General features: G+C 44.8%; 6 protein-coding genes across 10 annotated transcripts; 2 read left to right on the forward strand and 4 right to left on the reverse strand.

The window, feature by feature from the left end:
* The first annotated feature begins 8,170 nt into the window (after window positions 1-8,170).
* CNTRL (centriolin) lies at window positions 8,171-68,877 on the forward strand. Of its 3 annotated transcripts, XM_063144927.1 has the most exons (45): window positions 8,171-8,215; window positions 12,365-12,620; window positions 13,103-13,236; window positions 14,436-14,566; window positions 15,371-15,512; window positions 16,252-16,438; window positions 16,891-17,084; window positions 18,108-18,155; window positions 20,196-20,315; window positions 21,986-22,208; window positions 22,823-22,932; window positions 24,767-24,961; window positions 32,353-32,506; window positions 34,377-34,597; window positions 35,304-35,480; window positions 37,904-38,038; window positions 38,437-38,579; window positions 39,594-39,801; window positions 41,053-41,232; window positions 41,755-41,934; window positions 42,973-43,089; window positions 43,275-43,413; window positions 44,575-44,717; window positions 45,358-45,550; window positions 46,276-46,574; window positions 46,970-47,178; window positions 48,342-48,534; window positions 49,091-49,221; window positions 50,026-50,166; window positions 51,330-51,456; window positions 52,577-52,741; window positions 53,095-53,254; window positions 54,849-54,964; window positions 56,159-56,376; window positions 57,820-57,977; window positions 58,802-58,875; window positions 59,391-59,579; window positions 61,155-61,380; window positions 62,233-62,438; window positions 62,963-63,103; window positions 64,369-64,644; window positions 65,164-65,226; window positions 65,788-65,997; window positions 67,657-67,737; window positions 68,514-68,877. In XM_063144927.1, exons 2-44 carry the CDS (start codon window positions 12,398-12,400, stop codon window positions 67,729-67,731), a joined length of 7,074 nt encoding a protein of 2,357 aa, XP_063000997.1. In that variant the 5' UTR covers window positions 8,171-8,215; window positions 12,365-12,397; the 3' UTR covers window positions 67,732-67,737; window positions 68,514-68,877. The 3 variants fall into 3 exon arrangements, with proteins under 3 accessions (XP_063000997.1, XP_063000998.1, XP_063000999.1); XM_063144928.1 differs by lacking the exons at window positions 8,171-8,215; window positions 12,365-12,620; window positions 13,103-13,236; ... (7 more) ...; window positions 22,823-22,932; window positions 24,767-24,961 and adding an exon at window positions 29,165-29,332; XM_063144929.1 differs by lacking the exons at window positions 8,171-8,215; window positions 12,365-12,620; window positions 13,103-13,236; ... (7 more) ...; window positions 22,823-22,932; window positions 24,767-24,961 and adding an exon at window positions 30,493-30,563.
* Window positions 68,878-70,341: 1,464 nt separating this feature from the next.
* On the reverse strand, window positions 70,342-96,872 carry RAB14 (RAB14, member RAS oncogene family). The gene is made up of 8 exons (XM_063144529.1): window positions 96,655-96,872; window positions 81,495-81,553; window positions 79,587-79,640; window positions 78,456-78,633; window positions 75,950-76,016; window positions 74,529-74,616; window positions 73,147-73,177; window positions 70,342-72,080 (listed from the first exon to the last, which is right to left on the reverse strand). The coding sequence occupies exons 2-8, from the start codon at window positions 81,544-81,546 to the stop codon at window positions 71,903-71,905; spliced, it is 648 nt and encodes a 215-aa protein (XP_063000599.1). The 5' UTR covers window positions 81,547-81,553; window positions 96,655-96,872; the 3' UTR covers window positions 70,342-71,902.
* A 10,979-nt stretch (window positions 96,873-107,851) lies between these two features.
* Window positions 107,852-163,965, forward strand: GSN (gelsolin). 3 transcript variants are annotated; one of them, XM_063144920.1, is made up of 17 exons: window positions 107,852-107,872; window positions 141,287-141,488; window positions 142,336-142,490; window positions 144,020-144,181; window positions 146,402-146,551; window positions 149,519-149,608; window positions 150,712-150,844; window positions 151,718-151,806; window positions 152,681-152,896; window positions 154,574-154,707; window positions 155,272-155,362; window positions 156,947-157,117; window positions 158,201-158,375; window positions 159,772-159,896; window positions 160,889-160,966; window positions 161,985-162,045; window positions 163,545-163,965. In XM_063144920.1, exons 2-17 carry the CDS (start codon window positions 141,296-141,298, stop codon window positions 163,712-163,714), a joined length of 2,193 nt encoding a protein of 730 aa, XP_063000990.1. In that variant the 5' UTR covers window positions 107,852-107,872; window positions 141,287-141,295; the 3' UTR covers window positions 163,715-163,965. The 3 variants fall into 3 exon arrangements, with proteins under 3 accessions (XP_063000990.1, XP_063000989.1, XP_063000988.1); XM_063144919.1 differs by lacking the exon at window positions 107,852-107,872 and adding an exon at window positions 119,002-119,059; XM_063144918.1 differs by lacking the exon at window positions 107,852-107,872 and adding an exon at window positions 140,424-140,575.
* A 991-nt stretch (window positions 163,966-164,956) lies between these two features.
* LOC134411257 (stomatin-like) lies at window positions 164,957-175,321 on the reverse strand. Its single transcript, XM_063144978.1, has 7 exons — window positions 175,261-175,321; window positions 173,879-173,982; window positions 172,598-172,670; window positions 172,258-172,340; window positions 169,838-170,041; window positions 167,757-167,837; window positions 164,957-165,121 (listed from the first exon to the last, which is right to left on the reverse strand). The coding sequence occupies exons 1-7, from the start codon at window positions 175,319-175,321 to the stop codon at window positions 164,957-164,959; spliced, it is 771 nt and encodes a 256-aa protein (XP_063001048.1).
* LOC134411258 (stomatin-like) lies at window positions 175,318-184,634 on the reverse strand. The gene is made up of 7 exons (XM_063144979.1): window positions 184,558-184,634; window positions 184,028-184,100; window positions 183,070-183,152; window positions 181,579-181,782; window positions 180,931-181,065; window positions 179,338-179,626; window positions 175,318-175,493 (listed from the first exon to the last, which is right to left on the reverse strand). The coding sequence occupies exons 1-7, from the start codon at window positions 184,567-184,569 to the stop codon at window positions 175,318-175,320; spliced, it is 972 nt and encodes a 323-aa protein (XP_063001049.1). The 5' UTR covers window positions 184,570-184,634.
* A 9,557-nt stretch (window positions 184,635-194,191) lies between these two features.
* Window positions 194,192-220,592, reverse strand: LOC134411282 (stomatin-like). The gene is made up of 7 exons (XM_063145004.1): window positions 220,454-220,592; window positions 208,826-208,929; window positions 206,523-206,595; window positions 205,661-205,743; window positions 200,166-200,369; window positions 199,212-199,346; window positions 194,192-196,206 (listed from the first exon to the last, which is right to left on the reverse strand). Exons 1-7 carry the CDS (start codon window positions 220,509-220,511, stop codon window positions 196,012-196,014), a joined length of 852 nt encoding a protein of 283 aa, XP_063001074.1. The 5' UTR covers window positions 220,512-220,592; the 3' UTR covers window positions 194,192-196,011.
* Between the last annotated feature and the right edge of the window lie 18,465 nt (window positions 220,593-239,057).

Genomic DNA, 239,057 nt, shown 5'->3' on the forward strand with positions numbered 1-239,057 from the left:
AACAGAATAAAACTAGCCGAGATTCAAACCATAGAAATAATTATACTAAACTTAAAACCAGCGGGATAGAAAAGTACTAAAATTACTGTCTAATAATATTTAAAATAACTAAAAAGAACTAAAAACATCCCTTTAAACAGGAGGTGCTCTCAGCTCCTGAGGGAGCCTGCGTCTCTACGGACGATGATGGATCTGTCATCATCCCCAACCTGCAGACCTCACCCTTTAGGAAGTCTGTAACCCCCTTCCAGAACAGGGTGACTGACACTTAACCGGATAGATGAGCCACCCACAAACAGTACTTCTGTCTTGTCTCGATTGAATCTCAGTTTATTGGGCCCTCATCCAGCCCACTCCTCTGCCCCTGCACTGGTTCAGAGCTCCCACTGCCCCACCTCTGTTTAGCTGAGAAGGAGAGGTGGAGCTAGGTGCCATGGGTCATGCCTCAGCCCGCGCTCCTGGTTAACATCTCTCGGCGGTTTCATGCAGATGTTGAGAAGCTTGGGGGTCAACTACAGCCCTGAGGCACCCTGTAGCAAGACCGCCATAGGACAGACCCATTATCCCCTGCCACCACCTTCTCTAAGGGGCATTCTAGGCCGGAGCGGAACGGTTGCAATACGCAACTTCACATCCCAACCCAAGGCAGCCTTCCCAGAAGGATAGCCTAAGAGGTCCAAGAGAGTCCACGGGGTTGCAGGTCCTTCTCCTGGCAAAGGACACAAGCAACAAGCAGACTTGCACGTCCCTCACCTGGCACAGGTCAACCTAATTGTTTCATAGCCTAGTCATGTTTTATTGGGTTGTGTGGGGGGTGGCACAGTTTGGGGGATTGCTTCAGGCAGCAAAACAGCTTGGGCCAGACCTGGACTTAGAACTGTGTTAGACACAGCCTGCATCCCCTTTATGGGATGCCTCAGGTTAGCCATGGTGCCCTTCCAAGCATGGGTGGCCTCTCCTTTATGGAGAACATTATGGTCTAAGTGCTGTAACTTAGCGGACTTCTTTGCCTCCTCTTCACGAGGACTACTGACTTGGGACTGTGTTACACACAGGCAGCGTTTCCTTCATGGGAATGGTCTCGGCTTAGTGAAGATGCCCTAGCAGGCATGGCAGCTCCTACTTCATGGAGAATGCTACACTTGAAGTTCAGGGATTTAGCTGTCTGGCCTACCTCTTCATGGGGATGGCTGACTTAACTGACAGGCATGTTCACGAACATGTCAGTTGGAATTAACAGGACACAGGCTTCTAATATGGAAGGCTGAGTTCAGAATGTATTTAAATAGTTCTCACAGAAAAGAGACATTTGCACTGAGATTGTTTACTTGGCGGTATAAAAAGGCTGCGGTAACTGTTCTCTGGGCTTTCCCTCTCCTGTTGGGGTCTAGCCCACTGCTGTGCTAACTCTCTTTTGCTGTGGGAAATAATTCTGTTGCTAGTGTCTCACTGGTCTCTTTGTCCATGTCTTTCAAATCCACAATACCTGGGGGAGCCTTGTCTGGGATTTTACAGCGCTTGTCAGAACCACATCGGCAGAAGCTCTCTGGGGACCACCATTCCAGCACGTACCCAAGGTAAGAGACCTTTTGAAATCCCTATTGGCTTAGCCTCCTGTTTCAGGTGACAGCGTGGGTCTGGATCACACTGGACTCCCAGCCCAAGACTTCTGTGAGACCCAGCAAAACAGACTTAGAAAAGTGGGCTTGGTCCATTGGAGGGGCAGATGAGGTTTGACATGGCTGGGCCCAGCGCAAAAGACAGGTCAGTAAAACAGGTACCTGAGGAAGCAAGTGAGCAGAGCTGCTGCTGACACCCATAGTGTATATGTACAAAACTTATGGGCCAGGACCTGCAAATTCCAGAATGTTTAAAATGTTCAGATTCTGTTTAAGATAACTAGGAAGAAGTTGAATGATTTGTGGCTTAGAGACAGGTAGAAGAAGAGTTTAAATCTGGCACATAGCAAAAGGTGTTGTGGAGCCTAGAGACAAGAACTGCGAAAGAAAGGGGAGGGAGTTTTCTCCTGCCAAAGAAAGAAAGAATTTTTAGGCTGTTTTATATTTATGCTTCCAACATGATTATTTTTAATGCATCACTAGTATTGAATTGTAGAAGGAGTAGAAATGTCAGTCTCTGAAGAGTTAAATTGCATTTAGAGTTCAAGCAATTAAGAAAGAATTTCATTTTTTAAAAAGCCCACAAAGCAATAACAATGCAGAATCCATGGTAGATTCAAGGGCAGAGGCAATGGATGAGAACATGGTGTGAGCAAAAAGCAAAATCACCCTAGAATATGCCACTATTGTGGTCAAATTGGTCACTGGAAAATGAGTGTCCTAATAAGCCTGGCCAGCTTATGCAGACACCTCATAAAGCTAGCTGATCTGTTGTAGGCATGTTTCTTAACTAACTGCCTCACTATCCAGACCAACATGCTTTGGTTAAGTCCTTCCTCTTTAAGCAGAAAGCTATTTTGTAATAAAGATTTACTCACCACATGAAGCATTTCTTGATGCCCTAAATACGTTGTGACCTTGCTGCAAAGCATGGTGTGTGTGTTCTCCTGATTCCTCTTCATGAAATCCAAACTTCCAGCCTGATCACCTGGGGGTCTTGGAATTTGATGAAATCCATTTTTTGCAATTAAGAAAAGGGAGTATCAAGGATATCAGGGCACACCATGTTTCCAAGGAAGGGCAAGCTCATACCTTGTGTATGGTCTGAGCTATATGCAGTTGATAATGCATAATTACTCTAGTTGGCAATCTTTATGATATGTGGCTGGCCTCTGGCACATATGAACAAGAGTTTAGTCCTTATGGAACCCTCACGGGTAAACCAGTGACTCTCCCCTTAATAAAATTCAGGCCACCAAACTCCAACTAACAGATGATCAAGTGTTAAGACTATGGCCGTGCATTAATGATGTAGTTTAAGATTCCCATTCACAGATTAAAGACACCCGGACGAGCCCTGCCACGACCACCGGCCAAAGTCTGTATCTGCATCAAGGTTTTTCAGTGGACAAGAGGACCCTGGCGCCCAGGTGGAAAGGGCCCTACCAGATCTTCCCAGATCCACACATCACGCTGCAAGAGGGCCGTTGACCCAGACTTCGCCAGTCAAGTGTAGACAGCAACCGAGGCGGCGCTCTCAAGGACAACGCAAGCGATTTCTCCCCAAAGCCGCCAACAGCAGGTGTTGACTGCTTCTCCCAAGACCCAGCAGATCATGCCCCTCTACAAATATTTAAGGGCCATAATAATGCCCAGCCACTCACCAGAAACCAAAAAGGTTTCATCCTACTGGTAGAGTTGGCAAAAGTCCTGCAAGAGCCAAATGCCAGCTGCACGAAGACAGACTTAGCCAGGCAGCCAATGATGACTGAGATGGCCGCCCTGTTCCAGTACGGTGGTCTTGTTCTTTTTGAACTGTGCTTTATGGGAAATAAAGGAGGGTATAATACAACTAAGTTTAACTGTAGCAGAAATAGATAAACTTACCAAACTGTTAGATATGTGCTTTAATTGTTTTAAACGTTAGCTGTTTTTATGCTGCACCCCCAGAACTCACCCCTTGCATCCCTGTTACACCTCTGCAACCCTAACACACACCCATTCCGGTCCCAGAACCTGTTTTCAACCCCAGCAAACGTGTGGTGTAGAAGTAACGATGAGAGTGCCTCTGAGCGTCTGCAGAGTGCTTTCAACACCCGCCCTGTATACGCTTGGGAAGCAGCATTCTTCGGCGGACTTCACTTCTCAGTGCCTTTGCAGGGGACTGAGCGGCTCCCTTCCTCAACTATAGGCAGCCTTAGCTCAGCTGCAGAGCATAACCTTTGTCCGCACAAGGTCCCAAGTTCGATTCCTGTCCGGTCCAATTCAAAGGGTCTGGTAGCAAGCCAGAGGAAAGATGAGAACTTGCCAGTCAAAACAGATGGCACTGTGCTAAAGTGGATGGACTAAAAAGGTGGTTTCATATGCCTGCATATTCATTTATTTAGGGTGACCATCTGAAAAGGAGGACAGGGCTCCTGTAGCTTTAACAGCTGTATTGAAAAGGAAATTTCAGCAGGTGTCATTTGTATATATGGGGAACCTGGAGAAATTCCCTCTTCATCACAACAGTTAAAGCTGCAGGTGCCCTGCCTGCTTTTAAATCTAGTATAGCTCCTGCACCTTTAACTGTGGTGATGAAGAGGAAATCTCACCAGGTCCTCCTTTTCATATGGTCACCCTAAAATAGTATATAATCATAGAATCATAGACTAGTAGAGTTGGAAGGGGCCTACAAGGCCATCGAGTCCAACCCCCCCTGCTCAATGCAGGAATCCACCCTAAAGCATCCCTGACAAGATAGTTGTCCAGCTGGTCATTTTAGGGTGACCATATGCTACGGAGTTTGGCAGTGCTAAATGATATTACCCCCATATCCCTGGGTTAAACCAGGAAATGGGTCACTTTAGGAATCCTAAACAAGGCATTATTAAAAGAAAACCTTTTATATTATTATGGACAACAGAACAGTGGAAAAAATTGGGTTCACTTTGAATACAACAGCAATGGTTGAGTTAGTTGGTTGTAGGGTTATACTGCTGGTTGATAACTTATATTTTTACATTATTGTAATTATTAGTTTACCTTTATTGTTACATTGTCAGTGTTTTTATTTATTGAGATATCAAGATGTATTCTATTCAAATAATGTGACCAGGCCCCAGTGGAAACTGTTCTAATCTCACCACTAAGGCCATATTGTGGGTGCTCTCCAAATAGTGTACACATAAAAATCTGCAAACGGCTATGCCCGGAGTAAGACCTTCAATAGAAATTGACTTGTGAAAATCTAGTTTTATTTATTTATTTATTGCATTTCTATACCGCCCAATAGCCGAAGCTCTCTGGGCGGTTTACAAATTTAAGGCAATTCAAAACAAAACAATAGTATAAAACCATAATATAAAATACAATATAAAAGCACAACCAAGATAAAAACAGCAGCAATGCAAAAATACAAATTTAAAAGAGCAAAGTTAAAATTAATTTATAGACTGTTAAAATACCGGTAGAATAAAGAGGTCTTCACCTGGCACCTAAAAGAATATAATGTAGGTGCCAAGCGAACCTCCTTAGGGAGTTAATTCCACAGCCGGGGTGCCACAGCAGAGAAGGCCCTGCTCCTGGTAGCCACCTTATATTACATCTCAAGTGTTACAATGTTTTAAAGAGAGCTGCATTTTCTTGCTTAATATTAAATCACACTGAATAGGCCTGAGAAAAGATTGCTTCAGTAACCCAATCATTCCTCTCTTCTTTCTCCACCCTTACCTGGGAGTAACTCCTATTATTAAAAGATGCCTTTTTTAATAGTCCCTCCTCCTCCCTCCCAATCCCCTTTCCTTTTGTGTCGTGTCCTTTAGATTGTAAGCCTGTGGGCAGGGACTGTCAAGAAATACTTCTGTATTTCTGCATGAGAGCCTTTTTTGGCTGAATGGCGGCATAAAAATGCTTAAATAAATAAATAATGGTGTGCTGCTTTTAATGATGTACTAGTTTTAAACGTTTGAATTAGTTGTATGTATTTTAATGGTGTTTTTATTTGTGTGGTGCCCTGCCTCGATCCAGAAGGAGAGGTGGGTAAATAATAATAATAATAATCTGAGTGAGGCTTGCTTCTGGTTAGGGCACGATCCTATGCTGGCAATTGTAGGACTTTTTTCTGGCTAGAGAATTGCACCTTTTGCCTCCCTGTCTAATCTTTCTTTACTGCATATTTCCCATTTTCTGTTTAGTCTAGCACTAAACATTTGGATAGGAGCATTTCCCCTCCTATCCACAGTGTTCTTTAGCTATTTGTTTTTAACTGTGTATATTCATTGTTTTATACTGTATGTTTTTATCTGTACGCCGCCCTGACATCTTAGTGATATAGAGCGGGATATAAATATTGTAAATAAATAAATAATAAAATACTTCTTTTTCTAATCCAGGACCTTTTCCTTTGAAAACAATGGAAAAATAATAATTGTCTTTTCTACTGATCTTGTATGGGGACAGCAAAAAGAACTACCATAAACAAATTTGTACAGCAACTAAAAATACATGTTGATTTCAGATACATTGAATGTCTCTTGTTCTTTATTTCAGCGATTTTAACATTAATGTATTTTGTAGAACAGGTTGGTGTTACTTGTGAGCTGTAGAACCAGACATGTGACCAAGGCCATGCCCCCTTGGGGGGCAGATGGGGCCACCCCTTTGGGTGGGCATGTCTCCTTGAGAGCAGCCGTATCGTCCTCCTTTTTGGTTTCCAAAATATGGTCAGCCTACCATACATACAAATGACACCTGCTGAAATTTCCTTTTCAATACAACTATTAAAGATACAGGAGCCCGGTCCTCCTTTTCATAGGGTCACCCTATTTTAATATGCTTAGTATAACCATGCAAGTTAGCTTGACATGCGGAAGTCTGGTTCTGTATCTTCTATTTGCACATTAGGTGTAATACCCTAGCGAGCAACAAAACAGAAGTTAATGCCAGGTTTTTGCAAACTTAAACAAATGCTATAGCCAACTTTTACGGGAAAAGAACATTTGCAAAGCAAATAGTTGGCTAATAAAATCTCACACATCCCTTCTCGCCCGGACCTAGGTCACTCTTCTCTTTTCCCTGCATATTTCCAAGTAAGCATGCATACAATTCCAAAATCCCCAAGTGTAATACCTTTATTAGGGCAACTCCAGGCCAGGCCAGATTCAAAGTGCTGGTATTAACATTTAAAGCCCTAAACGGCTTGGGGCCAGGCTATCTGAAGGAACGCCTCCTCCCAGATGTACCTGCCCGGACCCTAAGGTCATCCCCAGGGGTCCGTCTCCATAAGCCCCTGCCAAAGGAAGTGAGGCAGGTGGCTACCAGGAGCAGGGCCTTCTCTGCTGTGGCACCCCGGCTGTGGAACGAGCCCCCTAAGGAGGTTCGCTTGGCACCTACACTATTATTATTTTAGGATATTTTAGTATGTTTTTAGAATGCTTTTAGGATTTTTTTAAACAGTATACCATGTTTTTAATCAGTATTTTATGTACTTTATGCATATTGTTGTTCCTTGCCTTGATCCAATCGGAGAGGCAGGTAAGAAATATATTATTATTTTTGACGACAAGTGAAGACCTTTTTCATTTTCCCAGTACGTTAACGTTTTACCATCTTAGTCTTTTAATTTTGCTGTTTTAAGTCGTTATTTTAAAATTTATATTCGTTTCTGCATTACTGCTCGCTTTTACCCCGGCCGTGTTTTTATATTGTATGTTATATAATGCTTTTATACTGCTTGTTTGATATTTTGAATGTTTTTTATTATTTTAATTATGGTTTTTATGGTTTAAAAAACGGTTTTAATTTTTTGTAAACCGCCTACAGAGAACTTCGGCTATTGGGCGGTATTTATTTTTTGCATTTCTATACCGCCCAATAGCCGAAGCTATTGCAATAAATCAACTCAAAGGTGCCTAAAAAAAAAGTGCAATTTTTCCTAGTGTATTATATGTTCTTCTTTCACCTTAATGTAATGTGATGTTCAAGCAAATGTACACTTGATGTGCTTGCTTTTTTTTTAGGTATATTCGAAGCCATATCTGTGAACTTTGAAAATGAGTCTAAGTTGAGATGTTGATTGTATCTCAATATAGCAAAACGAAGGCGGTTCGAAAAGGCGGGAAAACGAGTCCTTGGCCGGGATGGGGGCGCGCGCACGCGCGCGTGCCCCTAGGCGCGCCCCCGATTAGAACTCTGCGGGAAGAGCGGCGCCGTTACTGAGACGCTGGGGGCGTGGCCCCATAGACCGGCCCCTCCCCTTCTCCTCCCGGGGCTCCGCCCCCCGGCGAGCCCCCTTCTCTTTCCTCGCAATCGAAACAAGATGGCGTCGCCGGGCCATTAAAGCCACCGCCGCTTCCTCCTCCTCCTGTCAGTTGAAGCGTGAGGCAAAATAGCACGAGAGCGGAGCCGCCGCTGCCGGGTCACCATCTTTCCCCGTTTCTTTACATCCTAGGGGAGGATGATGATAAAGATTAAAATATAAACGGAAAGAGAAACGGACGCGCGCGCCCGCTCCGGCGAGGGCGAGGCCCAGGCCCGCGCCCTGAGGGGTTGCCATGACAACGGGGGTAATCAAAGCGCAGCCCCGAGGCGACGGCGGAAAGCAGCCCGTGGTTCAGGTGAGAGCGAGGCGAGCTTTCCCTCCTCCGTCCCGCATCTCCACCGGGGGCGGGAGGGGGGGAGAGAGAGTCAGGGGTCGGGGACCCTTCTCTTCCAGCCTCCTGCAACTTGCCGCCCGTCCAGATGTGTTGGTCTGTCACGGGGCCCCCCACCGGGGGTGGTGGGAGTTGTAAACCGACACATCTGGAGGGCACCAGGTTGGGGGAGACTGCTCCATTTATTCTGTAATCAGGCAGGGTTCTCCTTTTTGCCTCAAATCACTGTGGGGTTTACCAACCCCCCAAGTCCATAATAGTCGATAAACTTCTAAATGAATAAGGAACTGGAGTTGAGCCTTCTCTGCAACTTACTGCCATCCAGATGTGTTGGTCTATAACTGCCCAGGGGTAGTGGGAGTTGCAAAGCGACACATCTGGAGGGCACCAGGTTGGGGGAGACTGCTCCATTTATTCTGTAATCAGGCAGGGTTCTTCCCCCCACCCATATCTGTGGGAGTCCCCCTTTTTGCCTCAAATCACTGGGGTTTACCAACCCCCCAAGTCCATAATAGTCAATAAACATCTAAATGAATAAGGAACTGGACTTGAGCCTTCTGCAACTTGCTGCCATCCAGATGTGCTTTTAAAACTTGATGTTGTGCAGACTTTATACTGTTAGTTTTACCCTACCCTGTGCCTGCTTACCCTACCCTGTACCTGTTTGCATTCTCTTCCCCTCCTTATTGTTTTACTATGATTTTATTAGATTGTAAGCCTATGCGGCAGAGTCTTGCTATTTACTGTTTTACTCTGTACAGCACCATGTACATTGATGGTGCTATATAAATAAATAATAATAATAATAATAATAAATGTGTTGGTCTATAACTGCCCAGGGGTGGTGGGAGTTGCAAAGCGACACATCTGGAGGGCACCAGGTTGGGGAAGACTGTTCCATTTATTCTGTAATCGGGCAGGTTCCCCCCCCCTATATCTGTGGGAGTCCCCCTTTTTGCTTCAAATCACTGTGGGGTATACCGACCTCCCAAAGTCCATAATAGCCGATATACATCTAAATAATAATAATAATAATAATAATAATAATAATAATAATAATAATAATTATTTTATTTCTTACCCACCTCTCCGTTTGGATCGAGGCGGGGAACAACATGAGTACAACAATACAATATGGATCAAATACATAAAATGGGTTGGAATCCCTGCTTCATCTATATATGCCTTACGGAGGGGGCATCTACCCTTTTAACACTTTGTATGACAAGTTGGTTAGGCAATGAGTGTAGCTAATCTTTGCTGAGTCAACTTGAGTCCACAACCATGTAAATTGAGGAGAGAAGGGGGGAGGCGACAATAGGAGCTACATTGTCATATAAAAGGTAGAGGAAATCAGAGTGTTCAGGATGGCAAAGAATGCCTCTGGTTTGAAACATACTTATATAAACTGTTTCCTTATTCCCCTATTTTTCACCATCTGGTCTGGTTCTTTTAATTTTGTCTGCAGCGGTGAACTGTTTTGGTTTTGGACTTAACTAAATGCTTCAAAAGTGGGACTTCTCTGCAAGTACAAACTAATAGGTTGATATGTTATCTCTGTCGGATGACATCTGTTATCTTCTGAATCATGTTGTGTATTGGAGTAAAGGGAAGTGGAACTAACTCTGGAGTCTTGCATGACAGCAGACCAGCTTCCAGGAAAGTGTGTATCACAGAAATTTTTGATTGTGGTGTGCAGGCAGCTGTGGTTGTTAAACATCATGTGGATATGAAAACAAAGTTCTGTTTGAACTTACATGCTTTATAGAGCACCATAAAAATCACAGTTATAGGTTGCAGTAGTATAAATGTCTGCATCATGCATAGAGGATTAAAAAAAAACTATTCCAAGTTGCATCTCATTATATCATGTTTTGATGATGCTCATAATAAACACATGTTCAAACAAATTTTAGAATAATAAGCAACTAATACCAGATAGTTAGGAAAGAATATTACAGGAAGATGAATGGACTAATTAAACAAATCAGGATATGCATAGGATATGCATGACCATGCATCACATTTGTATGTCCTTTTTTCTCCTAACTTCCTATTTCTTAAGTACTTTTACAGAGTTAAGATGGTTCCTGCCTCCAGGCTTACAATCTAATAGATATGATACAAAAGGAGAAAGATATAGAGAGGGAAGAGGAAAGCAAGGGAATTCAGGTACCAGATGGGGTCACCTGTCTTTGACTTGTATGATCGCCACAGTCCACCGTAGCTTATTAGCTGCAGTGAACTGCAAACCCATGGGTCCCAATTGCTGATCGAACCCTCCATCCATGGCTTCTCATTACATGTGAACCTGTTGAGGGTGGGTTGACCCAGAACCCACGGGCTGTTTTAGGGTTGCATGTGGTGTGCCCCCAGCACCCCCTGAATATTCAAAATGACATTCACCACTGTGATGAGAAGGTCCATAGGAAAATTCCTCCATGGTGGTGTCTTGTTCCATGTGAACCGGGCTTTTGAGTACACATACACACACAACCCGATAGCTCTTAGTCCCCTGGCCAGTGGCAGAAGTTTGAGTATGATTCCTTTCAGCTCTGTACACCCAGGGTAATTGGCAGTTGGAGTGGAGTGTTTTTTTCTGGCAGGGAGGGGAAGCAAAATTCCCCTTGCCTTGATGTTCTTCCTGAAAGGCAGGGGAAACAGCCTCCCGGAGTCTGTTGTTCCCCTGGCCAACGGTCGAGGATAGACTATGCTTTCTTTCAACTCTGCAATCTCAGGGCAACAGTGAATGTTAGTTGAGAAGGACATTAGAGTAGAATGCTTGTTCCTTTTGGATTTAAGTTAGCTTTGGGCAACATGACTGGTTGCTTTGTGTACAACAAGAGAAAACCCTACAGCAAAGAGCATATGAGCCATCAAAAAGCACATGCTTTATATATCGAGTGAACCAAAATAAAATGATGTGCTCTGCTTTTCATAACTGTCCTTATGGGACGGCAGATTGTGAATTGTGTATTAGCAACAGAAGCAGTTTGAACTTCTTTTAGCTATTGTTCAGTAGGCAGTGCATTGTGTTATGCAGGATATCTTATGTACATGCTACCCCCTCCCCACTTGCCTTTTTATTTACTCACAGATAATTCAGTTAGCCTATTCCAGGGTACAAACCCCAATTCCTGTGGACTCGGCCTTGTAGGCCTCTTCCAGCTCTACTATTCTATGATTCTGTGATTCAATTATTCTATGATTCTGTGATTCAGTTGATGTTGTTTGATCTTCTTATACTTAGAGTTTGCCATCTGTGTTGCTCCCATTTTGCTGAAACAGGGCCTGTTCAGACAACATGGTTAGGCCACTGACCCTTTTGCAGCTAGAGGTTAGTGAGCATGTTTAAACCATGGTTATGTAGCCAATATGGTTAGGAATGGTTCACATGACACACTAAGCTATTGGCCTGGTTCAGACGACACGCTAAAACCATGCTGCTTAACCACAAAATGGTTAACCTTAAATTTGCAACCTTAATGCATTCCAATAATCATTTTGTGGTTAAGCAGCATGGTTTAGCGTGTTGTCTGAACCAGACCATCATGTTTAGCTGAAAACGCTTAACCATCATGTCTGAACAGGGCCAAATAGAAAGCAATGTTGATATTTGCCACTCATGTTGATTATAACTGCTGGGCTGACTGACACAATAAGCAAGTAATTGGGCTTACTCTTGATGGATACAGTCATGGAATCAAACCATCAGGAAAAGCCTCTATGGTAGTTTGTCTCTTATGCTGCAACCCTGGAAAAAACTGCTAATATCTGCTAAGGTTTTTCTGCACTGGGGGAAACCGCAGCTTCCTGGAGACACACCAAAGAGACATGCAGTAAGTAAGCAAAGATGGAAGGTGTGAAACTAGAGTTAGTCCTTGCTGGCTGAGCAAATTGCACTGGGTGATGTATACACTACTGTGTTTCCTTCCCCTAATTATGAAAGGTGGGATGGGATGATCTAAAAGCTTTGAAGGAAAACTTGTTTTTTTTTTTTAAAGGGTTTAATTAAACTGCGAATCGAGTTCCTTAGTTTGACATTGAGCAGCTATAAAATTTATGCACTTGGAAAGTTTTTTAAAAGAAGAGTATGTGTCTCTGTGCTTTCAGCTTTTCTTCTGATAACATGCCGCATTCTGTGCAATGAGGAAAGGCCGGCCACAAAGAGCCCTGCCTAGAAAGAAGCAAATGTCTCCATCTCGCACTCAGAGTCCAATGTCTACTGTAAGTTCAAGCAGCAGGTCACCTTCTCCGCTTAGCAGAAAAGGAACTCCAGCGACTTATTTAACAACAGGACAGAGGTATCAAGGGGATGCAGCTGAAGAAAGTGATGCAGAAATTCCCTTTGAATCTCCAGTTGGACAAGGTATTGTGATCATAAATAACCTGTCACAAAGTATTTTTTTTAAATATTGCAATGTTAATTACACGTTACTCAAATTTAGTACATCTAGTAATCTAGCTGTTATTTTTGTGGAGTATACAGTATGGCTTTTAAATTAATATTTTTGTTTATTTCCTATTTGAAACAACTCTTCAGCACAATAATGTTTCCAGGGCAGCTAAAAAACACACACCCATAAAAATAAAAAAAACAATTTATTTCCTAATAAGCCTGGGTGTTCACAGTGGAAGCAACAGGACCTGAAACTATTGGTTAGGTAAGAGAGAGACAAATAGTCATTAGGTTTGGTTAGTCATAAGGATAACATATTTTTATGAATATGATAAAAACAATACCTGAAGCAACTAGAGATTTCGTCGTTTATGACATTTCCTTGTTGCATTTTCCCTACCACACTATTCCATTGTCGCTCACTCCATTAAACATCTTCTTGTTGATTTCAGGTGGCAATTGTATCAGTCCAGGTATCAGGTACATAACAGAAACTCTTATCAAGAAGCTGTCCAGACAGGAAAATGTGGCACGCGTAACTGCTTTGAATCTTTCCCTTGCTAAAGATGGAGGAAAGAAGTTTAAGGTATATACTTGCCATAAATACATTTTCACCTAGTACATTGTTGCATGTGCACCTAATTCCTTACATTTCACTTTACTTAGAAGAATCCAGAATAAAGTCGGCTATCTCGTATTTTAGACAAAAATTAGAATCCAAAAAGTAGCCATAGAAAGACAGACCTGCTTATTTATATACTCTTGCCATGTTTGGACAATCACAGCTCCTTTGTTGCTGCTTCGCTCCCACCTTTTGAGTGAGCCACAGTTACCCATAGCTTCCTATTGAAAGCAAGCCAGGTTCGGAAGGCAACTTTAATGAAGCCAGGATTTCATTGTCCAAACTGGGCCTGTGAGTTGGTGGTCCTCGCTATTCCCATAAACTGCTCCAGGAGTAATTTGGCAGGGTCGAATATCCATACCCAGAAGACGTTCTCTCTAGCCTAGAGGTCCCCAAGTCAGTGACTTTATCTGACCAAATGCATTACTCTGTTGACCAAGCAAGGGCAGAACATCAGGCTCCCAGTGGCTGATGCAGAGCATCCATACGGATTGCAAATCGCAGGGGCTGACGTTGCCCATCTTTCTTTCTTTCTGTGTCTGAAGACAGTTGAGGGTTAAGTGAAGAGATTCCCGGGTAGTTCACTTGCCTGGGTTCCTGTCTCAGGCAGGAGGCTTTCCGCTCAAGTTCTGCCAACTGCGTTGATAACTAGATAGATACTGCTGAAGGACAAACTAAATGTTGTCCTGTTGAAGAAAATTGGAGACATGTCTAAATCAGTTTAGTTTATTTGCTTAAAATGATGGGGTATCAGAAAACATATTAATGAGATCTTTCATTGCAGCTTAATTTTGAAATACGTTCTCAAACCTGGATATCATTTTTAAACTGGTTTATATCTCTGAATTTGGTCTCTTGAAATGCTGTCTCTTAATTGAGTATTTTAGATGTTCCAAATAGCCCAGGGAGCTTCAGCTATTGGGTGGTATAAAAATGCAATAAATAAATCTATTTTGAGAAATAGCTTTTTTAAATAATTGTTTTTGTTTGTTTTGTTTCAAAATAAACTGGCACAATTACAATCCACTATTGATGCCACATGATAGCATAATACACCAGTCAGTATGATTTTTAAAAACAGAAGGCTACAGTTTTTTTTCTTATTATAATGGCTAAACTTATAAAGGCTAATATAGTGGTTTACTGTCTTGAATCTATTTCAGTACATAGAAAATCTGGAGAAGTGTGATAAACTAGAGGTTCTTAATCTCAGTCACAATCTGATTGAGAAGATTGAAAAATTGGACAAACTTTTGAAGTTATGTGACCTCAATTTGTCCTACAACAAAATAAGGTAAGTAAGAAAAATGAATTAGGAACAAAATTACTCTCAGGATAGTATGTATAGGATTGCAGTACTTCTGTTTAACTATTTTTTTGGATCAGGCTGCTCATAGTATTTCTACACAGTGATGTAACATCCTCACTTGATGAATCAGCTGTTCTGTGATGAAATGTAGATTTGAGCAACCCAAGAGTTTAAATAGCTGACTGCCTTCCCTCAACCCCACTGTATTTTTAATTCTATTTTGTTTCATATAGAACAACAAATTGAAACCAGTAGCACAAAACCAAGAAGTTGCATACAATTTTGGAGATACTCAGTTTGTAGGAGGTACATGAAAGAACAACATGCAAAGATATTCAGTATATCTGAGTGTTATTCCTTCACAAACTTCCTGTAAATTTAATTCCTCCAGAATTGTTTGCAGTTTCTTGGTTTTGTGACTGTTTTGGTTTTATTTTGTTTTGTTTGTAGACTGAAAGAAAGCGTATTGAACCTTAGTTGCATTGAGTTGGACTCAGACTCTAGTTAGATGTTTAGAAATATGAATTTGAGTAAGATTTTTCTATTAAGTATTAGGGAGAAATAGTAGGTGTCTTGACAGCTTTCTAGTGCTTGTGGCTAAGCCTTATAAAGCTACATCTTGAGTAAGTGAGCATGTGGCTTGTTCCTGATCCTCTGGACTATAGCTTGAAGTATTGGAAACTGTTATATCAGCCATTCCTCTGTGGCACAGCTGAAACCTAAGACTACAATATGCATGCACTGCTCATCTTATAATGCCTGCTTTGAATATTTTTCTCTTTTCCCCAGTAAAATAGAAGGGATTGAACACTTACACAATTTGCAGAAACTAAATCTTGCTGGGAATGAGATTGAACATATCCCTGTGTGGTTGGGGAAAAAACTCAGGTCTCTGCGTAGCTTGAATTTGAGAAAAAACAAAATATCATCAGTAAGTGATTTCAGCCTATGGCTGTGTTTGCCAAGTACATGTGTTTTGTTGATTTTGTTTTCTGTTTACTTTTTAGTTTAAGGCCACTCCATAGGATAATACTTTCTGGCATTTGAAAACCACTGTGTCTCTTTGAAAGTTGGGTAACAGTGTTGACCAGTGAGCTAGCTTAAATTATGTTTTATTGCTATTATTTCTAAAAGAAGCAGCTTTCAGGGTCATGTGATGACTAGCCACAGAAATATATGACTTCACAAGAAGAGAATCTGAAAAAGGGAACATTCCTTATATGGGGAAATATAGTTACATAGGAAGTTACCACATACTGAATTGGACCATTGGTCCATCAAGCCCAATATTGTTGACACTGGCTCTTTTGAATCTGGTCACTCTTTTGTATTTAGTCACTTTAGCTATACTAGAGTAACCCCTGCAGCTTTAACTGTTGAGATGAAGAGGGGCTTTCACCAGGTGCTGCATGCCTACAAATGACACCTGCTGAAATTCCCTTTTCTAGACAACTGTTAAAGAGACAGGAACCCTGTCCTCCTTTCCATATGGTCACCCTACTTAATGGTTACACCCACCTGGGTTCAATTTTAGTGCACAATTTTAATGCGAAGGATCCATGTAATATCTTGTTTAATAGAATGTTAGATTATGTGCCATTTAGCAGAGAAATGGGTGTTCTTTGTGCGTCAAGGAGTGTCTGATTCCTGTACTTTTCCCCCCCTTTCAGTTCCATGAAGTAGCGAAACTGAAACCTCTTAAAGATTTGACTTCTCTGTTCCTGGCAGACAATCCTGTTGCAAACCTGCCTCATTATCGTCTCTATACCATATTCCATTTGAGATCATTGGAAGATCTTGAGGGGCAGCCGGTGACAAACTGTGACAGGGAAGAGGCCCTCGAAAGGTTTAATTTAGGTAAATTTGATAACCACAGGTTCAAACAATTAGTATGCAATCTTTTGTAAAAAAAAATAATTCCTATTGAGTTCAGTGGAATATACTCCCAGGTAGGTGTGTATAGGACTGGCCGCCTTGAGGCCCAGTATTGGGCAAAAGGCAGGATACAAATAAATATAATAATAATAATAATAATAATAATAATAATAATAATAATAATAATGACTGAAGCCTTAGTGTGAAAGATTTCCAGATGTGTGCATGCTTTGGGCTTGCCAGAGAAAAGGATTGTGCAAAGGAGTTGCTGTTGGTTTCATGTCCAGTGTACCTTTGCCTCCACTAACTATGGATATTATACACAGAGGACAGAATTTTTCAGACTACGAAGCCCATTAGCATTGTTTGTTTGTTGACAATTAGTGAACACACCAACAGAAGTGTGTAATGTGCTGGGTTGCCTTGTTTTGCAGAAGAGATAGAAAATCTAGAGAAGGACTTAGAGAAAATGATGAAAGAGGTGGATGACCTTAAAAACAAACAATCTGATCTGCTTGAAAAGCTACAGCAACAAGATGACATAAACAAATCATTAAAACAAAAACATCTGCAGCAGAAACAAAGCTATAAAGACCTGGAGAGTGAGCTGGAAACCAAAAATGAATTGGTAAAGCAATCTTGGTTTTTAAAATTCAACAATACTGTTGAATATCACTGTGTGCATGTGTGCATATTCTCTCTCTCTCATATTAAATCTATGGAAACTGTTAACATTAAATGACAGAGCTCTGTATTTGATTTGCTTTGGGGATGACTCTGTCTATAAATTTTTTTTTTTGCCTTCAAATAGATGGATTTAAATGTTTATAGTTTAGGGCAGTGTTCTCCAACCTGGTGTCCTCCAGATGTGCTGGAACCAACTCCCATAATTCCCAGCCAGCACAGTCAATGTCCATGTTCCCTGTTCTGGGAATTATGGGGTTTGCACCCCAACATACCTGAAGGGCACCAGGTTGGAAAAGGCCATTTGAAGGATGAAGAAGCTGGTGTTCTATGGTTTACTTCTAATGTTCTGAGTATTGTTAACTATAACCCTAACTTTTCATTTCTGGATATAAAATCTACAGTTATTCAAACTAGCCATTTGCTTTATTAAATCCTTATTGGTCATGGCTACAAAAATGCTTAGGACTCAGCTTTAACCTTTTAATTAAGATTCCTCAGGGCTGGGCTTAATTAAAACTAGTTTCAAAGAGGTGTATGTGATTATGACCACTCTGGAGAATTAGAAAAAACTGGGCACATATTTTTCAGCACCACATCCTATATTTTTTAGCACTGCCTACCCTTGTCCTTCTGGATGATAGATTTTGCTTGCCTCTCTTTTCCTTTAGCCAATATCTTGGTTTGACCTGTTTCCTTACTGCTGAGCCTTTATACCTGACTAAAGGTAGTCTTTATGTGTATAGCTTGACTAATTTTTTTTTTACTGCTACCCTTAGGATTTCCTTGCATGGTCCTGTTTCAGATTATCTCAATAACGTTAAAACTGTTTTACAATTGTTTCTGTATGTACATTTCTAAAAGAGAAACAGTGCATGGTGTTAGATGCCTTGATTTAGAAATCTAATTCTTTTCTTTATTCCAAACTTTCCTGTTTCTACCCTTCTCTCTCTTTTCCTCCTTTTAGTTTTCTCTTCTGCTACCTATTGGAACCTTGCTGCATGTTCCTCTTCAGGTATCCAACAAGAAAAGCTATCAAAAAAGAGAGAGCACACACAATTATTTGCTAACAACATAAAAAAAATAGGGTAGTTGCGAACTCGAACTCCTTATATTTTAATCAGCGTATCCAAATATATTTTGACTATAGTCAGGGCCGGCCTTCCATGAAACCGCTTGATGTGGGTGCATCAGGTGACAAAAGTTGGGAAGAGGGATGAGGCAGGGCACCAATGGTGCTCGCAGGCACACTCACCATTTCTTGGCCGCCTACAAGCAACCAGTGGGACCAAGAAGCGGCCGCTCCTGCAGGCCTCCCAGACAGCTCCCACCTACCCAGACAGCTCATTTGGGTAGCTGGCAGGCCGTGCCCACCGCCCCTTGGTCCCCCTGGCTGCCTGCACATGGATGGTGGGAGTAAGAAGTGCTGAACGTGGCCAGCAGGCACAACCAACCGGCTGCCATCAAGCAGCCTGGGCAGCCAGGAGGCGCCCAAGCGAGTGGTTTGCCTCTCCTGCCCACCCAGACTGCCCACCTGGTCAGCCAGTGCATGTACTTTCTGTGAGAGGTGGGGAAGCCAGCTGCTCACTTGTTTCCATGCCTCTCCCAGAAATCTCGAGTCTTGCAGGGCTTCCAGAATGAGGTGTCTGGGATTCTTACAAAGAGGATTAAAAAGACATTCCCTCCCCCTCATGGCTTCATTATTTTCAGACATTTTACCTTTCTAGTCTTTCTGTGCAAGTCATCTTATTACATAGTTTTTAGAAATCATTTTGGAGAGTAAAGGTTGGGTAGTAATATAGAAACACCTTGTCATAAATTCTAAAAGAAAATATTTCATCGTCTAAAGCTGTTCAAGTGGGGCGGCAAGCAGGGATGATCCTTGAAAAAAATGGGGAAATGGGGCGGCTTTTTCCCAGTTTTTGTTTCCCCGCCCCCCGGGCATTCACATCTCTCTGCTCAAGTACACTCTGCTAATTGTTCGTTGTATCATGTCCCGTGGTGGGTGTTGTTTAAACCAACAGAGGAATCCTAACCTGGCCCAATAGGAATCTATGGCCCTGCCAGTACACAAGTGGCCAGAGAGGTAAATGGGAGAGGTAGTTTTTCACCACCATTTTTTCCCAGCAGATTTTTGTTCTTCCTCCACACACACACCAATAATTTTCAGTGGGAAGGAAAATACCTATGCCATCCTGATGTAGGTATAGGTTAGGGGCCAAACCCTGGGGCATCATTCTGAATGGAGGGGCTTTGGATCCAATGGATCCAAACCTGCCCTGCAACCAGCATGGCCCATTTCAGGACCTTCCATTGACAGCTGCCAGCAGGAACACAGACGATATTATGCCTGCAGAGCTTTCTGTGAATGTAATTGGGGATCTCAGGGTTAGATGCTTCCTCCGCCAATGAAGAGGGACATCTATAGCATCCTAACCCACAGATCTGTGGGTTAAGATTGGTCTATAAGTATAAAAAAGCATAACACGTAAAGCAAATACATTTGTCACTTAAGTCTGACATGGGGGGAAAACGTATTTTTACTATAGGAAGCTTTTGACCACATATGCATGATTAAACAACCCACTGTTTGTTAATCATGGGGTTTTGGGGAGCATGTGGGACCATTGGAACCCAACCACTTGCCCCCTTCCGCTTTGCTAAACAACCCAGGGAACGCCCTGTTCCTGGATTGTTCTTTGGGACAGCTGAATGTGGAACTCTGGGTTGTTGAAAGAGAAACAACGTAGGATTTTAAGCTATGGATTGTTTCTGCTTCAACATCCTAGATTTCTGGGTTTGGATGTCACAGAGAACAACCCTGGAACGTAGTGGGTGGGAGCCACTATCCTTGCTCACTCCCAAAGAATCCACAGTGAACAAACCATGGGTTGTTTAATAGTGCAAACTGGGTCTTTGTGTCATTCATGCGCATGTTATACAGTGACCTGTCATATTGACATATTCTTTAAATCTGTATTTTGTTTATGAAACGTAGATGTTTTTGTTTGTATATGAAACTGACTCATTTTTCTAAAAATGAATTTTGTACTAGCTGAAGCAGAAGACGGTGGAATTAACCAGAGCCTGCCAGAAACAATATGAGTTGGAACAAGAACTGGCTTTCTATAAGATCGATGCCAAGTTTGAGCCATTGGGTTATTATCCAGCAGAGGTAATTCGTTGTAAATGGTATTCTGAATTTCTGAATTTTATTTGAACGTGTAGAATCTGTGCCTCTCGTTTCCTCTGTGTGTGTGGAGGGAAGAGTTTGGATATTTATTTGAACGTGTAGAATCTGTGCCTCTCATTTCCTCTGTGTGTGTGTGTGTGGAGGGAAGAGTTTGGATATTCTGAATTTCAGGGGTCTAGCCAAAGTAGTCAGATTTGTGGGTGCCTTGATCCTGTTCATTCCCTATTCTCTGGCCTTGCGCTGAATCTCTGAAACTCAGTACATGGTTAGCGTTGCCCTCTTCAGCTCCAAGTGTATAGACAGGTGGAGTGTTGGGCATCATTCATGCAATTGATACCCTGCTTCTGAAGTACTCCAAACATCTCTGAAGCCCAGTACCAAAATAATCCCCAGAGTTCCTCTCAAGTTTGAAGAGGGGTCATGGAGCATCTTGTATTTGCATTGGACGTCTGAGGCCTAGTACAGATGCAGTGACTATATCCACACTCTCCAGTGGCATAATTGGGAGAAAGATGAGGCTCTTGTTACAGTTTGGGACTCTGTTTGAGCTGTCTGTCAACAGTTCAGTACTTCAGGAATGTTTAGCTGTTTCCTCCCTATAACAGATTAAATTCATCCAAACAAAGTGTACAACTAAGATTGTTTTGTGGGTTACAATCTAGGTTTTGTACTAATAAGAATTAGTACAAGAAAATACCAAGTTTCCTATTCCGTACTGAATAGGCTATTCAGCAGGCAGAAACACAGAAGAAGAAACTCCCACATTGTAAAATCAGCACATATTTGTACTGTTGTGTAGAAATTACCTCATAACTATTATTGTAGGCCCCTTCCAACTCCTTGTAGGCCCCTTCCAACTCTGCTATTCTATGATTCTATAGGGATGCTTTAGGGTGGAATCCTGCATTGAGCAGGGGGGATTGGACTCGATGGCCTTGTAGGCCCCTTCCAACTCTGCTATTCTGTGATTCTATTATCAACAGCCTCATAAATTAGAGCTCACAGTATTAATTATCTCACCATTATTAAACAAGTACACCTTTCAATTTTGAATTATACCTTTGAGAAGGTAACTCCTTACTCAGAAATTTCCAGTTAAACCTGTCTATATATTTTTCTGGATATCTATTTTGTTGTCTATTCTTTACCAGATATTTTTTGCTCATTAATTGAGAAGTGAAAACTTTTAAGTACTCTTTGACCTTGAATAATACAGTCTCACACCTGTCCATTATTAAGATATCTTCTTGGGCCAAGTGACAGGGTTTGAAATCAGGATTTTCTCTTTGGATACCATCCAGAACATCTTCACCTTTATTTTTATGCAAGTTACCTAAAATTCATTGTGAACCTGCTTGTAGTCTTCTCTTTAATACAATGTAATACAATATTTCTTACTTATTTGCATTTTTAAATACCTAATTATTTTGTTATTAAGATTTAATATTTGCATTTCATAATAATATTAAGAAATAATAATAATAATAATAATAATAATAATAATAATAATAATAATAATAATCAACCTCAAAAGAGAAATTTGGGGAAAAAATACATGCAAAATTAATCAACCACACCATCTTGATTCATAAGACTGGCTTTGTAAATGACTTTCAGATATGACTAGATTTCTACTATGTGTCCAATTGCAGGATGTTGACCTTGATGATGTGCCAGGTGAAAGCGCTTATATTGGGAAGGCCAGGTACAAAAGGAACATGTTTGCCATGGAAGGTTACATCGCTGCAAAGGCTCAGAAGTTGCAAGTCGGAAGCCTGGAACAGGAGGCGCAACACAAAATTCAGCAGCTTAAGCTGAATCTTCTTCAGTCGCTCGATGTACAGCTAGAGGAAAAAGGGAGAAAGATTAAAGGAGGTACCGCCAACCTTTCCTTCTCCCACTCTCAAAGTGAAAAGTAGGAAACCTAGACGTGTGTGTGGTGGGGGTGACTTCTGTCTGACGATCTTGATTTATGCTGAACATCCAAACTGGCAGCTAAAATTGTACACTGACAAAGCAGCATCTGAATTCAGGGGGGTTGGACTCGATGGCCTTTTCGGCCCCTTCCAGCTCTACTATTCTATGATTCAATGTTATTTTGGCTGAATAGGTGACTTCCCATCTCACATGTTCAACCATTACGGCAGATTTCTATAGAGCATAGACTAAACTGCTTTGAAGCTCATTCAGTTTGATGCAACCCCATCCTCGTTTGCTCATGTTTTTGCTCGAATCAATCTTTTTTACCTAACACTTCCCTAATCTTTGACTTGCTGGTCTTCATGCAGTGAGTCTTTCTCAGCATGTACATGAAAGAAAAAGACATTAAAAGCTTTGGGGCATCCACGTACCTTCTTGCCTATGTCTCTGGATTGTGACCACTGCTTTGTAACCCTCAAAACACGCCCTTCGTAACTGCAATATCTGCCCACCTGTGTCTGAATAGTTTCAAGGCATACATCTTCATCTGTTTTTTCTCATTTTCCCAGCTGAAGAAAAATTGGCTGAATTGCATAGTGAAGTGGCAAATGCGGAGCAACATGTTTTAAAAGCAACAGAAGAGCTTAAACAACTCCAAGAGGCTGCAGCTCAGAAAAAGGTACATATAAGCCAAAACAACATGATGATAAAGTAAAAATTTGAAAGGACATAAACATCACATTGTATATTTTTCTGTACATAATTGCCAGTTTTCAACCTTCAAAAAGAGCTTTGGTTAGAGCATGCAATTTCGGTCCTGCATGTCCTTATATATGGATATTTTTCACCTGCACTGTTTTCACATTAAAACAGCTCTACAGGCCCTCTGTCTCCTAGTTCTTCATATGTCTCAGATTGGATATAAAATATCATTTTCAGTTATGTCCCTCAGAAAACCTGTTATATATTCACTGGAAAATCTAATTCTTCATTTAGACCCGCGGTGGTCAGAGTCTTTATAGACAGAATCTAATATAGTTCTCTTTTTTAAAAAGCCTGTTATTGTTACACACATTTTCTGTACTCCCAAACCACAATGTTGCGGCTTTGTTTCTTCTCAAGATAGTGTCTTACTAGAGGGATCTGTTCTTTTATGGCCTAAATTCAACAGATAGTCTGCTACTCGTATTTTGAGCGGTCTGGTCATCTTGCCTATGTTAAAACTTGTGGCAGGGGCATTGAATGGTGTAGATTACCTTTGAACTGTTGCAAATCATGAAAGAAGAAACAAGCACGTTTTGTTTATTGACCGCATGAATGAAATGCATAGACTTCCTCATAAATTTGCAATAGATTAGTGCCTGAATGGATGATGTCCTTTTGGTTTTGAAGCTTGAAAAAGCAATTGTTGAGATGTGGGGGTTCTGTTGGTTGTGAAATTTGTATCTAAGAGGCAATATTTGAGGCTCTGCATTCTTTTATTTATTTATTTTATTTATTACATTTTTTACACCGCCCAATAGCTGAAGCTCTCTGGGCGGTTCACAAAAATTAAACCACAATAAAACAACCAACAGGTTAAAAGCACAATTACAAAATACAGTATAAAAAGCACAACCAGGATAAAACCACGCAGCAAAATTGATAAGAGATTCAAATACAGAGTTAAAACAGTAAAATTTAAATTTAAGTTAAAATTAAGTGTTAAAATACTGAGAGAATAAAAAGGTCTTCAGATGGCGACGAAAGGAGTACAGTGTAGGCGCCAGGCGGACCTCTCTGGGGAGCTCATTCCACAACCGGGGTGCCACAGCGGAGAAAGCCCTCCTCCTAGTAGCCACCTGCCTCACTTCCTTTGGCAGGGGCTCACGGAGAAGGGTCCCTGTAGATGATCTTAAGGTCCGGGCAGGTACATATGGGAGGAGGCGTTCCTTCAAATAACCTGGCCCCAAGCCGTTTAGGGCTTTAAATGTCAATACCAGCACTTTGAATTGGGCCCGGACCTGGACTGGCAGCCAATGAAGCTGGAAAAGGACTGGCGTAATGTGATCTCGCCGGCCTGTCCCTGTTAGTAAACGGGCTGCCCTATTTTGTACCAGCTGAAGCTTCCGGACCGTTTTCAAAGGCAGCCCCACGTATAACGCAGTGCAGTAATCCAAGCGAGAGGTTATGAATGATACTAAGATGAAAGTCCCAGAAGATTCTGTACTGGATGCCAACAGCTGTTGAACAGGGACTTGACATCCAAAGTTACTAGGGAGTCTCCTGGTGTCATTTCTATATAATGTATTTGATTTTGGAAATGCATTGAATCCCCAAATGAAAGGTTTGAAGAAATAATCAACAAACAGACGTTTGGGTTCTAGGATGGAGCTGTTCCCTGGTATGTTCTTGTAACGTTGATTTACAAAATAAGTAAACTATATTTTAAAGCCAAACCCATATCTTTTGAAGGTTCTGAATCCTCTATCTCTTAACTTAGTTAGGTGTGTTTTTTGCATATTCAAATGTAGATGACAGAAGGGGAGAAGGATTGTCTCAGGCAACAGCTTAGCGACAAGATACTTCTCCTAAGTCGGCTGCAAGAGGAAGCTCTAGGACTAGAGAACCAGATGGAAAGACAAAGACAAGAAATGGCCAAAAAAGAGAAGGAGTTAGAAGACCTGCAGGGTTTTATAGATTCGTTGGACCCTAAAGACCCAAGACATGTAAGTGTTGTTGTTTTTTACTTTAATACGGATTCTGGTTTTTTGAATTGGGATCAAGCATGTTGAAGAAATGCTAATTTAGCATTTAAACAATTAGTCCCCGTTCAGAAGACACCTTAAACCATGGCTTTAACCGCTGTGGTTAAGCCAGAAAGCCAGGCCGTGTTCAGAGGACACCTTAAACCACGACTTTAACCATGGTGAATAAAGCAAAAAGCCTTATTTACTGTGGTTTAAGCCGTGGTTTAAGGTGTCTTCTGAACACGGCCTGGCTTTCTGGCTTAACCACAGCGGTTAAAGCCATGGTTTAAGGTGTCTTCTGAACACGGCCTGGCTTTCTGGCTTAACCACAGCGGTTAAAGCCGTGGTTTAAGGTGTCTTCTGAACACGGCCTGGCTTTCTGGCTTAACCACCATGGTTAAAGCCATGGTTTAAGGTGTCTTCTGAACACGGCCTGGCTTTCTGGCTTAACCACCATGGTTAAAGCCGTGGTTTAAGGTGTCTTCTGAACACGGCCTGGCTTTCTGGCTTAACCACCATGGTTAAAGCCATGGTTTAAGGTGTCTTCTGAACACGGCCTGGCTTTCTGGCTTAACCACCATGGTTAAAGCCGTGGTTTAAGGTGTCTTCTGAACACGGCCTGGCTTTCTGGCTTAACCACCATGGTTAAAGCCATGGTTTAAGGTGTCTTCTGAACACAGCCTGGCTTTCTGGCTTGACCACCATGGTTAAAGCCGTGGTTTAAGGTGTCTTCTGAACACGGCCTGGCTTTCTGGCTTAACCACCATGGTTAAAGCCATGGTTTAAGGTGTCTTCTGAATGGGCCCTTAGAATCTAGTTATACTTGGCCACCCTTCCTGCTCTCCCATGCTACTATTCCAGAGTAATCTGTGCACACCAGAATCAGGAAGGAGTGGGCCCTTCGGTGCTCTGAGATGGTTGAAGTAAAATCACACCATGCCTAGCACAGCAGCAGTGTGCGATGGCATGGGAGGGTTATATTAGATATGAGTGGAGTTCCTCTGCAGCTTCCTTTCTTTGCACATAGGGAGCAGGATTGTTCTCTGGGCCTTTCCTATTGTCATGAGCAACGTAAACAATCTTTTCTCTGTCTCCTCTTGCTTTTAAGCGATATTCTTCTGAAGATCTAAATTTACTTTTATAGATGCATTGTTGTATATGAATAGAAAAAGGTTGCAACTGCTTAAGAGGTTCAGTCTCAGAAGGTGACAAGTTGGCGTTCCTTGGTTTTTTTCCCTTCACGCTGAAAGTCTGTTTTCTCACAAATGTATTAAGGCACATTTTTTGCCTGGGATCAAGTCCAATTGAACACAAGGAGGATTACATCTGAGTAGATCCACTCCTCATCTCCCAACCATAGGATTGCACTGCAAGAATACATTTTAGCCTCTTTCTCAGAACTGTGTGTGCTCGTGAATTACTTGAACATATTCTGACATGGGGCAGATGTAGCACTTGCCAATCTCTTAAACTGTTTTCCCTCTTAGTCAGGGTTTGAAGTAGATTTTTAAACCCTGATTAAGGGGGGAATGTGAACAAGATTAATGCTGCAGGCATAACATTAAACTTGGGTTGTAAGGAAACAAAGCAAGCTTGCTGGGGAAATCATGTTACAGGAGAGGTAGCCATGGTTAAGGTTAACAGAGCAATAGCATTAGATCTGCACCAAAACATGTGCACTGGAGGCTTATTTTAAATTTGAGGGCTTTGCTATAAGGAGGATTGAATTCCCCATTTATGTTTGATATCTTCTCTCTCTCTCTCTCTCTCTCACACACACACACACAATTACCTATGAATAAGAACATCAGAAGTGCCCTGCTGGATCAGACCAAGGGTCCATCTAGTCCAGCACTCTGTTCACGCAGTGGCCAACCAGCCATCAGCCAGGGATGAACAAGCAGGACATGGTGCAACAGCACTCTCCCACCCATGTTCCCCAGTCACTGGTGCACCCAGGCTTACTGCCTCGAATACTGGAAATAGCACACAACCATCAGGGCTAGTAGCCATGGATAGCCTTTGCCTCCAGGAATTTATCCCAACCCCCTTTTAAAGCCATCCAAATTGGTGGCCATCACTCCATCTTGTGGTAGTGAGTTCCATAATTTAACTATGCGCTGTGTGAAGAAATCCTTCCTTTTATTTGTCCTGGATCTCCCATCAGCTTCATGGGATGACCCGGGGTTCTAGTATTTTGAGAGAGGGAGAAAAAGTCTCCATATCCACCTTCTCCACACCATGCATAATTTTGTACACCTCTATCATGTCTCCCGTCAGCCTCCTCTTCTCCAAGCTAAACAATCCCAGCTGATGTAACCTTCCCCCATAGGGGAGATGCTCCAGCTCCTTAATCATTTTAGTTGCCCTTTTCTGTACTTTTTCCAGCTCTATAATGTCCTTTTTTAGGTGTGGTGACCAGAACTGTACCCAGTTTTCTAATCATTGCACTCTTTCAGCAGTGCACTACCTCTGTGCCATCATTATCACATAGTTGCATACGTTTGCAGTGGGGGATTCTGCCCTTTCCAACAACTACTGTGAATGGATTTGGGAATATTTGCAAGGGAACAAGGCTCATTTATGTGGAGACAAAACCTCTACAGTGGTGAAAATCCCTAGGCCTGCATCTTGTGAAGATAATGTTCATTTATTACTAATGATGATTATTGTTTTTGTTAATAATATTTATGTGCTGCATGGTTTGCTAAAAGCTATCAAGGCAGTGATCTGGGAAATTTAGTAGGCTTGTCATGGTCTTTTAAGATCCCTAAATGGCCTGGGACCAGGGGATCTGAAGGAGCACCCCTTTCTACATGAACCTGCTTGAATGTTGAGATCTTCAGTGGGTGCCCTTCTACGGTCTGAAGTGAGGCGGATGGTGATGCATGAAAGGGTCTTTCCTGTTGTGGAGACCCATCTTTGGAATGCTCTCCCCAGGGATTATTGTCTGACACTGGGGCTGTTCACACAACACACTAACCCACACTCTTGTTTAAGTAAGAGGACAGGTCTGTAAGGGAGAAGGCGGCCCTAAACGTACCATGGCTACTTACCATTTAGGGTTTTAAAGATCAAAATCAGCACTTTGAATAGGACTTGGAAACAAGTGGGATCCAACAACGTTGATATAAATTGGCATTATATGCTGAGTGCAGAGTACCGAATAAGTACTCCAGCCCACTACTTGTACACCAGGCAGGGGTGCTTAGAAGCAAGTAATTCTGCTTCTCCTTACAAGTATCAACTGCATACTTTGGAAGATCAACAGAAGAATATTTTGAGAACAACTCTGTTGTGCAGACACACCCAAGGGGGCTGAAATGTTGTAATTCCTTTGTAAAACAATGCGGTTGGACCAGTTTCTCAATCTCATGCAGACTTTTATGTTTAAAGCCTTTGTCCGTTTTTGGTATGGACAAAATTGGATTAAATTGGTCCCAGAGAATACAGAGTGGAGCTACGTCTGTTGGTCCAACTATGTAGCTTCTTCGTTTCTGTAATCGGACCGAAAATCCGATTGTACTGGGTGAGGCTGTAATCCTTAGTAGTAAGTCCCATCGAACTCCGTTGGGCTTCCTTCCAGGTAAGATTGGACTAAAAGAAGCTTGTTACACCAGCACATCTTAGTTTCTTTAAAAAAAAACTTATTAAAACAATATATATTGGTATCTATAATATATTCCAAGCGATTTTGGTACAGGGTCTAGCGAACTATAATATCAATGTTAAAATCTGTGTTTTGCAAGAACAACAATAACAAAAGGTTCATGCTTTCCACTTATGTGGGCATGCATGAAGTTTTCTCATTCTAAACCTTCCTTTGTTTTTGAGGCCCAGGGGCTCATTATAAAAAGAACTGCCAAGTCAGCAGCCCAAGATCTCAGCCCTCCAATAGTAGCATTCTGCATGTTGCAGGGAGGTTTCCTAAACGAGAGGAAACCGCTTTCTCCAGAGGCCCAAGCCCAGCCTCTCGGAGCGCAGAGCTGCCTGTGAGAAGCCCCGGAGCCGATTGGCTGCCTGTGCTGCTTCCTGTGTTGTGATTTAAAGCAAATGGGACAGAGTCCAGCTCGCTGAGACAAGTAGGGATTGGCGCACATGTTCCCACTGTGCAGGCGTCACAAAGAAACTCGCACACCCCTGGAACTTCGCTTGTTTCAAACCACATCCTCAGCAAAGCCCAACTGTCAAATAGAGATGAGACACATAGAACTAGATGGGAGATTAGGGGGAACCATGTTCTGGTTAAGCAACTTTTCTGAGTACTGCTTGCCTTTCACAATGAATTCTGTATTATGAGCGGAGCTTTCAGCACGTGATTTGAAAAGAAGAGAAGACAAAGAAAATTCTGTAAGTGCCTTCTCCCCCCCCCCTCCATCAAAAGACCCTTGAAGAACCCCATCGGCTATAGATAACCTTTGGAAGACAGGGGTGTTAAGCTGCATCAACAGGATACATCTGGCTAAACATTGCAGATGTTTAGACATTGTCTTTCAGTTTCCTGCTTAGAAAATTATAGATTTCGATAGTGGATAACCTTGCTGCTGCGATACTTTCGTTTCAGCCATTTGACATTACCTAAGTTAATATGCGAAAGAGTGTGCAGTAAAAAAAAAGTTCTAGCAATAAGGATTTTTATTTTTAAATAGCAATCGGTGGTGTGTTGCTTTTGTTTTATATTTTTAGAAGCACCATCTAACTGTTGGAGAAGTTAATTGTATTTATTACTGCCATCTTTTTTATATGTGGTTGTATTTTGTACTCATTCTGCTGCTGAGTGCTTAAAGAGTCAAATGCAGACAAACGTTGGATGCCTGAACCCCTGGCTGGAGGTGGGAGGGGTTCTACCCTACAAGATCTGACCCTGTGTTTCTAATCCAGGCAGACACTTTCCGTTCAAGTTGAGCTCTGATAACAAAACATGCCATTCATTCATTCAGCTATGTTGTCATGCATGGCATTTATTAGGAGATGCTGCACACAGCTATGCTTAGATGACACTGGATATTGCAGCTTAATTAATATGCTCGTGCTGTAACTATCCTAGTTGTAGATTTAGGGAGAGAGAACAAAAATAATATTTTGTTGTGAAACGGGAATTATTATAGTTAGCTTATATTTTTTAATGTAGATGACCCAGAACTCATGTCTCTTTCCTAGTCTCTGGAGACAGACATTTCCTGTGAATTTCATCTGATCGGGCTGTGAAGCGGGGTGTTAACAAAATGTCTTGCGTAGCTGAAATAGGGAACTACAGGTTACGAAAAGCACTTGGTGGTGGCTGAAAGCAGCACTCCTGTGTTGCCTCCCTCTATAATCCAGGATAAAATTTACCTGGTCTCCTGATGTCATCACATTGTACGTTTCCCTATCAGCAGTGCCCAGTGATGTGGAGCAGAGGCAGAGAAACACCCAACATGATGACATTGGAAGATGGGGTAAACATTAACTCTGTGTTGGAAAGGGGGAGGAGAGAAATCACGTAGGCATCCCCCTTTCTGCATCCCTGTGTTTCTTGTAGCATGTAGTTTCTCTCTCGGACAAGTCCTTTAGGAAATCGGGAATATTAGCAGACTGCAGGGTAAGTTCATTCAAGGCAGTAAGCCTGTGTGCCCCAGTTGCTGGGGAACATGGGTGAGAGGCTGCTGTTGCACCATGTCCTGCTTGTTCATCCCTGGCCAATGGCTGGCTGGCCACTGTGTGAACAGAGTGCTGGATTAGATGGACCCTTGGTCTGATCCAGCAGGGCTCTTCTGATGTTCTTATGTTAGATTTTAGGGGACAGAGAGTACAGAACTCTTCTGTTGGTGTGGTGTCCTGTAGCTTTGCAACAGAGGCACTTGCTTGAAATGAATACTAGCCCCTGTCTTGCGTGCAGGTGCTAATATTCGATATAAAGAAGCTAGAAGCAAAAGCAAATGTTGTCATTTTGGTTTTTTAAAAATGTTTCATCATTGGAATGATTGCCGTTTATGCCTACTGTTACTCATCTTGAGGATTTCAGTCAAAAATGTATTTTGTTTATTTATTTTCATTTCTATACTGCCCAATAGCCAAAGCTAAAACTTTTAGAAGTTTAACACTACAGTCAAATCTAGCAGCAGTCAAAGACCTAAAAATACAGTCACAGATATAAAGCAATAAAAACTGTAGGATTAAAAGGCCCGGGAGAATAGAAAGGTCTTGGCCTGGTGCCCAAAAGACCCCAACAGGTGAGAGTCTCTGGGAAGGGGATTCCACAACTGGGATACCACAAGTGCCACCTGCCTCATTTCATTTGATGGGGCGCCCGGAGAAGAGTTTCAGAAGACTACCTTAGGGTCCAGGCAGCTATATATGGGCTACAGTGTATAGTAGAAGTAAATATTTTTGTAAGGGAAAAGAGCAGTGGGAAAAGGTAGGATCTAGACATATCACAAAATATATATCATAGAATCATAGAATAGTAGAGTTGGAAGGGGCCTTTAAGGCCATCGAGTCCAGCCCCCTGCTCAATGCAGGAATCCACCCTAAAGCATACCTGACAGATGGTTGTCCAGCTGCCTCTTGAATGCCTCTAGTGTGGGAGAGCCCACAATCTCCCTAAGTAACTGGTTCCATTGTCGTACTGCTCTCTCTTTGTGGACTTCTCATGGAATGTCTTTGATTCGATCCTCCATAAACGATATTGCTGCTTTCATAGAATGGTAAGAGGGGGAAGAGAAACTTGAAGGCCATCTAGCTCAGTGCTCCTTGACTGAAGGGGCCACGCTTAATCACCGAGTGGAAAGGCTGTAGGAGCACATGCTTTGCATGCAGGAGGTCTCCAGGTTGGACGGGAAAAGGCCCTTTGTCAGAAACGCTGGAGAACAGACAGTGCTGAGCTTGATGGCCCCATTGTCTGACTTGGTATGAGGCGGCTTCCCGTGTTTGGGAGATTGACACTGTGGTGCCTGTGGGTTCCTTTCTTGTCACCTACCAAGGTGTCCTACACCTTCCATGTATTTTTTTAAAAAGAGCACATTTTCTTCACAGCAGCTTGGATAGCTGTGAAATAGGGTTCTCTTGGTGCTAAAAGCATGGCTTCAGTGGAGTTGTTTAGTGTGTTTGGGTTCAGACCCCCCCCCCCCATGCCTTTGGGGCAATTTACTTGTCCTCTGCCGCTCCCACAGCAACCATTTTGTGGATGTGCCCAAAATAGCTTCTCAAATTGCCAAATGAACTCTTGGCCCCGAAAGGTTCCCTTCTCCTGCCGTAGAACATCTGTCATAGGGGTTCCTGGGGGGGGGTGGGAACGGGGATATTTTTTAAAAAGGGGAGGTGGGGCATTATTATTTTTTGTTGTTGCTTTATAACTAAACTACAAGTTGTCATTTCACTGCTATTTACAGGCTCATATGAAGGCTCAGAAATCAAGCAAGGAGCAGCAACTTGACATGATGAACAAGCATTACAAACAGCTGGAAACCCGCCTGGACGACATGCTGTCTCGGATTGCAAAGGAAACGGAGGAAATCAGAGACCTGGAGCAGCAGCTCACAGATGGTAAAATTGGCTTTCTTTGTGCTAGGTCTGCACTCAGAAACTTGGGGCACCTCCAAACTTTACATAGCAGCGGATGTGTGTATATACAGTTGTTATATCCCATGGGCCACAGCTCCCAAATGTATCTGCACAGATATTTAAAAATTCTGGTATGTTTAAAACGTTTGCTCGATGAAATCCCCATTTTATGGAAATCTACATACAAGACTGTTCTCCCAGGCATTTAACAGCATACGTTGAGTTTTTAATTGACCCCGAATAGATAGATATTGCATGTAATCTGTTTCTATGCTTGTTACGGTTTTAAATTTTGTATATTTGTTTTTAATGTTCCATGTTTTAATCTTTGGAAACCGCACAGAGAGCTTCAGCTATGGGGTGGTATATAAATGCAATAAATCATCATCATCATCCATGTTTTGTCGTATCAAGTATGGAGCCACCCTTAATATCTGACACATTGCTGTACTTCTTGTTGTGAATAGGAAGGGATTAACTGTGGCATATTGTATAGCAGTGGTTCACAACTAGAATAAACCTGGGCACAAGGCCAAGCCCTTTCACCCACCCCTATTAGTGCAAACACTCTAATACCAACCAGGCCTGAAAGCAGCATTTATTTATTTATTTATGTATTTTTATGCTGCCATTCAGCCAAAAAAGGCTCTCCCGGCAGCTTACAAAAGTATTTCTTGACAGTCCCTGCCCACAGGCTTACAGTCTAAAAGACATGACACAAAAGGAAAGGGGATTGGGAGGGAGGAGGGGGAAAAGGAAAGCAAATTCAGGCACTACAATCTTAGTTGCAAAGTTCAGCAGTTAAAGTTGACAGCAGGAGGGAGGGGAAACCCATATGTGACACCGGCAGGATCTACACTACTGCTTTAAAGCGCTTTATAACAGTTTTGACAACTGTTGGGGCCCAGAACACACTGCACATACAGTTTTCAAAACGTTTTCAAAGTGCTTTAAAGCAGTAGTGTAGATCCCCCCACCATCTATGGGTATCTAGATGTGCCTCTTTAGTCAGCTCTGAAGAGGTTGATAGGATCACAGCTGCTTCACCAAAAATTCCAGTCTACTTAGGACGGAAACCTTCCTTTATCTAATAGAAAGGTGAAGGTGAGTTCTGAGCAAACTTGTATTTGTCCATAGCTGGATTTGGCATATGGGCAAACCCTTCCACTACTCTGTAGCCATGTGGAGGTTCGTGTCCCCATCCGTGGTAGTGGCTTGTGTCCACAGAGCAGTAATAATTAGATAAAGAAGTTCAATCTCTTAGGGAAGTAATGAAAAACTGGTGCTATCAAGAGGGATGAAGAGAACCTGGCCAAGAGAGTAAGAAATTGAACTGTGGTGCCATTAGTGATGAATACATTTCTGCCTTGGTAACTTAATCTGTGAACGTTGGCCAAACTTAAAGAAAAATATATTACTTCTGGAGAAAATATTCCAGTTCTTAATGATCCATTACTGGGTTTCTTGATATCATCCCCCCCCCCCAACCTTACTGTTGTTATGCTGATACCAGAGAGTTAGATGCACAAGGACAAATGTGAGTGGTTTTCTCTTTGATTGGACCACATTCCTTTCCAGAAATTTCAAACCGCTTTCAAGTTGCATTTCATGCAGAAAGGTTGTTGATTCTTCACAATAGCAATGTCAGGTAAATGCAAATACACTTAATCACTTCAAATAGTGAAATCAAAGGTTTTTCTCCCCTCTAAATCTATTTTCAGATTCAGTCAGTGTTGTTATCTTCGATTGAGATAATCAGGGATAGCTCTCTTTTTCTGGTGTTTCTTTGCCAACTTAATAGTTGAAATGCTCCTCTTTTTCTTTTTCTGAATTTTCCTGCCCTTCTTCACAGGTCAAATAGCAGCAAATGATGCACTGAAGAAAGACCTGGAAGCAATTATCATTGGGCTACAGGAATATCTGGAAAGCGTTAAGGGTCAGGCCAAACAAACCAGTGACGAATGCAAGGAGTTGCGGAAAGACAAGGAGGCTTTGCTGCAAAGGCTGGGAGAATTGGAGGAAGAAAAAAATCAGCTGGAAATAGTTGCCATGGATGCAGAAAACATGAGAAAAGTAAGATGTAGGAATATGACATTCCCAAAATGCCATGCTGCTTTCCCCATCTTCACTGGCAAACGCATCTCAGTCAGAGCTGGCTCTCGCCTTAGGCAAAATGAGGCGCAGGCCTCAGGCAGCTGATGAGCAAGCATGTCCCACGTTCATTCCTCTCCTCTCGGCAGGCAGCTGACACTCCTCGGTTGCCAATTGTGGTGCCCCTGCTCCTGCCTGTTACTGCCCCTTGAAAGAGTGCACAGCAGGCTGCATACCCTCTGTGGGACCTGGCCAGCTCAGCCATCCTGCTAGACACCGTGGCAGCACTAGAGCTTATTTTCCCACCCTTCTCCCCAAATCCCACCAGGTGTAAAAAACAGCTGGCAGGGGAAGGTTAGGAAGCCTTTCCATCCCCGCCCACTCCTCCTCCTCCCCTGTGGATGTCCTCTGCTGCTATTGTCCCACGTATTAAGAGCAGATGAGATTGGGAAGCCTTCGTTGGCCACCGTATGTGTAAATCTAGTCTTCCGGACTTCAAAAGTGTTGTGTTGGTGATGGATGTCCCCAGTCTTGTGGTAGAAGTGGCTTAGCTACCTTTCTTCCCCTAAGCGGTAGTCCTGAAGTGCCGGATCTGTGGAATGCATCGTCCTTGCCTGGCAGTGATGCGTGCTGCAACCTGTGTTGAATGAATTGAAACCAAAATGGCAAAGCGCATCTCTGATTTCAGGAAATTACAGACCTTGAACATGCGCTGCAAGAACAACGGGAACTCAATGAGGAACTGCAGGAGGCCCAAGGAGAACTTGGTGCTTACGAAGCTGAGCTGGAGGCTGAGCTGAAGGCCCGAGACATGGAAACCAATCAGCATAAAGAAGAACTAGAAAGGCTGAAAGAACTTAGTCAGGTATCTGGGCCGTTACTGACAAAGAAGTCTTCCTTTCTTGTACCTTTCAATTCCCCCTCTGCTACCACCCATGTCGCTTCCAAGGGTGGAATCAAATGAAATCTTTTTGCTGGCAGAACTGCTTCAATTGGCAGAGTTGGGAAGGTTTTCTTTATTTATTTATTGTGTTTCTATACCGCCCAATAGCCAGAGCTCTCTGGATGGTTCACAGAAATTAAAACCGCGAAGACAATTCAAAGTATAAAACAAACAGCCGTATAAAAACACAATACAAAAGTACAATATAAAATCACAACCAGGATAAAACCGAGCAGCAATGCAGAGATTTAAAATACGGATTTAAAACAGCAAAGTAGAAAGACTAAGATGATAAACTGCTGAAGTACTGGGAAAATAAAAAGGTCTTTACCCGGCATCAAAAGAAGTGTAACGTAAATGCCAAGCGAACCTCCTTAGGGAGCTCATTCCACAGCCGGGGTGCCACAGCAGAGAAGGCCCTGCTCCTGGTAGCCACCTGCCTCACTTCCTTTGGCAGGGGCTCACGGAGAAGGTCCCCTGAGGATGACCTTAAGGTCCGGGCAGGTACATATGGGAGGAGGCGTTCCTTGAGATAACCTGGCCCCAAGCCGTTTAGGGCTTTGAATGTTAATACCAGCATTCCCCCTCTTCCCCCTTGCACACCCTCAAAATCTGCTCTGGAGGGTTGTGGGCTGTGGAGGGGAGAAGAAAGGTCCATTATACAAGCGGACCTCTGTTTGTATGACAGGGTTCTGCTCCAAAATGTCCACTTACACAACTTGTGACCCAGTGAGCAAAATATAGCCCACCAGCCAGATAAGACAGCCTGCCAGATGCTTGACCATCTCTTGTTTTTGGATTCCCAGACAGGCAGCAAAAATATGAGCTTTATTGAGCTACCATACATGCCTGGAGCACGGAGGTTTGCTGGGTAGGCTGAAGTTGTGCAGGTCTAGCAGAAGCAGAGAGAAGCACCCCCTATTGACTGAAAGCTTGCAATTAGTTTCCATGGCATTCTCTTTAAGTACACACCACTGAGATTGCGTCCTCATTTTATTGGAGAATTTATCCTAGAAACCTGTACTGATGGAAACAAGGAAGCTTATAAATGTTTGTGGATTTGAAAACTAGAAATGACATAGAGGTTTCTAAACTGAAACGTCGTCAGCTAGAGATGTAGCTAGAAAGATGCCCAGTAGATGGAAGGGAAATCTCAATCTATCTCCCAATGAATTTCCTTAATTCTGTGGGAAAGAGCTTTGGGCCTCCTAAATGAGGGATGAGGAGCAATATTGCACTTATATACCGCTCCCATAGCCAGGTCTCTCTGGGCGGTTTACAGAAATTCTAAAATTAAGATTAAAATGAGTATACAAAATTTAAAATTCTAAAACTCAGAACATACACACATAAAGCATTAAAAACCGTTAAAAAACTAAACATGTGGGTGATTAAGATGTGCCGCCATATGCCTGGGCAAAGAGGAAAGTCTTAACCTGGCGCCGGAAAGATAGCAGTGTTGGTGCCAGGCGAGCCTCGTCAGGGAGATCATTCCATAGTCTGGGGGCCACCACCAAAAAGGCCCTGTCCCTCGTTGCCACACACCGAGCCTCTCTCGGAGTAGGCACCCGGAGGAGGACCTTAGATGTTGAACGTAGTGACCAGGTATATTCACGTCAGGAGAGGCGTTCCGTCAGGTATTGTGGTCCCAAGCCGTGTAAGGCTTTATAGGTCAAAACCAGCACCTTGAATTGGGCTCGGAAACATACAGGCAGCCAGTGCAAGCGGACCAGAGCAGATGTTATATGGTTGAACCTTCTGGTTCCCGAAATCAATCTGGCCGCTGCGTTTTGCAAGAGCTGCAGCTTCCGAACTGTCTTCAAAGGCAGCCCTACGTAGAGTGCATTGCAGTAATCTAACTTGGAGGTTACCAGAGCATGGACAACTGTAGCCAGGTTATCCCTATCTAGATAGGGGCAATGGCTTGTCTAGATGATATGAAAGGCCCAAGGAGACCTGCTAGGGAAATGAGACTAGGCCCAATGACAAACTAACTTATAACGGAACACACAACATATCCTGTACAATACGGTAAACTGTTGACTGAAGTTTACGACAGATTTGCAGTTGTGTTCCAATCAACTCATTCACAAAAATAGAAGTGAGTGCCTTCCTTAACAGAAAGAACTGTTTTTGCAAAATCTATCTTCTGTTTAATAGGGTTTTTTTTAAAATTCAGCTTTCCTTTGGGCGGGGGGGGAATAATTTATTAAATTTCTGTACCGCCCAATAGATGAATCTCTCTGGGTGATTTGTAAAGATTAAAAACTAGAGCTGTTCTTGCCATTATTATTTAAAAAAAAACCAACACCCGGTAATGTCCTTTTTGTGTGTGTTGGGACTAGCTGGAACACTCTGCTCTCCAAGCTGAACTTGACAAAGAAAGACAGGCCTTGGAAAATGCTTTGACCAAAGCACAATTATTGGAAGAAAAGGAACAGGACAATAATAAACTGCTTTCCCAACTCAAACAACTGCAGGTGAAGTATTTTTCCAAATATTTTGTCTCTGAATGCTCTGATATAATCTCCTTCGAAAGGCTCCAGTTGTATCTTTCAGTGGAAGTCAATCATGTGGTATATGATTTTTAAGAGCATGCAGGTCTGTTAAAAATTAACTGGAGCTGTATCTAAGAGGGTTCAGCTAGAGCTATCAGGGGAAATTATCACTCTCTGTAGTCATTGTTCCTTGTAACAACTGGGCTTTTAGCGCCATAAAACAGCTGAGCTAGTTAAGGTGTGGTACAATAAGTGTTACATGGTAAAATAAGTATTGTGCTAAGTGTCTTCTGTATTCTTTTATACAACCAATGCAAGAAGACAAGATAAATTTCACTGGAAACATTGGGAACATGACCCCTCAAACTTGTTTGTTACAGAGAGACAATAACATTTTGAAACAACAGCTTAAAGATACTAAAAATCAACTGGATCACGCAGTTGATAGCTTAATTCATCCCGAGGAAGTCTCGGCTCGTGTGAATGAACTCAAAAAAAAGCTACAGACTGGGGCAGAAATCAGGTGAGTTAAAATCAGAAGCTCCATATGTCCATGGGAAGAGGAGCTACGTCTGCAAACACTGGGCTAACTTGTGTGTGTACATTTGCCAGCAGGCCCCGGCCAAGGCAGGTCGCTGCCTGAAGGGAAAAACCCGCCACCGCTGCCCCTCCCACCGGATCTGCCTGCCCGCCAGCTGACTATTCTTGGGGCGCATATGTGCACCCGCCTCGCCAGTGTGCTGCCTGTAAAGTGTTTCCACCTTCAGGAGCTGAATGGCGACTGGGGGGGGGGGGGCAGGAAGTTCCAGGACCTCTTGCCGCAGGCACTGCGCTGCTCCTGAAGGTGGAAATGCTTTATAGGCAATGCGCTGGTGGAGTGTGCGTGCACGCGCCAAGAAAAGTAAGCCAGCTGGCTTGTTAGTCCTGCCGGCTGGCCATGCAGGCAGCTGGCAGGACTAAGTGGCAAACCTTTTGGAGGGGGAGAGCGCCGCTCTGCCCATATTCTGCTGCCTGCTGCACCCACATCCTCCCGCTTCATGGTAGGGCCGGTCCCGATTGCCAGTATTTGAAGATGGCCATCTCCCTTTCAGATGTTACCACTCTGCAGAATTGCTCGGTCTGGACCTGGGTTTCTACCAAACGTCTAAAAAGCATGGGCAGCACACGTGGGAGGGGAGAAGTAGCAAGTGGGTCAGAGATATTTATTCCTATCGTGGCCAGCAGCTCTCCATGAACCCCCACATTCCCCTGCCCTACCTGTTTAATCCTAGCTACAGCTAACACATAACTGGGAGCCCCAGATGGGGGAGAGAGGCTTGGGGAGATGAGTGCAGGGAAGAAGCGGTGGGTGAGAGAAGGTGATATGGTTTTTCTAAGATATCTGATGGAGACTCAGATTCCCAGACCAAAGTCTCTGCCCATTTCATACTAAAGATGCTTTGAGACCGAAGGCCATTTGATACAAGACAGGAAAGAGCTGTTCTCAGTTACTTTTTTGTTCCTTCCCCTTTCTCCATTTTTGGTACGATTATTTCAGGTGCCAGAACTCAAAGGATATTTTAGGGGAAAGCCTTGCAGACCTGCAGAAAAGGTTTGGCAAGATCCTTGCTCGTTCGCAGCAAGAGAACGAGGCAGCCCAGGCCAGAGAGAGAGAACTCCAGAAGGAGATGGCAACTCAGCAAGCTAAGCTGGAAGAGGCACAAGAAAAATACAGAGCAGCCTGCAACAAAACTGCAGAAGCCAAAGTAAGAAATGGCAAAGGGTGCAAAAGAGCGTGAAAGGTCACTCTTCGTTACCAACTTCTAGGGGGGTGGGATAGCCATGGCAGTCTGTTTTAACAGAGAGTCTTGTGGTACCTTAAAGCAGGAGTGAGCCACGTTGGCCATTTTCGCTCTCAGAGGCCACACTCCTGCACTGCCAGATTTGGTGGCAAACGAATAAGCAATTTATTGCTGATTTTGGGCAGCAAACTTCTACAGAACACTCAAATGGCCCCATTTAGTTTGAAAAGAACTGTTCCGTTGCAGCGATTGTTTTGCTGTCACAAATTTCAGGAGCACCAGCCACACTCCCTGACATCATCTAGATCAGCGGTTCTCAACCTGTGGGTCGGGACCCCTTTGGGGGTCGAACGACCCTTTCACAGGGGTCGCCTAAGACCATCGGAAAACACATATTTCCGAAGGTCTTAGGAAACTGTATTAACTGAACTATGTCATGTATCATCTTTTGTATTATTAAAGCTATTGTTATGTATTATTTTCATTAGCAAACCATCCCATGACAATGGATCGTGTAGAGAAGAACGAAAATAATTTTATGGTTGGGGGTCACCACAACATGAGGAACTGTATTAAAGGGTCGTGGCATTAGGAAGGTTGAGAACCACTGATCTAGATCACGAAGAGATTTTTTTTGTGTGGGGGCATCATCCCAGAAATGTTCCCCAGCCCTGACTTAAAGCCTTCGGTGGGCAAGCAGGGAAGGATTGAAGCAGCTTTTGCGGTTGTTTTGTTTAAAATCTAGATATCCGAATCCAGGCAAAGTATATTTTTTAGACTGTGTAGTAAGTTGGAAAAAAACGCAGCAATTGTTTTGGCAGAAATCTTGTATAATGATCAATCTGTTTCATGATGTATCAAATCCCTCTTCAAAACCCACCTTTTCTAAGAAGGCTTTGGCTTAATCATTTAATCCAGGGGTGGGGAATCTATGGGGACGACCCACATCTAGCCTGCAGAGCCCCTTTAGAGCAGGCTTGGAATCCCAGCCTCCTGGAGAAATCCCCACAATTGGGACACTGAGCAATGCACAAAGCTGGAGACAGAGTTCCCTGTCTCTTTGTATTAAAGAGGTAAAAGATCGGAGGCATTTGCAAATAATTCCATGTGCTGCTAACTGAATGATCTGGGGAAATGGCAGATTTCCAAATAAATAAATAAAAACTCACACCAACTTTCCTTTTTTTCTCTTTTTTTTTTGCATTTCAACTTCAGATTAAATCTGAGAAGAGGCAAAATGAAGCCAGAGTCCGGCAGTTAGAGAATGAAATCCAGCATCTTAGTGAAAAGCTGAAGAGTATGGAAGAAATCCAGGGGCTCACAGATCAACAGCTCCAAGAAGCTGATGAGGAGAAAGAGAGAATAATTGCTCAGCTGGAAGATCTGGAGAATAGGGTAGGGCTACTCCTGTGGAGAAGGATGTGAATGGATTAGGAGAAAGATGTCCCCTTTGGCATAACACTTAATAAACTACCTAGCTGTTGCTTATGTTTTAGTGTGAATGAAAGAGAAGTATCAGAGGACTGCTGGTACTTTAATTATTATATCATTCATAGAATCATAGAATAGAAGTCCAACCCCCCAACCCCCCCCTCACTGCAGAAATCCACCCTAAAGCATACCTGACAGATGGTTGTCCAGCTGCCTCTTGAAGGCCTCTAGTGTGGGAGAGACCACAACCTCCCTAGGTAACTGGTTCCATTGTCGTACTGCTCTAACAGTCAGGAAGTTTTTCCTGATGTCCAGCCGGAATCTGGCTTCCTGTCACTTGAGCCCCTTATTCCGTGTCCTGCACTCTGGGAGGATCGAGAAGAGATCCTGGCCCTCCTCTGTGTGACAACCTTTGAAGTATTTGAAGAGTGCTATGTGTGTTGTATGTTGTTGAGTCTGTTGAACGACACTTCATCTCTCTTTCAGAAAAACGTGGAAGATGCCAGAGCACAAATGCAATTCCTCGGCATCGATAAAGAGCTGAAGGAATTAAAGAGAGCAATATCAGCTTCCGATAAACAGGCAACAGCAGAGCTCTGTGCAGCCAAAGATCAGCTCAAGTCACTTCATGGGACTGTATACAAAATTAATCAAGAACGCAATGAGGTACACCATTGTAGAATTATAAATCCTGGATATAATATGGAAATTACTTCTCTCTATGGGAGAGAAGTGTGTCAGTCCATTGGTTATATTATGTAATTTGGGTGTACATTTCAATTTTGGTTTAAAGCGTGGGAGCGACTTCCTCAATTTTATTTAATAATACAGTATCATATAGTTGTTGCTAGGATAGGCTCTGTACCTGACTATACTGGGAGCTTAGAAAAACTTGGGGAAGTGAAAGAGGATCAGAAAATCGATGGAATCATCACTTTGGCCAAAGGTTCAGCTTTTGCAACTGGCTGTTCATATTTGGAGTTTACTACAGCTCCAAGCTATGGCAGCCACCTCCTGGTCACTCTTTAGCTGCTTACTTAAGGGAGCCAGGATTTGGCTACAGGATTTAGCACAATGTTGGATCCTTTTGGACAAGCAATACCAATACATAGGTACTGTATTCTACTGGAGGAGAAGGCTATCAATGGCTACTAGCCCTGATGGTTATGTGCTACATCTAGTATCCGAGGCAATAAGCCTTTGTACACCAGTTGCTGGGGAACAGGGGTGGGAGGGTGCTGTTGCACCATGTCCTAGTCGACAGCTGGTTGGCCACTGTGTGAACTGAGTGCTGGACTAGATGGACTCTCAGTCTGATCCAGCAGAGGACTTACTATGTTTTTACCTCTGCCCTGACCATTCTGGTGAATCTACCTGGAGGTGTACAAATGAAAAAGAACAGTACATATTACTTTCACTGGAGAAAACAAACAAGCCCTAGTATAATCCTGTGATTTGTGTAATCAATACAAAACACCAGCAGCGGTGTAAAAATAAGTTACTATTTCTTCGATTCTAAGACACACTTTTTCCCCATATAAACATCTCTAAAAATGGGGTGCGTCTTAGAATCGCGGGTGTGTCTTAGGTTTTTTTTTCCTGTTGGTGGTACTGAAATTAGTGTGCGTCTTACAATCGATGCCGTCTTACAGTCGAAGAAATACGGTAATTCAATGCTTTCTTCCATTTTTATTTTAATTCTAGGAACTTGCAGAAGCAGAGAAGTTTTGTATGCAGGCCTCTCAGGCTTCCAATGATCTTGCCAGAGCAGAAGCAGAAATAGAATTGTTGCAGAAACTTCTGAAAGAAAAGCAGGAGCGGGTATGTTATCCACCTTACTCTATGCAATGTTAAGGAACACCGAACCTAGGGGCAAGAGTGAAACCTTGCCTACGTACGTATGAACGTGAATTGCAAGGTTCAGAGAAGTGATAAGCTTTTTGCTTTAACCGTAATGTACTTGAGGCCAGAAGGGTTTTGACTAAGATGTTTTTGGATCATTTCAGCACGAAATGGAAAAAGTTGATGCTGATACTGCCGCTTCACGTTTTCAGAAAGAGGAGATTGAGAAATTAAACCAGCTCCTGAAATGCCAGAAAGCAGAAATCGACCGGCTACGCAGTGCGTTAGATGAGGTTGGGGCAGGTAATGTTTTCCATCCAGGTTTCTTTTTTCTTGTAATGTGATTCTGGTTTTGAACCAATTCAGATGTATTCCCACCACTCCATAATCGCTTCTCCTTGACACCCTCTACAAGCCATGAAACGTTTCCTTTCAAAACAAATGTAATAATTAGGTTTCTTAAGATGGGCAACGTAAGTTTCATGAAACATTTATGAGCTGTCCCCCATTGCACCATGTATAAACAAAGCTAATTTTTACGTTTATTATTTAATACCTATGTTATTACAATTAACAGTATTTTACACTTATTTTAAAATGTTTAAGGGAACACAAACATACCTAAACAACACATTTAAAATACTTAAAACAATATTATAAAACCTCAATCAGTGAAAGCAACGAACAACATCGGTTTAAAAGCCAGAATCAACTAAAACCAATTTCCAGAGGTTAGGAGAATGGGTGTCATGTTTAACCCTACTGACCTTGTTTTGGGAGAAGATGTTTCAAGTAATCAATCAGAATCAGATTCAGAACTAGAAGACGTAGCGCCAGACACCAGCCAGCCTGTACCAGTGTGGGAGGAAGCTCTCATGGGCGATTCCCCAGAGCTTATCTCCTCAAGGCCAAATCCTACACACTCGGTGGGAAGTGAGCTTTCTTCCGGAGGTGAGCGTCCCGACAAGCTAGTTGATGCTAGGATCCGCTGGAAGCTCAAACGCACGGGGCGGAAGGAAGGCGTGAGAAAGTCGATTTGATTACGCCAGAACCTGCCTCCGCACCAGGCGCTCTGAAGTTATGGGCATTTGAGAAAAGCCTTCCTATTCTTCTTGAGCGGACAATTGTCTTGTTTAGTTTGCATAGTTTTGCCTAGGAGGACGTTTCCAAGAGGTTAGACTCTCTTCAGGTAGAAGAGACGTTGTTTGTTGCTTAATAAAAGCTTTGTGGATTACTTAGCAAGCCTCATCATTTGCCTCCCATCGAAAGCAGGAGTGTTCTGAGAAACCCAACAATGGGTTTCAGTGCCCCCATACAGCATTTGCAAAATCCCCCCCAAATCATGCAAATATACTTAATTAGCTCCACATTCTTCAGGCAACCATTTAGTTGTGTTTGAGAACTTTTAAAATTTATTTATAACTCCATCCATATTATGGGCTAAAAATCTAAATTCTCTTACAGGCAGCAGGGAGGAAATTGGCAGCATATTGGATGAAATAGCCGCACTCAAGCACGCCATATCTCATCAGAATGATGCCATCACCAGAATAATAAACCCACTCAAAGGGAAAGGACATTTGTCTTATATGCCATCCTCATCGCAGGTATGAAAACTAGAGGGGCATTTGATGGGAAGGAATCCGATACTGGCGCTTAAACGCGCATAAATAAATTTCGAAAAGCAGATTTGGGGCTAACTACTAATTTAATTTTCCATGAAGTTGTGGGGAAAGCTATTTATTTATATGTATTTATTTAAAGTCACTTTTATAAAGAAATTACTAGGCAAAGGCAAGTCTTCATACAGAGGACAAGATTACATTCCTGGGAAATGCCTGTTGGAAAAGGTATGTTTTCAGTAGATGCTAAACCCAGCCTAATTTGTAGTGGTAGGGAGTTCCAGAGAGCAGATGTTACAGCACTAAAGGCCCTATTCCGAGCCGTGATGGACGTGACAAATTTTTTTGAAAGCCTCTTGCTGGAAGTAGTCAGGTTTCAAAGCTAGCTCCTCTATAAATGAAGGGTATTTTCTTCTTTCTGCTCGTGAAACTACTGGTGCATTTAGATTCTTCCTGCATCTGGAAGAATAGCCTCCGCTCCCCCGTCTTTGTCTTGAACTCAGATTCCTCCAGTTCCTTATCAAAGAACAAGATACTCTCCCAGATGGTAGTTAAAACACACAGAACTGTTGTAGTTAGGATCCTATTAACAGATGATGATGGGTGATGATGATTGCTTTCAAAGGCATCTACTCCTGCATCTCAGAGTACCAAAGATTCTGGCGTTGGCTTGCAGTGTCCTACATCAACCCCAATCCATAAAGGCCCTGCGGATAGCAAGCAGAACAAGAAGAAACATTCAGTCTCCCCTGCTGCAAGAGGATGCTGGTCACATACACCGGTCAGAAATGGCCTGCAAGAATCTCCCTCTGGTGGAGGTAAGTCATTTCAGTTGTCATCCAGTGCCTGGCCTTGATGGTTTTTTCTATCCGTTTGGCAAACACCTCCATGCCAAGCAGCTCTGCAGTTTCTCCTATTATTCTAAGGGGAGATGTATTACTTTCAGAACGTCCGTAGCTGTTAAACACACACAGAACCAATTGTAGTCAGGATCCTATTAACCATGCCAGTGCACAGGCATCAACTTGTAGCCTCTTTCTTTGCCTGCTGACTTGGAAGTATGTTCCACTGATGTCACTCTTTTTGACATCACAGGATTGTAGTCTCCTTCTGCCTTCCTACTTTGAAGGCTGGCGTGAGCCAATGGCTACTACATTCACCCCATTTTTGCAGCCATTCTTAACCTATATCTTGTCCCGGGTGGGAGCAGCTCCACATCTTATATGTTGCTCTTCTGTATTCTAGAGGGAGTATGTTTATTTCGTTTTATTTATATCCTGCTGACCAGCCCAGAAGAGGCTTTCCAAGTAGTACACAAAAGCACTGTATAAAATTGCAATAAAAACATATTTAAAAGCAATAATAACATCAGATATGCATTGCTGAACCTTCTACAACAATCAGCTTAGAATTGAGTTTCTGCACCCTATGTCTTTTTTCTCCTGAAGACGTATCTCTGTTTGTGTTTGTATTCCCATCTTATACGAAAGACTATGTCTTAACCTCTCGACTAAGATTATTTTTGCTCTGTCGTCAAATGCAGAAAACCAAGAAGATGGTGAAGTGAACACTCACGGTGAATTTTCCTTTGTACCACCTCCTGGCTCAGTCATTTATACTCTGCTGCCAGATGGCGTTCCAGCACCTCAGGGAGCAGTAGTGTATGGTCCACCTCCTCCTTCTGTACCAGCCAATGGAGGACAGCTTGCTCCAACTACAGTTCTATACGGCTCACCTCCGGCTGGAGCTCAGCTTGTTTATAGCCCTCTTCCTGCTAACTGTTCTGTGCCTCTTGTTCCTGTTGGAGTACTTCATTGCAACATACCTGAGCATCATAACTTGGTAAGATTCCTGGCTCATAAGACACCCCGTTTTGAAACTAAAATAAATGTCTTTTGAGAGAGTTGTGGCTAAGAGCATTTCTACAAGAGGGTTTTATTGCATGTTCATGATTGGGTCACTCATGGAAGTTTGCAGGTCTTTTACATGATGTCGTCAACTTCCAGTGTGTATCCCACGCTTTTTTGAGCATTATCCCGCTTTTAAAAAGATCAGAGATAAGCTGATAAATGTGTTAATGTATCATGTGCCATAATACAGCCACTAGGTGGTGCTGTTTAATGAAAAACACAGAACATGTCGAGAATGGCTGCAAAGCAGGCCCTGAACATGCTGGAAGTTTTGGGACCTTACATGATGATCGATAGATAGTCTTTAATTCTATTAACCAATTGCAGGAGAATAAAATCTTGAGGCTGGAGGACCGTATAGATAAGTTAGCGTCCCGGCGACACAAAAGCGAGCATCCTAGAAGTGCTCATCGTGAACATAATAAAGAGATGGACGAATTGCACCTGGGCATTCAAGACCTGTTGCGTGAAAGAGAAGAGCTGGAGCTCCAAGTAGCTGAACTCCGTAGCATAGCCCAGAAACGACATAAACGCAAGTGAGGACGCTCTATCAAATCTTTAACAGGTTTTTTCCCCTGCATCATCTCTTTTCGCAGTGTCACAGCACTCCTTCCTGCATGTGCACCTTCGCTAGGAATGGTGTAGAAAAGGCTGCACAGGAAGGTGCCTTGTACCATGACAAAACGCTTATCTATCTTGCCCAGTGTTGCCTACTTTGACAGGCAGCAGCTCTCCAGGGTCTCAGGCTTACTCATCACCTGCTTGGTGGCCTCACAGTTCCCTCAACCCCACCCCACCCTGCTTTTCTCATGTACCCTATTTCTTCGATTCTAAGACACACCTTTTTCCCCATATAAACATCTCTAAAAATGGGTTGCGTCCTAGAATCACAGGTGTGTCTTAGGTTTTTTTTTTCTGTTGGTGGTACTGAAATTAATGTGAGTCTTACAATCGATGAAATACGGTAGTTTTCTGTGTGCTGGGATGAATGTTTCATGGCAACTCATTTGCCACAGCACACCCCTATTCTGGTGCAAACAGCAAGACATTGCATGTTTTTTTCGGCTGAGCTGAGCAGGTTTGCCTGTGTTCTATTTCAGCCTGACATCCTGGTAGCTTTTTCTGCTAGAGCTAAGGGTAAAGCATAGAATCATAGAACAATAGAATCGTAGAGCTGGAAGGCGCCTCTAAGGCCATCAAGTCCAACCCCCGCTCAATGCAGGAATCCACCTTAAAGCATCCCTGACTGATGGCTGTCCAGCTGCCTCTTGAAGGCCTCGAGTGTGGGAGAGCCCACCACCTCCCTAGGTCATTGGTTCCATTGTCGTACTGCTCTAACAGTCAGGATGTTTTTCCTGATGTCCAGCCAGAATCTGGCTTCCTGTAACTTGAGCCCATTATTCCATGGCCTGCAGTAGCAGAAGGGTGCATTGGTGGGAACAACAGTGCTTGAATTACAGTGGGCCAAAGTGGGCCATCCCCTTTAGCTTTTGTGCCACCTCCCTTAGGAGATGTTGCCAGAGCCCATGATTTGGCTAAAAACATTGGTGGGGGGATGCTGCTTGTGAATGTCAATGAGGTCTTCCCCTTGCCTTGCTTTTTCTGCCATAATTTGAGTACTGGGGGGAAAGCTGGATTAGCAAAACATCCTGCCACCTAGTGACTTTCTACGCCAACTTCTTACCCCCGTGTCTTTCAGAGACTTAGTTGATGGGTGCGTCAGTGACGTCATTTCAGAGCTGGAGCTAGAGAAACCTCTTCAGCACCATGGAAACATCATGGACGAAATCGAGTGCATGGAGAAAACTCTTCTGAAGCGACGGGCAGAACTCAGGGAGGCAGACAGACTCCTTGCTGAAGCTGAACATGAACTTGAAAGTACTCGAGGAAAAGTAATCCTTTGTTTTATTTGTCTCAAAAGGTTTTGTGCCAACCCAGAATTACCTACGGCACATTAGAACCTCCAACCTGTCAATCTTTGGCTATAGATAGAATTGCCAGGTTCACTGTGGAGCAAGAGTTCCTGTGGATTTAGCAGTTCCATATTGGCCTCCAACTCCCATCAGTCCTAACCAGCATGGCCAATGACAAAGGGTGATGGGATTTGTAGGCCAAAACACCTGGAAGGCCAGATGTTGGCTGCCCCAATGTTAAAGGTACAGGAGCCTGTTTCCCTATTGGATCTGACAAGCATAAGAGTGGAGATTGTATTACTAATTTTCAGTAAACTAACCCTCAGGTTATTTATACATAAGGCTTTATGAGCTCGGACGGTGTCGGCCCCACAAGTGCTCATGCGGTGTGCCCCAATAAGCCCTTTCTGTATGCTAATGAGAGAGAAAGTGGAAAGTAACAGCCTTCTAATTTAAACACGAACGTATAGGATAGTTTTTGCATTTTTTTTCTCTAGACCAAAGACACTATTCAAAATGCATTTTTTTTCTCTAGACCAAAGACACTATTCAGAAATACAACAGCGCTAAGCAGCATTTGTCTCGGACTGAGAAAGAAGCCGAGGAGTTAGAACGACGGGCTCAGGAGATGGCTGTGAGGCTTGTAAAAGCAGATCAGCAGCTAAGGTAAGCTGAAGTTACGTTAAATCTCATTATTTGGGCCTACATAGCAGGGTTGGCCATGGTGTGGCTCAGGAGATACATGTAGGTTCTGGGCAGGGAACTCAAGGGAGGATGAAGCTACACACCTGTTTGTGGATTAACTGGATCCCCTCATTCATCATAGTGGCCATATAACAGTGCTCTGGAAGAGAGGCCACTCATCACATCAGTCACTGGCATCACATCAAAAAACTATACAGAAAACCTTCAGAAACTGGGCCTGCCAAAATACATCCACTCCAATATTCGGAAAGCAGTCATACTTCAAACATGCTCAATTGTCAGGAAATTTCTGAATCAGTAAAAGACAGCAAGACTTGGCAAAATCTGTCATGACCATCTAGAAAAACCACCACGAGCGAGAAAAGATAATAATTTAATAATAATAATGGGCTGATAGTCACCTTTGAATACCCCCTTGCCCAGTGATACAGTGGGATATAAATCAAAATAAATAAAGACCACTTAAGAAAGTGAATGGAAGCTAGTGAAAAAGTTTCAGTTTTGCATGCATACAAGTCCTGTTCACCTTCTGTGTCCCAACTCTCCCGATAACAAGCTAGAACTAAAGCTGCTAGTAGATTGTCCTTAAGGATTGAGAGCGGCGTTGAAAGAAAGAAAGTGGATATTACTGGCAGCATGATGTTTCTGGGTTTTGGCTCTTTTGGTTTAGAACTTTGGATCCCAGTTTTAAAAATCCCATAACGACTTGAGAACCTGTCATCATGAGCAAACAACAGTAAAAGTCTTTTTATGAATGCTTTTCAGGTCGCTTCAAGCAGGTGCAAAGGACCTAGAACATCACAAGATGGAACAACAAGGGATTCTGAAAGAAATCAATAAAGTTGTGTCGGCAAAAGATTCTGAATTTCAATCTTTGAGCCAGAAGATTGAAATATTAACTGAAAGGTACCTTGAATTGGTTTGATTTTCAAAATCATATACTTGAGAGATCCATTTTCCTGGCGAATTAGGGCAGTTTCCGGAGCCTGTTTTCAGCCACGGTGTATTTTTTTTTCACTTGCAAATTCGTACTCATAGTAAATGCTATGATGTTCATAATGCTCTGAGCAGAAGAGAGCCATGCACAAATAAATAGTTGCGTCTGTCACCTCTGAAAGTTGGCTGCACTCGGAACAGCCTTCTCCTCTCCCCTCTCATGTCCTGCTTGTGGGCTTCCTGTTGGCCAATGTGTGAGCAGGATGCTGGACTGGATAATACCTTGGTCTGATCCAGCCTCAGGGCTCTTCATATGCTCTAATCCCTCAGTGTACATACATGGTGCTGTGAAGGACACTAGAACATTGTTCCTCAGCTGGGCATTACAGCAGGCTCACCAAAGCTGTATACTCTCTCTACTCTATAACCTTTTCTGCTACTCTCAGTAGCCACCGCTGTGTCCCTTAATTCCCTTAGCAGCATATTATTTATTTATTTTACTTATTACATTTATATACCACCCCATAGCCAAAGCTTTCTGGGCGGTTTACAAAAATTCAAAAGATTAGATTAAAAAGACTAAAAATTAAAAATCAGTGTACAGAAATTAAAATGCGTAACATTTAAAACAATTTTTTTAAAACACTCAGCCAGGCCAAAGCTAGTTTTGGAGTCAGTTAAAACTCAACATATACAGTTGAATGCACTGAGAGAAAAGGAAAGTCTTAACCTGGCGCCGAAAAAATAACATTGGCGCCAAGCGGGCCCCATCGGGGAGATTGTTCCACAATTGGGGGGCCACCACAGAAAAGGCCCTCTCCCTTGTTGCCGACCTCTGAGCTTCTCTCGGAGTAGGCGCCCGGAGGAGGACCTTAGATGTTGAGTGTAGTGTACGGGTAGGTTCGTGGCGGAAGAGGCGTTCCGTCAGGTATTGTGGTCCATATATGTGCATCCAAAATCAAGTAACATTTGTGCAGGGGCTCACCAGCTACTGAGATGAGCTGAACCGGGGACAGTTCCTGGCTAGCAGTTCAGAGTACGTGGCTTGCTCACTCCAGCATTTAACTGAGCAACCCTTGGCCACAGTGTGTCTGCACATCCTCAAAAATGTACTTCATTCCAAACTTTTCTAGCCTTCAGAAGCTGCAGGTAGATATACAAGTTGCAGAAGGTAATGAAGATCACCATCTCCAGATCCTTAAAGAAGCAGAAAACATTCTTCAGAGCAAAAAGAGTGATCTAGAGAGGCTGAAGGATCGGGTGAGTACAATTTGTGCTGTGGAAAATCCACACTTTCCTGAGATGATAGACAAGTAAATTGCCATGAAAGGAGGGTTTCGTTAATGACCATTGTCTGAAATGGTCATAACTCATTTATTATATCGTTTTTAAAGCAACTAAAAGAGCTAGGTGCTATGCAAAAATTAAAAATAACACAAGCCTCGTTTAGAGGTTTACAGTCTAAAAGTAAATATAAGTCACATCAGGGAGAAGAGGAAGGGAGGCCAGTTCAATAAGCCAGAGTGAAGTGATGTGTCTTAAAGAGGGTGCTTGAATGTAAAAACAGGAAGAGAGTTGGACATAACAGGTGGAAACATTCCTGTGATAAGGGGCTGTAAGGGAAAAAGTTATTTGAACATGCTAGTCAAGACTCTTTTTACTTGGATTTGCTGAACATACCCTATTTCTTCGATTCTAAGACGCACTTTTTTCCCCATATAAACATCTCTAAAAATGGGGTGCGTCTTAGAATCGCGGGTGTGTCTTAGGTTTTTTTATCTGTTGGTGGTACTGAAATTAGTGTGCGTCTTAGAATCAATGGCGTCTTAGAATCGAAGAAATACGGTAGATGCATCAACTAAATCCAGTATCAACGCTGTAATGTCTTAACGTTTCGGTGAAGTGGCCTCGTCACTTGTTACTTGGCCTCTGGTATTTTACCCTTAATGATAAGGAGCAGATGTTGCACTCTGGGACTCAAGACGCTGCTTCCCCTCACCAGATGATAGATAAATAAGGAGTATTTTAGAGCGTCCTAAACATTTCAAACGTATTATCTCAGTAATCCTTACAACAGCCCCGTAAGACTACTTTTGTTACTCCTGTACTGTAGGCGGACTGGGCAGAGGGTGGGATGTGGGGGCTAAAATGGGGATAAGAATGGACCGCCTAAGGGCACCTAGTGAGTTCAGGGCTGGTGTGAGCTGAGAACCGAGATCTGGCCCGAACCTCAGCCACTGCGCTAGTCCAGCTCTTCAAAGTAACAAGCGCCCTGAGACATCCTGCATTCAAATAATCTCAGGGACCAAGAGGTGAATGAATAATCCCAAAGCGTGACAGCTATAGGTCTACATTCCCCCCCCCCTTCTCATTTTCCTAGACTGCAGCTCAACAGGAGGAGCTGCTACTTTTGGACCGGCTGCTTGATCAAAAGAAGGAAGCACTGCACCGCCTCCAAAACAGCATTGACCAGAAAAGCGCTGACCTCACAGAAGCTCTCAGGGATGGTGAGGCTGAGGTGGCTGAAAAATGGCGACAAATACAGGTTTTTTCCCAATTACATATTTATTTTTTGGAGCTCGTTTATGATGATTGGTGTTTTTTTTTAATTGGAAACCGTTTCCTTTGACGTTTGTAGTTCAAAGTATTCCATTGCCTTAATGCATATATTTTGTGGACCTCTAATTGATAATATCCCATGTGGGAAGCTGGGGGTGGAGAAGTGAAGTGCAAAAATAAAATGAAATTACTGGTGTTGCAATTCTATACACATTTATCTGGGAGTAAACCCTGTTGAACTTAATAAGATTTACAGATGACTAGACATGCATAAGTTTGCACTGTCGGCATGAAACGGTTCTGCTTTTAAGCATTGGTAGTGTTGGTTCTTTTGCCTAGGAGGTGAAGTCTTTTCTAGAGGACCTGAGTGTTCAGAAAGGAGAACTCAGCGCCCACTTAAATGAAAAGAGAGCCCAGCTTTCTCTTCTAACGCAAGATATCCAAAAAGAGGAAGAGAAACTGCAGGATGTCCTGGGACTGATCGTGAAGCATAAGACAGGTTTGGCTTAAAAACTGTTGTCATGTCTGTTACGTACTTAAACAACCTACCCACATTGGCAGAAATGAATTTTTATTTATTTTATTATTGCATTTATATGCCGCCTTTTTCCCGGCAAGGAACCCAATTTATTTATTTATTTATTTATTTATTACATTTCTTTACCGCCCAATAGCCGAAGCTCTCTGGGCGGTTCACAACAATTAAAATCATAGACAACCAACAGGTTAAAAGCACAAATACACAATACAATATAAAAAGCACAACCAGAATAAAAAACCACGCAGCAAAATTGATATAAAATTAAAATACAGAGTTAAAACAGTAAAATTTAAATTTAAGTTAAAATTAATTGATAAAATACTGGGAGAATAAAAAGGCGGCGTACATAATCCCCCTCCTCTCCATTTTTATCCTCACAACAACAACCCTGTGAGGTGGGTTGGGCTGAGAGTCTGTGACTGGCCCAAAGTCACCCAGTGGGTTTCCATGGCTGAGTGGGGGACTAGAACCCGGTTCTCCCGACTCCCAGTCCGACACTCTAGCCACTACACCACACTGCCTCTCACAATGTGATGAGATTGTGGGAAACTCATATAATTACTAAGTTAAATTGCCAAGAAAGAAGTAAGAGAAGGGAGAACAAACATAGACCTAAAAAGAGGTTGACCTCTGCTTTTTAGATACTTATTTATTTATTTATTTATTTTATTTAGAGTATTTTTATCCCGCACCTCAGCCAAAAGGCTCTCGGAGTGGCTTACAATGTATCAATAAAGAAGACTGTCCCTACTTGAGTGGAAATAGATTAAAACTTGGGAGTAATGATAAATATTGTTCTCCTGTATCTCCTGGAGGGCACTGCAGAACTTTGGATTTTCTCTTCCTCTGGTCAACAGGCAGAGTCCGATAGTGAAGATCCTCTCCAGGGGATCTTCTGTTTATCTCCCTTTCACCCATCTGACACCTCTCCCTTCCCTCATTAAGAGGAAAAAGGAGAGGCAACAGCGCCATTCTAGGTTCTTGCATTGTTAGCTGACGAGAGGTGGATTGAGCTGCCCAAAATTCCTCTCCAGAACCCCAGGCCAGTTGCACATAGCTTGCTTTTAGCAAGGAATCCAGCACAAATCCTTCCCTTTCGCCCCACTTACGGTTGGAAGACTAGAATTATTGCAGAACCTCCATCAACCAGCAGCTTCAACGGACCAGCTCCTACCCCACCCCACCCATTACAAAAATACTGCCACTGAGAATTAAAACCTGAGCAGAAAGAGATTTCAGAGGCTATGTAAATTCACAGTGTAAAAAGGAAACGAGGAGCCGTTTCAGACCAAGTCAGGGCAATGGTCCATCCGCTCCTGTATTGTCTACTCCGGCCTTTTCCAAGCTGGGATTTGTAGTCCAACCGATCTGGAGGGCACCAGCTGTTTCTACCTCAGCTCTCCAGGGGTCTTTCCCATTGTTGTTACATGAGATCTTTAGTTGTTGCTGTTGTTTAAACAGGAGATGGTACAGAATGATTCTGAAGGTCTTTTTTCTGTTTGACTGACTTGCTTGGAATTTACGTGGTTTTGTGTTTGCCGTCCATTATTAGAACTCAAGCACGTGCTGGAAATGTTGCAACTTGAAAGCAGTGAACTAGAAGGCTTAAAACTTCAGCATAACCAAAAACTTCAAGAACTGGAAAAAATGCACAGTGAGCTCCTGGAGGTATGTGAGGGTTGCTTTTTATGCCACTTAGGACACCCTGCACACAGCAGCTTCCACACATATTTAATCTGGGCAAGGTTTACAGACACACCATTAAGTTGGCAGTTCTGTCTGATAGGTGCCCATCACTTTTCTTTCAAGCACAACCCATGCTCCAGCCTCTGTGCGTATTACACCAAGTACCTGACTGGTACCCTCATCAGGGAACCGTGATCGCTTGCAGCTGTGTATCGTGCGTATACTCCATAGCAAACCCGGGTCTCCTCCGGCAGGCCATTCCACAGTCTGGGAGCATAGTATGGAGAATGTGGACAGGGAGACATTTTTCTCCCTCTCTCAGAATACTAGAACCCGGGATCATCCCATGAAACTGATTGGTAGGAGATCCAAGACAAATAAAAGGAAGTCCTTCTTCACAGCGCATAGTTAAATTATGGAACTCACTGCCACAAGTTATTGTGATGGCTACCAATCTGGATGGCTTCAAAAGGGGGTTGGACAAATTCCTGAAGGCAAAGGCTATCCATGGCTACTAGCCCTGATGGTTGTGTGCTATCTCCAGTATTCGAGGCAATAAGCCTGTGTGCCCCAGTTGCTGGGGAACATGGGCGGGAGGGTGCTGTTGCACCATGTCCTGCTTGTTCATCCCTGGCCGATGGCTGATGTGAACAGAGTGCTGGACTAGATGGACCCTTGGTCTGATCCAGCAGGGCACGTCTCATGTTCTTATATTTGCTTCTGCAAAATATTTGAAATGGCTCTTGCAATGGAATAGATACGTCACCTGAATTTTCCCGGGTACAAAAGATGGTTCTTTGCTCAGAAAGTGAGATATCTCTGAAAGAATAACATGACTTTGAGGGGACATGTGTGAAGTGCACTGCTTATATAAAAGTTAAAAAACAATGCACTTCCAGTGTACAAAAAACTAAACTGTATGGGAGGGCAGCACCATGTACATTGATGGTGCTATATAAATAAATAATAATAATAATAATAAGGCTCCAGGAAGCCCTGGTTTCCCAAAACGTCCCCAAGTTCCCAGTGGGGCAGACAAGGTGCAGGAACAGGACCACTTTCAAAGGTATTTATCCAAAAGCAAAGGGGAGGTGACATTGTACAGCTATGGCAAATGGGCGTAGTGTGGAATAAACTGAAATCTGTCCCATCGTTTCCATTGTGTTTAATTCCTAGGGGAAACTGGAGTTGGAGGACCTCCAGAGAGCATCCCAGCAGGAGCAGGGCAAAGTGGAACGTCAGAAGCAGGTTCTTGAGAGGACCCAGCAAGAGGCTGAGCAGCTGAACTCTCAGCTCCGCACTTTGCAAAAGAGCGTCAAGGCACTGAGCGCCGAGAAGCAGCAGCTGGAAGAAAACTGCAACAGCTTGGAGAGGAAATTGTCACAAACCAAAAGGTGAAGGGGCTAAACGGAGGAGAGGTGTTTCCCTCAATGGAAATATCCTGCAGGGTTGTTGTTTTTTTAGTTGTCTTCTCAAAAGAAAGCCATTTTAGTCTTCGTGGAGCATTTATCCAGTAGTACATGTGGCAGCTCCCCATAAGGGGAACCTGTATATTAAATTTTGTTCCATTTCTGTAAACTTTCAAGGAGTTAGACACACACACCCTTTCGTCGTTGTTGTTGTCACAAACTGGTAGAGAAAGGAAACCCAGCAAAGGCTTGAAAATCGGCAAAGGAAGCTGGAATACCTGCCCAGCCAGGTGGGAGGAGGGACGGGGCAGTGGAGGAATAAACTATGCTGTGTAGCTTAATTTGATTGTCTCTCAGGGCACAGTAGGCTATTTGCAAAATAAGCTGCTGTGCATAGTTATAATAATAATAATAATAATAATAATAATAATAATAATAATTCTTAACCGCCTCTCCATTTTGATCAAGGCGGGGAACGGCAGTAAGTATAAAATACATAAAATACTGATTAAAAAACATAGTATACATTGTTAAAACATCCTTTAAAAAAATCCTAAAAGCATCCTAAAATTCCACTGGATAGGCCGGCCAGAAGAGTTCAGTCTTGATAGCTTTCTTGAATGCTAGTAGACTGCTAAGTTGACGAGACTCCTCCGGCAGGCCATTCCACAGTCTGGGAGCAGCAGAAGAGAAGGTCCTCTGGGTAATACCTGTCAGCCTAGTTTTGGCTGGCTGGAGTAAATTCTTCCCAGAGGACCTGAGTGTGCGGGGCAGATTGTACGGGAGAAGGCGATCCCGCAGATAGCCTGGACCCAAACCATGTAGGGCTTTAAAGGTGATAACCAACACTTTATACTTCGCCCAGAAACTAATTGGCAGCCAGTGAAGAGATTTTAGAACTGGTGTAATGTGGTGTAATAGGGCCTGGCTGCCCTATTTTGAACTAGCTGAAGTTTCCGGACTAGGCACCATGAGTTAACATTAACAGACCCTTAAAAACCCTGAGGGGAGGTGGTGGAAAGGAATGCACTGTCTGAAGAACAGAGGCACAAACAGGCACAGCCATGCAGAAGTCAGCCATCCAGTACTAACCATGCCTTTTGGCTTTCAGGGAAGAGTTAGCACCAGGCAGACTGATTTCCAATGCTCATCCCTGCTAGTTCAAACTGGGTACCAGGATAACCATGTGCGGCACACGCTAAAATAGCCATCACGACACAACCTCCTGGCTACTTGATATCACTTCCTTATAGTGCCTCTCACCTCCACCTTATCACTTCGGCTCCAGTGAGCATTCGCTCTCCATTCAGTGATAAAGTCTCACACAACAATGGCAATGACCCGTTCTTTCCATTTTTAAGTGAATTGACCTTCTCAAAAACGTCAACCAGAATTCAGAATAAATGTACGTCTTACCCCATTTTACAGAACCTTGGCTTCTACAGAAGACAGCAATAAAGCATCCCTTACCCGCATAGAAAAGATGGACTGGGATGTCCGAAAATTGCAGCTTGATGTTGACCAGCTACAAAAACACAAGACGTCTTTGAACGCTGACATTGCAGACCTACAGAAGCATCTTCATGGTAGAGGAAAGCTTTCCAGATTCCTACACAGTAGTCATTTTTTACTTAGAGCTACAACATCTATTTTTTTTTTTTACAAGATTTATATTCTGCTTCACATCCAGTGAACTATATCCGAGTGGTGAACAATAAAAAGGGGAGGAATAAAATAAAAGAATAACCAAAGTACCAAATAAACCTTTAAAAACAGGATGTGCCAAGAAAACCATGGCTGGTTAATGAGGGAAGGCTTGATGAAATAGAAATGTATTTAGCAGGTGCCAAAAACAAAACAATGTTGGTGCCCACCTGACATCAATACACAGGGAGCTCTGTACAGAGGGAGCCACTCTGAGTGAACTTCAGAGGGAGTGTAGTGCTATGGGGAACCAGTCATAGAATCAGAATCCTAGAATAGTAGAGTTGGAAGGGGACTCTAAGGCCATCAAGTCCACCCTGTTGCTCAATGCAGGAATCTACCTTAAAGCACCCCTGACTGATGGCTGTCCAGCTGCCTCTTGAATGCCTCTAGTATGGGAGAGCCCACAACCTCCCTAGGTCATTGGTTCCATTGCTGTACTGCTCTAACAGTCAGGAGGTTTTTCCTGCTGTCCAGCCGGAATCTGGCTTCCTGTCACTTGAGCCCATTATTCCGTGTCCTGCACTCTGGGATGATCGAGAAGACATCCCAACCCTCCTCTGTGTAACAGAGTGCCTGATCGAATGTAACTTAATCTGTGATGGGTTTTTTTTATTTCTTTTTACTAAATCCACCCTCAAATATTTACACCTTCCTTTATTTATTGCTCTTTCTTTCAACAAGCTGTAAAATGTATTTTCTTTAGAAAAAAAGGAGGAACTGAATATATTGAAAGCTGAACTGAATGATTCCAGGCATCATCTTCAGTTATTGGAACAGGTGAGTCTTGTTTAGTTTCAGTATTTGGGGTAGAATGGACAGGAAACCCACAACTGCATTGGAATACGAAGCCTCTCATTGAAATTAACGGCCCAATTCTGTATACACTGATGTAGGTATTAAAATCAGAGGAATTTAATCTCTGAATAAACAGGCATAGAATTAGGCTCAGTGTGTTGTGATAAATGGTAAATACAAATTAACCGTTTTAAGGCGCTGTGACTGTTTTGTTCTGCCACCTGCGGCAGCCTTTCCCAATCTGGCCCCCTCCGGACATGTTGGATTACAACTCCCATGCTGGATGAGGGATGCTAGGGCACGAGGTTGGGGAAGACTCTCCTATGATGTGAGCCCAGCTCATGTCTGGCATCATTGCTTTGTAGTGATGGTACATTATTTATTTATTTATTAAATTTATATACCACCTCATAGCTGAAGCTCTCTGAAGCCTTGAAAAATGTTGAAATGTCGTGTCTACAGTGTTTCTGCTGCTTTTTCCTGTTCTGAAATGTCAGGATATGAAAAATGTCTCAAAGCAAAAAGAGGAGCTACTTCAAGAACAGACAGACCTGAAAGAGCGCCTGAGTGAATATTCGAGGAAGCACGAGGAATGCCAGGAAGCACAGAGGCAGAAGGAAAAGCAGCTGCAGAAACTTTGCAGGGAAATTGAAGAGCAGGAGCAGGAACGGGCCAAACGAGAGAGGGTACAGGAATCCTATCCACTCTCTTACAGCTGATCTCTTCAGCTACACTTTTCTGTGTTTTGACTAGAGTATAAGGAGAACTTTACTTGACCTGTCACTCTGTAAATGGTTTTGCTTCTTAAAACCCACATCTTAAAGAAATGTTTCTTTTAGTTCGCCCTTTTGGAATGTCCAAATTCCCCAGAATCACTAGCCCTGCTGTCCTGGTGGAACACATTAAGCTGCCTTGGGCTGAATCCAAACAGTAGCCCATCTGATTCCGTATTGCATATTCTGATTGGCCCTGGCTCTCCAGAATCTCAGGCAGAGATCTTCCCCAGCTCTTTTGATTGGCGATTCCAAGGGTGAAACCTGGAGGATCCTCCTGCGTGCAAAGCTCGCAAAGTTTGCTCTGCCACGGAGTTCTGACCTCTCCCCGATTCCTTCCCGCACCCAAGTCCAGTAAATTGGTGACACCTTGAATGTGAATCAAAGTCTACTCACAGGGCCTCTCCCCAGGAGACCCCCTGGCCCGAATCCTCCACCTTTAGTTTTGATACTCTGTGGTAAAGGAGACAAACACCAACGTCGCTGTTGAGTGCCAGGGTGAGTGATTGGATTGGATTGGATTTATTACATTTGTATACCACTTATTTATTTATTTATTGCACTTATATACCGCTCCCATAGCCCAGGCTCTCTGGGCGGTTTACAGAAATTCTAAAATTAAGATAAAAACGAGTATACAAAATTTAAAATTCTAAAACACAGAACATACACACACAAAGCATTAAAAACCGTTAAAAAAACCCTAAACATGTGGGTGATTAAGATGTGCCGCCATATGCCTGGGCAAAGAGGAAAGTCTTAACCTGGCGCCGGAAAGATAGCAGCATTGGCGCCAGGCGAGCCTCGTCAGGGAGATCATTCCATAGTCTGGGGGCCACCACCGAAAAGGCCCTGTCCCTTGTTGCCGCACTCCGAGCCTCTCTCAGAGTAGGCACCCAGAGGAGGACCTTAGATGTTGAACGTAGTGACCGGGTATATTCACGTCGGGAGAGGCGTTCCATCAGGTATTGTGGTCCCAAGCCGTGTAAGGCTTTATAGGTCAAAACCAGCACCTTGAATTGGGCTCGGAAACATACAGGCAGCCAGTGCGAGCGGACCAGAGCAGGTGTTATATGGTCGAACTTTCTGGTTCCCGAAATCAATCTGTATACCACCCCATAGCCGAAGCTCTCTGGGCGGTTTACAAAAGTTAAAAACAGTGAGCATTAAAAAGTTTACAAAATTTTAAACCATCAAAAACATAAGCAGTATAAAAACAACGGTATCCATTTAAAAACAACAGTTCTGGGGTCCGTTAAAAAAACAAACGGATGGCAGGGAAATCCCTCCTTGACCCCCAGCTCAGCATAACTGGCATATCAGATTAGATTAAAAGGCCCTACATAAAATTTTATCAAGATCTCTCTTGAAATAAGGAGGGATTTGGGGCTCAAGAGACAGATGAGAGAGCTAAAACCAAGAGCACGTACCAATTCAAGTGGCCTCCCTCAGCCAAAGGTTAATTCTTGACCTGTTCTTTTTGGCTAGATTCTTCAGCACCTTCGGGACGACGCACAACACGAAGGACAGAAGTTGGAAGAGTGTACAGCTAAACTGAAAGATCAGAAACAGCTGTTAGAACAAGAGCTGTCAGAGCAGCAGGGCATTTTGGAGCAAGCAATTGGCAAAGTTCAAAGGGCAGAAGAGCAGATCCGGAAGCTTCAAGAGGAGGAATCCTGTCGCTTAGCCCTTGAAGAAACCATTAGCAAAACCAGTATGTTGGGTTTAAGGCTGCAGCCACTACTTTTATATATATGTGCTATAATTTGTATCCCACCTGACAGGTTCAGGACAAAGATGCTTTTAGAACAAGCCCTCATTTCAACTGTGATATGTGGGCCTCACTGTGTATATGTGGGAATCCCAGCTTCTGGGCTCCACAATTCAAGAAGGACGCAGACAAGCTGGAGCGTGTTCAGAGGAGGGCAAGCAGGATGATCAGGGGTCTGGAAACAAAGCCCTATGGAGAGAGACTGAAAGAACTGGGCGTGTTTAGCCTAGAGAAGAGAAGATTGAGGGGAGACATGAGAGCACTCTTCAAATACTTAAAAAGTTGTCACACAGAGGAGGGCCAGGATCTCTTCTTGATCCTCCCAGAGTGCAGGACACAGAATAACGGGCTCAAGTTAAAGGAAGCCAGCTTCCAGCTGGACATCAGGAAAAACTTCCTGACTGTTAGAGCAGTGCGACAATGGAATCAGTTACCTAGGGAGGTTGTGGGCTCTCCCACACTAGAGTCATTCAAGAGGCATCTGGACAACCATCTGTCAGGGATGCTTTAGGGTGGATTCCTGCATTGAGCAGGGGGTTGGACTCGATGGCGTTGTAGGCCCCTTCCAACTCTGCTATTCTATGATTCTGTGATTCACATCTACACTGAACTCTGCAGCTCGCTGAATACCTCCGCCACAAAAGAACCCTGTGCGATAGGTTGAGGTGGGGCTCTCAGCTCCTTGGAGGATGCAAATGCAATAAATACAATTGGGGCGGGGGGGTTACTTCTTCAGGAGCTGGACAGCAGAAATGTGGCTTTTTGGTGACCAAAGACTGCATCCTCTGATTCCAGGACATCAGGTCTCTGAAAAACAACTGGAGTTGCAAGAAAAGGTGTCCGAGGTGTTCTCCCTCCAAAGGAAGCTGGAGCTCTCGAAAGCCGAGGAGCGCATGCTTCAAGAGCAGATCCAAGCAGAAAGGAAACAGGCAGGAAAGCAAATCGCAGGCCTGAAGGAAGCCATCAAGACCCAGAGGATCCAGCTCGAGAGAGCGCTGCACGTATGTCGCTCTTTTCCCCCCCCTGTAATGTTTTCATCGTTTTAATAACGCTGTTCTTTGAGAAGAATAAGAATCGATTGGGATCGTGGGCATCATGACTGCCTTGGCCCCATTAAACCAAGCGGCCTCCATGCTTAGCACTGGTTATAGAACTTGGGAGTGTTCAAAGCATTTCACGTACGTGATCTCAGCAGTTCTTACAGAAACTCTATAAGGCAGGTCAGAGTTATTTCAGGTCAAAGACGCTGAGGACGCGGCTCACTTAAGCCCGCCTGGCGAGTTCATGGCAACGGCGGGATCTGAGCCTGACGCTTCGTGGTTCACGGTCCAGACTCTTACTTGCTGCGCCCACTATTCCTTGATGCCGTTTGCCTTGAGCAGAGTCCTAATCAAAGTGTCTTTATCCCGGGGAGTAATTCCATTATGTTGAGTTTTGTTTCGGAGGAGATTATTTGTTCATTCTGAAGGGAAACCAAAAGAGGAGCTGTGTGTATCCCCAGCCTGCCACCTATTTTTAATTTTAGGAACAGAAAGAGGAAAACCACGGTTTGCAGAAAGAAATGGCTTCTTTAGAGCAAGTGGCGCAAGACAACCACCAGCGAGCAAAGCGATTGATGAGGGACCTCGGCCGGATCCAAGAGGAATACATGCAGCTCAAGTCACAGGTAGACGATCCACCTTCCTGTACATTTTTGTCGTCTGGTGCACTGAATATTCCCATCCGTCGGTATATGTGGTGTGGACAAAGCAGGCCGTGGCGCTGTTTTCCTCCACCTGCCCCATAACAGTAAAACTCGGGGTCACCCAATGAGATTGATTGGCAGCAAATTCTAGACGGACCAAAGGAATAATTTCTTTACACAGCACAGAATTAATTTATGGAAGCTGCTGCCACACGGTGTGGTGATGCCACGAGCCCAATATCTAAAGCATTAGACAAATTCATGACGGAGGACAGATCTCCCAAAAGCGCTTGGGTTTGAGAGCCAAATAGAGCCTCCCTGTTCAGAGGCAGTAAGCCACTGAACACCAGTTCCTGGAGACGAATGACAGAGGAGGTCTGCTGCCATCGTGATCTACTGGGGGACGTCTGGTTGGCCACTGGGAGGTGGAATACTGGACTAGATGGGATCGATCCAGCTGGGACCGTCTTACATTCTTACAGCTTCCAGGCCAGCTTGAGTCTTAGCATCACCCTTTTCATAACTCAAAGCTGTGACTTTAAAAACGCGCTCAGATCTTTTCTTCTGAAGTTAGTGCAGCTTAGAATCGTTCCGCTCTGGCACAATCGGCTGCCATCTCTTATCTCACATGCAAAGAGACAAAAACTCTCAGGAAATAAAAGGTCATCGCCAGTAGTAGAAATTAGGAGTGTCTAGAGCAATAGGACAATTCTTTATTTTTAATAAAAGTGTTTGCACGCAGCTGAAGTTGTCTTTCTCAGCTGATAAATTCGTTTACATTCAGCTCGTATCTGCATGGTTTTTTAAAGAAAGAGCTCCAGAATGGCTGAACTTTGACAGTTTCACCCAGCTGTAGTCACGTGATCAATGTAGGCCTGGGACATACGCTTAGCAGCCTCCATGCCATCTCCTGTGGGGCAATTGGCCAGGATTGCACGCAGGTGCCAGTTGTGTGAGCCGGTGACTCCACAAGTTTTGGCAATATGGCAGCTGCTGCAATTTGTGGGATTGCGGTGGCTCAGAAAAGGCAAATCCCAAAAGTGTGTTTCCACTGCACTGCATTCACAGAGGTCCCAATTCACACAATCCCAGTGAGGTTGTGAGCTCTTCAGTGGCTTCCCCCTGTGTCTGCAGGCAGTTGCATAGGGCTTGCTGAGTGTCTCCCCCGGACCTTGTTTGCAAATTGCTTGTTAGTGCTCAGTACTTTCTCTGAAATGCCACTCTTGTCCTTACGTCCTGTTGCTTAGATGAAGAGTCAGGAGGATTTGGAGAAACGGCAAAAAGAAATGAAGGGCGCTGTGAAAATGCTCAAACTGGAAGTGAAAGACAAAATGAGGAGTGGTTTGAAGGATCTCAGTCAGTCCCCTCCGGAGCTGTTGGAACATCTGGAGGCTAATTTTGAAGCAAAGGGAAGCCCTCGAAGGGACTTGGAAAGCCTGAAGGAAAACTATCCGTTCACAGATAGTGAACCACGGATGCTGTGCTTCGATGAAAAGCTGGACCTGGCCAAAGTCCACATCACGGTAAACTCAGTTCTACTAAAATCAGGTTTAGAAACCAGAACTGTTTCGTGTGTGAAAAGATTAGAAGCAAAAGCCTTTCTTCCTGTATTGGTGGATGCCAAGAATGTCTATCTGAAGCAAGAACTCAGGCACTTCCCCTACTGCCATGCATGACAACCCACTTGCATTGGAAATACACAAACACAATAGGCTTTTTTACACCCTTAACTGCTAGAAACTGCTCACCACTCACCCTCTCTTTCATCTCTGCCACTCACTAGTTTCTAGATATTAATGTAAAATTGCATTAATATCTAGAAATATTCCATACGTGAGCAGGGTAGCAGAAGCTGCCTTATATCTTTATCTATACATCCATCCAACTGCTTTCAACCTGTGTCCCACCGTAATCTGTATTGTCAGACAATCTTCTGTGCGCTCTAAATGATTGGTGAAGGCACGTCTCAGGTGGTGCCTGCTCCTTGCCCCTTGGACGGTCTGCCACTAAGGTCTATTGTGGTTCATTCTTTCTCCCCAAAGGATGAGCAGTGGCGAGGAAAAGCCCGCCGAGAGCAACTCCAGCACCAGGAAGACCGGCTCAAGGTAGTGACAGTTCGTACAGTCCGCTCGGGTGAGATCACTTCCAATAGCGCCATTTATCTTCACACCTTTTTTGCTGGACTCCCAAAAGTTGGGAGCAACATACATGATAGATACATATAAACAGATGTATGACATTTGTTCCATCTTTCCTTGGACCAGTACTTTCTCGGGGGAGTGGGTATAGTTGCTCTGAATAGCATATACACCTTCGTCTATATAGCAAGAATCGCAGAGCGGTAAAGCAGCAGTTTCTGCAGCTGAAACTCTCCCCGTGGCCTGAGTTCGATCCCAGCGGAAGCTGGTTTCAGGCAGCCGGCTCGGGTCGACTCAGCCTTCCATCCTCCTGAGGTTGATAAAATGAGTACCCAGTTAGCTGAGGGAAAGGTAATAACGGCCGGGGAAGGCAACGGCAAACCACCCCGCTATAAGGCCTGCCAAGAAAACGTCAGTGAAAGCTGGCGTCCCTCCAAGAGTCAGAAATGACTCAGTGCTTGCACGAGAGGTTCCTTTCCTTTCCCATCTAATAAATTTAGAATCTGCTAACTCCGTGTGTTTATTAAGGCTCGGCTTCGGCAGTGCATGTCCAAGCAAGTGGAGGTGTTAATTAAAGGAAAGCAGCAGACGGAGGGCACCCTCCATAGCCTGAAGAGGCAAGTTGACGTGTTGGACGAACTGGTTAGCAGTACCTCTACGGACTCGCTGTTTCTGTCCTCAAACTCCTCAGGGCTAACAGCCTCTGTGCACGAAGAGTCAACCCTTGCAAAGTACAAGGTAAGTTTTCCCACTGATTTGGGCTTCTGAACTTGTGTTTTGTATAAGAACCTTTCTTTTTTTATTATTTCTTTCAAAGATTTAAACCCTGCTTTTCTGCCCTTTGATCAGATTGTCTTTGAAAGTGGCTTACAATAGGGAGGAAACTAACTCCGTTACTCTTGTTTCTATGGTTGGTGACAGAAGCCAGGGCGCCTGAACCCTCTTCTGTTGTGCTAGAGCAGCCTTCCTCAACCTGGGGCGCTCCAGATGTGTTGGACTGCATCTCCCAGAGTGCCCCAGCCAGCTGGCTGGGGCATTCTGGGAGTTGTAGTCCAACACATCTGGAGCGCCCCAGGTTGAGGAAGGCTGTGCTAGACCAACTGTTGGAGCACAGTACGTTCTCTGACCGATTGCTAGGGCCTGGTTAGTCTTCACGTTGTTGTGGTGTTCTTCCTGAGAGATGCAACAACCTAGTATCCCAAAAGAGTAAGAAGCTGCTTCTTGGCCGTGATTCTATTACAACAACTTCAAAGAATCTCCAAAAAGTGTATCTGCCAAAGAAGAGTAAAACCATGTCAATCTCAAACTTGAAGGCAGAAACCTTAGCTGGCTTGCCTAAATCTTAATGAGAACATATTCTGCTGATAGGCACATTCCAGAAATTTCGTAGAAGGAACAGTGACCCTGCCATCTCAACGGCTGGGTTTATCCAGAGCTTTAGAACCAGAATGCCAGGGACCAGGACCAGCCACCAGGGGAACCTTGAACTCCTCAAAGTCATGAGGCAATTCTTATTTATTTGGTTATTTTTTAAAAAATGCAGCCCTCTAAAGGAGTTAACAGGCTCTTCCGCAGTTCCCTTTGGGAACTTCCCCTCCGGCGAAAGGCCGGCCGGCAGCTCCCAAAACAGACCAAATGGCTCCTCCTGTCAGAGGCACTGCAGAAAAAAGGCAGGGAAGTCCTCAGCCATGAGGGAACTCCTTTCTTAGCTCTGACATCTCAAGTCTTTTCTGTTTCCGAGGGAGAGGGTGTATGAAACTGTCCATGGAGGGAAAAGGGGTTCTGGAATTCTTCCCCCCCCCCCCCCCCCGGACAGCTCACACCCTGAGGAAGTGTTTTATTAGTTTCCTCAGAAATGAGGTATTGGAGCTCCTTGGGTTCCTCAACCGAGAGTTTGCTGCCCTCTCTGAGGGGGGGAGAAGTTTGGCATAATATTTTACTGTAGTGAGGTGCTGCCCCCTCAAATTTTACTGATATGTACAACTTGGACTCACTGTCCAGTTTTGGGAGGATTTCCTGGTGACTCCCCAACTTCGTGGGAACACTGTCGTAGGAGTCTCCCCAGCTCAAGTCCTGGGAATCCCCCCAAATAAGAAAGTTATAGGGAGAGAGCCTTTCATTAAACCACCATGTTGGCAATTTGGGTTTTTTATAGAGAGCTCTGGCTATTGGGCGGTATAGAAATGTAATTAACAAATAAATAATAAATAAATAAATTATATCAAGCTTTTGGGACTTTAGCCCAAAAGTTCATCATAAAATGTTGTGACCTACTCATCTTCCGTTGAAGGAAGATTTAGAATATTACTTTTTATACTTTTTACAAAATCGCTCTTTATATTTTTACAAAATATCTCAACCTTGGAGGTATTATATGAAAATTATTTTTTCCCCTAGTTTGCCCAATCCCCTTCCAGAACAGCAGCTGCTATTTTGCCACAATCTCAAATCAACCATCAGGACAAAGCATAATCCCAGGTAAGAGGTAAGGAAGCTGCATTATGAATAATGTGTTAAACTTTGATAAACGTATTACAAAGACATAGGCTGAAATCGAAGCGTTGTCTAGGAAGTAGGCCCTGTTGAACAAAGTAGGACTTATTTCTGAGGATTCCGGTGTTCTTGAAGACCTGCCACTTACAGAGTGCAGCCCAACTCCGATGCAGCAATAGGAAGAAAAGTTGCAACTTGCACCCATGTCTTGTGTCAAACACTAAGGCCACACAAACCAACTCACGAATTTTAATGGCCAATGGGGATTGATGCAGTTCCAGTAAGTAGGTGAACCCAGAAAAAGATAGCTTGCTCTAAACCAGAGGCAGCACTTCCCTGGAACAGAATGAACTGCGACACCCTGACGAAGTAAGGGTATCAACCAGAAAATAGCTATAATCTAAATATAGGGGAGAGAACTGTACCGACTGTGTCTTAGAGGATGGAAACCTGACCGTGGAGAGAGGGCGTTCCAGTGGTACCAGGAAAGGAGACTGGAGAAGCCAGGAGAGGATTTATCCTGAGCCTTCCTTCTGAAGTGCTCTCACTAGACAGGCTACAAAGCAAACAATGGATGAAATCAGAACTGTAGTCCCTAGGACACTCACCCAGGGACCGTGGTGGCTCACTTCACCATTCATGACAAACCAAAATTTGTAAGTAAAAAGATGGGGACAATTGTCTTGATTGTAATTTGATATTACTGTGTGCAGCCAACGTAATTTGTGCCATAATAAACTCAACTTTTTTTTTTTAATTAGAGACACGGTAACATACACAACTGCATTGGTAGGGCGAATGCCCATAGCCTGAATTCAAAAGTATCTGAAGATTACTACCTCATTTGCTTACAAGTCCCTATCTACCTTCTTTGAAACAATTCAACTGATCTCAGGTTTATTCCCTACATGTATTTCACTGAATGCGCTTTTCTGTTGAGAAAGTTGGCAATACTGGAAGTTACAGCCATGTGTACTTTTGCTACAATGCAAGGATGCCTGGAATTATTTAAATAGCGATGAATGCTTAGGGGTTTTTTACATTCCTTTTTACCAATGTTTAGTGAAAATTTGTATTGGATTGGGTAAAATATTTTCTTAATAAAATTTTTAGAAAAGTTTTAAACTTTTGCTATTTACGTATTTAAAGACTACATCCTCTCAGTTTCATCTACATACATGTTTATGTAAGACATGGAAGGAATCTGAACATCAAGAGGCAGGGGAGAGTCAACTGCTCACATAGCTGTAGTCTGGTTTGTGGTCCACTTTCTGCAGGCAAAAGGCCAGTGACAACTTAATATCTATGTTTTAGACTTGCCCTTCGCTCCAGCTCCTACTTACTGGCAGCATTGGTTAATGGCTTCCCCAAACCTTGTTACAGAAACAGCAGACTTATGAACGCTCAGTATCTTCAGCGGATGGAAGGCTGGTCTCCATGGGTAATGGGGAGAGTAATGGGTTACTCTGGTGTAGCAACGTAACTGGATGGTGTTTATTGTGTGATTTTCCCCGAGACAAAAAACTGCTCGCCCTGTGTGAAGACTTGATCTTTAACTTGTCTGAGGTCTAAGCATACACATCTGAAATTGAAGCAATGCTGCGCTTTCGAAAACAAGCTTAGTGACTTTAGGGTCATTTCCAGGCATAGCTTCTAAGGCAAATTCATCCTAGCAATTCTGATACGGCTTCCACCCCAGCGAAGCAACAAAGTTCTGCGTTAACTCTAGTGAACAAGATCAAGTAAATTAGTGGTTTGGATTCCATGATCAAACGTCGTTCCAAGTCTGACTAGATAATCTGCCTACTGGAAGATTTTGAACATCGTTCCACCAAGTTAAATGTCTGAGGATTTCCCCGCCTGCTGCAACAAATGCAAGTTTATTTTTATAACCTCCTTTACAGCCAATACTGGCTCTCAAAGCAATTTTACAATCCACAAGAACTACAAATAGTGTTTGCTTTCATACTTGGCTACTTGCTCTATTATTTAAGTAATTGTAACTAGACAAGCTTTGAAACATGTGGCATTCGAGGTAAACTACTGAAGAAACACTGCTTCAAGTGACCCCCAAAATTCACGCCCCTTTTTAGTGTACATCTTCAAAGAATGACTACTGATTTATCTAGATACAGGTACTTTATTTACAAATATTTAGATAATAGCATCGTTACATTAAATGAGTACAGCAGCCCAAATAAGTCCTGTTACAGAAACAAAGACCTACCGTAACTTTAATTTGGGGGAATATAAGAAGGGGGGGGGGGGGTATTGCACCGCCAACAAGCTGCAGGAAGTGATTGCCTTTGCCCAAACGTAAATTGTGTCAACAGGTCATGGTCCCTGGGCAAACTCACCCCCACCACCCCGCCCTGCATGGTGGAATTCAAGCTGCAAATTCTGTAATACCCATCTATTTTAAGATTCATAGGTTGGAGGAGGGGGGGACCTAACTGGAGCCAAACAAAAAGGACACACACCAAGGGGACAGTGCACCAAGTTACCCAAACACTAATCATTTGCACATTCCAGTTTTGGCTTTTTATTTAACATTGACTGTACAATATGCTGGTTTATCACCCTTTGCTCTTACATATTGGAACATGGTCTTGCTTAGTGTCTTTACAGGAATTTCTGTACTTTGCTTTATTTGAAACATTGCAGTCAATATTTTCAAACATGCTCATCTTGCCCTAATCATCCTTAACCATTTGTTGCTCTCTTTCTTATTTTCTTTCTTTTTTTGGGGGGGGGGGAAGGCCTGGTTGCCATGGAGAGTACAGTACAGAGTTGAGATTGTTTACATATGTGACTCCAACCCAAGTAGAAAGACGGTCTGCATATACACAATCACTTTGAATTAGTTCTCTTTCGTAAAGATCCTTGCAACCACAGAAGGGAGGAAGAACTGAGGAGGAGGAGGAGGAGTTAAGCCTGTTCAACTGTAGTGTCAAATGCCACCGTATAGTTCAAAATCCCTAGAGTAAAATGCTTGTGACAGTCCAGTTGAGGATAATTTCCATAAAAACATAAGATGTGCAATAGAGCCCAGCATTCCTATACAATAAGGCAGGAAACAAAGCTGGCTTAAATGCAGAAATCTTACCAAAAAGAGGGACGGCAGGGGTGAAGCAGGCTAGCACACCATCAATTGCACAAGACCAGGAGCATTAAGAAAAACGGCAATAGTTGTGACCACAGTGCAGAGATGGAGCAGATACTACAGGGTACTCTTTTGCACTGCGTCCAAAGTGCAAACCTCCTCCCAACGCCGCCACCAGAGTTAAGCCAATGGTCAGTGAACTGCACTTACTAAGCAGCGGTGCGGTGGCCATTATTAGATCGAACTGTACAGACCGCGATATATTATCTATGTAGTTCTAATGCCAGTAATCAGTTTCGTTTTTCTTCATTAAAATCATATACACAGAATGTACTTTTTTTTAAGTGTTAGCTCGGTTCCTTCAGAATTTATACATATGTACGTTAACGGGGGGGCCAAAAGGTAAAAATGGTGGGAGGAGAAAGAAGATACACGCTCTTTCCACGTGCTAGGCCAAGATGGGCGAAGACGTACGCCCTTGCGACGCGCCTCCTCACCCGTCAAACTGCGTAACAGGGAACCCCTTCCACCAAAAGGGCCTTTATGCAGGGTCCCAACTCTACCCTTAGAAATCGTTCCACAGCAAATCAAACTTCTTTGTTACTAAAAAAAGGACAGATTCGGATCAAATACAGATTGGGAGGAAAGGCTGAAGCTAACAAAGTTAAACCTTACAAGAGACAAAGCCCTGCAGAGAGAAAAGAGAGTAAAGAGTAGAAATCATTAGGTCCAGCATCAGTGCTGTTTTTGTAAATCATGGATTGGTGACACCTATTCACAAGGACAATCATGGCAGGGGGGGAAGGGGGGGTAAAGACTCCTAGATTTACCATGCAGGGAGAGAGGGTATGACTCTACTTGCCTTTGATAACCTGATTACATCTAAGTTTCTCTTATTTATTTTTTAGCAGTTTAGTACTGTGTTAAACTGTTGCCTCAGGAGTTTTAATTAAACCCGGTAAGATGTACAGAGGAAACTGAAGCAGCTGAAAGCACTGCTCCTAACAGAGGTGAAAGGTCAGAAACAGAGCCAAGGAACTGAGGTCACTAGCAGCCACAGCCTTCTCTCTGGGGCTGGGGTTCGCTGGTTAGCCGGCCGCCCTGTGGAGCTGAAGGCTTGTGCTGTACACCTGACTCCGCAGCGTTCAGATCCAGGCTCCCATCTTGGATGTTCTGGTAGATTTTCTTGGCGGCCTCTAGGAATGCATCTTCCACATTCTCTCCTCTGGCAAAACGAGAAGCGGAACAGATGAGGCAGATAGTCACACGAGGGATTACAGACACCACCACCCCCCACTATTCTCTACCTGGGATCAATAACCCAAATCGCTACTCTCCCCACCCCCATTCATATCGTGGCCTGTGGATCCTTTGTTTTACCTACTCCATCCAAGGAGCTTTCAATCAAACAGCTGGTAAAATACCAGTTGAGAGGTTTCATATCTGCAACCTCAGCATTACCACGGCAATCCTGTCAGTGACTGAACCGGAAGTCAAAGTACTGAGTTAGGCTGAGAATTGAGGGTCATAGTGGTGGTTCATCTGAAGGTGGATAGTTTTATTTTTAGTGTTTAAAGGATGACTGATATCTGTCTTTAGGGTTGTACTATTAGAAGGAGTCTTATGAATAAAATTGAGGGAGGGCTCCAAGGTTTATATAGAACTTCTGAATGGCATTCAGAAGCACAAAAGAGGTGCATATATGAGACTGAACAGGTATCGCCAACCTTTTTGGATTGTGGGCACAACTAGAATTTTAATAGTGTTGTGGGTACTCTCACAAAATGGCAGCTGTGGGGGGCTTTCTTATTCACAAAATAGTTGCCATAGTAGGCCTGGCCAGTAACAAACCACAAGGCTAAAAGAAAAGTAACTTGGCCAAGAACCTAAATACAAGGCAAAGGGGGTGTCTGAGCTCCAAAACAAAAACCCACTCTTTTGAACTCTGCACTTTTCTACAATACCAACTTCTGAGAAAGCAAAATGATGAAGCTGAGAGACAAGTAATTTGGCCAAGAATGCCACTCAGGGCCCGGAAGTATTGTGGGAAATAAAGATGGCTCTGGAGGTTGGAGCTTCACTTTGAACTTTCAGCTTCCCAGTTAGTTAAAAAAACAACCGAAAGAATAAATAAACATTAAAGGGGACAGGGAGCCTGGTGAGCACCATGTTGAAGACTCTAGAGTTAGCGCACCACATTTTTCCTGAGACAAGCTCTCATCTGCTTTATAAATGAAATTGCAGATTCACAGAAATAATGTCAGTTTCAAGAAAATGCACTTGACACTTACGTTTTTGCACTTGCTTCAAGAAACAGCAACCCTGTTTAGAAACAAAATGCAACTTTAGCACAGGTAGGAATTCAAAGTACCCAACCTCTCCTTTAAGACCTCACGAATGAAGAATCCCACAAGGTGTCAAAACTCCTAGCTAGGGAGGGGCGCAAGGGTAGTTTGTATAGGACACATCTGTAGATAAGGCAACACGGGGCAAAAGGAATTGAGGACCTAGGAGTAAGTCAGGTTGCCTATCTAACTGTGGTTCTTCGAGCGGTCACCTGTGCATTCAGACGTATGGGCTCTGCACCTGCGTGGAGCTTGATTTCAGGAAGCTCCACTAGGTCACTCCTGCCCACCTGGAGCCTCGCGGTTGTCCTCCACGCTCGCTCTAAGGCTCCCTTGGAACCCATGGCAACCTCCAGATTCTAACTTTTAAGTTAGCATTCCTAGTAGTGATTACCTCTGCTCAGACAGACAGCCGCCTTGCAGGTTGACCAGCCCTCCCTCAACTTCCACAGGGACAAGGTCGCTCTTTGCCCAGATATCGCCTTCTTGCCCAAAGCGGTTCCCAATTTTCACTTGACCCAGGACATCGGGCTTCCAGGCATTTTTGCATCCCCCTCAACACCGCTTGAGTCCCCCAAGCATGCCCTGGACGTCCGAAGAGCGTGAGCTTTTTCTACAGCACGGAAGGAATCTTTTCGAAAATCCCCTCGCCTGTTTAATTGCTGCGGGAGCAAAAATAAGGGTATGCCCGTCTCTTCCCAGAGGCTTGCCTCCTGGGTGGTTCAAGCCATCAGGCAGGCCTACAACCGCCGAACCAGGTGGGGGGCACGCTCTACAAGAGCAGTATCCACTTCACCATTTAGAAAGGGGGGGGGTCGCTCCTGGAACTCTGCAAAGCAGCAACGTGGGCTACTTTTTCCACGTTCATCAGACACTATCTCCTCGACGCTCAAGCACAAGCAGTTCGCTCCTTCGGCAGGGCAGTGTCAGAAGTTCTACGTTAAGACACCTTCCCGCCTCCATGGTAAGTCAGCTTGCTAATCACCCATATGAGTGATGCACAGAGACCACGAAGAAGGAAGTCGGGTTGCTCACAAGTAACAGCGGTCCTTCGAGTGGTCCTCCGTGCATTCGTACCACCCACCCACTGTGCCCACTTGGTTTCCATCATTACTTAGGTCGGTAACGGGAGGCCACGATGCGGTCTCCTTGGAACTGAAGGACCCGCTGCAGCCTACACAGCGCGGCAGTGGGGGAAGGGTTCCTGCCAAAATCCTCTCAGCTATTGAACCGTCCCGAAACGGAGCTCTGCGCAGAGCCCATACGTGTGATGCACAGAGACCACGAAGAAGAACGTTGTTGTGCTTTTCTGGAGTGGCAACACGCACCATTCTCTTCAGCAAACTGTTTGGCTTCCTCATACGTCACATCCCTCTGCGCTTCCAGATCCGCTTTATTTCCTATAAGGATTATCACCTGCATTCACGGCAAGACACAAAGTTAGTGGTTAACAGGCCCAACTGAAGGCAAGGAGTCAACATGTTAATCCTATCTCCTCAGATACAGGAAGTGGAGCCATTCAGCCGCCGTCTCACTGTTCATAACCATGTCTGGCCAAGCATTTTGCCACATCTGCTCCTCAAGCCCTCCTGCGACGCAAAGGTATAATACAATCTTTATCTGCGAGGATGTATACAAACCAGGCAGGCATTTCCAAAACTTCAGCTGAGAACGTTAAGTGACACAGCATCCATTAACCGACATTTCAGTTTCTCATTCTTGCAGGGCCCACTCAGAAAGTGCTCATTATGCAATGGAACAGTCGCATGCAAAGAGGAAGCGAGCCTGGCTAGCTAGAATTACTGCTGCAGAGACCAGAGCAAAGCAAACCAGGAACAGATGCCTTCAAACCATTCTTCGCGCTCCACAGAAGGGAAGGAAATGCCCTTAGGCAGCAGAGATCAGAATGGCATTTGACTTCAGAATACACTAGCCAAATATAAGTTTCTGTGAAGAGCAATACGCAAGAACTAAAGGGAGAGTCCCTTCAGCCATTCTGCCTGCTTGCTTACCAGAAGGAGAGGCAACAGCCTGGTTGACATCAAGAGACAATGGCCTGGCTAGATCCACGAGCCTCTTGGAACTGTGTCCTGCACTGCCCCATGTCAGCGTCTCACAGCGATTCCCAAGATTTGCCCCCTAAGTAGTTTTGAAGCCACTTCAAAACTAGGAGTATCATGACCCAAAATCCCAATCCGTCCTCCATCCTCAGAGGTAACGAAGACTGAGGTCACCCCACACAAGTGTGACCGTTGTCCACCGTTCCCCCTAATGTCTCCTGCCATTGTTTTCATGTCCGTGGCAGGCATTGTCCCGTTTTTAATTTGTGTACAGGGCCTAGCAATTTTGGGTGCTTTATTTAAAAACAAAACAAAAACCCATCGCCAAGATGCAGCTTGACCAGATTTTTTTTTCAATTATCAAGACATCTTAGCCTTGTCTTGGGATTCCCTGCATTTGAATCAAAACTGCCATCTTTGGTTTTTACCTTTGGCTGATTTAATCAGGGAAGGCAAATTTAAAATCAATAGGGTTAAGGGGACCCTTGTTTGAATTGAGGGCAACGTCATAATTTGGAATGAAGAAAATAATGAAAGGTGTCTTTTCCTTTCAACAAGTAGCAGCTTTGTGTTATCAAATTGCAAGTTCTCACCATTCCAGTCTCCCAAACCAAACACTCTACATGAAAGTCATATTCAATTTGACAGCCCTACTTTTAATGTAAGTGTTTTTAAACATCCAAACTCACAGTATTTGGATTAGTTAGGTTCCTTGCATCTGTCAGCCAGCTGCTTAGATGGTTATATGTGCTTCTTCTGCAAAAGAGAAAAGGCCAAAACTAAGGCTTTAATACTTACAGGATCTCAACATCATTGCTTTGCCAGCTTATTTCCTATTACACCTTGGGGGTTGCAGAGTATGCAATGGGAGCGTGTTCTTTTCCTCCCAATTCAGGCAGTTGAAACTGAGCGGTTAATAGATACGTGCTCTGCATTTCCTTGATTTTCTCGGAAAAGCCGCTGTGTACAAACCCATTAAAGGACTGCCCACTGGAAACTCTAAATGGATGCAACACTTTTAAGAACATTGCTGCGTAACACAGAAGGGTGTCTCCTCTTTTTAAGGATTACTGTCGAGGAGATAGTGTATTTGAGAAAAGAGAGGCACCCAAGATACAGGAGTGTGCAGTATTGGCTGATCTGGAAAATGATTTCCTGCCGTTTACTCGTGTAGGACTGGCCATTAAGCCCCATTCCTCTGCTCTGTGATCTTTCCCAACCATTTTAATAATAGTTAAAAGAAATTCAGGTTACAATCCCCTGGCTTCAGTGCATGTGTCCTTAAAGCAGGGGTGGTCAACTTGGGGCTCTTCAGCTCTTTTGGCTTAAAACTCAGCATAGTGAGCAGAAGGTAGGTTTCCAGACTTTAACTCCCAAAGCCCCTACCAACATGGCCAATGGTCAAGAATGCTGGAGTTGAAATCCCAAACATCTGGAGATCTACTTTCTGCTCACCTCTGGCATAGTCAAAGGTGAGAGTTCATGGGAGTAGTAGGCCAAAACATCACACCAGTCCAATACATACCCTCCATGCAAGGGACCTGACACAAGCAGCAAGCCTCCTCTCATCTGGGCATCTAGTGTCTATCTCCCATTATGCATACGAAGCTGGCCAAGGCTCAGCTTGAGAAGAAGTCCCAGCCTGATACCTCTAGCAACTTGCAACAATATATAATAGAAGCAGCAAGTCCTATCAAGAATGTACATTTAATCTTAGGATCCTTTCCGGTGGCTATTCCTCATGCTATGAAGTTCAGTTCGGTGGTTCCAGACTCAAAATTAGATGCACAGGCATTGCTAAAGTATTCATAAGAGTCTGATACAGAATAGATGCTCTTGAAATGTCAATATGATCTTAGTCCCACTTATTAATGAAAGACCTACTGCAAGCTGGTTTTCTTGTATTATGCGTGAGAAGAAAAGAAAGACAGGTTCCTGAATAGCCAGCCTTGGTTATGAAGAATACTGTATTTTTTTCCTCCACACAGAGTGCTATTTCTTGGCCAGGCTAAAAAAAGGAGAAGTATTTTCAGGTCCTCCTTCCGTCTCACTGACTAAATTCCCTTTTATGGAAAATATGGTACAACTGTAAGGAGGATTTGTTAAAGAAACAACCTTGGCTATAGCTCATTTTAAAACCCAAGACAATGACTCATCATTTATATCATCCAGGATTTCGAAGCATGGACACTTTTAAAAAAATGCTTCAAATATGTGCCCCGTACATAAACTTCCACGGAGAAAACGTGGTGGATGCTGTGGATGAAGTGGAGAGAGAAAGCAATTTTAGCCTTCTCCTAGAACTCAATGTCACCTAGTCGAACCAATGGTAGCAAATTCAGGACTGAGGAGAGAGAAAGAGGTTTTCTTACAGCAAATTTCCGTTTTCTGAGTCACATGGAGGGCATTCTCCAACCTCTGGATCACGCCTCCCCCCTGGAGCATGTAGGCTGGATCTACATATAGCTTTTGTTTCTCCAGGGGGAGGAGCCCTCCTGCCTCCCAGACTGGAAAGCAAACACTCCTCATTCTTTACTTAACCTAGTGCAACAACATCAAAAAAAAGATGGCTGCAAGAAAGACAAATGCTATTTTGGGCTGCATTAATAGAAGTAGAGCTTCCAAATTGTGTGAGGTACTGGTTCCTCTCTATTTGGCCCTGGTTAGGCCTCATCTAGAGTATTGCGTCCAGTTCTGGGCTCCACAATTCAAGAAGGACGCAGACAAGCTGGAGCGTGTTCAGAGGAGGGCAACCAGGATGATCAGGGGTCTGGAAACAAAGCCCTATGAAGAGAGACTGAAAGAACTGGGCATGTTTAGCCTGGAGAAGAGAAGATTGAGGGGAGACATGATAGCACTCTTCAAATACTTGAAAGGTTGTCACACAGAGGAGGGCCAGGATCTCTTCTCGATCCTCCCAGAGTGCAGGACACGGAATAATGGGTACCAGTGCTTAGAACATTTTAGGTGCTTAGTAAGTTGGCTGGCTACTGTCAGAAGCAGGATGCTGGGTTAGATCAACCCCTAGTCTGATCCAGCAGGGAGATTCTTATGTTTATTAAAGGCAAGAAGAGTCAGGACTTTAATTTCACTAGTTAATCTTAACAAGCTGCATAACTGCTGCAAGTTGTGTGGCTGTGCTTGGTTTCAGACAAGTGCATCAAGAACCATTTACAGCACAGGAAAACGTCTTACCTAGTAATATCGTAGACCATAAGAGCTCCTGCCGCTCCTCTGTAGTAGCTCCGTGTGACAGCCCTGAATCGCTCTTGTCCTGCTGTATCCCAGATCTGAAGCTTAATTTTTTGGCCGCTAACTTCAATAATTCTTGTACCGAACTCAACACCAATTGTATGGGGACAATCCGCCATAACTATTGCCAAGGAGAGAAAGAGATTCAGGTGACTAAGTATTTCCCAACCACACTGAATACATCAACACTGAAGACTTGCTGAACACCCGCTTGTCACAGTTTTCAGCCCACCTGTCCCAGCAAAAAGGAGGGAAGAAATCCATCAGAACCAAGGCACTATGCCTTTAGTTAACAGGGTTACAGGCTTTTTCCTATATAGCATTATCCCATTTCCAGCCTGTTCAGGTTCATGTTTCTCATCAAGAATGAGAACGAGGTAAATGGTAGGTCAAAACTTCACTAGCTCTAGAGCTCAGTACCAGTTTTGTTCCTGAGAACCAAATATACTTTAGTTTTTCCTTTAAAAAAATCCTAGACAAAGAGAGAAAGTAGCTGGGGCTTAAAGCCTTTGGTCAGTTACAGTCAAGTTAAACCCTACTAAAATCTGCAAAAATGAACCAGACCAATGGCCAGACATTCAATTTTAAATAACCAGCACAAGGCGCACCACTATTTCAAGTTGTATCACAGCTGTGCAGAGATGTGTCTGTCTACAAATCATGCTTTTCCAAACCCAGTTAAGACTGTAGGCTGGTTTGTATGACACATGGATGGTTAATAAGCCACAGTGGCTCGTTAACCACACTGCACAAGCTGGTCAGATCTACAGAATTACCCCTTGCACCAACGACGGGTAATTATGTAAATCTGGCCAGCACACAACCAAGACACACAGGGTGGTTAATAAGCCACCACAGGTTATTACTGTAGTCATTCTCACGTTGTGCAAACCAGGTCAGAGGATGAAATATTATTAAAAGCAAAAGGTGTCAAAACTCTCATTTTAATAACCACACTGATTCAATCCTGCCAAGTGGTTTTGAGTCAGCTGTACTGAAATCATTCCCACAGATCGTAAGCCAGCCGGATCTTGCATATGAAGGAAAGAACTAACTGATTGTGCACACACTTACATTTCTTTTCCGTAAATTGATGGAGCAAGCAGGACTTTCCTACACCCATGTCCCCTATTCAAGGGAAGAAAAGAAAGAAAGAAAAAGGTTAGGATTTCAAAAACGGCTCCCTAGCATGTATTTTACGGACCCAAAATCGTAGAGTGACCCAGTTCACCCATCGTCAACAACCCATGGTTAACAAACTGTGGGCTGCTAGGAATGTAGCAGGAGCTAACATGCATACTTGCTTCCTGTGCAACCTCCTACTTCCACTGCAATGAACAGCCTAGGGACATCTCCATCCCTGGGTTGTCATGTGATGCCCAAACCCAGAACCCTGGGTTGTTGGGGGACAAGCAACCCTGAAGGTGAGGCCATATGTCATGCTAAGCCTGAGAATAAGCCATAGTAGGTGGGTGGCTTGTCTGTTACTCCCTACAGACGACTGACTTCTTGGCGGGTAGCCATAGCTGGTTATGGGTTCTTTGTCATGGATGAATTTTGAGTTGCTGTGCAACTTTGGGTCCGTAACTAAAGCAATCTTTTGCCTTTTGGGTTGCTGGCAATGAGTGAACTGAGTTTACAACCTTTCCCTCAAAATATTTTACAACGGCGATAGAAAATGTATAACAAGAATAACATTAGAAATACAATGCCACCAATAATGTATCCACTCAAACGAATCCATGTGTTGTTTTTTAAATTCCAAAATTATCTATGTTCATTCAACAATCCAGGAAATTTCTATAAAAGGACAATCCAATAAACATTGCGACAGATATTTCAACGCCAAAACACAAATACAGCTAATAAGTACCACCGTTTACCAATGATGTGGGGCAGCAAATTTTTCCATTTCATATGTTCATCAGTACGTCAATTGCAAATGCAATATTAGGCAAACCTGGCAGTTTCAAAGTTCTAATTAATGTTTTTCAGGTGATTATCCCTAGCGAGTATGTGAGGCTACATCTACTGTATGTCAGTGAAATACATGTATGTCTCAGAGTGAAACAGAACTAAGTAGTGACATCAAAACCTTAGTGTAAGAGACCTGAACTCTGTTGAAAAAGATGAGTGATGGCTAGCCTGTCATGCACAGTTCTTTAGGTTGCTAAAAATTAATGTGTCAACAGTTTTCAGTACCTTTTTTTAAAAAACATGTAAATAGTGTAAGGGAAGTACATGTAAAGTACTCTTTAAATTTTTACAAATATTCCAATAGAAAACTACATAGTATAACATTTAAATCACATTAAGCGTGCTTTAAATTTCTCCCCTCAAATATTTCAGGTCAAAGACTTGCCGTGTATTGGGACAAACAATTAACACAAGATACTTTCTTTAGCTTTGATTACTAAATACCAGTAAAATGAGCAACTAAATTAGATCTCTCTAGGGCATCCAAAAATTTTCCGATGCAAACTGAGAATTTTCCTATGCAAGTGACCCGATGTGAATTACCCCAATTCGCCTTGGAAGAGTTCCCAAGAAGTTTTCCAATTCAAAATTTTCCGGAAAACCCACATCGCTGCAATTTATAGAACAATTAAAACATGAAGAGCTGCTTCAACTTCCAAGTAAGCTCATAAAATAGAGATAAGAAGATGACTGAAATTGAACATTTGTTCTTTTCACACTGTCTTTTGCTAGGTGTGTTTTCCATGCTTGCTCACAGTAGTTTAACCCTCTAGCAAAAACTGACCCAACCAATGAAGACACTTGAAGTACCCTATTTCTTTGATAGATGCACTTTTCCCCCCATATAAACATCTCTAAAAATGGGGTGCGTCTTAGAATCGCGGGTGTGTTTTAGGGTGTGTTTTTTCCTGTTGGTGGTACTGAAATTAGTGTGCGTTTTACAATCGATGGCGTCTTACAACTGAAGAAATACGGTATCTGTAGATGGAGTATATTTAGACTTACCGATAATGATGTACTTAAAGATGTAGGAATAATTGTAAGGTGCAGTAGCCATTGTGGCACTAAAAAAGGAAAAAAAGATAAGAGGAGGTTATTATACTGCAAGCCATTGTTGCCAACTTCCAAATTATCTGTTTTGTTCATAACTAATGGCTAATAGTTCAGTAGTTTTAAGTTAAAGGGAGTCTCAATCTATTCTCACCATCGCCTCCCCCCAAGCAAAGAAATCTCAGCTGTTCTATCAGCTCATTAAATTATTCTAAATATTCATACCAAGAACTAGCTGTTTCTTGAGTTTTATCTACAGTGATTCTTCAGAGCAGGATAACTAATTTTGAAGTACACCAATCAAAAGCCTTTCTGAAGAGAGAGACAGAGACTGTGTGTTTGTTTAACACAAGATTGGCACAGTGGTTTTACATTTCTGAAATCCTGAAGAATTTTTCTCCCCCGGCCACACCCCTGGCCTCACAAAAAAAGTTATGATCATCAAATCCAACATGCTACACAAGCAGATACAATGGGCTGAGAACAAGAGCGTTTTTTTTAGTTTTAGCCAAATTAACTGATTTAATTTTTTTTATTTTTACATTTTTACTGTGAATATCAACAAACAAAACAGAAAATACATCGTGAAAAGGGGAGGGAACACCATAGATTGTGTATGTAGAATTATTAATTAATTTATTTAAAACATTTCTTGACCGCCTTGGCAGGAATTGCAAAACAAGCCCTTTGCAATTTCACCAGTGCCACCTCCAACCACCCTTGCAAGTGACTTTCCCTCTACCAATACTCACCCCTATTGTCAATTTCATTGTATGTTACCTACTCTACTTTTAAAAGGGATAGTGACTGGAGCAGGGAAGGGTCTCCTAGGAGGAGACAGGATGGGTTTTGCAGAAAAGGGGGCTTGGATATGTGCTGGAGCCGGCTGGAGGACTGATGGGGAGAACTAGCCATGGTAAGATCAATCATCCGTCAGGCATTTCATGGGCTGTTCTGTGAACAACCAACCCTGACTTATTTCATAGAATGGTAGAATAATAGAGTTGGAAGGGGCCTATAAGGCCATCGAGTCCAACCCCCTGCTCAATGCAGGAATCCACCTTAAAGCATCCCTGACAGGTGGTTGTATAGCTGCCTCTTGAATGCCTCTAGTGTGGGAGAGCCCACAACCTCCCTAGGTAACTGGTTCCATTGTTGTACTGCTCTAACAGTCAGGAAGTTGTTCCTGATGTCCAGCTGGAATCTGGCTTCCTGTAACTTGAGCTCGTTATTCCGTGTCCTGCACTCTGGGCTCACCCTGATTCGCAGGGTGGCTTAGCGTGTGTTATTTATTTATTTTATTACATTTATATACCGCCCCACAGCCGAAGCTCTCTAGGCGGTTCACAAAAGCTAAAAACCGTGTGTAGTGTGAAACCCAGCCAATGACAGTGGCCAGCCCACACAACTTAATGTCATTGTACAAAACACACACCAGCCTTTAAAATCAGGAAGAACAGAAACCCTGGTGTTTTAATGTGCAGTAAACTTTGCATATGACATCTTCAGTTGGTTGGAAAATCTGAAATACTGCACAAGCAAGAGACCAAAAGTGAATCAAACTTAACATCTTCCAGTGAGATTCTTTCTTTACAAGGAGTTTTATTGTCTATTTTATACTGTTCTTATTTTCAATTGCAGCAATGGCTGCAGTTCTGCCAAGTGTGAAGAGTGATGCAATTGAATACAACACAGCACACGCAGGGTATCTGCCAGAAGATGGTACAAAAAGGACCCCTTATACTGGCAAATTTGACATTTGTTGTGTAATGAAACTGGGACATACTCTTTATTCTTGTGTAGTGAGAGAGATACTCTGGCTTCTGTAGCTACTTCAAGGCATGTTGACACTACAAAAAAAAACCACCTTGTTTCACGGGCAATGGCCATTCTGGATTATTTGCTTCTCCTTGCCTCGTTCCACTAATACCAGTATCTAAACCAACAAGTAGTAGTTTGCTTAGTATGTTGTCTGAACCTGGGATCTGGACTTGTTGCTTCCAAACAAGCCAGGATACTGAGTTCAGACAACACACTGAGCAAACCACTTCTCATTTGTTTAACCCCTTGTGCTACCAAATGAAGTCAAGTGGAAGCAAACAGGCTGAGTGCACTGGCACACAGCTCATTCACAGTAAGCCAGTATTCTGTGCAAATGCAGCCCTCTCTACAGGGAGTCCTCAGAATCTGTAGCCCAAGAAGGGTCTTCTTTTAGCAAGTTTAACATCCCAGTTGTCCAATGAGATGGCCAATCCCTACAAACGCAACCTCACTGAGAGGGATCCCTGAGCATCATCCAGACGTCACTATAGCCTTGTTTTGATGGGGCCAACAGAATGCCAACCTGCACCCAACCTTTGTGTGACTCACTAATGACAGCACCTCATTAGCTAACAAGGATATGTGCATACTTGCTTGAGCCAATTCAGCACATGGGTGTGAACAATTATTTATTATTATTATTATTATTATTATTATTATTATTATTAACATATTTATACTGCCCAACAGCCTAGGCTCTCTGGGCAGTTTACAGCTAAAACCATGATGTGATTACAAACCCCATAACTACCATGCAAAGTTAAGTTGCCAGATTCATTGCTCAAAGCACCCTACCAAAATTATTGCCTGCCTATACCTATCTTTGAGAAGGTAGACGCAGGCAGGCAAAGTCTGCGATAAATATTTTGCATTCATGTGGAAGAATGGATAACCCTGTTTTTCTAGGCTGTTTTTCTCTACGGTCGTTCAAAGCTCAGGAACTCAACATGCTCCACAGGACTGCATCCTCCTGGTTCATAACTGCAGCAAAAGTCACAGCTTTCCTCTGTTGCCTTAATTATCTCTGGTGATAATTTGTTTCCCCCGGTTCAAAGAGACTAACAACAACTAGGATTGCCAGTCTCCAAGCTAAATATTTATTCGGCATTGTTTTCTGTTATCTTGGGCTAAAAAAAACCCAGAATAGATGCACTTGATGGCATAGAGGAGTATGAATTTAATACAGATGTTGAGGTCTCGGACTAAGGGTATAACCGTAAGCATATCTGAAACTACATTCCATTGAAATCAGAGGGACTTACTTCCAAGTACATGTGATTAAAACTGAGTTGTACAATAGTCACCTTATACCTGCAATCTCAGTAATGAAGCCTCAACTGATGCAGCACATATAACAGGGCTGGTAAGATTTCCAGTCTCTAGGCGCCTGAATCATATTTTCAAACACCCAGGATTGTTTTCCTAAGCCTGTGCAACAAGAATTCAGAGCACCACAGACATTTAGTAAGCGCAAGCTTTAAATAGCCACTTACCTAGCCATTTGGAAATATCTATTGCCTTCAGGTGACCATGTGGGGATGCTTTATCAAAGTTAGTATTGTTTTCCCCTTTAGTTCACTAATATTTACAGCCTTGCTTTCTCCCATTAGGGAACTCAAGGGGGCATTCAGAGGGTCCTCGGGCAGTCCACCATACAGTTATTGGCCAGACACAGCCTGACACTGTTGTATCGTGTGCTTCCAAGTTCATACCAGACCCCTTGTACCAAATTACTTTGTTAAGATAGGCAGGCTACCTACATATTTTGAGGACTGGTCATTTTTATGAACATCTCTGCAAAAATAAGCAGGCACTGTATTTTATGTATTTATTTTATTGTTATATTTATATCCTGCTTTTTTTACTCCAAGGAACCCAAGTACATAATCCTCTCCATTTATCTTCACAACAACAACTCTGTGAGGTAGGCTGGGCTGAGAGTCTGTAACTGACCCAAAGTCACGCTTACATGGCTGAGTGGGGATTAGAACCCGGATCTCCCGACTCCCAGTCCAACACTCTAGCCACTACACCACACTAGCTGTTGAAGAAGACATTACACCACGGGTACAGAAACTCTTTCAGTTGGAGGGTCAAATTACATTTTAAGGAAGCTCTTGGGGGCTGCATCCTATCACTGGGTGGGTCTGAATGTAAAAGACGCAGGGCCCAAAAGGTCCGATATATCTCCCCTTAAAGCTCTTGTTGCCAATAACTTAACCTCCTGAGAAGCATTCCATCCCTTTAGAATGGGGGGACGACTACCCCGTGACTGAGGCAAAGAGGATGGACTGGGGAGGGGGGCGGGAGAGCATGGCCTTCTGGGGGAATCTAGAGGGGTGGATTTGGCCTCGGGCCTGAGTTTCTGCACCCCTACATCGCACAAACTTTTAGGAAAGTGCAGAGCTAAGGTTCTCCGCAGTTTTACCGTAAATTATTATATGAGCCGTAAACATGAAATTTTCCCACAATGCATGATTAAATTTATCATGCATTTTATCCCAGTATCTTAAATAATGAAGTTGCATACATAAGGTTTAATAATGAGAGGAGAGTTCCTAAGTCCCTGGAGAACTCAAGAGCCAATACTTTAAAGTTCATGGCATTTTTTCAATTTCAGTTCTCTCACTGAAGTTACTACCACATTCAGCAGCCAACCAGTATCAGAAAATCCTAACTGATGGAAGCATGGCTTATTTCCATCAGTTTATAGAGTCAATTCTGCCATTTCCCTGTAAGAAATACTATGTCTGCTTCCTTTAATATAGGATAATAAAACTTGGGTATGTAATGTGAGCTGCTATCTACTTGATTCCAAGACTTTTAATTGGTTGCATTCACTCAGCCTTGTTAAAGTTGAACATACAAACAACAACAACAACAACAACAAACCAGAAGAAAAACACCAAAACAGGAGAGAATGTAAAAAGATAACATGCTCTCAAAGGTGCAGGTGTAATTTTTTTTTATGAATGAGCCCAGTGCATTTTGGAATGAAGAGCTCTTTCATCAGGGGCAATCTTACAAACCCAAATTCTAGTAACAAAACGAGCCACCTCCCAAAGAGAATGGCCATCTTTAGCTTAACAAGCTGCCTGATAGCCATAGGCAACAAGGTGTGCAGGTGAGTGAGTTGACAGTGGAAGAAGGATGGGTTCCTGACCCTTCTCCATCAGTCCAATTAGTTCCCATGCTGCAGATAAAGTAAAGCCCATTCCTCCTTTGCCAGCCTACTTAGAATCATAGAATAGTAGAGTTGGAAGGGGCCTAAAAGGCCATCGAGTCCAACCCCCTGCTCAATGCAGGAATCCACACTTTGCCAGCCCACTTAGAATCATAGAATAGTAGAGTTGGAAGGGGCCTAAAAGGCCATCGAGTCCAACCCCCTGCTCAATGCAGGAATCCACGCTACAGCATACTTGACAGATGGTAGAAGGCTCTCCTCCTTTGTTTAGCTAGCCCGCTAAGAGGTTTGTATCCTATGTTTCCATGCCTGCCATGGAGGGGGAGACTTCCCCATCTCCTCTGCTAGCATGGAAATACCAGTTAATGGCCACAGGCTAGTAACATGTGGGCTTAGTTACAAGGAAACACTAATTGCTATGCCAGCTCAAACAAGACAAAACATAAATGCAAAATGTTTAGCAATATAGCTAGAATAGTACAGCCACTTCAAGTTTCTAGAAGGGCAGATTTTCAAAACCTCAGAAGATTGCAAAACCTCCTAACAAAAACCTAGCAGTGCAGTCTACCTTACACATCAAGGGTCTGTTCAAGAGGCAGCTGGGCAGCCATCTGTAAGGTATGCTTTAAGGTAGATCCCTGCAATGAGCAGGGGGTTGGACTCAATGGCCTTGTAGGCCCCTTCCAACTCATCTATTCTATGGTTCTATGTTCCAGTCTCCTACTGCCTCTCTCTATCTGAAAAGCCTCCCATGCTTACAATGTGGGTGCTATAACCAGAGCGCTAGTTGTGTTGTTCTTCAATACAAATAAAAAGGTAAAGTCCACCAAGTATTGAAGAAATAGTGGGAACTAATGTGGAAATATTTCACTCCCATCCAGCACCTCTCAAAGATATATTTAATGGTAGCACACAAGCCACCGCAGACCAAGTTTAGAATATAAGCAAACCATACCTGATTATAAAACACCATCTAAATTTGCCTGAGATTAAGCCTACAAGAGAGTATGCTGGCATCAGAGACTTGATGCTGCCCTGCTGGATACAGGACACCCAAGGGAGCCCAAGTATTGTGCCAGAAAAACTAACTCGGATGCCAGGTTACACCAGTTTTTGCAATTGCATGGAGACACCAGTTTTTGCAATTGCATGGGGTAAATCCACAACTCCCCAAGTACATCTTCCGTTTTGCAGGAAGTGACTACGTAGCATCCTCTACAGGATTAGCTACGTTTTCTCAGGAATCCTGACAACTATTACCATTTTAATGTGGTTATTAGAGAAGCAACTCTGCCTAAGGCTACTTAGTAAGTTTGCTGCTGAATTGGCAACTTTTATGTCACACTCATAGCTATGGTCCTATGTAAGCTCTCTCTGTGCACGGTAATATTAAAACAAGTTAATTTCAAGAGAGAATCCACTTCACACTATGCTCCCACACAAATTTCTCGTCTTTCCCCAACCCTTCACATAATATTTGTTTTCAAACTAAGAGTGAGGAGAGAGACAAGAAGGGAAGGAAAAGGCTTACCAGAACATACTCATTTCGCTGCTCTACCCCCCACTTCTGGTTTCTAGATCCCCATGTTTTATTCAGAGTCTCTCTGCTGGAGAGCAGCCTCCAAGGAAAACTCAGTTTGATACCTGCATTATAAACAATAGCAGTTTTCAAACCCGAAATAGGATTTTGAATTACACCCAACTAAATTCCCCAAAGTGGACTGCTTATAATCCTACTGAGAAGCACAATTGTGCTAAGATTTGCTAAGCATTTACAAATCCTTGGAAGAAAACATCCTTTAGAAAACCACACGCTTGGGCTCTTATTGCTGAATCCTTGAAGTTCTACAGATATTGTGCTAGTTTACAAAACCTGACCCAAATAGCTATCATGCTCTTCATAGTCTATAATGTGAGGTGTGCAAACTACTCTGAAATGCCAGTGGTTGTATGCAAATCGCTGCTGCAAGTTCTGGCATCCTGACTTTGATCACAACTTCTACTATGGTTGGCGGTGCTAATCACACTAAGGGCTGTGTTCGGAAAACACAATAGTCAATCGCGGGTTAATAGTTAACTCCAGGGTAGATTATCAAGGGGGTACTCTCCACACAACCTGACTATAATCCACCATGATGTGGATTATCGACTATTTGACTGACACTCCCCACCCCACTCAGTCCTCCCGCTGGTATCCCATCAACCACTGCAAGTTCTACCAGCTGGACTAAAGTGGCAGCGGCCACTTTGGTTGCTCTTGCCAGGGGACTCTGCAGTTGCCGAAAATAACCAACTATGTGTGACAAAATAGTCAACCATGCCTGACACACAACACAATAATCAACAGTTGTTAAAATAATCAACTCTGCACAGCATTGATTATTTGTGTTGGTTATTTCAGCCAAATAACCAACCATGACGTGAAAAAATCCCAACAGACACTAACCAACTGTTGACTATTTAACCCACTGTTGGTTATCATGTCGTCCGAACACAGTCTTAGTTCACCCCTCAACACCAAGCATAGCAGAAGTTGTGATCAAAATCACAAGGCCTGAACATCCTTCTGTTAGAGCAGTAACACAATGGAACCAATTCCCTAGGGAGGTGGTGCGCTTTCCGACAAAAGAGGCATTCAAGAGCTGGACAACCATCTGTCAGGTATGCTTTAGGGTGGATTCCTGCATTGAGCGGGGGGGGGGTTGGACTCGATGGCCTTATAGGCCCCTTCCAACTGGAAACAAAGCCCTATGAGGAGAGACTGGAAGAACTGGGTCTTGAGAAAAGAAGATTGAGGGGAGACATGATAGCACTCTTCAAATACTTGAAAGGTGGTCACACAGAGGAGGGCCAGGATCACTTCTCGATCATCCCAGAGAGCAGGACACGAAATAATGGGCTCAAGTTACAGGCAGCCAGATTCTGGCTGGACATCAGGAAAAACTTCCTGATTTTTAGAGCAGTATGACAATGGAACCAATGACCTAGGGAGGTTGTGGGCTCTCCCACACTAGAGGCCTTCAAGATGCAACTGGACAACCATCTGTCAGGTATACTTTAAGGTGGATTCCTGCAATGAACAGGGGGCTGGACTCGATGGCCTTATAGGCCCCTTCCAACTCTACTATTCCATGATTCTATGATCCACATCTGAGTAATATAGGGCACATTTTAGCAGTATTTTACACAAGCTACACTAAAAAAAAACAGCTTTTAAACACTACACAGAAAGCTGACTTAGGTGTGCACAAGCACTTACACACAGTGAAGACAGTGTTTGACTTTTCTTGGAACACCAGGACACCCTCACCCATAACATCATAGAACAACTTGACAGCACCAATCACCTAATAAAAAGAAGGAGCAGGGCAGTGGGCACTCGGTTCATTCCAGGCACCTCTGCCCATATCTCCCTGCTTAACAGAACTGATCTACTGGGCAGGAAAGAAGTCATCCACCAGAGCAGAAACAGGTCTGGAAGGGCAAAAGCCACTCACAGCGAAGCAAAATTAACAGATGGGGGTTAGGCAGACACAATGGAGCAATGCTTAATTTAGCCCTGAAATCTTTCAACAGATGCTCTGACAAAAGTAGGAAGTAAGGAAAGTTAGCTATGGGTATGTGGAGCTATGCTGTAGCTTCCTCTCAAAAACATACACCTATTTTTAAAAAGTCTGTTGTTAGCCTGGCCTCCCTCTATTTCTTTCTCTGTAAAGGGAATGTTGCACTGTGGTAGCCAGTTTCAAATTCAAGATATAGCAGAAACCACAGGGGAAGGGGATACAATAGATGGTCCCTTCTATTCAAGGAGGAAGCACTCATGCGATTGCAAAACCCACAACGATTAAAGCATATTAAGCTTAATTTCCCACATTTTCACAGAGCAGTCAGTGATAAATCTACTTTATGTTAGCCAGTCTGTGCAGCTAACATCAAATATAAGCATGTCACATTTACACTAGAATAGTGAGAGGTGGACAGGACTGGGTAGGACTGCATAAATTTTAGGGGAGGGGTTAAAATTCAAACTGATCTTTCAACAAGAGAGCTAGACAGGAAGGACAATGACAAAAGGAAATACATTAAGGAAGAACGCCATGTTAGCCAATTAAAGCAGCCAGATGCAAATGCTGGTTGAGATGGGAGCGATAGCTTGCCATTTATTTTTTAAAATGAGAGATCAGGCTTTGAAATTACGAGAAAGAAGCATTGTCATTCCCGCCACAAAACACAAACACAAAATACAACTAGAATCTATTGCTGAAATAAGCTGAAATTGCCTAAATTGCTTATGAAATCTACTTTCTAGCAGGCTTTCAAGGAAAAGTACAAAGTAGACATCTGAAGGGATAATTTAGAAATGGGATATCCTGTGTCAGACAGAAGGATAGAGTGCACAACTACTGAGTCTTTTCTAGCTATAATAAACTAGCACGTGTTGCTTGGTTTTTATGTCATTCTCCATTTCTCCTCGGACATTATTACTCAAGAGCAAACATTGACTATTAATCAGAAGACTCTTCACCTGATTTGAATTAATCCATTCTGTACTGAAAAGTATGGACACTATAATACAACAAAGGCTGTGATTTAATGTTATACGTGACAGCCTGCTGTATTTATGAATAACACCATTTCAAGCCAAGTCCATATTAGTTTTGTGCTACTCTGTTTTGTTAACTCTTTGCAATAGTCACTCACAATATAGTGAGTATTGTGAGTGACTAGATTAAAGGGGTATTAGAATAACTTTGTAGAGGAACATCAAATTCATCTACTATCTCTGGAATCACCAACATGGTGCCCACCAGATTCCCTGCCACCCTTGATTTTCATTTTATTTTTTAAAAAATAAATTGGGAGTCTGACATGCTACAAAATGGAACTCCAACTTCCAATACCATCTTTATTTCCCAGAATGCCTCTGGGCCCTACTTGGCATTCTCAACCAAATCACTTGTCTCCGAGTCTCATCAGTTTGCTTTCACAGAAATTGGTAGCACAAAACTATGGGCTCAAAAGAACGGGTTTGGAGCACAGATCTCACCGTTTCTTGTACTTAGGTTCTTGGGCAAGTTACTTTTCTTTTAGCCTTCTGGTCAGGCCTAATGCGGCAACTTTTTTGTGAATGGACAAGCCTCACCACATGGCTGCCATTTTGTCAGAATACATACAAACACTATTAAAATTCCAGATGTGTTCACTGATCCAAAAAGGTTAGGACTCTTGTTCTATTTCCAAAATTCACCAATTTTGTGCTCTTGAATTCCATTCAAAAGCACTATGTAAATCTTGGAACCCTCACTCAATTTTACATGTAAGATTTCCTTTTGATAGTAGGACATTGTCTAAGAACAGATATTGGCCATTCTTCAGCCATCAAAAATAAAACTATCCTCCTTCAAATGAACCACCACTACCACACTCAATTACCAGGTTAAATCAATACTTTTATTTCCAGTTCAGTCACTAACAGGAACTGCAGGACAAAGCAAATACTGATCAAGCATGTTAACAAAAGCATCATACATGTCAATTTTGGGGCCAGAGTTATAATACTGCTGGGAATACTTACCTGACCAAGTGCTAACTAGTTCCTAGGACTACAATCTATTGAAATCAAGAGAATCTGTGTGGCCTGTGTCATCTAAACATTTATAACTACAGAGGGGTTTCAGAAAGTATTTCCATGACACAAAGTGATTGAGTACTTATTACGAGTTATAAGTGCACAGCACCTGATAATTTACTGCGTCATCTTTTTGACTGTGGCTGTGTTTGCACATCATTATTAACCATGGTTTATCACAACAGGAGCAAGCCCTCCAGGAGAAATGTGAGGAGCTGTTTGGAAGCTTTTGCTTCCATTTTTTATTAGCCATTGCTTTTCTTCCCATCTGAATCCAATAAGATGTGGTTAATTTTAACTGTAGTTTATGAAGCTGACTATTTTCAACAAACCATAGTTAAAGTTAACCACTGACTTAGGTTGGACTACCATTCATACAACATGGTGGCAAATTATAGTTGAATTAACCCAGAGTTAACCCTGGGTTGTTTAACCCATAAACAACCCAGAGTGTCCAGGTTCAGAGGTCATGCTAACAACCTACAAACTGGATGCTCTCAAGTTGTTTATGCAAACTGGAAGTGGCTTGCACACATCCTGGCAAATCATGGGTTAATTAACCCACAATTTGCCACCATGACATGCAAACTGCCCCCTTGGCTACAACTCCAGGTTGGGAAAGGCTGTCTTCAAGGAATCTGAATTAACACTCCCGGAGTATGTAGATGACCACCATCCTAAAAAGTATGTGTTACATTCTTTGTTTGCTAGGAAGTCTTGGAAACATGGATGTAAGTCACAAGCCTGGTTCTCAGTGAAAGAGTAAAACTGTGACTGGGCTACACCATTTCAGACTGTAAGGCCGAGGGTGTCACATGTTGGATGGAATGTTACTCCATGGAGGAGGGGGAAAGGTTCATACACATTGAAGACTAGTACAACAGGGAAAAAGCTAGGCCAGAACCCTTCACCTCAACATGTTAGCCTTCACCTCAATGCTAGTTATTTATGTGGAGAAAACGTACATACATATGTTTGCGTGTGTATACGTGTGAACAAGCATTCCAACATGTGTTGGAATGAAGTTTTACAGCCCAGACTCAAGTTTACTGCTTCAATGAGAACTAGGCCAGAGATGCAAGGTGTATGCTTCTCTATCCTAAGCTACATTAAACTGCAGCTTAAGGCAAGGCCAAAAGATGACCTCAAAGCAAAGTCCCAAGCAGTACGCAGAACTTTAAAAAGTGCTCCGTTGCGTACACTCAGCCAACCCTCAAGCAACCTGAAGCTCCACACTTACTTGGAAGCCTTACCTATCTTGATGGAACTCCCAAGTGTGCTTAAGAATGGGGTCCTAGTGAGAATTTATATATTAAAGATCCTGGATGCTGCACAATTATTTCTATGGCAACAGTGCCAGTCCTTTTAGAAAGTTTGTGGTCCAATATAGATGTTATAGGCACAAAGCTCAGTATAGAAAATCTAACACTCATCAATTACTTAAGTCAGAAACATATGCAAAGCCACTCCCCTATCTACCTACAGTCACCGAGAAGGGAGTACAAGCAGGAAATCTGACAAAGCTTCCCAGAGATGCTCAAGCTATGGCAAGTCTTCAAAGAAAGGGCGTTTCGCAACAGTGGGGAAGCCGGTCATACACATGTCCTTGCCCTGGTTGCACAAATTACAATTCCTCTTGGCTTCAGGGACTGGTGACAGAATATCAAGCAAAAGAAATAGACAGACTCTAGTGTATTTTACAGTAAAAATCCTATGCATGTTTACTCAGAATTAGAGTTCAATAGGATCCACATTGCAGCATCAGTTTCCTACCTAGAAACCAGCTATATTAGTAGGTGAAAAGCATGTAAGCAGGGTGGACAAAAAGAACCTGACAACCAGATGTCGGACTTTTTAGCTTGCTATGAAGTTTTCCAATAATGTTGACCAGAGGATGTGGGTGGGGTCTTTAATCACCTTTTCTTTATTAGAAAGAGCCTCCTGCCATGTTGATTTGTACTTGAAGTATACATATGAAAAGCTTGCTTACACTCACACCAAATGCTCACAGGAGAAGTTAGTGTATAAACAAGCAGCCTGTCCCTCATTAAGAACTTTCTGTTTACATACAGGATGAGAAAAAGAATGTACACAGTTCATCTTCCACCTTAAGAACAGAAACACTTGATCCACAGCATCTCTTATTAAAGAAGTTGTACTATTAACAGGGGTAAGCAACCTCAGCCCCTCCAGATATTCTGGACTACAACTCTCATAATCATAGAATCATAGAATAGCAGAGTTGGAATGGGCCTACAAGGCCATCAAGTCCAACCCCCTGCTCAATGCAGGAATCCACCCTAAAGCATCCCTGACAGATGGCTGTCCAGCTGCCTCTTGAAAGCCTCTAGTGTGGGAGAGCCCACAACCTCCCTAGGTAACTGATTCCATTTTCGTACTGCTCTAATAGTCAGGAAGTTTTTCCTGATGTCCAGCTGGAATCTGGCTTCCTTTAACTTGAGCCTGTTATTCCGTGTCCTGCACTCTGGGAGGATCGAGAAGAGATCCTGGCCCTCCTCTGTGTGACAACCTTTTAAGTATTTGAAGAGTGCTATCATGTCTCCCCTCAACATCCCTGACCATTAACTGTGTTGGCTGAAGTTTATGGGAGTTTTAGTCCACATCTGGAGGGCATCAGATCCCCTAACTTGTAGTACAATTAAGGTAGTTTAAAAAGTTGAAGCGTAAACAGTGGAAGTCAGCCAACTTATTCATCCAGTACATACTGGTGCTCTGTACCATTTTGAGTTCAGACTCAAGTATAAATGTGTCATTTCAAGTATTTCCTGTATCTGTAACCCATTTAGAATGACTTGTTCAAGAACAGCAAGCCACATCTAAAATGCACATTCTCCATTGTGTTTTACGCAGGCATAATACAATCAAGCACACAATGAGCACATTTTATACAACTAAGTGTTGCACACACAGCATGCCTACATTACAAACAAGGCCACTTCACATAACGGATTCCCAGCACATATAACACACGCAACAGAGGCGAGTGCTTATTTTGTAACATTGTGCATTAGTGCCATATATGTTTTTCTCCCCGCCACAGAAATTATTCCCACTTAGGAAAATTGTAACCTTCTTCAACACCCGTCCTCTGCATCTGCCCACTGTGCCTTAATAGGCAGATGGGTCATGAAGAGCAATGAGCCTCAGACACACCCTAGCGCACACAGGTCCATGTTGCTCTGAACTGGTACAGAGATAGACACATACCAAAAATCTGTGTGCAAAGAACACAGGTATGCACTGGGTTTATTTACCAACCACCTTCAGGGCTCAGTAAGGATAGCAAGACCTAAATAAAAAGTTCAAATAAAAGCGGAAAGTTTGGCTACATAAATCACGTGCTAACACATTTTACTTTCTAGCAGTGGATTCACACTTAACAGTGCACTTACAACCCTTGTGAATAAAGGCTGCAATCCTGAACACCTTGGCCTAATCTACATCTAGCAGGATATTGCATTATGAAAGCGGTATTTAAAAGGCAGGAGCTACACTACTGCTTTATAGCGGCATTGAAGTGCACTGACAACTGTTGGGGCCCATTGACACATATTTTCATAGTGCTACATCCTGCTTGGTTTAGATGAGACCCTTGAATGTATGTCAATGAGATATACTTGTGCGACAGCTTAAAGACTAACATATTATGGCACAGTCCACGAAAGCTTATGCCACAATAAACCTTTACGGTGCCACAAGGCTTTCTTTTTTCTTCTTGCTGCCAGATTGAATAGGGCCACCTCTCTGGTGACTGTCCCAAGCATTAGAACTGATGGCATTCTACCTTCATTAACGTGCAAGGCGCTTTCCAAAGTTTGACACAGAAAGCAACGGGTGCCTCCCTTTAAGAGCTTGCAATTTATCTTGGGGAAAAGGTGGAGGGGATGAAGAGAACCAGGAGAAGGGGCGATTCGTGGCCTAGGGAACGAGGCCCATTGAACCTAGTGCGGCTTTGCTTCTCCAACCTTTAAGCACCACTACTGAGCTAAGCTCCGTGGGAGTGACTCCGGAGTAAACAAGAAAGGAGAAAGGAGGGAGAAGGGAAGAGGGTCTTTTTGCAAGAGCCCCAAGGAAGTACAGAAGTGCCCCCCCACCTCACACCACTCCCAGAGTGATTGAAAGACACACCTTGCAAGAGGAGGAGAGGGGAGAGCGTGGTTTGCACGGGCGAGGCGAGGCTCCCTGCGCCCAGGGTTGGAGCAGGGTGGGGTGGGAACCCCCAACCAGGCGCCCGCTAAGGGAAGCAGGAGGGAAGGCCCCGAGCGGGTTGGCAGCCAGCAGGCCTCTCGCTTCCAGTACAATGGAGGAGGAGGAGGAATGGAGGCAGCGGCCTAGCCGCCTCCAGACTCACCTCAGGCCCGTCCCTCCACAGACCCCCCACCCCAGAGTGGGAGGGGCCTAGCCGCCCCCTCCCGTTGCTAGGCAACCCCGAGGCCGGGGCGGCTGAGGCCCAGATTTACCTGGGCTCGAGGGGCTGGTGACTGGGCAGCTTGGCTCCGGCTTGAGGCGCTGGCGCGGTGTGTCTCCTCCCCTTCTCGTTCCGGGCTCGAGCCTCGGTCTTGCGGCGGCTCCACCACTGCTCTCTCTCTCTCTCTCCTTCTGCGCGCGCGCGCGGCGGCGGCAGCGGCCTCCTCCTTTTCCTTTTCCTTGGCCTTCCCTCAGCGCTGCTGCTGCTGCTGCTGCTTCTCGCCGCTCCTCCTCTTCCCTCAACACACACACACACTTTATCCAAGATGGCGGCGAACCCCCACCCCCCGCCCCCCTCTGCTTCCTTACCCGCCCACCGCTGCCGACGGGGGAGTAAAGGGAGCCAGGTCTGGTCGGAGGCAAGGCCGCGCCAAAGGTGGGCGGGAATCACCTCACCCAAGAGACGACGAAAAAACAAGCGGGCGGCCAACCGCAACCTAAAAATAAAAAGGCGGGGTTTAAAAAAAAACGGGGGGGGGAAGCAGAGGCTGCGTCGAGTGTGTGGAGGGGGGGTATATCGAGGGGGAAGGGGCCAATCGGAACCGAGAAAGGAAGATTGACTTTTGTGAGGAGCGAGCGACCGCGCGCGCACCTTTCCCAACGTCTCTTGTTTGGTCGGGTGGGTTTTTTTGTGTTTTTTGGTCGCAGCATTGAGCATGCGCGCTGGTGGATGGATGGATGTGCAGCGGGGGGCGAGGAATCACAACAACGCGCGATTACGAAACGGGCGGGCGCCACAGAATTGAGAATAAATTGTTTTATTATTATTATTTTTATTAAAAAACGAAACTGAAGTCTGTCAGCGAAGCCTTCCCACCCCGCCCGCACCTTTCCCTCACACAGCCCTTCCTCAGAGTTTAGGAGCCGCCTCGTAAAAACTCGTGTGAATCGGCGAACCCGCATAACAACACGAGGGTTGGCAATTCCGACAACGCGCGCCTTTGACGGAAGCCCAACACAGGCAAAAATTAAACAGGAGGATCTTTCTCCTCCTCCCCCGCCATGCTGGGGGAAGGTTTTTCCTGTTGAATTCCTGCCTGTAAGGTCGACAGCTTCATGGCATTGTACTTGCCCTTTGGGTATTTTTGCCCCTGTTGTTTTGGACCAGTGTTGTTATTTCACCCTTTATTGATTCTATAGTTTTATAAAGAATCACAGAATAGCAGAGTTGGAAGGGGTCTACAAGGCCATCTAGTCCAACCCCCTGCTCAATGCAGGAATCCACCCTAAAGCATCCCTGACAGATGGTTGTCCAGCTGCCTCTTGAAGGCCTCTAGTGTGGGAGAGCCCACAACCTCCCTAGGTAACTGATTCCATTGTCGTACTGCTCTAACAGTCAGGACGTTTTTCCTGATGTCCAGCTGGAATCTGGCTTCCTGTAACTTGAGCCCGTTATTCCGTGTCCTGCACTATGGGAGGATCGAGAAGAGATCCTGGCCCTCCTCTGTGTGACAACCTTTCAAGTATTTGAAGACTGCTATCATGTCTCCCCTCAATCTTCTCTTCTCCAGGCTAAACATGCCCAGTTCTTCCAGTCTCTCTTCATAGGACTTTTGTTTCCAGACCCCTGATCATCCTGGTTGCCCTCTGAACACGCTCCAGCTTGTCTGCATCCTTCTTGAATTGTGGAGCCCAGAACAACGATGTTCAGTAGAAGACAACAAATTGATACAAAATATAAGATAAAAGTTTGCCCATAACTATCTTTTTTTAATTGGGGGGATGGGACAATTGCAGAATAATTGTTTATGGAACAAATTAATTCAGTAACAAAAAATAATTAAAGGTGTTTTTGTTCATATGTTGTTGGGAAATATATGTAAAACAAAATACATAACACACTGTATTAGTAACATTACCATTAAAAAATAGGGGAATATTTCTTTAAACAAAAAACCGAAATTATAAAAGCATTTATAGAGGGGGAAATTGAAAAAAAAATGCACAAGACACCATGGCTCTTCCTAAGTATATTCTTATGTACACTCAGCATAACAGATGGACTCCAGACAATGAAAACTTATGCCATAATATTGTTAAGGTTTTAAAGGTGCAGTCCTATGGTTCCTGGTGGCACCGTACAATTTTTCGGATTTCCCCTCCTCCTGAAGGTATCCATACTGCTAAGATGTCAAGAGAGGGACTCCAAAATTCAGCCTTGCAGACATCATGGCCGCAACACCTGGCCAAATAAAGATACTGTGGCCGTAGCTAGACCTAAGGTTTATCCCAGGATCATCCCGGGTTCGTCCCTGCCTGAGCGCTGGATGCCCTATGTGGCACTTAGATGAACAGGTTTGACCCCAGGACAATCCTGGCATAAACCTTAGGTCTAGCTATGGCCTGAGAAAAGAAGGGAGAAACAGGTTCTCAGGATGCAAAGGATGTATTGATGGAAAGCCCAAAGCATTTCAGCCTGTGTCTTTTCAAAAGGTTTTCACGGGGTTGTAAGAAGAAGTCTGCAGAACACAGGGCTGCATCATCTGATACTTGTTGACAACTGGCTGAAATGCTTTGGGCTTTGTATCGATAAATCCTTTGCATCCTGAGAACCTGTTTCTCCCTTCTTTTCACCTGACTGGGGCCACAGCTAGACCTCAGGTTTATCCTGGGATCATCCAGGGTTCACCTCTGCCTGAGCACTGGATCCCCTGTGTGTCACCTAGATGAACAGGTTTGACCCCTGGACGATCCAGGGATAAACCTTAGGTCTAGCTATGGCCTTGGATGCTTTTCTACTTTGGTTTTGGGGTTTTCAAATAAAGGTATTGCCCAATCCTGTCTAAAAGAGAGAACATTTAAACCAGCTCACAATACGATACAACTTATTGACCAATGCCATATAGCACTGTCAGGAATCACAAGGAGAAGGAAAGACCCAATGGGGTGTTTAAAATCTGAACCACACGCGCGCCTTGGGCATCATCAGAGGAAAAAAAGAGGCAATTGCGCTGTCTCCGTTGGTTGTATGATGATTGATTGAACCCAGTGAGCGATCTCTTCATCGCTGCTAGAGGGCAGTCATGTGGCATGATGGGAATGACTGGAGAGGAAACATAATGATAGCGGCTTTGACAGAAGACAAAATAAAAACTCAAATTATGACAAGCCAAGGGATTCAGTGAACCATTTTTAGGATTTTAAAAGCAGCGAAACAAACTTATACTGATGCTCAGCCGTCCAGTAGCACCCTTAGGTTACTGCCACTTTGACACAACTTGCTGGCACAAGGATTAAAATGCCAGCCTGCAAGATTAAATTTCAATCACAGTGGGCTACTATGTAAACAAGCAGAGTCAAAGCCAGGTCTGTCACCAGAAATATTTGGAGAGGATCAGGGGTGGGGATCCTTGCAGAATAGCTAGAATATAAATTGTATCTGACAAAGTGTGTTTAGACGCTTATGACCCTGCTCGGACAACGCACTTAGCCATGGTGGTTAAGCACTTTGAGCTAAACGTTATGGTTAAGAATGGCATGTGAACCATTCCTAACCATGGGGGTGACATAATCATGGTTTAAACACTCGCTAACCATTTGCTGCAAAAGGGTGAGCAGCCTAATCATGGCTTAGCATGTTGTCTGAACAGGACCTAAGCATAAATTTGTTAGGCCACAGCTAGACCTAAGGTTTATCCTGGGATCATCCAGGGTTCGCCCCTGCCTGAGCACTGGATCCCCTGTGTGTCACCTAGATGAACAGGTTTGTCCCCTGGACGATCCAGGGATAAACCTTAGGTCTAGCTATGGCCTTAGTCTTAAAGATGCAACAAGACTCTTCATTGTTTTGATGCAACAGCCTAAAATGGTTCTCCCTCTGTGGGGGGGGGGGGGGCGACGACAAAAATACAGATAACCTAATATGTTTAAAAGTTATTTCAAAGTTATATGCATAGAATAAAATGCAAACAAAAGTAGTTGTGTAAAATTCCAAAACCCCATGTTCGTGTAATAGCTTTATTAGGCCATCCAAAAGATCATCAGAAATTATACTGGGCAGTATATTGGGCAATATGATTCTAGCTCTAACATAAATTACATTGGAGTCACATAAATAACTTCTAATGCCAATAACTAGTGTAACACATGCTTGGCACAACAGATTTTGCTGGAAAAACCATTGCACCAGCAAGCACTATTTGCAACTCTGAACATGCAAACAGTAGCCACCATCTAGTCAGATTTTCTCCTCTGCTAATCACCCCCACTACACACACACACACCTGCTTTTTATGACATCTTGCCTGATAAAGAGATCTGGAGATCTTGAAATCTTGTACATTTTTTTTTTTGTGGCCATCTTTGGGTTAGCGTAATAAATATAATGTAATTTTATACCATTTAAAATTGGGGGTCCAATGCTTATCTCAGATCCTTCACACATGTTGGCTAAAAGACAGGAAGGCGAGAGTAGGTTTACTTCTTAAGCAAATCATTTTTATACCAGGCTGTAGGACAGCATTGTCAAAAAAGTGAATTCTCTCCACCTCACTCAGAAAAAGTTTCTATTGGTCTTTGAACTTTGCAGAGTTCAATCCATGGCAGCTTTCAAAGATGTCACCATCTTGATAAGATGAACACACTTTGTCTCCAACAAAGCATTGGACAAATAAGGCTATTGTGTTCTCAAGGGAGCAGTTTTGTGTGCTATTTTTTTATTTGTATGAAATGCACAAACCATGCTGGGATGGGCAGGTTAGAAAAGAAAAGGCCTAGTGGGATATGTCAAGTGGAATTTGACTCATGCTGCCAGATCAGTGCATGTTTACTTGGAAATAAAGCCCACACAGTGTGTTCAATATATGTAGGAGTCAAATCTTTGGTCCATCTGGCCTAGTATTGTCGACACTGACTGGCAGTGGCTCACCAGGGTTCAAGGCAGGATTGAACCCGAGACCTTCTGCATGTGCTCTACTACTGAGCTACAGCCTCTCCCTAAAATACAACTTGCTCTAGGACAGTGGTCTTCAACTGGTCCAGACTCAAGACCCGCCTCGGACTCCCAACCTGCAATATAGGATCCACTTTCACAATTTTGCAATTGGACGACATGGTGACAAACAGCTTTGCTGCAACTCATCTGGACTGATCTCACAACCCACTTTTGGGTTGAGACCCACCAGTTGAAGACCACTGTATAATAGTGCTCTCTAGGTGTTTGGTCTACAAAACCCATCAGCCACAGCCAATAGAAGGAATTATGTGCGTTGTAGTCCAAACCATCTGGAAGGTTTCCGGTTTCCTTCCCCACCTACATGCACGGTGCTTTAAACCTGGGAGGCATTCAAATTTATTTATTTATTTATTACATTTTTAAACCTCCCAATAAGCAAAGTCCTGTGGCCGGTGCACAAATTAAAAGTCATAAAATACAAAGTAGCAATAAAACAATGACAATAAAACAGGTCAGATAAAAGCAAGATAAAACCAACAACAACACGTTATAAACAAAAAAGTAAAAAAGGAATAAATGCATCACTAGCAGCTCTTAAAATTCCTGGGGAAATAAAAAGATCTTCACCTGGTGTCGAAAAGACTCAGGTGAACATCTCTGGAGAGGGCATTCCAGATGGGGGGCCACCACTGAAAAGGCCCTCTCTTGTAGCCACCATCCTCGCCTCATTTTACAGATGAAGGATCTCAAATTATGACCTTAGGGTCTGGGTAGGTATATATGGGAGGAGACGCGCCTCCAGGTAATCTCCAAGCCATCCCCAACCTGGTGCACTCCAGATATTTTGGACTGCAGCTCTAGCCAGGATGGCAGATGGACAAGAATTCTGAGCATTGTAGTCCAAAACTTCTGGAAAGCACCAGGCTAGGTAGGGCTGCTTTAGGGCTTTATGGGCTAAATCTAGAACGTTGAATTCAGCCAGGAATCAGACTGGCAGCCAGTGCAGATGGCGAAACATCAGTCCATCCCCATTAACGATCTATCCACCCTGTTTCAGGCTAGCTGAAGTTTCTGGGCTATTTTCAAAGGCAGCCTCTCATATAAAACCCATTGCAATAATCCAAACAGGAGGCTACTCATAGGTGTGCCGGGTGTACCCAGGCACACCCTAATGCCTCAAGCAATAATAACTGAATTGAGGGGGGCATTGAGTAGGGATCCAAAGGGGGATCCAAATGCAGTGAGGGCTGCCCACCGGCTGCTCTGCTGCCACGCCAAAGAACCGCTGCCTCCAAAAGAACACCATTGCTCCTGACAGCAGGGACGAAAAGGAATCGCTCTGCTGGGAGCCGCACTGCTGGGAATAGGTTTAATAAATACATGAATAAAAATAATGCCCTTTATGATTGAGTATTCAATCAATTTTTACCTTTTAAAATTATCCCTGGGTGCACAGCCTAATGCAATGTGCTGCACACGCCTAGAAGCTACTAGAACAGCATCACAAGGCTAGTTCTGTCCACTTGCAACCAGAAGCGGTATTCCCCAGAATTTTCCCTTCTCGGTCAACTACCTCATTTTGTGCGTCAAGCAGGACCTGCAAGAAAATGTTGCGGCATGAATGTTGCTCTTCAGGATTCCAGTCACTCCATTCTATTTCCCCTCCCTGTGGTTTTCCAGTCCCTCAAACCCTTAGGTTCCCCCCCTAAAAGTTTTATTTTGGAGGGGGAGTACTTCTGCAAACCTTGGGGTTCCCCCAAACTGGCTAATATTTCCCTCTTGTGGGGGGGGCCTACCATTTTTACTACATAAGGAATGGTACTCAGCCTTAAAATGATGATGGGTAAATAGGCTCTTAATTATTAGTGTACAGCACTCCGAGATAGAAGCCGTTCTCCAGTTGGTATGAATGTTCATGGAAATGGCAGCCTAATTGCCAGCCTTTCAGGAGATCTCCAAGGAAGACATCAATAACAATAGAAATTAAACCCCACAAAACTAAAACAAGCATTTTAATTCGGGGTAAAAATCTTCCTTGGTGTAGTGTATACTACAAATTGCGGGAACCCACACTTTTTGGCCAGCCATGAGGAAGTCCTATGAGCGATGAAAGAGCTGCTAACATTGGCAAATTCTTTTAAACCCACACAAAGTGTCCGCCTTCATACATTTATTTCCTTCTTGTTTTCTGCTGATGTGTTTTCCAGGGGATTCGTTTCACCATGTTAGTCTTCTTGTGGTTCCTCTTTAGAAATATTCCTCTGTGGCCAGATTATCTTTATTTGTTTATTTGCTTGCTTGTTTGAGATGTGACTCAGTTTTTCCATCCCTCTCCGATTCCTTATTTTTCTAACCCTGAATCAATGCAGAAGAAAGAAAGAACTGGGTGAAATTATTATCTAGCACATGAATAATAATCTCACCTCTGCTGGACCAATCCAGGGCTTAAATAGGATGCACAAGAGGCACACAGCAGCAGTACCAGGGGACTAGATGACCATCAACATCCCTTCCAACTCTTTTTATTCTGCATCTTGTGGCAGAGAGTTCCATAAGTGAAATACAGATGTTGTGAAGAAAGTGACATTGGGTTTCTCTAAACAAGCGATTTATAGATAGCATGCTCATTATTGGCCACTCACAGAAGTTTGTGGATCAACAGCCAGGACATCTACTGTGATCCGCCCCCACCCTTATCCCATTTTTAGATAAGCTGGCTGGGGGGACTTAATGGTGCAAAATTGGCAGTATGTAAAGCTGGCATTGTGCTATGAACTTGCCAAGGAAGGACTTTCTGTGTCTGTGATTGAAGGGAGAAGAGGGTAAAATGGCTCCCTGCAACAAAGGGAGGTAGATCTGATCCCCCACCCCACCAAGAGCACCCCTTGAAGTTAAATAAGGTCCTCTATGATTGAGCATTCAATAAATGTCTGCCTTTAAAAAAAAACCTTAATGAAACGTGCTGCTCCAAATATTGCACTAAAACCACGTTCCGATACCTGTTCCAGGCCATAGTCCGTATTGTGCACAGTGGGCCGGAACGGCAGCTTCCAAATGAGGTAAGTCAACCAAACTCACCAGACACATATTACTACGTGGGATACTTTAGGGTGGATTCCTGCATTGAGCAGGGGGTTGGACTCGATGGCCTTGTAGGCCCCTTCCAACTCTATGATTTAAAAAGCTCAAAATAATGCACTAAAACCACGTTCTGATACCCGTTCCAGGCCATAGTCCGGATTGGGCAAAACAGGCCAGAATGGCAGCTTCCAAATGAGGTAAGTCAACCAAACTCACCAGACACACATTACTAGGTGAGCCTGATATAATTAGCTCCAAATATTGCACTGAAACCACGTTCCGATACCCGTTCCGGGTCTGCAGTAATCTTTGCGCCCAGAAATACAAAGTCTGTCACTGCCTCCACGTTTTCTCCCTCTATTTGCTCAGTTATCATATAGACCACTTTAATTTGAGGATGGCTGCAGTTTGCTCTTCCATCCACTAGGGGTGATCAAAGGTTTGCCGGTTTCGAAAAAGATAGGGTGTCCCCTTCTTGTTTCAGAACAAGGAGGCACCATTACCTGTGAGCAGAAATTCAGTGGGAGCAAATATTGCCTCCTTCATCGCCCTCAGCGGGAATAGTGGAACAGACTTTCTATACCATGAGTAAGTTTGAGCAATATTTAGAGCTTATTGTATCAGGTTCACCTGGTAATATGTGTCTGGTGTGTTTGGTTGACTTACCTCACTTGGAAGTTGCCGTTCTGGTCCATTTTGCGCCATGTAGACTATGGCCTGGAACGGGTATCGGAACGTGGTTTCAGTGCAATACTTGGAGCTTTTAATATCTGTCCCACCTAGTAATGTGTGTCTGGTGAGTTTGGTTGACTTACCTCACTTGGAAGGTGCCGTTCCGCCCCATTTTGCGCCATGTAGACTATGGCCTGGAACAGGTATCGGAACGTGGTTTTAGTGCAATATTTGGAGCTTTTCATATCTGTCTCCCCTAGTAATGTGTGTCTGGTGAATTTGGTTGAATTACCTCACTTGGAGCTGCTGTTCTGGCCCATTTTGTCCAATACAGACTGTGTCCCAGAATGGGTATCGGAATGTGGTTTCAGTGCAATATTTGGAGCTTCTCATATCTGTCCCACCTAATAATGTGTGTTTGGTTGAATTACCTCACTTGGAAGCTGCTGTTCCGGCCCATTTTGCCCGATACGGACATTGGCCCCTAATGGGTATTTGAGCTTGGTTTTAGTGCTTTCTCAGTTCCTTTATTGTATGTAGCCAATGGCCATTACAATGTAACAGAACAGGTATCGGAACGTGGTTTTGTAGCTTATTCCATCTGTCCCACCTAGTAAAGTGTGTCTGGCGAGTTTGGTTGAATTACCTCACTTGGAAGCTGCCTTTCCGGCCCGTTTTGCCCAATACGGACTATGGCCCGGAACGGGTATCGGAACGTGGTTTCAGTGCAATATTTGGAGCTTTTCATATCTGACTACCCTAGTAATGTGTGTCTGGTAAGTTTGGTTGAATTATCTCACTTGGAAGCTGCTGTTCCGGCCCATTTTGCCCAATACGGACTATGGCCTGGAACGGGTATCAGAATGTGGTTTCAGTGCAATATTTGGAGCTTCTCATATCTGTCCCACCTAATAATGTGTGTTTGGTTGAATTACCTCACTTGGAAGCTGCTGTTCCCGCCCATTTTGCCCGATACGGACATTGGCCCCTAATGGGTATTTGAGCTTGGTTTTAGTGCTTTCTCAGTTCCTTTATTGTATGTAGCCAATGGCCATTACAATGTAACAGAACAGGTATCGGAACGTGGTTTTTGAAGCTTATTCCATCTGTCCCACCTAGTAATGTGTGTCTGGCGAGTTTGGTTGAATTACCTCACTTGGAAGCTGCCTTTCCGGCCCATTTTGCCCAATACAGACTGTGGCCCGGAACGGCTATCGGAACATGGTTTTGGTACAATATTTGGAGCTTTTCATATCTGTCTCCCCTAGTAATGTGTGTCTGGTAAGTTTGGTTGAATTACCTCACTTGGAAGCTGCCTTTCCGGCCCATTTTGCCCAATACGGACTATGGCCTGGAACGGGTATCGGAACGTAGTTTTAGTGCAATATTTGGAGCTTTTCATATCTGTCTCCCCTAGTAATGTGTGTCTGGTGAATTTGGTTGAATTACCTCACTTGGAAGCTGCCGTTCCGGCCCATTTTGCCCAATACGGACTATGGCCTGGAACGGGTATCGGAACGTAGTTTTAGTGCAATATTTGGAGCTTTTCATATCTGTCTCCCCTAGTAATGTGTGTCTGGTGAATTTGGTTGAATTACCTCACTTGGAGCTGCTGTTCTGGCCCATTTTGTCCAATACAGACTGTGTCCCAGAACGGGTATCGGAATGTGGTTTCAGTGCAATATTTGGAGCTTCTCATATCTGTCCCACCTAATAATGTGTGTTTGGTTGAATTACCAAACTGTAAAAACTCCTGCCTTTTATATACCGCTTTCATACCATTTTCATAGTGTTATATTTTGCTTGGTGTAGATGTGTCCTGGGCCCCAACAGTTATCAGTGCACTTCAGTACCACTATAAAGCAGTAGTGTGGCTCCTGCTTTTTATATACTGCTTTCATACCACTTTCATAGTGCTATATCCTGCTTGGTGTAGATGTGTCCTGGGCCCCAACAGTTGTCGGTGCACTTCAGTACACTATAAGGCAGTCGTGTAGATCCTGCAGTGCACTTCAATATCACTATAAAGAAGTCGTGTGGCTCCTGCCTTTGATATACCACATTCATACCGCTTTCATAGTGGAATATCCTGCTTGGTGTAGATGAACCCATAGAATATGCCGCTTGGCCCTTTCGATGAATCTGGGATTCCTTAAATTTAGATGGCTACAGCTATGGTGCCTTAAGCAGATGCTTATATTGCTTAATGGTGAATCCAGGGCTGCCTGCCTGCCTGCCTGCCTCCCTGAGGACCAGGCGCTTGCGCGCATCCTGAGCTGGGCGCAGGCGAGCGGGGGCTCCGTTCCAGCCCCGCTCTCCCTGGGCGCTCATGCCCGCCCGACTTTCTTCCGAGGCCCGCCCAGGCTGCAGCTCCGTCCCGCCCCGCTTGCCAGCGGACTGAGGCTCCGTCGGGCGCTGGGCGGGGCGCGGGGACGAAGATGCCCGGCCCAGCCCAGCCCCGCCCAGCCCGGATCTCTCCCCTTCTCGCTCCTCCACTCAGTCCTGCCCGGCTCACTTGCGATCTCCTGGAGCGCCCTTTGCTTGTCCCACTGCCGCATCGCCAGGTAGGAGCCCCCGAGTAGGCCATGGGGGCGAGGGGGGAGGGGGAGGAGTCCCCGGGGTGGGGTGGGGTGGGGGGACCGCAGCGCGTCCGCGTCTAGTTTGGAGGCGATCGGGGACACCGGTCCCTCCCCAGCTCCCAACTTCTGCGCACCCCCCACCCCCACCAGCAGCCGGACTGGTTTGGAAGATGTTGCGGAGGGCGGGGCGGGGGCGACGTGTGGGCGGAGGGGACAGATCCTGCTCCTTTGGAGGTCCAGGATCCAGTCGGATGGCAACTCCAGGAAAGAAATCAGAAAATAAAGGGTGTGGGGTGGGAGCTTGAGAAATCAATCAGTGTGTGTCTAGCTTGGGGGGGGGGAGGAAGAAGGAGCATGGAAGCAATTGGGGGGGGCATGATCCTCCCCCCTCTAACAGTCTAAGAAGAGGGCGATCCCTGGGCGTTGCAGATCTACACCAAGCAGGATATGACACTTTGAAAACGGTTTGAAACCTGTATATGCCGTGTGTCCTGCGCCCCAACAGTTGTCGCTACTGTTATAAACCGTTTTAAAGCAGCAGTGTAGATCCTGTAGCGCTTTCCTGGTCCGGCTTTGCTCCGTCACAAGCCAGGTGATCTGTCCGCCCATCGCACGCAACTCCCGCTTGGCTGATGGGAGCCTGTGGCAGTTTCTGTGGAAGGAGTGATGCAAAGCCAACAGCTGCCAGTGAGATTTTTGAACCTGCAGGGTAGACCTCGGTTCTTGTGCGTGTCCTGAGAGTCATTGGTTTTCAGCTGCTGGCTCAATCGGGACCCACAAGCGTGGGTGGTGAACCTGCTGAAAGATGGGTCTCACCCCTTGCATCAGCGTGATTCTTTCCTTCCTTCTCCTCCACTAGGCTTCCTGCCTTCCTTTTCTCTTTTCTATCATTCCTTTTCTTCTCATTCTCTCTCTCTTTTTCCCCTTTCTTGTCTTTTCCCTTCTTTCCGTAAGAAAAGGGGTGCACGAGAAAACAGGATGGCCCCATCTGAAGGCAGAGTTCACTGCCTTGACAATAATTTGATTGAAAGGCAGGATTTAAAAAAACAGCAACCTGAAAACAAAGATTCAATAAGTACATAAAACGCTTGAGCGGAAGAATGCGTTTGTTAGGGATGTCACTTGAAACTGGCAAACTTAGTCCTGGCGTGTGTTTTAGCTGATTAATCTGCATATGAGAACAAAATAGATTTTTAAAAAGCAAGCATGCGATCCCCAAAGGATACTTTTGCTGTTGTTTTTCGATGATACATGCATGTGCCTCTTCTTAGATGAGCCCACTTACCTGCACATGCGACATCATGATCTATGTGCTTGTTACAGCCAGCATCTTCTCTGAAGAAGCCTTCCCGTCCAAGTGAGAGAAAAGACGAGAAGGCCTCTTCTCAGATGATACTTAAGTTAAAAAGGAATTTGAAATAATCGTTGGGGGGGAGTGTAAAACTGCTCACTGATCAATCATTGAGTGCCTTCAGTGTTTTTCATAGAATCATAGAATAGTAGAGTTGGAAGGGACCTGTAATGCCATTGAGTCCAACCCCCTGCTCAATGCAGGAATCCACCTTAAAGCATCCCTGACAGACGGCTGTCCAGCTGCCTCTTGAAGGCCTCTAGTGTGGGAGAGCCCACAACCTCTCTAGGTAACTGGTTCCATTGTCGTACTGCTCTAATAGTCAGGAAGTTTTTCCTGATGGCCAGCCAGAATCTGGCTTCCTGTAACTTGAGCCCTTTAATCGATTGATTAGCTGATAAATTAGCTAAGATGTGGTAGCCCTTTATTTTAGAAGGCCTGGCTTTTTCATCCCTGAACAATGAACTTCATCTTCAGAACATCTTTCTTCTATACAACTGGGGGTGGGGCGGAGGGAAACAGAGGGTTGGATCCAAATTTAGACATGCTTAGACTAGGCTCATTGAAATCAATGGGACAAGTAGGCCATGAGTAACTAAGTCTCATTAACTTCAGTGGTTCCGCTCAAAGCATGACTAAGTCTGGATCCAATCCAGAAGTCCTGCCCTCTTTCCATCTGGCCATTTAAAAGAGAAAGTTAGAAAATGAGTATACAAGGGATTTGTTATTTGGTTTGCTTGTTTTTTAAAAACCAAATTGTGTCACATTTTGCAGTTTGGGATGAAAGGTGAACCTTGGATCTGAAAAGATTGAAAACTACTGCCATAGATTTGTAGGATTAAGCTCTAACTGCCTACTCTTAGACAAGTTGACTTGGAAGTAAGTCCCACTGATTTAAGTAGTACTTAATCCTCAGTAAATGTCGGTAGGACAGCTGTGTGCAGCTTCATCCTGTGGCCAGTACAAGATGTCCACATCTGGGCATAGGGCATGCCAGCACACAGTGCCAAACTGCCTACAATCAAGATCTTGGTCTCTCTTTCCCAAAATTGTATTGGAGTCACTTCCTGAGCAGTGGTAAAATCAGCAGCAGGCTTGGAATTTCTCACCTCCCAAAAACAACAATAACTGAGCCACCAGAAATGGCTGAAAATACATCTTAATCTTTCCTTGTGTCCTTCCACCATAAAAGCTGCTCTATGGATCCCTAAGGATCAATAGGAATTTTCTAAACTCATCAAAGTAGGGTTGTTGTGTTTTTTGGAGGGTGTGTGTGTTGAATCTAAAGTAGCAAGACTTTGAAAAATTCTACCTTAAGTCCAGAATGATTATTTTTTTTAAAAAAAGTTAAGTCGAAAGCTAAAACTTTAAGGAAGGAAGGCTTCCTTAATCAATTTGCACAAGTCATTTGCCTTGGAGTGAAATCTATATCATATAGTCATGCAAAATGTTTCCTTTGAGTCTGCCCCAGGACATTGTGCTTGCTAACTTGGACTCCATGGCCTTGTAGGCCTCTTCCAACTCTACTATTCTATGATTCTGTGAAATAGCAACTGCTTTCAAACTCACGTCGCCACTTTTCGGATTGGCTCTGCTCCTGTGCTTTTACTGCAGTCTCCCATACCGAAACCTAGCGCGAGACATAAAGATAACCAGTCTGAACCAGCTGATGGCCCTGTGCCCATGGAAGGAGGCTTCTGTGCATATATTTCTTCCCAGATAAGGAACTGCATGTCCAACTGGGTCCTGCTGGCAGGATTTCTATTCTTGAAGCAGCTGCCAGATTGCACAGGCAGAGTTGCTCTCCAAAAAGCAGTAATAGCACTCGTCAGCTTGCTTGGGAGGGGGGTGGATTTAGTCTTCTCCCCCTCCCCATTCCTGTTCCCTACACTGCGACTGCTGCTTGTTTAAAGGGACTCCATGCATGCACTATTAGATCCGCCCGTGACAGGAACAGCCTTGTTTGCTAAGCTTCTGCATGTCAGACTACTGTTGCATGTACTGGGAATTAAAACAAGCCATCGTGGCTTATTTAAGCCTCGGTAGATTGATTGTGCAGACTGGCCTCTATCTTACCTCCCTAATATAGGGAGAACCACGTGTCCTGCCTTGAGGAACATTTATACAGGGTGTAAATGTAATAAATGTCATGATCTTGCAAGAGAGCAGGGAAGGAATGTGGTATTGGTTGCATTTGTTGATTTATTTATTTGATTTATTTATTTATTGCATTTATATACCACCCCATAGCCGAAGCTCTCTGGGCGGTTTACAAAAGTTAAAAACAGTAAACATTAAAAACAAATATACAAAGTTTTAAAACATAAAAAGCATAAAAACAACAGTATCTGTATAAAAACAGGTATTCTGGGGTCCGTTAAAAACAAACAAACTCAGCATATGTTGTTAAATGCTGTTAAATGTTCTGAGATTTGCAGCATCTTAAAGTCTGATACATTTATTATGGCATAAGGTTTTGTGGAACAGTGTCTCCTTCCTCAGATGACATAGAATGTCATTCTGTTATGGCAGATTTATAGGGATAGAATGTTTTGGACTACAACTACCATCAGTCCCAGCCAGCATGGCCAATAGTAAGGGATTATGGAAGTTGTAGTCCAAAATATTTTTGTGAACCGCCCAGGGAGCTTCGGCTATTGGGTGGTATAAAAATGTAATAAATAAATAAATAAATAATAAATAAATAAAAATATATGGACTACTTTTGGGTTGCAGAATCGGTGGGGTTAGTAAGCAGTGAAGTCAGTAAAAAATGAAATGTAAGCAAGATATCGAAAATTACATTTATTTATTTATTTACAAGATGTTTAAACCACTCTACATCCAATAAAATTTAGTGAGCAGTAAACAATAAAAAGGAAGGGGGGAGGATCAAAATACAGAGTTAAAATCTTTAAAATCAAATTATTCTGATAAAGGCTTGGCTGGTTAGTTGAGGAAGGTTTGATTAAATTAAAGTTATTTCAGCAGGCTCCATTAAAGCTTAGATGTATGCAAAATAATTACAGAGACTATTCACAATGATGAGTATCCTGGCAAGGACTGGTTAATTAACCCCTGTGGCGCGATAAATACCTCTGATTTTTATTCATGTCGCAAGAAGCTTGCCAGGTGCATCTGACGATATGTATGGAACTGGTAAAATCTCAAAAGCGAAAGGGGCTGGCGCCTGGGATTTCCTGTGGCCATAGGGGTAGCACGTTGGTGCCTTGATCTACTCCTTACCGGCTCCCATGACTAAGAAGGAGCATAATAAATTATGAGCAATACTAAAAAAGAGAGAGAAGAAAACAAGAAAAACAGAATAATGAAGGAACAGGGCAGTGGTGTTGTAAGGACATACATAACAGAGGAGCTCACATTGTCTAAGGAGATTCCTATTCTCCAGAGAGTCAGACAGAGGCCATGGCTAGACCAGGCCTATATAGAATCATAGAATAGCAGAGTTGGAAGGTGCCTACAAGGCCATCGAGTCCAACCCCCTGCTCAATGCAGGAATCCAGTTAAAGCATCACCGACAGATGGTTGTCCAGGTGCCTCTTGAAGGCCTCTAGTGTGGGAGAGCCCACAACCTCCCTAGGTAACTGATTCCATTGTCGCACTGCTCTAACAGTCAGGAAGTTTTTCCTGATGTCCAGCCGGAATCTGGCTTCCTTTAACTTGAACCCGTTATTCCGTGTCCTGCACTCTGGGAGGATCGAGAAGAGATCCTGGCCCTCCTCTGTGTGACAACCTTTTAAGTATTTGAAGAGTGCTATCATGTCTCCCCTCAATCTTCTCTTCTCCAGGCATCCCTGTGCATCTACATGACACACAGGATGACCCCTCCATTTGCCTGGGATAAACCTTAGGTCTAGCTAAGGCTAGAGTCTTTCAGAGCTCTACCTGGAAATGGAAATTGGGCAGGTGCTTTACCACTGAGCAACGGCCCTTTCCCACTCCTAAGCACTTTATCTTGCTTTTGATTGGACAAAACAGGTAAATGAACCAGGCACGATGACCCTGCCCACCTTGCCTTTCGTACAATTCACCTGACGCACAATGCACCAGGAGTTTGTATTCAAAGCGGATTTACAAGTCTGATCCCGAAGTCTGCTGTGCAAGGCATTTAAGCAGGCAGGAGTAGGTGGCAAAGATTTCTCCAACAATGCAAGGCTGTGTGTCATGGAGTTGCATGGGTGGAGCAGGACTGTATCCGTGTCAGCTGTCTGGGCACCCCCCCTACACACACACACACACACACACACACACACACACACACACAAACACACACACACATTCTTGCTTCTTACACTGGTACAATGTTGCAACCACAGAACACCAGTGTTAGCTTTCGAACAATCGCAGTTCTGCAGTCCATTGCCCAAATAGACACAGAACATTGACTAGGAATAAGATACTGTTGAGTTATGTCCACCAGCGCAACAGTTGAGAACGTTCTGTACAAACACTTACAGGTTTGTACCGCTAAGTCCTCATGATCACTTCCACCTGAGTATTTGGTCCAAATGTCCAAAAACATCATAGGTGGCCATCCGTCTTCCCCTTGAATGTCTGCAAGGCCTATTCCCTGGCAGTCTTCCAAATGAGCAGGTGGGTGTGGGCAGCTTTTCTGCCACAGCTGTGAATTTGATCTGGTGAAATCCCCAAGAAGAGGAAAGACCGAGAGAATGTGAGTCATCCTTGCTTGTAATACACCCACCTACTTTGTGGTCTGTAACAAGAAGGGGTTCCTGAATGATCACCGGTTCTTACTAGAGAAGAAAGGAAGTTTGAGCTTGTAGGAGCTGGGTCTGCCCTGTTTGAAAACAATCGAAAGATTAACTAGCTGCCACACCCGGTTGAGCTCTCTTCTACTTGGAGGTTCTTCTCCCTTGCAGTTTCACCCCTGGCAGTCCTGAGAAAATTCTTTCAGAATCCTGAAAAACTCCCCAAAGAGGGAGCTCAACTACACATCCATAGGGACGGAGCCACCACTGAAAAGGCCCTTCCTCTTGTACCTGGCCTACCTAATAGATCTTAATGTCGGGCATGTAGGCAGGCCCTCCATAACTGATCTCAGGACTTGGGCAGGTTCATATAGGTTTAGGCAGTCTTTCAGATAACTGTCCCAAACTACTTAGGGCTTTAAAGGTAACTGCAGGCACTTTGGCTCATCCATCCCATTCCTATTCAATGACCTGAGGCAGTCTTTTGGGGGAAGAAATAGCTGTGTTGTAACGTGCAGCCTGGCTCTCAGAGACAGAGGGCATGTCTACACCTCCCGGCGTTCCGGGAGGAAGGGGGGAGGATCTCGCGATATGCTGATCGCAAGATCTCCCCCTGCGTTCACATGTGGCGTGCAATGTCCAGGGAGGAAGGAGGACGTCACGCCTGTAAAAGACAGGACCTGGAGTGCACTGATGGGCATGGAACACTTAAAGACCTCCGTGCCCTGTCTGTGCCTGGTTCCCGGCTCTTCGCATTCACTTGCAAGGAGCCAGGACAAAACCAGGATGGCCGCTCACACCTCCCACAGTCTCGGGACGATTCCGAGACCCCAGGAAGAAACGAGAAAAAAAGGGTATGGCAATATCCCGGGGAAATGGAGGGATCATCCCTCCCTGCTCCCGGGATCCCCTCAGCATCATGTGGACGCACAGGGACGATCCCCGGGATATCGCCTCGTGTAGACGTGCCCAGAGTCTCCTGAGATGGGACGTAACTCCATAGTAAGCGTGCTTCCCTATTGCAGCCTAAAATGGATCTTCTTCCATCACCGAGTCCATAAGGCTGGGGCTGCAGCAGGGAAGTCCCTGCCTGAAGGACAAGCCAATCTCATCTTCCTTAAATGTTGATTCTGAACACAGCCTCTTAAGGACAGTGCTGCACTGATGGGGAGGGGGGAGGCGGCAGACTGAGGTATGAGGGACCCTGAACAGTTTTCTTTTTATCATGAGTTGCAGGGAGAGAGAAACTGCTCCGAAGGGAGCGATGAGATTGGAAGCGATTACAGTGTACAGCTGGGGACGGCTGGGGAGGCCGTCACCATGGGGACATGGCAAGATGCAATTATTCCAGGGGGTGGGGACAGGCACACCCTCCCAAATAGCAGGCCTGATGGTGGTGGTTCCATTCTTCCAAGCTCTGAGATGCATCGGAGGAATGTTTCGGTTACCGAGCAGCAGAGGGGCATATTGCAATGCATGAGCATAAAAATCCACATTGGATTTCCTTTAGGAATGTTTTGTGGTTTGCAAGATTAAAGGCTGAGGTTGCTGTCTGGTCGGCTATTCCATTCCTCTCATATTTTGTGCTGGCTACAACCTGCTCTCTTCGTCTCCCCAAACAGCTTAAACGCTGACATTCATCTTAGAAAAGTCTTTTAAATGCATGAAATGTATTGTATTTATTTATCGCATTTTTATTCTGCCCATTAGCCGAGGCTCTCTGGCCAGTGCACAATTAAAAACTATAAAATATTTTAAAAAGTCAATATAAAACCAGCTAAGTTAAAATCCAGGGAAAGCCTGTGGGGAAAGGTATGTTTTCAGGAGGCGTTTAAAAGATGTTGCGTTTTCCCACCTCCCAAACTGAATGAGGGAGGGTTTTCTGGAGGGTGGGTGCCACTACAGAGAAGGCCCTACATCGCCATTTTTTGCGGTGGCATTCTGTTCTCTTTGGAATGGTCAGCAGGACCTCCTCTGAGGATCATAACTGTCGTCCGGGTGCATATAAGGGAAGGTGGTCTGTTAGGTGTGCTGGTCCCAAGTTGTTCAGGGCTTGGTGTGACAGGGCAGACTTGTGTGTGAGGAAGGGATTGTGCATGCTCAAGTTGCGGGTCTCGGGGAATAAAACCAGCCACCACACTGAATACTTTCACCATTTCAGAGCCTGCAGAACAGACTCATGCAGCACAGATCCCCTACCTTTCTCTATAAATATACACCGCGGTGCCCTCAGGACAGGATTTTGGGGCACAAGCCCAGGTCCCACTCAGCAGGAAACGTCCCCAATGTAGCAGGGCTGGCTTGCCACATTTTGAAGTAATACACATTACTGTCTATTTATTTTATTTATTGATTAAAACATTTATATCCCGCCCTGTATCACAAGGATATCAAGGTGGCATACTTGCCTTCCGGAGTGTGAAAAAGAAGGTGGAATGCTTCTTCTAAGGTCCCTTAGCTCCCAACCTACATTGCATAAGTATTGTTATAGGTGTCAGTATAGATGAGGCATTCTCTGCTATGTGGTGTGGTGTAGTGGCTAGAGCAGCCTTCCTCAACCTGGGGCGCTCCAGATGTGTTGGACTACAACTCCCAGAATGCCCCAGCTGGCTGGAGCATTGTGGGAGATGCAGTCCAACACATCTGGAGCGCCCCAGGTTGAGGAAGGCTGGGCTAGAGTGTCAGACTGGGAGTCAAGAGATCGGGGTCCTAGTCCCCAGTTGGCCATGGAAACCCACCGGGTGACTTTGGGTCAGTCACAGACTCTCAGCCCAACCTACCTCGCAGGGTTGTTGTTGTGAGGATAACATGGAGAGGAGGAGGATTATGTACACAGCCTTGGGTTCCTTAAGAGGAAAAAAGGTGGGATAAAAATGCAACAACAACAACAACAACAACAATAATAATAATAATAATAATAATAGAAAAGGGTATGTGTTTTCCAGGATGGTGCTTCTCATCTGCAATTTTTAAAAGTACTTGTACTAAAACCAATACGTAAAAAATTAATCAGGGCATACTTTTAGTCAATTAAGGATATAATCCTTTACCCACATACCTATTGAACTCAGAGGTAAATAATAATAATAATAATAATAATAATAATAATAATAATAATAATAATATGTTTGTTTATTTCTTACCCGCCTCTCCCTCTGGATTGAGGCGGGGAACGTTAAATACAATACAATACATAAAACTGGTTAAAAGAACATATAAAACCAATACAATATTAAAATAACAATCGCAACGTCTTAAAATTCTTAGGTTTAAAATTCATCTGGGTAAGCCTGCTGGAAGAGACTAGTTTTTATGGCTGTCTTAAACTCAGAGAGAGCATTAAGCTGACGAATCTCTTCCAGCGGGCCATTCCATAGTCTGGGAGCAGCAGAAGAGAAGGTCCTCTGGGTAATACCTGTCAGCCTAGTTTTGGCTGGCTGAAGGAAGTTCTTCCCAGAGGACCTGAATGTGCAGGGCGGATTGTATGGGAAAAGGCGATCCCACAGATAACCTGGACCTAAATCATAAACACACACACATACTCCATGCTCTGTGATCCACCTTTGCAGACCTCTTGGCTGCCTGTGCCTTCTCTCTTTGCAACTGAACTTTGCATTGAGGAGAATATGTGTGAGTAAATACAGAAGCAAAACTCAACAATCCATATATTTAAAGAAACCAAAAAACAATCTTTTGTATCTGGTCAAGAGGGCAGGGCTGCTGCAGCTTTAATTGTTGTGATGAGGAGGGAATTTCACTAGGTGCTGCATGCCTACAAATGACTAGTCTTTATGGCTGTCTTAAACTCAGAGAGAGCATTAAGCCGATGAAACTCCTCCGGCAGGCCATTCCACAGTCTGGGAGCGGCAGCGTAGATGAGACGTGCAGAATTGCGCCGCAAGGCTGCGACTCTGTGCATGCTCACCTGAGAACGAGTCCTATTATTTATTTATTTATTTAAAATATTTATATCCCACCCTATATCACTAAGATCTCAGGGCGGCATACAGATAAAAACATTCAGTGTAAAACAATAAATATACACAGTTAAAAGCAATAGATACAGTTAAAACAATGTGCCAGTGAGTTTAACCATCAAGGGCTTTGTTAAAAAGCCATGTTTTTACTTGGCGTCAGTGGAACTCACTTTTGGGTAAGTATGCAGAGGATTGTCCTGTAAACATTTCTGCCTGGAAGCTAGGGCTTTGGGGCAGAGTTCCAGGGCCCCACGCAAGAAAATGAGCAGGGCAGCCCCCAAACTCACCAAGGCAACATAAGGCCATCAAAAGAGAGGGTACCTGTAAGACCATTAAGTCCAGATCAGGTGGGGAACCCTTAACCCTCCAGATGTTCTTGGATTCCAGCTGTCAATCCCAGTCAACAACATCTGGAGGGCCAAAATTTCCTCACCCCGATCTAACATTTCCTAATTTCACCACTGCTGGATGCAAGCCCCATGGGAGTTACTCGTGCGTAAACATGCGCAGGGTTGCATTGTCAATCTGCCTCTGAGTGTCCACCGGAGTGTATTTCCAGTTTTGATCCAGAAAAGAAAACAAAATAAAAAATTCCCCGGGGAGCAATAGTTTGGGAAAAACTATTCTGGGATAACTACAAAACTGCAGTACAGTTGAATGAAGGCCAAAAGCATTTTCTTTGGTGGTTTTTCCTCTCTCTTTTCTGTTCTGCCTCCTCTTGGCATTCAAGCAGTAGATTGGGAAAGAGTAATGACTTGCAAACCCTTGCTTCCTACTCCTGTTATGACCAATTCAGGATGTCTGCCAATAGGCTGGTAAAAATAGCCTAGGACTACTTAATGCCAGGAACACATATGAGGACTTTTTGATTAAGCTGTGTTGGTTGTTATCGCTTTTTCCCCCCTTAAGCATGTTACGGAAGTCCATTTTTGACACCTCTTCTTTTCAGACCGTATGCTCACAAAGCAAAACTCTCTTGGCATGAAAATAATGAAGAAAATTGCAAGTTTTTTTTAAAAACATGTAGCAACCTAAACCCTATTTAAAATGTTTCCTAGGGAGAGTGTTTTAAAAAAAAGTTATGGGGATGAATTGTGTCAAAGACGCCAAGGTAGTAAGTAAGACCCACTTCAAATAAACTGCTTGGAATGTTAACTCGCTTCTTTTTGGGGGTGGGGGATGTTATGAATCAATTGCTAACCATGGATTCTCTATCCGGTCTCCTGATTCCCAACTTTGCAACTTTCTATGCAGCATTTCTCCTCTCCTCTCCCTGATCGCCTAAATTTCTCTTTCACTTCCAAACCCTGCCTCTGCATGATTCAAGATATCTTCCTTGGGCATGGCTTGGAAAAGGGTGGGTAATTCTAGAAAACAAGGGGGAATGTCTTTTTTTTTTAATCTTTTAAGATTTCTTGTACTAAGTTAAATATTTGATCTCAAATATTTTGGTGTATGTGCAAATGAAGTCTTCGCATACACATGCTTTGCAAATTGGCCAACAGAACACCATCCAGGCTAAGGAATCAGCACTCTGTTCACACACTGGCCCACCAACTGTCGACCAGGGACCCACAAGTAGGACACGGGTTCAACAGCACTCTTCCACCCATGGTCCTCTTGTTTGTCTCCTGTATCTGATCCCCGGGGGTGTATTGTCCATAGACACAGAGATCCCACTTTTAGCTGCCATGTCTAATTGCCCAATAGCCATTAATGGACCAATTCATAGGCCATCTTTATGGAGAATTGCTGGAAACAGCCCATGAACTGGTCCAACCTTTTCATAAAGCTGTCTGTGCTAGTGACTGATCATACAGAATCAAGTGACAATGAATTCCATAAGTGAGTTCTGCCTTGGTTTGTCCTTCACTGGCCTTCCCCAACTCAGAGCCCTCTAGGTTTGTTGGACTACGACTCCCAAGTATCCCCTTGGTCATGTTGACTGTCGATGCTGGGAGTTGTAGTCCTACAAGTCTGGAAGGTGAAGGCTGCCCTGAACAACAGCTTCATTGGACGATCTTGAGGTTTAGTGTGTTGACAGATGGGGACAGAGAGCATAAAAACGTAAGAAGAGTTTATTTATTTATTTATTTATTTATTTATTACATTTTTATACCTCCCAATAGCCGAAGCTCTCTGGGCGGTTCACAACTAGTGGAGTTCTGCTGGATCAGACTGAGGGTCCATCTAGTCCAGCACTCTGTTCACACAGTGGCCAAACAGCTGTTTACCAGGGACCAACAAAGCAGGACATAGTGCAACAGCACCCTCCCGCCCATGTTCCCCAGCAACTGGTGCACACTTACTGCCTTGAATACTGGAGGTAGCACACAACCATCAGGGCTAGTAGCCATTGAGAGCCTCCTCCTCCAGGAATTGATCCAACTCCCCTTTTAAAGCCATCCAAATGGGTGGCCATCACTACATCTTGTGGTAGTGAGTTCCATAATTTAACTATGAGCCATGTGAAGAAGTCCTTCCTTTTATTTGTCCTGAATCTCCCACCAATCAGCTTCATGGGATGACCCCGGCTGTAGTATTTTGAGAGAAGGAGAAAAATGTCTCCCTGTCCACATTCTCCACACCGTGCAGAACCTTGTACACCTCAATCATTTCTCTCTCCCCGCCCTGCTCATAATCTTAGAAATCTCTCTCTTGTTCCCTTTTTCTCAGTTATGTTCCCAGCCCAAACTAAAATCCTTAGGCCTTTTGACTTCCTCTTCATTCGGAATGTCCTCCAACCTCTTTGTCGTGATCATAAGTGCCCCTTTTCTGGGCTTTCCCAATAATAGTGACCAACAGCAGAGATGTGGCTAAGGACAGCTAACAAGATAAGGCAGCGACAGCTATCTTTCCTGAGCTTGTTGCAACGGGTTTGGAAATTTGGCTCACAGACAAAGAGCAGCCATGTTAAGCCTGCTTGCGTAGCCTGTAAATCAGATTTTGAACAACATGAGTTTGCCGCAGGCTGGGGACATGGTATTTCACCGAGGCTGCATTCCTAAGCAATATCTGCAGCCTTACTTTGTATGTTTACTCCTGAATTCAAAGGGACTTATTCTCAAATTAGTATGCATAGAATCGGGAGCTTTAACAGGAAACAGAACCAACCAGACGGTGTGGCTTATTTAGATGACTCAACCGCATACCCACAGTCCGCTCATCACTTGGCAATGCAACTGTTTCCATAAAAGAAGGCACTGTTTGAAAAGAAGTGAATCCATAGTTGTGTCATCCCAAGCAGCCCAACTGAAATTGACATCAATTGTAAGTTGCCAGTGTGGTGCAGTGGCTAGAGCGTGGGACTGGGAGTCTGGAGATCTAGGTTCTAGTCCCCACTTGGCCATGGAAACCAGTCACAGACTCTTAGCCCAACCCACCTCACAGGGTTGTTGTTGTGAGGATAAAAACAGAGAGGAGGAGGATTAGGTATGCCGCCTTGGGTTCTTTGGAGGAAAAAAGGCCAGATATAAATGTAATAATAAATAAATAAAATAAGTGATGGGGCTTTTTGGAGCCAGTGAGAGAATACACCTCCCACTGTAAAAATGGTCCCTCCATAAGGGCTTGCAGTCAACGCTACCACTAGTTACCACCTAAACAGCAGCGATCATTTCCAAAAAGCTAAATAGTTCTTTTCGGCATTTGCCTCCAGGTCCACCCTCTGAGGTAGGCCGGAGAGGAGAACTGGAGGCCCAGCCTTTTTGAGACCACACAACAAATCTATAGTCTAATGGGCATGAATCTGGCTTCCTTTAACTTGAGCCCGTTATTCCATGTCCTCGATCCTCCCAGAGTGCAGGACATGGAATAATGGGCTCAAGTTAAAGGAAGCCAGATTCCAGCTGGACATCAGGAAAAACTTCCTGACTGTTAGAGCAGTACGACAATGGAATCAGTTACCTAGGGAGGTTGTGGGCTCTCCCACACTAGAGGCAGTCAAGAGGCAGCTGGACAAGCATCTGTCAGTGATGTTTTAGGGTGGATTCCTGCATTGAGCAGGGGGTTGGACTCGATGGCCTTGTAGGCCCCTTCCAACTCTGCTATTCTATGATTCTATGATTCTAAGAAAGGCTAAATGGAGAATCTGGCCATTGCTAACAAAGGTAGGATTTGAGTCCAAGTTCCCCATGCCTATATTATTATTATTATTATTATTATTATTATTATTATTATTATTATTATTATCATTTATATACTGCCCCATAGCCGAAGATGTCTGGGCGGTTTACAAAGATTAAAAACAGTGAAATGCATGTTCTGTGCATTTTTGTGTACACACACACACACACAAGGTTTCCCTGCCTTATCCAGCTCTGTAGTCTCCTTCCTTGACTACCAAATATGTGCTAAACATGAGTCCCCTCTTTTAAGCTACTTCACACAAAACAAGGTTCCCATGTGTAAATACGAATCCTGAAGTTAAAGAGGGACCAGATACAAAAGAGGGCAGGGCTCCTGCAGCTTTAACAGTTGTGATGAAGAGGGGATTTCACCCGGTGCTGCATGCATACAAATGACCCCTGATGAAATTCCCTTTTCTGTGCAATTGTAAAAGATACAGGAGCCCTGTCCTCCTTTTCATATGGTCACCCTAGAAATGCAGGACAATGCTCTCTCAATTCACATGGTTCTAGAGTGATCAAATTGTGGAAGGAAAGTAGTGGGTGTTTTTTTTTAATGAAATCCAAAAGTAATCCCAGCTTCCAGCGCTCCCCAATTTTAGCCCCTCATAGTCTTTGAAGATTAGGAGCTGAAGGGCTTGTATTTTGGCCTCTAAATCCAAGAAGCCTGTTTAGCACTGACTGATTTATCTGAGTGGTTCTTATCCTGCCCTTCAGCACAAGGGCATTCAGAGCAGCAAATAAATCCAAAGGTTCTCTCCCAATCCTTGTATCCCGACAACAACACTGCAAGGTAGGTTAGGGGAAGAGAGATAGAGACTGGCCCAGTGGGGATTTGAACTCACATCTCCCCAGTCCTATGGCAGAGGTGGGCAGGCTTCAGGCTGACATGATCTAGTTGGCTTTTTCACTACAACCCCTGAGTTCCACCAACCAGAGCCTAGTGTAAACGGCAGAGAATTAAGGGAGAGCTGAGAGCGCAATCTACTTCCAATCACCCAAAGATCTACCAGCACATCCCAATCTACTTTCTGCCCACGATACCACACTGCAGTTAAAATTACAATTGTCTTCCAGGATGGTACTCATCGCAGTTTTCACGTGGTTGCTAGGAGGTGTCCCATCAGGGCACTGACCAGAGCAATACCCTTTAGCATCAGAAGTGCACCTGTATCATGTGCCTTTTGGCCGCACCTTTGGACTTCCCAGAACCCTTTGCAACATGCAGGTCCTCTGATAGGCCACCCGCCAGGAACAAGATTTCCTGAAGTTTGAGAAATGGCAGGAGCCACAAAAGTGGTGAATTCCACTGGTGATTACCTTTGACTGACCATCCATGATACTTGTCACACATGGCAACAGCAGGCAGGGTTGGTTCAGTTTTCCACGTGGCTGTGACTCACGCCCAGAGAGATGCAACATCTGCCAAGCAGTTCCTGATTATGTGAAGAGTGAACACGTGCAGGGACAGCTGGAGGAATTGGATCGTTCACTTGACCGTGTTTGGGCTTCATCTTGCAGTTGCCAAAGAGGCCGGGAAGAGCTTTGCTATCACTTCCCCTGGAGCTCAGAGTTATAGTTTTAACTGGAAACCAGTCGCTCTCAGCCAGGAAGGTGTGGGTTGTATTACCACAGAAGCTCTGTTTTATTCGTCATTCTGAATGCATTCAGGACTCTGGAAGGTAAAGCTGTAAAAGAAAGAACCCTGCAAACTGACGCTGGGAACAGAGAACTTTTCGCATGGCTTAATGGCCTTTCAGGGGCAAAAAGAAGAAGAAAGGAATACCCTGCCTGCACTCAGCACTGGAGGTCCTGCTGCCTGTAAGAGCAATTAGGCTGGAGTAGGTTGACCATATGGAAAGGAGGACAGGGCTCCTGTATCTTGTACAGAAAAGGGAATTTCAGCAGGTGTCATTTGTATGCATGCAGTTCATCACAACAGTTAAAGCTGCAGGAGCCCTGCCCTCTTGACCAGATACAAGAGAGGGCAGGGCTCCTGCATAGGGTGTCCATATGGAAAGGAGGACAGGGCTCCTGTATCTTTAACAGTTGCATAGAAAAGGGAATTTCAGCAGGTGTCATTTGTATGCATGCAGCACCTGGTGAAATTCCCTCCTCATCACAACAGTTAAAGCTGCAGGAGCCCTGCCCATTTCTGAATCTGGTCAAGAGGGCAGATCTCTTTGGAAAGCACAGAAGTAGGATATAATAGTGATGGCTGTCCCAGATGTTTGTCACTAGCACCTGTTCCTCAGGGGCACACTGCTTCTGTATGGAAATGCTCCATCACTGTCATGACAGGGTCTGTCTTCTGTGAATATTATCTTTTAAAACAAAACAACCCATGTCATCTAAGCACATGGGCCATTGCCACATCCTGTGGCAGTGCTTTGCGCAAGCCAAGAACGCACTGTGTTGAAACAGAAGTTGATTTTGCCTCTTCCAAACCTGCTGCTTCTGTCGGCGAACTGCAAGTTTTGCTGTGACCGGAGAGGCAGAAAAATGTGTATCCATCCAGTCTCTCCACACCATGTGTCATGTAAACAACCTCAGTCATATCCCTTTGTTATCTTCCCCACACCCCAAATAGAAAAGCCTCAGTGTTTTAGGGAACATGTCATAATCCTACGAGCATATTGGATGTTCTTCTCTGCTATCCCCGCACACTACCAGCCGTGGATGGGGCAAATCATCACAACAACAACAACAACAACAACAACAATAATAATAATAATAATAATTCTTACCTGCCTCTCCCTCTGGATCGAGGCGGGGAACAACATTGAATCCAAAAATATAAAACACATAAAACTGATTCAAACATAAAACCAATGCATTATTAAAATCTCAATATCTTTTAAGACATTTTAGAATTCAACTGGTAGGCCTGCCAGAAGAGATCCGTCTTTATAGCTTTTTTAAATTCAGAAAGACTATTAGCTGGTGGATCTCTCCCGGCAGGCCATTCCGCAGTCTGGGGGCGGCAGAAGAGAAGGTCCTCTGGGTAATGGTTGTCATCCTAGTTTTGAATGACTGGAGTAAATTCTTCACAGAGGACCTGAGTGTGCGGGGCGGATTGTATGGGAGAAGGCGATCCCGCAGGTAACCTGGACAGGGGAGAGTAAAACTAACAGTATAAAAGTCAGAACAAAATCAAGTTTTAAAAGCTTTAGAAAAAAAGAAAAGTTTTTAGCTGAGCTTTAAAAGCTGCGATTGAACTTGTAGTTCTCAAATGTTCTGGAAGAGCATTCCAGGCGTAAGGGGGTAAGGGGCAGCAGAAGAAAACCTGCTTATTTGGCCCTATCCTAAGAGCCCCGATAGTAGGCTAGAGATGGACCTCTTGGAGACCTAGAAACTGCAACTCAGCACTACAGAAGCCAGCTAATTCGGCAGAAGGATAATCTGGAGATTTACAAGGGGAACAGATTTGCGAAACCCATCCTCTTCAGCCTCGTGGGATGTGCTTTTGGTTTTTATTAGAATCCTGTGGTCTGCTGCCTGGAGCCAAGAACAAAATAGTGATTTGGTTCGCACGAACCCTAAAATAGCCCATGGGTTGTGGGTAGTTCGTTAACTGTTTGTTAATCGCCCCCAACAAGCCACTCTTGCCGGGTTCAAACGACATGAGAACCTAGGAGTGCGGGTTAGGTTACGGAACAAGCACCCAGGACATGCTTCTAGCCACTCTGGCTCAAATGGATCATGCAAACCTGGCCAGTGACTCAGGCAGGGGAATGTATGCCAAGAATTATGAAATGGGGTAGTTCTGAACAGAGCAGTGTGTCATTCAGAAATGCAGTGGGGGCACCCTATGTCATGGATGCATTGTCTTTGGCCACGGGAGTTTTTAATGGTTTGATTGATTTCCCATGGCCTGCTCTGACAGTAAGAGAGTTTGGTAATTCCTGCTCCAGACCAAGTTGCCCCTTTGAAGACGCATTTCAATAATCTAGAAAGAGAATTTTCTTAAAGGGCCGGGCCTCCCCAGTTCTTTCCATCTGTTCTCAGACCGCAACGAAGCCTGTATGATCCAGACACAATGCTGGCAATTCTAACTCTATGCAGAGCCATCGCAGAGGAGAACGCAAGAAAACGACTTGCCCATATTAGGAAACCATCGGAGAGGCGCCTTTTAAACAGTAAATGTTTCCACCGAACAGGAAACCAAAAACAAAATGAAATATTCCAGCTGCAATTTCAATCCCGAGTGCCGAAGGGGCGGAATGGAGAACGAGTGGCCAGATGTTCCCCATTTGAAAAGGTTGCCCCTTCTTGCAGATCGTTGGAGCCTGACAGAGAATGATGGGTATTCATTCCAGGGGAACACTGCAGCTTTGCAGAATGAACACGACCATTTCACAGTGCCTCGCTTTCGTTTTGGGGATTTGGATCCAGCAACACACACACACACCCGCGCACACAAGCAAGCTTTGTGCTTTGAAGCCTCTCTGAATGCTATACTTTCATTATTTAAATATACACTGCATTTGAAGCGGCAGCAGGACAGGACTCTCTGCAGAAATCCTTAGAAGTTGCATTCAGTTTTGATTTTCAACAGAGAAACGCTCTTGCTTCTCTGTTGCAGATCAAAACTGTTGTGTGCGTGGCATGCATCTGCAGGTTTGCATGGAATAAATCACTGGTCTGTCCTGGGAACCTCACCTGCTGTTGTTCTGGGGGCTGTCTAGACACTCTGTTTACCCCATGGTGGCTATGCCAGCAGTGCTGCGTCGTTTATACAACACAGTCGCCAACTCACACCCAGCACAGGCCTTTCCCCCAAAACTATGCAGTTAAAAAGTCTCTGACTTTTTGCAACTTCTTCATTTAATCTGGGATATCCGTGGGTGTGTCAAAAATCATCATCATATATTTATTTATTACCCACCTCTCCCTCTGGATCGAGGCGGGGAACAGCACTAAATAAAATATAACACTAAAATTAGTTAAAAGAGCATATAAAACCAATACAATATTAAAATAACAATTACAGCATCTTAAAATTCTTAGGTTTAAAATTCATCTGGGTAGGCCTGCCGGAAGAGACTAGTCTTTACGGTTGTAAAGCTCCAATCCAGAGAGAAAGGCTGTCGTTTTTGGGGATGGGAAAGCACAGGAACCCGGGGCAAAGGACAAGCCCACACTCCATCCTACCCTGTCTTAACTTCATCAGTTTAGCCTCGCAGTAGCGACGCTGCAGGTTTTTGGTTCGACGCTTTCCCAAGGCGGCAGCCTATAGACACAAAATGTACGTTTCTAACCCTTGCGGGGAGAAAAATCTGGGAAAGTTCAAGGAAGCCAGAATTGCCTTGAAGCGTCAGACTGTTGCTGAACTATGGACCTCCTTCTCCTTATGGAAAGTGGGTCTCGCAGTATTTCCTAGGGTGACCATATGAAAAGGAGGACAGGGCTCCTGTGTCTTTAACAGTTGCATAGAAAAGGAATTTCAGCAGGTGTCATTTGTATATATGGAGAACCTGGTAGAATTCCCTTTTCATCACAGCAGTTAAAGCTGCAGGAGGTATACTAGAGTGACCAGATTTAAAAGAGGGCAGGGCACGTGCAGCTTTAACTGGTGTGATGAAGAGGAAATTTCGCCAGGTTCTCCATATATACAAATGACACCTGCTGAAATTCCCTTTTCAATACAACCGTTAAAGATACAGGAGCCCTGTCCTCCTTTTCATACGGTCAGCCTAGTATTTCCCCCCATATGTCCTGCATACAGAGCATTTCCTTTATCAGCCGCACATCAAGTAATCATTACTTTGGCATTCACCCATCTTCCAAAGAACTGAGAAGCACCCAAAGAGTCTTGTGGGACTTGCTCGATTTCTTACGTCTTGAAAATATTTTGCCCCTGTTTCCTTAGCAGCACAACTGAGATTAAACTCTCCACCCCTGAACTGTGATTAAAATTTGACCAGGCAGCTGGGGGCAGGAGTCCTATAACATTGAGGGGTGTGTGTGTGGATTTGGTTCATGGACTGCCAGTAATACCATCACAGTATTGATGAACTTTGCGCTTCATTGACAAATGTGATGCCACACTCAGTTTGTTCAGAGGGTGGCTTAGCTCTGGTCAGCTGACTTGGCACATGCCCAACTCTGATTGTGGAAGGGGTGTGTCTCTGAGAACAACCTTTTGTGTCGCCCAAGGATGTTTGAGTAGGAAGTGACCCATAAACCGGTTAAACCAGTGGACATGCATCTAAATGACTTGGTCCACAGTATTCAAAATACAAAACACACGTGCCACAGCCCACCATGGCTTAAATTTGACCTTGTACAAACTGGTCCACTGCCTTTCAGCCAAACTTACCCCACGGGGTTGGTGTGAGGATAAAATGGGGGACAGGAGACAGCTAGAACCTTGTCTGCTACCCTGGGCTACTTGGAAGGTAGTGTAGAATCAAAACATTTGTTATGCAGCTATATGTTGCTGCATAAAGAGTCAAGTAGGTTAGAAACTTCCTCCACACAGAAAGCTAGCATCTCAGGGAGAAACATAGCTATTTCCCTGATACACTAACTTTCTATGTGCATGGCGTTTGTTTTTATTTTTTTGTATGGCGAAGCTTTCATTAGGCTACGAATACATTGACTGAGCCAATTGGCTTAATTTCTTAGTAGAGATTTGGACCCCCATTTCCTCGGTGCTAGTCTAACATTAGAACTGTCTAGCGTTGCCAAATACCTTTAGCACAGTGTGTATGTGGCCAGGGTGCTTTGCTAATCATGACTGCCTAAGCAAGTTACCATTATGATACTACCAGAACCACACATTTGCAGCATGCACGTGTCAAGATTTTTCAGGTATACTCAAAAAATTATCTCTTCCATGGGTTTTTAAGTATTCTGTTTGGAAATGCAATTACCAATTTATTTCGTTATTTGGCCTTGGATGTGATGTGAAGAGCTTAGCAAAGCAATAGTGTTTTTATGCCCTCTGCTGGAAGTGATTGTTCACTTCCATAGCAGCTGATAAGTTTTGAAAGGTCAAAAACTTGGTGATTCTGCCATGAAAAAAATCTTTGAAGAATTTTGGAGTGCTTTGAATCTGGCCCTCCAGATGTTTTGAATTACAACCCCCATTATCCTTGACCATTGGTCATGGTGCCTGGGGCTGATGGGACTTGTATTTCACCACCCTTTGCTTTAAATACTTTGATCCCATTTATGCTAACTATGAAAGGGATGCAGTGTGTGTGTGTATATATATATAAAAAAAAACTTTAAAAATAAACTAAAGCATAGTTTTTTCCATTCTCTATCAGAGAACAAAAAATAAACATTGGGGGTTATTATTAGAACTAGAATTAGTATATTCCCATGCCTAGAGTGACCATACGAAAAGAGGACAGGGCAGTTGGATTGAAAGGAGAATTTCAGCAGGTGCCATTTGTCTGCATGCAGCACCTGGTGAAATTCCCTCTTCATCACAATGGTTAAAGCTGCAGGAGCCCTGCCCTAGAGTGACCAGATATAAAAGCGGGCAGGGCTGCTGCAGCTTTAACTGTTGCGATGAAGAAGGAACTCCACCAGGTGCTGCATGCACGCAAATGACACCTGCTGAAATTTCTATACAGCTGGTTAAGATACAGGAGCCCTGTCCTCCTTTTCATACAGTCACCCTACCTATGCCTCTCTTCTAAAGTTGTCAGCATAGGTCAGAGACAATCAACTTAGCAATTAATAGTTTAAAAGAGATAATCCATTAACACAGTAAAACTCCGGTCAAATTGTGCAGCTCCAGTGGCTAATTGCTTAAGAAATTAGACCAAACAACTATTAACTTGATAATAAGCCCAATTTCCAATAGTGGAACCATTCAGTTCAGGAGAAAGATATGGGCCTGGTCTACACATGCAGTCCTGCGGCAACAAAATAGGCCTCTGACTGCAGTTGCAGAGTCACGTTTAAATGTTGGCTGGTGTTATACAACCACAACCACCCCCAAACAAAATACCTCCCTGCAAGTAGAAAACTAGAACATCAGAAGTGAGCTGGTTGAGACCATTTTTCCCTGATGGCTTGGGACCGCAATACCTGATGGAACGTCTCTCCCGACATGAACCTACCCATACACTGCGCTCAACATCTAAGGTCCTCCTCTGAGTGCCTACTCTAAGGGAAGCTCAGAGGATGGCAACAAGGGAGAGGGCCTTTTCAGTGGTGGCCCCCTGACTGTGGAATGATCTCCCCGATGAGGCTCGCCTGACGCCAACATTGTTACCCTTTCGGCGCCAGGTCAAGACTTTTCTCTTCTCCCAGGCATTTTAACAGCATTTAACAACGTTAAGTTTGTTTTTAATGGACCCCAGAATTGGATACTGTTGTTTTTATTCTGTTTTTTTAATGTTTTTGATGGTTTTTAAATTTTGTATACTTTTAACGTTTACCATTTTTAATTGTTGTAAACCGCCCAGAGAGCTTCGGCTGTGGGGCGGTATATAAATGTAATAAAATAAAATAAAATAAAATAAAATAAAATAAAATAAATAAATACTAGGTTGTTTTTTTACTTGCAGGGAGGGTTCCCCCACACTTAGGGAAGTATTCAAAATGAAATTCCCCCCGCCCCAGCCCCCGCCCCGCTGCATGTATCCTGCAATGGTATGATCCACTCTACCACGTCTGGACTCTTACCACCTCTTGCTGCAGCATGTGTAGAACAATCCCGAATTAGGGCATGATCCTACCAAAATTAAGAAATTAAGTTGGTTTCACTGGAGAATAGAGATGAATCTCCCGCTTCCACTCACTTCCCTACGTGGTCTTCCGCACAGTTGAAGGTCAGATTGTAAATCCTTTGGGGCAGGGATTTTGTTTTTATTGATTGGGCTAATCTGCTTTGCAACACCTATTGTGTTATCATTCCAGTGGCAGACAAAAGAACTTTTTATTCTCTCCGTCCCTTTAATACTCTGCATTTCTTCGTAGTTTCATCCCTATAGTATCTATTCCTTCTGATGCCTGATTTCGCCTCTGTTGCTTTCAACTCATTATTTTATGGGGCTGTTTGCTTTTAATGTAGATTTTGGGTATTGAGTCTGCTTTTATTGTGTGTTGCTTTCAGAGCTTTTAGCTGTAGGGTGACTAATACATTTTGGAAATGAAGAAATAGCAGAGAATTATACCCAGATGGTGCAATATCTCTCTAATAATAGAGGATCAGAGGTTTTGACAGCTCCCTTTCTCTTTCCCCCAATCATCCGTTGCTTTGTGCAAACGTCTTGCCTGTTTCTTCGCCCGTTCGTTTAGCCGCAGTTAGTAACTACAGTCGGCAGGATAACTATATTTAAAATCCCTGCAGTTATTTGAATGTTATGAGCTCAGTCTCAAGGTAGCACACCTTTAAGCTAGCGGTATTTTAATACACCTAAACCACATGCCTCTGTCTGAGGAAAGATCCCCTCCCGCTCAGAGGAGGCATTTCGGTTTGGGGGTCTCTCCAGAAATCCTGCCTGCTTGATACCTTATTCTGAGGAGGCCTCAGAGGAAGATGTAGGGCAGGCATCCTGAACGCCTGGAGCTTCTCTCAGAGCGAGGTTGTAGCAGGGAGCCCCCGCCCCCCAATTGATGGGGGAGAGGGCACAGGATCTGCCACCCCTCTTGATCCGTGACATGAGGCAGAGGATTCACCCCACCTCATGAGAGGGCCGGCCCTGCCTTTTTGCTACTGCTAACCCCATAGGATGTGGCGACAGCACTGATCAGCTGATGTTGTGAGTCAGTCCCATGTCGATGCAGGCATTTAACTTGTGCTTAAATTAGGGTGACTCTATGGAAAGGAGGACCGGGCTCCTGTATCTTTAACAGTTGCATAGAAAAGGGAATTTCAGCAAGGGTCGTTTGTATGCATGCAGCACCTGGTGAAATTCCCTCTTCATCTCAACATTCAAAGCTGCAGGAGCCCTGCTTAGCGTGACAAGATACAAAAGAGGGCAGGGCACCTGCAGCTTTAACTGTTGTGATGAAGAGGGAATTTCACCAGGTTCCCCATATAGACAAATGATACCTGCTGAAATTCCCTTTTCTATGCAACTGTTAAAGATACAGGAGCCCTGTCCTCCTTTTCAAAGGGTCACCCTACTTAAATATGAGTAAGTGGTGGGAATTGGACATACCATATTTACCTTCTGAGGTTGCCAGAGGGTGGCAGGAGATTTGAGCTATGCTGTCTTGCAGTGGGAGGTGCAGGCCTAATGTGGTGACGATACTAGGACAGTCAGAAAAAAGGATACATTAAAGTTGCCGAGGAAAGCTCCATTTTGAATCTTGGGGAGGGAATGGGGGGGGGGACTTTGTTTACACTCTTCCTGCAATTTCAACTGTATCCAGCTGCTGTCATGCAAATAGAATTTTGCCAGCTGGACAACCATCTGTCAGGGATGCTTTAAGGTGGATTCCTGCATTGAGCAGGGGGTTGGACTCGATGGCCTTCTAGGCCCCTTCTGACTCTACTATTCAATTATTCTATTCTATGATTCTAAGAAGATGTATGTGTATACATGCGTCTCATACATCACCAGCTGTTCAGCCCCAGAGAAGCCCTTACCTGCTGAGGAAGGCTTTTTGCCACACCATGTGCACAAATGTGCCAAGTAGTGCTCCCTTTGCAGCCAGACTTTTGTCAACCAGATTCTCCCCACCCTTACTGCCCTGTTTCTGCAGAGTCTTAGGCCTACATTCATAACATTTTAAAATAATAAAAACTCTCCAGCCCACCATTAGGTTTACTTGAATGGAGCAATGAAGACAAGGGAATTTTCCACTGACCATGGGAAAAAATCTTTCTTTACTCACTGCCCGTAATGGTTATTGGGCGCCATTTTGTTCCTGGATAGGGTGTTGTTCTGGGAAGATGCCCCTCCTGGCTTAGAAACAGTGACCCTTCTGTGTGTCCTTCCACCCCCAGGGGAGAGAGGAACGGGGTAGAGAGGAATACCAGCAGGATCAAGGCATACAAATCTGAGGATATCCAAGGAACCTTTTTGTTTTGTTTTGAGTAGTTCTTAGGAAGTCCCGACTGAGTTGCTGCTCGCTGCCTGTCTGCCAAAAGGAGAGCAATGTAAGAAAACACATTCGTCAGCTCGGAAGGGAGGAATTGAGCAAGATAAACACAATGTTCTACTTGTATCCCCACGAGAGGAGGGAAAGAGAGGTTAAAGATGGACCTCAATTCCACTCCTTTGAGGACCATCTCTTGTGGACGAAGCCCAGCCTTCCCAGGTCTAAGCACCACACAGTTCCACGTGTGCGGACACTGTGATACCCACCAGCTCGCCCCTATTTACACACAGTTGTGGCTGGTTGGAGTGGTTCTGGATCAGAAATTAGAGTGTTATGCAACCCTAAGTTAGTCCATGGAAAATGAACTGTGGGTCCCATCATCACCTGTCCTGAATCTCCCACCCATCAGCTTCATGGGATGACCCCACTGGGTTCTAGTATTTTGAGAGAGGGAGAAAAATGTCTCCCTAGCCACATTCTCCATACCATGCATCATTTTGTACCCCTGTATCATGGGTCTCAGTCCCATAGGACACAAATCTGTATAAAAACTGTATATGTTAATTTAGAAATAATTTCAGGTTCATTGACATTTCATAGACGCTAAATCCATCCAATGAAATGTTCATCCAAGCTGCTTCAAATAAAATCAGTTCATTTGCAAGCACACAGATCACATGCAAACAGTAATTCCTCATCGATTATAATTAATTTGCAATGGAGTGGGGGGGGGGAATGCAAAAGGAGAATGTGTGGTAGGATTGTTTTTTCACATCACAGTCATTTCAGCCGTGGGCAAAAAGGGGCCAGACAGGAGAGACTGGATGTGTTTCAAATTGCTACTCCCCTAATGAATAGATTGCTCCTGATGAAGTTGGGAAATTACCAAGATGAGGAAACGTCAAAGACCTAAGAGTTTAGATAAAGATGTTAATGTGGTCTTACCAAATATCAGACAACGGAGAATGGATCAATATTTTGAGATGCTAGACGATAAACTCGTTTCTGGGGGATTTGCTATCTGAGTTAGGAACCACTTTGATCCTTTATGTTCGGAATTGGATGGGCACAGAGAACTCCTGGTTTTGAGAATGAGAGATAAGCAAGACAGTACAATGTTGTCTCCGATCGATAAAGAGAAGACTTCAGGTGGAGAAACCATGTCTGCTGATGAGCCAGACAGTCCAAATAATGTACAAACATTTTAATCTTACTGTTAGGAAGCTGGGCTGTTTGGCTGATAAGCAAAGGTTGAGCCATGTACTTTGCAACGCTGAATTTTGCCAAGCAAAAGGAGAAATCAAATGTGCCCTGTGGTGAGTTAAATAAAATTAAAGAAGTAAGACCTCTCATCCAAATGAATAGCTTAGTACGAAGGCTATAAATAGTTTAGTACAAAGAGCTGGTTCACAACTGAGGTTCTGCCTTTAGAGGCAAAATGGCAGCCGACATTATTGTTGGGTCGTTTCTCAGGCAATATAGATCGAAAACTAACCTTCTCTGGAATATGGTTCAGTAAAACAGAAGTTGGATAATGTGACTTCAAATAATTGATGAACTTTAATCTGGTTGGAATCAGGTCGTTGCTCTTCAGACATTGAAAATGAGACAGGAAGGGCTTCCCTTGACCAAAATAATGTTTTTTTGAAGCCAAGTTGGCCTCCTGGAATTAATGGAAGTAAGGCCCTGGGTTAAAAGTGGCTGTGTTGGAATATAGCAGGTGGGTCTTCTAAACAGTAAGACCAACAATTAAACAGTAAGATTTTTAAAAGTTGCTTTGAAATTGCCCTCTTACCAGGGACATGGCAAGTGCAGCAGCATCCTACAGATGCTTTAGACTACAATTCCCATCAACCCCAGCCATCATGGCCAATAGTCAATGGAGTTGTAGTCCAAAACATCTAGAGGGCACCAGGTTGTCCCGCTCCTACCATAATGTTTAATGGATTTATATGCCATCACCTGACTGAATCTGTCTAATGGAAGCTTAATGTGTTTTATCTCAACTAATATAAAAGTAACTATAATGGTTATGATTCTTTGCGATCCTTTGCTGGTGGCTGTTCTTATTTTGGAATTTTTATTTGGTAGTCAGTGTTTACATACCACTGGTTCTAGAAAAGCAACTGTGGATAATATATGGGTGAAAGCAGAGAGCTGTATAGAATTTCTGGATTCTTTACATCTAAGTGCAGGAGATTTTAATGGGAGTTGATCTGAGGTTATATGCCCACTACCTCTGGAATTTTGATTCAGAAATTTATGGTGGTGGGTATTTCTTTATCCCTTGCTATATAGTCAATCCCACCATCCTTAAATTTTGCAAATTGCTTGTACTTCCTTTGCTGATTTCCATCCACAATACCATATAATATTAACAGCTCCCTCTGCCTTATAAATTCAGCTAGACAGAGCCATGCCTAATTGTTGTTGGAAATCAGTGAAGGAAATAAAAGTTGGTGGCAGTGTAATTGATTACATAGCAATTTCATGATTTGCATATAAGTATGTTTGTTTTGGAGGAAGGTTCTAGTGTTGAAATAATCATCTACCTTTCATTGTTGACATTGGTGGGTCTGTTATATAGCAACTACCGCTTAGAATCCCAATTCTGTCTTAATAAAGGTAGTTAATTCACCTTTGACAAACTGAAGATTTTATGGCTGTTCACACAGCTTTTCTCTCGGCTAAATTGGTTACAGATGCCATAAGCATTTTTTCAAACTTTCCATTAATAGGTTACAAGATTATTTCAGAACAATAGCAAAGAATACTGGTTTAAGAACGTAAGAGCCTTAATGCTGGAGCAGACCAAAGGTCCATTTAGTCCAGCACTCTGTTCACACAGTGGCCAACCAGCCATCGACCAGGGATGAACAAGGCAGGTCATGGTGCAACAGCACCCTCCCACCCATGTTCCCCAGCAACTGGTACACACAGGCTTATTGCCTCGAATACTGGAGGTAGCACACAACCATCAGGGCTAGTAGCCATGGATAGCCTTTGCCTCCAGGAATTTATCCAACCCCCTTTTGAAGCCATCCAGATGGGTGGCCATCATGACATCCATAATTTAATTATGCACTGTGTGAAGAAGTCCTTTCCTTTATTTGTCCTGGATTTACCACCCATCAGTTTCATGGGATGACCCCAGGTTCTAGTATTTTGAGAGAGGGAGAAAAATGTCTCTCTATCCACATTCTCCACACCGTGCATAATTTTGTACACCTCTATCATGTCTCCCCTCAGCCTCCTTTTCCCCCAGCTAAACAATCCCAGTTGATGTAACCTTCCCTCATACGGGAGATGCTCCAGCCCCTTAATCATTTGAGTTGCCCTTTTCTGCACTTTTCCCAGCTCTATAATATCCTTTTTTAGGTGTGGTGACCAGAACTGTACACAGTATTCTAAGTGTGGTCACACCATTGATTTGTATAAGGGCAGTACGATACTGGCTGTTTTATTCTCAGCTCCTTTTCTTATAATGCCTAAGGGTTTGAGAAGGACTTCAGTAACAACTGGGTGGTTTGACAGCAAATGTAATGAAACTGAGTCAATTGAGAAGAATTGATCATAAATAAAGAAATATTAATTCAGGCACTTTGCTAGAAGAGCATTGTTGCTCTTACGTGAATGTACACAATTTTGATTGAGGTAGGAAAGAAACAAAAAGCTGGAAATAAATACCTGGCAAGTGTTAATAAAAGCCTCCTTGGATTGAGATTCCTGCTTTCTTATCGGCACGGAATAACTAATTTATAGGGCAGTGCTTGCATGTCTCCAGACAGCTTTCAGCCCTGATGAATGGTTGCAACACTATCAATCTTATTTGGTGTTAAGCTCAATCAAACAGCAGGCCTTCCACGAAATTTGCATGGCTGGCTTTCAGTATCAGTAACTCTGGTTATGAGTTTTATCTTTTAGTTAAACAGGAATCATGCCTCAGGTATAATTCCTTGCCCGTAGAATATGCAATCTTCAGCCTTACTCAAGGGTAAGAATGGTGGGGGATTTCATTTGATATGCATTTTTAAGCAAACTGATTTAATTCACACTAATATGCAGATCCAAATCATAATGAATGCATGTTATGCACTTCCACAGATTTTGCAATGCAGTTCTTGGCTCGAAAATTCTGTAGAAAATTAGAGAAAGTTGCATACAAAGATGTGTATTTTAGGGAAAGTTGCTTACTCGTTTTTGTAAGCAACTTTCCCTAAAATCCTCAAAAATGAGGATATGAGGGGAAGTTGCATACAAAAATAAATGCAAATTTGTGATGCAGATATGGGATGGAACAGACCTGTGATTGAATACATGCATAAATAGATTAGTTTGCCCATGCCTGCTTGAAGGTTATTTCAAGAGAAGCTCAATAGTGTCTGCCCATGTGAGAGTGGCAATATCAAAACACTGCTTCCTCTCTTGTTATTTTGTTCGTTTGTGGAAAGAGATTTGTGGGAAGAATTAATTATTCTGCTAATATCATCGCTCCCAGGGCGTTGTCCCGATCTTTATGGAGACAAATGGGTGACAGCGAAGTCTGCAAAACAAAAACTAACAGCTACAATTAAGCGCCAATACGGTGCTTTGAGTCTTAATTTGTAATCGTTTTTAATTTGGTAACTTGATCTGTATATTTGCAATTTGCATATCAAGTGCAATGGCTAGAGGTGGATTCAAGTACATTTCTATCTCTCTCTGCTCACCATTTCATTTGTAAGGGGAAGAAGCAACGTGCTTCTGTCCATTTGATACGGATGATGGTGATTTTAAGAAATGTTCCTATCTGAAAACAGGCAGTTCTCCGTTGAACAAGCAAAAGCTGTTATATTCAGAAACTGAAAAACCTGTTTTTCCAAAATATTATTAGCTTTGATACAGCAGTGACCCAGGTGTGGCAGTGCACTTAATCGGAGGTGATGCCAACTCTATAACAGGCCTACCTTTGAGGAGATTCAGCCCCAGGGAGCAGTGTCTGGAGGATGGACTGTCTTTCTGTCAGTGTACTGGTTCCTCTCTATTCGGCCCTGGTTAGGCCTCATCTAGAGTATTGCGTCCAGTTCTGGGCTCCACAATTCAAGAAGGATGCAGACAAGCTGGAGCATGTTCAGAGGAGGGCAACCAGGATGATCAGGGGTTTGGAAACAAAGCCCTATGAAGAGAGACTGAAAGAACTGGGCATGTTTAGCCCGGAGAAGAAAAGACTGAGGGGAAACATGATAGCACTCTTCAAATACTTAAAAGGTTGTCACACAGAGGAGGGCCAGGATCTCTTTTCGATCCTCCCGGAGTGCAGGACACGGAATAACGGGCTTAAGTGACAGGAAGCCAGATTCTGGCTAGACATCAGGAAAAACTTCCTGAATGTTAGAGCAGTACGACAATGGAACCAGTTACCTAGGGAGGTTGTGGGCTCTCCCGCACTAGAGGCCTTCAAGAGGCAGCTGGACAACCATCTGTCAGGGATGCTTTAGGGTGGATTCCTGCATTGAGCAGGGGGTTGGACTCAATGGCCTTGTAGGCCTCTTCCAACTCTGCTATTCTATGATTCTATGTCAGAGGGGTTCAAGTCCAGAAGCCACAACCCAGGATCTGAAGGGCCATGCAGCCCTAGGCAGGCCAGTGGTCAGGTTCCAAGAGTCAATAATAATAATATTTATAAACCGCGCAGAGAGCTTCGGCTATGGGGCAGTATATAAATGATGATGATGATGATGATGATGATAATAATAATAATAATGCTCCTCACAAAAAGCTGCCCAAACTGGGGAGGCCAGCAAAGCCCTTATTGGCTCTTGAGATCACCTGATTCTTCTGGGCTGCCTGCCTGCGGCCTGCCATTATCAAGATGGCGCCCTGTGGTAGCAGCCCTGGCTGTTTCCTCCATTAGCAAGTTGGAGTCCCACTGGGACTGGGGCAAGCATACAAATCCATCATGACATACATCTTAAAGTACATAAGAACATAAGAAGTGCCCTGCTGGATCAGACCGAGGGTCCATCTAATCCAGCACTCTGTTCACACAGTGGCCAAACAGCTGTTGACCAACAAAGCAGGACACAGTGCGACAGCACCCTCCCACCCATGTTCCCCAGCAACTGGTTCATATAGGCTTACTTCCTCGGATACTGCCTTTCCTCTGCTCTGTCCAGTGTCCTCTTGCCTCCCAGCTGTTTGGTACAGACCCCCAACCAATGAAGGCTGCTGGCTCCGATGTCCAGAGAGTCTTAAATCCGCTCCAGGTTTCTGTCACAACCAGTCAGAGCTTTAGAGGAACTATCTAAGGTGCTGAACCCATTTTGGGGATAGATTTCAGCATCTTAGGGCATATCTACACCAGCCATTTATCCTGGGATCATCCCTGTGAATCCAAATGACACACAGGGGATCCCGGGAGCAGGTGTAGAAAGGGCCTTAGATAGCTCCTTTAGAGTTCAGGCATAGCTTGTAGTATAGAATAGTTGAGCTGGAAGGGGCCTACAAGGCCATCAAGTCCAACCCCCTGCTCAGTGAAGGAATCCACCTTAAAGCATCCCTGACAGATAGCTGTCCAGCTGCCTCTTGAAGGCCTCTAGTGTGGGAGAGCCCACCACTTCCCTGCGTAATTGGTTTCACTGTCGTTCTGCTCTAACAATCAGGAAGTTTTTTCCTGATATCCAGACAGAATCTGGCTTCTTGTTACCTGAGCCCATGATACCCTGAGATGATAGAGAAGAGATCCTGGCCCTCCTCTGTGTGACAACCTTTCAAGTCTTTGAAGAATGCTGTCATCTAGTCACCCAATATTCTTCAAAGAGTAAAAGATGTGAGGGCTTTTTCAGTGGAGGCTGGTGGCTCCGATATCAGCGGGACGATGAATCCACTCCGGGTTTCAGTCAGAACCTGTGAGAACTCTAAAGCAGCTATCCAAGGTGAAGCATCTTGGAGAACTCCTTCAGAGTTCAGACCGAAACACAGAGCTGATTCACCACCCCACTGACATCAGAGCCACCAGCGTCCACCGCCCAGGCTTCCAAGCCCAAATCTGTCCCCAAACACATCTTCCTGCTCTTATATAATTTATTGGCTGTGCCATCAGTGATGGCGGACTGATTCCCATGGACTGCAGCCTGCAGCCTTCGTGTAATAGATACCACATGCGCTGAGGTCCCTCCGAGACCCGACCTATGCTCCATGCAGAATCTTCAGCCAGGAACAGGCGTGTCCAGCTGTTGCATTTCAGCCGGGGCGAGGCGTGGCCAGGATTGGATCCCTGCCAATGATTGCACATTGAGGGCAGATAAAAGGGAGATCTTGGGACTCCTCCTCTCTCTTTCTCTCTTTGGAGGCAGATTGAGAAGAGCAGGCTTGTCCAGGTTTTAGTACAAAGGGGTGAAAACCCCTTGAATTTGTGTGCTGGTTTAAATAGATTAAGTTGTCCAAATATGTCATCTCTTTGGGGATTCGCTTCTCTCATTGCCGCTATTGCTGTGCTCTCGGCTATGGTAAGTGACAAGGATCTTCAGAGTCAAATTCCAGAGGGGTGGCTGAGTTAGCCTGTTGCAGATAAAGCCCCGTAAGAACTTCGAGGCTGGGTTGCTTGAGGTTGTTGCTGGCTGTTTTTAAAGCAAACCAAGTAACGTAATGAAAACACAGCTCTGAGTCACACTGTGACTCATGCTGCTGTGTTGTGCAAAGCGGTTCTGCCTTGGTGTGGCGTGGCTGGCTTACTCGTTGGTATGGGACGCTGATCGGTGACTCCGATCAGTGACTCATGCAGAAACCCAACAAGGGCTTTTCCGGACGCAGAGTATGCTTTCTTTTCTCTCTCTCTTACACAGTTTAAAAGTGAGCCGTGTGTGTGTGCGTGTGTCCTAGTCGCAAATTGTGCCTTGTATTTTCATCCCTAAAATGTAAGAACACCTTGGCTCTCTCCGTTGCTTGGGCACACACTGGAATTCCATAACGGCGTTTTATTTTTATATCGTGGTCATTTAAATGGCTCCCTTCCTCTACGTTGGTGTCCAGAATGTCTGGGCAAAGTTCCTCCCTGATGATCGTCTCTTGCAGGATGGGGATTGGGTCTCTGGTAAAATCCAGCCGGTCGTGCTCCTGAGACAGCGTAAGAAAGAGGCAGTGATGAACAAAGCCTTCCTTGTGTGGCCCGTACTGAAAAGACCTATGTTTTTGGTTTCAATTCTTCCCTTCTCTCTCAGCCCGTAAGCATGGTGGAGCACGCCGAATTCCTCAAGGCCGGGAAGGAGCCGGGCCTTCAGATTTGGAGGATCGAGAACTTTGATCTGGTGCCGGTGCCGAGAAACGTGTACGGAGATTTCTTCACCGGGGACGCCTACTTGGTCCTCAACACCATCCGGCAACGCAGCGGAAATTTGCAGTACGATCTTCATTTCTGGCTCGGTAAGGGAGACGGTCACACAGGCTTGTACAGATGTCATGTTCTCTTAAGTACGGTTCACGAGCATGAGCCATGGTAGCATTAATGGTGTTGTTGTTGTGAAAGACGGAGTACAAATAATTTAAACAGGCAAAGGAAGTAGACGGGAGACCACTGGGAATCTTGTGTAGGCATACAAGATTCAATTTCTCGGTCATCTTTGCTTTCACATTAAGAAATGATAACCAAGGTTCTAGCCCCTATGGAAGCAAAAATAAGTTTGGAAAAATATAATAAATTTTTGTAAAGGTCTGAGGCATGCTACAGATCCTATGTTTCCACCCCCTCCCTTCTCAAGAGTGATTTCCTCTTCCCTAAATGCAGTATAAGGATATATCAGCAGCAACTGGGTAGGGCTATGTTAGGGTGACCATATGAAAAGGAGGACAGGGCTCCTGTATCTTTAACAGTTGCATAGAAAAGGGGTGAATCCGACCCACGCATTCTGCAGCAGGCTGACTTTTTCGTTGTTGCACAGATTCTGTAGTCTTTCAAACTGGTTGTTTGACTTTCTAGAATTTTACGCAAATTTAGTCGTAGAAAAATGCATATAGAACAGCTGAAAATGTGCATTTCCTCCATAGCCAGGGGAGTTCGTTCATTTGGGGAGCGGGATCTATGCCTTTTTGCAAGTGTGAATTTGCGCAAATCTGAAAATTGGAAAAAATCCAATTTCATTCCTTTGTCAGACAACAGAACGAAAGGCACCAGACAATCCAAGAAATGCAGACAAGAGATTTTACAAAACCCTCTATCCCTAGTTAGCAACGACCCCAAAGCCCACTAACTCCTCTCTTTCCTGATTCCCAGGAGACCACTGCAGCCAGGATGAGAGTGGATCCGCTGCCATTTTCACGGTACAGATGGACGACTACCTCGGCGGGAAGGCAGTACAGCACCGGGAGGTGCAAGGGCACGAATCCCAAACTTTCCTGGGGTACTTCAAATCAGGAATCAAGTACAAAGTAGGTGCCAGTCCCACACCTTGCTTACATCCCTTCTTCTTCACAACAGTTCAAGCTGCAGGAGCCCTGCCTAGTGGGACCAGATACAAAAGAGGGCAGGGCTCCTGCAGCTTGAACTGTTGTGTTGAAGAGGGAATTTCACCAGGTGCTGCATGCATAAAAATGACACCTACTGAAATTCCCTTTTCGATGCAACTGTTAAAGATCCAGGAGCCCTGTCCTCCATTCCGTAGGGTCACTCTAATCCAAGGCCATTAGCCATGCTCTTGGTTCAATCCACATTCAGAGACAGAGGAGCAAAAATCAAGGATTGGCTTTTGCCTTCTTGCCTTGAGGGCTTCCCAAAGGCATCTGGCTGGCAAGTTAAGAGGCTGGACTAGGCCTCTCTTTGATCCAGCAGGGCTCTTGTCAGAGACCTTCGTATATTGGGCAGTATAAAAATGTAATAAATAAATAAATAAATCTTCTTAAGATACAACAGGAAATGGTAGCCATACAATTGGAAGAAGCCAAAGGCCATTCCGTCCAAACACACAGCAGGTCTTCCCTACTTCCAGATGTTCTAATGAAGCACAGTTGCTTCCAAACAGGAAGCGTCTCATACTATTCTGAGAGCTGAGAGCGACGGGTGCAAGGGCCCAGAACTTCTGGTTGATTTCGGCTGGCCGTGATTGGAACAGGGATTGACGCCCTTCCTGGCACAGTGATTGTGTGGATTGTAGCTGAGGGCAGTCTGCTAAGGAACCCCAGTCGCCCACATAGCCACTGGTTTCATGTAGAAGTTTTCCCTCACTGACTTGTGTGGATCTTCAACCCAGGGGAGGCTGGTGGCTCCGATGTCAGTGGGGCAGTGAATCCACTCCGGGTTTCAGTCAGAACTCTAAATGAACACTCCAAGGTGCCCCAGAACGGATTCACCACCCCACTGACATTGGAGCCACCAGGCTCCACTGCTTCAACTGTTTCCCTCCTTCCTCCACCACTTTATGACCTACTTTGAATGTTAATTTTACTCTTCTCACGCACACATCAGCCTACAGTGTACTTAAACATCCAGACACACACATTATCCTATTCAGCAATCTGCATTATCGCTCCTTCTGCCTCCCTCGCCATTCACAACACCTGACAAAGCAACTCCACAGAAGCTGAATTCCACACATTCCCTTCAGTTAAATTTATGTTTCCCTACGTATTTCGTATTATATGGAAGGCATGCGGCTGCCTAGCTACACCTTTGACGCTTAGTTACACCTTTGACGATTTATTTTTAAAGTATTCAACAGCTCAGCGGGCCAAATCACACAAGCCTGAAATGTGTTTGCAGAGTTTCCATGTAAATTCGTGAGCAAGAACAAAAAACAGCGACAGACGTAACCTGTAAAATCCCAGTGGCTTTTTATCCTGGCCTGGATGCAGAACTGAAAATGGGAACCAAAGTGTATTCTCCCATTGCGACGTCACATTGGCTGATAACCAGCCTTTCGTCTTGATGGAGGACCAATCAAACGGCTTCTTTGCCCTTCTAGGCTGGCGGTGTGGCTTCCGGTTTCCGGCACGTGGTTCCCAACGAAGTGACTGTCCAGAGGCTTTTCCAAGTCAAAGGCAGGCGGACGGTACGAGCAACGGAGGTCCCCGTCAGCTGGGACAGCTTCAACACCGGCGATTGCTTCATCTTGGACCTGGGCAGTGTAAGTTTCTTGCAGTGTCGTAAACGCAATGAGGATAACCAGATGCTGTGTTTGGGGGCTGTCTATACGCAGGGAAAACCCCTTGGTAGCTGTGGATCTGGGCTGCGTCTGTTAGATAATGTAAGAGTAGCTTCTCAGCCACCACGGGGCTTCCTGGATGCTTTAAGGTAGATTCCTGCATTGAGCAGGGGTTGGACTTGATGGCCTTATAGGCCCCTTCTAACTCTATTATTCTACGATTCCGTGTGATGCTGCAGTTTGAAAAGGCTGGGGATTTACCCCGACTTTTTCAAATGGAGCAATGTCAATATGTGCTTCTGCCATCTGACGTCTCTCCAGGGCCAATCTGGGGTCAACCCGGGGACAGTGCCTGATGGAAGGTGGCCAGCGATTGGTCACCTTCCATCAGGAAGAGAGCAGGGGTACCTCCGGTATCCGGATGGCTGCCCAGAAACTCTGCACTCCCTCGGCATCAGGACTACCCAATGCCACCCAGGAAAGGGAAAACACAGGGTTTGAGACAGGGGGAGAGAGCCAAAGGAGAGGGCCTTTTCAGTGGTGGCCCCCCAATTATGGAACGATCTCCCCAGGCAGGCTTGCCTGGCGCCAACATTGTTAACTTTTCAGCACCAGGTCAAGACTTTTCTCTTCTCCAGGCATTTAACAGCATATGTTGAGTTTTTTTAACTGACCCCAGAATAGTTATTTTACATGGATATTGTCTGGTTTTTTTTATGCTTTATATGGTTTTAAATTTTGGATATCTGTTTTTAATGTTCCACGTTTTAATCTTTGTAAACCGCACAGAGAGAGCTTCGGCTATGGGGTGGTATATAAATGTAATAAATAAATAAATAAATAAAGCCCAGCGCTGTGAAGACAGCCCCTTGGTTCTTTGGCGGAAAACAAAAAATACTGATGGGTGAAGGGAATTGGCACCAGTAAGGAGGTGGAAGAAAGAGAGGCAAGTTCTGGTGCTGTGTGTAAATAAACAATGGACGTTTTATTTTTGTAACCATGTGAAAAAGCTCGACGTTTCGGATTCAGAAGAATCCTTCCTCAGGAGCTAAAACAAATAGATTACAAAGCCATTATTTCATATAGAAGAAAAAGAACAACACCCATACAGATATACCGTATTTCTTCGATTCTAAGACGCCATCGATTGTAAGACGCACACTGATTTCAGTACCACCAACAGAAAAAAAAAGCTTTGATTCTAAGAAATAATAAACGCACCCGCGATTCTAAGACGCACCCCGTTTTTAGAGATGTTTATATGGGGAAAAAGTGCATCTTAGAATCGAAGAAATACAGTAATTGAAAATTTGAATAAATAAATAAACAAATAAATTTGTTTAAATAATATTGTTTTTCGTTCTGGCAACGACAATACTGCACATATCTCTCTGTCCTGACTCCTACTGAGCTGATTCTTAACTAAAAAACTTTGGATATCTATAATAAAATTTGGATATCTATAATAATATAGTTTTTCGTTTTGACAACTACAATACTGTGCATATCTCTCTGTCCTGACTCCTACTGAGCAGATTCTTAACTAGAAAACTTAATTAAAACATGGTTATCTACTATTTGTCCAAAAAATACATGTAGTATATTTTAAAAAAACAAGGTAATACACAACAAATTAAAAGTCATAAAACGCTCTTTTTCAAACATGTAATACATACGCCGACAGAAAGCTCTGGCGTGGGCTGGTCCATGAAGTCACGAAGAGTCAGAAGCGACTAAACGAATAAACAACAATGCATTCTAGTCCTTTTTTCAAACTGCATCGACAGCTGTTAAGACCACAACATAAAGACAACCCCTTGGATTCTGCAGCCTTTCAAAAATCAGACTGCAGTTTCAGCTGGGCTGCCTTACAACTGTGTAACAAACACTGATAAACATCATTTTTAAAAAGCAGCCGTGTTTCTTAGGAGTGGGGCCACACGCCTTGTAAAGTGTACGCTAACAGCACGGCCAGAAATGTTCCAAGAGGGCTTTTGTCATTTCTACCATGCTGTTTTTGTGGGAGATGAATTTAAGTTTGGAAAGGTGGCATATAAATAAATAAATAAATAAATATTTTGATAAATAAACCCATTACAAACCATTAAGCCTTGCATCCTAAGAACTCCAACTCCCACTTTCCCCTGCTTGTGTAGACACAGCCTTTTCCTCTCTCTCTCTCTCTCTCTCTCTGTCTCACAGAATATTTACCAATGGTGTGGCTCTCAAGCCAACCGGTTTGAAAGGCTGAAGACCACGCAAGTCTCCAAGGGGATCCGGGATAATGAGAGAAACGGACGTGCCAGAGTCTACGTCGGAGATGAGGGTGCTGAGCGAGAGGAGATGATTGCAGTGTGTATTTATTTATTTACTTCCTCGCGCATGCCTGAGGCCTCTCTGCGCCCTCCTGCCTCCAGGGCCTGCGTTCTTACCTTGTCAACTTCATAGGGAGGAGCTTCGGTGCAAGTTGGGTCTATGGCAGGGGTCTCTAACCCCCGGGCCGCGCAAGTGAGCTGCTTTCACCCCACCTGGGCGCGGGCGCCATCTCGCCTGCCCAGCCGAAGCAAAGCCAGGACGCTGGGGTGGGGCGGCTTCGGAACGGCGCGCCCGGCCAGAAGCCACTCTGGAAGAGCGACTTCCGGGCGCGCCGTTCCAAAGCCACCCGCCCCCTCCAGCGTCCTGGCTTTGCTTCGGCTGGGCGCCCACCCAGCTGAAGCGAAGCCAGGACGCTGGACGGGGGGGGGTGGCTTCCCAAAACCATCCCCTCAAACCCCCCCCCCTCCTCGGTCCATGGAAAAATTGTCTTCCACGAAACCGGTCCCTGCTGCCAAAAAGGTTGGGGACTGCTGGTCTATGGTACCCTGAGCTCCCTCGGCAATCTCCATCCTGGGGGCTGTTACGTGCGAGGTCACTACGGCTCTTGCACTGTCTGATGTTGCTCTGGGGCCAATCCGGAGGTGGTTCCTGGGGAAAGATGACTGGTGATGGGTCGCCTTCCACTAGGAAGAGAGGAGGGGTGGCGGCTCTGGTACCCAGATGACCACCGGAAACCCCGTGCGCTCTCCTCTGCATTGGCATTACCCAGCACCACCCGGGCAGAGGAAAACCGCGGGGTTTTGGAGGGAGGTGGTGGCACATTTGGCACTGTGAAGGCAGCCCCCTGCTTAGAACTGGAGAGTTCGCTTCACATTATCAGTCCAAAGCCCCATTTCTGAACGCCGCCCTGAGATCTTAATGATATAGGGTGGGATGCAAACATTTTAAATAAATAAATTCTCCATTTTGTCACCCATTTGCACCAGAGAAGTGCAGGATGGAGAAGATAGCCTGTGACGAAGTGATATTTTGCGTTATTGTTTATATGTGTATATTTAAGGGTTTCTTTCAAGTTTGGATTCGCTGTGGCCCATTCTTTTATTTTCAGGAAATGGTAAGTGAGAGAGGAGGGGGAGTGAGAGACCGTTAAAGAGTTCTTGGGCAGTTAGAAAAGAGAGTTGGAAGAGTCAGGGTTAGGGAGTTAGTGAGGGTAGGAGTGAGTGAGGTTTAGTAGAGGCTTGTTTCAGGATAGTATTAAGAAAGTGGGGTTATAGGATTTGGAGGTGGCTAGTATTCCCTGGGAGGCTGAGGGCGGTAGATGTATGTGGATAAAGTAGAATAATCTTAAAAGTGTCTTTTAAACCCCTTTTTCTCTATGAATAAACTTTATTCTTATTTTGTTCAACAACCACGTCTGCTCAATCATATGCATTACTTTGGGTGGGCAGTACACACGCACGCTCTCACACACAAAGCTTTATTATTCCCTCATTCTTTTCGAAGATAAAGAATACGGCGGTGGCAGCGAAGGAGAGATTTAATAATAGACGTCACAGAGGCTGGTGACGCCACATAGCCCTTAGATTTTCTTTCATTAAGTTTGTCACAGTTGCAGGGATAACTCTAAAAAAGACCACAGGCCAGTGCTGTAAAACAACAACCCAAAACCTGTATCTTAGACCAAACTCATGTCCTGAAGTCAATGCTTTATTTGTTGCTTCTACGATTTCCTTAAGGTTTTGCATTTTGTTTCTCCTCCCCACCTACCTTATTTTTCTAAACCAGGCATTCATTGTGCAACAGTTGTGGGGTAGAGGGGAGCAGTTGATGATTACTTTTCCATGTGGGTCTAGGGTTGCCATATTCTGAATCCACAAAACCGGGACAATTTTTTTGGGGTGGGGTGGGGTGGGGCTAGGATTTTTTTTTTAAAAAAACTGAGCATTATGTAAAGGTCTAGGGAAAGAAAGAAAGCTATCTAAGTTTTAGTTATCTAAAGCCTTAGCTAGACCTAAGGATTATCCCAGGCAAATGAAGGGGTCGTCCCTGCCTGCTCCCGGGATCCCCTGTGTGTCATTTGGACGTTCACGGATGATCCCGGGATATAGGCCTGGTCTAGCCATGGCCTAACACTGCAATCCTATGTGTGTCTACTCAGAAACAAATCCTACTAAGTTAAATAGGACTTATTCCCAGGTAAGTACACATAGGATTGCAGCCTAAGGTACTTCAGCACCTGCAAATAAAGAATAGGCAAAGAACAGTTCAAGCAAACATACAGAAAAAAATGACACTAAATTACATTTCTCCACTAGTTCTCAAAAGCTAGAGGAGACTTCAGTATGGAGGCTTACACTCCACTGAGCACCATTTTGGAGGGGGGAATTTCTCCGGCCAGCTGGAACAGGAATCCGGGATTCTTGACTGACTGGCCGGGACATTTTGGAAATGCTTGGAAACGGTGACATTCCCGGTTTTCCGGGATGTATGGCAACCCTATGTGGGTCCTGTTTGTTTACTCTGGCCCTTTCTACACCATACCAGTGTAGAGGGTGGGGGCAGGATCTCGTGAGATCCTGATCGCGAGATCCTCCCTTTAGTCCACATGCAGGCGCGACATCCCAGGGTGCCGTGCCCACCATTTTTTTTTTTTTTTTAAAGGAGATGAGCACACGTGTGCTCCAACTAAATTCACGGGGAGGGGGGAAGAAGCCAGGATGGGCAGCCACACCTCCCGCAGTCTCGGGACGATCCTGAGACCGCGGAAAGAATTGGGTTTTCCCAGGGAGTACTTATCCCTGGGAAAACCCGTTCTCATCCCTCTGTCTTCCCGGGAGTCCCTGTGTGTCGTTTGAATGCACAGGGACTCGGCCGTTGACCAGCCCGGATTTTCAGGCTGATGTAGAAACAGCTTCTGTCGGAGCTTCTGGGGAGCAGAAAACCTGTTTGGGCCAACAGACGCACAACCAGCAGCTTTGATGGCTTTATGTTTTCGCCCTTCAGGTCTTGGGACCCAAGCCTAGCTTGCCAGCGGCCACATCTGATGACACCCAGGCTGACGCAACCAACCGGAGGCTGGCAAAACTGTACAAGGTATAACCAGACACAGACGAACAGGGACTGGGGAGGGAGGGCCTGCAAACCGACACGTTCTGTCGCTGAAGAGACCAACAGGTAGCTTCCGCTTCCTCATCAACGATTGGCCCTGAGATCACTGTGATACACGGCAGGATATAAATGTTTTAATACTTCTTCACACAACGCATAGTTAAATTATGGAGCTCACTGCCACAAGATGTCGTGATGGCCACCAATCTGGATGGCTTTAAAAGGGGGTTGGATAAATTTCTGGAGGCGAAGGCTAGGCATGGCTACTAGCCCTGATGGTTGTTTGCTTTCTCCAGTATTCGAGGCAGTAAGCCTGTGTGCACCAGTTGCTGGGGAACATGGGTGCGAGAGTGCTGTTGCACCATGTCCTGCTTGTTCATCCCTGGCCGATGGCTGGTTGGCCACTGTGTGAACAGAGTGCTGGACTAGATGGACCCTTGGCCTGCTCCATCAGGGCTCTTCTGATGTCCTTAAATATATATATTTATTTTAAAATTATTATATATACCGTATTTCTTCAATTCTAAGGTGCACTTTTTTCCCCATATAAATATCTCTAAAAATGGGGTGCGTCTTAGAATCGCGGGTGTGTCTTAGGGTGTGTGTTTTTCTGTTGGTGGTGCTGAAATTAGTGTGCGTCTTACAATCGATGGCGTCTTACAGTCGAAGAAATACGGTAGCTACCTGTTTTTGATTCAGATTAGTTTATCAAATCACTTACCTGTTTGCCAATAATATGCCCAGGTGTTACCATAAATATTTACGTTTTTTTGGCTCCAAGTAGCTGAGAGACGCTGGAAACGTTTGTGTGTGGATGTAGATGCACGTGTTGAGTTCCCCTTCAAATGGCTTTTCCAAATCTGGATTAGATCCGAGGCTTAATTTCAGCTCGGGTTCAGCTCTAAAAGCCTGCTTTCAGTGTAGCCCCCAAAACGTGAAAAGTGCAAGAATGTCTCTAGCAACACCCACTGAGTGTGTTAAGACCAAAAAAGAGCCAGTTAGTGGGGCTAGATTACGGACATGTTAATCTCCCCCCCCCCCACAAAAAAATATATGTTAACAGCACCTCTTCTCCTGTATTGTTATAGGTATCCAATGGTTCAGGGAATATGGCCGTTTCTCTGGTGGCGGATGAGAATCCCTTCTCCCAGGCAGCACTGATCTCAGATGATTGCTTTATTCTTGACCATGGCACCGATGGCAAGATCTTTGTCTGGAAAGGTAAATCAGAAAGAGATGGGAGCCATATGGATGATGTGTACTAGTGGAACATATGGGGCTGGGGGTGGCAGCAAACTTCAGTTTGTGGTCCCTGTAAAGAATATGGTCTTTTCTAAACTTATTTATTCTGTTCTCGCCAGTACCTACTCACAGTTGTTTATAGGATTGTTAAAACGACATCATGACCCTCCAGTTTCACTGCTGTTTTGAAAAAGCACTTTTAGGATTTTTTTTTAAATTATTTTTAAAGAGCAGGGGAAATGGGGTATTATTTGTCACAGCAAAAGGAGATGCTTTCTTCACTTGAGTAATTGCACTATTCCGTTACAGCATAGTGTCACCTAGAGGTCATGTAGTAGAAAAGCAGGAAAGGAAATGCTCTTTGTGTAGTGCTCGGAGCTCGATTCTGCAATGAAACCAGAAGTAGAAACAGCGGATTAACGGCCTTATGTAGAAAAGCCGTATGGCTTATCGTGTATAGATGTGAATTTTCTGTATGTCCTCCCACCCTCCAAACAACAACAAAAAATGCTGTACAGAGAAGCACACTAGGTCTAATGTCACTTTGTGCATTTTTATAATTATATATTACAGTGAGAGAAGAGGGGCAGGTATTTTAATTATTATCCTACTTTTCATTCTGTGGAAACTCAAACTTAAGTACATAACTACTGAGTTCCTTGGGAAATGGCAACTGTTCATTTATTATACCATCTATAGTATTTATCACATTATCTAGTTTGAGTCTGAAGGGAAAACATCCATTCAGATACACCCATTCTCTCTCTCTCTCTCTCTCTCTCCATCTCACACACAAACACATACATATGTACACAAAAGCATGTGATCTCACACAGCTCTTGTTAATCATAGGTAAACATGCCAGCACTGAGGAAAGGAAGGCAGCTCTGAAAACCGCCTCTGAATTCATCACCAAGATGAACTATCCCCGACACACACAGGTGAGGATTAAAAAAAACCTTGTGCACAGCCAACTGAGTCTTATGGTGACTTCAGACAGGGGGAAATCGTGTTTTCTTACCGTAGCTCTGCTTCCTGCTTCTCTTCCGTATTTGAAACTAGCTGAATTATATGGGAAGAGATCAGCGACCACATGGCCTGTAATTTAAAACCTCCCAGCCCACATAGTTCAATGGGGCAGCACCCTCTAGTGGGCATTTTATAGCACAACTTCGACTGCACGCTGCAGGAGAATCCCGACATGTTTCAGAAGAATTGGGTTTTTTGACATTTATTTTTAAACGGAGTAACTGGGAAAAGGAGCAGGAGACGCTCAGGAGGCTCACGTTGTTGTCAAAATGACCCGTGAACTTCCATGAGTGGTCAGTCATGATATATAGACTGATCAAAGCCCATACTAATTTAGTCTCTTCTGTGAAAATGCTCTTTAAGTCTTTTTCTTAAACGGAACTCATCTCCAATTTGGCCTAGAGTGAGACTATTCCATCTTGGAACACTAAGAGGTTCATCAGATGAGTGTTTTATCGCACACTCGCTACTGCCCACTGACAGATGTGCATGCATCCTTTAGTTGACAACATCCACCTCCCACTCCTTCTACTCATTTTTCCGTCGCAAAATAGACCCCTTTTAATCCGGCTTTTTTTAAATGTGACATGATCTCCTGCTGTGTGCAGGAAAATCGGCACAATAAAAACAGCCTCTGGATGGGCCATGTGGTCTTTGTTTACTTCCTCTTTCTCCTCCAGGAAGAATGAGGAAGTAATGAGGGACAAAAGCGGGGGGTGGGGTGGAGAAGGAATGTTAAGGAAACGCGATTTCCCCCCGTGCAATGACGCTCTGTCTTTGTTTCAGATTCAAGTTCTTCCAGAGAGTGGAGAGACTCCCCTGTTCAAGCAATTCTTCAAGAACTGGCGTGAGCTGGATCAGACGGAGGGCCTGGGTGTGGCCTACATCTCCGGTCACGTGGCCAAGATTGAGAAAGTGCCTTTCGATGCTGCCACGCTTCACACCTCCCCAACCATGGCAGCCCAGCATGGCATGGAAGATGACGGCACTGGAAACAAACAGGTAACTGAGAAGCAGGTTGTGGCTAGCCAGAATCACCGCACCATTGGGCCACCAAATTGACCATTAGACAGCTTAGGCCTCAGAGCTGGAAAGAGGGAAACTGAGTTCCTCTGTCTGCCATATTGGAGTTCAATCAATGGGTACAACAAGAAAAGTTTTAATAAGAACGTAAGAGGAACTTTTAGTATTATTGAACCAATCCAGCCATAGGATGGTCCTTAGGGTGACCGTATGGAAAGGACGACGGGGCTCCTGTATCTTTAACAGTTGTTTGGAAAAAGGAATGTCAGCAGGTGAGACCAGGATTAAATCTCTAGCTTCATATTTAGATTGCACAGAACGTGTGTGTGTGTGTGTGTGTGTGTGTGTGTGTGAGAGAGAGAGAGAGAGAGAGAGAGGGAGGGAAAGGTGTTAGCTGGGACTAATTTTGGAACGTACTCTTAAGCACTGCTGGTTCAGGTCAAAATTGATGGTGGTGTGACATGGTGGTCAACGAGGTTTCCATTGAGCCATCTAACCAGGTCCCCATCTTTTCAGAGTTTTGGCTGACTTTGATCTGACCATGATTCAAGAAATTAGGAAGCGCTGTTCCGAACGTCTTTTTTGCTGTTCTGATTTGAGATTGGGTGCTTGTTCATCCCTGGCCAACGGCTGGACTAGATGGACCCTTGGTCTGATCCAGCAGGGCTCTTCTGATGTTCTTATGTAGTGATGGCCACCAATTTGGATGGCTTTAAAAGGGGGTTGGATAAATTCCTGGAGGGGAAGGTTATCAAGGTCTACTAGCCCTTATGGTTGTGTGCTACCTCCAGTATGCGAGGCAGTAAGGCTGTGTGCACCAGTTGCTGGGGAACATGGGTGGGAGGATACTGTTGCACCATGTCCTGCTTTGTGGGTCCCTGGCCGATGGCAAGTTGGCTGCTGTGTGAACAGAGTGGTGGACTAGATGGACCCTTGGTCTGATCCAGCAGGGCTCTTCTGATGCTCTGAAGAAGAAGAGGAAGAGGAAGAGGAAGGGGAAGAGGAAGAAGTCCTACTTGTTCACCCCTGTCCAATGGCTAGTTGGCTGCTGTGTGAACAGTGTGCTGGACTAGATAGACCCTTGGTCTGATCCAGCAGGGCTCTTCTGATGTTCTTATGTAGTGATGGCCACCAATTTGGATGGCTTTAAAAGGGGGTTGGATAAATTCCTGGAGGGGAAGGTTATCAAGGTCTACTAGCCCTTATGGTTGTGTGCTACCTCCAGTATGCGAGGCAGTAAGGCTGTGTGCACCAGTTGCTGGGGAACATGGGTGGGAGGATGCTGTTGCACCATGTCCTGCTTTGTGGGTCCCTGGCCGATGGCAAGTTGGCTGCTGTGTGAACAGAGTGGTGGACTAGATGGACCCTTGGTCTGATCCAGCAGGGCTCTTCTGATGTTCTGAAGAAGAAGAGGAAGAGGAAGAGGAAGAGGAAGAGGAAGAGGAAGAAGAAGAAGAAGAAGAAGAAGAAGAAGAAGAAGAAGAAGAAGAAGAAGAAGAAGAAGAAGAAGAAGTAGTAGTAGTCCTACTTGTTCACCCCTGTCCAATGGCTAGTTGGCTGCTGTGTGAACAGCGTGCTGGACTAGATAAGACCCTTGGTCTGATCCAGCAGGGCTCTTCTGATGTTCTTAATCCTTTCTCCTCTTTCCCCCTACAGATCTGGAGAATCGAAGGCTCTGCTAAAGTGCCCGTGAATCCTTCGAGTTATGGCCAGTTCTATGGTGGAGACAGCTATATCATCCTCTACGATTACACTCATGGCAACAAGCATGGAAAAATCATCTACACCTGGTAAGGGATTTTTTAAAATTTATTTTGAAGCACAGCAAGTTGGGATCAGGAGGGAGAAAGGCGCTGAACCCTCAGAAGTGGGAATGGGCACATGTGCGCATGCAGACATGTTCGTAGTCGCACTGGCACAACCTTAGGTAAGGCCATGCATGACCCAACACCTGGAGACATTAGATTTCTCCTCAAGGCAAGTATTGCAACTAAGAACTAGGCATCCTGGGCTACTAAGAGTGGGCCTGTTCAGACAACATGCTAAGCCATGGTTAAGCTGCCAACCCTTTTGCAGCAAATGGTTAGTGAGCATGTTTAAACCATGGTTATATAGTCACCATGGTTAGGAATGGTTTATATGACACGCTAATTCATGGGTCTCACGAAATGCTAAGCCATATTGTTTAGCTCAAAATGCTTAACCACCGTGGCTTAGTGTGTTGTCTGAACAGGGTCAGGGTCTCTCCTCCCCCTCTAATACCAAATTGCTCTTGGGATCAGAACATGTTTCACAAAGCCTTACAAGGAGAACCACACTTCACACGTGTGGTTTTTCGTCTTCTTCCTTTTCAGGCAGGGTGCCGATTCCTCCCAAGCTGAAATCACAACCTCGGCGTTCCTAACCGTCCAACTGGATGAGGAACTGGGAGGCACTGCGGTGCAGGTATGTAGACTGAAAGGGTCCAGCTGGCGCTACGTCAGTTGTACCAAAGCGGGGGAAGGAACAAGATGTGACGCTTTGCAGACGCTCAGAGAACAGCAGCCTCCTTGAAAGACAAAATGAAAATGTGTACACGTGATCATGGTTGCTCATGCAGTGTGATGGTGTGTAAAGTCCATATCTGTGAAAACTTCCGGGGCTTTAACTGGAGTGGATGACATTATTAAATAAATAAATCTGTACTAAGGGTTAGATCTAGATTTATACTAGATCAACTGCTCTGACGGACGTGGACTTCCCCACCCCCTCTTTACCACAGAAGCTTCTCCAGCCCCCAGGAAAATGCTACACAAAGACTGGGTTCAGATAGCCCCATAACCAACGGTGGTTTAAATAGTCGACGGTTGGTTATTTTAACCCGTGATAGATGAGAGACAGGCTCAGGTGCTATTGAAAAGTCTAAAATCTTTAATAGTTCTTTTTGTATCAAAGGCTCGACATTTCGGATTAAAACAAATTCTTTCTTCAGGAGCAAATACTAGACGCAGGCTGCTGCGAAACAACCTGTTCTTGTATATTAGGAAATCTTAAGCTTTTCTTTCTCCAAGGCGTTCTGTGAACGCACTGCCTTGTGCCGAAGAGTTCTTTCTCGTGATGACTCGAGCCTTTGATAGGAGCCTGTAATACAAAAAGAACCATTAAAGATTTTATACTTTTCAACAGCACCAGAGCCTGTCTTTCGCCTATCACCTGTTCAGTGGTGCTTTTTCCCTCTACCACACGCCTGGTTATTTAACCCACCATGGGTTATCGTGTTGTGTGGAGGGGCACCGTTGGGTTAAACTCTTTGGTTAAAAGCTAGATGATTACTCAGCTGATCTTCTTGGTTGATAGTCTTAGGCAATTCCGTAAGTTCCATACATTCACTAGTGGGTGTCGTGCTTCTCTGCAAACTCCTGCTTTCGATGGGAGGCAAATGATGAGGCCTGCTAGGTAATCCACGAAGCTTTTATTAAGCAACAAACATCTCTTCCACCTGAAGAGAGTCTAATCCCTTGGAAACTTCCCCCTAGGCAAAACTATGCAAACTAAGCGAGACAATTGTTCAATCAAGGAGAACAGGAAGCCTTTCCCCAAATGTTGTAACTTCAGAGAGCCTGGTGCGGAGGCAGGTTCTGGCACAATTCTAGCCGGACTGACTTTCTCACACCTTCCTTCCGTTCTGTGCGTTTGAGCTTCCGGCGGACCCTAGCATCAGCTAGCTTGTCGGGGCTCTCTCCTCCGGAAGAAAGCTCACTTCCCACTGATTGTGTAGGATTTGGCCTTGAGGAGATAAGCTCTGGAGAGGGCTGACTCGCAGCTGGTGAATCACCCGTGAGAGCTTCCTCCCCCACTGGTACAGGCTGGCCTGTGTCTGGCACCTCCTCCTCTAGGTCTGAATCTGATTCTGATTGATTACCTGAAACACCTTCTCCCAAAACAGGGGCAGTAGGGTTAGCCATGATGGTACGTCTTCTTGGCTTAAACCTACGATACATGATAGAGCTGCTTCCTCTGTGGCGTGACAGTAGGCTTCTTTCTCGACAGAAACGAGTAGTCCAAGGCAAAGAGCCACCTCACCTCATTAGCCTCTTTGGTGGGAAACCTCTGATTGTGTACAAGGGCGGCACGTCCAGGGAAGGAGGTCAGACAAGCCCTGCGTCCACTCGGCTCTTCCAAGTCCGGACCAGCACTTCCGGTTCTACCAGAGCAATAGAGGTAGGTGGACCATTAATACAGTGTTATGGACAAGCTACATAGCAAGCGTTCTCTGCATTATTTTGGGTTATTGTTTTTTCCCCCCTGAGGACTTGTTGATAGTGCTTCGTAAACCAGAGTTGCTTGTTTTCATGGTGTAGCCTTTGTCAGGTGACAAAAAACAAAACCTAGTGTCATAGAATCACAGAGTTTCTCAGGATGGCAATTCCTGCTCCCAGTACCATAGAATCATAGAATCACAGAGAAGCAGAGTTGGAAGGGGCCTATAAGGCCATCGAGTCCAACCCCCTGCTCAGTGCAGGAATCCACCCTAAAGCATCCCTGACAGATGGTTGTCCAGCTGCCTCTTGAACGCCTCTAGTGTGGGAGAGCCCATAACCTCCCTAGGTCATTGGTTCCATTGTCGTACTGCTCTAACAGTCAGGAAGTTTTTCCTGATGTCCAGCTGGAATCTGGCTTCCAGTAACTTGAGCCCATTATTCCATGTCCTGCACTCTGGGATGATCGAGAAGAGATCCTGGCCCTCCTCTGTATGACACCCTTTCAAGTATTTGAAGAGTGCTATCATGTCTCCCCTCAAGTCTATCCAGGATGAAATTTTGATCTTCCACAGATGTGGGGTGGTGTTCCAAATCTAAATCCACACGCACCTAAAACCACTCTGCTATTATTGGAACAGTCGACCATTCATCCAGGAGACTCGATTTTATGCATTCTCATGACATGAGCAAAATAGACAGGCGTGAGAACTATTGCATATATACAGCCATGAGACTACAAAACCCACCATGCAGTGGGACTGCGTGCGTGAAGTACGTGCGTGAAGGTTTTTAAATTGTAGGTCAATTGGACGATTTGCACCTTGGATAGCTTCTTCAGTTCTGCCTGGTTCGGACTTAAATCCAGTGCCAATTCACTGCCCTACTGAAATTAGAGCCACCAGCTTCCACTGGTTCCCCACCCCCCTTTCATCCTCGTCTTGCCAAAAGCCAAGCAGAATTAGGGACCTTGATGCCTTCGTGGGGAATTCCAAGAGTCTGTGTTGTGAACTCTGATGCCAGGCTGTGTTTGTTCCTTTCATAGGTGGATCCAGCTGCAAAAGAGCTCAATTCCAACGACGTCTTTGTGTTGAAAACCCCCTCCGCGGCCTACCTCTGGGTGGGCCAAGGAGCCAGTGAGGCTGAGAAGACTGGGGCCCAGGAGCTGCTGAAGATACTGGGAGCGCGGGCGACTCAGGTGGCTGAAGGCAGAGAGCCAGGTTGGCATCCCCACCTTCTACTTTTCATCCACTCACCTGCTCCAGACATTGGCCCTTGACATAAGAACATAAGAAATGCCATCGTGGATCAGACCAAGGGTCCATCTAGTCCGGTACTCTGTTAACACAGTGGCCCACCAGCTGTCGACCAGTAGGGCGACCCTATGAAGAGGAGGACAGGGCTCCTGTATCTTTAACAGTTGCATAGAAAAGGGAATTTCAGCAGGGGTCATTTGTATATATGGAGAACCTGGAGAAATTCCCTCTTCATCACAACAGTTAAAGCTGCAGGTGCCCTTTTTTGTGGTTTATTCGTTCAGTCGCTTCCGACTCTTCGTGACTTCATGGACCAGCCCACGCCAGAGCTTTCTGTCGGCCATCGCCACCCCTAGCTCCCCCAAGGTCAAGTCTGTCACCTCCAGAATATCATCCATCCATCTTGCCCTTGGTCGGCCCCTCTTCCTTTTGCCTTCCACTTTCCCTAGCATCAGCCTCTTCTCCAGGGTGTCCTGTCTTCTCATTATGTGGCCAAAGTACTTCAGTTTTGCCTTTAATACCATTCCCTCAAGTGAGCAGTCTGGCTTTATTTCCTGCAGTATGGACTGGTTTGATCTTCTTGCAGTCCACGGCACTCTCAGAATTTTCCTCCAACACCACAGTTCAAAAGCATCTATCTTCCTTCGCTCAGCTTTCCTTATGGTCCAGCTCTCGCAGCCATAGGTTACTACGGGGAATACCATTGCCCTGCCCTCTTTTAAATCTGGTCACTCTAGTATAGCTCCTGCACCTTTTAACTGTTGTGATGAAGAGGGAATTTCACCAGGTTCTCCATATATACAAATGACACCTGCTGAAATTCCTTTTTCTATACAACTGTTAAAGATACGAAGCTCTGTTGTTCACTACGAATGAGAGGACAGAACAGGATGGCCATGTGTCCTGCTTTACAAAGGGCAGTCCTCTGTTTGAAGGCCGGTCCAGTCCAATCCAATTTAACAATAAAGAATCCTAAGACGGGAAAACAGCCAGGAGCCGTCTAGCACTTGGACAGCCAGCACACTGGTCAGTGGTCAACCATTTTCACCACCAGGGTGAAGTGTAGTGTCCTTCTATTTAAATGACAGTAATCATTTCTAAATCTGCATCTATACGTATATATTAGCACATGCAGATATTTGCCCTCTCTTTTGGCGATACATATAGGACGCAGTCAGACTTGCCTCTAGTTAAACACGCGGGGGATTTTGCTGCATTTCGAATCAGGAGTCCACTACTTCGTCTGATGGGCACCACGCGGCCTCCCAAAGGTGGGGGAGCCACCCCCTTCCTGGCCCTGGGGTGATTGTGTCAGTAAAGACCAATCCTAGCCAATCACCTGTTCCCATTTGTTTTGCAGCCGGTTTCTGGGATGCTCTCGGTGGCAGAGCTGCATATCGTACCTCCCCACGGCTGAAGGACAAGAAGATGGACGCTCACCCCCCTCGGCTTTTTGCCTGCTCCAACAAGTCCGGACGCTTCACTGTGAGTATCGTGTGTGTGGTGGTAGGGGTGTCGATGGCCTTTTCAGTTAACTTGGACACCCAGCCAGAATCCTTCCACACAGACATACTGCTGATACTAGGGTGACCCTATGACAAGGAGGACAAGTCCCGTGTATCAGTAACAGTTGCTTGGAAGAGGGGATTTCAGCAGGTGTTATTTGTATGCATGAAGGACCTGGTGAAATCCCCTCTTCATCACAGCAGTTAAAGAGGCAGCAGCCTTGCCCTCTTGACCAGATAGAAAAGAGGGCAGGGCTCCTGCAGCTTTAACTGTTGTGATGAAGAGGGAATTTCACCAGGTGCTGCATGCCTACAAATGACACCTGCTGACATTCCCTCTTCCAAACAACTGTTAGAGATACAGGAGACCAGTCCTCCTTTTCATAGGGTCACCCTAGCCGATACAATCATTTTGGAAGGGCTAGAAATTGAAATTAAACGAAGGGTTTAGGGAATACCAGTCGCTTTGGGATGCAAAGCCTTGCGTCCCTGAAGGTGTGCTTGAAAGACCCTGAGGCTCATGCCTGCCTCAGGTATGTGGCACGTGATTGTGGTTGCTAACTGATGAGGGAAAGGTATTCTGCACATGGTCAGTGTTCCAGAATGGAATCCAAGCAACCCCAGACATCTACCTGATTCCCAGCCATTTGACTTCTCCCAGAAAAGGTCTAATCATATGAATCTGTTGTAGTTTTGCTTGGGATATTTGTGACCCATAACATTATTGCTATCAAAGTTGATTTTAACTTCTTTTAAACTTGCTGTAGTCTGCGCTTATTGCCTCCAATACTAAATGCTGCATTGCCACGCTTTCTCTATAGAGGGCAACTCTGCCATAAGTCAAACCAACCAAAGCAATTTCAATTTTTAATGAATGTTATTTATCTACAATGTATTTAGGGGCCCCTCCTAAGCCGTGGTTTACTTAGCTTGTTCCTAAATCCAGCACTGATTATTCCATATTCTGTTTAGATTGAAGAAGTTCCTGGAGAGCTGACCCAAGATGACTTGGCCACAGATGATGTGATGCTCTTGGATACCTGGGACCAGGTATGTCTCCCCTCATTGATGTGCAGGTCTTTTCATGCTCCATGTCAAAGAGACCCAGCATTCTACAAGTATTATTATTATTGTTGTTGTTGTCGTTGTTGTTATTTATTTGTATCCCGTTTTTTGCCCAATACTGGGCCTCAAGGCGGCCTTACAAAATTTAAAACATATACATTTTAAACCCAGAGAAAGAAATGTACAAAAATTAAAATTAAAATAAATTTTTAAAAATTACAATATTAAAACATTAAACGTTTAAAACACACGACAGTTTTACAAGACCTTAACATAGATGGAGGACCAGATTATTCTCCAAAGGCCTGCCGGAACAAAAAAGTTTTAGCCTGCTTCCGAAAGCCCATCAAGGAGGGAGCCAGTCTAGCTTCCCCGGAAAGAGAGTTCCAGAGCACCGGAGCAGCCACCGAGAAGGCCCTGTCCCATGTTCCCACCAAGCGCGCCTGTGAAGATGGTGGGACTGAAAGAAGGGCTTCTCCAGAAGATCTCACAGCATGGGCAGGCTCATAAGGGAGAATACGGTCTTTCAGATAACCTGGACCCAAACCATATAGGGCTTTATAGGTCATAACCAACAAAAGAAACTCCAACTCACCATGTTTCAATTCCGTGGTGCAGATCATTTCATCCAGTTCTGTTTGCTTACGGCTCATAAATGCGCTAGATTTGCTTGCCTTCCTTACGGACTTGCAATCCATTTATCGAGTTGCTCCTTTAGAACATTGCTGTCCTCCCTTTCAGTTCCATGAAATGTCAAGAGAGTTCTCACACCAACTGCAAATAAAAATTGAAACAATAATTGAAAATGCAAAACCAGCCAAACAGCAAATCAGTTGCAAAATAGGATCCCCCTGACTATTTTAATAGACACAAGGTGTATTTTTTCAAAAAAAGTAATAAGACCGAGAGATGATTACTCACCGCTATAGTTCCATCAGTGGTCATATAGCACATGACATAAGGAAATCAAAGTGTTTCATCAAAGTAACTTTTCTTTTTTAAGGTCTTCGTCTGGGTTGGAAAAGATGCACAAGAAGAAGAGAAGACAGAAGCTCAGACGTCAGGTAGGTTGGGTACCCAGATCTCTCACTTCACTGTCCACACTTAGGGCAGATTAAGAGGACAGATGGTTGGCTCCTGCAAGTTTGTCTATTGCCGAAGGATCTGTAAAACTTTTGAAAACCTTTAGAAAAGAACCATGCGCCCAACCCAAAGCCACAATCCAACAGTGGATACAGACAAGCTGGAGCATGTTCAGAGGAGGGCAACCAGGATGATCAGGGGTCTGGAAACAAAGCCCTGTGAAGAGAGACTGAAAGAACTGGGCATGTTTAGCCTGGAGAAGAGAAGATTGAGGGGAGACATGAGAGCACTCTTCAAATACTTAAAAGGTTGTCACACAGAGGAGGGCCAGGATCTCTTCTTGATACTCCCAGAGTGTAGGACACGGAATAAAGGAAGCCAGATTCCAGCTGGACATCAGGAAAAACTTCCTGACTGTTAGAGCAGTACGACAATGGAACCAGTTACCTAGGGAGGTGGTGGGCTCTCCCACACTAGAGGCATTCAAGAGGCAGCTGGACAACCATCTGTCTGGTACGCTTTAGGGTGGATTCCTGCATTGAGCAGGGGGTTGGACTCGATGGCCTTATAGGCCCCTTCCAGTTCTACGATTCTATGATTCTATGAGTGTTTAGCACACTTAGGCTGCAGCATTACATGCTTACCTGGGAAGAAGCACCACTGAACTCTGTGGGCTTCTTCCCAGGTAAACATACATAGGATGGCACTATGCAAACCATTAGTTTAACTCGCATACTTAACTAGGGTGACCTTATGGAAAGAGGACTGGGCTCCTGTATCTTTAACAGCTGTATCGAAAAGGGAATTTCAGCAGGTGTCATTTGTATGCATGCAGCACCTGGTGCAATTCCCTCTTCATCACAACAGTTAAAGGTGCAGGAGCCCTGCCCTCTTTTGAATCTGGACACTCTAGTATATCTCCTGCAGCTTTTACTGTTGTGAGGAAGAGGGAATTTCACCAGGTGCGACCAGGAATTATGGGAGCTGCAGTTCAAAGCAACTGGAAGACATCCGATTAGGGAAGGCTGCACTACACCATACTGGTCTCCCACTATCCCCCACAAGCAAGCAAAGCTCACCCTGCATAGGAGATTCCTCTTCACGCACCCAGAGACTTTTTTTTTAATGATCCTGTCCAAACAACACGCTAAGCCATGGCCATTCCTAATCAAGGTGGCTGCATAACCACGGTAAACCCACTCACTAACCACTTGCTGCAAAAGGGTTAGTGGCCCAACCATGGCTTAGTGTGTTGTCTGAACAGGCCCAAAGAGACTTGGCAGTATCTTTTTTGGAAGGGTGCGTCAAATCCAAAGCACATGACACTCGTAAGGTTAGCCCTGGCCACGTTCCATCCAGGCTAAGTGATTTCTTTTTACCTCGCCAACCTACGATCAATTATACTAAACGGAGCTTTCAAAGAGAATCCCCGAAAAGCAGGCAGCCTGAACGTCTCGGTTTCCTGCTTGTGTCTTTACAGCGAGGAGATACATTGAGACGGACCCCGCCAACCGCGACGCGAGAACTCCCATCACGCTCATCAGGCAAGGGTTTGAGCCTCCCACCTTCACCGGCTGGTTCCTGGGCTGGGAAGACGATTATTGGAACGTGGATCCTTTGGAGAGGGCCATGGCGGAGTTGGAAGCGTAAAGAAGGGAGTCGCTTTTTCTTTTTTGTTCTTTTTAGAAGCCTGGTGCCTTCACAGGCTCCAAAGCGCAACTTCCTCCTTCTTCTACTACTACTAGGCACAGAAACGTGGCCTTTGTGTCACTCCTTTTTTAACTTTTTAAAAAAACAAATAGCCCAAGTAGCTGTGCGATAGTTACGATCAGCCCAAGAACTGTCTTGGCTTTTCTGCTGCTTCGAAAACACCCTTCAATAAAGCTTACGCGGAAGTTTGTTCGCTTTGGGTAGGCCTTTTTGAGAGGTGGCGGGGCTTCCGTCTTCTCAAAATTGGCGACACTTAGTGTCACAAGAGCGTCAGAACTGCCAGGCGTAGCTGGTATTTATTTATTTATTGCATTTCTATACCGCCCAATAGCTGGAGCTCTCTGGGCGGTTCACAAAAATTATTTATTTATTTATTTATTTATTTATTACATTTCTATACCGCCCAATAGCCGGAGCTCTCTGGGCGGTTCACAAAAATTAAAACCATTCAAGTATAAAACAACAGTATAAAACCATAATATAAAATACAATATAAAACCTCAACCAGATAAAAACCGCGGCAATGCAAAATTACAATTTTAAAACCATGTTATTTAAAATTTATAGATTGTTAAAAGGTTGGGAGAATAAAAAGGTCTTCACCTGGCGTCTAAAAGCATATAATGTAGGTGCCAAGCGAACCTCCTTAGGGAGCTCATTCCACAGCCGGGGTGCCACAGCAGAGAAGGCCCTCCTCCTGGTAGCCACCTGCCTCACTTCCTTTGGCAGGGGCTCGCGGAGAAGGACCCCTGAGGATTAAAAATTAAAACCATTCAAAGTATAAAGCTCCAGGGCTTTCCCTGTGTGTAGACACCCCCTGTGCCTCTATGCAGGCTGAAGAATGCTGAGCAGGAATTCAGGCACACTGCAGATTTCACAGTATATGTAACACACACACACACACACATTTTTCTGTCATTTTTTTCTAAGTAACTATATTTGGGGAGGGAGGGAGGAAATGACTGAGAATGTATCGCCCAAGATTTTCTCAGTGTTTAAATTTTATTCATGTTTTGGCGGGGGGGGGGGGGGCAAAGCAAAACAACGTCACGCTCTGTTTAAGAAACGGCTAAGTGAACCACAGCTTCCGCACCCAACGTCGCTCTGTGCTTTTAAGTACTTGGTCTTCCGGAATCAACGTCCTCGGTTAGGGCTTTCTTCCCACAATGCCTTGCGGCATATCTAGGGGTAGGTAAAGACGATGGTGGAGGTCTGTTGGCAAGTATTGGCATCTTCCGTCTTCTGCACGCAGCGGAACTGGAGGGACACGGGGGAATCGGTGATGACGATAGAGGCTTCTTTCACCATCTTGGGTGGGGACTTGGGCGTCTCTGCCGCTGCAGTGAGCTGGAAGAGAAGAAATCGCAGATCTGGAAAGGCCTTTGAGTACGGGTGAAGCTCCCTAACACCGATGGGAGCTGTATCAATATTAATTCCTCTGATTCCCCCAAGTGACAGGGCAAAGCTACACAGATGCACCACCGGAGTCTCCTGATGACTGTTCAATTTCCAAAAAGCAGCTGCGTAGGGTGACGGATTTTGGTCAGAGCCCTGGTGCTGGCCAACGAGGGAGGCCTTTTCCATTGCATTAACGGCCTGGTGCAAATAACCCCTGAAGCTGTACCAGGATAAATCACTGGTCTGTTTTCCTTTCCGCGTCTACAGAGGTGGCCAAAATTGTGAACGCTTCTTGAAATTTTCATGTTTTGCAACTTGGCATGCTTATAGAAAATGTTCTGTTTCACGAAATTCAAATGTTTATATATCCATTGAAAGACCTGATTCACGTAATACCACAATCCTGCTTCTTTTCCTGGGTGTCCAATCCACCTTTTTCCTTTGGTGACATTGCTCTGTTTATGATGCACGTACGCACACTTTTAATTTGAGAAATGCTTCAAATATTCACGCAATCCCCAATTGCACTTCAGTTACAGGACAAACAGCAAAATTGGCTTTCCCCAACTTGAAACATAATGTATCGCAGCTACTGCCACGTGATTGGTCCCCAGAACAAGGACTGTGATTGGCCAGTAGGGTTTTCAATTCCAATCCGCTTCTTCACTCCATCACACCTGTGTTTGTTTTTAGACTAAAGCAAGCATAACTTTTTTTGTACTGCAGATATTTGCATTCTGTTTTCGTGCATTGAATTCAGCATTAAATTCTCTTTCCATTGATGTATAAGCATGTGAATTTCGTGAAACAGAACATTTTCTGTAAGCATGCAAAGTTGCAAAACATGAAAATTTCAAAAAGTGTCCGCAATTTTGGCCACCTCTGTAATAGCAGCTTTGGGAGTGAGCTGGCTGATTTGCATTGGGGAATCTGTACAGAAGGCTTCAGTCCAAATTGCAATGTACCCACCCCCATTCCCACTATTGCTTTTAGGACATCAGAAGATGTGGCCCCAGGTCCACAGCACCACGTGTAGCTTGGCCCTCGGACATCTGTCCCAGCTGTGTTATCCTTTAACTAGAAATGGCAATGATGGAACCCGGGACGTCTGCGTGCGAAGCGTGTGCTCTTATCACTGATCCTTTCCCACAGATGACAATACAACAAGCCAAAGACCTCTGCTACAGAAGACGCCTAGGAGCATGTGCGTAGGGCATCGTCTGTCTGGCGATACCATCAGCTTACGGTTTCAGAGCCAGTCGCCTTCTAAAACTTAAAGTAGCTCAAACATCGCAGCACAGAGCTATCAACCCCCCCGTGCATTTTGTAAAATGCAGATTAGGAACTGGGAAAGGATAAACTAAAAAACAAGGAAACTGAGCACATTCGTCCTGCAACAGGATTCAAAGTGTGATTTCCCGACCCTCCTCTTGCTCAGCTAAACCTTTCCTTCCCCAGTTAGCCAACATCAAGATTTCACATTCAACTAATTCAGTTCAAATATACAGCAGCTCTGTGTGTGTGTGTGCGTGGTGGGGTTCCTACATGTTTTAATGTTCGCTCAAATGCAAAACCTCCCTGCAGGTAGAATGATAGTGTGTGGTGGGGTTCCTACGTGTTTTAATGTTCGCTCAAATGCAAAACCTCCCTGCAGGTAGAATGATAGCAAGACAGGGAAAAGAGTGATAAGGCCAGGCGTCCACAAGGTGATAATTTTCTACATGCGTTGATGTTTCCATGTCCACGAGCGGCCATAACAATTGCAATGCGTACATGCAATCCTCCAGCCGCTTTGTGAGACTGTCCCACAAGGGCTCTACTGTTGAACACTTTGTTTATTTTATTTATTAAGACATTTGTATCCCACCGTATAGCACAAGGATCTCAGGGCGGCATACAGGTAAAATCATACAACAACATAAAACAATAAATATACACAGCTCAAAACAAATTCAACCATTAATAAGTTAAAACCAGTACAAAATTTAAAAAAACACCAGTAAAACCAATTAAATGAATTTAACCATCAAAGGCTTTGTTAAAAAGCCTTGTCTTAACTTGGCGCCAAAATGAAACCAGTGTTGGCGCCAGTCGGGCCTCCAAGGGGAGGGCATTCCACAGCCAGGGTGCCACAACAGAGAAGGCCCTCTCCCACGTCCCACAATAATAATAATAATAATAATAATAATAATAATAATAATAATAATATATTTATTTGTTACCTGCCTCTCCCTCTGGATCAAGGCGAGGTACAACGCAAATAAAACCACCATAAAATACAACTAATTCAAACGTTTAAAACCAGAGCATCATTAAAAGCAGCACACCATTAAAAAAGGCATCTTAAAATTCAGCTGGGTAGACCTGCTGGAAAAGATCAGTCTTTATGGCTTGGCCATAGTGTATGTCTCGTGTTGGTGGGGCATGGAGGAGGGCTCCTCTGACAGATCTCAAGTCTCAGGCAGGCAGATATAGGGAGAGGCGCTCCCTCAAGCATCAAGGGCTTTAAACGTCATGACCAACGCTTCGAATTCCGACTTGGGAGGCGGAAGAGGACAAAGCAAATATATTCTGAAGCTCCTACCTTTACTGTCGTCTTCACGTCCCTGATCTCCACATGCTCCACCGTTATTCCCCAGTCACCTGTGGCCTTGTCTAGAATGGACTGTTAAAACGTGCAGTGATTTAGTCAGTCGTCAGAGGTCATCTTGACCAAAGAGAGATCACGCACAGCAGGGGACAAGGGAAAAGCTAGTTTTTTAAGGCTTCATTAGCACCAGATTTCATTTAATGCATTTATTCCTGTGATAAGGCGGAGTGAAATGCCCTAAAATCAAGTTACATGGAGCAGTTAAATGCACCTGGATAATCCACTGGAAATCCTGCTCAACATATGTGATCACATAGAGCCCTTGATGATCTACTGCAAATCACTCAAAGATCTACCACCAGGCCCTGATCTTCCTACATTCCACACTTGAGTTAGAGAACCTTTTTTCACTGAAATTCCACGATTGGATGCTTAAGAAAAACAAAAAACACAGAGAACATAATGACAGATTGCATGGCGAAATCACGGAACGTACAACAGTCCTGAGTAAAGTGTTTGTGCTACAGAAAGACCACAAAGCTCTCCTGCTGGTAATCATAATTATTTCTAACTTCTACACCTTAGTTATTGTGTGTGAACAATACTTCACATTCAAGCATTTCTTGTCCACGCCATTACTGGGCGTCTAGAGCTACATAGGGGGCGGGGGAAATGCCCATCAAATACTATGCAGTGATCTTCAGTCCTTCCCTTTGTCCTTACACCTAAATTATTATGAAATTTAATAGGGATAAATGCCAAGTTCTACATCTAGGAAATAGAAACCAAAGGCACAGTTACAAGATGGGGGATACTTGGCTCAGCAATACTACAAGCGAGAAGGATCTTGGAATTGTTGTAGATCGCAAGCTGAATAGGAGCCAACAGTGCGATATGGCTGCAAGAAAGGCAAATGCTATTTTTGGCTGCATTAAAAGAAGTTTAGCTTCCAAATCACGTGAGGTACTGGTTCCTCTCTATTCAGCCCTGGTTAGGCCTCATCTAGAGTACTGCATCCAGTTCTGGACTCCACAATTCAAGAAGGACGCAGACAAGCTGGAGCGTGTTCAGAGGAGGGCAACCAGGATGATCAGGGGTCTGGAAACAACGCCCTATGAAGAGAGACTGAGAGAACTGGGCATGTTTAGCCTGGAGAAGATAAGATTGAGGGGAGACATGATAGCACTCTTCAAATACTTGAAAGGTTGTCACACAGAGGAGGGCTAGGATCTTTTCTTGATCCTCCCAGAGTGCAGCACATTTATACTTGAGTATGAACTCAAAATGGTACAGAGCACCAGTATGTACTGGATGAATAGGTTTGCTGACTTCCACTGTTTGCGCTTCAACTTTTAAAACTACCTTAATTGTAGTACAGGTTAGGGGATCTGATGCCCTCCAGATGTTGTGGACTAAAACTCCCATAAGCCTCAGCCAACACAGTTAATGGTCAGGGATGTTGAGGGGAGACATGATAGCACTCTTCAAATACTTAAAAGGTTGTCACACAGAGGAGGGCCAGGATCTCTTCTCGATCCTCCCAGAGTGCAGGACACGGAATAACGGGCTCAAGTGACAGGAAGCCAGATTCCGGCTGGACATCAGGAAAAACTTCCTGACTGTTAGAGCAGTCCAACAATGGAACCAGTTACCTAGGGAGGTGGTGGGCTCTCCCACCCTAGAGGCCTTCAAAAGGCAGTTGGACAGCCATCTGTCAGGGATGCTTTAGAGTGGCTTCCTGCATTGAGCAGGGGGTTGGACTCGATGGCCTTATAGGCCCCTTCCAACTCTGCTATTCCATGATTCTATGATTTATTACATCCAGATTTTTTTTATGTAAGATGTACAATTCTACGCTCCCAAAGACTCAATTCAGCATGGTTCTGAACAACCCAAGGAGACACAGCTCGAACGTTGCAGTCTTCCCCAACTTGGCGTCTTCCAAATGTCTTAGACTACAACTCCAATTATCCCCAGGCAGCATGCCACATAATTGTGGTGGCTGGGGATGACGGGAGTTGCAGTCCCACACATCTGTGCAGCTTAAGGGGAGAGAAGGCTGTTCTGAGCCATACCTGTATACTCTGTGCAATATTTTCTCGGTTAATGATGATCTGAGAGAGATAGTTGGTCCCCACAACATTCCTCAAAGTGGTTTCAGCCAGGAATAGGGTGGCCAAGTCTGGATCAGTGACATGTGTTACAGCGAGGGTAGCATCCTGAACTCGGTAATAAATCACGCCGTCTATGTCCACTGGCAGTGGATCTTTGGTAAGAATCTAGAGTAGGAGCAGAAGCAGGGAAAGAAAACAAAATAATTCAAAACCCAAGTGGGACAAGAGAGAAGAGCAGAGAAACCTATGACCAAAGGATATTGCAGATTTTAAAAAGCACATTGCTAGTAACCGACAGTGAGTAAGCGATCCGCTTTTAGACAATTCCTGAATCGTTTATCTTCAAACACAAACGTCATCCCTTTCGTATGTGCATTTCCTCATTCTTTTGATTGAGCCCGTTCAGACAACACACTAAACCATGCTGCTTAACCACAAAATGGTTAACAGAGTGCTTAACCATGGTTTACGGTGTCGTCTGACACACATTTTCCCTAACCATCTGCCCCGTTAACCACATTGGCCTGGTTCAGACAACATAGAATCATAGAATGGCAGAGTTGGAAGGGGCCTACAAGGCCATCAAGTCCAACCCCCAGCTCAATGCTAAACCACGCTGCTTAACCACAAAATGGTTAAAGGAATTCCCTTAACCATTTTGTGGTTTAGCACGTTGTCTGAACCAGGCCATTGTGGTTAGGCTCACTAAGGAAAACTTAACCACAAAAGGGTTAAAAGTGTAGTTTGCAAGCAGCTAACCACAAAGCCCAGAGTGTCATCTGAACCGGGCCATTGTGTCCCGGGTTTGGTTTGTGATGCTAGTGGTGCAGACACGTTTGTTCGTTTAGTACCTGCCTAAATTGGTGCTGGGAATGTAGTGCATTTAGGACACTCTACACTGAATTCTATTCCAGCACCCCTGTGCTCTTCTCCTGCTTGTACTCAGACCAAGAGTACTCTACTTGAGATCCACAGATATGAAGCAAAGGATCGTTTGTAGCACCCAAGAGACAAATCAGAAATTAGGGAGGCAACCGTACCTTTGCAGCCATCATTCTGGGTCTGGACATTCCACAAAGCTAACCTTTCCTGGTTTGTTTACCTGCTTCTGCAATGTGGAAGCCAACCAACGGTGTTACGCCAGGCCACAGCCTGAGGGCTTATTAAGCCCAAAAGATCTGGCTTAAAGCAATGTGCAACCGTGACCCGGGTCTTGCATTTCTGAGGACTTTCAGTCCAGCCCGAAAAAGGAAACCGCAACGCGCCCTCCAATACTTTTCAAATGACCATTCTGCTGCTTGCTTAGCTACAAAAACCACAATCTAATTGGAAGTTAAACCAAATAGCAAGGAGGAAAGGGAAGGACACACAGTAACCGTACATCTACAGCAGAAAACGCATTATGCCTAATGATTATTAGATTTCCGGCCAATTAACTGTGAGCCAGTTCAGCAAACAATGACTGTCTACAGGCGCCTGGAGCTATGCTTCACTAACAAAGGCTGGGAATCATAATACAACTGTGGTGCATGTAGTCACACCCTAGCTATAAGAATCTAAAAGCCTTGCTGGATCAGGCCAAGGATCCATCTAGTCCAGCACTCGGTTAACACAGTGGCCAACCAGCTGTCTTCCAGGGTACCACAAAGCAGGACATGGTGCAACAGCACCCTCCCACCCATGTTCCCCAGCAACTGGTGCACACGGGCTTACTGCCTCGAATACTGGAGGTAGCACACAACCATCAGACTTTAATTGCCTGTAAAAGAATCTAGGCCAGTATCCAGATGGAGGTTTACTTTGAAGGACCAGGAATCTTATTCCAAGTATTTTGCATTCAAATACACATTATCTCAGTAATCCAACCAAGCTGATGTATCATAATTATCTTGCTCCTTTCGCCACTCTCACAACGCAACGGGAAACTCCATGGAGCCGGCAACACAATGGTTGTGCAAGAACTCTCCTGCACAGTATGGATATTCTGTGTGATGTGTTTTCCAAAAAAAAAAAAAAAAACCTCCACCGTTGCGTGGAGTTTTCCCGCCAGGCAACACATTTCTCAACGGTGGTGTGAAAACTCCACCGTGGAGTTTTAAAACCACCGTTGAGAAATGTGTTGCCTGGACTGAGCCATTGTCAGCCATCTGGAGAGGGGTGCAGAGATTAGCACAGCTCTCTCTAAAAGAGCAGGACATCCGTGTGTGTGTGTGTGTGTGTGTGTAGAACAAAGTTGCTCTGCCATCCAACAAAAGGCTCTTCAAAATATCGCTGGCCAGGGTAGCAGGGGTCCTCAGAAGGCACTTCACCAATGGCACCCTCAAACCCGGCCACACCTCTGAAAAAGGAAAGGAAAAGGGTCAAGGAAAGGGCGCACTTACTTCCTGGAGTGGTATAGAACATGATTTTGTCCTCATGTCCACTGTGATAACGGTGTCTGTGCAGGGCAAGACAAAATACATACCTGCCGGAAAAGAAATGACAGCCAATGAACATAACGGAATAACGGGCTCAAGTTAAAGGAAGCCAGATTCCAGCTGGACATCAGGAAAAACTTCCTGACTGTTAGAGCAGTGCGACGGTGGAACCAGTTACCTAGGGAGGTTGTGGGCTCTCCCACACTAGAGGCCTTCAAGAGGCAGCCATCAGAGCACTCCCATGACATAGGTCAGTCAGCATAAAACCGTTATCACACGCTGGACCATAGTATAAAATACTCACCTGGCCCTTCCGCTGCTCCTCTTCGCATGTGTCCCAGCCTTAAGATGACAGCTCGCTCGAATGCATTGACAATCTGTAAAGTTTTGAGGGCGGGGAGAGGAGTTACGGATCATTTTCAGGTGTGTAGGATTCTCTCCCCCACCTCCAGCCCAACAGTCCTGCAAATTTCAGCCTATTTTCGAACTGCCTTTGCAGTTTTCACATCTAGCATACATACGGTAGAATACAGAAAAAGAGCTGTGGAATGTTAAAACGAAGCCAATTAGAATGGAGTGTGTTCCAGCAATGCAGAAGACCCCAAGTTGAGGAAGACCCCAAAAGAAATGACCCTTTGCATGTAAGAATCATAGATTCTATGATTCTATGTGGAAACAAGTTTTAGCTTGCAACTAGAATGACAAATTGCATGCTTTATCATAAGATCCACTGGTTCTTTTCATTTATCGTCTGATTGTATGATTTGGAAACCTATTAGTTTTATGTTATAGTTAAGATAAAATGTAATTATTAACAACAAAAAGGGAATATGAATGTTCATGTTAAATGTAAATTTTACAAAATCCCTCAGTTTAATATAGGGTCCCTCTGTTAAATATCTGCAGGAATTGGTGGTGGTGGTGAATTGTTTTCCTCTTCTGCACTATTTCAAGTGACTCTCTAGGACAGGGGCGGGCAAAACGTAGATCAGGATTTGCCAGTAGATCTCTGGGTGATTTGAAGTAGATTGGCAAAGATGTTTGATTCCCAATTAACTACAGCAGAGACAAAATTATTCTCCCTACCCTGCACAGCTCTAAATTATACTGCTTAAATGAAGAACTTGGACAGTGGGGTCAGTAAGCAGGAGTGGATTTTTGGGTGGGAGGGGACTGTGATCTCTGTCCAGTTCTGGTGCTCTCAGAATTCTTTAATTCTAAGTCTATGAGTTTTAACTGTTGTGATGAAGAGGGGATTTCGCCAGGTGCTGCACACATACAAACGACACCTGCTGAAATTCCCTTTTCTAGACAACCGTGAAAGATACAGGAGCCCGGTCCTCCTTTCCATAGGGTCACCCTAATCACCATCACCTTTATTTATAAGCCTCCTACATTCCCTCCCACTAGCCCCCCTCCCTCTTTTTTTCCTCACCAGACAGAACAGCTCTGTGAAGTCTTTTGACTGGTACCACTAAGAGGTCTTCGTTTGGAAGCATCCACAATTTACATGAGCAGATGCTGTTCTTTCCCATTGAGGGGATCCCACCCCACCCAAAGAATGGTGCCCAAGGAACTCCTTTACCTTTATGCACAGCCAGATGGATAAAGGGAACGTTAAAACAGTTAAGAAGTAAGAGAGGATGACCAGGATCCACTCACTTGCTCTGAAGCCTTGATTGGAGTTATCTGGAGGGGGAGAAAAAATCACAAACATTTGGAAATTAAATGCAATGTTTTTACTCCCTTTTTTGTTTTTTAAAAAATCAAACACTGTGCACTTGGGGGGGGGGACTGAATTCTGTGATCTCTGTAAAATAAGCTTTATGTATGTCATATAAATATATTTATCATTGTTCATACTTTCCAAGGGGTTTACACTTTCCAAGGGGTTTACACGTTGCAGAGGCAAACGTGTACATGGTCTCTCTCCCCCACCCCATTCTAATGACACAACAATCCTGCAAGGTAGGTTAGGCTGAGAGATATTGGCTGAGTTCGGACGACACACTAATCAACGGTGGTGGTGGTGGGTAACAGGAACAGAATCAGAAACAACCATTGATTAGCCTGTCATCCGAACTCAGCCGCTGATTAGCCCAAGATCTGAACATGCTGGTAGCATTTAGCCATCATTTAGCCATTGATGCTTTATGCTTTAAGGTGGATTCCTTATAAGCCCCTTCCAACTCTACTATTCTATGATTCTGTAAAACCACGGAGACCGATTATTATTATTATTATTATTATTATTATTATTATTATTATTTATTGCATTTTTATACCGCCCAACAGCCGAAGCTCCCTGGGCGGTCCACAAAAACTAAAACCATTCAAAGTATAAAACAAACAGTATAAAAACATAATGTAAAATACACATTAAAAATTGATTAAAAACATACCATAAATTATTAAAACATTAAAACATCTTTATTGCCAGTCAGGAGAGGCCACAGTGCTTCCTGTGGCTGGATCTTCTCCAGAGACTAATAATAATAATAATAATAATAATAATAATAATAATAATAATAATAATAATAATAATAGCAATAGCAGAATTGGAGTCAGCCCATTGGCCTACACTGACCGGTAGCAGCAGCTCCAAGGCTTCAGACAGGGCGTTTCCCAGCACGGGTGGGACCTTTTGCAGGAACTCTTCCACTGAGCTGCCGTTCTTGGTCCCCGGGGATGGAGGGGGCAACTTTTTCAGAACAATGAACTTTCCTTCCAAAAGGCTTCCTCGCCTTCTAGTGGCGAGGAAGCGGTGGCCGGAGGGCACTCTGAACTCGCTCAGAGGCTAGCGTGTGCTAGCAGTCCTTAAGCAGCAGGTCCCGGGGCTCAAGTGGAGCCCTGCGTAAAAGAAGGTAACCCGAGCCTCTCCAGATGAAGGATAAAAGCAGCCTGCGCGCTCCCCACCCACCCAGCCACCCGTCCATCCATCCCCTTGCAAATCTGAGCGTCGCTCACTTCGAGGCTTGAGCGCTTCATTTGGCGGCTTCTCGGGGGTGTCGTCGGGGGACACCTTCATGAAGCCCAGCCAGACTCGCCCGGCCTCGCTGCTGCACTGACCCCGCAGCCCAACTCGCCTGGAGGCGGCGGCGGTTGCTCCCAACGCTCCATCCGTCTGTTACTCGCCTTGTCTGGCTCCGTCCCCGCGTAGGCGCTGGCTGCTGCCGCCGCCGCCGCCGCCTCCTTTCTTGCTGCAAAACGCTTTGTTTTGGGCAGAGGCAAACGTGGATACATACGGATCAAAGCAAAAGTTGATACATAAGGATCAAAGCTCACGTGGATACATAAGGATCTCCCAGGGGCCTCCAGCTTCTGAAAGAACAGCAGCTTTACAAATGTGACTATTATTATTATTATTATTATTATTATTATTATTATTATTATTATTATTATTATTATTATTATTATTATTATGTGGGCTCTCCCACACTAGAGGCCTTCAAGAGGCAGCTGGACAACCATCTGTCAGGGATGCTTTAGGGTAGATTCATGCATTGAGCAGGGGGTTGGACTCGATGGCCTTGTAGGCCCCTTCCAACTCTGCTATTCTATGATTCTATGATTTTCAAGTAAGGACAAATACAATAAATACACAGAGTAAAAGAAAACGCTCAACAACAATATAAATGTTCCCACAGCACCACTATAAAAAAACATGGGTGTTCATTCCTTCAATAAGCACTTGGTACAGAAAAAGATGCAGGTTAAGTTAGAACCTCTGACCAAAAGGATTCCTGAGTCATTGGGGGTCTAGGTTCGCCAGGATTCACATTAATACATGTGAAAAAGTCCAACCAGTTTTCCACAAATGTGTCTGATGTTATTTCTCCTCTTGCTAACCTGCTATGTTGTGTCAACTTATCATTTAAAGCTAGTTTCCAAATCTTATCAAACCAGCGTTGATGGTCAAAAGCTCTGTCGCTTTTCCAGAATTGGGCAATTTCCCACCTGTCTGCAACCAGCAAATGGGTGACCAAGGCTTTGGGAATAATGTTTCTATTGGCATTCCTAAAAATAGAAAGTAGAGCCAGTGCTGGGTCAGTTTCTACTTCAACGTGAATAATGCTTGTAATGGTTTGGAAAACCCTTGACCAAAAAGTTTTGACCTGTTGACATTCCCACCAAAGATGAATATAAGTGCCACAAACTGAGCAACCATGCCAACAGAGCGGGGATATATCACCACTAATATGGTGCAGTCTAACAGGGGTGATTTAAGAGAATGGAAATCCTGCGTTTCCACGCCTTTGCATGTTGGGGACGTGAGGTCACTTGTGTGTGGAACCATTTAACATGCATGTCTGTTAGGGCGACCATATGAAAAGGAGAACAGGTCTCCTGTGTCTTTAATAGTTGTTTAGAAGAGGGGATTTCAGCAGGTGTCATTTGTATGCATGCAGCACCTGGTGAAATTCCCTCTTCATCACCACAGTTAAAGCTGCAGGAGCTATACTAGAGTGACCAGATGCAAAAGAGGGCAGGGCTCCTGCAGCTTTAACTGTGGTGATAAAGAGGGGATTTCATTTCACCCAGTGCTGCATGCATACAAATAACACCTGCTGAAATTCTCTTTTCTATACAACTGTTAAAGATACAAGAGCCCTGTCCTCCTTTCCATATGGTCACCCTAATGTTTGTTTTTTAAGAGTGAGTCCCTAGCATATAGAGAGAGGAAAAAAGTCCTACCTGTGGTACTTTTTTTAGACTTTTTTTTGTCTAAGCTTTTATATTGTGTTTTATATCATGTTTTTATACTGTTTGTTTTATACTTTTGTGAACTGCCCAGGGAGCTTTGGCTATTGGGCGGTATAAAAATGCAATAAATAAATAAATAAATAAATAGCATGCATAGATTCCACCTTAAATTAATTTAAATTAGGGAGGGGGTGAACAGGGTTAGGGGCATGAGGCCCCGGCAAGCAGCCAGGCTTCAACCTTTCCCCACGCCCCCATGCATTGCACCCAATCGAGATCTCAACAGACACCCATCTGCATTCAAACAATTCCCATCAAGAACAACACACAGCAGCATGTGACGTGTGGACAGACTCATGTTGACTCTGATACTGGAGGTTCCATGCAGCAATCATAATTGCCGTATCCTCCACGGGTTTGTCTAATACCCCCTTTGAAAGCCACGTAGGTTGGTGGACGTGGCAGAGAATCACCTATGTGCTGTGTGAAGAAGCCCTTTTGAACCTGCCACCATTCACCTTTATTAGGTGAAGTGTCAAATACCTTCTTGGGGCCGGAGCGGGGGGGGGAGGGAGAGAAGGAGCAGAGACTTGGGTAAATTATTATAACTAGCTGTACCCGGTGTGACATACGCCGTTGTAGTATATCTTAAAGTTTATTAATTAAATATCATTGTGGGGGCGGGGGCTGCTTGGAGGCCGCTGATACAGCACCATCTGGCAGACCTGGGGGGCAGGGAGGTCAAGGGGAGGGGGAGCAGGTGTCCCCCTCTCCCCGGGGTTCCTGTCAGCCTTGCGCTGCCCACCCAGCCCGCATGAGATTAGGCCTGGGCCAGGGCTCGCAGCAGGCGAGCGGCCCGCCACCAAGGGCCCCGGCCATGCCTCGCTCATGCTCCGGACCGGGGCGCTGACCCCTTCATGGGGGGGGAGCGAAGAGGCAGAAAGGGGGGTAGGATTACCTTGGAAAGCCCGGAGGAGTCGGGCGAGGGGCTTAGCAACCTGTATCAGCTGACTTTACACGTTGTTACTGTTGCTTAGCAACCTGTATCAGCTGAAGCCTTTATGGAAACATACCTAAGCGTTTTATGTATATAGATGATGATGATGATTTATATCCCGCCTTTTCCCCAGTACTGGGACTCAAGGCGGCTTACAAGATTAAAACATGTACGATCAAAACGTATAAATATAAATTATGAAAGTTAAAATAGAATTAAACCTACAGTAAAATTAAAAACATGTTAAAAAAAATTAAAACTGTAACAGGTTAAAAAGGGGGGAAGATCCAATACATTAACACAGGGCTAGTATAGTTCTAAAAGCCTGCTGAAATGAAAAAGCTTTTGCCTGCCTCCGGAACTGTGGCACAGAGGGAGCCAGCCAGGCCTCCCTGGGAAGGGAGTTCCAGAGGATTGGAGCAGCCACCGAGAAGGCCTTCTCCTGCGTACCCATCAGGCGTGCCTGGGATGTTGGCGGGACTGAGAGAAAGGCCTCCCCAGAAGATCTCAGAGCACGGGGAAGACTCATATGGGAGAATACGGTCTTTCAGATCACCTGGACATGAGCCGTAGAGGGCTTTAGAGATGGATAACCAGCCCAAAAACAGACCGGAAGCCAGTGAAGCTGTTTTAACAGGGGAGTTGTATGTTCCCTGTAAATGACTCAGAAGATTTTGTTGAAGGGTTTCTAAATGTTTAAACTTTATTCATATAAGGGTATAGGGGGAATGAAGCAACAAGAGATATATACATATAAAAAACCCACCATTAAAAATTCTTTAATAAACAGATGCCCCATTGTCCAGCACTGCCTTGGGTTTTAAAAGTCATTTGGGGTCCTCTGAAACAGCTCTTCCTTTGGCATCGACGCCTTCAGTTAGTGCTTCTGCTAGACAGCAATAAACCGCTCCGTTTCTTGCAGACACTCCAAACCTCTCCATTAAAAAGAGGGATGGGGCATGAGAAGAAGAGATGACAATGTTTCTGAAGAGTAGAAGATAGCCAAAGGCAAGGGTGGAACCAAGTAATCTTCAAGAATAATATTAGTAGAAGTTTTATTCAAGTGCCAGGTGCCTACGTGTTTCGAACACGGTTGCCTTCTTCCTCAGGGCTTTATAACGTTCACACAGTTGTCTGCAGAAGCTGCTAGCAGTCTAGCAGCTTCTGCAGACAACTACAAGAACGTTATAAAGCCCTGAGGAAGAAGGCAACCGCGTTCGAAATGCGTAGGCACCTGGCACTTGAATAAAACTTCTACTAATATTATTCTTGAAGATTACATGGTTCCACCCTTGCCTTTGGCTATTTTCTACTCGCCTACGGGGTTTTCCTTGCTTACGCACTTGATGTTTCTGAAGAGGCAGCCCAAATCAAAAGCAAAGCGTGTTCAGATGGACAACAGAAGGGGTCTGAGTTGCTGAGCTCAGCTGAGTTGCTGAGCTGCTTCAATCTCATGATGCCCTGCAGCATGTCTATGGGCAGCGGGAAGACGATGGTGGAGTTCTTCTCAGCAGCGATGGTGGTCAGGGTCTGTAAATAGCGGAGTTGGAGGGCGGCCGGAGACTCTGTCATCACGATAGCGGCTTCCTTCAGGGCCTTGGAGGCGTTCATTTCACCCTCTGCAGCAATTACCTGGAAGAGAAGAAGTCTCAGGTTACATAAAATTCTTTGAACTGCCATACACAGAGTTTGACTTTTGATTCATCTGTCCCAGTATTAATCAGTCTTGACACCCCAGAATTTCTGAGCCAGACTCTATGTGCTGCGGCTGGATTTCCTATCTCCCAATGTCTTTTTATTTTCATAGAATCATGGAAGGGACCTACAAGGCCATAGAGTCCAACCCCCTGCTCAATGCAGGAATCCACCCTAAAGCATCCCCGACAGATGCTTGTCCAGCTGCCTCTTGAAGGCCTCTAGTGTGGGAGAGCCCACAACCTCCCTAGGTAACTGATTCCATTGTCGCACTGCTCTAACAGTCAGGAAGTTTTTCCTGATGTCCAGCCGGAATCTGGCTTCCTGTAACTTGAGCCCGTTATTCCGTGTCCTGCACTCTGGGAGGATCGAGAAGAGATCCTGGCCCTCCTCTGTGTGACAATCTTTTAAGTATTTGAAGAGTGCTATCATGTCTCCCCTCAATTTCCTAAAAGCTGTGTGAAAATTGGAGATTTGGATCAGGAGAGTGGGGTTGGGGGGGGGGATGGACACATTTTTAACTTTCCCTCCCACCAATTCTCTAATGTAAGAAACTTTCTATATGAGGCTTTTATTGTGCACTCATGATTCCTCACTCATGGTACTTTGTGGGTGATTTACACCAGGGCCTCTCCCATGCTTTGCAACCATTATTGCATTTTTTTTTCTAATGAGGAAAGTTTGCCTTTTCTGTAAATGGCAGCATAAAACCCTGGTGTATTTGCACAATTCTGCTGTAGCACAGCACCACCTTGTTGTTGTGTAATGGAACATATAGAAAGAAGAGAAAGAAAAACCCGGGGGTGGGGGAGGGGGAACATGTGTAAAAGAGCTGATCTTAATCCCACAAAGAAGCTGGAAGTAGAAACCTGGGGAAAATGGCAGGTTAAAAGTCTTCTGTAGAAAAGCCATAAATCACTCCTGTACTTTCCTCCGTTTGCATCTAATAGCAATTTCAGGGTGGGATGAACATCAGAATGGTTTGGCAAATAAGCAGAGTTAAGAAAATACATTAGGTCCTTTCTGAACCAATCCAGGTGGGGGGAACTTGTCCATCTTTGTTTAGTACACACTTCAGGCTAGAAGGTGTGTGTGTGTTGGAGGTGGGAGATTATCTGAAGACATGGACCCCATGTCAACAGCCCTACAATGCTAACATCAGCCTTTGTTTCCTACTTCCACTACAGTGGATGTTCTCCCTGGAAGGTCACCAATGAAAGTCAAGATGCAGAATTTCCTACTTTGGCTCTGGCTTCACGGGCAGCTTCTGCCTCGGCCGCCATGGCCCTCTGGAGCTGGAGGGGCAGCTTCACATCCTTGATCTCCACACGTTCCACCTTGATTCCCCAGTCATCTGTAGCTACATCTAGTGTGGCCTGTTTAAAAAAGTAAAAAAAAAAGTGCAGGTATGTTAGGGTGCCCATATGGAAAGGAGGTCTCCTGTATCTTCAACCGTTGTAGAGAAAAGGCAATTTCATTTGTGGGTCCATTATATGACATCGCCAACGTCCAGGACATCTCCCATGCTATACCTGGGGAATCTCACTTTTAAAAAAGGTCAGAGATAATGTGGTATTTAAAGTTATCACTGGGATATCACGCTATCTCCCCAGTGCGTAACGTCAATGTTGTGCTATAATTCTGCCACTAGATGGCATTATCTCCTTAAATGCAATTGAGCCTTTCTGAGAAGGGAAGTTTTCAATTCAAAATCACGTGGTTGCATGTAGGAGTGCATGGTGACTACGGAGGACGAAAGCCCCAGTAAAGCTGCAGGATTCTTCATATGTGTAGAGAAGCTCAATGCCTTCACATTGGGAGTGCTAGGAGCCCTCTGTCTGGAAATAACCCTGGTTTGGAGGTGTAGCCTGGACTTTGCTCAGCCATACCTGCATACTGTGAGCAATTTCTTCTCTGTCGGAGAGGATTTGACAGAGGTTCTTGGTTCCCAAAACGTTCCTCAGGGTGGTCTGAGCCAGGAGCCGGGTGGACAGGTCAGAGTAGGCAATGTTTGTTACAGAAAGGATGGCGTTCTGAACTCGGTAATAAACCACCCCGTCCACAATAATGGTCATGGAATCTTTGGTAAGAACCTAGCGTGGAAGTAGAAATGGAGAGAAAAAGCGCCAACACATGAATTAGAACCAAAGTAACTGATTGAGTCAAAGCATATCACTAATAGCAGGCTATCTGCTAGTTGGACAATCACAGAGTGTTTTATTTTCAAACCGAAACTTTATCGCTGTCCTTCTGTGCATTTGCTGATTCCCTTCACCAATTGTTAAACAAATTTTGCCATCCTCAAAGAACCTAGCAAATCCCCCCCACACACATTTGATGCCATCTTCACTCAGCCATGAAGAATATTGGCCTACTTTAGGGTTGTTGCAAAGATTAGTGAAACTGTGTGCAAACTCAAAAGAGCTATCTGAATGCAAGGTTGCAGCAACAAAACTCTTTGTCCCCAAAGTAAGTTCATCTACCGTATTTCTTCGATTCTGAGACAAAAATTTCCCCCCATATATAAACATCTCTAAAAATGGGGTACGTCTTAGAATCGCGGGTGCGTTTATTATTTCTTAGAATCAAAGCTTTTTTTCTGTTGGTGGTACTGAAATTAGTGTGCGTCTTACAATCGATGGTGTCTTAGAATCTAAGAAATACGGTAGTCACTGTCATGACACACTCTGGCATTGACCCGAGCAATATTCCTTGATCGTGCCACATCTTTCACGTTTGGTTTGTGATGTTTGTGGTGCAGATGGTTTGCGGGGAGGGGCGGAGGGCTCACACTGCAAGAATCCCCACTATCTAGCTTGGAACACAGGGCTCATCTACACCAAGCAGGATATTCCACCATGAAAGTGGTATGAAACCAGTATATAAAAGTCAGGAGCCACACGACTGCTTTGTAGCGGTATTGAAGTGCACTGACAACTGCTGGGGTCCCATGATACATACCATATACTGCTTTCATAGTGTTATATCCTGCTTGGTGTAGACGTGTCCTGGGCCCCAACAGTTGTCAGTGCACTTCAGTACCACTATAAAGCTGTAGTGTACATCCTGCAGTGCACTTTAATACTGCTATAAAGCAGTAGTGTGGCTCCTGCCTTTTATATACTGCTTTCATAGTGGAATATCTTGCTTGGTGCAGACGTGGTTCTTTTCCTCTGTGATCCAACAGCCCGCACCTGACTTTTTTGTAAACTAAGGGAGAGGGCCGTTATGTCATCACTACTGTCTGATGTGCCGTTGCCGTCCTCAACAAGTCTGTGTCTCTAGTGGGACTCGTTTTGCTTTCACACATACTGATTAAGTGATTCAGTTCGCCACATTTATGTCTGGTGTCCACAAGGGAGGAAAAAGGGAAGGCGTACTTCCTGCGGCGGAATATCAAACGATATGGTCCTCATGTCCACTGTGATAATGTGGTCGATGCAGGGCAAGACGAGGTACACACCTGCAGAAAGAGATATTAGGGCCATTCAATTCAGCGGACGTGTAACAACTGCAACGTACATGCAAGGAGAAATATGGGGCCCCAGAAAGGGAGGAATTTTTTTCTAGAATGTTCTAGCAATGTTTTTAGATAGTTGAAAGGGGCATGATTTCATTCAAATTGGAGGAGACTGGGGACTGGTACGTTTCATTAACCCACTTCACACAAGGAAAGGAAAGGAACCTCTCGTGCAAGCCCTTGAGTCATTACTGACTCTTGGAGGGACGCCAGCTTTCGCTGACGTTTTCTTGACAGGCCTTATAGCGGGGTGGTTTGCCGTTGCCTTCCCCGGCCGTGATTACCTTTCCCCCAGCTAACTGGGTACTCATTTTACCGACCTCGGGAGGATGGAAGGCTGAGTTGACCCGAGCCGGCTTCCTGAAACCAGCGAACTCAGGCCATGGGGAGAGTTTCAGCTGCAGAAACTGCTGCTTTACCGCTCTGCGCCACACGAGGCTCATTCACTTCACACAAACACACACCTTTTCTCCATAGTTCAAGTACTGTTTTAGGCACGCCCAAGAATGCCCAACAGAGACACTGGATGGGTGTGGGCGATCAGCAGGGAATAGAAGCCACTATGGCTCGTTTTCCCTGCCCTGTGTGCACGCCGCTTGCATGGCCACCATTTCGCTAACCACCCTCGTCCTAGGGCGGGTTGCCATGTCATCCGAAGCTGGTACGTTGCGGTGTGTGTGTGTGTATTCCAAATCACCATGCAACCCAAGGCTTTGTTGTAGGGGTTACGGAAGCCATTGCGCACCACACTTGTGCCAAACCAACCACAGAGAATCACGGAGTTATCGGTCAGCTGGACCCCAATGTAAGACATTCACCTGGCGCTTTTGCCTCTCCTTTTCGGATATGGCCCAACCTAAAGATGACAGCTCGCTCATATTCCATGACGACCTGCAACGGGAAAAAGTCACAGATCGTTTTCTGGTGCACATGTGCGTGTGTGTCCCCATCCCACACAATTGAGCCTGCTTTGTACTATTTTTGCAACATCCACATTTAACCACATACAGGACAAAATACAGATGTTCCAGATAGAATGCAGATGTTTCAGCAGAAAACTCAACCCACAATTCCGCCACCTTGAGGTTATAATTATTATTTTAAATGCCCCCCAACAACATGTTCTCGTGCAGTTGGCATGAGTAATGCTGCCATTACTTTTTGGGGGGCTTGGGATAAGAATCGCATACCACGAATTTTATTTATTTGCTTACAGTATCGATATGTTGGCCAATGACAGCACTCTAAGCAGCTTTCAGTAATGAGGGAAATGTTGAAATACACCCAGCGCAACCATGTAACGAAACATATAAGGCAGCATGAAAGCTTTTCCAATGAACTTTGTTACCTCTAAGCACATCCATATGGAAAAGGGAAACGTTAAAATGACCAGAATGAACGACAGGGTGATTAAGATCCATTCACCTGCCCTAAAACTATGGGAAGAGATCACTGGAGGAAAAAAGAAAAGAAAAGGTGAATACAATTCACAATTAAATACAGTTCAATTAAATACAGTTCAATTAACAACAATAATAAACCCTCCAGGAGTGAATTCTGACTGCACTCACTCAGGGGTGCTGTGCTAATAAGAAGAAGAAGAAGAAGAAGAAGAAGAAGAAGAAGAAGAAGAAGAAGAAGAAACAACCCTCCAGGAGTGAATTCTTTTCTAGTTGTCATAGAGCAGCGGTGCGCGAAAAGAAAGGACTCTGCACTTGCTCAGAGGCGCTGTGCTAATTATTATTATTATTATTATTATTATTATTATTATTATTATTATTATTATTATTATTATTATTATTAATTCTTTGTTACCCGCCAAATGCAAACACCATAAAACCCGTAAGCTCAGCCCTGCCTAGGGAAGGGGAAAGGGAGTTGCTAAGTGGAGTTAACCCGAGGTGGAGGGGAAGCGTTTTGCTCCGGATCGGCGCTCCTTCCCCGAGAGCTGCCTTTCCCTGCGCCCCTCACCCTCTGTCCGGATGCCCTTCTCCACGTCCGGCATGACGGCGACTGAGTTGCCCAGTTTGGCGACCGCTGTCCTGCACCAACCGCACCAACCTCACCGACTCGAGCCGTCTCCGGGGGCGGTTAACGCTCGCTGGATCCGGGCCACCTCCAACGACCTTTCCCTGCTCAGAAGCCCCATGGCATTCGACGGGGCTCCTCGCGTTCGGTACGTGGGCGCGGAGGGGCCTTCGGGGCTGAATAGGGCGGAGGAGGGAGGTCTCCACAGGGCCAGCGGGGCCCGTTTTAGGGAAGGTCAAGAGGGCAGGGCTCCTGCTCTCTTGACCAGTTACAAAAGAGGGCAGGGCTCCTGCCACTTTAACTGCTGCGTGGACCCGATGGAAAAGAGGACCTTTCCATAGGGCACACGCAGCAGTTAAAGTCGCAGGAGCCCTGCCTTCCTTTGCATCTGGTCAAAAGGGCAGGGCTCCTGCTCTCCTTACCAGTTACAAAAGAGGGCAGGGCTCCTGCTGTTGTCACTGCCGCTTTAACTGTTGCATGTGCCCTATGGAAAAGAGGACATTCCTTTCCATAGGGCACACGCAGCAGTTAAAGGTGCAGGAGCCCTGCCCTCTTTCATATCTGGTCATGAGGGAAGGCTCCTGTGGCTTTTACTGTTGTGATGAAGAGGGACTTTCACCAGGTGCTGCATTCATCATCATCATCATCATTATTATTATTATTATCCTGCCTTTTGCCCAATACTGGGCCTCAAGGCGGCCTTACAATGCATACAAAGGACACTTTCTGAAATTCCCTTTTCCAAACAACTGCTAAAGATGCAGAGAGCCTGTCCTCCTTTCCATAGGGTCACCCTGCACCAACATCCCCTATGAGGGGTTATTTTTAAAAAAATCCAGTGGAAGCATAACCTCCGTAACGCTTTTTTCCCCCCCTGGTAAGAAAAAAGATGGGAGAAGCAGTGGAAAACCATGGGAGGTTTACAAATTGAAGATGTTGTCTTCTGGAGGGGGCCCCTGTAAAATTGTATGCATGGGGGTAGGTGATTGCTAAGTAAAAGTTTTGCCTAGATTGGAAGTATCCTAGATATGACTTCGATCTGTTCCAGGAAGAGATCTCTTATGCTCTTGCCATCGTTCCCCAGTAGGTGGTGCTCCAGGGTGCTGTTTTAAGGGTGTAAATGGGGAGGGTGCATCACGCGGAGTGACTTCCTGGGTGTCACTTCTCTTACTGTTGTCTGGGCAATTGCACTTGATGACCAGGCACATGGTGGGAAGGTTTGCATAATTACCCTTATCCTTACCCGGCTCGCCGTGCGTGGCAATCCAGTGAGGGTGCCTTGTTTCCGTGAACAAGCTGCCCAGAAACCGTGGTCCTGATCCGTGGTTGTGCAAACAGGCCTAGTGTGTGAAGAGCAGGAGGAGAGCGTAGAAGCTGCACAGGGTTTTTACACAATGCCTAGTCGATTCCTCATTTATGTTTTTGCCAGCTCCACTCGAATGGCCCGTCCTGTCGTTTTGTGCTCGAGAGAAACGGCTCAGGATGCTAGAACTAGATTAATTTGTAAAAACCTAGATCCAGCATCCTGGGATGTTTCTTTGGCTGCTTAGCACATTTTGCACCTCCGTTGCCCTGTGAGTTGGGAAGCTGAAGGGACAAAAGCCATGGGCTCTTGCATTTGAAACACAGTGAGTGAGCGTGCAAAGATATTCGTGGCGGCATATGTGCAAAGTACTGACATTAGGTTTCTCTTCCTTGCTTCAAAGCATAGGTTCTACCTAGCAGACAGCTTCCTATGCATTTAAGAGGGTCTTCTGCTCCCCCCTGTATTGCTCTCAAGAATAAAACCTATTCATATTTTCTTATAATAAAATTTATTATAGGTATATGATTGTTCCCATGGCAGCCCTTTGTATGATACCAAAGGAATAGAGGTATATGATCCATAAATGTAGAGTTCATAGACAGGCTGATTGGCCATAGCTTTCCATAGGACCTGTTGTTGTTTTTTATAAACTAGTGTTGCTGTTGAAGTTAATCTCGAATGGAATTTAGAATTCCACAAATGCGGAATTGTGTTCCAAATAAGGAGCTTGTCTAAATCCACACTGCTAATATCGGAGCAGATAAACATTCATCCAGGAAACAGTGTTGATGTATTTTCATGACGTGAGCCAAATAAGCATGTGTGAGAACTGTTGCTTATGCGGCCATGAGACTACAAAGTTCATCATGCAGTGCAACTGTGTGTGTGCATGAAGTACAGATATAGGAAAACATCCAGTTGTGTTTTTTTTTTTTAAATTGGAGGTAATATCAGTCCTTGCAAGATGCAATCTGAAAGGTGAGAAGGAGTTCCATGGAAGTCTATCCACCTAGGCTAGGAAAATGCAGTGATGGAATTCTTCCTGGACGCTTCCAATATCCCTGATTCAAATATTAGACAGATCAGGTATTTGGGACACTTGTGTGCATTCTGTAGCTTTCTCTCCCCAATACTTGCCTTTTCAGTCAGCCCAGCTAAAGGCCAGAAAACTATTTAGTGGCGAAGTCCGAAGGGCATCCGTTATGGGCTTGTCAACGTTGTTTTGTTGTTCAAACTGCCGTGCAGTGAACCACACTTGCTGAGACCTCTGGGGTTGACTGAGAATGATCTATGGCTTGATATACAAGTAACAAATTAATAGTTACTATAATCATGTTAGCGTAGCTATATATTTTCCCCAGGCCTCCAGGTCCTAGCTAATTTATATGGGAGATTCCTCTTTCCCTATCGACTGATTGTCGGCATGTTCCCATAACAGCGTTAATTAATCCCAGAATGCTGTGTTCCATGAGTTTATTTCAGTTTAGAGACAATTTTGTTAATGATTATACATTTATTCAGAATCCCTCCTGAGACAGGGCCAGATGGAAATCGCACTAAGCCAGGCTCATAATTTAACTTCTTGTTGGCTTCTTGTTTGCATGGACTAGTAGGATTTTCTGCCAGGTGAGTTCCCACCTTCAACTCCCCCACCCCCAAGATGCTGTTCCTCTCTTTCGGTCTTTCCAAAGGTGGGACAACCATGCTGTGCATGTCTTTGTTGAGGACTGTTGCTTAGTGCCTGCTTTGCAAGCGAACTGTCCTGAGTTCAATTTATTTATTTATTGCACTTATATACCGCTCCCATAGCTAGGGCTCTCTGGGCGGTTTACAGAAATTCTAAAATTGAGATAAAAACAGGTATACAAAATTTAAAATTCTAAAACATAGAACATACACACATAAAGCATTAAAAACCATTAAAAAACTAAACGTGGGTGATTAAGATGTGCCGCCATATGCCTGGGCAAAGAGGAAAGTCTTAACCTGACGCCGGAAAGATAGCAGCGTTGGTGCCAGGCGAGCCTCGTCAGGGAGATCATTCCATAGTCTGGGGGCCACCACCAAAAAGGCCCTGTCCCTCGTTGCCACACACCGAGCCTCTCTCGGAGTAGGCACCTGGAGGAGGACCTTAGATGTTGAACGTAGTGACCAGGTATATTCATGTCAGGAGAGGCATTCCATCAGGTATTGTGGTCCCAAGCCGTGTAAGGCTTTATAGGTCAAAACCAGCACCTTGAATTGGGCTCGGAAACATACAGGCAGCCAGTGCAAGCGGACCAATTATTGACATCTCCAGGTAAGGCAGGGGAAGATCCCCGTCTGATACCCTGCAGTGCTGCTGCAGTCATTGTAGAGCAGAGGTGCGCAGGCTGCATGCAACATCTCTTCCCCCTCTTCCCTGCCAATCAGCATAACTGCTTTTGCATCACTAATAACCTAGTTATGCCTGCCCGAAACATGAGATGTCTGGGAGGATCCCTCCTCTGTGTCCCACCAATGTGAGACATACTTTATGGTGGGACACGGGAGAGGGCCTTCTCCGTGGTGGCCCCTCGGTTGCAGAATAATACCCTCCTCTTGGAGGCCTGACTGGCACCGACGCTGGCTTCGGTTCGGCACCAAGTTAAAACACGGCTTTTAATTAAAGCCTTTGAGGGCTAATTTCTCCAAGCTTGCACATAGTTTAAAGGGATTTAATTCTTCTTGTTGTTTTTTAAACTTTTCTCCTGGTTTTAGCGGGTTGATGATTTTGATACATTTTTAGCCGTGTGTATTTATTGTTCTACGTTGTTCTGGTTTTATCTGTATGCCGCCCTGAGGTCCCAGCGATATAGGGTGGGATACAAGTGCTTAAATAAATAAATAAATAAATACTTGGTAGAGCAGTCATGCCAGTTGGAGGTCACAAGGGCTAGTGACCCTGAAGCAGCCTCTCTCTCAACCGTAATGTCTGTATGTGCGTGACGGTGCTTGTGCGGACTGTGCATATATGAGTGCACCCCCACCCACCCACCCCAAGACCCCCTGCCAAAAGCCAACGTGGCCCTTGGGGAGAAAAAGGTTGTGCAGACAATATTGAGCAAGATTGGCCAATAAGGCACTTCCGATGTTCCAGCCATTTTGGGTGAAGGGAGTTAGCCTACTCAGTGCTGTGGCCATGGGCTAGAGGGGCCGGGGAATGCAGTGGCAAGGAGGAGGAAGAAAGAAAAGAGAGTGCTAAAAGAGGATCAGGACCAAGGTCTGGACAGCAAACATAAAATAATAATTTCCAGGGCTTGAAGCAAGGCCATGGACACTGCAAGGAACAGCTCAGCAGGGCATGGAACCGTTCCAATCCTTGACTCAATTATCCGTCATGGCAGCTGCATCCTATCCAAAACTAATATTGACATTTGGGCTGTAATAGATTGGTTCCCTCTCTCAATGTTTTCAGTATCCAAAATAAATAGGACCGAGGAGGTGGTAGTTTTTCTTTTCCCCCGGGGGGGCTTTGCTTCTTGTACAAAGGCAGAGATTTTAAATTTATGTTGTCATTAGTGAATGGCTAAAGTAAATTTAGAATACCTCACAGTTGATTTTTTTCCCCAAAACTACCCTTAACGGACGGATTGGGACTGACAGATCATCTTATATCAGGCAGATTTAGTCACACTATTGTCAACCAGCAAATTCCCAGGAGTAATTGTATATTTGTGTGTGTGTGCGTGTGTGTGTGTGTGTGTGAGAGAGAGAGAGAGAGATTGAGATTCTGGCAATGACACCACTTTGATGGCTGAAAGCAAGGAGGAGCTGAGGAGCCTTGTGACAAAGGTGAAAGAAGAAAGTGCAAAAGCTGGGTTGCAGTTAAACCTCAAAAAAACCAAGATTATAGCAACCAGCTTGATTGATAACTGGCAAATAGAGGGAGAAAATGTGGAGGCAGTGACAGACTTTGTATTTCTGGGCGCAAAGATTACTGCAGCCGCTGACTGCAGCCAGGAAATCAGAAGACGTTTACTTCTTGGAAGGAGAGCAATGACAAATCTTGATAAAATATTTAAGAGCAGAGACACCACACTGACAACAAAGGTCCGCATAGTTAAAGCAATGGTATTCCCCGTAGTAACCTGTGGCTGCGAGAGCTGGACCATAAGGAAAACTGAGCGAAGGAAGATAGATGCTTTTGAACTGTGGTGTTGGAGGAAAATTCTGAGAGTGCCTTGGACCGCAAGAAGATCAAACCAGTCCATACTCCAGGAAATAAAGCCAGACTGCTCACTTGAGGGAATGGTATTAAAGGCAAAACTGAAGTACTTTGGCCACATAATGAGAAGACAGGATACCCTGGAGAAGAGGCTGATGCTAGGGAAAGTGGAAGGCAAAAGGAAGAGGGGCCGACCCAGGGCAAGATGGAGGGATGATATTCTGGAGGTGACAGACTTGACCTTGGGGGAGCTGGGGGTGGCGACGGCCGACAGAAAGCTCTGGCGTGGGCTGGTCCATGAAGTCACGAAGAGTCGGAAGCGACTGAACGAATAAACAACAACAAATTTTTGAAGAGAACGCTGTGTGAGCACCCCACTGCATCTACCAAGAACAAAGGTCCCTTGGATGGCTGTGTCTTTAAACCTGTGTTCACTTGTATGTGCTTCCCGAGAGGACGTGTGCAATACTTGAATAGAAGAACCAAGCAAGATCTCATATGAGTCTCAGATGAACCTCTGCCATGCGATTGATTGTAACAGCAACATTTGTGGGTATTTTCTCAAGGTGTTTCCCAGCCATGCTGTGAACCTTACTCAGTTTGCTCAAGAACTCCTGCTGTCTGCCACAAACAGGGCCCCTGAAAGTCTCGCTATGCTTCTGCCAGCTCTTGAGCAAACGGCTTGCATTCAAAGCCAGCCAGCATTCATAATGAAGCCTGTGGCTTGTGAAATTCCGATATCCCCATTATGTCAACATTCATCCCGGTTGCTTGGAGGAGAGAGAGAGACCCATTATGGAAGCCAGGTTGGCAGGCAGAATAAACGGAATAGTTTTGCCTCTGCCCTTTCGACAGGAATTCCCACCCCCAGCAAAGGCAATGATCAGGAGAGTTTCACGTGATTATGCAACTGTGAACAGCCACAGGAGTCCTGTCCCCAAAGAGGAAGCAACCTTAAGTAACAAATATTATAGGAACCACAGCACGTCTTGTGGTTTCTATTACCAGCTCAACGAAGAGGCACGTTACAAAAGGTGCGATGGGCATATTCAAAGTAGGAAAATGATTGACCAGAGGTGCCTGAAGTCTTTTGGAATGAATGCACAGATGCGGGTTCTGATGGTTCTTGTGGTCATACCAATGTACAATAAATGACCTGGACACTTAAGGGCATAAATCACTCCCTTGGTATTGCAGTTCACAGATTCCTTAATATAATGGTTTTGTTTAACTGCAGGGTTTTCAAATACTTTTAATGTGGTACAGTTCACACACACACTGAAGTGTCCACAATGGTAATTTCTCACAATCTTACCACCACTAACACTGGAGAATACCAGAGGGGGAGGAGTTTTCATTGTGCTATGTACAAGTATATCCCTCAAATTACGTGCATTCTTATATGCAAAAACGGGGTCCTTTCTGCACCGTGGAATTTCTGATAAAAGATGCCAGTGTTTGCGAATTATTGACCTTATCTGGGTTGTGTACCCATCATAAGTCAGAGGCACTATTACTCCTTCCTCCTGATTTGTTCTGGTTTTGGGTCCAATAATGTAGTCTCGTCCAAGTTCTTAGCTTTGTACAATGCCTGCCTCAGGACCCTGTTGAGATATTCCCTTTGCTTAAGTTGTTCTGAAAGAATCATAGAATAGTAGAGTTGGAAGGGGCCTACAAGGCCATCGAGTCCAACCCCCTGCTCAATGCAGGAATCCACCCTAAAGCATCCCTGACAGATGGTTGTCCAGCTGCCTCTTGAATGCCTCTAGTGTGGGAGAGCCCACAACCTCCCTAGGTCACTGGTTCCATTGTCGTGCTGCTCTAACAGTCAGGTAGTTTTTCCTGATGTCCAGCTGGAATCTGGCTTCCTGTAACTTGAGCCCGTTATTCTGTGTCCTGCACTCTGGGATGATTGAGAAGATATCCTGGCCCTCCTGTGTGTGACAACCTTTCCAGTATTTGAAGAGTGCTATTAGCCTGTGCACAAAATTCTCTTGGATTGCTACAGTTCCTACGTAATCTGATCATCTGGGAGTAGGAACATAGGATATAGACTCAGACCATTGGTCCATTGATCCCAGTATTGTCAACACTGACCGGCAGCAGCTCTCCCAGAGGCTGTCTATACGTGGGGAAAGCCCCAAGGTGGTTCAGCAGAACCATTCCGGAGCTTTCCCCCGAAGCGCCAAAGTAAAAAAAGTCAGGGACTTACAGTCAGGATTTTTTTCCTGATGTCCAGCTGGAATCTGGCTTCCTGTAACTTCAGCCCATTATGCTGTGCCCTGCACTCTGGGATGATAGAGAAGAGATCCTGGCTCTCCTCTGTGTGACAACCTTTCAAGTTCTTGAAGAGTGTGATCATCTCTCCCCTCAATCTTCTCTTCTCCAGGCTAAACATGCCCAGTCCTTTCTGTCTCTCCTCATAGGGCTTTGTTTCCAGACCCCTGATCACCCTGTTGCCCTCCTCTGAACCCCCTCCAGCTTGTCTGTATCCTTCTTGAAGTGTGGTGCCCAGAACTGGGCACAATATTCAAGATGAGGCCTAACTAGTGCCGAGTAGAGGGGAACCAGTACCTCGCGCGATTTGGAAGGTATACTTCTATTAATGCATCCCCACATCACACTGTTGGCTCATATTCAGCTTGTGATCTACAACAATTCTCACTTGTAGAATTGCTGAGCTAAGTGTCCCTCATCTTGTAACTGTGCATTTGGTTTCTTTTTCCTAGGTGTAGAACTTAAGATCACTTTGAAGGTTGCTTCTGTCTTCCAGGGTATTAGCTATCCCACCCAATTTTGTGACATCTGCAAATTTGACAAGCATTCCCTGCACCTCCTCATCCAAGTCAATAATAAAAAATGTTTAAGAGCTCTGGGGCCAGGACTGATCCCTGCGGTACCCCACTCGTTGCCTCTCCCCAGTTTGAGAAGGTACCATTGATACCTGTTACCCTTTGAGTTTGATTCTGTAACCAACTGTGAATCCACCTAATAGTTGTTCCATCTAGCCCACTTTTGACTAGTTTGCTGATCAGAGTGTCCAGAAGGCACTCGTCTCCTGTCCCTGCATCCCCGTCTTCTGTTGCCTGTATTGGAATTCATTTATTCATTTTATTTATTTATTTTATTTATTTATTTTATTGCATTTGTATACCGCCCCATAGCCGAAGCTCTCTGGGCGGTTCACATCAGATAAAAAACACTTAAAAACAATATACAAAAATTAAAAACCACAAAAACATGCAAAATGCACATACATCTAAAACCACTATTTAGATTGTAAGGTTTCCACGGGAGGGACCTGTGTTTTCATACTGTGATGAAGTACTATGTATGTTGATGCCACTAGAATAATAATAATAATAATAATAATAATAATAATAATAATAATAATAATAATACTACATTATCCCTGAAGTAGAACTTGCCATAGATGGAAAAGAACTCAAAATTGAGAGTAGATAAAAAGGGGAAAAAAGCTTTTATTATGGACATAAACATGTAAACAAGGACACTTAGAATTCATTCACCCTTCATTTACAGACAATATTTGCGTGCACACTATTAAAAGCACTTCTGGCAGATAGGGTTTTAACAAAAAAAACTGTGTTTTGTTTTGTTTTAAGGGCGGGGAATCAGTCCAAGATTATGTATGGGAGCACTGGACTAAAATTAGGATGAGATAAGGATGGGCAAATCCCAAGGGCACATGCATTTTGTGACAATGCATTTTGAAACACAAGTCCACAATTGATTTGCCAGCTGTTTTTCTTTTCTGGCAGGGCTCCTGTGTTTTTACTAATTGCAGCAGCACAGCCCTCTTCCGAGGCATTTTCTGTTATTAAAACTAACTAGGGTGACCATATGCAAAGAAGGACCAGGCTCCTGTATCTTTAATAGTTGCATAGAAAAGGGAATTTCATCAGGTGTCATTTGTATATATGGAGAAACTAGTGAAATTCCCTCCTCCTCACAGCAGTTAAAGCTGCAGGAGCTATACTAGAGTGGCCAGATACAAAAGAGGGCAGGGGACCTGTAGCTTTGAGTGTTATGATGAAGAGGAAATTTCACGAGGTTCTCCATATATACAAATGACACCTGCTGAAATTCCCTTTTCTACGCAACTGTTAAAGATACAGGAGCCCTGTCCTCCTTTTCATATGGTCACCCTAGTCAATGGCTACTAGTCTTGAGGGCTCTATGCTCCCTCCAGTATCAGAGGCAGTATGCCTATATACACCAGTGCTGGGGAACATGGGCGGGAGGGTGCTGTTGAACCTATGTCCTGCTGGCTGGCCATGCTGGACTAGATGAATCCTTGGTCTGATTCAACATGGCTCTTTTTACATTCTTATATAAATTTGCGGAGGCGGAGGGCTAAGCCTCAACCCTAGCTTTTAGCAAAAAGCTGAGAGAGAGATGCGGCTGATCCCATAGATCTAAAAAAATAAGATATGTTCTACTTAAAATCTTCAGGGAAAGAATAAATACAAAACTAAGCACAGTTAAAGACTGGAAGGCACCAGTAGGGTTTCTGGCTCTAGGACTGTTCAACTTTGCGTTGATCACATTTTTTTTTAATAAAAACTAAAACCAGAAAATGGGTAGTCGTCTAAAAAATAAACTTCTTTTTTTAAAAAATAAAGTGAAGGCATATCTTTGTTTCATTAAAAAAAAAAGTACAGATCAAAGGCAGACACAGAGGCGTTTTTGCTGAAGTGCTTGTAAAAGGCATTGTGTTAGTCTGCACACAAGAGAAACACGCCTGTAAAAAAAAAACCCTGCACGGCGTAGCTACAAGCAGTCTCCATAACTACAGTTTATTCATATCAGCTCTCCTGTTGCATCAAGGGAGCAGTGGAAAGTTCCACCCTTGATTCTCTGATGAGAAGCTGTTTCCCAAGAGAGAGGAGAAAAACATTATTTTTTTTCCGTTTAAAAGGCAGCCTCCTGGTCTATGGGGATGCTAAGAAGCTCTTCAACTCTCCTTCCCTTTCTGGGAGTCACGGAGACGTCAAATGCCTCTCTGAAAAAGAGGGGCAGGCGTGAGATGGGGCGAGAGGAGAAGTACAAATAACTATTTCTGAAGAGGCTGCCCAAATCAAAAGCAAAATTTGTTCAGACGAACAGCAAAAGGGATCTGAGTTGCTGAGCGTCACAAGACACACATGTAAATGCTACACAGATAGAAATGGCTCCTCTCTCTGACACCGCCTTGCGCTTTCCCCACCAGTAATCTGGCCTCCACAACAGCCTCTCTCGCCTGCATCAGCGTTGGCTTCTTACTGCTTCCTTCCCATGATGCCTTGCAGCATGTCTATGGGCAGCGGGAAGATAATGGTGGAGTTCTTCTCGGCCGCGATGGTGGTCAGGGTCTGTAAGTAGCGGAGCTGGAGGGCAGCCGGAGACTCTGTGATCACGATAGAGGCTTCCTTCAGGGCCCTGGAGGCGTTCATTTCACCCTCCGCGGCAATTACCTGGAAGAGAAGAAGTCACAGGTCCAGCAAGGCTTTTGAGTATATAAAGCTGACTTGTATAGGCCCATTCAGAAGACACCTTAAACCATGGCTTTAACAACAGTGGTTAAGCCAGAAAGCCAGGCTGCATTCAGAAGACACCTTAAACCACAACTTTAACCATGGTGAATAAATCAAAAAGCCTTATTCACTGTGGTTAAAGCCATGGTTTAAGGTGTCTTCTGAACACGGCCTGGTTTTCTGGCTTAATTACCATGGTTTAAGGTGTCTTCTGAATGGGCCTATAGAGTTTGATCAAGGTCTTATGAGATGTTTTCCTGCTACCCAAGGTCCTTTAGCTGGAGAGGACAAGAGTGAACTTGGGACGTTTTACATACAAACCAGGTGCTTTACTATTGAGCGATGGCTCATCCCATTCAGAGGTGGGTAACCTGTAGCCCTCCAAATGTCTCTTTGCCATGCCAGCTGGGGCTGATGGAAACTGTGAGTCCAACAACACCTGGAGAACCACAGGATGTTCACCCTTGTTGGATGATCCTATTGCAAACCAAAGACCTTAGAATCATAGAATCATAGAATAGTAGAGTTGGAAGGGGGCTATAAGGCCATTGAGTCCAACCCCCTGCTCAATGCAGGAATCCACCCTAAAGCATCCCTGACAGATGGCTGTCCAGCTGCCTCTTGAAGACCTCTAGTGTGGGAGAGCCCACCACCTCCCTAGGTAACTGGTTCCATTGTCGTACTGTTCTAACATTCAGGAAGTTTTTCCTAATGTCCAGCTGGAATCTGGCTTCCGGTAACTTCAGCCCGTTATTCCGTGTCCTGCACTCTGGGATGATCGAGAAGAGATCATGGCCCTCCTCTGTGTGACAACCTTTCAAGTCTTTGAAGAGTGCTATCATGTCTCCCCTCAATCTTCTCTTCTCCAGGCTAAACATGCCCAGTTCTTTCAGTCTCTCTTCATAGGGCTTCCAGACCCCTGATCATCCTTGTTGCCCTCCTCTGAACACGCTCCAGCTTGTCTGCGTCCTTCGAATTGTGGAGCCCAGAAATGGACGGAATACTTTGACCCCAAACAAAATTCAGGAGTGACTAGGCCTCAAAAGTAAAAACACACTTATTTGATCAGGAATCGTTACCTTCTAAAAATAAACTGGCTGAAAGGGGAATTATTTCCAGGCAAGATAACTATGCAACAGAGACCAATTATTCCCATAAAGGAAGAGGAACAATAACAAAAATGAAACCACTTGCATTCCAAGGGGATTGAGGGCACAATTCTGTGCATGTTTAGACAGAAAAAAAAAGTCCTACAACGTCCAGCATTCCCTAGGCAGGAATGCTGGGAGTTGTAGGACTTTTTTTCCTGTCTAAACATGCATAGGATTGCAGCTCATAAGCAGCATGCCCCCTGAATTTCCTCTTGAACATGCAGCCTTGCCTTCCCAATTAGCAAAAATTAATTTCACATTCAACTAACGGTATCCCACCTACAACTCAGAGAAAGTGCACAGTCTGGTTCAAAATGCAGATGTGTATCTGTTTGGGCGGGGGGGGGGAGGGAGTTTCTGCATGTTTTAATGTTTTGTAGTATCAAAAAATCTCCCTGCAGCTGGAAATCCAGCAAGTCAGGATGAAAGGTCCTAAGCCAAGTCTTCTTCCCAAGGTGCTAGTTTTCCACATGCGGATGAGGTTACAATGTGCAGGAACGTTCGTAAGTGCAATACTCTGCCTTGATTATAAGGTGTTATAGTCCCACAAAGGCCGGTATCATTTGTCCCTCTCCCATAAGTCTCTGGAGAATGCGGTGTGTTGAGTAAATACACAGATGTGGAGGCGCTCACAGCAGACAGCTAGTCTGACAGCCCCAATTCTCATAGGTCATTGATCTCATCTGAGGGGACTCCGGTTTCCATCGCTATCAAAGATACGATGGTGCAATCACTGAATTTACATCCTGCCCTCCACAAGATGAGGGATAGGTCTGTCTGTTGAAACAGAATTGGTTTTCCGTAAAATGCATGTGTTGCAACAGGGCTTCATCTTACAATCCCCTTTTCTCGTCAAACAAGAGGAAATGCTTCTTCTAAGGTGATGGTTGCTATAGTGAAAATGTTTGCAGGCTAGAATATTTTGTGGATTACGCTCAAAGCTCTTCTTGCAGAGATGCAGGAGCCTCCTAAGCCCTAGGCAACCTCTTTTGGAGAGAGAAGAGGGTTGCCAGAGATTTTCTCATCCTAGAAAAAGCAAAACACCGGCCTAGGGGGTGTTAGCTATGAATAGGCTGGCAGCAGCAAATGAATATGGTAAAAGAGGAGCAGAAAGACCTGAAGAGTCTACGGTAGCCCCCAGGCTGGCCCTACAGCTGGTCTAGTTAAAATCATAGAATAGCAGAGTTGGAAGGGGCCTACAAGGCCATCGAGTCCAACCCCCCGCTCAATGCAGGAATCCACCTTAAAGCATCCCTGACAGATGGTTGTCCAGCTGCCTCTTGAAGGCCTCTAGTGTGGGAGAGCCCATAACCTCCCTAGGTCATTGGTTCCATTTCTTTTCCTAGATTTAAAATGTATATGTTTTAAATTTTGTAAGGCCGCCTTGAGGCCCAGTATTGGACAAAAAGTGGGATACAAACAAACAAACAAATAAATAAATAAATAAATAAATAAATAAATAATATCATCTCTATATAGGACACACTTGAGCCCAGAAAGTGTGAATAGTGGGCTATCCAACATCATATGACCCAGCAGCCAACAACTCTGCTAATGTTGGCCTTTGCTTCCTTCTGCTATACCTACCGCCTTCTGGTTAGGGGTGGGCAAGTTGTTGCCCACCAGATGGTGTTGGACTACAACTCCCATGATCCCTCACCATTGACTAAGCTGGCTAGGGCTGATAGGAATTGCATTCCAACTACTTCTGGAGGTGTTCAAGCTGCCACCCCCGTTCTAAGTGATGGTCTCCCCGCCAGTCACAGACGAAACCAAACGTGCCGAATGTCGTACCTTGGCTCTGGCTTCGCGGGCAGCTTCTGCCTCGGCCGCCATGGCCCTCTGGAGCTGGATGGGCAGCTTCACGTCCTTGATCTCCACACGCTCCACCTTGATTCCCCAGTCATCCGTGGCATCATCTAGGGTGGCCTGTTTAAAAAAAAAAAAAAAGGGTGCAGCTATGCAGTCACCTATCAGGGTATGATGCAAGAGGTCGTGATGATCAAACAAGAACTGGGAGGTTGGAACAGGACTTATTAGAAGCAATAAACTGAATTTTTGAAGCTACTTCTGTAGCAGATCTTGCTGACATATTTCCTCCTGCAAAAAGGTGGAGTTAAATCCCTCTCCTTTAGGCTGGAGCTGTTTGCCGTTGGCAGGCAGCTAACTAAAGCAGCTTTTCTTCAGGATATGTGACACATCCATCCTTCCTATTCCCAGGTCTCTTCGGTCAAGAATTGCCCAGTCCCTTTCAAGGCTATCCTTACCGCCTTGAGGACTAGAAACTTGCTTTCTTCCCATTATAAAAAACAAAGACTGTCGAAATCCCGCGCTCGTTACCAAATGGTCCGCTTGCACGGTGCCATCGCAAAACAGGGTCTTAAACAAAACATTCTGACTACAGAAAGAGCGCGAAGCTCCAGCACTCTCTGGTCCAAGCCACCATTCAATGTTAAGAGCCATTTAAGACCAAAAAAAAATGTCTGTTACACACTACGCAGGGCTTTTGTGTCTCTTCCCCTTCTCCTGGTGTCAATATGTTTAAGTTAGCCCTATCCCCAAAATAAATATTCAGTTTATTTATTTGCAATATTTATATACTGCTCTCCGTTCAAAATTTCGGAGAGGTGTACAAGATAAAATAAAAGCAGAATAAGAGACCTTAAAACAGATTTTTAAAAGGAGATGTGACTCTGTATGGTTCTGAACATCCCGAGGAGACGCAGCTCGGACATGGCTCCGCTATACCTGCATGCTGTGTGCGATTTCTTCGCGGTCAGAGAGGATCTGAGACAGGTTCTTGGTGCCCAGGACGTTCCTCAGGGTGGTCTGAGCCAGGAGCCGAGTGGCTGAGTCTGCGTTGGTGATGTTTGCCACAGCGAGGGTGGCGTTCTGGACTCGGTAATAAACCACGCCGTCCACGTTAACAGTCACTGAATCTTTGGTAAGAATCTAGAGTAGAAACAGAAGGGAGGGGAAAAAATTAATACTGAAGAATTACAAAAAGAAGCAAAGAAACTATAGCTAGTAGTTATATGGCTCGGGTCCAGGTTATTTGAAAGACCGTATTCTCCCTTATGAGCCTGCCCGTGCTTTGAGATCTTCTGGAGAAGCCCTTCTTTCAGTCCCACCATCTTCACAGGCGCGCTTGGTGGGAACATGGGTGAGGGCCTTCTCGGTGGCTGCTCCGGTGCTCTGGAACTCTCTTCCCAGGGAAGCTAGACTGGTTCCCTCCTTGATGGGCTTTCAGAAGCAAGCTAAAACTTGTTTGTTCCAGCAGGCCTTTGGAGAATAATCTGGCCCTCCATCTTTGTTAATGACTTATAATATTGTTGTGTATTTTAAACGTTTATGTTTTAATATTCTTCCCCCCCCTTTTTTTTTTTACATTTCTTTTCCTAGCTTTCACAATGAATGTTTTACATTTTCTGTATTGGGCAAAAGGCAGGATACTAATAATAATAATAATAATAATAATAATAATAATAATAATAATAATAGCAGCAGCCACAATTAGCAGGTAGCTACTTGCTGGTAACAAGTGAGCAATCCACCATTACATAACCACTCAGTAACGTATTTTCAAACAAACATTATTGTTTTTCTTTTGTGCATTTCCTGATTGTGCCACACCTGGATTACTGTTTGTGATACTACCAGTGCAGGCAGGTAGATGGGTTTGCACCTGGTGATGTTATTGGAGAAGACAACATTCAACACTGGGGTTATCATGAATAGGAGACTCTACACTCGAACTCTTTTCCAGGGCGCCATGTTCCTTTTCTACCTGCATTCTGATCGAAACGGACGTTAGCCAGGCCCTGGCCTCTGTTCATTCAACCTGCTAGTTTTCAACAGGCCTCATATTTTGTGTTCCACAGAACTGAAACCAAAATACTAGAACCCGGGGTCATCCCATGAAGCTGATTGGTGGGAGATTCAGGACAAATCAAAGGAAGGACTTCTTCACACAGCGCATAGTTAAATTATGGAACTCACTACCACAACATGTAGTGATGGCCACCCATTTGGATGGCTTTAAAAGGGGGTTGGATAAATTCCTGGAGACAAAGGCTATCCATGGCTACTAGCCCTGATGGTTGTGTGCTACCTCCAGTATTCGAGGTAGTAAGCCTGTGTGCACCAGTTGCTGGGGAACATGGGTGGGAGGGTGCTGTTGCACCGTGTCCTACTTTGTTGGTCCCTGGCCGATGGCTGGTTGACCACTGTGTGAACAGAGTGTTGGACTAGATGGACCCTTGGTCTGATCCAGCAGGGCACTTCTCATGTTCTTAAAGGAGATAATTCACAACCAGATTAAACGGGTTGTTCAGCACCGGGCTTTTCAACACGCGTTGTTTAACACTTGTTGCCGAGTAGTTCAATGCACCACACCTCTTCTGTGCCATTTGTTAAGTTTACCATCCAGTTAATGTCTACGCAGCCTCCAAACCAACTGTGATCTTCCTTCCTTATCATACCTTGCCCAAGTGAGTAGTCCTCATTCTGAGCCAAACATGTATGAAAGGCCCTCTGAAGTCACAGCAGGTCCATATTATTTCAGCAAACAAGTCTGTTGCCCAAGCATCTTGCCTTCTGGCTTGCCATTGGCTGAGCTGCTGTGATGTCACAGCCTTCTCTAGTTTTGCCGTTTAGACTTTACACACTCAAAGGAGTAGGCAGCTCACAGGCATGAACAACACCCTTCCTCTAGCTGGATGTGCCAACAATCTTTTCTTTAATTTGCTTTCTCTGTACGCTTTAGAGGGTGTGTGAGCGTTATCCACCTTCCCCCTACGCAGAGTGAGGAAACACAAACTAATGTTTACGTACCGGGAAGTTTTCTAGATTGGTAAATTTGGTTCTCCGCCGAGGCGCATGCAAATCAACAAAACAAGCTTGTTGGGTTTCTGAAATGTGCAGATTTTCCCCATTGAGAAAAGCATATTTGCACACATTCTTCAAGGGTATGCATATATATTTTTTCACGTTCATTTTCAAACGTTTGGGTTTTTCAAACACGTTTCGTTGCTGCGCGAATTGTACCGCTGGCTTGGAAATGTATGGACTTGGATAAATTCTGGTCAAGCACAAATTGAAATGAATTTCTCAACCACCCCTACCCAAGGGCAGAAATCTCAATGCCAGCTCATTGATATGGAGTTCAGCTTCACAGTAAAGCCACAGGGAATGCTTCAGCCCAACTTCTTCCTGGCTTCCATCTAGACCAGCACTCTGTTCACACGGTGGCCAATCAGCTATCGACTAGGGACTCACAAGCAGGACACGGTGCAACAGCACCCTCCCACCCATGCTCCCCAGCAACTGGTGCACACAGGCTTACTGCCTCGGATACTGGAGGCAGCATACAACCATCAGGGCTAGTAGCCATTGACGTCCTTCTCCTCCGGGAATTTATCCAACTCCCTTTTAAAGCCATCCAAACTGGTGGTCATCACTACCTCTTGTGGTAGTGAATTCCGTAATTTGACTATGCGCTGTGTGAAGAAGTCCTTCCTTTTATCTGTCCAGAATCTCCCACCCATCAGCTTCATGGGATGACCCCACTGGGTCATCTCATGAGAGAAGAGAGAAAAATGTCTCCACATTCCCCACACCATGCATAATTTTGTACACCTCTACCACCTCTCCCCTTAACCTCAGCAAGTGACCACCAACTCATCCAGCAAACTCCATAGGGCTCATGAAATAGCTAACTCTATACAAGATACCAAAAGACATTCAGCAATAGGTGCTAGGCGAGCTTCCAAGAGAAGGGTATTCTTTCGGTGATGTGCCACTGCAGAAAAGGCCCTGCTTCTCCCTTGTGGCCATCTGTTGTACTTTAATTTGCAAGGGAACATAGAGTAGAACCTCAGATATTGAACAGAGGGCATCAAAAGGAGTCCCCATCTGCTCTTAAGGTACAAAGCCTCCTGAGCAATTCAAGAGTTTAAGGGGCAAGAACCACATCTCAAATTATGACCAATCACAAAGCATTCCTGACTCACTTTCCTTCAGATTATTATTATTATTATTATTATTATTATTATTATTATTATTATTTAAATTTATATACCACCCCATAGCCGAAGCACTCTGGGCGGTTTACAAAAGTTAAAAACAGTGAACATTAAAAAGGAATATACAAAATTTAAAACCATGGAAAGCATAAAATACAAACAAAAACAGACAATATCCATTTAAAAACAACTATCCTGGGGTCAGTTAAAAAACTCAGCATATGCTGTTAAATGCCTGGGAGAAGAGAAAAGTCTTGATCTGGCGCCGAAAAGATAACAATGTTGGCGCCAGGCGAGCCTCGTCGGGGAGATCATTCCATAATTGGGGGGCCACCACTGGAAAGGCCCTCTCCCTTGTTGCGGACCTCCGAGCTTCCCTCGGAGGAGGCACTCGGAGGAGGACCGTAGATGTTGAGTGTAGGGTACGGGTAGGTTCGTGTCGGGAGAGGCGTTCCGACATGAACAGATGACATTATGGGGCAAAAGGAGGCAGAGCTAACCCACAAAGTCCCCTGAAGAAGCCTCACTGAAATGAACAGGAACTGCACAAGACTCTGACCATTCTCCTTTTCAGTTTTTACAATTTCCTACAATGTGGAAAGGAAAGGAACCTCTCGTGCAAGCACTGAGTCATTACTGACCCTTGGAGGGACGCCAGCTTTCGCTGACGTTTTCTTGGCAGGCCTTATAGCGGGGTGGTTTGCCGTTGCCTTCCCCGGCCGTGATTACCTTTCCCCCAGCTAACTGGGTACTCATTTTACCGACCTCGGGAGGATGGAAGGCTGAGTCGACCCGAGCCGGCTGCCTGAAACCAGCTTCCGCTGGGATCGAACTCAGGCCGTGGGGAGAGTTTCGGCTGCAGTAACTGCTGCTTTACCGCTCTGCGTCACACGAAGTTTCCTTTTTAAAATTTCAATAAGGCTTCGGCAAGAAAATATTCTAAGCAGATTGTGTCTCTGGGAAGGTGCCTGCTGCAGTGCTGTAGTACTCCCTAGGGTATTAAAACGCTAGGATTTCAGACCAGGATTTCCCAGGGCCTTGCAACCATCTTGTGAGAAATGCAGCTTTTGATTTATGCAAAACGAAGAAATCCTTCAACACCACCCTGACAAGTTTCCCAAAGAGAAATGGCTGTTCCTCAGTTGCCTCCAAAACCCACAAGGACATCTAATCTAATCGGAAGAAAACGAAGTGCCAGAAGGAGAAGGGGGGGGGAGGGAGGCAGCTGGGCAACGGGAGGCCCACAGCAGCAGAAACAGTGATGCCTAATGGTTAGCCGCTTTCTAGCCAACTAAACTTGAGCCAGATCTGCAGCAGTTTCCAGCTGCAGGTGACTGGCAGTGCGGCTGATGGGGGTGAAAACAGGACTCACTGATCCAGCCGCAATTGCAAATAGACAGAAAAAACTGTGCCAAACGTGGTTTCCTTGCACAATGCAAGACACAGGAATCCGGAGCACCTCTTAAAGAGACAGGAGCTCTTTCAAGGCATGGAGTTGAGCTTTGCCAGCAAAGGCTGGGACTCCTGATGGTACGTAGCTGGACTCCCTAGCAGTCTTTGCAAGTGGGCCCACATTACAACTTGGATCCATTCCAGGAGAGCTCTCTGTACGATGACAGTGGCTAGAGGGGAACTTACTTGAGGGACAAAGGATCCTGTCGCTATTCGCTTAGCATTCAGATAGCTCTTGATGCTCATTATTTTTATTTATTATTGCATTTATATCCCACCTTTTCCCCTCTTGCAAGGAACCCGAGGTGGCGTACGTAATCCTCCTCCTCTCCACTTCATCCTCACAACAACAACCCTGTGAGGTGGGTTGGGCTGAGAGTCTGTGACTGGCCCAAAGTCACCCAGTGGGTTTCCATGGCTGAATGGGGACTAGAACCCAGATCTTCCGACTCCCAGTCCGACACTCTAGCCACTACACCACACTGGCTCAGTAATCCTAACAACCGCCTTATAAGATAGGCCCCTGGGGGCTGAGACATGGCAATTTGCCCAGTCAGCTGATGCTAGAGGCAAGTTTGGAACCCGGAACTTCCCGATTCATAGCTCAGCCTCTTTGCCTCTATGCTTCCCCAGCTGTACCGTCCTGAGATTTGAGACTGTGAAAGAGAGGCGGCCGGATGGCGAAAGGGGAGGCGGGCAGATGAGTCCAGCCTATTTATATCTGGCATTCCAAAGGCAGGAAAGGGGCCGCAGAAAGGCAATACTTACTTCCTGCGGGGGGATATCAAATGATATGGTCCTCATGTCCACCTTGATGATGTTGTCTGTGCAGGGCAAGACAAAAAAGAGGCCTGCAGGGGGAAAAAATTGCAAATGTTAAACTCAGCTGCTCTGCAGGTACAAGAGAGAGGCACTCAGTGCTGGAGCGGTTGGGCCTTATTGCACAAGACACAAAGTCCTGTTGCAAATGCAGGAGAAAAAGAGGCAAGGGAAGGGGAACTCTGCACAGCTGGCCCTGCATCAGCCGAAGGGAGACGGCTACCAGCTTTTCAAGATGCCATTCTCGATGTGCCTTTAACAGCAGCTCGTAATACAGACAAGAGGGGGCTAATTGCTTAGCTCTGTGCTGTGAAAAGGTTTACCTGCTGGTTTCTCTCCGAGCAGGCTGCTGTGAAAAGCACCGAACCAGACCAGGGCCAGATCTACACCAAGCAAGGCAGGTTGAAAACGGTATATGGAATGTCTCCTGGGCCCGAACAGTTGTCAAAACCATTATAAAGCATTATAAAGCAGCAGTGTAGATCCCGCCCAGGTGAGGTCTTTTCTGGTCAGTTGCCAACTTACCTAGTGGAAAGGGTTCTGTATTTTTGTGATCAGTCCTCTAAAACAGCGCCCCGTCCCACAGGGTCCATTTTGCAATTAAGGGCGCAACCCTATGCAATATCTAGACAGTAAAAAGTCCGACAGCTCCCAGCGTACCCCAGCCAGCCATGCATAGGACTGCTCCTTAAACTGATCCCTCGTAATAAGGCAGGATACAATATTTGCACCAAGAAAAACACCCTCTGATTAGAAAAGCACAAACATTCTGCCATATCCAGACCCACAATGTAAAAACGCACACACTCACCTGGCCCTTTTGCGCCTCCTTTTAGGATGCGCCCCAGCCGAAAAATGATGGCTCGCTCATATTCCTTGACTATCTATAATGAGAAATAAATAAATCACAGAGCGTTCCTCCAGCTGTGTTTCTCCCCCCCGTCTTACACACTTCAGCCTATTTTTGTGCTATTTTTGCAACGCTCACATTTAGCACATGCAGGATACAATACCGGTGGGGTGGATTGGAATGTGCGGAGCGGAGAAGAGAAACTGAATGTTAAAAGGGAGGCTAATTTTAGAGCAAGGGATATCGCGGCAACGCAAAAGGTCAGAAATTCCATCAAGCTAAGAGAAACATGGTTTCTCTTAGCTTGTAAACATGGTGGAAGACTATAACATCGTTCTTTCTTGCAACTCAGCCTGAGGACTCAAGAGGACTCCAGTTTGATCCTGGCCTCTCCAGTTTTTTTAATAATAATAATATTGATAATAATAATAATATTTTTTTATTTATTTGTTTGTTACCCGCCTCTCCCTCTGGATCGAGGCGGGGTACAACACAAATACAAACACCATAAAATACATATAACTAATTAAAACATTTAAAACTAATATGATATTAAAAGCAGCACATTATTAAAAAGGCATCTTAAAATTCAACTGGGTAGGCCTGCCGGAAGAGATGAGTCTTTATGGCTTTCTTAAATTTCCCGGAAGACTATTAAGTTCACGAATCTCTCCCGGCAAGCCATTCCATAAACTGGGAGCGGCAGAAGAAAAAGTCTTCTGGGTAATACCTGTCAGCCTTGTTTTTGTTGGCTGGAGTAAATTCTTCCCAGAGGACCTGAGTGTGCGGGGCGGACTGTACGGGAGAAGGCGATCCCGCACGTAGCCTGGACCCAAACCATGTAGGGCTTTAAAGGTGATAACCAACACTTTATACTTCGCCCAGAAACTAATTGGCAGCCAGTGAAGAGATTTTAAAACTGGTGTGATGTGGTCACCCCAGGTGCACGGGTGACCAGTCTGGCTGCCATATTTTGAACTAGTTGAAGTTTCCGGACTAGGCACAAAGGTAGCCCTGAAGTCGAGCCTTGAAGTGACCAGCAGGTGCACTACTGTCTTTAGGTCTTCAGACTCTAGGAAAGGGGGCAGCTGGCGTGGACGCTGGTGGCTCTGAGGTCAGTGGGGCGGTGGAGCCGGTCAGGGTTTCAGTCAGAGCTCTAAAGGAGCTATCTAAAGTGTGAAGCTCCTTTAGAGTTCTGACTGAAAGCTGGAGCCGATTCATCACTCCACTGATATCGGAGCCACTAGCCTCGACTGGTAACAGTTGATGGAAATGACCCTTCTCTGCCTCCGTCCGTGGAGGGCTGCTACCAATTTGGCGTAGGCGACACGAACCTAGATGGAGAAGTAATCTGCTCTAAGGCAGCCTCCAGTGTTTCCTCCCCTGGCACGTGCCCTACCTCTGAGCTATGGGCCGCCCCAAGGAAGCCATTTAGACCCGGCTGGAAAAATCAGCACGGCAACATTACCAGCCTGCAAAAGCGCTTCTTGACCTGCTGGCAGGCCGGCAGAGGAGGCAAGGAGGGTGGCACACCGCATGCTCATGCTGGCAGCCTGCCTGGTTTCCATGCTGGGACACAGAGGAGAGGCAGCACACGCCCTCTCTCCTCGGTCAGTCCAGTCACTTGCCTGCATACACTTCCTGGTTACCAGGCCAGTGTTCAAATGCAAGGCTGATTCCTTCTTCTGCAATCAGGGGGCCACCACCTTCAGGGTACCCACTTGGGAACCTTTGGTCCTGAAGGTGCAGGGTGTACCTCTAATACAGGATTTAAAAAATCAGTTTTACACTGCCCTGGGGGACGCCCTCCCCTAGCTCCCCTAGCAAGATCAAACAGGCAAAAGCTATTCACGTTCAAAGTCCGTTATTCTTCAGCACCTTTCAAAGTCCAAATGGTTACTGGCAATAAACTGTGGCTTTAAAATCCCCTGGTATGAGTGTCTGGATACTTGATTAAAATAAGTACTGCTGTTACTCCCTTTAAAAAGAAAAGAAAAAAAGAGTTTAACTCCTGCCCACAGGAGCAGCTAATCAAACCAGGAAACCTCAATCCATGATTTGTTTAGCGTTATGTCCGGAACCAGATCCCTGGCTTGTTGCTCTCCTAACAAGCCGGGATTATAAAATAGGGCTTGTTCTTGGTTTATGATTCCAGTTTCTTAGGAGAGGAACCAGCCAGGGATCCCAGCCATTGCCCTGATAGAAGAAACCACTGGGAATTTACATGGGAAATCCTTTCCAAGTCACTTTTTCTTTTTTTTTACCTTTATGCATAGCCAGATGGACAGGGGGAAGGTTACAACGACCATTAAGAAGGAAAAAATCACCAGGATCCATCCGCACACACCGAGGCCGCTAAAAGAGCCCTCTGGAAAGTGAGAAAGGAGGGGGGAAGGAAGGCACACATATTAGGATGTTACGTGCAAAATTTTATTACTTTCATGTATTTAAGATCAGATATTCTGAATGCAGTCCTGCATTTCTGTTTTCCCCGATTTAGTGCCCTCCAGATAACTGTCTACAACTCCCATCATCCATGATGGCTGAGGTGATAGGACTTGTAGTCCAACACAACTGGAAGGCGGCAGGTTAGAGAAGGTTGTCATACTCATGTATCTTGGAGTAAGTGTCGTGTTTCTCAAAAACCTCCCGCCTTCTTGGGAGACAATAACGAGGCCTGCTAAGTAATCCACATAGCTTTATTCCAGCAATAAGCATCCCTTCCCACCTGAAGGGAGTCTCATCTCTTGGAACTTTCCCATAAGCAAAATTATGCAGACTAAGCGAGACAATTGTCCTTTCAAGGAGAACGGGAAGCTTTTTCCCAAGACGCATTAACTTCAGAGAGAATAGTTCTGAGGCAGCTTCTGTTGGGACGCTAGCCGGGCTGACTTTCTCTTGCCTTCCTTTCACTCCGCCCATTTTAGTACTCTAGGATCAGCTAACCTGCTGCCGGTGCTCTCTCCTTCAGAAGAATGTTGGCTTCCCACTGACTGTGTATGATTTGCCCTTGAGGAGATAAGCTCTGGAGAGGGTTCACTCCCAGCTGGTGAAGAACCCGTGAGAGGTTCCTCCCCCACTGGTATAGGCTGGCCTGTGTCTGGCGCCGACTCCTCTACTTCAGAGTCTGATTCTGATTGATCACCTGAAACACCTTCTTCCAACCCAGGGGGAGCAAGGCTAGACTTGACAGCAAGTATCGCTGAACTCGGGCAGGACTTACTCCTGAGGAGACCCCTACAAGATTGCCTCTTAAGTTTCCATTATCACCATATGTACAAACAGCCATCTCAACGCTCCAAATACCGATCCGTACATGGCCCAAATGGCACAAAGCGCACGTGCGAGAGGGAGATCCCAGCAGACGCAGGGGAACCCCAAGATGTGCAGAAGTCATTCGAGGAATGAAATGCAGGGGGACAAAAAGGCAGCCCCTCATAGAGGACTGAGCATGTTCCGTTGGGAACTGAATGCTGAATGACTGGAGCGTGGGGGGGGGGGGGGAGATGAAATTCTATGTGCGGAGAGGAATGGAAGAGTCAACAGAGTTTCTCAGGATGGCAATTCCTGCTCCCAGTACCATAGAATCATAGAATCACAGAGTAGCAGAGTTGGAAGGGGCCTATAAGGCCATCGAGTCCAACCCCCTGCTCAGTGCAGGAATCCACCCTAAAGCATCCCTGACGGATGGTTGTCCAGCTGCCTCTTGAAGGCCTCTAGTGTGGGAGAGCCCATAACCTCCCTAGGTCATTGGTTCCATTGTCGTACTGCTCTAACAGTCAAGAAGTTTGTCCTGACGTCCAGCCCGAATCTGTCTTCCTGTAACTTGAGCCCGTTATTCCGTGTCCTGCACTCTGGGAGGATCGGGAAGAGATCCTGGCCCTCCTCTGTGAGACAACCTTTTAAGTATTTGAAGAGTGCTATCATGTCTCCCCTCAATCTTCTCTTCTCCAGGCTAAACATGCCCAGTTCTTTCAGTCTCTCTTCATAGGGCTTTTGTCTATAAGGCTTCCAATTCAACTATTGTATGAATTCTACACGACACACAGGCATGAAGAAGATCATGCAAGTTTAAATTGAAACGGTTCAGGAAACCTCAAGCGGCTGCACTGTCATGGCATTTTTTTCAGAATCCATAATGGGCATATGGCGCTCTTCACATATTTATAAGCTTTCAATGGAGAGAAGCCACTGAGAAGCCACCTTTAGGACAAACCGAGAGAAAATTATTTCTTCACATGCTGACGCAGAATTGGTTACCACAAAATCTAGGAGGTGGCCATTAGCTTTAGGGAGAGTGAAAGCTTCATCCCATGTACATGCTTCCTTCGAATTATCCCCGTAGCGCTACAGAGATCCTTTGCATACCAGGAAGTGAGTTTAAGGGGGGAAATGTAAAAAATCATAAAAAATCAATTGACCCAATTCAATTCAAATTTGGTATGCTTAAAGCTCTCCCTAATATCTATTACTATGCCAATTTTTATGTCTTTATCTTTAAAGCTTACGCAGATGTAAGCATTTCTTTAAAATCCTGCTCCTGCGCCCCAGCGGCGGCTCGGAAGATATGCTCAAAAAGTAGGGGCTAAACACGGCGAATCTTTTTGCTTTATTGCACAATTAAGGCAGGAGGCATTGGGAGTACTTCACAGTCAAAGCAGATTATAAGGTGGAAAACTTCTGAGTCCTTTGCATGCAATTCACAGTGATTGCACAGTATAACGCTGGTGTGATAACGCTCTTAGACAAATCCGAGGAGGAAGAGGAAGAGGAGGTCTATCACTGGCTAGTAGTCAAGATAACTTAATGGACCTTCAACTTCGGAAATCATTTACTTCAGCTACTGCAGGGCAGGCAATAGGGGGAGGCCACTGCGTCTCTGGTTGACCATAGTTGGGAACAGATACTAGACTGGAGGGTCCCAAATGCTATTCTAGAAAGAGAAAGGGGAAAAGGAGAGTAGGAAAGAGGCAAGGAGAAACACAAACATTTATTTATTTAATTTATTCCATTTTTGTCCCGCCTATATACAAAATACTCTAGGCAGCATACTTAAAAAATAAAAAAGGGTGAGAAGCTGAACCCAGAGTATACAGATGTTGGACCTGGCCACGGTGACACATGCCTTAGTTACATCCCGATTGGATTACTGTAACGCGCTCTACGTGGGGCTGCCTTTGAAGACTGTTCGCAAACTCCAGCTGGTTCAAAGAGCTGCAGCCAGATTGTTGACCGGGGCTGGTTACAGGGAGCAGACAACTCCCCTGTTAAAACAGCTTCCAGTCTGTTTCCGGGCACAATTCAAAGTGCTGGTTATGACCTATAAAGCTCTATATGGTTCGGGTCCAGGTTATTTGAAAGACCGTATTCTCCCTTATGAGCCTGCCCGTGCTTTAAAATCTTCTGGAGTAGCCCTTCTTTCAGTCCCACCATCTTCACAGGCGCGTTTGGTGGGAACGCGGGACAGGGCCTTCTCGGTGGCTGCTCCGGTGCTCTGGAACTCTCTTTCCGGGGAAGCTAGGCTGGCTCCCTCCTTGATGGGCTTTCGGAAGCAGGCTAAAACTTTTTTGTTCAAGCAGGCCTTTGGAGAATAATCTGGCCCTCCATCTATGTTAATGTCTTATAATTTTGGTGTGTATTTTTTAAATTGTTTATGGTTTTGTTTCCCTTCCCCCCCCCCCCCCTGTATATTTTAAACTTTGTAAGGCTGCCTTGAGGCCCAGCATTGGGCAAAAGGCGGGATAATAATAATAATAATAATAATAATAATAATAATATACACTTGGAGGTCAGGTTTGAGGAGTAAAATAAAAAGCCACTATACACACTGATTGCCTTTTGCAGAGATGCCAGGAACTGAATGGTTAGCATGACTCTGTGTCTGGGTTCAGACAACACAATAACCAATATGGTGGTTTAAATAGTCGACGGTTGGTTATTTAACCCACCATGGATTATCGTGTTGTGTGGTGGGAGTTTTTTTTTACCAATAGTTGGTTTTTTGGCCAAAATAACCAACGCTTTGCAGAGTTGGCTATTTGAACCATCATTGGTTCTTGTGTTGTGTGGAAGGCACCATTGGTTATTTCCTCGGCCACCGTTGGTTATTTTGTCAGCCACAGAGCTGCAAAGCAAGAGCAGTCCAAGCAGAGGCTGCCGTTTTAGTCCAGCTGACAGGACAGATTTTCGGCAGCAAGGGCTGATGGGATACTAGTGGGAGGACTGAGGGGGAAGAGAGGGTGGAGGATGAGTGAGTCAACTCAACATGGACTAATAGTCAACACTGATCGTAATCTATACCACGGTTGATTATTATCTTGTTGTGTGGAGAGTAACCCCTAGATAAACAACTCTTGAGTTGATTATTACCCCTCCGTTGACTATCGTGTTGTCTGAACACCCTCTCCAACTAATGGAAGTTTGAGTTTGCTTGGTTTTTTTCCATCTTCCAAGCCTAAATCTATTCTTTCTTCAATATACTTGATCTGTTTTAGGGTGTTTGTGTGTGCAGGTGTCAGAGAGAGAGAGAGAGAGAGAGAGGGCCAAACCATCCCCTCACCCAGAACCAAACAAAGCCACCCTAATGTTTTAATTTTAAAGCAGAAGATCAGCTTGAGGTTTCTGGGATGATCATAATAGCTCTTTATCGTTCCCCCTTCCAGAGGGGAGAAAAAATGCCTCCCACTGGCCAAGAAGAGTGCAAGTTCATATTCAAGAATGTACACAGAGCTCTCAGGAAAATCCCAAGAGCCATTGGCTTCATTTATGGGAATCAAGAAAACAGGACGCAAAATAGAGCTGGGGTTATCTGTCTTCTGCAGCAGCTGCATTTCTCCAGGAGCAAGCCTTTTGCCTGGCATTGTACACAAAAACTGTTTTGTCCTGCAGTGTCTCCAGGAATTCCACGGGGCTGGGGAGAATAGTTATCTACTAGTGGCAAGTCAATCCTCATTTCTAAGGCCAATGCTTAACCACGGCTTGTTTTCCTTAACCATGGTTAAGTGTTACATTAGAATACATAAGCCATGGGTGAAGGACTAACCACAAAGCAGGCTTTCGTGGGCTTAAAAACCACAATTAAACGTGATGCCTGTACCAAGCAGAGCATGATAAAGACAGTTCTTACAAGGTAAAAGGCAGATTTCACTGGCGTCTCCAGATATTCATCCTTTGGGTAGGGTGACCATATGGAAAGGAGGACAGGGGTCCTGTATCTTTTACAGTTGTACTGAAAAGGAAATTTCAGCAGGTGTCATTTGTATATATGAAAAACCTGCTGAAATTTCCTCTTCATCACAACAGTTAAAGCTGCCGTCTTTTAAATCTGGTCACTCTAGTATAGCTCCTGCAGCTTTAACTGTTGTGAAGAAGAGGTAATTTCACCAGGTTCTCCATATATACAAATGACCCCTGCTGAAATTTCCTTTTCTATGCAACTGTTAAAGATACAGGAGCCCAGTCCTCCTTTTCATAGGGTCACCCTACCTTTGGGGGCTGGGCTCAGTTCAATAAGCTAAACCATGGTTTCAGTGTACCTGTGGGATCTTAATAGGTTAATGCAGTAGATCATGGTTAGGTAAATATTATGCCTTCACCAGGCCTAGCAAGCTTGTATGTGTCAGAAGTGGAACAGGTCCATCATGTAATAAATCAAATCAAATCAAATCTTACAAGGTGCTAACTCATGCCCAAGGTTGAATCTGAGCAGTCAATCTTGACAACTGCATATTTACTCTTATAATTTGCACAACCGTTTTTGCACGTGATGGATTTGGTTGTGGAAGAATGGCGAGGAGTCGGGTTGTGAACGTACATAGAGTCGTAAGGTGGCAACTGTTATGAAGCTGATTCTCACAGCTGTATAGTGAAGGTCAGTGCTTTTCGGTACGAATATCAAGCAGATAGCTGTTCAGGACATTTCATACTTTCTGAAGATAAGAGGTTTTTCTCTCCTGTGAGAAACGTCTTCCATGCCAAGAAGTTAAAGCTCCCCTTTTTCTTCTTAATGAAGAGAGTGAGAGGGTGTGGGGTGTGTGTGTGTGTGCGCGCACACTGATGGATTCTGGAACTGAGGAGAGACATGTATAAAATCCAAGCTTACTGGTTTGCTCTTGGATTTCACTTTGTATGGAGGAAGGGGACCCACCTGTCCTGAGACCTGAAGCCCTTGGGGTGACACCCCGTTGCATCCGGAGTACCAATTCAATACCAATTGAGGGGATTATGATCTACCAATCGAGGGGCGTGTGTGAGCTTTTCTGTGCTTTTATTATCTGCATCCATTTTCCATCAGTAAACCAACATACTTTCATACAAATGGACTTGAGCCATATTGGTACTTTTGAATCCGTTTAGTGCGTGGGTCCTGGCTGGATCAGGCCCCAGATTTAAGACAGTTTACTTGAGCCTCTGCGTCTTGTGAAGTTGGTATGAATGATAGATTCATTTCCATTGTTGCAGGCTGAATTGATAACAAGATGCTTGTATTTCTTTTTTTATTTTAAAATGTATGTTCAGGATCACATAATAAGTTGTTTTGCATGTGTTATTTATATAAAAAATCTAACGTGCTAAACACTGTACAAAAATAATGTTTAAAAAACTTTTGCTTGCATGCTTTCAATTGTGTGTGTGTGTGTGTGTGTGTGTGTGTGTGTATCAGGGTGGATTTGATTTAAATCACTACTCAGAAAGACTCGATTTAATCATGTGACTCCCCGCCCCCCAAAAGTGCACTCTATCCATTGAATTTTTTGAAACTAAGCACTTAAGAGGTAAGGGGTTGGTTCTGTGTACATAGATTTGCAAAGGAACAATGGAGTGGTGATCTCTGTAGACACAAATTCACAGTTTTGAGAACTGTAAAACCAACCCTCAGTGATAATATCTTCTAGACAGAAAAATTGCCCAATAATCTTAATTGAATTAATGGAATTCATTTACCAAAAAATTTAAACATTGCATGAATATACAACCTTATGCTACGTAATTAAAAACTAATCCTTATTTCATGATGAATAACCTTTGGACTATAACGTATCTTAAATAGAAAACTATCTTTAGATAGATTTTTCCTCAAAAAGCATTTTATTAAAAAAAATCCGATTTAAATTGTAAAAAATCCGATTTAAGTAAAAAAAAAATCTGATTTTTAAAAAATCATTGATTTTTAAAAAATCATTGATTTTTATCCACCATGGTGTGTATCTCTATCTCCATATATGAATGACCAGTTTTACAGCCAAGAGCTTTGTAAGACTGGAAAGGAGTAGGAAGCATCAGCCACGCAGTTGCCATAACTCGGTTCCCAAAAGCAGCGGTGATACGCCCAGAGGAAGTTGCTACTACAGATTAAGGTTACAAGGCTGAACTGGAATTTCATCATGCCAAGTTTGTTGCAGATCATTTGTTCCGCCCCAAGAGAAAAGCGTGGAAACGCTGCAAATTAATCTAATTTTTGTTGCTGTCGTATTTCATACTGGAAATGGTGGCGGTAAACAGGAAGCAGTGTTTTGAGGAATGATGGAGGTGTGTGTGTAAAAGCTATTGTTTTGCGCAGAAAGGACTTTTTAAGTAGACGAACAGAGCTGCTGGTAGAATATTAACTGCTGTGGGATCAGATCCAAGCAGAAATTACTAATTGCCAAGGTGTGGCATGCGAATGAAGTCTAATGGATATTTGGGCTATACAGAGTGTAAAAGGATAAGAACAGAAAAGTTGCACCCCAAGATTTCTGTTGGGTGCATATCGATTGGCAGACAGGTGTGTAAAATGCCCGAGCAGCCCTTGTAAGGCTAGAGAGCATCACTGGGTTCACTGAATGAACAGGTTAGGAGATTTGGGCATTTCCAGATGGACAACGCCCAACGTTCCCAATCAAGAGGCATCTCTGCGTTCCCCTTCTTAATTGGTTTCCTTGCGGTCAGAGGAAGTCTTGGAACGAAACCTTGGCATTGCGTTTAGAGGCGTAGATGATCAGGGACACACGAGATGAGAGAAGAGCTATACTCACTGGCAAGACAGAGAAGGCGCGGACGGAGGTGGGAAGTCGCCTTTCCAGACTTCAATTTATCTTCCTCAAGCAGACCCCCACCCCAGCAGGCCTGACAGCCATTCCCCGCCCCATCCCCATGGTCTGCCCGGGGAGATTTGTCAACTTAACTTTCTCTCTCCTAGTTTAAGACAGCTGTAAAGACTAACCTCTTCCGGCAGGCCTACCCAGATGAATTTTAAACCAAGAATTTTAAGATGTCTTGATCGTTGTTTTGATATTGTATTAGTTTTAGATGCTCTTTTAATTAATTGTATGTATTTGATTCATATTGTATTGTACTAATGTTGTTCCTTGCCTCGATCCAAAGGGAGAGGCGGGTAAGAAATGAATTATTATTATTATTATTATTATTATTATTATTATTATTATTATTATTATTAGGGCTTACAGCAGCAGGACTTTTAGTGTGGCACCCAAGGCAGATCTAGTGGGTGCTGCTGGGACCAGTGGAGGCTGGTGACTACAATGTCAGTGGGACAGTGGATCTACTCTGGTCCATCTGTAACTCTAAGGTGCTCAAGACCTCTGAGTTCTGGGTGATTCTGACTGAAACCCGGAGTGGATTCACCAACCCACTGAGGTACCAGCCTGCACTGCTCTACCCCAGTGGTGCGCAACGTGGGCCGTCCAGATGTTTTGGCCTGCAGCTCTCATCAGCAAAGTCAATGGTAAGGGAAGATGGGAATTGTAGGCCAAAACATCTGGAAGAGACACACAAGTTATCCACCAATCAAAATAGCCCTGGCTGTAGTAAAGTTACAGGAAGGAGAAATGGCAGGAGGGCCCTATGAATAGTTCTGCAGATGATAGGCTGCACCTGTTGAACAGCCCTTCTAGACAACTGTCCGAGTTGCAGGAGCTGCATCGGTTTTTGCATCCAAACACCCCGGGTGCAAAATGGCCTGCGCAGCCAAGCAAAACCAGAAAGAAACAAACGAAAAACGTCGCATATAGATTCGAAGGAACGCCGTCGTTTACAGGAAGGCAACAGTAAGAATCACAGACGGAAATGCTGCAAACCTTCTTTCCTGCCCCGGCTACAAATCTGGCTTCTCCAAAGTTGTATGCAATGTTCCGGTTTGGGGGTTTGCTATTACCGTTTTCGATAGCTTAAGCAAAATAGAATCAAGACGTCGTTTGCGGCAGGGGACGAGGAGAAGGATGGATGTCAAGATGCTACAGCAGCGAATTCAGTTTCTGAAGACAGAAAACTGTTGCAACTTTCTTAAGGGCATGTAAAGAGTGTCGAGCAAACCTGTACTAAAACTAGGGAGGGGGCTGGTAAAAAAAGAAGACAGGGCTCTTGCACCTTTAATAGTTGTTTACAAAAGGGAATTTCAGTAGGGATAGCTGCTCCTGCACATAAGTTAAGCCAAAAACCTGCTGACAATTGGTCCCATGCCTTCCACCCATACACGGCAGAGGAAGTTGAACACTGAAGTGAGTAACCATCAGCATTTGCAACCGATACTTGCTGGTGCTTTTTTTCGGGCGGGCGGGGAGGAAGTGTCAACACCCCCATTCCCCAACACATTGTAGTTTCCTAAGACAAGCCTACACTGAGCACATTGATCCAGCCGCAGAGAGTGTACTTAATTGCGCTCACGTGCTACGCATGAGGCAATGTCAAGGTTTACGAGGGGTAGGAGGAAGCGGATGCTCCCTCAGCAAGCCTTTTGCATAACCACCCCTGGTAAACATGACCGTGAGTAAGCTTGTGAACACTGTACGGCATCTTAAAGGCATCCAGAGATGAACTATAGACCCAAGAAACAAAGCGAGCCATGCCGGTCCAGAAGCCATCAGGCAATACCGTTATCAGGCCCAACCAAATACACGCAAAAGCATGGCAAAGTTTTTCAGATCTCTGGGTCACATAGAATCATAGAATAGCAGAGCTGGAAGGGGCCTACAAGGCCATCGAGTCCAACCCCCTACTCAATTATTAGGCAGAAGGGGTTCAGAGCGCGGCCAGAGGGTCTTTGCTAAGGCAACAGCTACACCCTTTCTTCCTCCACAAGAACATCAGAAGTGCCCTGCTGGATCAGACCAAGGGTCCATCTAGTCCAGCACTCTGTTCACACAGGGGACAACCAGCCATCGGCCAGGGATGAACAAGCAGGACATGGTGCAACAGCACCCTCCCAACCATGTTCCCCAGCAACTGGTGCACACAGGGTTATTGCCTCAAATACTGGAGATAGCACACAACCATCAGGGCTAGTAGCCATGGATAGCCTTCGCCTCCAGGAATTTTTCCAACCCACTTTTGAAGCCATCCAGATTGGTGGCCATCGCCACACCCTGTGGCTGTGAGTTCCACAATTTAACTATACGCTGTGTGAAGAAGTCCTTCCTTTTATTTGTCCTGGATCTCCCACCCATCGGTTTCATGAGATGACTCCGGGATCTAGTATTTTGAAAGAGGGAGAAAAATGTCTCCCTTTCCACATTCTCCATACCATGCATAATTTTGTACACTTCTGTCATGTCTCCCCTTAGTTTCCTTTTCTCCTACATTTTGGCAAGATCTTTAAACACTTGCTGGTGTGTGTGTGTGTGTGTGTGTGTCTCTGTCTCTCACTGTCAGTCGAGGATCAATACTGAAGATGCAATCCTAATAAATACACATTCCTGGGAGTGGAACTTACTTGAGTACAGAGCCCTTACTTATCCCATAGCTACACAGCACTGGAAACTTTGCAAGCAGTATGCGAGGAAAAAAGCCTTTTGTTGGATTGCAACTCCCATCATCCATCACCCCTTGGACAGATGGGAATTGCAATCCAACATCTGAAGCACTACAATGAAGACACATGCAAACAAATATCTCTGAACTGAAATTTAGTTGTACCCAAAGCACACATGCCATCAACCCCGCCTTCCTTGGCTCAAAACATTACCCTGTTGCTGGAGAAACTAGTTAATGACTGTTTTGATTTTTAATTTTGTTTTGAAGCTTTGATTTTTAATCTAGCAGGCCGCCGCCAAAAAGCCTGGATGACTGTTAATAGCAGTAACGCTTAGCAGAGTCAACAAATTAGTCCCTAGATGGCATTCACCGCTAAAAATCCTCCAAGGGTTTACTTTTAGTTCGGGATAAACTGAAATATCTCGTGTGCTGAGCTTTGCTTCTGTACGATTTCCTCTATCTAGTTCTCAACGCAACGTTTTTCCCAAGCAAAGGCAGATCACAGAATGTGGAATAAATATAGCCTCTGAAACAGGTCCCCAGCAAATTTGATCGCAACCTGAGCATTCTTGATCAGAAACTACCTTAAGTTTCTAGTCCTTAAGGTAGCATGGAGAGAGCGACGTTCCAGTCACTCAAACAACTGCCCGCCGGAGCCCAGACTTAACTTGTTAGTCTGAAAACGCAAGCCTCTATAACTCGCCCCTAGCCCTCCTGCAAGAGAGGGTCAGAAGCCCCTCAGAGGAAACCAGAGCCATCCCTTCCTGGTGGTTGTCTTGGCTCCATGAGGAGGGAGAATCACTTTGCACATTCTCAGAGGCACTCTTATTGTTCCCTCCAAGCCTCTGCCATAGCTCCCAGCGAGCCTTCCCCTCAAACACGTTCAACCTCAAAACTCAAGAGGTGCCCCCCAAACGAAACGGCTTCAGGATGAAGCAGATCAGTGCCAAGAGGCACACCCTGTGCATGCTCAGAGACACAGTGGCTTTAGATTGCGGCTCCAGTTAACTCCTGCCCTGGGAGGGCGCGCAGGAGAGCCGCCTTCGGACCCACGCGCTCCGAGGTAGCGCCAGGCAGCAGAGACAAGCGGGAAGGCGGCGCTCTGCACCCGCTCAGAGGCACGCTTACGCTTCGTCGGTGCTCACCTCCTCCGATCTTGACGGTCTCCCGCTTTCCGCGGGCGCCTTTCTCCGAGTCCTCCATGACTCCCACTGACGCAGCCAGGGCTTCGGAGCGGCGCCGGCTTCCGCACGATCCGACGCGACGGGACTGCGGGGCGCGCGCCTGCGGCAGCCCAGCTTGGCTCCGGGGGCTGGCCGGCCCGCCTCCCCTCGGCCCAGCCCCGCGACAGGCGCCGCCTCCGCGCCTCGCCCCGCAGTCCTGGGCCCGTTGCCACGGGAGGGAGGGAGCGGGGGCCCCTGGCACGCCCCACCGGGGGTTTCGAGGAGGCCTGCCTAGCCTGCCGTCCTGGGCGCGCTGCCACGGCGTCCATTGAACTCAGTGGGACTTGCTTCGGAGCAGGCGCGCCTGACCTGTAAGGCTGCAACCCTGGGCACGCTTAAACACGAGTAAGGGGTCCATGGAACTCACTGGGACTCGCTTCGGAGCAGGCGCGCCTGACCTGTAAGGCTGCAACCCTGGGCACGCTTAAACACGAGTAAGGGGTCCATGGAACTCACTGGGACTTGCTTCGGAGCAGGCGCGCCTGACCTGTAAGGCTGCAACCCTGGGCACGCTTAAACATGAGTAAGGGATCCATTGAAATCACTGGGACTTGCTTCGGAGCAGGGGTGCCTGACCTGTAAGGCTGCAACCCTGGGCACGCTTAAACACGAGTAAGGGGTCCACGGAACTCACTGGGACTTGCTTCGGAGCAGGGGCGACTGACCTGTAAGGCTGCAACCCTGGGCACGCTTAAACACGAGTAAGGGGTCCATGGAACTCACTGGGACTTGCTTCGGAGCAGGCGCGCCTGACCTGTAAGGCTGCAACCCTGGGCACGCTTAAACACGAGTAAGGGGTCCACGGAACTCACTGGGACTTGCTTCGGAGCAGGGGCGACTGACCTGTAAGGCTGCAACCCTGGGCACGCTTAAACACGAGTAAGGGGTCCACGGAACTCACTGGGACTTGCTTCGGAGCAGGCGCGCCTGACCTGTAAGGCTGCAACCCTGGGCACGCTTAAACACGAGTAAGGGGTCCATGGAACTCACTGGGACTTGCTTCGGAGCAGGGGCGCCTGACCTGTAAGGCTGCAACCCTGGGCACGTTTAAACACGAGTAAGGGGTCCATGGAACTCACTGGGACTTGTTTCCGAGCAGGCGCGGCTGACCTGTAAGGCTGCAACCCTGGGCACGCTTAAACATGAGTAAGGGATCCATTGAAATCACTGGGACTTGCTTCGGAGCAGGCGCGCCTGACCTGTAAGGCTGCAACCCTGGGCACGCTTAAACGCGAGTAAGGGGTCCATGGAACTCACTGGGACTTGCTTCGGAGCAGGCGCGCCTGACCTGTAAGGCTGCAACCCTGGGCACGCTTAAAGGGGTCCATGGAACTCACTGGGACACTTACTCCCGAGTCACGCCCGGGCTATAAAGCTGCACCCCCTGCACATTTACATGTGAATAAGGGGTCTATAGAACTCAGTGGGACTTGCTTCCGAGCAGGCGCGCCTGACCTGTAGGGCTGCAACCCTGGGCACGCTTAAAAACGAATAAGGGGTCCATGGAACTCACTGGGACTTGCTTCCGAGTCGCGCCTGGGCTATAAAGCTGCACTCCCTGCACATTTACATGTGAATACGGGGTCCATTGACTCAATGGGACTCGCTTCCAAGCAGACATGCTGGGCTTTTGGCAGCAAAAGGGTGCCTTTGACTATAAGCCAATTTTGGTATATAAACAAAACACCACAATCTCATCTATGTACATCTTAAATGCCAAATTGGGCAAGGCGGAGAGGAAGTGTATGTACACATTCATCTGCAGGACCCCCTCCCTTCACACACACCATCATCCACATATACAAATGTTTCCCTCCCTTGCAGAAATTAGGGCTGGGAAAAACCCAAATTGTCATGTGGAGGGATTGCAGGGGGAGGGGTGTGTCAGCATATGGGGTGGGAAGGTTAATAGGTTTTTTTTAAAAAAAGTTGTTATAGCGGTTTTAAATGTATGTGTATATTGTATGTTTTTGTGGTTTTTAATTTTGGCAGATTGTTTTTAAGCATCTTAAACTTATGTAAACAGCCCAGACAGCTTCAGCTATGGGGCAGTATACAACTGCAATAAATAATAATAATCCTTCCCCCCCCCCCATCTCCCCCCCCCAATGCCAAATTGTCCCCCATCCTGCAATTAGGCTTGACAAATCTCCCTTTGGCTCCAATTCAGTTGTTTTTTACTGCACCCTCTATCATATCAGAAGAAACCGAAAGCAGAAAACCAAGAAGGAACTACAAATCAAGCTAAAACTTTCACCGCAGAAACTAGAACTTACTCAGTAAAAACAGTCAAAGCGAAAAACAGCGTGGATAAATAAGAATGTTTTTGCTAACGCAAAACCCACAAGTGGGTTGATATTGAAGAAGGAGCAGCTTTCGGTGTTTGTAATGCTGCCTTGCCTCAGTTTCTGTCTCGGACTGCTACTCTAATGGTATCTCTGCCTGCTGGCAAATAAAACAAAGGAAATGATGTTTATCTTTTGGGAAGTGGCACTACATTCTCTGTGCCTTCCTCATCGCTTCTTATGAAATCCCCAAGCCCTTCCTTCCTGGTATGAACCATTAGGACGGAAGGTTTTGCAGGAAAAGGCGCGGCCTTTCTGGCCTTGGAAATAGGCGTGGAGAGGAAAAACAATCAATTTATGTTCATTTTTATAGACTGTTTTATTGCACTTTTGTCCTGCCTTGTTTTCCGTTTTGCCCCGTGACCTTCACATGACGTCATCGTCCCTGTCTTGCAGTCATTTTGCCTCTTGCCCTCCCATTTTCCGTGTTTTTCCAGGGCGGGGAAAGTGTGGCATTTCTCTCTCCATGCGTGATCAAACCGCCCTTCCGTCCCTGTGTATTGCTGTCCCCACGCGATGTCACAGAACCATGGGGACGTGTGCGTTGAAGGGCGGTCTTGCTGACGAAAGAGGAGGGTGGGAACTGCGGAGAGAGGAAGGGGTAACGGAACCATGACAAACGGGCCCAACACACGATCAAGGAGCCACGCTGCACTGGTGGTGGTGCTAAACTCCGTGGTTAGAGTACTTACCACCACACGGTTTAACCGTGCATCCTGTTGTCTTCCAGGACCTGCTCTATTTGGGAAATGGAAAAAAAATGGCCTCCGGCCATAGAGAAGGTCTGTAGCGGCAAGAGAGCATTACCGGAAGTACAGTTGCTCTTGCTGGCGGACTCTACGGTCACCACCCTTTCTTGCTACTACCAAAACGGGCAGAAATACCCATGGGGTTCCTGTCACATGACACGGGAACCACTGTGGAAGCCCTCTCACCATCTTGCAAAAGATGCGTAGCAGGGCGTGGTTACTCTGCTCACCGTGGGAAAGGAATCCCCCCCCTATTCTCCCGCAGCACGATACGCTAACCCACCGTGGATCGGGTTTTTCAGCAATCCACGGTGGGTTAGCGTGTCATCCGAACGGGCCCTTTGTTGGTTTCGCTGCAACCCACCAAAGCACGTCATAGTTCTACTGTGCACAAGCAGCACATGTGTTCTGCCCGGGGAAGAGGTTCTTTAGGATCTGAACAAGGCAATAATCACACCACGTGAGTTCCTTCCCCAGATGTTATTTAGAGGGAGAGGCAAGATATTAACAGCAGGGAAAAATACAGAAAGGGAACCCCACTGCCGTAACACACGTGCGCTGCGGCGTATGTCGCTACCTTTGCCCAGGGAGAGGTTTGTTATGAGCTCCCTTGGAGCTTTTTATATTGGATTTCTCCCATAGGTTGCAATACATTCTGCCAACTCATGCTTACGCCGCTAATTATCAACTACACGGGTAATTAAAGTACCTTCTAACAGATCATGCGGACTATCTACTGAATGCGTAGTTTCAGGGTTATATACATTAATCAGGAGTGACCTGTTCTTCGGTACAACAGGTATCATTATTATTATTATTATTATTATTATTATTATTATTTATTATAATATAATACCTGATGGAACGCCTCTCCCGACATGAACCTACCTGCTCACTGCACTCTACATCTAAGGTCCTCCTCTGAGTGCCTACTCCGAGAGAAGCTCGGAGGATGGCAACAAGGGAGAGGGCCTTTTCAGTGGTGGCCCCCCGACTGTGGAATGATCTCCCCAATGAGGCTCGCCTGGCGCCAACATTGTTATCTTTTCAGCGCCACATTAAGACCTTTCTCTTCTCCAAGGCATTTAACAGCATATGCTGAGTTTGGTTGTTTTTAACGGACCCATAGCAGTTTTTATAAGGATATTGTGTTTTTATGCTTTTTATGTTTTAAAACTTGGTATATTTGTTTTAATGTTTACTGTTTTAACTTTTGTAAACCACCCAGAGAGCTTCGGCTATGGGGCGGTATATAAATGCAATAAATAAATAAATATTACATTTATATCACATCTTTTTTCCTCCAAGGAACCGAAGGCGGCATACATAATTCTCCTCCTCCTCTCCATTTTATCCTCACAACAACCCTGTGAGGTAGGTTGGGCTGAGAGTCTGGGACTGGCCCACAGTCACCCAGTGGGTTTCCATGGCCGAGTGGGGACTAGAACCCGGGTCTCCCGACTCCCAGCCTGACACCTTAGCCACTACACCACACTGGCTCTCTTGTTCCTAATTAATTCCTCGGTTACATCTGGTGATCTTGCCATAAACCTCCTTCCTAAACTCTCACATTAGGGCTCAGGAGAAAGTTCAGGCACAGAGGATGAAGAAAGGGCAGACTCAGGCATGGAGGTTTGACCATGGGGGGAGTCACTGCCATACACCGCTGTCACCCTCCTCGTGATCACAGCAGTCTTCCGGAATGAGTCCCACTACAACATCTCTCCGTCCTAGAGAACTGCTGCAATCCCGTGCATGTACCTTACAGCTATCCCAAAGTGCCTTTAATCCCATGGAAATTGCTGTCCTGCAATGTCCAAATTCTCTTAAATATTGTGTCTTCATTTTTTTTTAAAAAAAAACCTCTTTCTCCAGCACCTACACGGCGCATCACAGCAGCTAGCACATCCTGTGCACTTTTTTTCTTTTCTCATTGTCTGATGGCTCCTATGTTATCCTCTTCTATCATTTTACAGCTGGTAAGTTGGAGGTCCCCTAACTCCCCAGCCCTGAAGTCTCCTCAGGTAGCCCAGATCACAAGCAGCTCACAACAAAGGAAAGTCCTGTCGCGGAATTTTAGCTGGTTCTTTTGCTATGCCCATAGATATGAGAAAATGGCCTATCATCCTTAGCTATAGTTCATAAAGTTCATGGCTTCCTGTTCCTTTAAACCTTGTTTTTAATGCTGCAATTGCTTTTGCTTTTAGAGTTAAGTTGATGCAGAAACTATGTGACAACATAGGCGTTGTCCACCCCGGCAGTCAGAGGGTGGAGGATGTCTGCAAGGAAAGATAACCAAGAAAATAACAGATAGAGGTGTTTTTCTGTTTTTCTGTAACTGTGATATCTTCTAGTCAGAGAAGCACTCATACTCTGTACATGCCTAAATGCTTAGCTTCTTATTGGTTGTTGCATTTTCAGAACTGTATTATGATTGGTGAGAAAGTTCTGCCATGGTATCTAAGGGGAACTGACTCTATAAATATGTTGACATTTCCTGAAATTATTGGGCAGTTTCCTCAGACTGCCACCTTGCAGCGCTGCTCGTAATAAACCTTCTAAGGAGAGAGAAATTGTGTCTTGAGAGTCTTTGACCACCACTCAGCGAACCACACAGGAACCCGTGGTTTCGGGTTCCGCCACAGTCCCTGCTGAGAGTTAGCAGCTAGGGCGAAGAGAGAGAAAGATTGAATGAGAGTGAGGTGAAGAGCTGCATTTGAGGTCATGAGGCATCGCCAGTGGCACGCAAGGCTTTCAGGGAACCCTGAAATGGAGGATGCTTTCAGATTGAGTCACGTACACACAACTAGCCCCAAGGACCTTACAGTCCAAAAAAATCAGCAGTGGGAGAAACAACAAAGTGTACCAGAGTGTATAGCTTATTTATTTCAAATATTCATTATCCCCTGCCTTTCCACAGGCACTCAAGGTGGGTCACCACCTCGGTTAAAAGAACAACGGGGACTTCGTACATTAAAACAAAAAAATTTAAATTAACTCTGAAACCAAAAATGTTCAAACTTGAAATGGCCACGTATTTCTCCCCGTGTCTAAAAGCAGAGGCTGTTAGAAATGGATGTGCCTCAAAAGGAATCTAGAAGGGAACCACCATGAATGAATCTCTTGCAGGGAGTACTGAGCCAACCAGTTTAGTGGTTCAGGGGTGGGGGAGAAATTGCATTTTCTTACTGTCGCTTCCCCCCACCCACGCTTCTGCTGCACAATACTTCCTCGTTCTTCACACGGGGGGGGGGGGGGGAGAGGAAGTGAACAATGACCAGTGGGCGGTTTTATCGTGCTGCTTTTCCTGCACACAGCAGGAAATGGCACATTTTGCTTCAAAAAAATAAAATCAGATTTACCAGGGACTTATTTGTGGCGTGAAAGAAGACCAGAAGGCACGGGAGACGCGGGAGAGGCGGACATCATTGTCAGTGTGGTGTAGTGGCTAGAGTGTCGGACTGGGAGTCGAGAGATCCGGGTTCTAGTCCCCACTCGGCCATGGAAACCCAGTGGGAGACTTTGGGACAGTCACAGACTCTCAGCCCAGCCTACCTCACAGGGTTGTTGTTGTGAGGATAAAGTGTAGAGGATGATGATGATAATGTACGCCGTGGGATATAAATGTATTTATTCATTCAATTTATATCCCGCCAATATACAAAATACTCTAGGCGGCAATAATAATAATAATAATAATAATAATAATAATAATAATAATAATACCCACGAAGAAACAGTAACGAGCATGCGATCAAACATTCGTCTGATGAGGCTCTAAGAATGTCCTGCTCTTTGCTGTCAGTACCTGAGCCTCTGGAAGAGGAAACAGAGTAGAGTTTGCAAGTATGATTACTGGTCTCAAGTGGAAAAAGGACCATTCTAAAATATGCTGGTCCCAGCAGGGATTTCAAAGTAAGAACCAGTACCTTACATTCCCTCACCAGCAGCCAGTGTGGTCGCTGCAGCACAGGTTGGCTATAATAATCAGGGTGACTCTTGAAAGACTGCCTATCGTTTGAATGAACTTGCTAACCATTTTTAATCTTCAGTTTTAAAAGGGAGAGAGATTTGCCTTTTGAGGTTTAGCTTTTTCAAGCACTTGAATCCCAAAGGGAATCTGGAGTACATACTCTTTTAAGATCTTCTCTCTCTCTCTCTCTCTCTCTCTCTCTCTCAACCCCTGGGTCAAAGATGTGTAGTAAACAGTGGCTGGTACGGATTTCTAATTGCACAATGAGGTTAGTCAAAGCTAGGCTGCTTTCAGGTGGAAAACAGAGAGTCATGATGAGAGTCATGAGCTCTGCTTCGTTGACGTCTGGCCCAGGAATCTGTGAGGTGCCATTTCATTTTATTTTACTTCAGTCATGGATCTCAGGCACTGACCAGATGTAAACCCGCTCAGTTTTAGCAAGATGGCTGCCTCCTAATCGTGTACTCTCAGACAACAAAGTGGTCCTGTACGCTCAGACAACAAACCCTCTAAACCAAGAGGTGCATGCCAGTGAATTTGGGGAAAGAGGTGTTCGAACTGGCTACGTACTCTCTCCTGCCGCATAGCAAAGGCACTCCTGAGTCTGTGGGCCAAAGGGGCCCATGGTCTCTGGTTCCGTGTGTTGCCCCTGGCTCCATGTGTGGTCACAGAAAGGTGAAGAACCTGTGTTGGGCAGTGCTCCGGCGTGGATGAGAGAAGTAATTCTTAAGGTTGCCAACTTTTCAACTGGCCACTTTTGCTGCGCTTATAGCAGGCAACTTGCAAAGGCATCGCCACGCTGTTAAAAAATTGTGACCTTCTGATTTCGGCAGACTGAGCTGTTATTAAATGCACAAGAACAGACCCAACGGGGTTTCCTTGGGCCAGGTGGCAGCGCTACCTCTCTGGGGTTCGCTCTTCATCTATTCTGGGATGCTCTGGAGTTGCAGCGGAGGCATGGGGGGCAGGCAGTGGGGCTAGTTGGCATGGGCCTACAACTTTGAGGGGCCCTACTCCGAGTCCCCCTGGTAGAGGCAAAGGGAGACCATTTGGTAAAGATTTGTTACAAAATATAAATTTTTCTGTCATTGCCAGCAACGGTGGTCTTCTAATGAGAGGAGCTTCAGTGTCCTAAAACGAATCAAATCATACTTTCGGTCCGCAATGGTGCAAGAACGTTTGAATGGATGAGCAGTTTTGAACACTGACATTGACAAGGCAAAGTTGCTTGATTTTTCTGTTGTGATGATGCATTTGCCCAAAGAAAAGCACGTAAAGCATTTCTGAATGTGAGGAAGTGATGTCTTATATAAATCTTGAATAAAAGTGTTGGCCATTACCTTTTCAAAAAATAAATCATTCTAGTTCATATGTATTTAGAACTGATTAAAAAATACTTAATGAGCAGTTTGAAGTGGGACCTACATTTCCCATCTGGCCTGGGCCTATTACCAGCTTTGCCCAGCCCTGGACCTACAATGGGTCGCCTTCCACCAGAAAGAGGGCCGGGGAAGCACCAGTCCCCAGATGGCGGCCCAGAAACCCCACACTCCCTCCTCGGTGCCAGGATTACCTGACGCCACCCTGGGGAAGGGAAACCGTGGGGTTTCTGAGGAACACAGTGCCAACCCGGCACTGCGAAGACACCCCTCGTGTGTGTGTGTGTGTGTGTGTAGGATTACAGTCTTAATGGGGCAACACACACTTGTAGGCAAGAATCTACTCCACTGGAGACATGAAATGTGAGCAAGATCTACACTACTACGTTAAAACGTTTTATAACAGTTGTGACAATTGTTGGGGCCCAGGACACACTGCGTATACAGGTTCACACCATTTTCAAAGTGTCACATCCTGCTTTTTGTAGAGTTGTGGCCACAGTGAAAAGAAATGCGCGCGCCTGTACGTGCAGTGAAATATCCATATGTGGTTGAAAAATCTGGTTTCTATGCCAAGGTTAAAAGAGGACAGATTCTGAAATCAGAGATACCATAGATGATACCATTAATTAGAGACAACCAACATCTCATTACTTGGAAACAAGGGCTGACTAAAAGCCAACCCAGCACTTTCGGATTGGGCGTGTGTGTGGATACACAGCTTTGAACTCGTTGACAGTAGTCGCAGGAAGTAAACCAGGGTTCTGGAGAAACCTGGATTACTGTGAACAAGTTTCCGGCTCCTTCCCCTGTTTGCCCTTGTGGGTGCGAGTCCCTAAACAACTCTCAAAATGGTTTGTTCAACATTTGGTTCAAACCTGGGGTCCTGGCTCGTTGCTCCCAAGTAAGCCAGAAATTGTAAGCTAAGTATAAAACCTGGTTTATGTTCCTGGGCTGTAAAGGAAGCAACAAACCAGGATTCCAGGTTCAGACGATATTTAGCTACTCATGGAGCCAAGCAGGAGCAAGCAGCCATGCAGCTTGTTCAAGGTAAGTCAGAATTCACCAATTGGCACCAGTCACTAGCAAGCTGGTTTCTCTCTCTCGGCTTAACCTTATTATACATGGTGTGGATAATGTGGATAGGGAGACATCTCTCTCTCTCTCTCTCTCTCTCTCTCTCTCTCTCTCTCTCTCTCTCTCTCTCTCTCTCAATCTCTCTCTCAAAATATTAGAACCCAGGGTCATCACATGAAGCTGATTGGTGGGAAATTTGGGTCAAATGAAAGGAAGGACTTCTTCACACAGCGTGTAGTTAAACTATGGAACTCACTACCTCAAGATGTAGTGATGGCCACCAATTTGGATGGCTTTAAAGGGGGGTTGGATAAATTCCTGGAGGAGAAGGCTATCCATGGCTACTAGCCCTGATGGTTATGTGCTACCTCCAGTATCTGAGGCAGTAAGCCTGTGTGCAGCAGTTGCTGGGGAACATGGGTGGGAGGGTGCTGTTGCACCATGTCCTGCTTGTTCATCCCTAGCTGATGGCTGGTTGGCCACTGTGAGAACAGAGTGCTGGACTAGATGGACCCTCGGTCTGATCCAGCAGGGCTCTTCTGATGTTCTTCACAAGATTGTTGTGAATGAGAAACAGGATATCTCTACACATGGCACTCTGACCTCATTGAGAGTGCGCTTGAAATACAACAAGTGAAACCAGCAATATACTGTGCTAACCCGCCAACCATGCCCTTTTCCAGAGTACTCCATTACATATCCCTACTTTTCTGTCTCCACCCTTGACACTCAGCATTCCAGGGCTATTGAGCACACTCAGTTCTTCCTGGACTGTTTCCTGTTAAGTGTTTTCCCCCCTGTAAATATTTTTTTTTTTTGTCGCAAGCCTGCCGATACCTCCTGTGCTCAGATGATACTATCTGGACTATATCAGGATCAACACATGGAGAATGAGTTGATCATTAATTTTTTTTCCTCATAGATTTTATTTTTAAAGGCTTCCCCCCGCCCCATTTCTGCATCCCTCAGTGTTCCACTGAGCATACAGATACATGGTTCTCAGTAGCTCAGTTTTAGCTCCAATCCAGTTGGCACTCATTACCTGGGTTCAGTATTAGAAGGAGCAATGAGGAGGTCTTGGCCAGTGTAGAGAAATATCAGCATAAGAGTGAAATGACATACAATGACCTTTCTGGAAATTTAGGCTCAGGGAAGCACAAAACTGAAGTGAAAGTGAAATAGTAGAAATTGAAGAAAAAGAGGAAAGAATCTAACATAGAGGAAGAGAAATGAGGGCAGGGGCAGAACTGCTCAGGCAGTAGAAGAACCGTCAACTAACACAACAGTTGAGACTTCAGGCAATAATAATAATAATAATAATAATAATAATAATAATAATATTTATTTCTTACCCGCCTCTCCATTCTGATCGAGGCAGGGAACAACAGCAAATGGTAAAATACATAAATGAATTAAAACATAATATACATTGTTAAAACATCCTAAAAAAACATTCTAAAAACATCTTAAAATTCCACTGGATAGGCCTGCCAGAAGAGATCAGTCTTGATAGCTTTCTTGAATGCTAGTAGACTGTTATAAGAATAGCCCTGTTCAGAAGACACTTTAAAACATGGTGGTTAAGGCTTTTTTGTTGTTGTTAGCAAAAAAGACTTAACCACTGTGGTTTAAGTTGTATTCTGGACAGGGCCAATATGATATGCAGTGCAATTTACTCAGAAGTAAGCCATGCTGTGTTCAATAAAGCTTACTCACTAGTAAATATTGATAGGCTTGTAGCGAAGAGGAGGAATCCACAGCCTCTTTAGATGGCTTGATGTGTGACACTTGTGTTTCCGTAGGATGTTTGCTTTTGGAACCCATTTTGCCCCATGTTTCGGCAAGGCTGAGAAATCTCACATACTTTTCTTGGGGCAGTTCCCCTGTCCCCATCCCACACTGATCCAATTCTTCATGTAGCAGTCCAGATGTTGTTGGACAGCGACTAACATCATCCCTCGCCACTGGCTAAGCTGGAAATTGGAGACAGGGGTTTCTCCACCCCTGGAATAAGATCTTGGCCCTGGAAGTATTTATTTTAATGGATTTGTTTTATTCTTTCTGTAAACCACTTTGAGGTGCTGCTTATACCTGAAGAGTGATTTACAAATGTTAGAAATAAAATGTGTGTGCGTGTGGGAGAGAGAAAACTTCCTGTTAGAGCAGTACGACAATGGAACCAGTTACCTAGGGAGTTACACTAGAGGCCTTCAAGAGGCAGCTGGACAACCATCTGTCAGGTATGCTTTAGGGTGGATTCTTGCATTGAGCAGGGGGTTGGACTCGATGGTCTTATAGGCCCCTTTCAACTCTGCTATTCTATGATTCTAAGGTCTTTGGTTTGCAATAGGATCATCAGGGGTCTGGAAACAAAAGCCCTATGAAGAGAAACTGTAACAACTGGGCATGTTTAACCTGGAGAAGAGAAGATTGAGGGGAGACATGATAGCACTCTTCAAATACTTAAAAGGTGGTCACACAGAGGAGGGCCAGGATCTCTTCTCAATCCTCCCAGAGTGCAGGAGACGGAATAATGGGCTCAAGTTAAAGGAAGCCAGATTCCGGCTGGACATCAGGAAAAACTTCCTGACTGTTAGAGCAGTACGACAGTGGAACCAGTGACCTAGGGAGGTGGTGGGCTCTCCCACACTAGAGGCCTTCAAGAGGCAGCTGGACAACCATCTGTCAGGGATGCTTTAGGGTGGATTCCTGCATTGAGCAGGGGGTTGGACTCGATGGCCTTATAGGCCCCTTCCAACTCTGCTATTCTATGATTCTAAGAGAAAGATGCCAAAGCTCCCCATCAGATGAAAACATGGACAGTCAGAAATGGAAGTGGCCGTACATTTGGGCCAGCGGTGGTTCTTTTTCTTCTTGTACAGGAATATCAGAAGACACATGACTATGCATTCTTTGGGGCTTGAACTGCGCTAGCTAGTTTTGTTCTCTCTGTGTGGCTGCTGCCCTCTAATGACTTTTCAAGGAACTGCATGAATTATGGACCTGATGGTAACTAATCGCGTGACCCCCCCTCCATCCCACAAGCCACCCCAAGCAAAATATAGACTATAAAAGCGGTATGAAAGCGGTATATGGCATGTGTCAATAGGCCCCAACAGTTGTCCATGCACTTCAATACCGCTATAAAGCAGTCGTGTGGCTCCTGCCTTTTACATACCGCTTTCATACCGCTTTTGTAGTGGAATATCCTGCTTGGTGTAGACTAGGCCATAGCTACTCCAGGCAGGACTACTAGAACCATAGGTGTGTGCAGCACATTTCATTAGGGTGTGCACCCAGGGAATTGTATTTTATTATTTTATTTTATTTTTATTATTTTGAAGGCAATCATTTTACTCAATCATAAAGGACGTTTTTTAATTCATTTCTTTATGAAACACTGTAGACACGGATCCCGTACTCCACGTTCAGTTTGCCTAACTGTGGGAGGGCTGTTGCAGGTGTGGGGGAACGAGGAGACACTGGCCTCTTTGAAGTGTGGCTCCCAGCAAAGAGGCTTCCAGCAGAGTGATTCCTTTTCGCTCCTGTTGCCGGAAGCAATGGCAGTGGAGCATAGAATCATAGAATAGCAGAGTTGGAAGGGGCCTACAAGGCCATCTAGTCCAACCCCCTGCTCAATGCAGGAATCCACCCTAAAGCATCCCTGACAGATGGCTGTCCAGCTGCCTCTTGAATGCCTCTAGTGTGGGCTCCCTAGAATGCCTCTAGGGAGCCCACAACCTCCCTAGGGAACTGATTCCACCGTCACACTGCTCTAACAGTCAGGAAGTTTTTCCTGATGTCCAGCTGGAATCTGGCTTCCTTTAACTTGAGCCCGTTATTCCGTGTCCTGCACTCTGGGAGGATCGAGAAGAGATCCTGGCCCTCCTCTGTGTGACAACCTTTTAAGTATTTGAAGACTGCTATCATGTCTCCCCTCAATCTTCTCTTCTCCAGGCTAAACATGCCCAGTTCTTTCAGTCTCTCTGAAAGAACTGGGCATGTTTAGCCTGGAGAAGAGAAGATTGAGAAGATAGCAGTCAGAGGACTGTTCTCACTGCGTCTGGATCCCCCTCTGGAACCCTACTCAATGGCCCCTTCAATTCGGTGCTTATTGCTTGAGATATTAGGGTGTGCCTGGACACACCCAGCACACCCCTTGCGCATGCCTATGACTAGAACCAGTGGATGAAAATTGCAATGAAGCAGATTTTGGCTAAACATTAGGAGAAACTTCCTAATACCATATTTCTTCAATTCTAAGACACACTTTTCCCCCCATATAAACATCTCTAAAAACGGGGTGCTTCTTAGAATCGCCGGTGTGTCTTAGTTGTTTTTTTTTCTGTTGGTGGTACTGAAATTAGTGTGCGTCTTACAGTCGATGGTGTCTTACAATCGAAGAAATACGGTAGTAGAAGCTGTTCAACAGTGGAACAGATTGGCTCAGGAAGGAGGTGGTGGCCCGTCCTTCACAGAAGGCATTTAAACCGAGACTGGGGAGCCTTGTGTGGTGCAATGTGGTAAGCGGCAGTTACTGCAGCCGAAACTCTCTCCACAGCCTGAGTTCGATCTCAGCGGAAGCTGGTTCTCAGGCAGCCGGCTCAGGTCGACTCAGCCTTCCATCCTTCCGAGGTCGGTAAAATGAGTACCCAGCTAGCTGGGGGAAAGGTAACGGCGACTGGGGAAGGCAATAGCAAACCAGCCCTCTACAAAGGTGCCGGACGACTGGAGGAGGGCTAACGTTGTCCCTATCTTCAAAAAGGGCAAAAAGGAGGAACCTGGGAACTACAGACCAGTCAGTCTGACATCCATCCCTGGGAAAATTCTGGAGCAGATTATAAAGAAGTCAATCTGTAAACACCTTGAAATCAATGCGGTGATCACTAGAAGCCAACATGGATTTGTCAGGAACAAGTCCTGTCAGACTAATTTGATCTCATTTTTTGATCGGGTAACCTCCCTTGTGGACTGTGGGAATGCTGTGGATGTCATATATCTTGACTTCAGCAAAGCTTTTGACAAAGTGCCCCATGATATTCTGATTAACAAACTAGCTAAAAGTGGGCTAGATGGAACAACTATTAGGTGGATTCACAGTTGGCTACAGAATCGGACTCAAAGAGTACTTATCATTGGAACCTTCTCAAACTGGGGAGAGGCAACGAGTGGGGTACCGCAGGGCTCAGTCCTGAGCCCAGTGCTCTTCAACATTTTTATTAATGATTTGGACGAGGAGGTGCAGGGAACACTGATCAAATTTGCAGATGACACCAAATTGGGTGGGATAGCTAATACCCTGGAAGACAGAAACAAACTTCAAAGTGATCTTGATAGGCTGGAGTGCTGGGCTGAAAACAACAGAATGAAATTTAATAGGGATAAATGCCAAGTTCTACATTTAGGAAATAGAAACCAAAGGCACAGTTACAAGATGGGGGATACTTGGCTCAGCAATACTACAAACGAGAAGGATCTTGGAATTGTTGTAGATCGCAAGCTGAATATGAGCCAACAGTGCGATATGGCTGCAAGAAAGGCAAATGCTATTTTGGGCTGCATTAATAGAAGTTTAGCTTCCAAATCACGTGAGGTACTGGTTCCTCTCTATTTGGCCCTGGTTAGGCCTCATCTAGAGTATTGCGTCCAGTTCTGGGCTCCACAATTCAAGAAGGATGCAGACAAGCTGGAGCGTGTTCAGAGGAGGGCAACCAGGATGATCAGGGGTCTGGAAACAAAGCCCTATGAAGAGAGACTGAAAGAATTGGGCATGTTTAGCCTGGAGAAGAGAAGATTGAGGGGAGACATGATAGCACTCTTCAAATACTTGAAAGGTTGTCACACAGAGGAGGGCCAGGATCTCTTCTCGATCCTCCCAGAGTGCAGGACACGGAATAACGGGCTGAAGTTAAAGGAAGCCCGATTCCAGCTGGACATCAGGAAAAACTTCCTGACTGTTAGAGCAGTACGACAATGGAATCAGTTGCCTGGTGAGGTTGTGGCCTCTCCCACACTAGAGGCGTTCAAGAGGCAGCTGGACAGCCATCTGTCAGGGATGCTTTAGGGTGGATTCCTGCCTTGAGCAGGGGGTTGGACTCAATGGCCTTGTAGGCCCCTTCCAACTCTGCTATTCTATGATTCTATGATTCTATGAAAATCTGCCAAGAAAACGTCAGCGAAAGCAGGCGTCCCTCTAGGAGTCAGCCTTGACTCAAGTGCTTGCACGAGAGGTTCCTTTTCAAAGTCCAAAATGTCCGGTGGACCTCAGGTTGGGCAAGGCTGCTGAAGCTGCATCCTGAATTGCAGAGCCCGAGGGTTAAATCAGATGACCTCGAAAATTTCTAGCGCTGCAATACTATGGTTCTCTTTCCAAGCAGATTTTCAAAGGATTGGCTTCTTAAAACTGGCTTCATAGAAGTATAATTGCGTAACGGATCTATAACAGCTTCAACTCAAAAGGTGGTGTGTGTTTTTAGCAAGATTGTCTTTCTGGATAAGTAATGCTGTGTGGAGTGAGAGGGGAAGGAACGTGGTACTCCACCTCCCAAATCTTTAATTTCCTGAGAACCAGAGAAGGAGCTTGAACTGTTACTCTAGGGAAAAAGCAAACAAACTTTTTAAAAAGCTTAATATTCACCCACCCCCACCCCCAGCAAAGTAAAAGTGTTTATATCAGGGTCAAACAACCAAATTGGAGCAGTCTGTGGTAAGTAGTTCCAGCTTGGAGCATGTGATGTGTACCACACCGGGTCTTGCCCAGACCCCCCTTTTTCAAAGATAAAAGAAATTATTTCTGCCAATATCCTTTGAAGGGACTGGCTGTATATTTACCAGAGCACTCCACAGATAAGTTCCAAGATAAAGTTTGCAATACACTTTCTGTACCAGTCAAATCTGTCAAAGTCAAAGATTTGCTTCAAAGATGCATTTCAATTCCACTGCGTAGAGGTCACACCCATCGGGACATGAGCAAGAGAAAAACCTACAAAGTCATAACAACCTTGCGTTTCTCCTTTTTCGCACGTGTAACAGACACGCTGTTTCTTACCATGGCTTTTTCCAGGTACAACCCCGGTCCCTTCACACATACACATGGTGAATTCATTTCTGATTTCTGCCCAGCTGAACCAGACCCAAACAGTACTCATTCGGAAGACAGTACTCATCCAGAAGGAGGTCTTTCAAGTAGAGTGGACCACTGGGGTTTAAAGGGACAAAATCCATCGTTTAAGGCAGGCAAGCCAGCCCGTGTCCTGACTCCAAAGGCCCCCCCATCTGCTGAAGCTCTCCGGGCGGTTCGCAAAAATCAAAACCATCAAGTACAAGAAGGATGCAGACAAGCTGGAGTGTGTTCAGAGGAGGGCAACCAGGATGATCAGGGGTCTGGAAACAAAGCCCTATGAGGAGAGGCTGAAGAACTGGGCATGTTTAGCCTGGAGAAGAGAAGATTGAGGGGAGGCATGATAGCACTCTTCAAATACTTAAAAGGTTGTCACACAGAGGACGGCCAGGATCTCCTCTCCATCAGGGTATCATGGGCTCAGGTTACAGGAAGCCAGATTCTGGCTGGACATCAGGAAAAACTTCCTGACTGTTAGAGCAGTACGACAGTGGAACCAGTTACCTAGGGAGGTGGTGGGCTCTCCCACACTAGAGGCATTCAAGAGGCAGCTGGACAACCATCCGTCAGGGATGCTTTAGGATGGATTCCTGCACTGAGTAGGGGGTTGGACTCGATGGCCTTGTAGGCCCCTTCCAACTCTACTATTCTATGATTCTATAATCAAAACACAACATAAAAGTACAATATAACGGCACAACCAGGATAAAACCAAGCAGCAATGCAGAGATTTATACAGACTTAAAATGCAGATTTAAAACAGCAAAGTTAAAAGGCTAAGATGGCAAACTGTTAAAATGCTGGGAAAATAAAAAGGTCTTCACCTGGCATTGTTTAACGTAGGTGCCAGGCGAACCTCTCTAGGGAGCTCATTCCACAGCCGGGGTGCCACAGCAGAGAAGGCCGCCCTCCTCATGCCAGGGGAGAGTGGGATTTATTTATTCATTCTAGCACTTTTATCCTGCCCTTTAGCCAAAAAAGGCTCTCAAGGCAGTTTCCAAAAATATTTCTTAAGACAGTCCCTGCCCACAGGCTTACACTCTAAAAAGTAATAATGATACCATGACACAAAAGGAAAGGGGATTGGGAGGGAGGAGGAAAATCGGTGGTGGGTCTGGGCCAGAACCCAAAGTGGGTGGGCCTCTGTTTTTCTCTTTCTGCCCCCTTTTCTTTCTCTCCCCCCCCCCCCCGTCATCCTTCCCACCCAGCATACTGCCAGGGAGGGGGTAGAAGTCTCTTTCCGGAGGTCTGAACTGATCACATGCAGAGGGCTTTTGAAATTAAGTTGAAGGCCCCATGTAAACAGTGCGGCCCAAATACCGCGAAATCGAAGAGGCAGCAGCTGGTCTGTGGCAGTCTATGCGGAGCTCAAATGTACACAAGAGCATACCATTTCTTGGGCCACAGCTGAGCCGAAAAGGAAAGGCACAGGTAGAAGGGTCCTGGTTCATCCCACATCATCTCCAGGTAGGAATCCGAAAGACTCCTGTTTATATCTGCTGCCGGTCAGTGTGTAGACACTACTGAGCTAAATGACTGGGGTCAGACTATAAGGCGGCTTCCTTTTTAATTCAGGCCTTTATCAAGAACCACCAGGACTGGAAACTTAGGCCGCAGCTAGACCTAAGGTTTATCCTGGGATCATCCAGGGTTCGCCCCTGCCTGAGCACTGGATCCCCTGTGTGTCACCTAGAAGAACAGGTTTGATCCCTGGATGATCCAAGGATAAACCTTAGGTCTAGCTATGGCCTTACTTTAATTTAGAGGAAAGACAATAGCTCAGTGGTAGATCATCTGCTTCGCATGCAGATGTTTTGGATTTTGGCATCTTTGGAAAAGGCCATGCCTGAACCCCTGGAAAACTGCTGCTGGATGGACCAATG

The sequence above is a fragment of the Elgaria multicarinata genome, chromosome 19, assembly GCF_023053635.1.
Source record: "Elgaria multicarinata webbii isolate HBS135686 ecotype San Diego chromosome 19, rElgMul1.1.pri, whole genome shotgun sequence".
NCBI lineage: Eukaryota > Metazoa > Chordata > Lepidosauria > Squamata > Anguidae > Elgaria > Elgaria multicarinata.

Bases quoted from the DNA above. Each gene is read 5' to 3' on its own strand.
- CNTRL (XM_063144927.1), top strand. From the start codon at position 12,398: ATGAGGAAAGGCCGGCCACAAAGAGCCCTGCCTAGAAAGAAGCAAATG. The intron at 16,439-16,890 runs GTAAATTTGATA...CTTGTTTTGCAG, and splicing joins CCTCGAAAGGTTTAATTTAG to AAGAGATAGAAAATCTAGAG. The intron at 39,802-41,052 runs GTAAGAAATGGC...TTTCAACTTCAG, and splicing joins ACAAAACTGCAGAAGCCAAA to ATTAAATCTGAGAAGAGGCA.
- RAB14 (XM_063144529.1), bottom strand. From the start codon at position 81,546: ATGGCTACTGCACCTTACAATTATTCCTACATCTTTAAGTACATCATT. The intron at 76,017-78,455 runs GTAAGACGTTTT...TCTCTTTTGCAG, and splicing joins ATGGTCTACGATATTACTAG to AAGAAGCACATATAACCATC. The intron at 74,617-75,949 runs GTGAGTTTGGAT...CCGTGAATGCAG, and splicing joins ACCTAACTAATCCAAATACT to GTGATAATCCTTATAGGAAA.
- GSN (XM_063144918.1), top strand. From the start codon at position 140,516: ATGTCATCTCTTTGGGGATTCGCTTCTCTCATTGCCGCTATTGCTGTG. The intron at 154,708-155,271 runs GTAAGGGATTTT...CTTCCTTTTCAG, and splicing joins GGAAAAATCATCTACACCTG to GCAGGGTGCCGATTCCTCCC. The intron at 158,376-159,771 runs GTTGGCATCCCC...TTTGTTTTGCAG, and splicing joins GGCTGAAGGCAGAGAGCCAG to CCGGTTTCTGGGATGCTCTC.
- LOC134411257 (XM_063144978.1), bottom strand. From the start codon at position 175,321: ATGAAGGTGTCCCCCGACGACACCCCCGAGAAGCCGCCAAATGAAGCG. The intron at 172,671-173,878 runs GTAAAGGAGTTC...AAAACTTTACAG, and splicing joins CCATCTGGCTGTGCATAAAG to ATTGTCAATGCATTCGAGCG. The intron at 172,341-172,597 runs GTGAGTATTTTA...CTTTTCCGGCAG, and splicing joins AGGAGCAGCGGAAGGGCCAG to GTATGTATTTTGTCTTGCCC.
- LOC134411258 (XM_063144979.1), bottom strand. The intron at 181,066-181,578 runs GTATGGCTGAGC...TTTTTTAAACAG, and splicing joins AAATTGCTCACAGTATGCAG to GCCACACTAGATGTAGCTAC. The intron at 179,627-180,930 runs GTAGGAAATTCT...CTTCTCTTCCAG, and splicing joins CCCGTGAAGCCAGAGCCAAA to GTAATTGCTGCAGAGGGTGA.
- LOC134411282 (XM_063145004.1), bottom strand. From the start codon at position 220,511: ATGGAGGACTCGGAGAAAGGCGCCCGCGGAAAGCGGGAGACCGTCAAG. The intron at 206,596-208,825 runs GTAAAAAAAAAG...TTCTCATTATAG, and splicing joins CCATCTGGCTATGCATAAAG to ATAGTCAAGGAATATGAGCG. The intron at 205,744-206,522 runs GTGAGTGTGTGC...TTCCCCCTGCAG, and splicing joins AGGAGGCGCAAAAGGGCCAG to GCCTCTTTTTTGTCTTGCCC.